The sequence below is a fragment of the Dermochelys coriacea genome, chromosome 5, assembly GCF_009764565.3.
Source record: "Dermochelys coriacea isolate rDerCor1 chromosome 5, rDerCor1.pri.v4, whole genome shotgun sequence".
NCBI classification, from domain to species: Eukaryota; Metazoa; Chordata; order Testudines; family Dermochelyidae; genus Dermochelys; species Dermochelys coriacea.
The window spans coordinates 12,707,809-12,913,390 of NC_050072.1; the positions used below are offsets into that span (position 1 = coordinate 12,707,809).

A 205,582-nucleotide genomic window follows, 5' to 3' on the forward strand; every position below is an offset into this window, starting at 1 on the left:
ATTATCTATCCCTTTCTTAATGATTCCCAACATTCTGTTCACTTTTTTGACTGACGCTGCATACTGAGTGGATGTTTTCAGACTGCGATGCTCAGATAGTACCACTGAGGGCCATACATCAATGTAACTGAATCCCACAGCAGTAGTATTGTACTGATAAATTATTATAGTATTAATAATTATAAATAATATATTGTAATATCAACCCTCAGATTCTACAATAAACCTAATTGATGTACTCTGGCTAAATAAGCTGCAACAGACATCCACTTAACTTCAAAGATGGAATTAACTAAAAGTATAAATGGTCTTATTTCAATATGCATTAGGTGCTTACTTTAAAGAATTCTTCCATGAGCATCTGATCTGGGTGCATCTCTCTCCATGGAAGTCTGCTGAATTCAGCATGGAAAGTATAGAGAATGAATTCTGGCATTTTGGGGCCTGTGCATGAGTCACAATAATGCATCAGATGTAACCAGAGAGCCCCGTGGTAGCCTGGCAACAACTTATCTAGATTAAAAGGAAACAGCTCATTTAAAACACAACTCCAGGGAAACCTAGCCAAACATGGACAAATCTGACTATAAAGGGGATACACACACACACACACACACACACACACACACACTCTCTCTCTCTCACTCTACAAGTTCTTCCATGGACATAACATTCAAAGAAAAAGGATATTTTCTAAGCTTTGTTTATTTCAATTTATAATTCAGGTGCTTCTTCTACTGAACATCGCTCACTCTGAAAAAGTTAATTGGACAATCAGGGATCCTAGAAATCCATGTTTTTCCGTGGCAAACGGAATTTGCATTTTTAAAAAGAATCTTTAGTTTTTACATTTTGTGAACAAATAAAACCATATTAACTAAATTTTACAGAAAGTACCAGTGTCACTTATTCAATGCGCACAACCTCCCCCTCTTGGGGTTGATTTTTGAATGCACTTTAAATTTACATAGCTAAACATACTCCAATAAACTGCTTCAGGCATATAGAGGTTACTCAATGGCATGTAGGGGTTTGTGTTTTAATGCATCTCAAATTTCACTTCAGCCTCCAGATGTGAGTAATTGAAGTTATGAAAAAATGCCCAAAACTTTAAAAAAAAAATCACCCCTAAAGACCACGTCACTGAGTTTGGCAAGGAGACATTTCATGTGGATCGTTATGTGCTGTTCTGAACTGCATGCAGCAAGGCTGTAGATTACATTCGAAGGCAGACAGTTGTAGAACACATGGAAAGCGCTAAACTGAATGAAAAAAAACAAAAACAAGAAGCTGAAACAGCAGGGCCATCAACAGTAAAGAAACAGTGCCCTGTGAGTGGAACATTCCAACGTTTTACAACTGAAATATATCAATCAAACATCACATTCTACTGATCCCTAGCCACAGTATATATAGGTAACTATACATATTGTGGCTAGGGAAACGAAAGTTCAGCATTTCATTTTAATTGCAGAAAAACACAAATTTTTATGTTTTTCTTCTCGGAAAACTTTGGGTTTTTATCATGGAAAACTAGGATCCCTACTTATAATCCACTTTTCTGTAAGTAGCGAACTCGTTCTGTGCATCCTTTCAAAACTGTTAAAGAATTTGGAAACCATCAAAGGCATCACAACATATTTTTGTTTCATATCTACTGTCACCAGTCTGAGCTCAGCGCAGCCACCCCAAGTTATTACCATGTGATGGCTGTTTAGTGGCCTATGTAGTATGAATTAGTGGTGACAGTTCCATTGCTGGTGGACAAGCATTTACATGTACATAGAAACCACCATGAGAAATGGCAACACTGTTTGCAATCTCAACATCCACGTCTAAGAATGGATGAGCCTGGAGATTAGGTTGTCCCTCCAGGTAAGGGGTTGAGACACATTAGCCGGCTAATGATAGGAAGGTAACAGTCCGGGCAGTAAGAGTACATGAGCACTGTTGATAAATGGAGGAGGCAAGTATTCAGAATGGTCAGTCAGGCACCCTCCATCAGCAGTAGTTACACACAAAGTTTTGAAACAAACAAAACCCCCTATTTTGCCTAGAGCTGTTGCCATCTATTCTGTGGCTATGCAATTGGGATATCCTTGTAAGATACCACGGTGTTACAGTTCAGGCCCAGCAGCACCCACAAGCATGTGCCTTGTAGCCCCGGCCCGCACCCAAGACCTCTCTCACCCCCCAGTGGCTTGCCAGGAATCCTAGAACATGAAAGATTAATTGCTCAAACCCCGCCCAAAGTCCTTCTCACTCCCAGCCCTCAACCAACGACAACACCCGGATCACTATTAATCCTCCTGCTTTACCACCTTTACGACATGTGCCCATGAACTATCCTACTAGTGCTGAACCCTCCCAATTCTCAGGTGACTGTCAAGCTGGAGGGAGGTTACCATTGGAGTTCCTCAGGGATCGGTTTTGGGACCAATCTTATTTAATCTTTTTATTACTGACGTCGGCACAAAAAGCAGGAGTGTGCTAATAAAGTTTGCAGATGATACAAAGCTGGGAGGTATTGCCAATTTAGAGAAGGACCGGGATATCATACAGGAGGATCTGGATGACCTTGTAAACTGGAGTAATAGTAATAGGATGAAATTTAATAGTGAAAAGTGTAAGGTTATGAATTTAGGAATTAATAACAAGAATTTTAATTATAAGCTGGGGACGCATCAATTAGAAGTAACGGAAAAGGAGAAGGACCTTGGAGTATTGGTTGATCATAGGATGACTATGAGCTGCCAATGTGATATGGCTGTGAAAAAAGCTAATGGGGTTTTGGGATGCATCAGGAGAGGCATTTCCAGTAGGGATAAGGAGGTTTTAGTACCATTATACAAGGCACTGGTGAGACCTCACCTGGAATACTGTGTGCAGTTCTGGTCTCCCATGTTTAAAAAGGATGAATTCAAACTGGAGCAGGTACAGAGAAGGGCTACTAGAATGATCCGAGGAATGGAAAACTTGTCTTATGAAAGGAGACTCAAGGAGTTTGGCTTGTTTAGCCTAACTAAAAGAAGGTTGAGGGGAGATATGATTGCTCTCTATAAATATATCAGAGGGATAAATACAGGAGAGGGAGAGGAATTATTTAAGCTCAGTACCAATGTGGACACAAGAACAAATGGATATGAACTGGTCATTGGGAAGTTTAGACTTGAATTTAGACCAAGGTTTCTAACCATCAGAGGAGTGAAGTTTTGGAATAGCCTTCCAAGGAAAACACTGGGGGCAAAAGATCTATCTGGCTTTAAGATTCAACTCTTATGGAGGAGATGGTACGATGGGATAACGCGATTTTGGTAATTAATTGATCTTTAAATAGTCATGGTAAATAGGCCTAATGGCCTGTGATGGGGTGGGATCTGAGTTACCCAGGAAAGAATTTTCTTTAGTATCTGGCTGGTGAATCTTGCCCATATGCTCAGGGTTTAGCTGATCGCCATATTTGGGGTCAGGAAGGAATTTTCCTCTAGGGCAGATTGGAAGAGGCCCTGGAGGTTTTTCGCTTTCCTCTGTAGCATGGGGCACGGGTCACTTGCTGGAGGATTCTCTGCTCCTTGAAGTCTTTAAACCATGATTTGAGGACTTCAATAGCTCAGACATAGGTGAGGTTTTTCACAGGAAAGGGTGAGTGAGATTCTGTGGCCTGCATTGTGCAGGAGGTCAGACTAGATGATCATAATGGTCCCTTCTGACCTTAGTATCTATGAATCTATGAGTAATGAACATTTCAAAAAACTGATCTGGGCACTGCAACACCTAGAGTGCCCTCTACTGGGGTGTTCAAGAATGCACAAATATCTGTGGTTTGAGACTCTCCTAATGATTCAGGACCAAGACAGGATTTTCCCCAAACTGCATCTGCCATTGGAACCAGAAATATTTGTGGTTGGTTTTAAATTTTCCTTTCCTCCTCTTCTCATCTCCAGGCCCTTTGCCAAAACTTTTTGCTTTGCCCTCTCCAACCTTTCTAAAAATCTACCCCTTCCTCTCTGTCCGTGCCACCAAAACCCTTTTCATTTCATGAACAAGTTAGAGGACAGTGCTTATAACAGACATAAGCTTGGCTAGAAATTCATACCCACTAAACACATCCACCAAAAACACTGTTTGAGCTGCTAGGGCAGAAAGTGCAAATGGATAGAAACAACGAGTGCATAAATCTGGACTTCACCCACCTTTAAAGCTTTGGTGTAAAACCAATATGCAATCTGTGAACAACTGTACCATGCTGGAGGCTACAGAAGTGTCACTCTCCAACCAGGGGTAGCATTGCTGTTTACTTCAAAACACAAAACAATGAAATCGTGTCACTGCATTTATCAAGCCACCATAGGTAATAAACATTTATATAATTCAGAAATATCGGCACAAGCCACCCTAGCTTGTCCCTCGATGGGAATATTACAAGTGTGTGCACTCCATTCAAACTCAACCATTTACATTCACCTATTCCTTGCTTGGAACAGGTACACATTATGGGACTGTAGTAAAGCGACCCTTGAGGTCCACAATGTTATATAGTCACCTGAGCCAACATTCTCAGATCTCTTTCACAAGTGCCGAGCTACAGAATACGTCAGCAATAGTCAACTTTTCAATTATACACGGGAGATACATTCACAGCTAATGAAGATTGGGGGTTTAAAAGGAAACCACACCTAATCTGCTAATATGAGAAGTGTTTCCTCAAGTGAAAACTCTGAGATGTATTTGAAAACACACATCCCACAGGAGGTATAATGCAAGGGCTGACTCATGCTAATGGTTTTTAAATACAATTGGCATTTCTGGTTCTTGCTGAAAAGTGGAAGACATCTGTATTATGGAAACTGAAGGCAGGAATCTGGAAGCCACTTTTCTAATCTGTATCCAGTACTAATTGACAACACCCCTATTTTTCTTTTTATCATCTGTGGTTCCACACCAGTGTTGGGTCAAACGTTCAAGGTCCAGAAAGGATTGTCCCTCTATGGCAAGATATTTTTTATCCTGACAGTAGCAAGTTATTAGCTCTCAGTACTACCCCTAGTCCCTCAGCCTGGCAGTACTTCTTTTTCATTGGTCCAAGACTGAAATGAAGCAAGGGTAGGACAGCGGATTAAGGTAACTCATTTACTGTGCGTTTTGTTTTGTTTTTAAAACACACTTATGATAAGCTAGGTGCCTTTTCAGGTTTTAGCTGAAATACAAGTCAAACACAACACTGACTGGAATGAGTGAGAGGACTCTGAACAAGTCCTTTTCTTAGTGAAGTGCAATTCCTTAAAAAAAATTAAGATAAAAAACAGTGTTCTAATGAATTCACTGATTAGTTCCACAATTGATCAATGCCATGACTTTAAATTATAAACAGCTTTGCTAGTTAAACAGACAATTACAGTGAAACTACCATGTTAAAAAATACCCCTTTAATAACAACAGTTCATTTAATTATGAAAAATAAAACTGCATTAGTGTTTACCTGGCATCATCTTTATTTAAAACCAGAATCCATGGTTTAAAGAGCTCAGTGATGGTTGAATGCAAGGACCGCACCACTAAAAAAAAACAACAAAAAAACAAAAAACAGCTTTGTTACTCAAGTATAACTGTAGCAACCAAATTACACACAGCCACCAAATCTGGATAAAAGATCTTAACCTCTTCCTTCAAAAGGGGCGCAAAACCAGACTAAATCATGGGCAAATGAAGATAGGAAATAAATTAATAAGTACTTTATATTTTCCAATAGCTTCACAAACATTACCTCATTAAATCTCACAACTGCTATCAGGTAAATATTAACATGATTTTTATAAACTGAATCACAGGAGTAAAGAGACTTGCTAAAGGCAAAAAAGGGTTTGTCACAACTGAGGAATCTAGTTCCCACTCCTGTGTTCAAATCACAATGCCACACTTCTCTCTCTGAAAATGGTGGAAGCGGCACATATGCATCTGAAGAGAATCTAGCACCAGGACACACAACTCGCAGCAGTAAATCTAGATCTCTCCCATCACCATAGAGGGGAGAAGTTATACGGCATGCCTGCAATGTGAAGTACTAAAGACAAAGTGCTCCCACAATATCTTGACCTGTTTTTTTTTAAAAATGCCAAATATAGATCAACCTGAATTTCCTGAACTCTGGATAAGTGTGGGTTGATTATGTTCCCTGACTGCAGCTCCTGATAACTGGGCTCATATGGAGCCTCAGCTCTAGGGAGATGATAAACTCCTTAGGAGTTAAGCTAAATGATTTCACAGCTCATAAGCAACAGCTGAGATCTTTATAAGGCTGGGCCCTCTACTGTATTTGCAAGCGCAAAGGTCTTCAACAGAAGATCTTAAACCACCAGATTGTGGATATTCAACGTCTCTCTTTAAATAATTTGCTTTATGCACATTACCTGCTAGAATTCTGCTGCTGCCTACTGGTTCCTGTGCTAAACTGACCACCTCAGAATCAATAAGCCGGTTCACGAGGTACTCCATCAATGTCTTCACTTCAGTCATGTAGGGACTCCACTTTGAAAACAGGCCAAAGCTCCTGAAATCCAGTGAAACCAACCGTAGCTTGCGGAAAGACTTGCAAAGCCATTCTATTGTCTCTGTGACCTGCAAAGAGTGGAGAGCTCTGAATCAACCAAGGAGGATACAAATTCAAGGGGAAAAAAGTGTTACAGTGCTATGTTGTTGTTCAATGGTGGATACTGATTTCAGCTGAGAATTACAGTAAACTTCAGAAATCAGCCAGAAATCTTCCAACCTGTTCTGCAGACAGAAGGATTTTTGCAGAGTTTCGCAGTACTGGACTTTTAGCAGAGTCACCCTTGCTCCTTTGTTCAGTTTCTGAGGTACAGCAGCCCAGAGTTTTAAGCAATGCCTTCCAACAGTCAGGGCTAAGGAGCTGCTCTGCAGAACCTTAGGACAAAGAGAATGGGGGATGTGTTTTTTATTTAGGAAAAATACATGAAAATCACAATGATAATTTTAATTCCTCTTTCATAGAATTACAGAATATCAGGGTTGGAAGGGACCTCAGGAGGTCATTTAGTCCAACCCCCTGCTCAAAGCAGGGCCAACACCATCTAAATTACCCCAGACAAGGCTTTGTCAAGCTGGACCTTAAAAACTTAATATTAGCCATAGGAGCCTGCCATTAGATCAACATGTATAGCCAATGACAAAATTATGTGAGAGATGGTGGCTTGAATCTTAGGATATTAAAGATATTCCCCAGATGTGGATACTTTAACGTTCAGATTTAATCTTACAGGGCCCCAACTAAGATCAAGGCCCCACTGCAGTAGGGTCACTATGCAGACATAGCATGAGACAGATAATGCCAAGAGTTTGCAACCTAACAAACAAGACAACGGGTGAAAGAAAAAAAGAGTATTGTCACCACATTTTACAGATGGGGGAATTGAGGAAAAGCGAGATTAAGGAATTTCCCCAGTCACACTGGACATGTGTGGCAGAGCTGAGAATCAAATCCAGGTTCCAGAATTCCAGTGTTTTAACCGCAAGGCCAGTCAAAGGTGTCTCAAAAACATGTTGTAACATAACTGATGGCAAAATGGCTCATTGATATGAGACACTCCAGCTTTGCCAGTGAGAGAAACCTGTGCTCTACCTCCCTGTAGCAATGCAGGCTGAAAATCTATCACCCCAGATCTGTGGATTTTAATATGAAGGAAAATGTAGCTTTTTAAACACAGCTAACATACAACTAGCAGAAAATATACACACAAATCTATATTTACTAAACTATGACAATTTTGAAATCGTACTGTATTTGCGGTGGTTTAACTGTATTGCAATCCATCTCCATCCCCCTGTTCAAATTTTAGGAGTATAAATATTGAAGCAGTCTAGTACAGTTCAATGTACTAGTTATTTTAAAATTAATATGAGGCTTCTCTGGTTGACCCAGATACTCACTTTGCATGAGCAGTCTTAGAAAGTCACTGTAATGGTCAGGGAACTGGTACTGAAGGAGATATGTCCAGTGCTTGCAGAAAATATTAAATGGCATCAAAATGTCTTCTTCAGGCTCAAGGCCACATGCGCTGAGTGCCATGTGAATGGACTCCAGAAGCCGGGTACGTTCAGACAGAGAAGGCTTAGTGAGGTTTAGCCATTGTGGGAGGTCAAACTAAAACAGAAGAGAGGCAATGTTTGTTCAAAAAAGCTCTATGTTAAAAACAGAGTTAACTGAAGAGCTAAATTTTAAGAATAAAGGACTTGCTTGGACAGAAAAAGGATATTTTTGTTTCAAGAAAGACCAGGAAAGAAGGGATGGCTGCATGGCTCATAAGTTTCAAAATGGGGATAGCATCTGTCTAACCTGTAGGTTCTCTGTTCAAATCCAACCTAGGTCAACAGTGACTGAACGTAATCATTACCCGATGGTTGCTTGGCTGCCTCCGGGAAGTATGTTGTGGCATTCAGTCAGGTTCCCAGTGGACATGTGTCTGTGTCTCCAACACTGCCGTCACAATGGGACTGATTGGCTCCCTTGTGGTTGCCTCTTCAGAGGCACCAAGGACAGAATGAGCCAAGGAGACCCCAGCTCAGAAGTAAACCATTCTGAAAGGGAAGCACTGGAAAGTGTGTACTGCTGCTGCCCATGATGGGAAATGATCTCTTTTGAGTCTCTTATATAGCCTTCACCTCCAGCCCCGCTTCAACTTAGCCGCAATAAGAGCTGTGCTATACTAGCAATATACTCCCAACGAGTAATTCATTACTGCTACTTTTTAAAAAAATCAGATTTGCATTTATTTCTCTGTTAGTCTGAATTCAGATTCTTTTGGAAAACAGTCCTGAGACGCAACCCATATAACACTATATTATGAGCATTCAAGAGCATGTTACCTTCGTCAGCAACGTGAAAACAACATCACTGTTGTCATCACTCAGAAACGCCACAACTTTTTCATATAAATTTACAAATTCATCAGGCGAGGCAACTGGAGTGAAGAAGGGAGAGAGCAAATTACAGAGTCTTCGATTCTGTAGGATGGTTTGGAGGACTAATTTGCATTCAGATTTGGTCCCGCTGATAAATACCTTAAAATAGAGACAGAGTTATTAAAGAAATTCCTGCAGAAAGTAGTTTCATTCTTTACAGCAGGCTTTTTTTTGGGGGCGGGGGGTGGAGAATTCAGTTGGATTCGGATTCTCTGAAAAACAGATAATCCAATGCATGTCTTTTTAAATACATCCCATCAGGTCTGTCTCTGGATGCACATAAAAATTATTCTTAAAACGCAATACAAACTGAACTGAGAATGTAAGCTCTTTGGGTCTTTTTTGTTCTGTGTCTGTCCAGGACCTAGCCATTGGTCCATGATCTGGGCAGCTAGGTAACACAAACAAACATCCATAGCAGAAACACCTCCAAAATCCATTTGTAAAATAAATATGGTTCCACCACTGCCTTTAGCAAAAGCCCAAGTGTCCAGAAAAGTCACGAAGTCAAAAATTCTGGCTCAGATGGGCCAACAAGAGGAAATTAATTCCCGATTCAAGAGCCCTTCCTCCTGTCACTATACATTTGAAATGTAGGGGCAGTAAACAAGAACTCTTCAGCTGATCTCAAATGCTGCAGTGCCACATAGGGAAAGTGGTACCTAGAACCCAAACTATATGGGGTTTAATAAATCAACATAAACACCATGAATTGCTAATGGCTTCTCTGGAGCACTGGTGTAATATGCTCCCTATAGTTAACACTACCAAGCAGTAAGAATTATGTTTTGCACCAGCAGTATCTTCCGACTGGTGTTCTACATCAACCATACTGTAACATTTTAATCTGAAGGTGACAAAGGCCTGGGTGACTCGCCAGGTCCATGGAAGCAACGAAACAGTCAATCCATGAACCAAAAGGCTAAAATGCCCTTGTAAGCAGTGCAGCTATCTGGGATCCAAAGGGCAAACTGAAGATCCAGACTTCTTAACAACTAAACTCAATCGTTTTCTTCTCACACTGAGCCTGCAGTAGCTATAAAAGGCATCTTAGAACAACAATCTTCATGCTGCTTATCTGAGACACAACTGAGGTACTGTGCAATGTGATGGTAGGAGAATGAGTGACATACTTAGCTATGAATTTCCAGATTTCTGCGGATTTCTTTTAGACCTTAGATATTAGCAGGCAGTTCGCATTAAAAAAAATTGTGAAGCATGCAGAATTAGAGCATATACAGAATAAACTTACTTGGCCTAGGATCTCGATGCAGGAGGTAAAGAACTGCCTTGTGGGTGGATGGCGTTGAGTTTCATCACACACAAAATCTATTACTGCAAAGAACAAGCTAATTCCAACTTTCTGAATTGTAGACGTAGGCTGCACCTTGTAGATATTTATTAAGGCTCTGCAGAAGAATGCATATAAAACTGCTAGTCTGTATACAAATCATCACCCAAAACAAAAACCACATTACTATGGATGGTATCTATGAGTCGAACTTTTGGGTTTGGTGGGATTTTTTGAGAAAGTGGTTCTGCCTAGAAAAATGGCTCCAGTATGTAAAAGTAGCACCTTAGATCTTGATCTTTGTAATCAGAGTCAGATAAAGTCACTTTATTTTCAAAAGATTTTACTGCATTTTACTCGTTAGCCTTGAAGAACCAGCATAAAGTATAGAGAGGTGATATTACTGTACTCTAATACTCCATCCAGTTCTGGTATCCACAATTCAAGAAGGATGTTGGTAAATTGAAAAGGATTCAGAGAAGAGCCACAGGATTAGAACATATGCCTTAAAGTGATAGATGCAAGGAGCTCAATCTATTTAGCTTAACAAAGAGAAGTGTAAGTGGTGATTTCATCACAGTCTGTAAGTACTTAAATGGGGAATACATTTGATAATAGGCTCAATCTAGCAGAGAAAAGTACAATACAAAATGTGTATAATGCTCATATACAAAATGGGAAATGACTGCCTAGGAAGGAGTACTGCGGAAAGGGATCTGGGGGTCATAGTGGACCACAAGCTAAATATGCGCCAACAGTGTAACGCTGTTGCAAAAAAAGAAAACATCATTCTGGGCTGCATTAGCAGGAGTGTTGTAAGCAAGATACAAGAAGTAATTCTTCTGCTCTACTCCACACTGATTAGGCCTCAGCTGGAGTATTATGGCCAGTTCTGGGCATCACATTTCAGGAAGGATGTGGACCAACTGAAGAGAGTCCAGAGAAGAGCAATAAAAATGTTTAAAGGTTTAGAAAACATGACCTATGAGGGAAGATTGAAAAAATTGGGTTTGTTTAGTCTGTAAAAGAGAAGACCGAGGTCTGGTCTACGCTGGGGCGGAGGGGAGGGGGCGGCAGCACAAGAGCTAAGTCGGTCTAAGTTATGCAACTTCTGCCACAAAAATAGCATAGCTGAAGTTGACATACTTAGAGCTACTTACCGCCCTGCGGTAGGTCGACTGCTGACACTCCCCCGTCAACTCCGCCTATGCTTCTTGCTCCGGTGGAGTAACCGAGTCGACGGGAGGGCACTCGGTGGTCGATTTATCACGTCTTCACTAGACGCAATAAATCAACCCCCACTGGATCGATTGCTCCGGAGGTAAGTGTAGACCAGCCTTGAGAAGGGATATAATAATAATTTTCAAGTATGTAAAAGGCTGTTACAAGGAGGAGGAAGAAAAATTGTTTTTTCTTAATCTCTGAGGGTAGGACAAGAGCAATGGGCTTAAATGCAGCCAGGGAGGTTTAGGTTGGACATTAGGAAAAACTTCTTGTCAAAGTGGTTAAGCACTGGAATAAATTGCCTAAAGAGGTATGTGGAATCTCCATCATTGGGGATTTTTAAGAGCAGGTTAGACAAACACCTGCCAGGAGTGGTCTAGATAATTAGTCCTGCCACGAGGGCAGGGGACTGGACTAGATGACCTCTCGAGGTCCCTTCCAGTTTTATGATTCTATAATACAAGCCAATCACTGGAAGTTGAAGCTAGACAAATTCAGACTGGAAATAAGGGGTTAATTTTTAAGAGACTGATCAACCCCTGAAACAAATTTAGCCATGGTCATGGTGGATTCTCCATCATCGGTCATTTTTAAATCAAGACTGCATGTTTTTCTAAAGGATCTTCTCTACAAATTATTTTGGAAAAGTTCTATGGCGTGTGTTATAGAGTTGATTCAGAGTAGATGAATACAATGGTCCTTTCTGGCCTGGGAATCTAGGAATCTATTTTTGTGCACCATCAACAGAATTGTTTACTGAGTTCCAATCAGTTACACCTTGGCAAATACTCTGAAGTCAATGGGACTGCACAGGTATCGCAGCAGGCAATTTAACAAGACAATGGAGTTGCAAAGGTGTAAACCAAAGTATTAATTTTGCCTGCAGAATGCATTCCCAATGACAATCTGGAAGAAGGATCCCAATGTAAATGTGCAGAGCTGGAAGTTAGGAAAAGCTTATTCATAAAGCATTATGTACATTTGTATATTTGATATGGAATCAGTGAGATGCAAACATGCAACCACATTCTTACAGAAACTTTACAGCGTAGAACTACACTGTGTGGGATATCAGTTGCATCAAGGACTTCGAGAGGAAGTGGACCTCATGTTAATTCTGTCAACAGCAGATTGAATTACAAAGCGCTCTTCCATTACATTATGCCCACAAACATTTTGGAAAGCTGATGTGACAGCTCTGAATCATAGCTCTGACTATCAAAGCACTGGGGAGAGTCCATAAACACTGACATTATAAACACCTATTTTTAGGTCATGGCCGATCTAAATGCTGTAAAATTTTGCTGTGGCCCGATATTTAGTACACCATGCCATTGCACAAAAGGAAGTGTCATTTGCTTTTGCAAACGAGCTAGAAAGCAATGGTTATACTAGTGCAGAGTATAAAAAATGAAAATGTAACATGCAAAACACTATGAGATAAGATAGGCTCTTCTTATCCAGTCTACTACCGCTGCCAAAAGACAGAGTCACACCTTTTGTTCATGTGGTAGAGGTCTGTGTTATGAACCAGTAAGCCTGAGGGTTCAAATCCTGCCCATGACTCAGGCTGGTGGGCATTACAAAAGCATGAAAATAGATTTTGCCTTTTCACTTGGCTGTACAGAAAGTCAAATTCTCATTGTAAAAAACACTACTGTATATAGCAGTAACTGTGTTACTTACGTTATAAAGTTTTCCACATGTACAGCTGCTTCCACAATACTCAGAAAAGGCGGCTTTGTGGCTTCTGCTTGTAGTAGTTTTATTTCCTTACGTAGAGCGTGAAGCTGCTGGCTTATTGCTTCATTTTTATGCTTCCCTTCAAACTAAGGGAGACAGAGCCAATTACTTAAATAAATTTGTTAGTCTCTAAGGTGCCACAAGTACTCCTTTTCTTTTTGTCTGGTAAAGGTTCTTAAATTTTGAGCATAAGCTTTTGTGAGCTACAGCTCACTTCATCGGATGCATTCAAGACAAGTTTTCCTAAAATTCTCCCTCCCCTCACAACAAACATAAAAAGAAACTGGAACCCAGCTGCAAGGTCCTGAAGAGAGGGGATTTCCGGATTTTGGGCCTAGAGCACGTGTTGATTCTGTGGAATGTACTGCATAAGCACACACATCTAGATCTAGATGTCTGGATCTAGACTGTTCTCAGTGGTAACAGATGACAGAACAAGGACTAATGGTCTCAAGTTGCAGTGGGGGAGGTTTAACTTGGATATTTGGAAAAACTTTTTCACTAGGAGAGTGGTGGAACACAGGAATGCGTTACCTAAGGAGGTGGTGGAATCTCCTTCCTTAGAAGTTTTTAAGGTCAGGCTTGTCAAAGCCCTGGCTGGGATGATTTAGTTGGGGATTAGTCCTGCTTTGAGCAGGGGGTTGGACTAGATGACCTCCTGAGATCCCTTCCAACCCTGATATTCTAGGATTCTATGACATCTTGGTAATTTTCATAGTTAACAATCACGTAGTAACATAATTTATGCTCCATTTAGTATTTTTAAATATATATAACCAAATGGATAAAACCTAAACAATTAGAATAGACTAAAACTCAGTTTACACAACCAATGAGGTTGTCTATAAACATCCCATTTTGGTTCCGTTATTCCCATCAACAAACATATTTGCCTAGCATCTTTCAGCAAAATCATTTAACAAGATTAAATGCAAACTGTATATAGGGACCATTTCTTTAGTTGAAGAAAGTGAAATGTAGCAACTGTACATCTAGAGTGAAATGTTGCAACTGTACAATAGCGCACATCTGCACTACCCCAAGTACAAGAACTCTTGACTGAGTGCTTTCAGTATACCAATTCAATGATCCAAAAGCATGCAGCTGGAGCAGAGGTCCCCAAAGTGTGGGGAGTGCCCCACGAAGGGGGTATGGAGGAACGTCCGCAGAGGCTGTGACAGGTACCTCCCCACCCCCAGCTCTGCTCTGGTGCCGTCCCCAGCCACGTACCCGGCTCCGCGCCCAGTCCCATCCCCAGCCTCGGCATGGCTCCATTGATGGCCCAACACCAGCTCCCAGCCTTGAGGCTGGCCGCGGCTCCATTCCCAGCCCAGGGTCAAGGCCGGAGCGACTCCGTCCCCAGCTGCAGGCACAGACCGCAGACCAGCTGTGGCTCCGCCCCCAGCCTCGGCCCCACTCCCGGCCCTAGACTCACCCCCCAGTTGAGGCCCCAACCTCAGCCCCCTTGCCCCTGTCCTCATCCCTCTGCCCCAAGCTGCAGCCCCACTGACTCCAGGGGGCAAAATCCTCAAAAGTTTGGGGACCGCCAAGCTAGAGGATGTGAAATTAGATTTCTAACCTGGACTGTCACAAGAGCTGCTCCCTGACAGCTTTTATTTGAAGTACCCGGACACTTCAACTCAAGGGTAATTTGTTCTTCCCTATTGATATAGAGTTTATGGATTGTGTCCAATATTTCACTGTCAAGAGCAACCTGCTGGGTCTCCCGGCGAGCCGCAGTTCTGCAAAATATAGACAAGAAGTTAGCAAAACCTTTAGCACAGAGCTGGGCATTGGAAACTTTAATAGCAAGAGATACCATGACTGCAAGATTACAGTTTTTACAAGGAAAAAGGTAGTTAACTCTAGTTCTAGATCGTATATAATCCAAACTTCAGGCAGTATAGAAGTTTACTAAATGAAAAACAAAATAAATAAAAACAGAGGTACATTTCACAAGCAGCAATTCATAACAGTGAGGAAGTAACTTCACCAGGAGGATCATAAACTACTCAATATAGCACCTAAAAAAAGATTCTGGGACAAGGAAGCAGGAAATTAATTAGGCCACATATTGTAACTAGGTATAAATAGTCTTTAAATAAAAAGGCTGGATGGTTCAGTTAACACAGTGAAGCGCACTGAGAGTTACTGCTGAAAAAAATTATTTTTTTTTTTTTTTGAGGATTTGTTCTGTATCTCTTCTCAATGATCATGCCAATTCTTTAAAAGGATTTAGAGACTCCAATGACAGAAGCGACCATTGTGATCATCTAGCCTGATTTCCTGCATAACCCAGGCCATAGAACTTCCCCCAAATAATTCCTAGAGGAGATCTTTTTGAAAAACATCCAATCTCGATTTTAAAATTATCAGTGAGGGAGAATCCACCATGGCCTTGGTAAATTGTTCCAATGGTTATTTACTCTCACTTAAAAAACTCATTCCCAGTCTGAATTTGTCTAGCTCCAACTTCCAGCCGTTGGGAAAACAAGATACCTTTTTCTGCTAGATTCATTATTAAATATTTATTCCCTATGTAGATACTTATAGACTAATCAAATCACCTTTAAATTTTCTTTGTTAAGTTAAATAGATAGAATTCTTTGAGTCTACCACTATGGCAGGTTTTCTAAGCCTTTAATCATTCTCATGGCTCTTCTCTGAATCCCCTCCAATTTATCAACATCCTTCCTGGATTATAGGCTCTAGAACAGGACACCATATTCTGGTATCCATCGCACCAGTGCCAAAAACAAAGGTAAAATAACCTCTCTACTCCTATTCGAGATTTCCCTCTTTATGCATCTCAGGATTGCATTAGGTCTATTGGCCACAGTATCCCACCGGGAGCTCATGCTCAGCTAATTATCCACCACAACACCCAAATTTTTTCTAGAGTCATTGCTTTCCAGGATAGAGTCTCACTTTCCTGCAAATATGGCCTACATTCTTTGTTCCCAATATTCACATTTACATTTAGCCCTACTAGAACACATAGTGTTTGTCTGTGCCCACTTGACCAAGTGATCCAGATAGCTCTGTATCAGTGACTTGTCTTCAATATTTACCAATCCCCCAATTTTTGTGCCCTCTGCAAACTTTATCAGTGATGATTTTATATTTTCTTCCAGGTCATTGATAAAAATATTAAATAGCGTAGAGCCAAGAACCGATCCCTGTGGGACCCCATTAGAAAAATATCTGCTTGAGGACGATTCCCCATTTAGAATTACATTTTGAGACCTATCAGACAGTTTTTAATCCATTTAGTGTGCGCCTCCTAATTTTCTATCATTCTAATTTTTTTTAATGAAAATGTCATGCAGTACTAAGTCAAATGCCTTAGAGAAGTCTAAGTATATTACATCAACACGGTTGTCCTAATCAACTAAACTTGTAGTCTCATAAAAAAACAAAAAACAAACAAAAAAAACAGATATCAAGTTAGACAGGTTCTATTTTCCATAAACCCATGTTGATTAGCAATTTTGTTCTTGATTAATAAAGTCGCATATCAGCTGCTCCATTATCCTGCCCAGGATTGATGTCAGATTGACAGGACTATAATTACCCTAGCCATCATGTTTATCTTTTTTTAAAAATGGTCACATCAGCTTTCTTCCGGTCTTCTGGAACTTCCCCACTGCTTTAAGACTTGTTGAAAATCAACATAAAGGTCCAGCCAGTTCCCTTAAAATTACTGGATGAAAATTATCTGGACCTACTGATTTAAAAATGTCTAACTTCAGTAGCTTCTGTTTAACATCCTCCAGGGATACTAGTGGAATGAACGAGCATTATCACCCTATGATCAGACTGCATCTGCTTTTTCCCCAAATACAGAATAGGAATATTTAGTGAACACTTTTGCCTTTTCTTCATTATTATTGATAATTCTACTATTTCCATCTATTAATGGACCAATACCATTGCCAGGATTCTTTGTTCCTAATAAATTTTAAAAATTCCTTCTTATTGAACTTAACTCTGCTAGCCACAGAATTCTTTTTGTGGTCATTTGTCAGTTCTCTTTGTAGTCTTTTGCTTCCCCTATCAATTGTCTACAATTACTAACTTTTTACTATCAACCTCCCATTTCTTCTCTTTTTTTTTTTTTTTAAATTTTATATTTACCTTCACTTTCCCTTTAAACCAGGTTTTTTCTTTTTGGGTTTTTCTTTGCCCAATATGGCCTCCTTCCTCAGTTGTAAGATTGTGCCTTTTTGGTCATCTAGTAAAGTGTTCTTAAATGATTTCCCAATTACCATTCACATTTTTCTGATTAAATTATTCCTCTCAGCTGATTTGGCTCAATTGTTTTCAGCTTTGTGAAACTCGCTCTATTAATGCAATAAGTATATTTATTTATTCTGCTTGCACATTACAAATGTGATCAAGATTGTTTTTGAATGGCTAAAAAGGTAACATTTTTTTAAACTATTCATTTATCAGTTTTTTTTTAAAAAACTCTACGTTCTTCTTCAGCTGCATTTTGCTATACGAGAATGGTGACAGAATAATCTGTACAAAAACAATGTATGAAGTTACCAGCACTTGAGGTCAGATTTTCCTCTTGCTGACTCCATTGCAAGAAATGGCCACAGTAGGATGACTTATGTAAAAGGATTAGTTAACTAAATTACTGACTATAACGATCTAGAGTAGGAATAGGTTATGTCTTAATTAGAATGAGGTGAATGTTCCACTCTTTTCCATGGAACAGAATAAATCCTAGTAGTTAGTTCTGGTCCTAAATTTGTTATATCAATTAAATAATCATGCAATCTACAAGAAAAACACAAAATAGGTCAGTAATAGTGAATCAGGTTCTGTTATTTCTAATCATGCTAATAATACAGACAAGAAAGCTGCTTCAGAAGTCATCTGAACATACCAGCAAAGCAGAAAAAATATAGCTAAATCTTACTTGGCATGTTGCTGCAAATTGTTAAGGTCCATGCGCATAAGCTGTATTGCTTCTTTCTGACTTACTAGACTGGCAGAGGAAATAACAGGCACAGGAGGTTTCACTGGTTGTAGAGGAAGAGGGGGTTTGGGTGCATCATACTTCTTCAAATTAGTCATTATTCTCTCCTTGGCTAGAAAGGAAAGGAGGGGCAATTCTTGTCACTCTTAAAGAAAAACATTTAGGATATAATCTGACCATACAAATAATTTGATTATTACTGGTTGTGAGGCTGACAGACCAGCTCAAATCAAAGCTGTAGGCCAGTTCATCTGTGTGTGAATAGCAAAGAAATGTTAAGTGAGCTAGTAGGCACAGGCCAATTCACTTGTTAGAATAGAACTAAGGGGGAAGTTATCATATTACATTTACATGGCATATACCCCGGTAATTACATTTACACCAAATTTAACTGTTGGTTGCTATTGCCTTACATTATGTATATCCTTGTACTTAGTTAACCCTAGATCAAAAGTAGGTATTAATACCAAGATGAGGAGATGTTTGATGTGTAAATGTCATGAAAACTAATGAAAAAGATTGCTTGGACTGCTGTAACTAAATGCATTGTGTATATCTCTAACTGGATTGCCCATCGAACAGGATTGGAGCCCTGGAACTGTAAATGAAGAAGCATGCTAACATCGAAGTATGGGTCATTGTGTTCAGCAATGGGAAATCCACAGATCTAGTCTGCATTTAGTCAACAAGGAAAAAGCCCATGTTGTGATGGAGACACTGGTCAGATTGTTTTCAGGGGAAAACAGCTATAAGAACAGATCAAGGGAAATAATCCTGAATCTCTGATCTGTTCTGGATTCTAGCAGGATGGAATACTGAACAAGTTGACAGAGATATCCAGATTTACCTTGGGTGACCCTGAAAAAACTTTTGGAAAACTAGCAAATTACTACATCTCTCCTATCATTTTGGACTTACAAACTTGGACTCACCTGTTAATGTATCTTATCTGCTTTAACCTCTCTAACTCTCACTTCTTTTTATTAACTAATAACTCAACCTCCCTGTGTGCATTATGTGTATGCATTATGATATAGTCTTTAATTATATGATCACATGCTATTTTCTCCCCAAGACCTCTGCCTCATTCATTGCACAAAACAGATGATGCTCAGTTAAATATTCTTTTCCCCCCTCATTGTTCAGTGTGGGGCTTCAGTCCTTTTTTACTGCACACTATTCAAACCCTGCTCTGGAAACAGATTAGTTTCCTTAAGGGCTTTTCTATGATGCTCATCACTACAGTATAGGAGTGCTTGACAAACATTAATGTCTTTATTGTCACAACACTGAAATGAGGGGGTATTTTTATCCCCATTTTATAAATAGGGAACTGAGGTAGAGAGATTAAGATCAAAAGTATCCACTAATTTTGCGTGCCTGATTTGAGATACCCGTGATCTGATTTTTCAGAGTACTTAGCAATATATAGCACTTGACACTTTCAGAGCACAGCTCCCCTTGGCTTCAGGTTCAGCTCAGATTGCTCAGCACTTGTGCAAATCAGACCCCAGAGGCTCAAACAAGACACCCAAAAAACAAAGACACACAATTATTGGCTACCTGCAAGAAGTCCGATTTAAGTGACCTGACAAGCATCACACAGGAGCTCTTGGCAGAGGCAGGGATAGAATCCAGCTATACAGGGAAGGCATTCAATCACCTTTACCACGAGCCCATTGTGATAGATGCGAGACCTACTTTGGGAGTAGGGACACTTGAAAGACTAGTATACTAACATGTCGGGCACATACATAGATTTACAGAAGAACCATAGATTTACAGAACAGTGGGGAATTACAGACCAGTCAACTTAATGTCAGTACCCAGAAAGATAAAGAAGCAAATAATTAAGCAAATTGCGAACACCTAGAAGATAATATGGTGATAAGTAACCGTCAGAATGGATTTTCAAGAACAAATCATGTCAAACCAACCTAACAGCTTTCTTTAATTGGATAACAAGCCTTGTGGATGGGAGGAAGCAGTAGATGTGGTATATCTTGACTTTAGTAAGGCTTTTGATACTGTCTCACATGACCGTCTCATAAACAAACTACGGAAATACAACCTAGATGGAGCTCCTATAAGGTGGGTGCATAACTGGTTGGAAAACCATTCCCAGAGTAGTTATCAGTGGTTCACAGTCAAGCTGGAAGGGCATATCAAGTGGGGTCCTGCAGGGATCAGTTCTCGGTCCGGCTCTGTTCAATATCTTCATTAATCATTTAGATAACAGCATAGAAATTACACTTGCAGAGTTTGTAGATGATACCAAGCTGGGAATGGTTGCAATTGCTTTGGAGGATAGGATTAAAATTCAAAATGATCTGGACAAATTGGAGAAATGGTCTGAAGTAAATAGGATGAAATTCAATAAAGACAAATGCAAAGTACTCCACTTAGAAAGGAACAATCAGTTGCACACATACAAAATGGGAAATCACTGCCTAGAAAGGAGTACTGAAGAAAGGGTCTGGGGGTCATGGTGGAGCACAAGCTAAATATAAGTCAACAGTGTAGCACTGTTGCAAAACAAAAACAAAACAAAAAACAAACAAATACAACCCCATCATTCTGGGATATATTAGCAGTAGTGTTGTAAGCAAGATGTGAGAAGTAATTCTTCCGCTCTACTCCATGCTGATTAGGCCTCACCTGTCCACTTCTGGTTGCCACTTTTCAGGAAAGATGTGGACAAACGAGAAAGTCCAGAAAAGAGCTAAAAAATGATTAAAGGTCTAGAAAAACATGACCTAGGATGGACTGAAAGAATTGGGTTTGTTTAGTCTTGAAGAGAGAAGACAGAGGGGACATGATAACAGTTTTCAAGTACATACAAGGGTGTGGCAAGGAGGAGGGAGAAATATTGTTCTCCTTAACCTCTGAGGATAGCACAAGAAGAAATGGGCTTAAATTGCAGAAAATGCAATTTAGGTAGGACATGAGGAAAAACTTCCTAACTGCCAGGGTGGTTAATAAATTGCCTAGGGAGGTTGTGGAATCTCTATCATTGGAGATTTTTAACAGCAAGTTAGACAAACACCTGCCAGGGATGGTCTAGAGGATAATACTTAGTCCTGCCTCAAGTGCAGGGGACTGGACTAGATAGTCTCTTGAGGTCCCTTCCAGAGGTCCCTTCCAGTCCTACAATTCTATGTGCCAGACACCATAGGCAAATGGGGTATTCAGACTATCGTATCTATAAATGTGATATATATCTGCGTGAGCTAGAGAGCGTATTCTAGCTCCATGGGGGAAGGTACAGCGCTTTCTCCATGAACTAAACATCAGTGGGGGAGCAGGGGGTAACAATTACAAAAGGTAATCAACTGCTGCAGAGAAGTCTCACCCAGAGGGGCTCCATAAACTGGTTCAAAAGGCCCAGCAGAAAGAACTTTTGGTATAGGGGGCAGCCTGAATTGACTCAGGGACCTTCTTTTGATACTCAAATGGACATGAGACTGTAAACAAGAAGGCAAAACCCTGCTGAAGAATATAGGGCACTTAACAGGCTCTCCATGCAAATGATGGGTTGATACTTGGTAAGCCTAGCATGTACATAGACTGTTTATTGTTTTGTGACATGTTTTCTCTAATGCTTTTGTTCTACACATACTGTGGTTTGTGAAAGCTGGCCAGCCCCTGGTAACACTGTCATAGCTCCTAGGAGAGAGCACGATGGCAGGCACTGGACTAGGGTCAGACCTGCTGAGATAAACCCAGTGAATTGCAAGGAGACTGTAAACCTAAATCCCAGGTCCGGAGGGAAAGGGATGCAAGTCACCACCAACAGAGAAGTGACGGCTAGAGGCCCAAGACCTAAGGGGGCACCTTTGAACAGACCACAGAGGAGGAAGAGGTGTAGTCAACCCAGAAACCGTGACCATCATCCCATTTCTTCCTACAATTCCGTTTCATTCACTATACATCTTCCAACTTCTGCAACAAAAAAGATAAGGGGTCCTACAGCCTCCTTCACTACACAACCCTGATTCATTCCCAGAGCAGGTCCATCATGTGCATTGAATGAGACAGGGGTCCTGTCGGTAATAAACAGTATATGAGTATGTAATTAGGATTGTACCATAATGCATATGCACAAATGGGTCAAGTTAAGGTTGTACAGACAGCCTTAATTCTGATATCTCCTAATGTTTAAGTGCTTGATTTTGCAACCTTAATATTTTCTTTTACCATAGTTTGTGTAATTTCTACGTTGTTTAAAAAAAAAAAAATCCATCATCAGCTTTGCCCACACCCCAACTCCCAGTTTCCCTTCCCTCCCACCCTTCACCTCCAGTTTCAGTATTCCCCCCTTGTCCCAATACACTCCCCTCTTCTGCTTTTGTCCCCTCTGCAGGGGGGACAATCAGGGAGCTTCCTCCTCCCGGCTGCTTGGCTCCACCAGGGGAAGCAGCGAAAGCACAGGGGAGGGAGGCTCCCCGCTTTCAGATGCGATGCGGTGCCCAGCCCCAGCCCACAGCAGCCCAGAGCTACTACAGTGCGGGGAAAGTCCAACTTCATCCCTTCAGACCCAGGTTGGAGCATGGTCGGTGTGGACAGAATCTTCAGGGAATTTAGCTGCAAAATCTAGCAAGACTTTACTGAGCATGTGCAAACTGCAATTTTTCAAAAGTTTAGAATTTGGCCAAATTTCGGAGGATTTTCATGGGGACAGCAAAAGGCACATCCCTGATTCAAAGGCCACCCGTTCCCAAATTTCAAAACCCTGCTCCGAAGCATGGGGCTACTTTAGCTTCTCTAAGGAAAGATCACCAGAATTTTTTAACACAGTCAACACAATTTATTTTTCAATAGCCTTGCTGTGAGAAGCACCTGAAAACATTTTGGCTGAAATTTTCCCAAACCAGTTCAGCCAGAGGCAGACATCAAATGTTAAACCCAAATGGTTAAAGTTTGGCAAAGTTATACACAGAGTCTTATAATGGCACATTTCGGGCAACCTTAATATTAGACAGTGCTAGCAACCTCACCTCTAATATTTTGAGCACTTATAGTTAAGGAAACACAGAAATTCATCGATTTTGTGAAATGATAAAGAGATAAAATGCACAACGCAACACTGACAGTGTCTCCCCAAGTTACCCAACAAAAGTGATGCACACTAGATGAAACCACATTCAAACCGTTTGTGAACATGTGAAGTCATAATCTTGGAATTAATACTTGCCTTAAGATATTTCTTAGATAATTCTTACCTTTAGATATACTTCTGCATAGCCACATGGAGCCAAGATTTTCAAGAGTCAGGAGCCTAACGTTAGGCCCCAAATCCAAAATTAGGCATTTAAGTAAGTGGCCTAAAAGTGCTCAACATCCATGCAACTTTCAACTGAAGTCAACGGGAGCTGCTGGGTGGCTCAGGACTTTTGAATAATCAGGCTACTTATTTAGGTGCCTAAATGAGGATTTAGTAGTCCCCTAATTTCTGAAAATCTTGGCCATTAATTGCATTACAAAATGTCATCCTATTGCAAGCCAAAAGTACTTCAATTAAGAATATATGAACTGCATTAACCCACTAGTTATGATAAACACCACTATGTTCCCAAAGCAGCCTAATGCTAAAATGAGCTTTTTTCACAACGGTCCTAAAAACGTACACTCGTTGTTTCTGCAATAGCTTGAACAATGTTGTGTTTGTGGCTTACCTGACAAAGGGTTAGTGAAATCCGTCTGCACTGATGAAGTGCTAGGGGTTGCATGGGATTCAAGTTTGACTTGGAGCCAAAGATTTAGAGCTTCCTGAAATTCATGCTGTATGCGTTCATTATTGACATATTCCATCCACAAATCCTATGGCATGAGAGAAGGCTCAAATTATTATAGGGAACTTTGCACAGCTGACAAAGTACAATATACAGTGCACCCATCTCCACGTACAGTACCAGGGAGACTGTACAATCATGGAGTAGAAACCAGGCCCAATATTTTAAAGAAAGTTTTTCTGGGAAAGTTTGAGCCCCCAAAAGAGAAAAATGGAAGATAAGCAGCAGCTAGAGATAAACCTTTCTACACACACAGAGCACTGACAGGCACTCATAACCATCATGGAAGGAATCTAACAGATAGTCTCCATGAGGTACTTCTATAAATGAGTTCCCCAAGCCTAAAGGGCTCCATTCCAGGCCCAATTCAAACTGAACCCCAAGACAGTAGAAGCAAGCACAACTCAAACAAACAACTGCTGGCAAGAAATGGAGAGGAAGCTGCAGTTCCTTAAATATCAAGGGCATAAGTTATTGAAATCAGGTAAAAAAAAAAAAGGGCTGCATTTCCTAGAGTTTATCCATACTCAAAATGAGTGGGGAAAAACACAGCTCCAGCCACAAGGGTTTACCTAATGAAAGAGGCCTCAACTAATAGAGCCATGCAAGGTTTGACATGCACAGTCTACACAGTGAACAGAATGTAAGCTTCCCTCTGGCTCATTTTTGCTTGATCAGGAAATAATACATAATATTTCAGTGAAAGCAGGTCTGAGGCTCAAGTGTTTTATTTGCTATCTAAAATCCAGTTCTGGACTGTTCTCAGAGCCATCTGAAAAAGCACAAGTAGGTACAGAATAAGAGCTATGTTCTTTTTGTAGCATGCAAGAACTCTGGGCATGAGCTCTGGCCCACATACGGAGAGAGGCTGTTTGGGTCAGCATACAGGATTCTAAGAAAAAGCCCACTTGTGCTGGAGAGCCACAGCTTGCAGAATGGACAGTGTTGCAGACTAGCAGGGAACAGGATGCTCCACAATTTAAGAAGATACTAAGTGTCTCTGTTAACCCGAGCTGAATTTTGGATCAAAAATCAACCCAGTCCTGCTCTTTCAGTGATACTGAAGTCTCTGTTTCACCTGCTGATTTTGCATGATCTTAGCAAGTCTGTACACATCATATTGCTTCGGTAAAGACGGAATGTATGCGTCTCCTTTCTGAAAGCTCTCTTCCTCCAGCCACAGAACAAACACATTGAAAAGCCTAAAAGAGAAAAATGAGGGGAGAGAGGGGGAGGAAAAAAAGTTAGACATTTACAGAATGTGTGTTTTCTTCCTTAATGGCACATGAACACACACACACACACTATTCACAGCAGCTCATGATGATCACCATTCTGATCAACACTAATAACTGAAATGGGAACCTCTGGAGCTAAAAAAGAATGAGTCTTTTCAACCTGAGCTAAAGAACCAGACTCAGTAACTGGGGGATGTAACCTACTAATATCCTTTACACATTTAACATAAAGGGGGACATGTATCACACACTGACTGGTGGGTTACCCCAGAGTCCAGCTCAATGGCCTTGTCACTCTCCAGTGTGGTAAATGACATATCAGCCTAGATTGAAGTATGGGACAGCAAGAGGAAAGAGCTTGGAGAGTTAATTTTCAAGGATTAGAGGGGTCCCTGAAGAGGGACGGGGATGCGGGGGGAAAGGCGGGGCAGAAATTAACTGAAGGGTGTAACCCTGTGCCACTGTATTGAGGACCCATTGGTCCAATATTATAGACACCCACGCAGGGAGGAAGGAAGAAAGAAAGGCCATGGTAAAACAGAGGGGAGGAAGAATCCAGGGAATAATCCAGTAGGTCTATCCTGTCCTGCTCCTAGGGAACCTTGCTCCAAACCTGAGCGAGAGCCCGAGCGGTCACCCCCCCTTAGATCAGGACCAGGTTGATTGGTGGCTCTGTCCCGACCCGTACTGGTCGCCCCTCCCAGAGTTATATATGGCTGACCTCAACGAGCGTATGGATTGGGGCCTTGGCAACCGGCAGCGCTCGGCGGATCTGTGACAGCCCCGAGCTGGCGATCTACGCCTCATGCTTAATGTGTAGTACCAGGATGTGGAGCAGGACCGGGGAACCAGAATGGGCCTGGCATCGCGAAGATGAATCCACACACAGTGATGCCGCCCTGGGGGATCGGCTATGGTCCGGAAAATGGTACCGTTGGTCCCTCGACCTGTCCCTGGAGCGGTACTGGTGCCGCAGAGATTTTGGGCATCAACTCCAAAACTCCTGCCAGGAGGTGCGTGCCTCCAGAGGTCTGCGTCCAGTTACCTGTAAGCCATGCCTCGAGCCTTTCTGCCCTTGTCCGAGGTCCTGAGACCAGATGGGGCTGCAAAGCTTCTGCCTATCAAAGTCAGAAGTACGCTGGATGCGAGAGGGCGACCATTGGCAGGATGTCCCCTGCGATGGGGAGCACTGCCAGAAAGGTGGAGATTATGGTGGTGCCAACGTGGGTTTACCCCAGGACCAGGACCCTGCAGGGGCTGGTGTGGGCGGCTCTGGGAAGGACATAATTTCTTGTGCCGCTTGCAGGGCCTCTGGCATGGATGGCACCCGGAGCTGACTAGGACCTCCACGGCTATCTGGAGTATCCAGCGAGGAGCGGGCTGGGCTACACTGCTCGACCTGAGTTGGGGCCCAGGATCCTGAAGGGGTTGAAGAGGCGCACGAAACAGGGCCTTGGTCCACCCCAGACTTGTCCTTTCCCTTGCGGGAAGCTGGAGACCTTCCATGCCCTGTCTTCCTGGGCTTCTTGGCTGGAGTCATGGAAGGAGACCGGCGCCAGCTCATAGACAGTATCGGCGGAGCGCTGAGCAATGAGGTCATGGTGCTCGGCGCCAAATCGGCTTTGGGGTAAGGGCAGACTCCATCAGGAGCGCCTTCAAGTGAATGACACGCTCCTTCTTCAACCTGAGCTTGAAGGACTTGCAGATTCGGCACTTATCACTAATGTGACCTTTGCCCAAGAACCGTAAACAACTATTCTGTGGATCGCTAATGGGCTTGGCCTTTTACAGTGATTGTGGGGTTTAAAGCCTGGGGACTGGGGCATGCCCCATCCCAAGGAGAAGTCCCTTTAGGGACTTACTAAGCCTCTAACTTAACAAATAGGTTGAACTAAACTGGAGGGAAACTATATACAATAAAATTTGCAGGAAGCAAATAAGTTCGAAGGAACGAAAGCAACAGCTCTAGCTGAAGCAGCACCAGTTCCATGCACCATCACTGGCGGCAAGAAGGAACTGAAGGTGGAGGGGGCCAGAGGTGCCCTATATGCCACGGCATATGCGCACCATTCCAGGGGGCACCAGAGCCGGTCCCCTACGGATACTGCTGAGGGAAAAACTTCCAGCATGGGTGCATGTGGCGAGCACACACACCTAAGTTAAATGGACATGAGCAATCACTCGAAGAAGAGTGTGTCTCGTACATACTAGATAATAGTAGTATCTCAGTAACTGCCATAGCGAAATTAGCTGTGAAACAGGACTGGCTTTCTTTACCTGACAAGTTCTTTATGCAGTTCTGGTGAAGTCAGGTAATCTGGTGAGCAGCTCCCCCTTTGTGACAAGCCTTCACTGCCATCTGCAGCACTCTCCACTCTAAGCGCTTTACTAGCTGCATGGTGAAAGTCTGCCACCTCCGTCAAGCGCTGCTTCATTGCACTTAATAGGTTAACATGAGCTGGACTCTGGAAAAATCTTCTTCCGATACAGCCATCTACAGGTAACCTTCAAAACAAAAGTCTTGTTGTTAATGTCAAATCAACACCTCTGCCCCATAAACTGGTTTTTGCTTCATGGAGACGGCTAACACTAAATACTGCTCTCAACGGAGCTCTTGGCACCATGGAAAAGGGGTTGTACCAGGCATTTAGTAATCTCATTTAAACTGTAAACACAAACGCCTGCCACTAATTATATTAGAATTTTTAACGAATAACAAACTTACCCATACTGCGGCCCAGGTCGATGAAGGTAAAGGAGGAAAAATTTTTGCCAGATGAGGGGCAGAAGGGGGTGATCTGCAGGGGTAACAAGGGCCTGATGAGCCCAACGGTAGATCATTAGTCTTTGGAGAGAAGGTACAATAGACAGCTTCAGCTGGGCCTGGGCTTTCTGCAAAAGAAGTGGAGAACTCTTTTCAACAAGTGTTCCAGGAGGCCCATTTCCATTGCAGTTCCCTATAACAGACTTTGTTCTAATTTATTCCTACATCTTTAAATTTTGATTAGCAGAGCAAGGATGGTTTGGGAACTGTGAATAAACTACTGCTATTAGATAGCAGTAACCCATGAAACAGTTACACTTCTGCAGTAATGTTAAGGCCAAGGTGCCCAACTCTCAGCTATAGGTGTAATCCGGTCCAATTGATTTGCTATTAGAGGGCCAAATTATACCTTCGATCTTCATGCAAACGTACCACTGGCACCAGTGGAAGGACTGCTGCAGACCAAAGGCCACATCAGGGGCATAGAATTTAATTCAAATTGTAAGTTGTCCTTCTCCACAGAACAAGTTTGACATTTCTGTATGGGGGCTTACATCCCCCTGCCATCCTGTAGACAACAGCGGACCATATATATTTTGAGGCCTAAGAAACCAATAGGGTACTAATGAATGTAATAAGTGCTGAGCACTTTTAATAGTGTTTTGCAAATGTAAGGACAACTAGTGCAGTGGAGCAGTACGGAATGGAAAGCTAACTTTTTCACTAAAACGAAATTGCATCAGCTTTTCCAAAGATAGAGGAGATGAAGGCAAAGCAAAATGATACAGGCACGTCCACCAAGCCCTGAACCCTTCCAACATAGGACCACCTGTACTGGTTTCATATTAGCAATAAGTTATTTTATTATCCAGTTCAATATTTATGACCAATGGTTTAAGGCTCACTCAGTAAACACAATTTCACAACAAAATTATTGTGTACATTTACACTGCAATAGTTGAAGGAAGGATGGTCCAGTGGTTAGGGCACTAGTCTGGAACTCCAGAGACACGAGTTCCTGACTCCAGAGATATTCCCTGACTCGGCTTGGGCAAATCACTTAGTTGCTTTGTGTCTCAGTTTCCCCATTTATACCAGGAGGATAATAGCCCTATCCTCACAGCAACCTCTTGTGAGATAAATACACTGAAGACTGAGTGGTGCTCAGATGCCATAGTAAATATGCTATGTAAGTATTTTATACACAGATGGAAGATTTACTATAAAAAGACATTAAAAATAATAATGTATTAAAAATCAGGCCTTTGGCATGCTGGTTTTAAAATGTTAAACTAAAAAAAAAAAAAGAGAATGGAAAATCCTTTAGAGCACTTTTTTTCCTGTAAATCAAGCAAATAAGGTCTTGTAGAGATACACTGGTGTCTGTGCAAGCAAAATTGCCAGGAATGGCTCAAGAGAAGACTTAATTTTCTATGTATGAAGGAGTAACTGTTCTCTTGCCTTCAGAGCCTGATCAGGAGTTAAAGCGTTGATGATCAATTCACCCTCCACAACTCTGCGAAGTTGGGAATCTTCTTCAAATATGGACTCCATATTCAGAACCATCCATGAAAACCAAACCTGTAAGATACAGTGTACAGAAAATCTTGACTACAGAGGAAATCCTGCTGTTTTCTAAGTATTTTTTTATAGATCCTTACTATGAAGTTCTGAAAGATCACATGGAGCCAGGAAGTTTTATGAATAGATACCCTATTCCCCATGTATATGCAACCAAACCTTCTATTTCACTGCTGACCTATTAGAAATAGAAGGATCTTAGTTGACAAAGGGGTACGATCTGTAGCTACCATTATCCATTCAGAGAATTCCAGATAAAATAACCAACCCACATATTTTATCATCAGAACTCCTCTCCCACACAACACATGCAACAAGGCTCCACTTAGGGACTTGTGACATGTTGTAAACAGAGAGGAGGGTGACCAGTTTTTATAACATTTGTCAGACATGGCAGCCCAGTCTCTCACACTGACGCCTACAATGGATTATCTGGGGAAGGTACACATTGTGTATGTACTGACAGTCACATTAAATGAGATCTTGGGTTCAGATTTAGGATTTAAATTGCCAACTGCCTCATGCCAAAAAAATGTCAGTGCCAAAGGCCTGTGATATCTCCAGTCTGATAAGCCTGCAGTGCCCTCTCAGACTAAATTAGAATTTTATTTCATCCCAAGAGACCTTTTGCAACAAGAGAAAAAAAAAGGGAATGGCAAGAGTAGAAGATGACAGTTCAAACAGGTGTCATGGGAAAAACAGAGCACTTTAGAGTACCGTAACTGCCTACCTGCGTGGAATTCGCATTGCCTTCAATGAAGGAAGGGGTCACATTTCCTGCCACAATCCAGCTGACCAGGGAAGAGAGGAGACCTTTGTCACAGTGATAACCTAAGGCATTCTGTATGGAAAGTTTGCATAAAATAAAGAATGAATGTGAGAGAGTGATGGGGAATTTACTTAGCTATGGAACTGTCTCTGTGCCTTTTTCCGGCCTGCCCCTTAGGCGTGTAACCAACTCCCAATCCTGCTTCACAAAGCCATCACTGAAAAGCCAGCTAAAAATCTCATTTCTTCCAGGAGGTCCGCAGGAGGCCAAATAAAAATTAATATAATTAAACCATCCTAGCTTGGAAAATCCAAAAGCAAGACCAATGCGTTCTGTCTCGTGTCTTTTAGGGCTGGGCTTATATAGTTTTGTACCATGTAAAGCACTGAGAACACTATAAACACAACAACATTAATAAATCAGGAACCATAATTTAAAGATAGAGTAAAACTCCCTTTACCCAAAACTCCATACTTCAAAATTCCCTATTTGTCTTAATGCCAGCGATGCCCCCACCCCAATTCACTCAGTACCACAGTACCACCCCAATGAGCCAAACCAATTTACTCAATCGTTACCAGTTTCAGAGCAGCAGCATGTTAGTCTGTATTCGCAAAAAGAAAAGGAGTATTTGTGGCACCTTAGAGACTAACAAATTTATTTGAGCATAAGCTTTCGTGAGCTACAGCTCACTTCATCGGATGCATTCAGTGGAAAATACAGTGGGGAGATTTATATACATAGAGAACATGAAACAGAGTGTTGCCATACACACTGTAACGAGAGTGATCACTTAAGGTATCCCCGATAATGTCATGGCAAACCTGGCGGCTGAACTTTGTGACTTTGTCCTCACCCATAACTATTTCACATTTGGGGACAATGTATACCTTCTAATCAGCAGCACTGCTATGGGTACCCACATGGCCCCACATTATGCCAACATTTTTACGGCTGATTTAGAACAATGCTTCCTCAGCTCTCGACCCCTAATGCCCCTATTCTACTTGCCTACATTGATGACACGATCATTATCTGGACCCATGGAAAAGAAGCCCTTGAGGAGTTCCATGATGATTTCAATAACTTCCATCCCACCATCAACCTCAGCCTGGACCAGTCCACACAAGAGATCCACTTCCTGGACACTATGGTGCTAATAAGCGATGGTCACAAAACCACCACCCTATACCAGAAACCTACTGACCACTATTCCTACCTACATGCCTCCAACTTTCATCCAGACCACACCATGCAATCCATTGTCAACAGCCAAGCTCTACGATACAACTGCATTTGCTCCAACCCCTCAGAAAGAGACAAACACCTACAAGATCTCTATCAAGCATTCTTACAACTATAATACCCACCTGCTGAAGAGAAGAAACAGACTGACAGAGCCAGAAGAGTACCCAGAAGTCACCTACTACAGGACAGGCCCAACAAAGAAAATAACAGAACGCCACTAGCCATCACCTTCAGCCCCCAACTAAAACCTCTCCAACACATCAAGGATCTACAATCTATCCTGAAGGACGACCCATCACTCTCACAGATCTTGGGAGACAGGCCAGTCCTTGCTTACAGACAGCCCCCCAATCTGAAGCAAATACTCACCAGCAACCACACACCACACAACAGAACCACTAACCCAGGAACCTATCCTTGCAACAAAGCCCGTTGCCAACTCTGTCCACATATCTATTCAGGGGACACCATCATAGGGCCTAATCACATCAGCCATACTATCAGAGGCTCGTTCACCTGCACATCTACCAGTGTGATATATGCCGTCATGTGCCAGCAATGCCCCTCTGCCATGTACATTGGTCAAACTGGACAGTCTCTACGTAAAAGAATAAATGGACACAAATCAGAGGTCAAGAATTATAACATTCAAAAACCAGTTGGAGAACACTTCAATCTCTCCGGTCACTCGATTACAGACCTAAAAGTGGCAATACTTCAATAAAAAAAAACTTCAAAAACAGACTCCAACAAGAGACTGCTGAATTGGAATTAATTTTCAAACTGGATACAATTAACTTAGGCTTGAATAAAGACTGGGAGTGGATAGGTTATTACACAAAGTAAAACTATTTCTCCATGTGTATTCCACCCCCCACCATTCCTCAGACGTTCTTGTCAACTGCTGGAAATTGCCCACCTTGATTAGGTGTCCAACCCACCCCCCGCTCTCCTGCTGGTAATAGCTCACCTTAAGTGATCACTCTCATTACAGTGTGTATGGTAACACCCATTGTTTCATGTTCTCTATGTATATCTCCCCACTGTATTTTCCACTGAATGCAACCAATGAAGTGAGCAGTAGCTCACGAAAACTTATGCTCAAATAAATTTATTAATCTCTAAGGTGCCACAAGTACTCCTTTTCAATTATTACCGACATCCCTGTTACTTTTCAGATAAATGGGCTCATGTTATATATAGAACAGAGATTTATTTGGAACTGATAATCCCAGACCTAAACCTTTAGAACTTTTCTACAGCTGCACTAATTCATCTGTTTTACCTTATGCTGTTGGTAGAGCAGTTTTTGCACACAGTCCTCTTGAGTATACTGAAAAGCTGCTTTGCATAGATGATCCAGCAGGTAGACCGTTGCTCTCTCTCTGTGCCACAGCTGTTGAGCAGTGAGAACTTGCACCCAGAACTCCAGCACTGCAGCTGGCCACACTCCCTCAGGCTGACAGCTCATAAAAATGTGGGTCTACCAAGTTAAAGGGTGGAATTAACAAACAGCACCCAGCCTGAATTACTAAAGCACAAAACGGTACTGAACAATTGTCCAATTTCCATTGGTTGTTTTTTGTGATAGCATCAAGGGCTCTAATGATACCTGTCTCTTTTCAGAAGGACACAAATAACGGTTTGTAAACGGTTTGCTATTTTTGTTCTTTATCCCTGACCACAGAAATTCTCAGGATAAAGAGACGTTGAAGCCAGGGGTCCCTGGAGCTTACGAACACTGCGGGAGAAGAGACTATTTCTAAGGCTCTAACTCTGCAGGAGAAAAAATAGCCACTGAGGCCATACATTTGCAACCCTGCAGGCTCCCAGCCTGGCAATGCCTACCCTGTAGCGTTCACTCTGCTCTCCCTGCAAGGCAAAACTCGCAATCTCAGCACGGGTATCAGTTTATCATCTTTTCTAACCCTAGTATTTTTTCATTTAACTCCACTGGGGTCTAGACTTCATGAGCAGATAGGGCTACAAGTACTTTGGCAGACCAGTGCCAATTCTTTCTATACCAGTACCATCTTCCAAAGCACAAACCCACAATCAGAAAGGAAAATTTACAAACCCTAACAGCAGCCAGATACACCTCTTAATCCCTGCTCTACTCAACCCTAATGTGTGCAAATTACGCTTCATACCACATTCTAAGCAACACTGGTGAGCATTCTCTCTTTTTTTTTAACAATCAAGAGCTGCAACACTAAGTAAAAAAAAAAACAAAAACAAAAAACCGTCAGCACCAGAGCTCTGCAGAGTGAAATCCTAATCCATCACCCTCCAGCCGTTAGATGTACAGTTCATTCATGCTTCATTTTCTGACCTGGATCATGCTGTTGAGAAGCTTAACATTTTCTCCATAGCTTGCTCCTGCCAAGTGTTGCGCCACTTTGTGTGTAACCTGTTGAGTCATGCCTTGTGGAACTCCACTATCCAGTTGAAGGAACAGATGGATACAAGATAAAAACCTAGAGACCATAATAATCACAAATGAAATTCATTCAATTCTAAGATTTCTCCTACATCATACATAAAGGGTTGGTTTGTTTTGAGGAATTTAAGTGTCATAATACCGAAGGTGACAATTATTAGACAAACCCAAACCATTATAAAGAAGTCTGCATTTTTAAAAATCAGCACGTGAACATCTGAACTATCATCTTAAGCTTATACTATGATTTTCATCTCAACCCTTCCTAAATGCCCCACTGCTGAAATACAGCAGCACCAGGAGCAAAAGGCACGAGCCACTAAACAGAACTTGTAAGGAAGGAAAATTCTGACCGAAGACATCCTACTCTATAGATCTCAACATGCTTTTCATAAATATCAGCAAAGAGAAGATAGGAGGCAGGTTTTTACAGTCTCATCTGACACACCAACATGTTGTAAACTGCATGGGACCCAATTTATTACCTTTACTGCATCAGAAATGCACAGAGCTCACACATGAGCTACCTGAGTCTAATTCAGACAGTTCAGATGCCACAGCCCCTCAAATTGTATAATCTCAGATCAATGCAATTTCTTTTTCAAAGATGTTTGGATTGCTGACTCTAGATCAACACTGAAACATTTGGTATATATAGTGTGTTTTCAAGAGAGAGCTGAATTATGAAAGAGAAGTTGACTGGTGTGGGAAGAGATGGAAAGAATTCCAGGAACAGGGACCAACATGGAACAAGGCACGAAGATGTGCGTGTGACAAAGCTAGGCCAAAGCTAGTGATATTTAGGAGGGTGAGTTGCATCAGTTTGTGTATACAGGTTTCAGATGAGATCTTAAACTGAGGTCAGTCCGCTCGTCAGGGATCATGGTACTACTTGTGACAGATTTGCCCAATTGTCATTAGCCAAAATTCCCCATTACCTGGTGCTGCACAGTGTGCCAGTGGACTGCCACCCTTTACATCAGCAGTTCTATATGCAGAGTTTGTAATACACTCTGCAATGCTATATAAAGCATAGGAGTGCCTGACACTTGCAGACTTGTGCAAGAGAAAACGGGAAGAACAGCAGAAAAACTCAAATCAAGAAATCATAGTATGGCATCACAACCAGGAAAGGCAGCGGGGCAGAGGAGGAACAGCCTGTTAAGAAAACCTGACCTTGCTCCTCAGACAGCTCGGGTGGCATCAGTGCACTTTAGTCTTGAAGAACATCTGGAGAGATGTCTGACAAAAACCGACATAGATCAGTATTCAGGAGAAAGGCACATGGCACACAGATGGAAGGAGCTGATTATATTTCAGGATTTCTCTGCAGAAGTTACCCTGCAGAGGAAAGCACTCTCGGAAGTACCTGCTGCTTTGAAAGAGACTGAAAACTATCCATGCCTGCCCCATGGGGCTCTAAGTACTGACCAGTCAGTCCCAGAACTGACCATGTTTCAGCATGACAGCAATGAGGACTTGGGAGGGGGTTGATTCTGGATAGAAAATTATGCAGCCTGGCCTAGTAACATAGCAATTAGTCATGCCAGGGCGTTATGTTAATAGGCCTTTGAGCCACGCCCTATGGAGATTCTGACTCGAATTTTAACATGCTTAGCAGTAACGGAATTAACAGCTTGACGCTCAGAGTGTTGCCTGATCCTCTACCTAGCCCATCCACAGACAGAACATGTCAGGCTGTCCAGAGTCTGGAGAACTGTGCTACAAGCTACAGCATTGGTCTCAGCACGATGCCTGCACACATAGTGATAGCACATGTGGTGGGTGTTTCCATCACAGCTGTGCCACTGATCACAATTGTAAAAAAACAACTTGCCGATTACATTTCTAGTCAACTGTTGCCACACACTAAATATCGCTCTGTCTTGGTACTACAGTCAAATTAAAATCATGCTTACTGTTCGTTCTTCAGAAGGTAATACTGGCAGGGATAGAACAAGGGTAAAACTTTATCCAGTACATGGACTACTGTTCTCAGGTACCTAGACTGCACCAGTATGCCGAGCAGAGGGATCCCTTCAGCACAGAACTTTTCAATGCTGCAAGGAGAGAAACAACAAATACTAAATAGCGTCAGTCTTTGTAAATTTATCCAAACAGATTAAAGTTTTTCCACTTCACTCCCCCTAAAGAAGGAGGAATTTAAGGGTTGTGAAACTTCCTGGTTTGTCAGCCCTAGAGAATTAAGGCTTCTAATCATGATAGATATTTGCTGCCTATGGAGATGGGGAACCATTCAATAGGTGGCAATGCATTTCACTACATGAAATGCTAGGTGAGGAGCTATATGGGATTCCTGCTCTTATCTTGCAGCAGCCTCAGACACTGCAGGGAAAAGGGAGCCTGCATCTCATTCAGTGCATCCACTGCATATGGTATCCAGTGGTATCCAGTGTTAGCAGTACAAACACGCAGCCCTGGGGCAATGTCAAAGGTAGTGAGGATAACATTTCTGTGCCCAGATCTTCCATGCCAGGAAGACATAACATTAATATTAAACACCTCCACTTTCATAGCTCTTTACTTTTTCAGTTTGCTTAAACATTAATCGGCCTTCAACATTCCCGTGATATATCATCAGTATTAGCCCCCATTTTTCATATGGGAAGCCAGAGCAAAAGATTTTCTCAAAGCCATAGTAGGAGTCAATATCATAGCACAGATCAGAAGGTCCTTGCTTGTCATCCTATGCTCAGATCACACCACCCACTTTCTCAAGCTAGAACTGCTCTTTAAAAACATGGAATCAAACTGCTCTAACCATACATGCAAGAGAGGAAGAACATAAGAACAGTCATACTGGGTCAGACCAAAGGTCCATCTAGTCCAGTATTGTGTCTTCCAACAGTGGCCAATGCCAACTGCTTCAGAGGGAATGAACAAAACAGGTAATCATCAAGTGATCCATCCCCAGCTTTTGGCAAACAGAGGCTAGGGATACCATCCTTGCCCATCCTGGCTAATAGCTATTGATGGACCTATCCTCCATGAATTTATCTAGTTCTTTTTTGAACCCTGTTATAGTCTTGGCCTTCACAACACCCTTTGGCAAGCAGTTCCACAGGTTGACTATGCATTGTATGAAAAAATACTTTGTCTTAAACCTGCTGCCTATTAATTTAATTTGGAGACCCCTAGTTCTTATGTTATGAAGCGTAAATAACACTTCCTTATTTACTCTCTCCACACCAGTCATAATTTCATAAACCTCTATCATATCCCACCTTAGTCATCTCTTTTCCAAGCTGAAAAGTCCCAGTCTTACTAATCTCCCCTCATATGAAAGCTGTTCCATATCCCTAATAATTTCTGTTGCCCTTTTCTGAACCTTTTCCAATTCCAATACATCTTTTTGAGACGGGGCGAGCAGATCAGCACGCAGTATTCAAGATGTGGGCATATCATGGATTTACAGAGGGGCAATATGATATTTTCTGTCTTATTATCTATCCCTTTCCTGATGATTTCCAACATTGTTAGCCTTTTTGACTGCCGCTACACATTGACTGGATGTTTTCAGAAGAACACTAAGGCAATTTCTCCTTGCAAATTAAAGCAACATTATATGGAGAAAGCAAAATGGCCAAAACTTGAAAAAAGAGTGAAAATATTGAGGCAGGACACGAGTAGCATCACTGTACAGTTTTGAACTAATCAAAGGAGAACCCACACAGAGATTAACCACAAATTGGCTGAGACTATGCTAGGAAGGACTGTTTTGAAACACGTTTAATGCTAGGTTAGGATGCTCATTAACATTTTGATGAAGTAACAAAGGTCTTACCAATTTCTAGAACACAACACAGACAGGGATGTTTTTCAATTTTCTGAACATCCTATTGCAACACTGTTAGAAAACATTGCTGCAGACTAATATGGGAGGGAATACAAGACAGCACTTTTTGGTTAGCAGGGTTAAGAAGGAATCCTAGTCTGCAACGGGTAGAGACATTACGCCAGCAATTTGTTTTAACACTGTCATCACTTGGTCCTGTTTCAACCATAAATGTGAAGAAAGCCTAAGGTATTACTGAGGAAATAAATACATCAACATGTTACTGGAAAGCATTCTCTTGAGGTGGACAGAGAAAAGGTTTTCTGTCCCCCACAGCAAAACATTGAGATCATCTGAAGATGAACAAGAAGAATTTATTAGCCCTCCCAATCCATTACCATTTAGGATGGATCAGCCCACTGAAGTTACCCACTCATCACAAGCACCAGTAAAAGGCACACTTACCTATGACCTAGTGTAGTCATTGCCAATGCGAGGTAACAGCCAATAGGGATGCCTAATTTGACGGCCTTCAGCAGTGGATGAAGCATGACTGATTCTGTCATGTTGAGCATAGTGCTGAAAGCAGGAATTGCAGGCCAATGGTGCTGCACACCATGATCATTTCTGTGCAGCTTTAACCTCAAAATCAAGCCCCACGCCCACTGATTAAAGGAGGTCTCGGGTGTTTCTCCATAACGAACAACACTAGCCAAGTAGGAGACCTATAACAAAGAAGTAACACGACCAGAGAGGAAGGATGATCCAGGGGTTAGGGCATTAGACTAGGACTAGAGACTATGATTCAATTCCCTGTTCACCACAGATCCCTGTGTGACATTGGGCCTCAGTTCCCCAGCTGTAAAATGGGATTAATAGCACTGTCCCACCCGACAGTGGTACCTTTTGTTGCCCTATGAAAATCCACTCAACTTTGGGCAAACTATGAGCCTTTGGGGTGGGGTGGGGGGGGGAAAATCAGTTTGCATATGCTCAGTAGAGACTAACTAAAGCACAGCAGCTAAAATCTCTGAAGATTCCATCCACAGTGAGCATGCTCCAACTCACGGCTATGGAGGACTCAGCAGGACTTTCCCTGCAATTGCAGCTGTGGGCTGATGCGGACCAGGCCAGATTTGGCACTGGAACTGAGAGCCTGTCTTTTTTTGCCCTTCTCTGCTGGTCCCAGACAGTGTGGAGGAGGAAGCTGCTTGATTCAAATGCAAAGGGGATGGGAAGTACATTGGGGAAAGGCACCTGGATAGGAAGGACACAAGCATGACTGGGACTGGTGGCTGGCGGGGGTGAGGGAAAGGAGTAGGACTAAGAGATAGGATCGTGGGGAGATGGACCGGCTGGGCAAGGAGACAGAGAGCCAGATGGGACAGTACAGAGCCAGGGATAGATACTTTTGACTTTAATCTCTGTACCTCAGTTCCCCATCTGTAAAATGTGGATAATACTACCCTCCCAACTGGGGTGCTAGGAAATTAATTTAATGTTTGTGAAGTATGCAGATGCTACAGAGATGAGCACCAAGGAAAATCCCATGAGGAAATTAGTAATTTTGTATTCACAGCAGGGTCTGAATAGATATCAGGGCCAACCACTGAACCAGGAGAAGAAAACATAATACTCAATAGCTTGCTCATTAATTGAGCATCATCCACTCTGTGCATTGAATAGGAATTAGTCCTGTGCAAATTACATGGGATCACGTATTTAAAGACTGTATCATCATGCATATGCATAAGGGGGAATGAATCAAAATTTCACAGATAAAAGTTAGGAAATGCAAGAATTAAGGTTGAGAGCTTGACTTTACTATCTTTATAATGTTCTTTTAACATCACACACAAATACCTTAGCTCGAGCATCATAACTATCCTTTCAGTCATGAAATGCCCAATACAACTGCATGAGAGTTTGGGTTTTTTAAAATTAAGCTTGAGGTTCCCATCCTACACTTCTTTCTTCTACCACCACCAAAAATTCAGAGAGGGAGAAGTACCTGTTTTATGCTTTCAGAAAGCAGCCCGCCATACGGTTTTTGAGGGAGGTATTTCTGGTACGCTTCTAGGACCATTAATGCAACTTCAGCATGGACAGCTGGATCGAGGTGAAGAGTAGTATCCTGTTAAAGTTTGTTTTCTTTATTAAAGTCGTCCTTTAAAATTGTATCATCATTCTCACTGTAATGTACCCTCACCAGGCTTCTGGTTACATCATCAAGAAACAGATGTCAATATAAATAGAAAGGGAAGAATATAACTGGTGCATTAGATTAGCCAAATGCTTGGTCAGCAAGAGGAGTCTTGCACCGTACACTGAAGGATAACGAACTCAGGCTCAGAGACTTCTAGACACAGAGCGCTACAGCTGAGGACCTGTCTACTGAGAATGACCTTCCTAGAGACCCCAAGAGTTTATTGATTTGTTTTTGACTTTTCTGACCCCATCCTTAAAAAAAAAAAAATCATAAAAACATTTCAAAAGCTAAAAGTTTCTGTACAATATTTCAAACCACAATTCCAAAGACTAGTTTCCAATTTGAAAGACTTTTCCACAAAGGACTCTAGCCAACCATATCATAACATAACAAAGACTTCACACTTAAATTAGCTCAGTTTCCAGACACATACACCCCTCCTATAAATCCACCGGCCTCCTTAAATGCAGGAAAGGAAAAGGTGATCTATGCCATTCACCTGAAAATGTGGGTACTGGCTGCCCCAGGAGAGAAGCACATTTCAGAGCAACAGGTCCTCAGAAAAGATACTGCCGGTTGCCTCCTCTGGTTTATAATGAGGGAGCTCTAGCTCAAATGCCTCTACCAATCACAACTGTGACAGTATGGCAGGGGAACAGAACTGGTTCCTCCAGTAGCATCTTCCAAAACCATTGGGATACCGGCATTCTCGCACCTTCAAATGCATACAAAGCAACCCATCACATCCCAGTAGAATGTGTTAGAGCTGTTAACTGATCTCCAACATTTGTGATTAGTTACAATGCTAACTGAACAGGGTTTTCTCAGGTCTGACTGAGTGTCAAGTTTTCAATTTTTAATACATACATGCTCACCAAATCCCCAGTTTAGCCCTTCCAGGATAATGCAGGCTAATTTATTCTCCACCATGTTCAGATTGTAATTCAATAGCCAGCCACGGATCAGCGCTATCTCTGAGGAAGAGGGCTTCCAAAGATACAATGGCAGCTCTTTAAACAAGTATAAGGAAACCTGTAGAGAGGGCGGGGTGTTGGGGAAGTACACATATTACAAATCAATGGTTAAAGAGATTGTCAGCACTAAAGAAACCAATGTGCTCAGAACTGGAAAAGGACTGACCGTTACTCAACACTAATCCCAGCATCCCTCCTTCCCCCATTCTATTTACTCCCATCTGAACACACTGAGTATATTTGCTCACAGCCACAGCACAACCAGGGTCTATTTGCACCCCCTAAGAAAGCACTGTGTGCCAAATTTCAGGTTATTCATTCTTAATACACTAGGTCATAACATCCACTTTAAACTCTTAACAGTGGCTGTTTTAAAGGACACAGATTAGCTCTTACCATCCCAACTTTTTCAATGGTGTCTCTAACTCGATCCAGGAGTACAGAAATGACCCCTGTATGGACACCCGTGATTGCTCCCAAGAGTTCTCTGCCAACCTTTGAAAATGTCTCTCTTGTGGAAATGCTGACATAAGATACCTGAGAAGGTGAGAACAGAAGGGGGGTGAGGGGATAGGACCAAAAAAACCACCATACACTATGATTAGGTTCATTGGCAGTGTAGTGGAGAATACAATAAAATAATATGTATTTTCTTTTGCTGATCCTGGACAGTGGTGTTTACAAACTGCAAACTCCAGTCCAAGTTCTTAACTGTTTATCCTGACACAGCATGAAATGTTATTGGACCGGACTGCCTAGACTGCATGGACTCCATGGATTGCAGAAAATTAAAATGGAGCAAACATGGGGAGCAATAAAATTTGAGAGCTAGGTCAGTCAGTTCTGATGCACTGCAGGCCAGCTCCAACAGAGAAAGGGAATGAGGCAAGGAAAGGAAAAGATTTCTCATATCCTGACTTTGTTCATTTCAGCCTGGTCTACAGAAGTGATATTCCTATGTAGCAATGACAAATGAGCCAACCAGGATACTTGATTTCAATCCTAGAGTATTGAATGATCAAGCTAGGAGAAGAGAACAGTTTGATAGGGTTATAAATTAAAGCCCTAATCCTAAGGGATGCTGAATGCCTTGAACTTTCCATTTAACTTAACAATGGAAGACTGCTCAGTGCCCCACAGAAGTGCTCAGCACCTCACAGAATTGACCCCGTGGCATTGCCCACCTCATATATCTCCAGTACGACGACTCTGATGAAGTCCTCATCCACATCAGCCCGCTTGGCTTGTGCCATCTGAGCAAACGTGGTGAGCAAACAAATTTCTTCCGAACAGTTCATGGATGTAAGATACTTCTCAAAATTTTCAATGTGTTCTGGGTCTGCAAATCACATGGAGGGAACACAGGTCAATATAGGTGAAATGGTTAATTGCCTCCTATAACAAAACGTATATTTTACCTGTAGTCTAATACCAGGAACAGAAACAGAGACATACGAACTGCCAGGTTGGATCGAACTCAGTGGCCCACATAGTGCAGTATCCTGACTTCAAAAGTGGCCAGTCCCAGCCCTTTTAGAGAAGATGCAAGAAACCCAGCAGCAGGCAGTCATGAAATACCCTGCCCTCCTGACAGATTCCTTCCAAAGCCCAATAGTTATAGGTTGGTTTATGTCCTGAAGCACGAAGATTTATATTCTTTCCAAAACTCCTGGGGATGGGGGTGTTAATTGTTATTACTCAAACTCTGGATGCTCGTTAATCATAAAAATGGTTGGGTTTTTAAAAATTTATTAACCTGTTGGCTTCAATGATATCTTGTGGCAATGATTTCCACAAGTGAACTACAAATTGTGTGAAAAGACCTGTGATGGGGTGAACCTCTGCTGGAGGCCTCGTGACCCTGCCGCACCCCAGAAAAAAGCAGAATAGAAGTCCTCCAGACAGCCAATCAGAGAGGCTGCTAGAACAGCTAATCAGGGGCCAAAAGGGCCATATAAAAGGAAGCAGCATAGGCAGAGCACTCAGTTATCGGCTGGAGCTTGAAGAGGGAAAACTGGGTGCCTGGCTGCCTGGAGAAGCAGCAGGACCGCAGACAGCTCACCGCAGGCAGGATTGAGCCCAGGGAAGGCTCCCGATGATCGGGTGCCTGGCTGGCTTGAAGAGCAGTTCATGGACAGGTCAGTGCAGGAGTATTGAGCCCAGGAAACTGAACCCAGAACCTAGGTGATAGTACTGTGATGGGCACTGCTGATCTTGTTGAACACTGACCCCGGGCACGGGGAACTCACAAGAAGTGAGTCCCGATGCTGTTACAAGACCTTTTCCTTTTATCAGTTTTAAACAGGTTTCAGAGTAGCAGCCGTGTTAGTCTGTATTCGCAAAAAGAAAAAGAGTACTTGTGGCACCTTAGAGACTAACAAATTTATTTGAGCATAAGCTTTCGTGAGCTACAGCTCACTTCATCGGATGCATTCGGTGGAATGAAGTGGGCTGTAGCTCACGAAAGCCTATGCTCAAATAAATTTATTAGTCTCTAAGGTGCCACAAGTACTCCTTCAGTTTTAAACAGTTTATATAATCAGTCAAGGCAAGATCAGAACTGGGGACAGCCAAGCAGAGCAGGTAGGTTTTAAGTAAGTTCAGGGATTTTGCTCATCCCATATACCATAATTTTAGACAGCAGTTAAGCTAGTGAAGTCATTCTGCACTAACTGAAAACCAAAGTGAGCACTGGAACACTGAACCCCAAGACCAACTGATGTCCAAGAATTCTGTGTTACAAAGCCTCGGGGAAGCTCTGCTTCTCCCAGACATAGAACAACAAAAGTTGCTGTGCCTTGTACTGGATTAAAGAGAACACTACACAACTGCTGAGTGTCTGAACTGAAGATTTCAACTTTGTTTTTGGAAAACTGTGTGAATGCAGTTAACTTTGCAGTAACACAGAAGGTGCCATCCCATTACAAGAACTGAAAGAAAAGCAGGCTCACACCCAACCAGAAAGGGGCCGCCCGCGAGAGGTGGGCGCCACCCTGTTCAAAACTGAGTGATTGCAGTCACCAATCAGAAGGGGCAACATCCTTGTTCTTTGGAATTCACAAGCCTAGGCACTGGAAGAAGGGCCGTGTTTAGCTATGGATCCAGAACAGAATTCAAAACACTGCCCTGCAGGTTCCGCAAGCGAAGGAATTCTACCTCCGAGTTTGTGCTTGCAGTCGGCAGGCTGCACGGTGGAGCAGATATTTTCCAGGTGTTCACTTTCTGCACAATGCATGATGAAGAAGAGTTTCCAAAGCATGCGACTTGATAACGTTCCATAAGGCATCTCAGACATGAACAGCCAGACGCCCAGCCTGTTGGATTTTAAGCCAAGTAGAAATAATTTGCAGAATAATAAACCTCAGTGCCTGAAAAGAAATTACAGGTCCAGATCCTCTGCTGAGGAGCCCACACCTCATTTGGGGAAGAGGAGTACAAAAGTGGGCTTTCTGTTCCCTTGATCTTGATCCCACTTTGCACTGGGCAAATCCCCACAGCATAAAAGTTACAGAAGCCTGAAATTTGAGTTCTAACCACTCCCCTTTTTGGAAACCATCGACATGTTTAAAGAATCTTGCATGTTACAGTCTAGTCTGAATCCACAGAAAATACTGAAACACTATTAAAATATTAAGTCACAATCAGATCCAAGCTATCCATGCAGATTCTGGATTATACAGCCCAGGCTGTTCTGATGTAGGGTTTTATTTTGTCCCACCTGTAGACACAACTTTCACCTTCCTATTGTTTTTAATAGCATTTGAGTATGAGTTTTTAATATCCTTCAGTGGGATTTCCTACCTTTTTGCCTTGAGCACATGTAGAACAGCCCGAAGAAACAGTTCATCAAATTCTACTTGCAGTTTCTCCACAGAATAGGGATGCATTATTGATCCATATTCTTTATTGCAGCTAACATACTGGGCCCAGTGGTCGCTCACGTAACAAACTGTCATCCTATGCAACGGGGGTTAAGGGAAAGGAGGATAAAAAGAACAGAGAGTACATCATCAGTGTCCAGAAACAGCAACTCTGATCACAAGCAAGAGCCAAAAACTCAATCTTCTGTCCTAAAGTTTCAGAGAGTCTGGCACCTATACCCTCAGAGTTTTCCATCTGCAGAGAACTTTACAGAGTCATAATTCCTATGTTATCTTTCCTTGGTCTTACAGATAAATAAGTTGACATTTTACTAGACCAAACTGGTTAGGACACACAAGCTTGTGTATCAAATACATCCCTTCCTTAGGAACTGGCAGTATACACAAAAAGACCACACATCTAATAATTAATAAAGCACCATTAACGTGCTCAGCACCGAACAAGTATGAAGGAAGCCATAACCTTTGTCCTAAAGAGAGTACTCTCACATTCATACACTCACATACATTTATGCCTACACGCACGCACACACTCTCTCTCTAACATTGCTAGATCTATTGCTGCCCCTATTAAATCCCTGTTAAACTCCAAGATCTGTCTGTGTAGATTCACATGATGGAGGAAAGAAAGCTGTTCCTCTTACCTGATAAGATGACCAATTCGTTTCACAAACTGCCTGTAGCGTGCTCTGTTAAATGTTTCCAGCCCCACAGCTAGAAGCTCAACTAAGGAGTTCGCAAAAGAAAAAATCTTCATCATCTCCTGAGGGGTTGTTTTTTCAGGGAAATAAATACCTACAAAATCAAAACACTGAACCATAAGCTTCACAAAAAATCAGAAAGTTACCTAGAAATTTAGAACTCAAAACACATTAGAAGCAATGAGGAATGCATTTCTATTCTGCTACCTATATGATTTATTTCATACAACATGAATACCATTTTATAACAGACAGATTCACAGTAGATTAAAATCTAATTGTGCAAGTACAAATAATTTATCTAAGTTACAAGATCTCCTGCAGGCAATCTCTTCACGTGGGTGGACAGAGATGGAGAAGAGTTTAAGAAACCATTTGAGCACAAGGAGTGAGTGGTTTATAACTCATAGGCCAGGGAAAAGAGATCGGATCTGAAAAGCAGATCTACTGCCAGTTACCAAAAAGGAACTGTTTAACAGATCAAAGTGAAAGAAGGAATAAAATCTAATCCTTCTAAGTACACTGGAAAAATAGAAGTCCCTGACATGTTTAACATTAAAAATCATTCCTTATCCCCTATAAGTCTACGTATTTAGCAGCCAATTCACCTTTAGAATTAAACCCAAGAAAATGCTGAAACAGTTCATGAAATGGAAACTGTGACAGGAGGACAATCAAGTCATCTTCCAAAAGGAGAATCCAGCTAGTTTCAGGATCTTCATCCTACCAAACAAAAACAAAAACAAAAAAACAAAATCAGAGTGGATTTTATTACCTTCCCCAAGGGTGGAGGGAGGAAGGGAGACAGACAATGAACGGATCTGACTATTGTACTATTTACCTCCAGTTTTCTTTTGAAGGGAAGTGGGGGGAGGGTAGAGAAAGAATGTAGAAAAGGGATACTGGTCTTCTTCCCACTCCTCATTGTAACCCAAGAATGTCAGTGCCAACTGGCATGGGGTACAGGATAGGGGCTATAGGAATCTCTTGAGGCTGTGTGTGTTCTAGTTCACCAAAGAATGTCATGTAAGGTTTCCAATAAAAGTCTATATCACTCTGGTCACCAATAACATTGACATTTCGTACAGGTACTATGTAAGGAGTTATGTACATGCACCAAAAATTGTAAGGTCAGGGTTTAGGGACAGGTTGCCAGCCAAGGTGAAAAACTAGTTTCCTGTCAGACAAGAAATGTTTTATCTAGATGGCTGTTTGAATGTAAACTAAGTAGAATATACTTCACAATGAGTCTCCTATCATCAGTCTGAGCTGAATGCAAATGAAGGATTGTGGGGACTTCAGAAAGAAACTAACATGAAGAGAAAGAGCAATGGGAAGAACCGTATCTGAAGGTGCAAATCAAAGGCTTGCTCTCCTATATTTGTGGGGACAAAGAGGACACTCTGTCATCCTTCACTGAGGAAGTAAAAGGACAGTGATTCTGCTTTACGAAAGGTCTCAGTAAGGCTTGGCTGAAAATGCTGGAAAAAACCTCGGGCAAGATAAACTTCTGTAGACAGGAGGTTAACCTGTTAGTTGAGTTGAAGTCTCTTAAAAGAGACTAATGATTTTATTTTATATGTAAGCCTTTGTTTCCAATATTCTTACTCATTGTCAATGGAGTCTCTGTTCTTGGGTAACCAAAGTTATTCTTGTTTTCACTATAAATATACCTAAGTGCTGTGGTGTTAAGCAAAATGGTGATTTTGGGTCGACTCTTACAAGCTAGTGTGTACGGTTCCCTTGTGAACAGCAGGCCTGCTAATTCTGTGTGTGTTCAATGGATAAGATGCTGGGCACTACAGGGAACATTCTGAGAACGGGGGAGGCAGGGCGGTGTAGCGGAGAGGGTTTGGTGTGTGCCTGTTGAGTCCTGCAGAGGCCTGGAAAGCTGTGCTTGTGCTGCCAGAGACTGGTGGTTTCAGGGAACTGACCCACAGAAGGCACAGACAAGACTGCTCGATGCTAAGGGCAGGTGCAGTGCGGTACCTCACAACGCTGGGCACACCTAGGAAGTTTCACACTCACAACATATACTTTTCATTCTCCTTTTCTGTGTGTTCCTATATGACAACAGCCATCAACTACAAAGAAGCGGTAGATACCATCTTCAAAGTAAGAGGGGAAAAACATCATAGCCCCCAGCACAGCAATATTTCCATGATGATTGAAAGGAGGAAAGTTCTCAAATGGGTATCTATTTCCACACTATTAAATAATAAGGGTAATTTTAAACAACTATTTTTAGAACAGTCTATTCTATTTCCCTCCTTCCCAATAGAATACCTCAGGTAATTTAATTTCAGATTTATATTACTGGAAATGTAATACTCTATGACAGTGATACTCAGACTGCGGCTCAAGAGCCACAAGTAGCTCTTTAATGCATCTCCTGCAGCTCTTTGCAGAACATGGTATTAAAACAGTGTGATTTAATTATTAACCAATCTAAATTATTAACCACTCAGGATACTTTTATTATGTTATTAACCAATATGTTATCAACTTGCATTAAGTTATTTGCTGCGAGAATTTTATATAACTAAATATTTCCTGTGATACTGTTTAAAAATGAATAGTACTATGGTAAATGAAATCATGAATGCATACTTGTGTGGCTCTTTTGGGTAATGTTGATCGGGGTGCTGGAACAATTTGTATAATGGGGGTGCTGAGAGCTATTGAACCAAACTATAAACCCTGTATATAATTGAAAAATCTTCAAGCCAGGGGGTGCAGTAGCACCCCCAGTTCCAGCACCTATGATGTGGATTGCTAATTTGGCTCCTGAACAACTGAGGTCTGAGTATCACTGTTCTACGATGAAGGGAATATAAAATTTATTGTTTGAAATGGAAATCCATTACAGGAGAATATTTAATTTTTCCCTCCTCCAACCCTTCAATAAGACCCCTACAACAGGCTTGAGCACAAGCATTAAGCAGAGCTGTTTAGTTTTAAAGTACCTCTTCTCCTCCCTCATCCACTAACGTCCAGTTCCCAGATTCTTTCCCAGAGGAGGTGGAGGATTTTCTTTCACTTGGTGTCATGTGGCACATGAAGTCTGCTCGATTTCTGGGGAATACAAGTTCATTTCACATGAAAGCCAGGCTTAAATAAATTAGAGAAACAAAGTAAACATTCGAGATTTGCAGTCCAACTATTCTTTGTTTTAAAAGCCTTAAAACTTAAAACTCACACAGGAACAAGAAACTAACAAGGTTGCCCAATGCATCAAGTGTGGAACAAGTTACCAGTCAATAAAAACTCATATTTAAGTTGATTACCAATTTAATGAGTTCATTTATGCACAATACCCTGAAAAATGTAAATTGCTATCAACCCTAGTTTGCAAGGCGCCCATTCTAAGGGACGCTGCTGTTACAATTTACAACACACGCATTGCTGGGTACACCTTTGTGAATCCATAATAAATAAAATGGGAAAAAAAAAAAAGACAGCTTATGCCAACCATTGCCAAGCATCTACAGGTGAACCAGGGGCTGAAAGTTACACTGATCTGACAGCCAGTATTTGCTATGGTCAATCCAAAAGCAGTGACAGTGATTAATTGTATTGCGGTAGCACCTAGGAGCTCCAGTCACAAACTAGGACCCCACTATGCCAGACACTGTACAAATACAGAACAAAAAGGTGATCCCTGCCCAAAAGATCTTACAGTCCAAGTGTAAGATAAGACAACAGGTGGATACAGGCAGACAGGAAAGCACAAAGAAATAATGAGACAATGCTGGTGAGCATGATGGGCAACAGTTTAGCACCCACTGCCTAATGGTTGTCAAGTTCTTTTAAGCATCACAGCAACAGAGTTTTAAAGAGGGATTTGGAGCATGACAAGACAGTGAACGTTTACAAGGAGTTCCACCCAAGTGTGAGGGGAAGCATGGAAGACAGCACAAAGGTGCTTGTTTGAAAATTTAACCAGTGTGCAATGAAGGCTGGAATCATAAGGGGAAGGATCATCCAATGGATCTGGGCACTAATCTAGGATCCTAATCTGACCTAGGTCAACTCCCTGCCCTACCAGACTTCCTGGGTGACCTTGGGCACATCATTTAGCCTCTCTGTGCCTCAGTTCCAAGCATGTAAAATGGGAATAACAGCACTGCCCAACCTCATAGGGATATTGTGGGGATAAATTCATTAAGGACTGTCATACTATGGTCATGAGGGCCATAGAAGTATCTTAGATGGATTGATCCATCATTGGCCAATCAAAGACAGGAGTCTATATCTTGATAGTGAATGAAAGATGGCTAGAAGCGTGGTGATAGGCCATGAAGGGCCTTGAAAAGTGAATACAAGCCATAAGTTCATACAAATCAAAAGGACTATAACCAAATGTTTTATATACCAGCTGAAAGCTGGGACTCCTCCCATGGTATGAAGCACACATATCTAGCTCTGACAGCTAGTCACTGGACCTTAAACTCCTCATTCTGGTCATCATGTTTTTCTTCAGACTTCCATTTCAGATTATTTTAGTGGTTGTTAACTTGAAAGCCTCTAGAGACAGAATCCCATACTTTAGATCACCTGATATCCTGAAATACTTGTTTACAAACGGTGTACACGATTCATTAACTGTACAGGTGATGTCAGCTGATACTTCCACACCAAAAATGAAGTAAGGGGAAAAGCAACATGGTAACCAAAATGACACGATCTTAAGGTCTAATTTCTCTCAACCTGTCAGGGCCAGCAACATGTTGGTGAAACACTACACATAATGTCAGGATAACTACATCTTCTCTCAGCATCCAACACCGGTGATCAGAAAAAAGAAAAGTTGATCGCTGTAAATTCATACTCACTTTAAGACACTAGATTCACTGCTACTGTTACTGACTTGAAATAGCTACAGTGCAACTCTTAACTATGCAAGGTTTCTGGGGACACCCAAAACCTGGCTCAACAGACTGAAGTCTGCCCTCAGGGAACCAGATCCTCAGCGGATGTACTTCAGTATAGCTTCATGAAGTTCAATAAAGCTTTGCAGATTTACAAGAGATGAAGAATCTGCTCCAGGCTTTTCAATCTAGCCTGCAAACTGAGCACAGACGTCAAAATGTGTAGGCCAATTTATTTCCCACACTGCCTCAGCCAGTTCAGCTCAGCATATAAATCCTTGTGCACTGATATCAAAGCTCCAACAGATGGCTGGAGTTTCAGTTAACTGGAGTTCGGACAATCCAGGCTTGACTAATATTAACTCTAAAAATAACTCAGTCCAGCTCTCTCCTTAGCCATTTAAAATATTTCTATAGAACTGCTTCAGATCAGTTAAGCTCAATAGCTACTATCTTGACACTCAGAAAACCAGTGGCTGTAACTCTCATAATGCAGTGAGCACACACAAACATAAAAGTCACACTAACCTTTACTAATCTAACAGAGTGGGGTGGGGAAGAGGCTACTCAAACAGGAGAAGATTGTGATTTGATCAGATCATTTATTTTATTTCATTTATCATCATTGATCCTTGACGTCACTGTTTTCATCAAGTATTGCAATTGTTTTTTCTGAGTAAAGTTAGAAGTATAGAGGAAAATATTAAACACCATAATCTTTGCATGCAACAATTGTTCCAGACCTACTGACTCAGGAGCTTCCTTTTCATCCATAACAATTGTTCCTCCAAACGTAGCCAAGAACTTTATTTCAATGTTGAGAAGAACAATAGGGCTACTGCACATTCATCATGCTAAACATTTAGCATCTGAGAATAGTGCTGAGGCTGTAAACAGGGGATGAGTGAATAACGACAAGGCTTTAGACTTAACTATCAGTTCACTGTGCCCATTTTGACAATTCCTCAACGTCATCTGAATATACCTACTGCCACCATGTGTTTGAATATCCACAGATAAGCATTTTCAGAACACGTGTACAAATTCTCTCCTTTCTCACTTACTTGACAGGAGACATAAGCAAGGCAAGAGACTGCATAAAATGAAAGACTCCTGATGGGTTATCCAAGACTTTGATCTGAAATTAAAACAAAAATTTCAGTCTAAGCAAACCAGAATCCACAGCTGTCTAGTTTCAGCATCTACATAAAATCTCTGAATTTCCATTATGTGGCTTTTCCTTTAACTTTCTAACATTAAAGGAAAATCTTGACAAAGCCCACTTGCTGATCTAAGTGAGAAACAAGTCTTCAAAAGGAGACACAGCTTCTGCCTTTAGCTGCAGATCTCACTACAAGATTGGGAGGGCTGAAAATCCAGCCCATGAAAACCGCACAGAAAGACTTTGGCTCCTCTCCTTCCTAGGCCCCAGATTCCATATTTCTGGAGTCTGCCAGTTAGTCTGGTAATAGTCTTATGGTTTCAAACAGGAGGGATACTCTTCTTTTCTCCTACTCACTCCAAAATCTCAGCCAAAAAAAGCAAAGCACACAGGATTAAATATTCACACCTGAATGAACGAAGCAGCCCAACTGCTAACACCAGCTGGGCAACGGAGGATGTGGTTTAAAAGGAAGAGGTGGTCCCCTGGACAGCCAACTCTTTGCAAGACTGACACCTAAACAATAAAGAGCAATTTGTAAGGGCAATTTCAAGGTTGGCTCCTTCACAGACTTGTTAAAACCTGGCGTTTCTATTATTCTCCTTGCACTTTCCAATACCCAATGGGTTTGTACAGAGAATGCTGTATCACCAAAAGGCTGAAGGGGACAACAGTGCTCTTTGACAAGCAGGGGCCGCTGCTTGATTTAAGAGCTACAATACAAAGAACTGATGTAGTGAAACTGAGTGATGAAAGATCACCAGATTGACAGCCATGAAGACCTCCATCTCCAACATGAGCTGAAGTACTGCGAGTTTTCCCCATGCTGCCTTATTAATCTGCTCTGTCCTATCCAACCCAACCACTTGGGGGTTCACAGGCTCCAGTCCTCTCAACACTTGGCCTCTCTGTTGATTCTATCAACAATTATCCTAGAGGTTTCAGTGATGTGGCCATTGTCTTCTAAGACCTGGAATGAAACCACCGAATTCTTTTCACTCAGGACACCAAACAGCATTAGCAGTGGTGAGGTTTCCAGGGATGGCTACTGGGACCGATTCAATTCATTTTAATAAACAGCAGTTACTCCACACACTCCTCCCTTACCAGCCTTTGCAGCCAACGGAGGAGGTCACTCTGGAACTGAGGATCTTCGATAACTCTGCGCGTGAAACTGAAAAGAATGCTGACACATTCTTTCAGGTGACCCAAGTCCAAGGAAAGGTTTTCCGACTGCTTAGAAGCTGTGAATTAGAAACAGAATTAGAGCTCTGACACTGCTGACTCTTAAGAGCCCTGCTAGGCTGACTAATGCCCTCATGGCTTTAGGGGTTCTATATAAAATTTCTCCTTTGTCCTTCATATGTACAGTAGAACCTCAGGAGTTACGAACAACTCGGGAATGTTGCTCGGCACTCTACACAAAACGTTACGGTGGTTCTTTCAAAAGTTTACAACTGAACATTGACTTAATACAGCTTTGAAACTTTACAGAAGAAAAATGCTGCTTTTAACCATCTTACTATAAATAAAAAAAGCAGAATTTCCTTACCTTGTCAATCTTTTTTTTTTTTTTTTTTAATTTCCCTTTATTTTTTAGTAGTTTACATTTAACACAGCACAATATACTGCGTTTGTTTTTTGTTGTTGTTGGTTTTTTTGGCGAGTGGGGAGGAGAAGAGGAGTCGTCCTCTACTGCTGCCTGATTGCGTATTTCCGGTTCCAAATGAGGTGTGTGGTTGACCGGTCAATTTGCAACTCTTGTGTTCGTAACTCTGAAGTTCTACTGTATATTATATTAAATCCAAACAAATACTGTACTACACTCTAAAACTAAGATGCTAGTTTTATAAGTGTTTTTTTAAAAACATCTTATAATCACTAAATAGCAACTTTGATATAAAAATGTCTCTGTTACTTTAAGTTAAAGCCTCCCTTCTGCACACTCCCTGCAGGCAAAACTACAATATTTTTCTGACATAGGCAAAACCAGTGGCACCACATAGATCAGACAGCTGGGAGCACTCCTGCAATCTGCTTACAAAACAAGCTTAAGCACTTGACTTCTACAACATGTCTATGCTCCATGAGACTGAAATGAGAAATTCAGGGTGCTTTTGATGGACTGGGGTTTCGTGGGCCACAGAATAAGCTTCCCCCTAGTTTTTGGTGTTGAAAGAGGGTTCTTCTAAAATGAATATCCACACAAAGAACTCCAGATTGAAAGATCAGGTGTAGTATTCTGCATGCTAGGGACACCAGAGGCGGAAACTCAGATCGGGGACACACCTTGCTCTTGTTGTTGAACAGCCACAGATCTCAGCAGGGATGAGCTATTAAGCAATCCATAGATACAAGACTCCACCTGCAAGCGGGACAACATTGAAGTGTACGAGTGAAGCACCAACGTCTGATGCACGTGCTCCGCTTTGGCTTCAAACAACCTCTTTAGTTCCCCCAACACACTTTCATTCATCTCTACTGTCTGGTAGCGATGGTAGTCAGACACTTGGCACTGATCTGCACAGATACCCTGCAAAGAGAACAATTATTTTATGTGCTTTCTTTTTAAAGTGTGTTAAAAAAATGTGCACTTACATGAGCTTTTAAGCCACAGATTTCAAAGCTCTTTGTAAAGGCGGGTCAGCAATATTCTGCGCAGATAACAGATGGGGAAACAGGCCAAGACATTTTTGAAAGCAGATTCTGATTTTAGATGTCCAACTTGATTTTCAGGGGCACTGAGTATCGGAGCTGATGACTGCCCAGCACCTCTGAAAAATCAGGCCCTGCAAACCCAAGTACCCAAAATCAGAAACTATTTTTAAAAATTTGGGTTTCAGTGACTGGCCCAAGATCATGCAGTGAGTCAGTTGCAGAAGTGAGAATTAAATCAGGTCTCTCAACTCCCACCCTCACACCAAATCCAGTAGAGCACACCTGACTCACAGCCTTGGTCCCATCTAGTCTTAAAATGTATGTATAAAACATATAAAGAATTTCCAGGCAGACCCTGATCTTATTTTAAAGTCACAATATGTACGCAAGCAAGAGAAGTATTTTTCTAGACTCCAGCCCACCTTACATCAATTTGCCATAATATATTTTAAAATTATTCAGACTTGCCAAGAGTGAAATGACTTTCCTCAAACTGCAAATCAGGTCACTGAGTGGAGTCTTTCCAAACCTCATCCAATGTTAATATAATTAAGCCATTATTTCATTCTACCCATGTCATTGCTTCATACAGCCATACAACTAAGTTTCAAAGCACACACTTATAAACTTTGGTGTGAAACTTGTTCACAGCACATGCAGGATTTTACACTAGGAAATCAGTTATATTAATGTAAAAGTCGGTGGAGAGTGCAGATGCAGTGTTTTGGACATAAAAATGAATAAATACAAAATTTAAGAGACTGATAAAATTCAATCATAATTAAATTTTATAATGTTCATTTACACCACATTTATGTAAATAAAGAGTAATATCCGTACATTGGGGCCCTCAAGTCTCATCTAGCATAGGAAAAATTGGACAGGGAATTCACCAGCCATACAGCTCAACTCATGGGAGAAAAAGAGGAAGTTCTCGAATAGATATGGCTTACGCATTCTTGCTATCTAAACTTGCTCTGGGAAGGATCGGACAGGGGTAAGAACATCTACACTGACTACAACTTCTACCACTGCTGAGCATCTTCCATTTTCCTAGTTGAGACAGGGCCCTATAAGACCAACTCCTGCAAATCAGCACACAGCTGGAACATCAAGCTGTGTGATGGGGTTCTCCCCGAGACATGGGCAGAACAATTCTTCCCCATTAGACATAGCCTCTGTAGCTCTGCAGTTGCCTACAGTGCATTGCAGTGTGGACTACAGGGGTGCAAACTGCAGAGCGCACTAAAGTATTGCGCTGTAACTGCCCCACATTGAAGCTGCTGGTGCAAACCAGATGGTACCTAGTTCTCAGTAACATAGTCCTCTTGCAAACGGGACTACGTTAATATGAAGTCAGTACCTTCTTTTGAATGGGGTAGCTGAGTGCAACACTTTGGTGCACTCTGCGATTCACACCCCGGTAGTCCACACTGCGGTGCAGCATAGACAAGCCCAAAGATACTTCAGGTCAGGGTTGCAGTGGCAGCCACAAACAGGAATCTCTGTGCTGGATAAAGGAAGCAACAACCAGTGGAAGTGGATCTAGCCCCTCAGTCTCCTTGCTCCAAATAACCAGGCTGCTGCGCTGCATCCTCAAATCCTTCCAGAACCACTGTACCAAGACTATTGGACATGGGGTCATCCACACCCAGGAAGGAGGCTGGACAGAATAGGCACCATAATGAAGTATTTCGCTAATAGCAGAAGGTGTTTCTAAGCTGAATTCCAGTTTTCATATTGCAATGCATTGGAACTCTCACTCCAATTCACTGCATACAGGAATTTTAGTATATTAGAGCTCATTGTGAGGGAGATGGCACTCCACTATATTAGTTACAAGTTTAAAAATCAAGAATTCAGTGGAATAAGTATTTCTATGCAATGAACTTGACTTAAGCAGTGACAGGTTTATTTTCCTTTGAACAGAAAAATTAAAAAAAAAAAAAAAACAAAAAAAACATCATCCAAGGCAAATAAATCTCTCTGTACAAGCCGGCTTAAATACAGCAAACATCCACATTCAGCAGAGCACATGACTGGGATCATAGCCAAGCCAGGATCAAAAGCAACTTCAGTTACACCACCTTGACAGACTGCTGTTCCTCCTTAAAAATCCATAACCTGCCCTTGGCACTTTGGCAATCTGATGTCATGGCCTGTAGCTCAGCCTCAGCCAGCAAGAGCTGCTTTCTACAGCGCCAATAGTTCAGGAGCAATTCGTGAAACTCATGTCTATCCTGATGAGCAATGTTATCAAACTCCTCCAGGTAGGAATCAACATTCTCCAGCCACGAACACGGCTCAAAGATTTTCAGCTGCTCTTTGGTAAATGGCACTAGTTCTGGTTCAGACGGAATCTCTGGATATAGCCTCTCGTTATGCAACAGCGGTTTTACCGCAAGTGTGGTCAGTCTCGCTTGGGACAATTCAGCAGATAAATCGGGATACAAAGTTTTCAACCCAGAGGGTTGAGCACACTCTTTGGCTTCATTAGAGAGCTGTGACAGCACAGGTTGTGCCTCTAAAGAAAGTACAGGATTTGTAGCCTCTTGTACCTTCTCAGTTCCTCTGTCCCGTACAATTCCCATCAGTGACTCAGTGCAAACAGCACTACATTTAAAGGTACTTTCTGCTACTCCAGAGTTTTCTGATTGATTAGCAAGTGCTTCCATAATGCTCTGGGGTTTGTCCAATTTATTTCTACCATCTTCCTCAGACCACTCCCTGCATTTCTCATGCAAGAGACTGGCTCTGAATTCTTCTCCTTGTGTTAGAGGTTCTAGGGTAGCTAATCGGGATCCTTCATCTGCTAAGGTTAAAGAAGTCAAGGAAATATCATTCACATTTTTTCTATCCTCTACTTCATCACTGAGCTGAATCTCCGTAAAGACTTCAGGATGTTCCACCTGCACCTTGCTAGCTCGAGAAGACACCTCTTGGTCTCTAGCTTTGTTGGGGAGGAAGACCTCGTCCAAGCCCTGCTTCTGGGGCTCTTCAGTGCATTTTTTCTTTTTTTCCTAGAAACAAAAGAATAGACAGCGTATCAGGAATTTGACATTCATAAATGAACAACAAAAGAAAGTCAGCATTTGTCTTGCATTACAATGTACCTAACGCTTACATCACCAGCCTATTTTCCGTAGTTATGAAGGTAAGAAATAAATGCATATTTCAACTTGTATGTTGACGTGGAATAAGTATATTTGGAGAGCCAGCTGCAGTCACTAGGCCCCTTGTTTCATTTAATCTATGAATGATAAGGGATTCTGCTAAACAGAGCACATTTTAAATTCATAAGATGTCTACTGACCATGTGGACATGCCAAAGGCACCAAACACTGCACATGATCCATGGTTAAGCAGATTGTGTTCCTCTATTCATTTCCTCTTTTTTGAATTCCTCTATTTCTTACTCAACGTCTTGTTTGGGAAGCAAGTATGAGTTAATACACAGCAGGAGAGAAACTGTGCAAGCTGTAACTTTCAGTCCCCACCATGCCTGACACACTCTCGGTCTTCAGCTTCCCCACTTTCCCCCACCCCCTCCTCCCAAAAGATAGCAGCCGGTGCTCTATCAATTTCATTTCCTTGCTTTCATGCTGGAATGATGCCCACCATGTTGTTAATGAAAAACTGTCAGCATTCTGGGGCACAGACTGTCTTTGCGCGATGTGCTGTACAAATGAGTAAAACAATGGGGATCTTTGACTGAAAAGCCTCTAGGCTGTACCACAATATAAATACGTTGGAAGGTGTTTTTAATTTCACGGAAACATGTCTAATGGTCTTCAGTTCTGTAAGAGCTTATTTTCACAAAACCTACATTTTCAGCTGATATAACTCTTGCAATGTCCAATTAATTAAAGATCGACCCTGTGATGCAATCCATAACCTAGAAATTAGCAGTTTCACTAGGAATTATGTCAGTTGGAGAAGTAGAAAAGCTGAATAAAATGAGCGGTGTGCATTTTAAATTGATTATTCCCTATTTAATTAACATTAGCTATTACTGAACAGGGATGCTTATGCTTGTGAGGAGACAAACAGCTAGCCTAGTCTGAAGTATATTTTTATGACTTTCTCACGAAAAGCACAAAAACATGTGGAATCATCACGATATGACAATACAACCAGTATACGATACAAGCACTCCTGTGCAAACAGCTAAAATTCAGAGTTCAAAAGACTAAATGAGAGCAGAACTGAGAAAATACCGGGAAAGTTAGCTTATACTGCTCTAATTTCTCTACACTATGCAACAGATCGCCAAAATCATCATATGACAAAAGTCAGAGAGAGGGAACTAATGAAGAGCTCTCAGTCCCTACTCAACACTGGAAAAAGGCTAAGTAACAAAAGTAAAGTTCTGAACATTTACTGACAATTTCACACATCTCCTAGCAGAGCAGTTCTGCCTTATAAAGCAGCTCACAGACAGCAATGGATATGAAGGCCCCAGCTAACTTAGCATATTTATTTTCACCCTCCCACTGAACACCTTTTAATCCAAACATATGCTTGCAGCTTCTTTATACAATGGCAATATATTTGGCTTGCTTTTGGACCCCACATCTCCCATTCTCCTGTTCTTCTTTCGTATGGCTTGGGTAGGTAGCAACAACTACAAATGTATATCTAAGCTTGACGGCCAGCACATTGCCCCAACAGTGAGCTGGTGAATGTCCTTCAGGCCCCCCGGCAAAAGAACGAAGGGGACATTCAGATACGATGTGCTGTGTCGTTTGTGCCTGGTGACCACAGTCACATATGAGTGTTTACCTCATTTTCCATTTAAAGAGGGATACTCTACTTTATACTCTCCTGTTCACTTCTTTCTATAGGATCATTAGTCTGGACTTTATTGTCTTATTTTCCTGTACATTCCCCATGCTCCTTGAGGCTTAAAATCCAGAGAGACTATCTTGCAGGTTTTATTCAGATGAAATCAACCCTTCTCTTACGTTAGCATTTTATACTGCTGCCCACCAACACCATATCTGAGCACCTTCCCCATAAAATTGATACTGAAGTCCCCAGCAGGCTACATGAAGTCTGACACTTCTTCCTTTTCAGGGCAAAAATTCTACAAACTCAATAGAAAATTCATCTGAGTAAGGACTGCAGGATCAGGCTCTGAATTCAAATAAGAACATAACACCTGTTTCTCTTTTTATACTTGGAGTAAACTTATCAAGCAGGAACCATCTTTTCATTGTGTTTGTTCAATGCGTCCTAGCACAGTGCAGACAGGCCTCTAGGCACTACTGCAACAAACAACAGCAGTGGAGACAGCCATAACACTAGGCAAGAGGGTATAGTTACTTCCACAAAAAGCAGAGTGAGTTGGTTAGTTTGGATATTTGCGGGCTATTTATATTCAAAATTAGATGGGCAACTGTTAATGTACTTACTACATGCAATATTTTTAATTCCCTCTTCAAATTGAGGTGTTTGCCTGGTGCAGAAGGCGAGATTGCCCCAAACGTAAGGGGCAGCATGGAAGAATGCTCAAAGGGAAGAGTTGAAGGAGGATACAAAGGGAGCAACCACATAAAAGGTTTGAGAGGAGCAAACAAGAAATATGTGTAGGAAGGGAGAAGAGCAGAGATGTAAGAAAGAGCAGAGACAGCCTGAACTTAATGCAGATGACAAGAAGAAACCAGAGAAGGGATTTAAAGGAGAGAGTGATGTAATCAGAATGGCAGGACAGGAAGATGATTTTCACAGCACAAAATGGTTTGGAGAGGAACAAAATGAAATGCAGAGATGCCAAAGACTAAGAGTATGCAGTAATTGAGGTCAGACACAACAAAAGTACAGTAAAAAAAATCTCAGTGCTCAGAAAGTAAAGCATAGGTTTTAGACACTATAAAGGAAAATACAATAAGATTTGCCCAGAGCCTGGGTATGGAAGGGGGCAGAAGAATCTAAAAATGGCTCCATGTTGCCTGAGTGATGGGACAGTGTGCAGTTAAATGTGACAGACAGTTTAGGGGCCAAGAGGAGTTCACTTTCGAGTTGTGAGGGGACAACAGGAAGTCCTTCCACTCCACAGGGGATTTCCTGCCTTGCAAGCCGAATTCCACTGAACATGTTCCCGAAAAGACACTTTTCCTATATAAAAGATGACTTACAGTGACAGGACTGAACCTGGTGTCTGAAATATATCTGGTTGTGCCTATCAGGTAACTTACATAAAAAAAAATTGGATTATTTACCTTACATCAAACAGAACTAATTCCAGTAACAAGTTACATATGGGTTGGGTTTTGTATATTTGAAGACTAAATAGTCAATATTAAAATATGTGAAGTCTAATTCTGTATGGAATAGGTTTCAGAGTGGCAGCTGTGTTAGTCTGTATCAGCAAAAACAACGAGAAGTACTTGTGGCAACTTAGAGACTAACAAATTTATTTGGGCATAAGCTTTCGTGGGCTAAAACCCACTTTTTCAGCTGTATGAAGTTGAAAATACAGTAGGAAGATATATATACACAGAACATGAAAAGATGGGAGTTGCTTTACCAAGTGGGGGGTCGGTTCTAATGAGACAATTCAATTAAAGCAGGCTATTATCAACAGGAGGAAAAATCACTTTTGGAGTGGTAATCAGGGTGGCTCATTTCAAATAGTTGACAAGGAAGTGTGAGTAACAGTAGGGGGAAATTAGCATGCGGAAATTAGTTTTTGTATTGACCCATCCACTCCCAGCCTTTATTCTGGCCTAATTTGACGGTGTCCAGTTTGCAAATTAATTCCAGTTCTGCAGTTTCTCGTTGGAGTCTGATTTTGAAGTTTTTTTCTTGAAGAATTGCCACTTTTAAGTCTGTTATTGAGTGTCCAGGGAGTGTCAAAAACCAGTAGGAGAACACTTCAACCTCCCTGGACACTCAATAACAGACTGGAAAGTATTTGAGTTACTTTCCCAACTTACTACACTGATGGATGTCCTAGAAGTAATGTAGATGTCTTATGACCCATAAGCGTGTAACTGTTCCATACAGGAACAACAAGTAGTACTTGTACCACCTTATAGACTAACAAATTTATTTGGGCATAAGGCTGTGTGGAACAGTCTATTACTTTCCTGATGGACTGTTTTTTCTAAATGGACAACCAATCCTAAATTCTCAATGACTGAGGGACATTCCTCCACCAGCTCTGGGTAACTTTTTTCATGAGTAAAGTACCTGAACACTTGGATGCTAAAGATCTAAACTGTATTCTTAAATTCATTCACCTAAATATGGGTTATTGCTGATTATGCACTATATGTATCTTATGACTTTAAAAACAAACTTTGTGGATAATCTAAGCACTATACCAGATGTACAAACACTCTTTTCTCAACCTGTATTTTAATAAAATTTTCAGCTCTGTTCTTAATTACTGCGTATGACTCAGATTTACACAGGTGCCAGCGGTAAACTGCTCTTCACCTCTCACAGCTTCAGTAGCTTTGCCACCTTATTGTGTTTTGTTTCTTGTTAGTGATGCAAGTATTAATCTTTGTTTATTGTATCTTTTGCAAAAAGGTGAGTCTTGAAGCTTTCTCTGAAAACCTCAGATTCAGTTTTCTGTCCTCTAGTTCTTGGTTACACAACTGAGCAAGTTCAGCAAAGGATGGATGCCTCATCTCCTGCTCCCAAGAACATAATGTTGTCAGATGCAGTGCCCCAGAGGATCACATATGGTTCAGTGAGGTTATGAATGGAAAAGCAGGTACTGATGTGGTTGGGCCCCAACTTGTACCCTGAAATTACACTGGATGTAAACAGAGCCAGTTTTTCTGCTAAGGATGAAGGTTGATGTGTTCTGGCAAACTGGAATTCCCATGTTGCCCCCACCTTTAACCTCAGATGTACTGAATTACAAGAGTTTAGTCAGGATGATCAGCAGAGATCACTAGCTATAGTCTCATCAAGGAAAGCAGCTTGTAATTTTCTGGCAAACCAGAGGTGAAAAAATATTTGTGAGGGTTCTTGAATGATGAGTAGTAGCTGTTTATCATAACTCTTATAAGTCCTATTTGAACGGATAAACAGGAACCACTATAACATTTCTCTGCTCACTACAGTTAGGTCTTGGGTACAGGTGAGCAGCACCAGGGTAGATAAAAATCAATGATTATATTTAAAAAATCTTTTTTATTTTTTTGTTTTTAAATCAGATTTTTTTTATAAAATGCTTTTTCAGGAAAAAAAACCTATCTAAAGATAGTTTTAATTAAGATACATTATAGCTCAAAGATATCTCATCAAGGAATAGGGATTATAAATTCTAAGTCTATATTATGAGAATATATTCATGTAATGTTTAAGAAAAGTTTTGTATACAAGTTCCAGTAGTTTATGGATTACTGACCCAACATTATGGGTTTCCAGGGGCTTCTGTATAGATTAGTTAGATTCATCTTTCTATCTACAGAATGGAACTCAGTGCTAAATCTAGAAGATACCATCAGAGATGCTTAGTTTTGCAGTTCTCAAACTGTGGATTTGTATCTCTAAAGATAACATGCTTGTTAGCAGCAAAAATGTTTAATAAAAATAAGTAAAATAAATAAAACAAAAATAAATAAATAAATAAATAAAAGGTGAGAAACAACAGACCTCAAAACTATTGTCCCTCTGCAAATTTGTGTTCACAGAGTCAATCTCCTACCTCTCTCTAGAAGTGCAAAGTTTCAAAAAGTTCAATGAATAGAAGATTGTTGGGGATGGAATAGATCTGGACAAGAAGAAATCTGGAGATAAATGTGAACAGGCAGCAGAAACAAAAGTGAAACTGTTTCAGCAGCATATTCCAGAAGTCTTGAGGTCTTTCTGAGTGTAGCCTTCATTGATTTGAGATCTACCATACCATTCTCTCACTAGAAGGGAAAACCTATAGTGGCAGAAGGCCCTAAAAGAGACCCAGTTTGGGTCTCAACTATCTCAGAGTTGTGAAAAATACGTATTAAGGTTATAACAACCAAAAAGAATGCACTTTTATGCAGAAATCCATGATTAAATCGAATCTTCCTGACTAGTGATTTAAATCATGATTTAAATCAAATCCACCCTGAGCAGCACTTTGGATCAACATTGTAAAAGGCTTGAGACAGCAAGTACTCTAAACCGATATCGATAGCCATAGAGAAGCTACCCACGAGTGTTGCTAGAGAACAATTGGTGCCATGTTCTCATCTGAAAAATGATTGTGCAAAGTTGCAGGATGATAAATGCCAAGAGTTGCTGGAGTTTGATTGTCACTACCTGTTAAAAGAAAGAAGAGGCTGAAGACAGAGCAGTAGTTGGAGAGGCTGTCATGAACTGTTTATTTCTTAGGAACTATATGGAAGTTTCACATTCTTCAGGAGGTTCACCTTCTCTGAAAGAGGCACTGATATCTCCCACCACTAACAGGCCAGTTGCTTTTCACTAGCTTTCGACAACCATCCTATTGGGATCCAGGAAGTGGGCGGGCAAAGCCCGTCCACTGCTAAAGGATCCCCCCCAGCCTAAAAGGGGGATCCACAGGACCTAGATGCCAAAAATTTCCAAGGGACAACTAATGAAATAACAGGGACAGGAGTATGGTCAAAGGGTCAAACGAAGGGAACGGGACAGGGACACTGAGCAGAGAACCCCGGACCGCGCCCACTGCTCCTCAAAGACGTCAAGGGAGTCAGATGAGAGAAATTAATCTTTCACAAACAGTGGCCTGGAATGCACTGTTGTGTGTGCAATGGGGCTGAATTTAGACAAAGATGGTGGAATAGTTATTATTCTCAGCTCTGGTTTGGAGTCCTTTCTCCTGAAGTAGGTTAAGAGCTCTTAGCAGTGGTTGACATTTGAGTCTGATATTTGGTTTATATAACCTGGGTTGATGGTTCTCTACTCAGACCAGCTCTGACTAACATGATTTCATAGACTGTTATCCACGCACAACAGTTTATTACATCAATGGAGAGGGACAACAGCAAAATGAGGAGAGTGCGCAATCCTTGGGATTCAAATCCGACACAAGATAACGGTTTAGATCATAATGTCAGATGGGTGAGGATTAGCAGCAAGCAAATGAAAGCCTTGAGAGATTGCATTTCAAGATGCTAAAACAAAACAAACAACTAGAAGCCCAAATCTCATCTACAACAGGATTAAAAGCTAAGATATGTAGATAGTTGTATGTTTAAAATATGAAGAAACAAATACTGGCTTTTGCAGGAGTGATACTCGGTCCCTTACACCATGTGGCCTCATATTTTGGATGTTTCAAAGCCAACACTACACATGGCTATAGTTTTAACCAGAAGAGGTATTAGGACTCTTAGCCCTAATTAAAACAGCATAGGATGTCAAGCGATTAAAAAAAAAATCAATCACAATTAATCATGCGATTAATCACACTGTTAAACACTAATAGAATACCATTTATTTAAATATTTTGGATGTTTTCTACAATTTCAAATGTAATGATTTCAATTACAACACAGAATACAAAGTATACATCATCATCCAAGACTATTATAACATGAAATATATGGGAGAATGTGGGTAAAACAGAATCGGAGACATACAATTCTCCCCCAAGAAGTTGAGTCACAAATTTAATTAACACTTTTTTTTTTTAAATGAGTGTTATCAGCATGGAAGCATGTCCTCTGGAATTGTGGCTGAAGCATGAAAGAGCATACGAATGTTTAGCGTATCTGGAACGTAAATATCTTGCAATGTCAGCTACAAAAGTCCCATGTAAACACCTGTTCTGACTTTCTGGTGACATTGTAAGTAAGAAGCAGGCAGCATTAACTCCCATCAATGTAAACGAACTTGTTTGTCTTAGCGATTGGTAGAAAAGAAGTAGGACTGAGTGGACTTGTAGACTCTAAAATTTTAGATTGTTTTGTTTTTGAGTGCAGTTATGTAACAAAAAACCCCTACATTTGTAAATTGCACTTTCAGGATAAAGAGATTGCACTACAGTACTTGCATGAGACAAACTAAAAATACTATCTCTTATCATTTTTACAGTGCAAATATTTGTATTAAAAAATAATATAAAGGGAGCAATGTACACTTTGTATTCTGTGTTGTAATTGAAATCAACGTATTTGAAAAAGTAGTAAAACACCCAAAAATATTTAATAACTTTCAATTGGTATTCTATTGTTTCACAGTGCGATTAATCTTGATTAATTTTTTTGAATTAATCGTGCGAGTTAACTGCAATTAATCGACAGCCCTAGTTTTAATGTGTTGCTATACACAATTAAGTAGTTACAATGCTCCACCCCAGAGCTGACTGACATAATTCCTGTCTGTGTATCAGTTTGCTAAGCAAAAAAAAAAAATATCCCTTTCCTTTAATTCAATCCCCGATTAATCGAAGCCTTGTTATAATTTGTTCGAAATACCAGCACCCCAATCGTTAATATAAGAAGTTCCAATTGCTTTCGGCAGGAACTACGGGACAGTTCTTTCAGCGACTAGAGCAGGCTGCTATTTAAATCGGTGAGGAAAGAGGCTCAAACTCTGAAGGAGACCCACGATGCTATGGGCAAAGCCAGGGGACAAGTGGCGCCCGCGGGCAAGGGGTGTTATTTGTAATGACTGAGGGAATCCTGTAACACGCTAGGGGAACCGGGACACGCACCGAGGCGATCGCACCGGAGAAGATCAGCAGCTAAACCCAGTCACAGGGACGAGGGTCGAGCCATGTTTCACTAGAATAAAACAATACTAAGAAAGGCAGCGCCCAGAGGCCCGCCAGGCCCCAGGCAGACCCCGCCTGTGACAGCCCCTGCCCCGGAGCGCGCAGCGGGCCGGCGGGAGCGGAGACGGAGCACAGGGCGGCTCTGGAGCTCCGGGGGGGGGGGGGGAGGGGCGAGTCAGCTCCCGCGGGGACGCGGCCGCGCTGTGCTCCCCTCTCCCGCCAGGCCCGGCCGCTGGGGCACCAGCTCCGGGAGCGGGCTCCAGCGCCTCCCTCCCGTCCCCTGCGGAGCCGCGCCGCGCCCCGTACCTTGGCCTTGCCCCTGCCGGGCTTGGGGCGCTCCCTGCGCGGGGGTCTCGCGGCCTCCGCCATCCCCGGCGGCCGCCTCGCTCCCGCAGCTCACACCGGAAGCCCCGGGCAGGGGCGAAGTCACATGACCGGCCTCTCGAGCCCGCCCCGCCCCGGGCCCAGCCAGTCAGCGCTGCGCTGGCTATGGAACGCGAGGAGGGACACATTCGTTCCGCAGGACGGAACGCGGCTCGGCCGCGGCGCCCCCTAGCGCTGCGCAAGGCAGCGGCGGGGCGCAAAGCCGGAGAGCTGAGCGCTTGCTCGGCCGGCGCGGCTAGCAGCCCCTGCCAGGGCCCACCTCTGCCCCCTTGGGCCCCCAGGGCCAGTGCCCTCCCCCCACCTGCGGGGCCAGCTGCCCCGCACGCCCCCTCCTCTCTCGGGCCCACCTCTGCCAGCCCCCCAACCATCTCAGCCGCCCCCCACCACGGATGCCCACCCTGCCTACCGCCGCCGCGGCCACCCCGGGATAGCCCATTCCCCGCCCCTGCTCTGCAGCTCCCCACCGTGACATCCACCCCAGCACTTCTACCCCCCCCCACCCCCCAGCGCTTCTCACGGATACCCCCCAGCCACCTCACACACCGCCAACACCAACAGCCTGCTCGCGCCACCGTCAACACGTGCCAGAAGCAATGCCGGGCCCATTACCCCTAACACGAGCCCAGGCAACTCCAAAGACACCCCGCCCTGCAGCAGCACGCAGGGCCAAGCTGACACGTTCCACTAGACCAAAGGAGCTTTGATCACCTTGATCAAGGATGAACAACTTCACACAGACACGTATCCTGACCCTTTTATTAACTATTCCGAAAAATGATAGCAGGGAACTGCTCGTTCTTAATTTACACGACCAACAAATCATTACAAGTTTACAAAAACAATCCAATAAAATGCACAGCCCGGGGCGAAGCAGACCATTTAGCACCCATTTGTTTTCATTTATAACACTGCACATCTTACTCAGCACAGACAGAGCTCATCACGCAGATAATTTACCAGTCAAAACTCATTCGTTTTCTACTAACAAAAATCAGTTCTGGACAAGTACTTTGTAAGGCTCTCTGCAAACAAACAGTTCTGCCGTGTTTTCCAAGCAACGAGACAGTATGTCGTTGTGATGTTACTGGACGGCACATTTCCCCTCTCTCACAATCCCAGCATTCCAACAGCGTTGGATCTAGCCACACTGACCTACCACCTGGTGTTCAGGCACAGGTTAAACTGTGCCTGCATGGTTGCTAAAATGTACAGGAAGGTCTATGGACACAAGGCCTTAAAATCCTGGTTAGGAAGCCCATTACAGATAGTCGAACATAAGCAAAAATAACTTCCACTAACTTACTTCAAGCTTTTTTTCCCTCTCCTTTACTGCAGTGGTGAGTGATATCTTTGTGACACATTAACTGATGTCCTCTTCTGAACCACAATAGTTTAGCTACCCTAAAATTCTTATTGCCACTAACTAATGTTCTCTCCATCTGAGTCACACTACAGATCACTTGCCTGCCCTCAGGGCTCTGTTGTATTGGCTACAACATTGGCAAGTCTACTGGTGTCAATAACAGTTCACACAATGAGTAACAAAGATACAATCGATCGCAATTTGCAGTGCACATAAGAAAGAGTTTTGCACTTAATTTCCAAATTAGCTCAAATTCTCTTTTCATTCAGTTAATAGCTTTAACATAGAACACAGCAATCTCTGTGCTGCAAGTGCACAGAGAAATACAGCAGGATATTCACAGGAGGTTTAATGTGTAGAAAAGTTACGGTTTCCAAAAGCAGCTAGCAAATGTCATGCTTTGGAAACAAACATCCAATGAGAGTTTTTTCTGGTGATGCCCATCTTTTCATATGCTGTGTATTTATACCTTCTTACTGTATTTTCTACTCCATGCATCTGATGAAGTGGGTTTTAGCCCACGAAAGCTTATGCCCAAATAAATTTGTTATGCTCTAAGGTCCCACAAGGACTCCTCATTGTTTTTTCTGGTGACGTATCACTTGTAACTCTGCAGCTACAGGGATGGGGGGGTTTTGGTTGATGGAGTTCTGCGGCCCCAGATTGAAAGCTCCCTTGCACCACTTGCTTGTGAAGTTTCACTTTAGCCCAGTTGTGCTAAACTCTTAATAAAGTCAGGTATATTCCAAATTTACCTCAACTCTTACATACTATTGCTCTAATCACAATCATAAAAAGCTTTTACAATAGCCACTGACCACACTTGTTATTTTTATCATTAACATTTTATAGTTTGAAATAATCTGCCTTTTCAAATTCCTTTAGAAACTGAAAACGTCAGGCTAGAAATGAAAGTATTTCCACATGCCTACCATCATCCTAATTCACATCCTGAAAAACAACTCAATATTGCGTTACTAGTGGTTTCAAACCTTCCTCTTTTATCTAGGGAGTACTGACCTATTGATTTTGAAGTGCTTTTAGACACTCTCTAGGACACAACTCAGAGAAGAACCTTTATTTTTGGTGGCAGCTTGCTTGCTTTCTCTTTAAGAGTGGCTGGGCAGAATACTCATACTTTTTGCTTTCGCTTTCAGGACTGACTTCTTTAAATCAGAGAGCAAATACAGTAAAGCAATCCACATTTCAAATGTTCATGGCATTGCCCTGTGATTAACTACTCTCTGAACTAAAAAGATCCTTTCGAAAAGCACTTATAAATTGGGGTCCTGGTGTATTTATTTCAGTCAACTAAATAATCACGGTCCCTACTCTCAGGACTGAGATAGGATAGTCACTCTTGGACAACTGATATGGGGCTGCATTTTAACCCCTCCATTTTTCAAGTGATGCATGTGGGGTTAGCTGCATGACTTCCATTAAAATGATTGCGAGTCATGTGCCTAAACCGCAGTGCACCACTTTGAAAGTTGTTGAGTATCAGTTTTTGTAGGCAAGAATCAAAATAAGACCATCTACTGCCCTGAGTCAGCCTGGAAATCCCAGCAGAGAAAAGGAGCTTCTTGTCCAATATGTTTATGAGTTCTTATACTAGTTCTTATACTATGGTCCTGACCTTACTATGCTGCCATCCCAGTAATCTCTAATGAAAGGCCTTAGCTCGTAGATCTGGGGTCAATTCTCTTTCTACAGCTTTCAGATGGAAGTAACATTTGGTCACTACTCACAAAGGCTCTGTACCAATGCTAACTTTCTCACACACTGAGGCTGTGTGGCCTAGTGAGAGAATGCAGGACTGGGACTCAGGAGACCTAGATTCTAGTCCTGTCTCTACCACTGACCTGCTAGGTGACAGATCAAGTTGCTATGCCTGTTTCCCCACCTATCAAATGGGAATAATTATAAACGATCTCCTTTGTTAAGCATTTTGAGAACAAATGATGAAAAAGCACCATATAAGGATCAGGTGGTATCACTGAGCCATCTATTCTGGTGTGCATTTGTAACAAAACAATGATGTATTTTCTCATCTGCACTTTACCTGTTTGTTCTTTTATGCTCTGTGGTCTGGATTTACAAATGAAATCCAGGCTTGATCAGCTTCTGGTGTCTTTTAAATAAGGGGTTCTCATCTTGGGAGTTGCAACTACTAGAACAGGGATAGGGACTGTCACAAACAAGTGTTGGGATCACAATCACCCCATCCTTCCCATGTTTCTAAATGGGTCGGGATTTCAGCTAGATGGGAAGGGGGCCTAGGATGGAAAAAAGAGTGAGAATCACTGTTTAAATTCAACGAGTGTTACATCAGCATTTTCAATCACATTAAAGTCGGGGCTTCCCTTGCATTTACAGGAACCTGTGGGATCAGTTTCCCACCTCCACTCCTCTCCAAACTGAGGCAAGAGAAAAATAGAGTCTGCCCAATGAGCCATTATATATGGAGATCCAGTCAATGATGTTTCATACATCCGTAGGTGACTTGTACTGGAATAGACACAGTATACGTGCTAGTGGCTACACATTCCAGAACGGGAGGACAAGCACAAGTCCATACCCCAGCAAGCTCAAGGTGAGCATTGAGGTGCATTGGCAGAATGGTGTTGGAGACCCAGGACTGGAATAGCGTAGTGGTCCCCAATGCGGTACCCATGGGAACCAGCCGCCGAAATGCCGCCCAGAAGCGGCAACGCCAAGAAGCATCGCCGCAGAAATGCCGCTGCTTCTCGGCGGTATTTCGGCGGCTGGTCATCCGGCACCCGCCACACTCTTCTGGGAACATGAATATGCTATTGCAACAGAAAGGTTGCGGACCACGTTGTGCTGCATTGGCAAGTTTGCATCAAAGGCCCAGCAGAAGAGGAATACAGACCAGCACTTACATGCTACAAGGACCAGCGCTCAATTAATACTTCAGATCGATAGGGTTGGGAAGCATTGACAGAACCCTTTGTGGGGAGAGATTTGAAAGAGTAGTGGGCTGTAGTGTAGGACTGAGATCCAAAGGGAGGACTGGGACTGGTAGAGCAGAGAGAGGTTAGATGAGGGAAAAGGTGCAGTAGCAGAGCTCTAATCTTCAACGCCTCCTGCCTGCACACTGTACTTGTGGCTATAACCAGTCTGTCCAGGTCTTTGCATGTGGGAGGAGCAAATTCACCCCCCACATTGAAGTCTATTTTAGAGCATATATAATTACATGTTCAGTATTCAAGCCTCAAATCTAAAATACATATATATATTTAGAGAGAGAGAGATTAAAAATAATCTACAATATCAAATTATATTGGGATATTTAAGGGTCTTTTTTTTTTATAAGACAATGTATTCCTCTAATTGTGCATTTCGTACAGGTCATTCAACTGTAGCAGGGAAGAATTCAAATCTCACTTATCACATTGGGGTCTTTCCCACACAAGGAAACAAAGCGACATTCCCTAGGTTTGTACAAATCACGCATAGCTCAGGCACAATTTGATGCAGAATCATCCCTGTTGCTCTAGATCAAGACATTAAAACCTGTACACCCTCGCACCGAGAGCTACACACCAATGGGCAGACTTCATTAGTGTCTGTGCACCTGACAGGTAACAGCCAATGGAGATGGACATGAAAGCTGGGGAAGTTCTGGTCCAGAAATGAGTTTTGCAGCTCTAGGCCAACAACAGTAACCAAGTTAGTTTGTGCTTTATTAGAAATGAAAGAGCCAGACCCCACAACACTGATAACAAATGGGAATTCTGCCATTGACTTCAATGGGAGCAGGATCAGACCCCAAGAAATGGGCGGGGGGGGGAGGAAGGTTTGCTAAATGGAGACAGGAAAAGGCAATAAGAAAATATTAAGGAGTCCGGTGGCACCTTAAAGACTAATAGATTTATTTGAGCATAAGCTTTCATGGGTAAAAACCTTACTTTTTCAGATGCATGGAGCGAAAGAAAATATTATTTATTTTATTTTCAAGCGTATTGGATAGTGGAACGCAAAAAAGACAGAAGAAGCAGCTGACAACGTCCCTGAATTGTTGCCTCCAATGGGCAAAACCTCATGAGGTTCTGACTCTGCGTCCTGGTCAAAAAATGTACCCAAGAGTCCAGCTGCTCACACAGATTAGCCTGATTGGAGTTTGCAGAATCTGTCGAGAGCAGGCTAAGTGGCGGATAGCTGAACAGCAGCCAGCCCTGCCTTGTGGATGTACCTCTCCGGACAGCCAGCTCATGTCCTCCAGTTATTCAAGAAGAATGGAGGGGTCACCAGCCTGGATCTGCAAGGATGGTTTTGTATTGTACTGCTATGCCACAGTGGAACCAGGGAAGGGAGGTAGTTAACTACTGAAGGGCCATAACTTGTTCACCTTCCTCTCGTCAGGACCCGTATTGAGGTCAACGGCCCATTCGTGTAATCCAAACAGGCTCCTGAAGCATGATAGATAGAGACAGGATATGAATCAACTTCTTCCAACATCGCTGCGTAGCCTGGAGCAAATGTGCAGTACAGCCATATAAATACCTCTCGAGTTCTAACTCTCAGCGTTGCCGTGAGTAAGCAGTCTAATGAGCACTCCACAATTTGGGCTAGGCTATGATCTTAATCACTCTGGTGAAAATCCAGCATAACAGACCAAAACCATACTTTGACTTGTGTGCTATGTGCATGCCCCAGCATGCCCAAAGCACTGCACATGATTCCCATGGGCAGCACTACAGTGGCACATGTGAATCCTCAGTCATCATGGTGAGAAGAAATTCCTTTTTTAAAAATCCTTTCCAAGTCTTCCACACAGATTTTGAGGTTTGTACATCGCAAAGAACTCTCACCAATAGCAGAACACAAGTGTCTCTCATTGTTAGGGGAGATTCCATTGGATCAGCGAATATTATTCAAAGATTCAATGTCCTCCTTGCTGACCTTGAAAATAGGACATCAGTCCATGTAGTTTGTCACCATGAAGGAAGAGGGACCTTGTTGGACCTTGTGTGGATCCTCAAAACATACTAAATAATTACCCCAGAGTTTCAAAATATTTTTTAAAAGAAGAAACAGTTTCATGCTGTATCACTGTGCCCAATGCTGCAATTGCAATTGAATACACGGTCGCTGATGGGTGGATCAGACAACTAATTTCTTGCACTCACTGGCACTACTGGGCAAGCAGCTTTGAGACCCTGGAGAAGAGGATGGAATTGTAAGAGTTAATATTTCAGTGAAAGAAACATAGACAGAATCAAGTGTAATGATGGGAGAAAAAGTAGCCAGCTAGATCATCCAGTCCTCCTCCCAACCTAAACAGGATTGTTCCACTACAGCACTGTGTAGTGCTTTTTTAGCAGGGCTTTTAAAATACTAAATGATGGGACCTCCAATTCTTCCCATGGGCGACTATTCCACAACCTATGCAATCTCACCTTTGGGAAGTTTTCCCAGATATTCAGCCTATATTTCTCTTTCCTAACGGTCTCTCCTAAATATATAACTGTGTCTTGCGCTTTCTCTGTGCAGCGTGTCAGTCCACACTAGTGTGACATGCACTAACTGGGCCGTGTGGACCCTGCTGACATGCACTAAAAGTTCCCTAGTGAGCACTGACATAGTACTGTTTGAAACCGGACTACATTAACACACACTAGGGACCTCAGAGTGCACACTAGCAGGGTCTCCATGGGGCAGTTAGTGCGCAACATGCTGGTGAGGACTAGACCCTACACCTCACTGGTGTGACTAACGCAGGCCCCAAGTAATTCCTTTTCAGAATGCAAATACTTACAGCTCATACTAGTGATGTATTAAACTGTAACCATCAATCGTAGTGTATTCAGGGTCATCTGTAATAGAGATCACAATAGTAACACGTAGCTGTTACATAGTACTTTTCATCCATAAAGCTCAGAGCACTTTACAAAAGAAGTGGATAGCATTATCCCCATTTTTACAGATGGGGAAACAGAAGCAGACAGAGATAAAGTGCTTGATCTAGGTCACCCAATAAGTAAGTGACAGAACCAAGAACAGAACCCAGGTCTTCTAAGTCCCAGTCCAGGGCCCTATCTACTAGGCCACACTGCAAATAATAGAAACCAATACTTTCCAAGTAGAGAAGAGCCCAAGCTGCAGCCTTCAGATCCAGGTCTTGCCTTTCTCAAAGTTCAGGATTGTCCATAACCAGGACTTTGGTTGGAACCTCTTGCTGGGTGAACTCCTGGCCCCATTGAAATCAGTGGCAAAACTCCAATTGACTTCAATTGAGCCATGATGTCACCCTCTATTTCTAACAGAAGCTTACAGGTGCCAAGAACAACATATCAATGGCTAGAATGATCAGGGAAATATGAGAATCAGGCAAGATCACCAATATTTACATGGCAGTGGAATTACAGACAGAACCTGCCACACCTGCAAAATTGAAACACAAAAGAGGATTGCACATAAAAATGCATGATTTCTAGAATTACTTGGTGTAACTCACCGGGCCCACTCGCAGGGATTGGTAACGGCCCCCTCCTGCACAAAAACAAACAAGACAACACTTGTCTCCTTGTTGCTAAATGATCTGATTGTTTCATATTATGAAACAAATGTGCCATCATTTAGACAGTTCAGTATTCCAACACAAGCCATCAGGTAGTCATTATTGTGACGGACTCCTACTGCAAAGCAGCCATGGACATTAGTCTTCAGTGATGACAAGGGTGCTCTCAAATCCTTCTCTCCCCACAGCAGACCCATCCCACATCCATAGCCCAACTCCCCTCTTTGGTCAGCAGATTCCCTTGCTCTCCCAGTGCAGCTGATTTAGGTTCTCTCCTCTGCCCACGTGGGCATGTGTTCTTAGATGATCCAGCCCTCCCCAGACAAAAATGAGGAGAAGGGAGCCATGCAAGGCATGAAGGAAGGTTTCCAGCAGCAGGGATGGGCTAGGGAGGAAAGGAGGTGGCAAACTAGTGCCCAAGATCTCCGAGGGTTTCCTGGTACAGAGGGGGACTCAATCCAGGCAAAATTCTCAACCTGCTCTGCCTCCCTGCTGACCACATACCCCAAACCCCACCAACTTTTATGGGACCCTGAAACAGCCTAAGATCCAAACGGTTCCGAAAGACTTAAAGAAGCAACACCCATTTTTAACCTATAGGTTCCCAATAGCCAGGCCATTACTTTATTATTTGGTTTGTGTTGGGTTTGTTTATTCTTACCTCCCTATCCCAGGTGCTGGGGCCTGATTTCTTGTTGAAGTTGCATTTCTTTGTGTGTTATAGTAATTTTCATAGACCACAGGAGCTGAGGGGGATGGAAATACAAGTCAGCTGTAAAAAATGTTTTTGTGAGTGGTTGGCATGCAATGTACAACATCACATCTGCACAACGGGAGATCCTATTTCTTCTTCAGCTCCATCCATTCCACACTGAAAAAACTGTATTATTAGAAACCAAAGTCTACAGAAATGAGGTTTGAGTTCTCTTCAGGGTCTGGTGGCAATTGCCTGCTATCCTGGTACAAGGATGCCACTCTAGAAACATGCTTCATTTTGAGACCAACACAGAAGCAGAACCATCAAGCGAGCTTGCTTTCTGCACCAAGCTTTGTTTAATAAAACCTAGACCCTTGCTAGAGCCGAGAAGCTGTATGGAATGCTGATGGCTACGCTGCTTAGAAAACCTACATCAAGCACTTACCTGGGGGCACACTTCCTGTTTTATGGAAATTTACAAAAAATTCAATATCCTTCTCGATGCTGCACATTTCTAGACTCCTACGAGTTTCTTCGTACCTCTGTAAAAAGAAAAAAAAAGTGTTTTCTTTTAAATGCATAAAGTGCAGAAACAAAAATTCATTTGTCTTTCTTGAAGGAGAAAGGATACAATTTGCATCAGAAAAATAAGTGTCAATAGTACAAGAGGCAAGGGGTGAAAGTCTTGGCCGCAATAAAAGCAATGCGAGCTCTTGCCATTGACTTCATTGGAGCCAGGGTTTAAAATCCTGTTCCACACTATTGACTGGGTGTTCGTTATTGCTATCTGCTGGATTATCTATGAGAATATCAACAAAGCAAAAGCTGTGCGCAGACCACCCTACCCGAGCTAGTATGAATAGAGCAAGCACAGTAAAAATAGCAGTGAAGACAGTGCAATGCAAGTGAGGAACCTTCCCTTCTGCTCAGCATATAAAAAGTGTGGAGGGCCTTGTTTTTTCTGGGCCTACCTCATCACTCCAGACGCACTCCTGAGAGAGCTGATTAAGGTGCAGCCACAGCGAATTGCGGAAGTAGTTTATCCGTTCAGACTCCTGGGTTTCAAAGAACTGAAGAGATGCAGGGAAGCAAGTCAGGGTATGTTAACAGAATAACTAACGGCCATGTTCCCAGCCAGCTGGGATTAATCATGGATGTTAGAGAAGGAGAAGACATACAACATCTAGGTGACCACCATGCCAATACAGGTTTGAGCCATATTGGACCCATGCTAATGCTTTGCTTGTCCCCTTTTCAGATATTCTAAGCAATGACCTGACCTTGGGTCTAACTTCACCACTTCTTGGCATTTTGGCCTTAATCTCCCCTTCTCTGGGGGAGTCTATCCTATCTTCATATGGGGCTAAACTTGGTCTAATGAGTCTTTTCCATCTCTAACTGCTACCATCCTTTATTCTTTATGAGAAAAATAGCTTAACAGCCAGCAACAATGAACTGATGTCTTTTTACTGTATATTTTACACCACTACATGAGATTAAACAGAAGCCTGCATCAAGGCAGGAGCCACCAAGTCCAGCTGGTCCCGACATTCTGCTCCATCAGGGTTTGCACGCTTTCTGAAGGGACCCCTTTCCTTCAAAATGGATCTTCATCTTTCCCTCCATCCCCATCTCATCCACACACACCCCACCTTAAGTGAGATCATCCTGCCTGCCACATCAGATGGCCAAAACTTAAAAGGGAAGCTCAGTCAGGTTATTGGGTCCTGTTGCACCATGGTGGGAAGACTGACCCCAGAAGCTGACACCTGCAGACGGCAGGGAGGCAAGCCAGCTAGCCAATGCACTGTTTGATCACTCCTTGATTTAGTGATCCCAGGCCACTGCTCTCATCCCTACACCCAGACCCACACCAACATTTGGATCATTCCAATAGGATGGAACAGTCTGGATGCTCCTCGGAGCCCAAACCTTCTGAAGTCTGCCCTTCAATATGTATTCATTCTATCAGAAAGAGTCCTTTTCACATTTCCACTGAGAACAAGTAAACTCTCACCTAGAGCACACATTTGATCAGCAGGATCTTTTGTAATGGACCTGCGTCAGAACTTCCATACGTGGCGCGCCTAATCAACACAACCTGACTGATTTGAGGAAGTGAATCTTTGTTTCCCACCCCTCACTATCAGCAAACGGGTTTTCATTACACAGAGCCATTGACAAGTTTTGGATGGGCAAAACACATGCAGGCAGGTCATTTCATTTTAAGAAACCAAAGCAAAATGGAAGAACGAGCAGCAATATTTTCGGAAGAAGTCAGCACTAGGGAATGAGCAGAGCTGAACTCATATTAGTACCGCCCTTTTCAATCCAGAGATGTCAGAGCACTTTACAAAGGACATTAGTGTCATCCCTATTTTACAGATGGGAAACTGAGGCACAGAGCAATGGCATGACGTGCCCAAGGTTACCCAGCAGGCCAGTGGCAGAGAAGGGAATAGAACCCAACTGCTCTGTCTAGAACAGCAGTGTCACCAATAGCAAATGCAATATACTGATGCTTAAGCAACGTGACAGGATCATAGGTATGTCGGAAACCTCAAGATTTGCCCAAGATGATGCACGGAGTTCTTGGCTGAACTGGGGATAGAACTTAGATGTGAGTCTCGGTCCGGTGCCATCCATCTCTCTCTCATTGTAAAGGCATGTCATGCTTTACAGGCAAAGGGCCTGATTCTCCTCTCATTGACACATGTGTTATGCTGGTGTAGGAGCTACTCCTGATTTCACTCCAGTCTAAGTGAGAGGAGAAACAGGCCAAACATCCCTGGCTGAGAGGATTTGCAGTATAAGGTAAGATATGACCTGACAAGGAGTGTCATCAAGCCTCAGGGAAAGTACAAAGGTTACAGCAATAAGACCATGCAGCTCATTTCTTTGAACAGAATAGGGAAAGAGTTTATGGGATGCTCAGAGAAATAAAAGCAGCAAAGAGTCCTGTGGCACCTTATCGATTAACAGACATATTGGAGCATACTTTCGACGAAGTGGGTATTCACCCACAAAAGCTTATGCTCCGATACGTCTGTTAGTCTATAAGGTGCCACAGGACTCTTTGCCGCTTTTACAGATCCAGACTAACGCAGCTACCCCTCTGAAGCTTGACACCTGAGAAATAAAGTAATAAAAGCAAATCTTAATCTCCCTGAGCCTGTCCATTATTGTATTAAATAATCTAAGGTTCCGTCCAGGAGATGGCAGCACTTTGCATACAAAGATGCCAGAGCAAAAATTGCCACTATTTTGCACGCTGACACTTGAAGGCTTTCCAATATATTTCCTTACTTTTAAATGCCAGATTCTGGGGCTTTGTATCCAGAAACCAAGAGTCAGAGACATGCAAGTTTAATTGGGAAGTGTCTTGAAGTTTAACCAATAAGGAAACAGAAGAGGCCAACTGTGGTCCCTCACTAGCATTGGCAGTGAAGGAAATGAAATCCCATCTCAAAGACAGAGAGTGTTGCAGCATTAAAACCCTTCATTATCTCTAGGATGGATGGCAGGCTTTGGTGTGTTACCTCACAGGCTTTGGTGTGTTCATTCTGCCATTCTTCCCTGATCTTCTCAAACGCACCAACATTCAGCTGATATAGCCTGTCTGATAGGGAAATCCAACAGCAATTTGATCACATGTACAACACACAGGTCTGGATGCATGAAAGGCTCAGGTAAACAATTCTAATCACTGTGATCAGAATACGTTGGACCCTGGGTTTAATTTGGTTCTAGAGCATGTGAAATGAGTTTCGAACTCACTTCGAAGGATCAAATTTTTAAAATTATAACACAGAGACACTTTCACCTAGAAAAGCGAAGCTATTTCAATCAGTTCTAAGTAGCAGCTGCTCTTAATTGTTAAAAGAAAATCAAATAAAAATAGAATATTTCAATCACGTCATAATATATGATATGATATGACAGCAGTTGTAGTGAATATTAAGCACTACTTTCACTGACGTGTCATGAAATAACGCTATAAAAATATTCAAAACTCAAAATACTAAACGATATTTTGAAATTCCAAAATGAAATAATGAAATTTCAAAACAAAAAATTCCCAAAACTGAAACTTTTGAGAAATTCCATTTGGTGGGAAATTTCAAAAATATCTGTTTTCATTTTGAATCAGAACAAAAAGAAATTCTGAGGTGTTGAAATTTTCTGCAAACCAGGAATTCCAAGTTGCAGCCAGTTCTAGTCCAGACAATGCTGCACAAACAAGAAACTCTTGACATTTTCCAAGACAAACATATTCCAAAATGGAAATATTTTTATTTCAAAATATTTTTTCTGCTGAAATATTTGTCTCAATCGAATACAACTTTGTTATTCCAAAATTATTCCCAGTATGACAAAAATGGCATTTTCCATCAAAAAAAGTTTCAACTAAACATTTCCAACCAGCTCTAGCTGGGACATTGTCTCATCACAAGGAGACAATGAGCCATCAAGACATAACATTCGACTCCCTGGGGCAAATTTATCCAGCGTATAACTGTGCAACCTACTGTTTTAGAAAAGGGAGGTCTATGCCAGTCACCCCGAATAGAGCACTTGTGTAATGGGTTCCCCTCCATCCCATTCCCTACCTGCAGCCCCTCCAAATGTAACAGATTCTCCACGTTATCAGCACTCACCAGAATCTTCCAAAGCTGACTTGCTCTGAGCCAACTTTACAAACAGCTGAAAAACAGAAAGATAAAGCGGTCATTGTGAGACAGCAGCTCAACCTACAAACACTGCAGAAAAAGTAAGGTTGTTCCATCCTTAACCAGAGGGTGAAGTCAAACCACCAACACAGATTTTTTCCCCCAAGCTCTGTGTCAATGATTCCTCACTAGTGGTTCAAGACTTCCATGCTGGCTGTCAACTGTCAGGCCTCCAGCCAGCTACCAAGTACCCAGAACCATCTCTGAACTCCTGGCAATTGCACTACCAGAGCCTCCATGCAGTGAAAGGAAGCTCTCCTGTGTAAATCCAACAGCAGGGTCAGGGTCCCGGTTTGGCAGGTTTCTTAGAAACTGTAGCCACTATCTTTAGTTTTAAAATTACTATTACAGGGTTAAAAAAAGAACTAGATAAATTCATGGAGGATAGGTCCATCAATGGCTATTAGCCAGGATGGGCAGGGATGGTATCCCTAGCCTCTGTTTGCAAGAGCCTGGGAATGAGCGACAGGGAATGGATCACTTAATTACCTGTTCTGTTTATTCCCTCTGGGGCACCTGGCATTAGCCATTGTCGGAAGACAGGATACTGGGCTAGATGGACCTTTGGTCTGACCCAGTATGGCTGTTTTATGTTCTTAATGGTATTTTTTCCTGGAGGTGATTTAGTTGTTGAACAGTACCTAAAGCAGAACAGGAAAACTATCTTCCTTTCACCCTCCGTGTTACCTTTTCTTGTTGCTTTTGTGTTACAAGGTTTGCATTGCGGTGCACGGCCTGTTCCGCTTCATCTTTATCCCTGCATCGCTGCCCGTATAGCCTCTTTGCCTAGGAGAGAGGTGGGTATGTAAGCAAGTTGGAAATGCAACACACACACACACACATACACTAAACTGCTGGATCAAATCCTGCACTCACGTTAAGGATTCTATAGGATCTACCACATACATTATTGGAACTTCAGTTCAGTATCCTGCCTCTGGTAGCCACCAACATCTGATGCTTCAGAGGAAGACAAGCTCTTCAAATGAAGGCAGCCAACTGTGCAATGCTGCATATGTAAGGACACCTTTCCTTCCTGACCCGAGATCAGTTTATGTCCTGAAGCATGAGATTTGATCACCCTCATCACAGCCTGCATAACACAGCTGGCCCCACATTCATTTCCTCCCACATTCTTTGCCTTTGCTCTGCAGCTCCTGGTCTGGATGCCACTTGCCAGGTACAGAATAAAAATACAGTAAATACAAAGACAATGAAAAGATTTGGTAGCTTAGTCAGCTTCAGTGCTTGGACACAGGACGTGTGCTCATGCAAATACCATTACCACTGTTTAACCATTCAAATACAAAACTATTGTCGGTAATGTGGACAGTGTTATATTTCTAATGTGACTGCAGGTTACAGATCTATGGCCTGTAAGAACCAGATGATAGGGGCCACTTACCTCCACTGTTTTCTTATACTGCAAATTCCTATTTTTATGAATAGCCTCCATTACAAGCTCTATCTGTGAAGGGAACAACACCTGCATTAGTGCACCATCTACCCCAGGAGCACTGCAAGGATGAAAGCTACCAAGGAACTTAGCAACTAAGACAGTCACCTTGATGGGTTCCCAGTTCAAGTCCTGTCTTGTGTGTGTCAGACATCATCTCAGCAATACAAGACCAGCAAATCTCATAACGCTATATTGCATCACCTGACCGACACCCTTCATGACTAGGGCCCTACCAAATTCACGGCCAGGAAAAACGTGTCACAGACCATGAAATCTGGTCTCGCCCCCCGTGAAATCTGGTCTTTTGTGTGCTTTTACCCTATACTATAAGGATTTCACAAGGAGTTGCAGGGGGGGGTCACAAGGTTATTTTAGGGGGGTCACGGTATTGCCACCCTTACTTCTGAGCTGCCTTCAGAGCTGGGCTCCTGGCCAGCAGCCGTCACTCTCCAGCTGCACAGCTCTGAAGGCAGCACCACCGCCAGCAGCAGCACAGAAATAAGGGTAACTGTACTGCAACCCTCTCCCTCCCTCCCCGGCAATAACCTTGCAACACCTCCACAACTCCTTTTAGGGTCAGGTTCCCTGCAATTACAGCACCGTGAAATTTCAGATTTAAATAGCACAAAAAAAAAATCAAGAAATTTATGATTTTTTAAATCCTGTAATCATGAAATTGACCAAAATGGACCGTGAATTTGGTAGGGCCCTATTCATGAGGTCTGGCAACATCGGTGAGCCCTGTCCTTCCTGTTTGGTATAAACTGTACAACTTTAACTGATGAACTATTGTTATCTTTCCTTTTACAGACAGAGGGCAAACTAAGGCACAGAGGAGTTAAGTGGCTTGGCCCAAAGTCCGACAGGAAAGAGTCAGGAATAGAACCCAGCTTTCCTGGATCCTGTACTTAATACAACCCAGTAAGAGCTTGATTTTCAGATGCAATCCAGTCCACAGTGACAACAAAGGCAACTACTGGTACTGTGTGTGTCTGAAAACCTGGCCATAGACCACAGCTTCCCCATTAAAAGCAATTGTATGTTGTAAAGATCACTTGTCAAGATGTGAAGCTCAGGGAGCAGAAAGGTCCTGGGCGCAGCTTTCAATGGGAAGAAAATACAAAAATGATCTATTTTTCCTAAAAAGAAGCATAGGAACCCAAAGGCAAACACAAGCAGCTTGAATGAGGAAGTTGTAAATCACTGGACTGATGCAGTCTGATGCAGTTACAGCAGTTAGGAATGGACTCTGGACTTCCCAGAGCAGCAGGGAGTTCATAGGCGAGGACAAGGGCGGGACAGAGAAAGAAAACCCTTACCCCAGCAGCCAGCATATATACTCAACAGGAAACTTAGCACATTTGAAGACTTCCCGTAAAGCCAGGGCTCTTTCACAGCTCCCATGCCCAGCCATAAAGCTAAGGAACTGGCTGTTTGGGGTCATCACAGATCCCACAAAGCCATTTGCAGAAGTCAAGGTTTTAATCCTGGCATTCTGGCCAGATTCCAGCTCACAGAACCACGTGACGCCTTCCCAAATTCCCGACCTTTTTCCGATGAAGTTTTTGCTTTTCCCTGAAGTCCTCCATCTTCCTGGCCTCCTCCCGGAGGGTCTGGGCCAGCTGGATGTGACTCTGCCCTACACCATCTACCTCTGCAAGTGAAAAAAAAAAAACAAACAAACCCCACATGCTCCACAAAGACCGTCTTGACTGGAGTCACTTGTGTTATCGAACGCATAACTCTAGTCAGCATTTCTAAAACACCTTCTCGGAGAGTTTCAACTAGAGCCAGGCGAACTTCTTCAGGCAAATGGCAAATGGGATGTGGGAGAGAGGTTCAAATCCCCACCTCTGCCTGATGTGGAGAAGAGATTTTAATTTAGCTCTCCCACATTGTAGGTGAGTGCCCCAACTACTGGGTATGGGAGAGCCTAGTGTGGGGCTTTCTCAGTCTCCTCTGTTGAAACTGTAACCGTGTATAAAATACATGAATAATCACTTGGCCAGAGAGAGAGAGAGAAAAAGTGAGAATAACTCAACACCTGGTGGTTAGAGCACTTACCTGTGAGACCCAAGTTTGTATCCCTGTTCCAACCTGGCCAACGGATAAGTTGTTTGGTGAATCTAACCCTTCGTTTCCTTTGCTTTTATGTGGACAGGGTGACCGGAAATGAACCAGTTCATTCTGGGTTGAACAAAACATTTAGTTCAACCCACAGTGACATTTTTGTGGACTTTTTCGATTTGCTGACTTTTTGGGGGGAAATTTTCAGATTCAGTCTGAATTTTTTTATTTGTTTGGAACTGTCAACAAACTGAAAAATCAGTTATTTGCCCAGCTCTAGCTGCACCATGCTTCATAGGCATCAAACCCTAAAAACACCCCTGTGAGGTAGGTCAGCCTATTACGCCCACTTTACAGATAGATAAACTGAGGCACAGAGACAGGTGAAGGACTAGATTTAGATAACGGCAACAGTTAGCTTGAGTTACACCTCTTAAGTTAGCCTAGGTCAAGCAAGAACACCCACACACTGCGAAACAACACTCGAGATCTGATTAACAGTGCAGAGCGATTGCATTAGCAGAGTGATAAGCTGTGCTAAAAATTGAGCTGTAGCCAGTAGCTGTGTCCCCACTACATTACTCAAGCTTCACCCCACACCCTCTCATAGGCCAGCTTAATGGCACCACCTAACTCAGCTAGAGATTTTTGTATATGAACAGGAGTCCAGTTAGGGGCAACACTTGAGTTATACCTCAAGGTGCAGTGAACACAAGCCCTTTAATGTGGTGTCCATGGATTTGGAGGGCCCAATTTGAAACACCTAGCACCTGATTTTCACAAGCTTTGAGCACCCACATCTCCCATTGATGGACCCTGAATCAGAAAAGAAAAGACGCAAGATTGGTTTCATTTTACTATGAACCCCATTGACTGGGTACTGGCCTTGCCGGGGTTAGAGGCCACCTGGTTTACAGATGAAAGTTTTGTTTCATCCCACAGGGCACTATATAGAACTACACCCAGAACTCAGACAATTGACAGCTTCTGTTCAAGACTTCCAGGCCTGGAAGAGTAGGGGATGCAACGGGTCAGGATCCAGGTGCACTGACAGAGTTTTGTGAGAAGTTAGGGTAAGACTGATACTCAAGCTGTGTCTCATAAGCCGCCAGTGGTTCTTTAATGTGTCTCTACGGGTCTTTGCAACACATGATATTAAATCACTGTGTGATTTAACCAATCAGGATGCTTTTACTATGTCATTAAACCAATTAAGTTATTAACTTGCACTAAGTTATCAACTTATTTGCTGTGAGAATAAATATCTATATATAAACTAAATATTTCCCTGTCGTATTGTTTAAATATGAATAGTACAAGAGTAAATGAAACAATGAATGCACATGACTGTGGCTCTTTTGGGCAATGTTGATCACTAATTTGGCTCCTGGTCCACTGAGGTCTGCGTATCCCTGCTTTAGACTGAATAAAACAACACAGGGTGTACCACAAAGGCTGGGTTTTAACTGATATAATTTGATTTAAGCGTTTTCAAGTGAATTGCTGCCCCGCTAGATTTTTCACCCTGTGCAGTTCAAAAAACAGGAAAATGTTGAAAGGCCAGCACTCTACATGACCGCAGCACTAGCCTCTACGAAGACATTACAATGAGCTGGCTCGGGGGGGGGGGGGGGGGGGGGGGTGCACCACTGCCCTCTACTGGACGTAATCGGCATTGTGCATCTGTGTGTCATCGATAGAGCCCTACCAAATTCACAGCCGTGAAAAACATGTCATAGACCGTGAAATCAGACCTTCCCCATGAAATCTAGCTATTGGAGGGGCGGAGGAGGGACAGGCCTGGGGGCACCCCAGCTAGGGGCTCCTACTGTTCAACAGGCTCCAGCTACTAGTCCACCGGCCTGGAGAGGGATGGGACTTCCTCTTCCCCTGCATGGCCGCTCTCGGGGGGAGATCAGACCCACCTCTGGGTACGTCCCCTGGCTGCAGGAAGCTCCGTGCCTGTACCTTCTGAGCCCAGCTCTAAAGGCAGCACAGAAGTGAGGGTGGCAAGCCGGTGACCCCCCCTCCATAAGCTTTTGTGACCACCCCCCCAACTCTTTTTCAGTCAGGAACCCCACCGTTACACCACCACGAAATTTCAGATGTAAACATCTGAAAACGGGAAATTGACCAATTTTAAAACCCTCCAGCTGTGAAACTGATCAAAATGGACTGTGAATTTGGTAGGGTCCTAGTCTCTATGCAGGAGAGCTGGTCAGGAAAAGGCTGACAAAACATTTGTTTCCATCAGAATTTGAAGATTTAGCTAAATGTTTCACAGACACAGAATGATTTCAACAAAGTTACAACAGAAACCTGCCTGATTTCCTGCCAGCTTCCCCATCTGGCTCCTCTGCAGCCCAGCTGGTGGGCTGCTGGGGAGCTCAGCCTCCAGGGTTGACAGCCCGCCAGGCAGACTGCCCGGAAGCTGGGGCTCCATTCTGTTTGGCAGCAAATTTCAAAATTTCTCTTTTGGTTTCATTCTGATCCAGAAGCAAGTTTTGAAATATCAAACATCTCCCACAAAATGGAATTGCCTTTCCCTGCCCTGCTCTAACAGACACCAGCTTTCTTGAAGTTCTAGTCCTACAGATGTCATGACGCGCTGAATGACTGCAGCGTGCAGAATAGTGACAAGTGTGCCGTTCCTAGAGCACCACAGATTTCTGGCAATGCTATTGTGTTATCGCATTCTTTTCAGCCTCTCTCACTTCCAACGTCGTGCGTGGGTGTTGAAATCCCAGCACTGCTATTCTTGCGCCATCAGCTTCCTCCCTTTCAGATTATCTGCCAGGAAAGAAACAGTTATCTCAAAAATAACTGCACTGTCCACCTGGTGCCAGCCTCTTTTAAAATGCACATTAGGACCCCAAGGCTGCATTTGTGGCTCTATCAAGCCAGTTACTTCTCATTAACCTCAACTGTCTTTAAGAGACAAGTTTGTCTCTAGAAAGAGACTTCCAAGCTCTCCAGTAGTGGTCAGCATGTGCTTAGAACAGAGCAGCATAAAGCACATCAAAAACCTTCCTGTAGGAGCCAATCGCTTTACTGTTCCATTCTCCACGCTGTCCTTCCAGTTTCCCCACTGGTGTAACATCACTGAAGTCGACTGAGTTACCCCTGATTTTATATGATTATAAGTGGAAGGCCAAATAGGCCCATTGGACACACACACAAGGAAAATAACCTAAAAGTATACAGCATGAGAGCTGGCCAAAACTCGGGGTTTTCAGCTCACAAAAAATTTTGGTATTTGGGGAGTTGGTTTCTCTCTGATTTGGAATTTACTGATATATTTTGTTAACTGACAAACCATAAAAACCGGCGTCTGGGAAACACTGAAATGTGGCCTTTTGATACAAAACAGGTGAAATGGACAGAAATGCTATTTGGACAAAATGGACAAAATGCAACCCCTGCTATTCAGGGAGGGCAGCCCAGGGAGCCAGCTGGCCCAGGAATCTGGAAGCCCTGGGCTCCTCAGCCTGGGCCATCTGCCCCAGAGCCACAGACACCGGAAGCTAGTTCCAGGAATTGCAGGCTCCCAGGTCTGCAGCAGGAAGCCTAGAAGCCCTGATGAGCCCCGCCTAGAGCCATGGTTCTCAGGGCTTCCGGGCTCCTTGCTGTGGAGCTGGGAGCCACGCTGCTGCTAGAGCCACAGCACCAGGGGTTTTCAGATTCCTGGCTCCAAGCAGGGAGGCTGGAAGGCCTGACACGGTGGGGCTGCCCCAGAGCGGCAGCTGGAGCCCAGGTCCTTGAGTTCGTATCTCCCTGCTCCACAGCGGGGACCCTTGAGTCCCTGGCTCCAGCCAGGACTCACAAGGCTGCCTGAGTCTCTGTCGCATAGCGTGGAGCCAAGTAGGCCCCGAGCAGTCTGCGTGGTGTGACTGTCCTAGAGCTGTGGGCCCTGGAACAAGGGCTTCCCATCAGCCCACCGGGAAAGCAGGCAGGTTTCCAGTAGAAAGCTGTCTGTGTCCCTATGAAAGTTTCATGTAACCTGTAATATGGTTGGTTAAACACTGCAGTCTGCTGAATTGTCATTTTCCAACTAAACTTTGGTTTCCTCAGAAAATTTCCAATCAGCACCTCGCTGTAGTCTAACTAGTCTCTTTGATATGTGAAAGAAATGTTTCCTATCAGAGCATGCAGTGTTGTTGTGTCCTGGGACCGACAGGGCTAGAAGAGAGACAAGGTGGGTGAGGTAATATCTTTTACTGGGCTAGCATCTGCTGGTGAGAGAGACAAGCTCTGGGGCTTACACAGAGCTCTTCTTCTCATATCAGATCAGTTATTTCTCTAGTGTTAAAAATTAACCACCACAGTAAGCAGGTTCTCTCCTTTCCACCACCAGACTAAGCAATACAATGAGCTGTTACATACAGGATGATAAGGGTTAGCTGCAGGCTGGAGAAAGACATGAAATATTTAGGCCACAATGGAACAACCAAGCACATCCACAAATGTAAATACTCCAAACCAGGAGGAGATATGAAGCTGAACAGAATGTGGAAGTGGAAGCACTTTGAACATAGCACCAATACCTCTCCTCCAAATCCCTTCTTAGAATCCCAGCACTTCCATCAAAGAAATTAGACAAATCAAAAGTACAAACAGGGCGTGTGCTAAACCACACTGCCCAGCCAGTTTGCTTTCTGTCACATCCCTGCTCTTCCCCCCCATTACTTTATCTGATCTATTTAGATGGTTAGCTTCTCAGGGATCCAGTAAGTATAATGCAAATTACATTTTGCGGGGGAGCTCTATGACTAACAATGCTTCCAACTGATGCGGGTTTTAGGCAAGTCACTTCTTCTTTCTTTGCAACAGCTCCCCAGTCTGTGAACCAAAGATTACACTGCCCACAGGGCATCTTTGTGAGGCTTCATTGGTTAAGGTTTGTAAAATGCTCTGAAGGGAACGGTGCTGTGCATTCTATAATGGCACTATGCTCCTAGAAAGTATGGAGTGAAAGTAACTGCTAAGGAGACGAAAACGAATGTAAAATGGGAATAGCTCACTCTACCCCCAGCTAATCTGATTTTACAGTCTATTTCTGAGGCAAATGACTGTACAGGTTCGCAGACTTTTGTGTATGCTTTTTCAAACTGTCGTCCACAGTCGCCAATGCAGCCGGATTTCTTGACAAATACAAAGAACGATGTTAAGCAATTACTTACGTTGCTTAAAAACTTCAAGAGCTCTCTTCAGCGTGCTGAAAAACACAGGCACAGAGTTACAGGGTAGGTAAGAGAATTGCCAGATTCCCCATGGCATGTAATGACAGCCTAATGATGGCTTCACTCAAAGGGGCAAGATTCCCCTTTTGCTCTAACCTGGCAGGAGTTGATCCTTTTCACATGCTACTCACACCCACTCCAACAATCTTTTGAGATCATGTACACTAATGGGGGGGGGGTGTGGGTGTGTGAACTCTTGAAGTCAGGCTCAAATGGAGATTTGGGCTTTTCACCGTTCTGTCATTCAAGGACAAGATTTCATTCCCCAGTGCAGCAGCCGCACAGACGGTGGGGACAGGAGACACTATTAGCATCACTACATATGCCAACCAACTGGGCAGTCCAGGATGACATTCCTGTGACACCCGGGGCAGCTTTAACCCACACTTATATTATCATCATCATTCATATTTGTTGTTGTTATGATAGTAGGACCTAGATCAGGTCCCACTGGTTTAGGCACCGTACATAAACACAGCCTCTTTCTACGTTTAGGGCAGGGACTGTCTAAACAGACAAGACAGGCAAAGAAAGAGATATGATCCCCATTTTACAGATGGGGAGCTGAGGTGCTCTGACAGACATTACAAACTCAAAAGAACATAAAACTAGCTTGTTTGCTCTCATTCCACTTCCTTTTCTTGACTGTAACAAGGGTAGGCTGTAGTCTAGCTAACACAGGTCACAATAGCAATGTAGACAGGGTGGCACAGATGTCAGCATGGGCTAGCCACCCATCGGGGAACTTGGGTAAGCATTTGGGTTGCTAGCCCACACTGAGGCCCATGCAACCAAGTCTACACTGCCCCGGAGTATACTTACCCTGCCCACGGCACCAAGCCTCCCAGCCCAGGTCTGCAGACTTGGGCTTGCACTATGGCCCTAAACATAGCTGGCAGAGGTCGTGGCTCAGGCTGGAGCTCAGGCTCAGAAGCCCAAGGTGTTGGGGGGCAGAGGGGAGGCTTCCAAGTGTGAGCTCCAGCTCAAGCCACGACTTCGAAGTGCAGCTATTTTTACAGCACTCGTGCAAGCCCAAGTGTGCAGACCAGGGCTGGGAGGCTCACTGCCGTGGGTTGTGGAGACATACCCATTTTTACCCAGCTAGCACAGATATGCCTAGCTGGGATATAACTACACCTTCATTTGCAATGTAGTCCTAGGGTATCCGAAGAGAAGAGCTGTAGCAGCAAAGGAAGTGTAATTAACATAAAGAAACCTGGTCATATGTTCTCTTGCGTTTGCAGTGTCTTTCAGAGCATAGTAGGTTCAACCTAGACATCCCCTTCACCATCCCTAACATACACATGTTGAAATGTGTCCCAAGAAATTGGAATCTTGTGGATAGTGAATTTCAATGATGAAATGTAGAGGAGATCTTATTTCCATTCTATACAAAGCCCAGACGCAAGAAGATGCAAGCAAATAGAGAATACAGCCTTTCACATACATCCACACACCGCAGCTTCGGGAAGTGAAGGGACTTGCCCAAGGCCACCCATGAAGTCAGGAAGAGAACCCAGCTCTCACGACTCCCAGTCCCCTACTCTCACCACTAGACCACAACAGTTAGTCTTGACTTCCTGAAAGTAGTGTTAATTTCTGATAACAGGAAGTTGGTTTAATGGGAGGCTAAAGTCAGTGGATTCCAATTACTGGCATGTCTCTCATTCACAAGAATCTGATTTTAGTCAGTTTTTTTCCAGTCATATCAATACTAATTTCAGCCTCCTTCTAACTTGCACTCCCTTTTTTGGATTCAACATCACAGCCCTCTCTATCAGCATTCCAAGTCAAGGTAGCTTTTGTTATGAACTCAAATAGGAATGAGAACATACACAAGGATCTAAACTTACTTCAATTCAGTCTGCCCACAGGGCTTCTTCTTTGTCAGGTTAATGAGCTCTTTGCCATATTTTTCTTCGATAGTTGCCCTGTTGTGGAAAGAGAGGAGGTTAGAGGAAACTCGCATGCAATGTAGAGTCTGCAAGTTGCTTGCTAGAAGGGTAAAGGCTGGAAGGAGACGGTGCTAGAATGAAATCTAGGTCCCAAACCAACTACACAAAACCTGCACTGCCTCGTACTGCCATACGGTGTCTTGCAGAGTCCTGACCTGGTCTAAGGGGCCGTGAAAGGGACTGCTAATACTCTACCAGGTCTAAACCACCGGAGGGCTCATAGCTGAGGTTTGGCCAAAAATGGAAATGAAGTATTGTGAATTTCACCCTTCTACCTCCCAGGTTTCCGGCCAGCTGCTACAGACAGGCTACACATGGTTAGTCCAAAAGAGCAGCAGTTAAGATTATATTGTCACTGTTTACTCAACGGACCCCCCCACAAAATGCATTTTTCAGTGAAAAAAAAAATCTGTTAAAACAAAACAAAAAAGTCACCCAATGCTACTTGCAAGTTCCTGGCTCCCAGACCTGTGTTCAGACTCTGCCTCCTTTGATGCTCAAAGGACAGCTCCCCCTGTATTTGGGATTACCCTGGTGAAGTTTATAAGGGGTACCTCTGTTAAGTGGGTGGGAAATTTGGCCCTAAAGCTCCAGTGGGAGTTTTCCATGGATCAAGGTCTGTAAGGGATCTTTGGAATAAAAAAAAAGTTTTAAAAACAACATCTGAAGCAGGACCCTAGTCCTGAAGTTGTCATCCACCAAGTCAGCTGTTAAATATGGCATGTCCCAGAGGCTACGTGGCACTTCTGAGATATCACACTAGCCTCTTCTCTCTGGAGGAAGACAGAATTCGAACCCTTGGCTAGACCACAGAAGTAGTGTTTGGTCACCTTATTCTAAGCCAAAATGGACATTTACTATCACTGCTGCGGCAGTGTATTAAAAAGGTAAAGATCCACTGAAAATTAGGCAGCTATTTATATTTATCCTAATGCCTGCCAAAGCTGTGGCCTTACAATATCTGTCGTCTTAAATATCCTCTCGAAAGGGAAGTCATCAGGAAACCCCAGAGTGATGGGTACCATACAGTGATCACGGTGTTCATGAAGAACTGTGTGTACAGAGGGCTAAGAACAGTATCAGAATTGTCTTCAGACTCACTTCTGCAATAATATTCCCCTGAAAGGACAGTAAAGTGAAAACCTGCCGCAGCGGTGATAGTAAATATGAGAAGGAGGGGGGAGTTGAAACAGAATGGCTCATGGTAGTTAATTGGAACAATGATGTGCATGATATAGACCTACAAAAAGTCTATCATATTACATCAGCCAAGCTGGGCTGATGAATTGGAGAATGAGGAGAAATACTGACCAAAACCAAGAACAACCCTGTTATCCTTCGGGACACAGAGTAACCCTTTCCACCTCTGAATCATCAAGTTTGACTGCAGCTCGAGTTGGTAGTGAAGGACAGCTGTTTCTATCTGACCGCCATTTGGTGGCCTATGTGAAATGGATCTCAGATTTACATTCCGATACGTTCTCGGACTTTATTGGGGATCACTTTTTGTTCCAGAAAGTGGAGGATGCAACCAGGAGGACAGCCATTTTAGACTGAATTCTAACCAAAAAGCAGGAATTGGTAAAGAATCTGAAGGTGGAAGGCGATTTGGCTGAACAGGATCATGAACAGATAGATTTCATGATTTTAAGGAAAGGAAAGAGTGAGAGCAGCAGAATAAGGACAATGGACTTCAAAAATGCAGGCTGCAACAAATTCAGAGAACTGGTAGGTAAGGTCCCATGGGAAGAAAATATACAGGAAAAAGGAGCTCAGGGGTACTGGCTGTTCCTCAAGAAAACAACACTAAAGGCACAACTGCAAACTACTCTGATGAAAAGGAGACGAAGAATAGTAAGAGGCCAAAATGGCACCATCAGGAGCTCCTTAATGACCTGAAAAATCAAAAAGGAATCCTACAAAAAGTGGAAGCATAGACAAATTGCTAAGGAGGAGTACAAAAGAACAGCACAAGCAAGTAGGAAAAAAATTAGAAAGGCTAAGGCACAAAGTGAGTTACACCTAGCAAGGGGCAGAAAAGGCAATAAGAAGAGGGTCTATAAATACATTTGGAGCAAGAGAAAGATGAAGGAAAGTGTAGGTCCTCTACTTAGCAGGGAAGGAGAGCAAATAACTGATCACCTCAGCAAGAAAGCGGAGGGGTTTAATGCCTATTTTACTTTAGTCTTCACCAAAAAGGTTAATCGTAACCAGATACTTAACACAATATTAACAACAAAGGGGAAGGAACGCAAGGCAAAATAGGGAAAGAACAGGTTAAAGAATATTTAGCCATGTTAGATGTATTCAAGTCAGCAGGGCCTGATTAAATTAATCCTAAGGTAAATGAGCGCATGTCTACACTACAAACTTAAGTCGACATCACACAGGTCAACTTATAGTCACTGCAGTGGTTCATATCCACTACCCTTGTTCTGTCAGCGGTGCACATCCTCACCAGGAGCACTTCCACCATCTTAAAAGGGCTGGTTTGGGGGGCTGGCTCTCAGCTCCGTGCAGAGCTTCCTGACAGGAGCCTGGCTGCCCCCCAGGACTCCTGGCTCCCTGAACTATCTCTGAGAACTCCTCGAGTATGGGCGTGGTCTCAGGAGACTGGGGCCAGGTCTACACTACAAATTTATTTCAGTATAACTATATTGCTATGGGCTGTAAAAAATCCACACCCCTGAGGGAGGCAGTTTTGCTGACCTCACCCCCAATGTACACAGCATTATGTCAACGGGAGAGTTTCTCCCGTCAAGGTAGCTACCACCTCTTGCAGAAATAGATTAACTATGAGGATGGGAGAAGTTCTCCCATTGGCATAGTAGCATATTCTCTAAAGTATCAACATAGAATCATAGAACTGGAAGGGACCTTGAGAGGTCATCTAATCCAGTCCCCTGCACTCATAGCAGGACTAAGTATTATCTAGACCATTCCTGACAGGTGTTTGTCTAACCTGCTCTTAAAAAAGGCTCCAATGATGGAGATTCCACAGCCTCCCTAGGCAATGTATTCCAGTGCTTAACCACCCTGACAGTTAAGAAGTTTTTCCTAATGTCCAACGTAAATCTCCCTTGCTGCAATTTAAGCTCATTACTTCTTGTTCTATCCTCAGAGGTTAAGAAAAACAATTTTTCTTCCTCCTCCTTGTAACAATCTTTTACATACTTGAAAACTGTTATCAGGTCCCCCCTCAGTCTTCTCTTTTTCAGACTAAACAAACTCAATTTTTTCCAATCTTCCATCCTAGGTCATGTTTTCTAGACCTTTAATCACTTTTGTTGCTCTTCTCTGGAACACGCCCTGGAGAAGGGCAAACAGTGCCTGTCTTTAAAAGGGGGAACAAAGAGGACCTGGGGAATTAGCAATCAATCAGCCTAACTTCCATAACAGGAAAGATACTGGGACAAATTATTGAACACTCCATTTGTAAATACCTGGCGATAATAGGGTTATAAAGAATAGCCATCATGGATTTCTCAAGAAAAATTCATGCCAGACCAACCCCATTTCCACAAATTGACTATGAGTCAACACTGGGATGCAGTTGTGAAAAGGGATAATATCGTTCTGGGGGGTAATAACAGGTGTGTTGTATGTAAGACATGGGGAAAATTGCCCTGCTCTACTCCCCACTGGAGAAGCCTCAGCTGAAGTACTGTGTCCAATTCCGGGCACCACACTTCAGGAAAGATGGGGACACATTTGAGATATTCCAGAGGAGAGCCACAAAAATGATAACAGCTTTAGAAAACACTGACCAATGAAGAAAGTTAAAAAAAAACTGGGCATGTTTAGTCATGAGAAAAGACGACTGCGTGGGGAGTGGACCAGAATCTTGAAATCTGTTCAGGGCTGTTACAAAGACAGTGGTGATCAATTGTCCTCCATGTTCATAGAAGAGAGGAGAAGAAATAATGGGCTTAATCTGCAGCCAGGGAGATTTAGGTTAGATATTAGGAAAAATTTTCTAACTCTCAGGATAGTGAAGCTCTGGACGAGGCTTACAAGGGAGGTGGTGGAAGTCCCGTCATTGGAGGATTTTAAGAACAGGCTGGAAAACACCTGTCGGGATGGTGTAATGATACTTGGTCCTGCCTCCATGCAGGTGGCAGAACTAGATGACTTTCAAGTTTCCTTCCAGACCTACGTTTCTATGATTCCCAGTGGACACGTGTCCCCATCACTAAAAGGCACCAGTTGGCAATTTCACTGGCAATCTCAGACTGGACCATGGAGGCTGAACTAATTCTTATTCCATAGCTGTGGTCCCTCCAAGTCAGGTTTGAAACCTATTAGTGGGTTGAGAAAGCTCGTCTTGCAGCTCAACTGTACCTAGGCATAACTAGCGGAGTTTGGCCTCCAGGGCTGCCCATACACCACCTTTTGCGCCAAAAGAGTTAAAAAATTAAAAAATAATCTCTTCTAGGATTAAATGGCTACAGAAGAAGATTAACATGCCTATTTAAGCCTCACACCTCAGAGAAGGCGGTGTTAGACCCATCTTCTAGATCAGGGGTGGGCAAACTTTTTGGCTCGAGGGCCACATCGGGGTGCAAAACTTTATGGAGGGCCGGGTGGAGAAGGCTGTGCATCCCCCAACAGCTTGGCCCCTGCCCCCATCCGCTCCCCTCCAACTTCACGCCCCCTGACTGCCCCCCTCAGAACTCACCACCCATCCAATCCCCCCCTGCTCCTTGTCCCCTGACTGCCCCCTCCTGGGACCCCCACCCCAACCACTCCCCAGGACCCCATCCCCTATCCAATCCCCCTTTTCCCCATCCCCTGGCCCCCCAAACCTCTGCCCTATCCAATCACCCCCTGTTCCCTGTCCCCAGACTGCCCCCCGGGACACTCCGGCCCCCTTACTATGCTGCTCAGAGCAGCATGTTTGGGAGCCATGCCGCCCAGCCGGAGCCAGACATGCTGTTGCGCTGCCCTGCATAAGCGCGCAGCCCCGCCTCCCATGGCTGCAGGGGAGAGGGGATGGTGGGGGAGGGGCCAGGGGCTGGCCTCCCCGGCGGGGAGCTCAGGGGCTGGGCAAGATGGTCCCGCAGGCCAGATGTGGCCCGCGGGTGTAGTTTGCCCATCTCTGTTTTAGATGATGAAACTGAGACAAGAAAGAGTTACGTGATTTACCCAAGGTCACACCACAAGTAAGCGTCAGGAACAGAAACAAAAAGACCTAATTTAGGCCCTTGCTTTAAGCATTAAATCATGCTGCTTCTCCTGCACATTTGAGCGCAATGACACAGCAATGCATGATGCCAAGAAGTGCTTGCTGAATAGCCTGTAAAAAAAATACACTGGTCCACAAAGTGCATGTACGCTTTTCAGTACAACCTTAACTGCTTCTAATTCAGCAAACATAAGACCACTATCCCCACTCTAGTTGAGTAAAGGGTGCTCCAGGCAGAGGTACCAACACCCACCCCCAAAGAATTTAAGGAAAAATAAAAAAAATCTCTACTGGCACTATTCCAATTCATTTTATTTTTAACTGAAATGGTCAAACACAAAAATTGGCCCTAAAATTCCCGACTGCCAATTAGAAAGTCATGAGAGCCCCTGGAAAATAGAAAGTGACCATTCCGAAGCAATCTGGGAGTCACACACCTCCAGTTTATGGGCACACATGCCAGGCTTTAGAGATTCTGTCACGTCAGTCAACAAAACAAGAATGGCCATAAATCCAGATTACATGTTCAAAGTACTCTTGAGCTGCTGGCATAAGAAACAATTTTAGCTTGTTTGGTGGATCGACATTGAAATTCTTCACAAAGCCACAGGGCAAGACTATAGTGAGAATAGTTTCAAGTAGACTTTTTTGCCCCCTCTCCCTTCCAATGTTTTCCATAAAATGCCAGCTGCCTAACTGGCCTAACCTGAGAGGAAGGATGGTCTAGTGGTTAGGGCATCATTCCAAGATGTGGGTTCAATTTCTTGCTCCACCACACTCTTCCTGTGGGACCCTGAGAAGTCGCCTCTGTTCCCCAGGGGGAACATGTAAAATAGAGATAACAGCCCCTCCTCGCTTTACAAGAATGTTGGGGGGCTACACACATTGAAGAGTCATAGATTCCAAGGCCATAAGATGTGACCATCTAGTCTGACCTCCTGTGTAACACAGGTTCTAAAACTGCCGGATTACTTCCTAGAGCAGCTCTCAGGAAAAAACAGCCAACAATCACTGCAGTATCTGAGCACCTCACAATGGGGGCCACATAAGAACCATAGATTGAACTCCCTATGCCCAGAGAAAGCTCCCATTGACTTCAATAGGAGTTATGGGCATGTAATGGCTGCAGAATCGAACACAAGACTTGGGAATTGACATTAAATTTCATTGGCACAGGATTTCAAGCACAACACATACATAAGGTGACCAGATAGCAGGTGTGAAAAATCAGGAGAGGCAGGGTGGTGGGTAATAGGCACCTATATAAGACAAAGCCCCGAATATCAGGACTGACCCTATAAATTCGGGACATCTGGTCACCCTACACACACGGCACCAGCCTCATACCAGAGAAAGTATAAAAATGCATGTTCCATGTAGTTCAACATGGAAGATTTTTACATCATCTGTGGACAGTGAAAGACAGAAAAACCAGATGTGGAACAGCAGATCAAAATGTTACTAACCCATTTCCTAATCATGACTAACTAGTGTGATGGGGCAAGGCCAGATGGCTATAGAAAAGTAGTCTTATTGGGATCCGGGAAGTGGGCGGGCGAAGCCCGTCCACTGCTAAAGGATCCCCCCCAGCCTAAAAGGGGGATCCACAGCACCTAGATACCCAAAAAATTCCGGGGGACAACTAATGAAATAACAGGGACAGGAGTGCGGTCAAAGGGTCAAACGAAGGGAACCGGATGGGGACACCAAGCAGAGAACCCCGGACAGTGCCCACTGCTCCTCAAAGGCGTCAAGGGAGTCAGAGGACGCCGCCCAGAGGAACTCTGCCCGCATACGTGAACAGACCGAGGATCGGAAATAGGCCCCACAGTCACAGGAGACTCCATCGGCCAACCTCCTCACTCTGGTTTTATAGATGGCCATTTTAGCTAGGGCCAAGAGGAGGTTGACCAGGAGATCCCGTGACTTTATGGTGCCATGGATAGGGAGTGCATAAATAAGAAGGTGAGGGGAGAAGTGTAACCAAAAACGTAATAAAATATTGGTGAGGAGCCGGAATAGGGGCTGCAGCCTTGCACACTCCAAGTATATATGTGCCAGGGTATCCCTCACGCCGCAAAAGGGGCAGGTGTCTGGGATTGAGGTGAACCGCGCCAAGAACACGCCCGTGCTCACGGCTCCATGAAGGAGCCGCCAACTGACATCCCCGGCGGGCCTTGGGACCAAGGTGGAATATAGGCTGGCCCACCGGGGCTCCTCACCCTCCGAAGGTGGCAGGAGGTCCCGCCATTTTGTATCAGGGCGGGACACGAGGTGCGGGCATGAAGGGCGTGGAGCACAAGCGTGTAGAGATGTTTTCTTGGAGTGGTTTGAAAGCAGACCGACTGTATCTCGTGCAGCCGGCTTCCAGTGAAGGGGTGAAGGGGTCAGTTGGGTCCACGGGGCAGGGGTCCAATTAAAAGGTCCAGTGGGCCTGGGGTAACGGGTGGGCAGGGCATGCCCTCGTGCAGGATCCGGTCGAGATAAACCCGAGCAGCAGGCAGCAAAGCGGCCTTCACCTCCTGAAGTATGCGCCGGGGAGTACAAGGTCTGGAAAGCCCCATGTGCTGAGCGAGCGTTAGAGGATCCAGCCAGTCTCCCCGGTCATAGTCCAGGAGGTCTCCGACTCTTGTGACCTCTGCCAGGACCACCCTCTGGCACACCGAGCGGGACTCCGCCACCTGCACACGGAGCTGGGGGTTGTGTAGCAGGAGCTCCGCAAGGAGATCTGCCCCCTCGGTGGCCGCCACGGACCTGGTTGTTGAAAAGAGTTTCCAGGTCCGGAGGAGGACTTGGTAGAAGACCGGCAGCCCGGAGAGGTCTCGCGGAAGACCTCTCGGATGGAGATAAAGGAGCTGCCGGTCGTATCGGAGCCCTCGGAAGAGGCGCAGGAAGGCGTGCGCCAGTATGCTCCACGCCGGACTACCTGCACCATAAAGGAGCCTCTGCAGGGTCTGGAGGCGGAAGACATGGACCTGAGTGAGCAGACTTTTTAGGCCCTGCCCTCCCTCCTCCAGAGGTAGATGAAGAACCCCTGCAGGGACCGAGTGCAGTGCTGACCAAAAGAACTCCAGAATCGATGTCCGGAGGTTGGCCAGGAAACCCGGGGCTGGGACCAGGGTGTTGAGCCGGTACCAGAGCGTGGACAGGACTAGTTGATTAAGCACCAGCGCTCTCCCTCGAAGGGAGAGGCACCGGAGTAGTCCTGTCCATTTCCGGAGCTGCTCTATTACCCCGCCCTCTAAATTCTGCCAGTTCTCCGGCGGAGAGGGATGCGTGGCAGAAAGGTAAACGCCCAGATAGAGCAGCGGACCCGTGCTCCACCGGATGGCCTGAAGCGCGGGTGGGAGGGAGCTCGCCTGCCGCCAGTCCCCTACCACCAAGCCAGAGCTCTTGACCCAGTTGACCCGCGCGGAGGAAGCTGCCGAATAGATGGCCTGGCAAGCCTCCACCCGTGCCAAGTCGCCCGGGTCCTGGACCACGAGGAGCACGTCATCAGCGTACGCCGACAGGACCAGCCGCAGCTCCGGCTCCCGCAGCACCAACCCTGTCAACCTCCTTCGGAGGAGACAGAGGAAGGGCTCGATCGCCAAAGCATACAGCTGGCCCGAGAGGGGGCATCCCTGTCGTACTCCTCGCCCGAAGCTGACCGGTTCGGTCAGGGTCCAGTTGATCCTGACCAAACACTCTGCGGAGGCGTACAGCACCCGGAGAAAACTCACAAACCTGGGTCCGAAGCCAAATGCTTGCAGAGTGCTCAGGAGATACCGGTGATCCAGCCTGTCGAACACCTTCTCCTGATCTAAGGACAGGAGGGCGAACGACAGACCATCCCTACACCCAAGTTCCAATAGGTCCCGGACCAGATATAGGTTATCGAAGATGCTGCGGCCCGGGACGGTGTAGGTCTGGTCTGGGTGGACCACGTCTGCCAGCACGGACCCTAGCCGCAGCGAGATTGCTTTTGCCACGACTTTGTAGTCCGTGCTGAGGAGCGAGACGGGATGCCAATTTCATAAATCGCGGAGGTCCCCCTTCTTCAGCAATAAGGCCAGCACAGCTCGCCTGCATGAAAGAGGGAGGACCCCGCTCTGCAAAGACTCAGCCCAGACGGTGACTAGGTCTGGGCCCAGGACATCCCAGAACACGCGGTAGAACTCCACGGTCAGCCCGTCCATGCCCGGAGATTTATTGGTGGGCATGCGACGGAGGGCTTCCGAGAACTCGGCCAGAGTGAGAGGCAGCTCTAGCCGGTCTCGGTCGCCAGTGCTGACCGTCGGGAGCTCCTCCCAGAGCACTCTGCAAGCGTTGGGATCGGTCGGATCTGGGGAGAAAAGGCTTGCGTAGAAGGCTTCACCGGATCCGTGAGGGGGGTGCCCTCTTCTGCCAGTAGGCAGATGACATGTTTTTTTGCCCCCCTCTTTTTCTCCAGGGCGTAGAAGAAGCGGGAGCCGCAATCCATCTCCGGAAAGAAACGGATGCGGGATCGAACAAAGGCACCCCGGGCCCGATGGTCCTCGAGGGTCCAGAGCTCCTCCCGCTTCTCCCGGCACGCTCCGCAGAGGGGTGGATCCTCGCGGCTGGTGGCCAGACGCCTCTCCAGCTCTAAGACCTCCCGTTCCAACTGCTCTATCGCCGCATCCCTCCGTCGGCTGGAGCCCCGGGTGTAGTCACAGCCGAAGAGCCGGGCGCGCACCTTCCCTAGGTCCCACCACCGCCGCATCGAGGGAAAGGCATGCCGCTGCCCTCGCCAGGCCAGCCAGAACTCCCGGAAGGACGCCACGAAGCCCGCATCCTCCAGCAAACTGTTGTTAAAATGCCAATAGGCCGGCCTCGGCCTCTCCGCGCAGAGGGTGGCTGTCACGGTGGCCAAATGATGGTCAGAAAATGGGGCCGGCAGGATGCTGGAGGAGTGGGCTCGTGGGAAAGATGAAAACGTGATAAATAAATGCGGTCCAACCGGGAGTTGCGCGACCGATGGGCCTCCACCCGGACAAAGGTGAACATGGAAGTGTCATCCGGGTGGTGGTCGCGCCAGACGTCCACCAGGGAGTGGTGTTCGACTATCTCCTGGAGGACGGCGACGGCGGCCGGGCTCTGCTCGGTCCCCGAACGGTCCCGCTCCTCAAGGGTGATGTTAAAGTCCCCTCCCAGGATCAGGCACTCCTGAGGATCCAAGGTGCCGAGGAAGGCGGACGCCTGCTGATAGAATTGCAGCCGCTCCGGGCTCGCTGCTGGGGCATAGATGTTGACGAGGTTGACTACGAGCCCCTCCATGTGGACCCGGAGGTGCAGCAGGCGACCCAGCACAGCCTCAGCGACCCCCAGCACCTCGGGCCGTAGGTCAGGGGAGAACAGGGTCGCCACTCCAGCCGTACAAACTGTGAGATGGCTAAAGTAGAGCCTGTCCTCCCAATGCAGACGCCAGCTGTCTTCGGCAGTCGGATCCATATGGGTCTCCTGAAGGAAAACCACAGAGTACCTCCCCTCCCGAAGGAATGAGAGCACCTGGGACCTGCGGAGACCCATCCTACAGCTGCGGGTGTTCAATGTTGCGATGGTAAAGGGTGCCATGAGGAGGGCTGGGGGGGATCCTCACCGGCAGGGATGCTCGCGGCTCCCGGCGGGCCGCGCAGCAGTCCGTGACCCATCCCGTAGGTGAGTAAGGAGTCACGGAAGAGGCGGACCCGCTGGTAGGCCGTGGCGCCCTGCCTCCCGGTCCTTTTACCCTCCCCCATGAGGGCCCTTGCGGCCCGGAGGATTTGATTAAAGTCCCCCCATCGCTGGAGGGCAAGCTGTACTTTGTTGCGGGAGCCACGGATGTCTTCTAGAAACTCCCGCAACTCCTCTCGCAGCACATGGGGGGCTGGGGTTATGGTCTGGTTGCTCCCCGATGGGGCCCTTGGTACAGCTCTGTGGCCCACCAAGATGGGCAGACAGGGTGCGGACCCCCGATGGGGCTCCTGATGGGTTGACCTGAATGCTGGGGCGATAGGGGGCGGCAGAGGGAGGATAGCAGCCCCTGGTAGGTCGGGACGGGTAAACACAAAGGCCACTCCCTGGGAGTCATCTGTTGGAAAGGGGAAGGAGACAGTCATAGAATCATAGAATCATAGAATATCAGGGTTGGAAGGGACCCCAGAAGGTCATCTAGTCCAAACCCCCTGCTCAAAGCAGGACCAAGTCCCAGTTAAATCATCCTAGCCAGGGCTTTGTCAAGCCTGACCTTAAAAACCTCTAAGGAAGGAGATTCTACCACCTCCCTAGGTAACGCATTCCAGTGTTTCACCACCCTCTTAGTGAAAAAGTTTTTCCTAATATCCAATCTAAACCTCCCCCATTGCAACTTGAAACCATTACTCCTCGTTCTGTCATCTGCTACCATTGAGAACAGTCTAGAGCCATCCTCTTTGAAACCCCCTTTCAGGTAGTTGAAAGCAGCTATCAAATCCCCCCTCATTCTTCTCTTCTGCAGACTAAACAATCCCAGCTCCCTCAGCCTCTCCTCATAAGTCATGTGCTCTAGACCCCTAATCATTTTTGTTGCCCTTCGCTGTACTCTTTCCAATTTATCCACATCCTTCTTGTAGTGTGGGGCCCAAAACTGGACACAGTACTCCAGATGAGGCCTCACCAGTGTCGAATAGAGGGGAACGATCACGTCCCTTGATCTGCTCGCTATGCCCCTACTTATACATCCCAAAATGCCATTGGCCTTCTTGGCAACAAGGGCACACTGCTGACTCATATCCAGTTTCTCGTCCACTGTCACCCCTAGGTCCTTTTCCGCAGAACTGCTGCCGAGCCATTCGGTCCCTAGTCTGTAGCGGTGCATTGGATTCTTCCATCCTAAGTGCAGGACCCTGCACTTATCCTTATTGAACCTCATTAGATTTCTTTTGGCCCAATCTTCCAATTTGTCTAGGTCCTTCTGTATCCTATCCCTCCCCTCCAGCGTATCTACCACTCCTCCCAGTTTAGTATCATCCGCAAATTTGCTGAGAGTGCAATCCACACCATCCTCCAGATCATTTATGAAGATATTGAACAAAACGGGCCCCAGGACCGACCCCTGGGGCACTCCACTTGACACCGGCTGCCAACTAGACATGGAGCCATTGATCACTACCCGTTGAGCCCGACAATCTAGCCAGCTTTCTACCCACCTTATAGTGCATTCATCCAGCCCATACTTCCTTAACTTGCTGACAAGAATGCTGTGGGAGATCGTGTCAAAAGCTTTGCTAAAGTCAAGAAACAATACATCCACTGCTTTCCCTTCATCCACAGAACCAGTAATCTCATCATAAAAGGCGATTAGATTAGTCAGGCATGACCTTCCCTTGGTGAATCCATGCTGACTGTTCCTGATCACTTTCCTCTCCTCTAAGTGCTTCAGGATTGATTCTTTGAGGACCTGCTCCATGATTTTTCCAGGGACTGAGGTGAGGCTGACCGGCCTGTAGTTCCCAGGATCCTCCTTCTTCCCTTTTTTAAAGATGGGCACTACATTAGCCTTTTTCCAGTCATCCGGGACTTCCCCCGTTCGCCACGAGTTTTCAAAGATAATGGCCAAGGGCTCTGCAATCACAGCCGCCAATTCCCTCAGCACTCTCGGATGCAATTCGTCCGGCCCCATGGACTTGTGCACGTCCAGCTTTTCTAAATAGTCCCTAACCACCTCTATCTCTACAGAGGGCTGGCCATCTCTTCCCCATTTTGTGATGCCCAGCACAGCAGTCTGGGAGCTGACCTTGTTAGTGAAAACAGAGGCAAAAAAAGCATTGAGTACATTAGCTTTTTCCACATCCTCTGTCACTAGCTTGCCTCCCTCATTCAGTAAGGGGCCCACACTTTCCTTGGCTTTCTTCTTGTTGCCAACATACCTGAAGAAACCCTTCTTGTTACTCTTGACATCTCTTGCTAGCTGCAGCTCCAGGTGCGATTTGGCCCTCCTGATATCTTTCCTACATGCCCGAGCAATATTTTTATACTCTTCCCTGGTCATATGTCCAACCTTCCACTTCTTGTAAGCTTCTTTTTTATGTTTAAGATCCGCTAGGATTTCACCATTAAGCCAAGCTGGTCGCCTGCCATATTTACTATTCTTTCGACTCATCGGGATGGTTTGTCCCTGTAACCTCAACAGGGATTCCTTGAAATACAGCCAGCTCTCCTGGACTCCCTTCCCTTTCATGTTAGTCCCCCAGGGGATCCTGGCCATCTGTTCCCTGAGGGAGTCAAAGTCTGCTTTCCTGAAGTCCAGGGTCCGTATCCTGCTGCTTACCTTTCTTCCCTGCGTCAGGATCCTGAACTCAACCAACTCATGGTCACTGCCTCCCAGATTCCCATCCACTTTTGCTTCCCCCACTAATTCTACCCGGTTTGTGAGCAGCAGGTCAAGAAAAGCGCTCCCCCTAGTTGGCTCCCCTAGCACTTGCACCAGGAAATTGTCCCCTACGCTTTCCAAAAACTTCCTGGATTGTCTATGCACCGCTGTATTGCTCTCCCAGCAGATATCAGGAAAATTAAAGTCACCCATGAGAATCAGGGCATGCGATCTAGTAGCTTCCATGAGTTGCCGGAAGAAAGCCTCATCCACCTCATCCCCCTGGTCCGGTGGTCTATAGCAGACTCCCACCATGACATCACTCTTGTTGCACACACTTCTAAACTTAATCCAGAGACACTCAGGTTTTTCCACAGTTTCGTACCGGAGCTCTGAGCAGTCATACTGCTCCCTTACATACAGTGCTACTCCCCCACCTTTTCTGCCCTGCCTGTCCTTCCTGAACAGTTTATAACCATCCATGACTGTACTCCAGTCATGTGAGTTATCCCACCAAGTCTCTGTTATTCCAATCAGTCCCAGGGGTGGCAATGATATCTCGGGAGGTGGGCGGGATAAGGGCAGGGGCAGGGGTAGAGGTGAGAGTCTGGGTTGGGAGAGGGCTCTCAGTGATGCCGGGCACAAGCTCTCTGGTGGATTTGGCAGCCACGGCATCAGGGGGTGGACTCTCTTCTGTAGGGCCCTCTCCCGGAAAGGAGGTTGAATGCTCCTCACCAGCGAGGGATGCCCCTGGTGGCTCAGGTTCCAGCCGCGTGGCACTGGCCGTCACCTCAACAGGCTCGGCGGCTCTCAGCGGGGTGCCCTCTGCAGCCGGGTTGATGGAGGAGTCCAGGGGCTCCTCGGAGGTGGGAGCGGAAGCAACGGTTAGGGGGAGGGAACATGGGAAAAAGGGGGGCTGGAGTCAAGTCACCCAGATCGAGGCCCGCTGGCATAGGATCGTCCTCCCCCTGGGTGACCGGGGTCAGACCCAGGGCCTCGATCTCCTCATATATAGACGGGAAATTGTTTTCCGCTACCCCGGGATTCTCCCCACCGGCACCTGACGCGACGGTTGCTTCGGGGCACACTGGGGTTTCAGATGGTGCCTCGGGGGTCTTGGAGGGGAGGGACTCCCGTGGAGGGGAGATACCGCCTTCCAGTGCTGCCACGTCTTCCCCAGCCGGCTCTGGTGGATGGAGCACACCCGTGGGTAGAGCGGAAGGCTCGGCATCAGTGCCCCCCTTCCTGGTCTTCCGGGGGGCCTCCGCGTCACATGGGAGGAGCGGAGCTCGAGCCTTCCGCTTGCTCCGCTTCCCCTGGACTAGGGCCCAGCCCTCCATGGCATCATCCGGGGGCTGGCTAGCAGGGGTTGTGTCAGGGGGCAGAGGCGATGGCTCAGGGACTCGAGGGGGTAACGGTGGGGCAGCACAAGGGAGGGAAGATTCCCCTTGGGGCGGGCCCTCTCCCATGCCCAGTGGTGTCCCTGCCGCACCCTCCTCCACAGGCCCCGCCAGTTGCAAGCAGCGGGGGCGGGGCTCTCCCGCTCGTCTGGGCATAGTTGAGGAGATGCCCCTTGGGCCCGAGTGGGAGCAATGGTGGACTGGGAAGGAGGAGGGGTGGTTTCGGGCGCTGGGCAGCCAGGGGCGCTGGCGATGATGGGGCCGGTGCCCTGCCGGGACTCGGGGGTCCTGGATGCCCCTCCTTGCCGGGCCAGGGGGCAGTCCCTCCGGACGTGCCCCATCGCCCGGCAGAGGTAGCACCGGGCCTCCCCCGTGGAATAATGCACCCTGTAATGGGTCCCCTGGTAGGGGACTAGGAAGGACCCCTCCAGTGTCTCTCCGTCGCGCGCCGCCGGCGGCAGTTGAAGCTGCACTTGCCAGCGGAAGGAGAGGACGTGACGGAGGGCGGGGTCTTTGCAGCCCAACGGGAGAGGGCTGATGACAGAGATGGGCTTCCCCAGGGTAGAAAGGGCGGGTAACAGGGCGGCATTGGGGAGAAAGGGAGGGATGGAGGTCAGGACCAGGCGGACGCCCAGGTCCTCTAGCGGCTCTAAGGGGACAAAGACGCCCCCCACCGCCAGGCCCTTCTCCACCGCCTCCTGGGCGGCGGCCTCCGATGCCAAGAAGAAGACGACCTTGCCATACATTTTGGAGGCCGCCACAATGGCCGTGGGCCCCACCACCCTCGCCAACGCCCGCACATAGGTCTCCACGTGGGGCGAGGCGGGCACCAGGAGGCAATGGACTCCGTGCTTCCTGGTCATGGTGGGAAAGAGGCCCCGGCCGCTATAGATGGTAGTGGAGGCGGTGGGCAGGAGAGATGACGTAGTGGCAGGCAGGGGGGCTGCCGCCACCTGGTTGTACGCCCTGGGGGCCGGGGGAGGGACACCCGCAGAGTTGGTGGAGGGAAGAGCATGGAGGGACGCCCCAGCCGGCGGTGGGGCCGGGGCATTGGGGGCAGCCCCTGCCATGGAGGGCCTGGTCTTCTTAGCAGGGCCCTTCCCTTTCTTCTTCCCCGGGCCTTTCCCGCCGGCTGGGGGGGCTCCCCCCGAATCTGAGGGGGTGAGAGATGTGGCAGCAGTGGAGGTCACCCCGGTGCCCGTTGCTGCTGGTGCCCCAGCGGGGGCGATGGCAGATGGTTTGGCAGCGGAGGTAGAAGCTTGGGGGGGTGACGGAGGGGTAGGCGGGGGAAGGGGAGCTCGGGCTGCTGGAGGGGTCCCACCCATCTCATCCCCCGCCATCATGAGCAAGGAGGGAAGGGGGGACACCAGAAGGAGGAGGGGAGAGGGGAAGCAGGTCGACCACTCCTCCCCGCTAGGCTGCACGCAGGGGAGGAGGGCGCCAAAAGGGGTGGGCTGGACGGGGGGCAGTCAGGGGTTAGGGGTCAGTCACCGACACAAGGTGGAATTCCGGCTCCTCTTGGTGCACTAGGGGAGGGGGGGATACAACAACATTGGGGGTGCAGTGAAGAGGGTTGCAACTAAAATGGGGAATTGCACAAGCGCATGGGAGGGGACATGGGCACATGGAGCAAGGGGCTAAGCGGTCTGGAGGTAGGGCAGGGAAACCAAGGGGCTAGCTTCAGAGGCTGGGGCGGGGCAAACAAACAAAGGCTGCAGAGGGAAATGGGCAGGGCAGGCAAACAAACTGAAGCTAGTACGGGGGGGCTGGGACAAAAGGGGGGGCAAAGCTACAAGTGGCAAATGGGGCAGGTAGTAAAGGGCAAGCTGGGGGGTAGACAGTCCGGGGGGGGCACGTGCACCCACGTGCTCTTGCACAAGTCTTTTTAAGCTGGCTGCTGCTCTGGCCCAAAGGGTGGAAATAGGGCGTGGCAAGCCAAGCAAGCAGCTGAGTCCAGAGGCAGGAGCTGAGGCAGATGGTATACAGCCAGTGGGGGTGGTGGAGGGGGCAGTGGTGGTGGTAGTAGTGGTGGGGGTTGGGGGGACACACCGATGGATTGGGAGGCAGCTCCTCGCCACACCCCGTGTCCCTGGAAACACAGTCAAGACCCCTACCACAAGAGCACAGTTTGAAAATTACTCAGTCTTAGGCCCCCTCCACGGTGGTCTGCAAAGTCTCTAGGTGCTCCCCCACTGGCAGATGGTCCTCTTCTTCTCCTCCTCGGGCTTCAGCAGCTCCAGCCAGCATACTCCACAGCAGCAGCAGCTCCAGGAACTCCAGGTGGTGATCCAGGCAGGCAGAAAGGACCCCTCTCAGGTGGTGGTGGTGGTGTCCACAACAGCAGTGGCTGGGGTCCCTCACTCCTCCTCTCTGGGGAGTGGGCTAGCAGCCCCACCCGGGGCTGTAGTTGGAACAGTAGCAGCACCCAAGAGTTGGGGGTCCAGAACCAGGTGGCAGAGAACGTGGGGGCAGGGTGTCTGGCCCAGCCAGGGGAGCAGCTGGAGCAGCAGGGAGAGCTTAGGGCCTAGCAGCAGCAGAAATAGAAGCTTCCCACCTCTCTCCAAGCTAGAAGGCTATGGGAGAGTCGTGGGAGAGAGAGAGAGATTCGCTCCAGGCTAAACAAATCCCTGGTATCAAGATAAGTGAAATGGCAGCTGCTCCAGGTCAATTAAGACACCTGGGGCCAATTAAGAACTTTCCTGAAGGCAGGGAGAAGGCTAGGTTGACTGGGACAACTAAAGCCAATCAGGGACTAGCTGAAACTAGTTAAAAGCCTCCCAGTTAGTCAGGTGGGGGCGGATGTCAGGAGCTGTGGGAGGAAGTTGTGCGGTTGGAGAGATGGAGCCGTACACACCAAATCAGGCACAAGGAAGGAGGCCCTGAGGTAAGGGTGAAGTGGAGCCTGAGGAAGTGAGGGCTGCTGTGGGGGAAGTAGCCCAGGGAATTGTATGTGTCATGTTTCTAAAAGGTCAGCTACCATAGGTGATACTATTAGGGCCCCTGGGCTGGATCCTGGAGTAGAGGGTGGGCCTGGGCTCCTCCCTCCCTCCCTTTGCCCCCCCACCCCCACCCCGATTAATCACTGAGACTGGGAGACAACAGAGACTGTGCAAGGGAGGATAACTTCTCCTCACCCCCCTCACTGGCTTATGATGAAAATGGCTCAGTAAACTGTGACCCTTGTCCCTAGAGAAAGAAGGGTTACGTGGAGGGTCACAGTGAGCCTCTGAGGCTAGCAAAATCTGCCAGGAAACGCTGGACCCATGGAGACAAGGACAGAGCTTTGTCACACTAGGTAGTTAGAGAAAGCTCTGTACCTTTCCTTCAGAAAGTCTTCAAATTCCTTGCAGTTCTTCCTGCCAATATTCAGATGTTGAATGATGCTGTCATAGCCAGCTGTGCTTGTTAAATCGGTACTCTGCAAGCACAAATAAAAAACATGTCACATGGGCATCAAGACAGATCATTGTCAATATCCCCTCCTCCACTTGGAGTTTAAGATGCTCACAGTTTAGCCATTTCTAATACTTGGAAAGGAAACTAACATTTTTTCTCCCGTGTCTGAAGATTATATAAAATGAGATCCCTTTATTCTGGACAGGAGGAGGTTTCAGTTTGAGAAAACCTAGGACAATGGATCTATGCTGGCTTTCAGGAAAATGTAACAGCCAGGCTTAAATACTACAGAGATCTAGTGCAGAGTTTTGCACAATGGGGCCCTGATCTTGACTGAGATTTGTAGGCGCTCCTGGAGTATAAATAATAGAAACAGTTTCAACTCACAATGGTTATCTAAGGTAATTATAGGGCCACCATCACATTCCTATCTCAGTGCCTCATGCTCTTTACCAGGGTCTCGTGAGGGCATATACAATAAAGAAGAGTAGTGCTATTATACCCCTTTTTACATACAGGGACCTGAGGCTCAAGCAGACTAAGGAACTTACCCTAGGTCACACAAAAAGTTAGTGGCAGAGCAGACATTGAACCAGACTTTCCCATGGCCCAGGTTAGTAATCTAAGCACCAGACTGTCCTTCCTCTATATAAGAAGCCTGAAGCAGATGCCGCAAGCCACATCTGGATGGAAGATGTCCCAAGCTGAAGAGGATAGCTCTGTGTTGTGTGCGTGAGAGTTTAAGCCGGCTGAGAAGAGACAAACATATGGGCAGAGAGTATAGCGACACAAGTGGTAGAAAAAGGAAGCAGTGGTAGGGATGGGTATGCAGCTTGCAGAAAAGAACTAGAAGCCACAGTCTGATAGATAACAGGAAGCCTAAAGTGAAAAGAGGAATAATGTCAAGATGAAGATTCAGGAAATGGTTCAAAACCAAGATAGTCATTGGAGGGGAGGGGGATTTCTAGAGGGTTTGTACACAAGTGCATAGGAGAAGTTGCAGCAGCGCTGTCTGCACACAGCAAGGATTTCAGCACTGCAGACTTAACCGCTGTATGTTAAGGAAGGTGATGGCTAAAAAGCAAGTAGATCTGGTGAACCCCAGGGCTGAAACAGCAGGAGGCCCATGAGATTCTGTATGAGTTTAAAGTGGCCTGCAACCAGAGGCAGATCCCCAGCTGTCCTGCTCTGTGCCATCTACAGGCACTCCTTGGAATGCAAATATCCCCTAACTGTGCCAGGTAACTGTAAGTGGATGCACCGAGACTCGTCAATGCAGAGGGAGAGCCTTCGCAAGAGCGGTATTTCAACATGGTCCTAGCTACGTGAGTGCTAAGACTGCATAGTGCCTATGGCCAGCACCAGTGGGGATGAAGCAGGTTTAGAAGCCTGTGGCTGTACACCCCAGATGGCATGGCAGCAATAATTCTGCCTCTGTTTCCCTCAGAGTCTTTCGCTGTTCCACCCTGCCTCTAACACCTTACCCTCCAGCTAGATCATGTAACAGTTCTATCCCTCCCCAGCTACCCAAAGGCTAAAATAATCAGAAAGAAACATAAGTTTTTTCCCTTCACTGAGGGAGGCCCCATTAGGCATCCCCCTTCCCTGGTTCCTGGCCCCAGCCAGCCATCTCTCCCACAGTCAGAGTACAAGCTCTGCTCCCCATCCCCACCAGACAGCAACTGGACTGGGCTCTCCCTTTTTAGCTCCTCTCTCAAAGCTTGAGACCTTGAGGTGGGATAGGGTGGGACTGCCTGGGCCCCGAGCAGCCCATTAACCCTTTCCTGACTTGTCTGGGATTTGCACACCCCATCACAAAGCCATTTTACAAAACAATGCTTTTATAAGACCCTATAGATAGGTTTCTACCCAGTCGATTCTGGTAAGTAAAATAGCGTATGTATCCAGCTAGCAAAAACCATGCAAAAGCAGATGGAGTCTAGTTTAAGGACATAAGATCTGCCATACTGAGTCAAATCAATGGTTCATGTAGCCCAGTATCCTGTCTTCTGACAGCAGTCAATATCAGACTTCAGGGGGAGTGTACAGATCAGGGCAACTAAAGTGATCCACTCATCTTCCCCTCCTGGCTTCTGGATATCAGAGGTTTAGGGTCACCTCAAGCATGGGGTTGTCTCTCTGACTATCGTAATTAATAGCCACTGATGGACTTAACCTCCAGGAACTTACCTCATTCTTTTTAGAACCCAGTTATACTTTTGGCCATCACAACATCCCCTGGCAATGAGTTCCACAGGTTAGCGGTGCATTGTGTGAAGAACTGCCTTATTTTGTATTAAATCTGCTGCCTGCTAATTTAATTGGGTGACCCCTGGTTCTTGTACCCTGGCAAAGGGTAAACACGTCCCTATTCACTTTCTCCCCACCAGGCGTGATGTTCTAGAGCTCCCTCAGATCCCTTCTCAGTCGTCTCTTTTCTAAGCTGAGCAGCCCCAGCCTTTTTAGTCTCTCCCTGTATGGAAGCCGCTCCATCCCCTTGATCACCTTTGTTACCCGTCTCTGAACCTTTCTCAGTTCCAATACGTATTAAACGGGGAGGGCGAGGGGGGGCAGCACTCAGGGGTCCCAGGCAACTCTCTGAAAGTTCCGATCCCAGAAATCTCCCTCTCAGGTGTATATATTTACAGGAGACATACAAGCGAAGGGGCAGGGAAGAGGAACAAAGGGAGCAAGGCTTCTTCTGAACCTCACCTGGAGGTCCCAGGCCAGGTATTAGGCAGGCCTCAGCAAAGGACGGGGGACACTTTAGATCAACATCGCCATCAGCATGCACCAGCAGAGTGGGTCCAGCATGGAGGAGCCCTCACTGCAGCCTGGTCTAGCACCTACTCAGGCCTACTCTTCCCCACAGAGCAATTCTGGCCATTCCTCTAAAGACTCCTGCTTCTGCTTGGCTTCTCCTCACTCCCCCCACCCCCTCCAACACAGCCAGTGGCTTAAAAAATATTGTCTTACTGTTTCCTTCTACTCCCCCGTCGATCGGTCTTTATCTGTTGCCTTGTGCCTTATACTTATATTGTAAGCCCCTTGGGAGCAGAGACAGTCTTCTTGTTCTGGTCTGTGACTAGGGCTTCCAGACATTATGGTAATACAAACCAATAATACATACGTACACCCCACCCACACTGTTTAATAGAGCTGCCCCTTTGTACAAACCTAATGGAGCTGAAATGGTCTCCACATGCTCTGGAACCAATTTTCAGTCAGATTCATCCTCTGCCAGCCACCCGCTCTCCAGTTCTCCCTCCAACACTACGCCACTGCCAAAGCCAGCACATCACTATGCATCAAACACACCAGTCAGCCAGTACACTCATGGTTCAGAATCTTAGATGTTAGAGATGGCAACGCCCCTCTAGATTATCCAACCCGCCGCAGATTTGCACTCTCAAGCACATTTTCTTGTGTTTTGTCTAGTCATTAGATGTCCCAAGAGACAGAGTTACCTTTTGGAGACACCATTTCACACCCTAAAAGATCATACTCTCTGGAGCTGTGGGAGTCAGCCTTAGAGCTGTTTGGGAATTTTCCAATGAAAACAGTTTTGTTGGAAAACTTTGATTTGTGAAGAGAGGTTTCTAAGGTACAGAGGAAAAGAGATCTACCCCAGGTTGTCCTATTCACCAAGCTGTTGGCTACTCACTTGGGGTATGATAAACCTGGGCTCAAGTCTCTGCTCCAGACCACACAGAACAGAAATTTAAAGCCAGCCTTTCCACCTCCCAAGTGAGTAGGCACCAAGTTACTGGGCTGTTCTGGATTTATGCTTTGTCTCTCTACCTTGAAAAACTTTAAAAGGTCTATTTTATCCTAATATGGAATGGGGGAAGGGGAGATATTTCCCACCCAGTTCTATTCAGCCTACATTTCATCTCATTACACTTATTTAGGAAATGACACACGGGGATATAAACCAATTCCTTTCCATACCAATAGTGATTATGTAGATACCATTCAAATGGCCTCAGTGCAGTTACTGTCCCTCTAGCATAGGAGGGAGGTGAGCAACCGTCTACAAAGACCAGCACAAATATTGCACTACAAGTTAGCTGGCAAGAAACATTCATGTTGTATGCAACTAAGACTTCCTTTCCCCCAGGCTCTAAGTCACTTTTAGAGCTGGTCAGGAATTTGCCATTGATCCAACAAAAAAAAAAATGCTCTTTTCACAAATTTTTTTATTTTCCATCAAGAAGATCAAAATGATGGCTTCCCTGGAAAGCTCTTGTCAACTTCAATCTCTGCCTGCCAGGAAAAGGTGAAATTGACGAGAGCCTTTCAGACAGGCAGCTGTGAAGGAAAAAAAAAATTCTACTTGGGTTTTCCCAAAGCACAATATTTCTGGAAATCTCTTCCTGTGAACAATTTTGGATTTTTTGTCCCAATTCAGAACGATTATTTCCCCCAGAAATGTGATTTTTTTTTCAGGGAGGGATTTCCATTTCCCAGCCACCTCTAATGTAATGAAGCTCCAAAGTTCTGGGAACCAAGTAGCCCCAAGATCAAATCCTGAGATACAACTGTGAGATAAGTATTAGAAGGAGCTGATAGATGAGACATAAACACAACTGCCTTCTTTAACCACCCAGATTTCCCATCAAGCCAATAGGCAAATTGGAAGTTGGCATTAATTGTATTGTGCGATAAATTGGCATGATCAAACCTGTGTGATCTGACATTCTTTTGTCAGTATGCTAGAGAAGAATTTTTAAAAGAGTACCCATTATATGCTCTTGTGAACAGGACTTAATATCACTAATTTTTCTGATATTACTAGTATTCAGTTTCATTAGCACTAAGAGATGTGATAGGCAGGCAGAGTTGTAAGAAAAGTCTTTATTGACCATGCATAGTGGCCTGTGCTAAATGCTGAGAGGCGTGTTTGTCCAGTAGCACCCTGGCCACCAGCTTGCATTCCTGAGCCCCTCATGTCACACCAAACCATCTCCCACCTGAAACCAAACCAAATCCCACTCATCACATTACACTCTAGCACCTCAATGTGCAACGGCAGTCAAAAAAGCTAACAAAATGCAAGGAACAATTAGGAAAAGGAGATAATAAAACAGAATACACCAAATAAATCCAGGATATGCCCACACCTTAAATACTGTGTGCAGTTCTGGTCACCCCATCTCAAAAAAGATATACAAGAATTGGAAAAGGTACAAAGATGGGTAACAAAAAATTATTAGTGTATGGAACAGCTTGCATTGAGAATATAAAGGACTTGGATTCAAGTATCAGAGGGGTAATCGGGTTAGTCTGTAGCCACAAAAACGAGGAGTCTGGTGGCATCGGAGGAGTCCAGGACTTGGATTGTTCATCTTAGAAAAGAGACTACTAAGGGGGATGTGATAGAAATCTATAAAGTCGGGAACTGCAGGGAGAAAGTAAATAAGGAAGTGTTGTTTATCCCTTCACGTAACAAAAACTAAAGGGTCACTTGACTAAATTAATAGGCAGCAGGTTTAAAAGAAACATAAGGAAATACGTCTTCACCCAGCACACAGTCAACCTGTGGAACTTGTTGCTGGGGGTTGTAGTGAAGGCTAAAAGTATAACTGGGATCAAAAAATAATTAGATATATTCATGGAGGATAGGTCCACCAATAGCTATTAACCAAGATAGTCATGGATGCACCCTATGCTCTAGGTATCCCTAAATCTCTGACTGCCAGAAGCTGGAACTGGATGACAAGATGAATCACTTGGAATTGCCCTGTTCTGTCCATTCCCTCTGAAGCATCTGGCACTAGCCACTGTCAGAAGCTAGTGTAACAGATGGACCATTGGCTTGACCCAATATGGCCATTCTTATGAATAAAATGTTGAGCTAGCAACAGCCAGCAACAAAAAGGTTATCAAGTGTTTTCAAATCTATTAGGCCCTTTGGTTACACAATCAGAGGATGAGTGAATTACAGCAAGTGTTGATAAACTGACTTTAAACCCAAAAATAAGCAGCAAATCCCTCAGCCATCAGAAGCAGGGGAAGCTCCCTAGAAGTGGGAAGACCACAGCTGCTCCTTCCCTCGAGGTTCCGCCCCTACGCCGTTCCTTCTCCCCTAAGACATCACTCCCCGCTCGGTCTTCTCCCCCACCCCCCCGGATCCTGGCCCTTACAGCTGGTAAAAAGTGATGGGGCCAAAGCCCCCTGGCCACCCCTGTTCCAGCATCCCTGTCTTCCATATAATCTACAATCAGTGAACCAAACCCATCCCTAATGTAAACTTCAGTGGTCCATGTGGCCCTGTCTGTTCCTATTCCAGCCATGTGAGTTTCTCAGCACAAACTCAAGAGAGACCAGACATTTGCTGCAGGGGCTGGAGCTGAGACGAGCAAACTTTTTCAATAAAAAAAAAACCCCTAAAATTCTGGGCAAATCCCTGTTTCAAGAATAATGAGCAGCTGTGTCATCCCTGCCCTGCAACTTTGGGAGCCTTACAATGCCTTGCTGAAGTAGCTCCCATCTGGGCTGCTCACAAACAGCCTAACAGCATGCCAAGCCACATCCTGAGTGTCTGTATGTAACTGCAGCCTGCCAGCCACACGTGGGTTACACTCTGGGCTCTCACCAGCCTGGGTCATACTGCAGAGTGATCTTAACACCCCCCCAGTCTTAGACTTTCCTCCAAGAAATGTATGTCCTGTATTGCCCAGCCCTCTCCTGAACAGTACAAATCTTTTGAGTCTGTTATTCCTTTAAGGGAATAAAATGCACACAACTTGTCACCCCAAATGGAGACACTTCAACTTGAACACACTGGATTAGATAAAACAATAAAACAAGTTTATTAACTACAAAAAGAGAGATTTTAAATGAGTACAAGTAACGAGGCATGGAAATCAGAAATGGTAACAAGGAAAATAAAGATAAAATGTTTACCAATACCTGACTTAAACTGTATTAGATTCAAGCCGAATTTCTCACCACATGCTTTCAGCAGTCTTACTGACCGAAACCTGTAGGTCAGCACCGCTCCCCATGTTGTCCAATGAATGCTTTCTTTGTCCTTTCAAGTGCAGTGAATGCGACGGGCAGGGGAGGAGGGGGGCCTTGGGGTGTTTTGTCCGTCCTTTTTATAGTTTCAGTCCCCTCTTGAAAACATTTCCAGACGTGCACTAGGAGACGGAGTCTATGTGGAAGGATATTCTCTGCTGGCTTTTCCTCACCTGTTTGAACCTTTTTTGTTTTCTTTCCTGCTTGATGACTGTGTTTACTACTTAAATGCAAGTTAAGCAGAGCACACGTTCTGCTGTTTAGGAGAGACCTGTTTGTCAACCTTAGTTTGGGCAGGGCTGTGGGGTTTGGCACATATGTTAATAACATTATATAGGGAATCTTATAACTTCACATACAATGTTGCCACATACATTTTACCATGACAATACTGACCAACAAATTATGAGCTTTCAGGTGATACCTTACAAGGCGTACATTGTACAAAGATTATTACAATGGTGTAGGGTGTGAATACAGGGGTGTATTCTGTCCCACTGACCAATGAGGAAAGGTTAAAAAACGGGGCATGTGTAGTCCTGAAAAAAGAAGACTGAGAGGGGACCTGAGAAGACTCTTCAAATCTGTTAAGGGCTGTTATAAATGGGATGGGGATCAATTGTCCTCCAAGTCCACTGAAGATAGGAGAAGAAGCAATGGGCTTAATCTGTAGCAGAGGAGTTTTAGGTTAGATACTAGGAAAAACTTTTGAATGATAAAGGATAGTTAAGCATTAGATTAGGCTTCCAGGGGCCATAGTGGAATTTCCATCATTGTTTCATCTGTTCTTAAAAACCTCCAGACACAAAAGGGAAACTTCCAGTTGTGAGAAGATGCCACTTCTGCAAGTGATGACTCCAGCTTTGGCCAGAGACACTCAGCAAAGTTGCAAGTTCAGGGTGGGTTTCATTGGGACTGGTTGACGGTAAAACTGTATGGTGCGTCTAAATACCTTTCAGTAGAATGTCGGGTAGGAACATAAAAATAGCAAAGGCCCAACATTAAAAACAAATTAACATTCACAAAAATATATTTTTTCACACGGGCCATTTTTTTAAAAATTGAAAACTTTTTTTTTTTTTTTAAAAAAAAAAGAGGGATTGTGGTCTAAAGCTTCGTTTGGGAATAAGTTCTTCTCTTCAACCTTTTATCTCACTCCTGTGTACTAGCAGGATGTCACAGTCAGGTTTGCTAAATCTTTTATCATTTTTCTGGCTCTCCTCTGAACTCTCTCCAATTTGTCCACATCCTTCCTAAAGCGTGGAGCCCACAACTAGACAGAGCTGAGGCCTTACCAGTGCCGAGTACAACCACCTACTGTATCCTACACTCCTGTTAGTACACCCCAAAATATTAGGGTTTTTTTGCAACTGCATCACACTGGTGACTCTTAGTCAATTTGTGATCCACTATAACCCCCCAAACCTTTCCAGCGGTACCATCACCTAGCTGGTTATTCACCATTTGTTGCTGTGCATTTGATTTTTCCTTCCTAAGTCTAGTACTTCGCACTTATCTTTATTACATTTCATTTTGTTGATTTCAGACCAATTCTCTAACATGTCAAAGTCATTTTGAATTCCAATCCTCCTCCAAAGTGCTTGCAACCCCTCCCAGCTTGGTGTCATCCGCAAATATTATAAGCATACTCTCCACTTCATTATCCAAGTCATTAATGAAAATATTTACTGGAACTAGACACAGGACAGACCTACTAGATGCATACAACCCATCACAACAATCCAGATCAACATACCCACAATTAGTTCTCAGGAAAGGCCCTGTGTGCTCACAAACACAAATCCATACACCTTCCCTTCTCATCTTGAGAGGCTGTTTGTGCTAGCGGCTAGCCCAAGAGGATTCAGAAAGGTTATAACAGATACTCAATTTGAAGTACAGAACTTAAAGGCCCTGCATCAGGAGCCATTATTGCCCCTACACACTAATAAAATATCACAGTTGATGGTTTCATGCAAGACCCAGATAAGTTTGGGTTCTAATCAAAGGTTAGTGAAGCCAATTTCCTCCTGATGTCTTGGAATGGACTCAGGCATGTAAGGGACATGCTGTGTGTGCTGACTAAAAGTTAGGCTGGAAACACTTTCACTGGCACATCATAAGGTCTATGTTATTGAAGGCAATTGGAATGCTGCGACAATTGAAATGGTAAACTCCTATAAGAAGATTACACGATATGCCCAGCATATCCTGATCACACTGCCACTGGGGGCAGTCAGATAAAAGTCCAGTTATGCTGGGGTAAATCCAGAGTAACTGTCCGCTTCCAATGGAGTTACTCAGCTAACGCTGCTACTGGCCTCGTTAGTGCCAGCGAGCTCAGGAATCCTCATCATCTGCATCCGAGCTCCATTTGCCTCTCCTGTTGGGGGATCTGGGCAATCGCTTTTCGGAGCCACGTGGATTGAGCTCTCCTGTTGTGTAAAATCTCTTCTGCAGAGAAGGATTTGCTACAGCGAGGACGAATCAATTCAAATCAATAACCAAAGGACTTGCCACAGAGAAGATGTACTTATTAACCAGAACACAGCCACCGAGGAGCACTGCCAGCTTTTTAACCATATCAACACAGAATTCTGAGCACCAAACTGAATGACCACCAAGGGACGGCAGCCAGAAAAGGACATGCGTTAGAAAACCATCTAGACAGGGTTTCACTGTGACAACATGCTCAGAAGCAGTTTGAAGAACTTGGAAACATTACTGTCTGTTTCAGAGTAGCAGCCGTGTTAGTCTGTATTCGCGAAAAGAAGTACTTGTGGCACCTTAGAGACTAACAAATTTATTTGAGCATAAGCTTTCGTGAGCTACAGCTCACTTCATCGGATGCATTTGGTGGAAAATACAGAGGGAAATTGATATACACACACAGAGAACATGAAACAATGGGTTTAGCATACACACTGTAAGGAGAGTGATCACTTAAGATAAGCCATCACCAGCAGCAGGGGGGCAAAGGAGGAAAACCTTTCATGGTGACAAGCAAGGTAGGCTATTTCCAGCAGTTAACAAGAATATCTGAGGAACAGTGGGGAGTGGGGTGGGGGGGAGAAATACCATGGGGAAATAGTTTTACTTTGTGTAATGACTCATCCATTCCCAGTCTCTATTCAAGCCTAAGTTAATTGTATCCAGTTTGCAAATTAATTCCAATTCAGCAATCTCTCGTTGGAGTCTGTTTTTGAAGCTTTTTTGTTGAAGGATAGCCACTCTCAGGTCTGTAATCGAGTGACCAGAGAGATTGAAGTGTTCTCCAACTGGTTTTTGAATGTTATAATTCTTGACATCTGATTTGTGTCCATTTATTCTTTTATGATGCGTTGGAGAGGTTTTAGTTGGGGGCTGAAGGTGATGGCTAGTGGCCATCTGTTCTGTTCTGTTATTTTGTTTGTTGGGCCTGTCCTGTAGTAGGTGACTTCTGGGTACTCTTCTGGCTCTGTCAATCTGTTTCTTCACTTCAGCAGGTGGGTATTGTAGTTGTAGGAATGCATGATAGAGATCTTGTAGGTGTTTGTCTCTGTCTGAGGGGTTGGAGCAAATGCGGTTATATCGTAGAGCTTGGCTGTAGACAATGGATCGTGTGGTATGATCTGGATGAAAGCTAGAGGCATGTAGGTAGGAATAGCGGTCAGTAGGTTTCCGATATAGGATGGTGTTTATGTGACCATCGCTTATTAGCACCGTAGTGTCCAGGAAGTGGATCTCTTGTGTGGACTGGTCCAGGCTGAGGTTGATGGTGGGATGGAAATTGTTGAAATCATGGTGGAATTCCTCAAGGGCTTCTTTTCCATGGGTCCAGATGATGAAGATGTCATCAATGTAGCGCAGGTAGAGTAGGGGCATTAGGAGACGAGAGCTGAGGAAGCGTTGTTCTAAGTCAGCCATAAAAATGTTGGCATACTGTGGGGCCATGCGGGTACCCATCGCAGTGCCGCTGATTTGAAGGTATACATTGTCCCCAAATGTGAAATAGCTATGGGTGAGGACAAAGTCACAAAATTCAGCCACCAGGTTAGCCATGACATTATCGGGGATACTGTTCCTGACGCATCATCAAGGATCTACAACCTATCCTGAAGGACGACCCATCACTCTCACAGATCTTGGGAGACAGGCCAGTCCTTGCTTACAGACAGCCCCCCAATCTGAAGCAAATACTCACCAGCAACCACACACCACACAACAGAACCACTAATCCAGGAACCTATCCTTGCAACAAAGCCCGTTGCCAACTCAGTCCACATATCTATTCAGGGGACACCATCATAGGGCCTAATCACATCAGCCACACTATCAGAGGCTCGTTCACCTGCGCATCTACCAATGTGATATGTGCCATCATGTGCCAGCAATGCCCCTCTGCCATGTACATTGGTCAAACTGGACAGTCTCTACGTAAAAGAATGAATGGACACAAATCAGACGTCAAGAATTATAACATTCAAAAACCAGTTGGAGAACACTTCAATCTCTCTGGTCACTCGATTACAGACCTGAGAGTGGCTATTCTTCAACAGAAAAACTTCAAAAACAGACTCCAACGAGAGACTGCTGAATTGGAATTAATTTGCAAACTGGATACAATTAACTTAGGCTTGAATAGAGACTGGGAATGGATGAGTCATTACACAAAGTAAAACTATTTCCCCATGGTATTTCTCCCCCCCACTCCACCCCCCACTGTTCCTCAGATATTCTTGTTAACTGCTGGAAATAGCCTACCTTGCTTGTCACCATGAAAGGTTTTCCTCCTTTCCCCCCCTGCTGCTGGTGATGGCTTATCTTAAGTGATCACTCTCCTTACAGTGTGTATGATAAACCCATTGTTTCATGTTCTTTGTGTGTGTATATAAATCTCCCCACTGTATTTTCCACCAAATGCATCCGATGAAGTGAGCTGTAGCTCACGAAAGCTTATGCTCTAATAAATTTGTTAGTCTCTAAGGTGCCACAAGTACTCCTTTTCTTTTTGCGAATACAGACTAACACGGCTGCTACTCTGAAAGGAGATGAGAGAGAGATTTCTTGTCATTTTTGACTTATTTACAAAAAGGGGGGGGTTGGGTTTTTTTTCATATATTTCCTTATGAACTTGCTAAAAAGCACAATGAGGATGCAGCTTTGCTGAGCACCTGTGGAAGTTTAGAGGTTGCCTACAGTCTGTATAATAGTTACCTGCAGAGGCAGTGTGTTAGTCTCTGGTGTACTCATCTTCAAGTATCCTGCTAGCTAAGAGAGAGGGTATACAGAGTATGGCCAGGCACATTCTAATTACAGGCCAGTGGTGGACTCAGATAAAAATCTGGCCTCAATTTACGTCCATGTCAACCCCTGGCAACTGTTGACTCCCAAGTTACTCAGGGTTTACACTGATGTAACTAACTGGTGATGGCAGCTGGGCTCTCCCAGAGTGGATATCTGATTCAGAGATGTGAGAACCAGGGAAGCAGGAGTGGGGTTGGGATGTGATAAAAACATTCCCTCCCCCCCATACACACTTCCGGTAAAGACGCTACTTTCCAAGGGCAGGCTACATTTTTTTAAACATCTAACAAAAGAGAAGCCTTTACTATGCAAGCAAAGATTCTTGTTTGAAAGTCACCGTGCTGCTAGAACTCCAGGGAAATAAGATACATTCAAAAACTGCAGCAGCCCAGAACTTGTCTTGTGCCAAACACAAAATCTCAACCCTCAGAAGCTCCAAAGTGCCGTTCTAAACTTGGAGAGACTGATTTTCAAGTGAACTCAAAACCTGGCAAAACCAGTTGCCCACATCCCGGACTCACATGCAAGTGTCATTTCAGGCCTGTGTGACAGCGGCCAGCCCCACTAGTGAGTGCTTCCTATTTCACAGTGACCTTTCACATTTGCTTAAGCAGTTTCTGGTTAAGACACATCCCTTATGGTAGGAGTAAGAAAAGTAAAACCAGCCGCTGCTTCTTGGATTGAAAGACACCACGCCTGAAGCATGGTCCCCTTGTAACATACTAGGTTTGTGAGGGCTGGCCAGCCCTCCAGTGCCTGGCCAGCCCTCCAGTGCCTGGCCAGCCCTCCAGTGCCTGGCCCACAATGAGAATATGGGACCTGCTATAGAGGAGTTATCCTCGAGCTCAAATAGTAGGAAGTTGGGGGAGGGTATAGCTAAAACATCCCGGTTCCAGGCCGAGCTCCGTAGGTATTCAGCAAATTACACAGAAATTGTGTTTCTCTGCAGAGCATGAGCTCATTCAGTGCCGAGCTCTATTTGCACTTAAATAAGGTCAAGTCATCTCCGGCTTTGCAGATAGAGGTTTTGCAAGTTTGTGCTCAGTGCAGAGTTCACTGAAAGCAATGTGGGTTCAACCAGTGGGGCTAGAATGCAGTGGAGCTAGTATTTCTAACCCACTGAAAACATAATAGTCCACTATTTTTAAGGGCTGCAATATCTTCCTTGAGGCTGGGACACAGATGGTCTCCAGAACTCTCCTTTGAGTGACTGGAGTCACAATGTAGGTGTGGTGTATTTGAAAACTATGTTGGAATTGTAGGCTGTCACCTTAATTGGTAAGGAGTTTACTGGTCCTGCTTGCCAGCGAGGGGGGCTCTGTAGGAAAGCACACAATCAAAGTCAGACTGGAAAGAGCTAGCATAAAACAGTGGGGTGAATGGTGTCTCTCTGCCTTAGGGAGTAGCCTGCTTTGTCTCTCTCTGGTTTTGGTTATGGTGTGTTTTCGTTCTGGATTCTCAAACATAGTATTATGCTGGAAGCTTCCAGCAAGAGTGATTTATGTTTTTATCTGACTTCTCTGCATGTACGCCAGAAACATAACAGTAAGCACCTATCAGCAGCTCCACTCAGCCGTGCAAGTTACAGAGACATGATACTGAAATAAGAAATGGGAAGGTCCCCCACTCAGGCCTGGTTTCTGTCTCTCCAGCACTGTTCAGCTCAGAACAGCAGGATTTTTGCCACAGCAGGTGATGTACATTTGATATCTGGGTGTTTGCCAGTGGCAGAGGTAGGAATAGAACCTAGGTCTTCTGGTTCCCAGCCCAGTGCCCTGTCCACTGCATCTCTTATATAGGGCAGAGAGCCTCAGAATTCCTCTTCTCATAAGCTGAATTCAGAGATCTGCAGAAGCAAAGTCCGATGAATAATGTATGTCATTTCAAAGAGGATTTGACACAAGGGCTCGAAATATTTTCCTCTGACCGCCTGAAAGGTTCATTATGACACATTCCCACCCCTCCCCCAATCACCACCAGCTCTGTACTCTGTTTTGTATGTTGTAAAAATATAATAGAGCTATTTAGAGGGATTAAAACACCCTGGATATTGGAACGAGAGGCAAGACAGTAACAGCACTCTGATGCAGGACTAGGTTAGCACTAGGTATCTGAATTCAGGGGCAGACTGCATTAAAGTCTCCTGAGCTCTTTGGCAGGATAGTTTGGCTGCTTCTGAACCAAACCAACAAAAAAAGCTCTGTCTGGTTTTGTATCCAACCCAGAATCAAAGCTGTAAGGTCAGGCTCAGATCCAGGAATCCGACCCCTCTGAAAACCTTAAGGGTGTCAAAGTTAAGAGTCACAGGTGCACATAAAATGAAGAAAGGCAGAGAGTGGGGACTCCACACTTTACTGCCAGAAGCTAGGAGTGGACAACAAGGGACGGATCACTCAATGATTGCCTGTTCTGTTATAAAAAGAAAAGGAGTACTTGTGGCACCTTAGAGACTAACAAATTTATTAGAGCGTAAGCTTTCGTGAGCTACAGCTCACTTCATCGGATGCATCCGATGAAGTGAGCTGTAGCTCACGAAAGCTTATGCTCTAATAAATTTGTTAGTCTCTAAGATGCCACAAGTACTCCTTTTCTTTTTGCGAATACAGACTAACACGGCTGCTACTCTGAAACCTGTTCTGTTATAGACTCATAGACTTTAAGGTCAGAAGAGACCATTGTGATCATTTAGTCTGACCTCCTGCATATCGCAGGCCACAGAACCTCACCCACTCCTGTAATAGACCCATAACCTCTGGCTGAATTACTGAAGTCCTCAAATCATGCTTTAAAGACTAAGTTACAGGAATTCACCATTGACACTAGTTTAAACCTGCAAATGACCCATGCTGCATTAGAAGGCGAAAACCCCTGAGGGTCTCTGCCAATCTGAACCTAGGGGAAATTCCTTCCTGACCCCAAATATGGTGATCAGTTAGACCCCAAGCCTGTGTGCAAGACCCACCACTATCTGGAATAATTCTCAGTAGTAACTCAGAGCTCTCCCCATCTAGCATCCCATCTCCAGCAGTTGGGGATTTTTGCAATTGGCAGTCGCTGAGGGGCCACATGCCATTGTAGGCAGTCCCATCATAGCATCTCTTCTGAAGCATCTGGTGTTGGCCACTGTCGGCAGACAGGATACTGGGCTAGATGGCGATTGGTCTGACCCAGTAGGGCTGTTCTTATGGTCACTCATGATTATTTTAAAGGTGACATGCAAAGGGTGACTCTGCCTTTGTTTTTTACCTGATTTTTATTATTTGTATTGCAATAATCCCACTGTGCTAGGTGCGGTGCAAACACAGAACAAAAAGATGGCCCCTGCCCCCGTGTAAGTATAAGGCTTTGCCAGTAAATGTGCCTAAAAATATAATAGCCTAAAAATGTGAATTTAAACCAGTATAGTTAAACTGGTGTAAATCCCTGGGTAGGACACTCCCGTTCCATTATAAGAGTGGGGTTATTTCCATCTGATCTGGAGTTAGTTATGAATAGGTTTAAGTTAAACCAAAACCAGCCACTCAACTGAACTAAGAGAGGCCCCCATGGGATTTGCACTGATTTAACTAATTTAACTTAACCAGGGCAGGTCTGCGCGAAGACAAACCCAAAGACAAGAGAGAGCAGGTGCAGACAAACAGAGAGATCGGGAGCACAAGGAAACCATGAGACAAAGTGGACAGGCAGTGGTCTCAGCCCAGCAGCTGCCTAACAGTCAAGTTTTGGAAGGTGTCACAGCAAAGGAAGATGGAAGAGGAGGTGGATTTGTGGAAGGAGGGGGAGTTCGATGAACAAAGGAATCCTGAAAGGCTTTTTGTTGTTTGTGGTGGGGGGGCACAGGAGAATTTTTTGGTTATATGTAAACTTTACAACTATCAGGGAAGTCCAGTCTGGTGTTCCCTAGTTCTACTAAAGGACCTCTTGGGGCTCTCAGAGATGAGTACTGGGAGCTCTGGCACCTCAATAAGGGGCAGAGGTGGTACTTCTTTAACAATGATGTTCTTTCTCCCTAATGTTTTTTATGCTGGAAATTATACTGGAAATTAATGGGTATGAAAAATCAGTTTTAAAAAGCATGACTATGAATCCCTTCCACCCTCAATAATTCAACCTAGCCCTATGCAAGTCAATGGGACATTTGTCATAGAGTTCAATAGGGCCAGGATTTCACCCTCAGCCCCTTGGTTTGACACAATTTTACTAGTTTCCCAGCAGCAAGGCTTCCAGGGCAGAGAAGACCTGAATTCCTAAGTAAACTTAACAAGCACGTGACGGGAAATGTTTTTGTTCACAAAATCTTCTATGATATATACTGGGAGCTATAATATAGCACAAGTTCAGTTCTCAGCCCTCAGCCACTTTCTTAGCTCTCGGCTAGAGCTATTAACAGAAACCCAGAAGTGCTTTACGGTGTATCCACGGAAATGCTAAAAACAATTTCAAGGTGACAAATCAGCAGCTGATGTTTCCAGATTCTGCAAAAGATACACAGGATTCCAAACAAATGGAAACTAATATTTCAGCCATTTCCAAAAAACACGCTCAGAGCACCAAGCTGCAAGGAGCCATTTACCAATACTAGTGGAGGGTACCTAGCATCCAGGTCTGCTATATTCCACGTGTACAGAGCTGTTTCGAAAGTTAGACTCCTAAGTCACTTATGCACATTTGAAAATTTTACCAGACATCTCCTCCTGAAACATTTTCCCATACATGCAAAGCATGAGGACGAAAACCCTGCTTTCAAGGTTCAGGATTGCATTCCACTAGGTCATGCTTTGTCTGTTTTATAGCAATTAAATCATTGTTGTTATTGCTGGTTTGATTTACAGGCATCCAAGACAATAATTAATGTCCAGTTAGTGGACATTAATAATTAATGCACCAATTATGTGCCCTGCAAAACAGACAGAGGACAAATAGATACTAAGTTATATGGTTACTATTTATTCAATACTCAAACCCCGGTCAGCAAAAAAAAAAAAAAAAAAAAGAGCCAAGGGTTTTGCCTGCCAAATTACCTGAAATATTCGGGGTGTGGGAGGAAAGAAACTGGTTTGGGGAGAAGCAGGCACAGAAATTCAGGAAGTGATAAAAAAAATATAAAAGAACAGGCCTAACAATATGAGATGAAAATGACAAGTCGCAAAAACTTTGCTTGCTCAATTGGCAGCAATTGCTTCAGGAAAGGCCAACGGAAAATAGAAGAATGGGGAAAAGATTGTCTTCAGCAGGTTTCTTTTCCATTTATGTTCCATTTGTAGAACATTAATAACTGATCTTTTGCTTCTGGACTTGGAGTGTCACTCAGTGAAGGGCATAACTAAGAATCCCTCACACAGCTTATGTCTACAATGCCTGCAGTGAATATGGTGATTTAGAGAAAAGAGACCACTCTGCCCTATAGAGTTTAGGCCTAACAGGACAAGTGAGAAACAAGGTGGAGTGAAGGAAAGGGTAATGAAAATAACATCATGTGATTGGTTTTGCAACAATATCCTCCACAAGTCCACCAGCAAGGAGTGAGCCTGAGACATTCACCCTCAAATCACAGACCTCCATCACTGGACCTAAAGGAGTGCCTTCATTAGCTGGTAGCAGTAGTAGACTCTTATCCTCTATAGGTCAGCCACAAGAGGGGCACATCACACGCACTGAGCCATCATCTTTCAAGTTGGTTTGTTGTTCATGCATGTTGAAGGAGCTGCATTCTTAAAATGTTTGTTTATAAGCTACAGTGACAATACTTGGAGAAAAGTTGTGAGAACAGAGGTGAAGAAAAAAGCATGAAGAACAAAGGGGAAGAGAAGAAAAGCATATGGACAGTGGAGCAAGTGGATGAGACTGGAAACAGGAGGGGACTGTGAGGCCAGGTAACAAGGAATGGTTGCACAATCTGAACTGTGTTTACTAGTAAATGTATAGTCTCCACCTAATCTGACACCTCTAGCTACTATTTTTCAGATGAAAACAATACATAAACAGCTTTCTGTGGCAGCTCTTTGAATTCTAATGTCACGCAAGAGGATCAGTGCAGACAGACAGATGGAGATACAAAATAAGCAGTTCACATCAAAATCAAGTGGAAGTTGGTTGGCTTGGTTAACAAGGTAGTGACTTTGAAGGACTCACTGTCCTTCTATGCTTTATCAGTGAAGCATCAGAACAGTTCCCTCCTTTACCACAACGGTCATAGGGACTTTTTGAATAAGTTAACTAGAAGGTCCTAGCTGAGTACAGCTGGAAATTGGTGAGCACCTGTGACATCAAGAAGGCCTCACCAGCCAATCAGAATGTGGCTTTGGACAGTCAGCATCCACAGCTGTACTTTAATGGATACTCTTTTGTACCTGCTGTCATTCAGTGGTGACAGTTCAGACTGGTCTAAACTAAGAAACTCTGTAGTCATAATTTACAATCAATGCGACTCCAGTAGAAACAGGACTCAGCCTTTGGTTTTGTTATTTTTAGCCAATATGTTGCCTAGCCCAATCACACAGTTAACCCTTTCCTACCCTCCTCCCCGCCATGATGCTCGTCTACCCTACAGAATCCACCCTTGCTAACACTGGTGGAGAAGTATAGCCACCAAGGTCCCCGGTGCAGACACAGCCTTACAGAGAAGTTCTTACTCTCCCATGGTATCGTCCTCATCATTCACACAAGGTTAGTAGGTTTAGTGGAGAAAAGCTCTTCTTCCTCTTGCTTTTTCCAGTAAACAAAGAGAAAAAAATGAAAGGAGGAAGTTGGAGCTCTAACGCTGCATGCAACAGCTAGCACAGCAATGATACACAGATAACCTGCCAAAGCCAATGACCTGAGAACCTAAAACCAAATCCCTCTTTAAAAACTTACTTCCTTGGCTTCTCCTTCCATCACTCATTCCCCTCCCACACACATCTGCACCCCCCACCAAGCAGTCCTGGCCAATCAGCAGTCATTAGTACTTAGATCATAAGCTCTTTGAGGGACTGTCTTTTCATCCTGTGAGCCTAGCACAAAGGGGCCCTGATCCTTGAATGACACTTCTAGGTACTAGCACAACACAAATCAAAATAAATTATAATGCATTGTAACCCTTTAATCCTTGGCTCAACCCTGTCATCTTTATTACACTGAGAGTTTTGCCAAATGAAAAACTGCACATTAGGGGGATAAATGTTGGGAAAATGAGGAGATTTTATACATATATGGCGGACATCTGCAGTCAGAGGGTACTGAATGCAATTTATAACCAACTGTCACAAATTAATGGATATTAATTACCAAATGATCCTTTGGCAATCTACTGGGGCTTCCAACCAGAAATGGTCACACACAATGAAATGAGGAATTAATCTCTTATCTACTAGTAGCTGATAAGCTTCTGATAGCCTCCATTGGAAAAAGAAAAATAGTCCAACTCTAGAGGAAAGGTTCAAACAAAGGTGGCTGTCACTGAAAAATTAATGCACCAATTATGTACCCTGCAAAACAGACAGAGGACAAATAGATACTTAGATATTTGGTTACTATTTATTCAATACTCAAACCACAGTTGGCAAAAAAAACCCAGCACACCCGTCTGATTTGTTTGACTATTAACAGTTGAGAGATGTGCCTGCTTTGTTAAATACATGTCATCAGAGATTTCACTCAATTTAACCAAATCACTAGAACTCTAAATGAGCCATCTTGATTATCACTAAAAAAGTTTTTTTTCTCCTGCTGATAATAGCGTATCTTAATTAATTAGCCTCTTACTCCACCTTTTCATGTTCTCTGTATGTTTATACATATATCCTCTTACTATATGTTCCATTCTATGCATCCGATGAAGTGGGCTGTAGCCCACAAAAGCTTATGCTCTAATAAATTTGTTAGTCTCTAAGGTGCCACAAGTACTCCTGTTCTTTTTGCTGATACAGACTAACACGGCTGCTTCTCTGAAAAATGTAAAGATGCTCACTCTGTAGCATGCTAACACCCCATCAAATAAAGAGATCCAGTGATTATAGTACTGTATAATCTTTCCCTAAACAAAAGCTCACTGTTGTAATGTTTACTGTATTGGCTCTGATATGCAAACCTGTTAAAACTTCCTAAAAATAGAAATAGTTAAAATGCCAAACCAAACCAAAACACATCAACAAGAAAAATATTGCAGATTAGACTGTAATCATCCTTGGGTAAAAGCCATCTCTTCCAGTCTGTTCATAAAGTGCCATATATAGCAGGATTAAGAATCTAGTTGCATGTCCATTACAAGCCTTGACATTCCGGTGTCCACAATAAAACTTCCCACCAGGCTGAAAGGGGACAGCAATATACTGGAACTGGAGCGTTTTGAAAAAGGAGGGGGATGAGGAGCGTGGAATGGACTAATAATTGCAGGTACTACTGCAATCAAATCCTGTCAACACATAGGACTGAAGGCCGGTCTATACTGAAAACTGACATTAGCTTCTTACGGCTGGTATGGGTACTTCCACCTTTTCATGTTCTCTTTATGTATATCTTCTTACTGTACGTTCCATTCTATGCATCCGATGAAGTGGGCTGTAGCCCACGAAAGCTTATGCTCAAATAAAATTGTTAGTCTCTAAGGTGCCACAAGTCCTCCTGTTCTTTTTGCTGATACAGACTAACACCGTTGCTGCTTTGAAAATTGGCAAAGCTGTGTCTCTCGACAGTGTGAAAAATCCACACCCCTGAGAGTTCTAGCTATGCCAGGGGTGGTCAACCGGTGGCTCCGGAGCCCCATGCGGCTCTTCAGAAGTTAAGATGCGGCTCCTTGTATAGGCACCGACTCCGGGGCTGGAGCTACTGGTGCCAACTTTCCAGTGTGCCAGGGGGTGCTCCCTGCTCAACCCCGCGCTCTGCCACAGGCTCTGCCCCCACTCCATCCCTTCCTACCCCCTCCCCTGAGCCTGCCATGCCCTCGCTCCTCCCGCTCCCTCCCAGAGCCTCCTGCACACCGCGAAACAGCTGATCGCAGGTGCAGGGAGGAAGGGGGAGGTGCTGATCGGCAGGACTGCCGGTGGATGGGAGGCACTGGGAGCGGGGTGGAGAAGCTGATGGGGGAATGCTGACCATATTACTGTGGCTCCTTGGCAAAGTACATTGGTAAATTCTAGCTCAGTCCCAGGCTCAGGTTGGCCACCCCTGAGTTATGCTGACCTCACCCCCGGTATAGACAGCACTAGGTCTATGGAAGAATCTTCTGTCGACCTAGCTACCACATCTCAGGAAGGTGGATTAATTGCAGCAACGAGAGAGAACCACTCCCATCACTATAGTGAGCGTCTACACTGAAGCGCTGCAGCTGCACCACTGTAGACATAGCCAGAGGGTAACTTTACTCTGTGAATAGTGCCATTGAATTCCGTGGTGCCACGCACACGATCTGACTAACTCACAGACGCAAGTGCTGACCAGATCGGGCCCTGCATGATTCACAAATGAACAAGGCTCGTGCACCATAAGACATTCCATAGTCTTTTATTTTGACATGTGTGGGCTAGTCGAACTGATCAAAAATGTTATGTTGAACTTCTTTCCCCGCAATGGAAAATTATCTTTTTGAACAAAATGAAAACTTGCGCACGCGTGCACGTGCACACACATACACACACAAAATGTCAACCAAAATTAGATGTGTGTAGTTTACAAAAAAAAAAATAGAAACAAAAAGTTTTGAAATTTGGGGGGGGAAGGTTTTGTTTTGGGGGGGAAGAATACGCACTTTTTATAACCCGCCCTCCGTCATTCTAGTAGAAGGGTGGGGAAAAGGTGGTTTTGCCCTGCTGACAAAATGAAATTTAAAAAAAAAAAAAATTTTTTTGGGCTCTGGCCCAGGAGTGCAGGCTCTGGGGTGGGGCCAGGGATGAGGGGCTTGGGGTGCAGGATGCGGCTCCAGGTTTGGGGGGGGGCCTCAGGGCTGGGGCAGAGGCATGGGCTTACCTCTGGCAGCTCCTGGTCAGCAGTGCAGTGGGGGTGCTAAGGCAGGCTTCCCACCTGTCCTGGCACCGCACACTGCACTGCACCCCGGAAGTGGCCAGAAGGAAGTCCGGCTCCTAGGCAGAGGCACACAAGTGACTCCGTGCAGCTCTCGCCTGCAGGTACCCCCCCCCACAGCTCCCATTGGCTGGGAACTGGCCAGTGGAAGTGCAGAGCTGGTACTCAGGGCAGGGGCAGTACACGGAGCACCGTGGCCCTGCTGCTTAGGAGCCAGACCTGCTGCTGGCCACTTCCGGGGCGCAGCGCTGTGTCAGAACATGTAGGGACTAGCCTGCCTTAGCCGGGCAGCACCGCCGACGGGACTTTTAATGGTCCGGTTGGTGGTGCTGACCAGAACCGCCACAACCGAGTGCCTTACATTCTGTGACCCAGTACTGGGTCACGACCTGCAGTTTGAAAACCACTACCCTACAGCACTTGGCTGCTAACCACAAAACCCATGACCCCTTCTTTGAAAATGCAAGGGGAAAGGGAGAGGCCACATGGGGTTGCTGCTGAAAACTTATTTGGGAGGAGCTGTACCCCAGCTGGCAATGTAAAACACATTGCTAAACCAGTGCTGCAGGTTCTTTCATCACGAAGGGGCTCTGACTCATCAACAGGGGGAAGGAGATGGGGACAACATTTTCAGAAGTGTCCAGCATTATTATTATTTATTATGTGTATTGTGGTAGCACTTAGGGGCCTCAGTCCTGGACCAGTACCCCATTGTGCTAAGTGCTATACAGACACAGAACAAAAAGCTGCCCCCAAAAGTAGACAAACTCCCCCCCATCCCCCTCCCCCAGGCCTGGTTTTCACTGGTATTCAGCACTCACAGCACCCTTGGTTTCCAAGTGGACTTTGGAGCACTGAGCACCTCTGAAAAGTAGGCCTTTGATGGTCTCAAACTGGACACCCAAGACCCGAGGCCTCCCAACTAGAGATGTGCGAATATCAGATTTTTTCTTTCATATTTCTTTGTAACTAAACAATTCGGCGACAAGACACCAATTCCAAAAACATTTCAGTGTCGACGAAGCAGCTTTGCTCTCTTGGGAAAAATTTGTTGGCTAAAACGTTCACCCAGCATCAGTGGAGATGTTTTGTAAACCCTTCCTGAGACAGGGGAGGGAGAGCAAGCAGTGTGTGGCTGGGCCGGGGGAGGAGGGAATTTGGGAGATTCTGTTGTATTTCCTTTGGGTGTGAAGGCACGCAGGTTTACGCAGCGTTTTCCCTTGGCCCCAAAAAACCTCCCCCTGGGCTATATGAATATATGAATGCTGAATATATTCATATATGAATACATGAATGCATGGAAGGCCTGAGTGCCTTCCATGCATGGATTTCCCCTTCTCCGTGCAGAAGGGCGGATCAGCCCCTGCTGTGATACCCTTCCCCCGTCACTATAGTAGAGAAAAAAGAAAAGGAGGACTTGTGGCACCTTAGAGACTAACAAATTTATTAAAGCATCAGCTTTCGTGAGCTACAGCTCACTTCATCGGAAGTGAGCTGTAGCTCACGAAAGCTTATGCTCTAATAAATTTGTTAGTCTCTAAGGTGCCACAAGTACTCCTTTTCTTTTTGCGAATACAGACTAACACGGCTGCTACTCTGAAACCTATAGTAGAGAAAACTCCATGCTGGGGAGTCTCGTAGGGTGGGGAGAGTGGCAGGGGAAGAGACATACATCATTCTCCTTTGGCCTCTGAAGGCCTTAACAGAAAAAGATATTTCAGCCCCCAGCCTTCCCTGCATAGCCCCTCTGGGGACACAGACACACACACACACACTATCAGCACTCGAATGGAGCCAGGAAGCAGAGGGCTGCCCAGCCAAGACCACAGATACAGGACCTCTGAGAAGATGGTCCTGGCTCTTCCAACTAGGGTTGGGGGGGCAGAGGTGACTCCATTTAGAGATTTCCTCCCACAGAGCCCCCTCCTGCAGCTTTTCAAAATGGGAGGGGATGATCTGATGCCCCATTTTTAACTCAAGGGCTTGTCTCCACTACAGTGCTAGCTCAAGGTATAACTTGAGCACTGCCCCTAACCTGATTCCCGTCCACACACAAAAATCTCTAGCTTGGGTTAGGTGCTGCATTAAACTTGAGGTAGCTGGCCCGTCGCGGGGGGGGGGGGGAGCTTGAGTGCTGCTGATGCTCAAGCAAGTAACGCAGAAGGAATGCAGCTGCTCTATGTGGCTAATCTAACCCATCTGGGTTATTTTGTGGTAGGGTTGCTTTCGCTCAAGCTAGCTAACTTGACTGTACATGACCACAAAGTAAGTTTGAGTTGAGACATCCCCTTAGCCCACAGTGACATCAGAAACAGGCAAACTGCTCAGAGGCAGGTTTTTTCAAACCTCCCTAATACTTTCCCTACACATGCACTTGATGGCTCATTCACACACCCCTTTTCCCAGCCCTCTCTAAAATCCTAGGGGTGAGGAGGATTTAGTTGAATTTAGTTTTCAGAGGTGAGGTGTTTTTTTTTTTAAACACATAGCCCTGGATCTCACAGACCTACGTCCCTACTGATGAAGTTCTGTAGCACGTCTACAAAACAGAGCAAAGATAAAAAGGGGTGTCGTTTATAGCTGAAAAACGAAGGTGAGGCACGAACCAATGCTTATTTTCATATTTTTCCCTATACGTACCTTATGTTTTCATACCGATTGTGCCATGCTACCAGGCCAAGACAATGGACCCATTACAACACTCAGCATTTACACCTCACATTGCAAACCGCAGCAGACGCATTCAGCTAATCCAGCCAACCCCTGCACAGACTTCCAAATGCATCCGATGAAGTGAGCTGTAGCTCACGAAAGCTTATGCTCTAATAAATTTGTTAGTCTCTAAGGTGCCACAAGTACTCCTTTTCTTTTTGCGAATACAGACTAACACGGCTGCTACTCTGAAACCTGTCATTATATATATAGTGGCTGGTTGCAGCCCTTCCACTCCCTGCCTGACCCAGCTGCCAGGGACAGGAGCCCAGGGTGCCAGAGGGCAGGCACAGCAGGAGAACAGAGCCCCTCTACCTCCCAGCAGGGCAATTGGGGGCGGGGGGGCACATCTGACCCTGTGTGCCCACCCCATTGGTTAAAATCCTGGTCCCATGGAAGTTAATGGCAGAAGTCCCATTGTCTTCAGTGGGGCCCGAATGTTCCCCCAAGTACATACACCGAGGGACGGTGTCGCTCACCACGGAACTGCAACCACTTCTGGAGTGCCGCACAGGCACTGCTGGACAGCACACAACAAAAGCCACACAAACAATAAGTGAAGAACACCCCGTCCAAGGAAAGCTGCAGCATACAGTATCCAAACACCACAGAGGACCAGCCAGCTGCAGTTACTGCCTGGCAGGCAATTTTAACCATGAACATTATTTACTTTATGAGCCACAGAAACCCTGGCGCTCCTCTCCTGCTATGCATCAGCAGTCTCCAAGATGACATGCATTAAAGCAGAAGCCAGCTTACTCCAGCTGAGGGAAAGCAGGATCAGAAAGGCTGGGACAAGCAGGCAGCTCCAGCCCAGGGCATTAAGCTTCTCCTTAAAGGCTCTTGGGAATCAAGAAAAGCCCAGTTTGGTGCTAGCTTCATTCCAGCTCCTCTTTCCCCAAGCCAGCTGTCCCCCGCCTACACACACATACACATCTCCCAGCCAGCTCCCCCTCTCACCCAGAAGTTCCCCTTGAACAGAGTCTCCTTCATGGTGCAGGAAGAGCTGCAGCAGAATCCCCCAGTGCCCCAGGCTGCACAGAGTCTGAGCCACACCGAGAACTTTTTAGTTCCTCCTCAATCCCTGGTGCCTGCCGCTGGCTCCTCTGGGTCCTAAACCCCAAAGTCAGCTACCAGCCACCCTGCTTTCTCCTCTCCTCCCTGTCAAAGCAGCGATTATCTGCATGGGATTGCAGGACTTTCCCCCTGCCTTTCTGGGCTTGTTTCCTTTTTAGTGGCTCTTTTCTTGGGGAAGAAGGGCAAGGAATGGACAGAGTCTGGGCTTTAGGAGTGAAGGGCCCAGTGAGCACACACCTGGCTGGATGTTTCCTCCGTGGGCTAGTTAATGACTGCAGCAGATTACAAAATCACTGGTCACGTCCCTGCCCCAAATCAGTGTGGCCTAGTGGAGTGAGCACTGGGCTGGGGCTCAGGAGACCAGGATTCTATTCTCAGCTCTGCCGCTGGACTGTAGGATGACCTCAGGCAAGTGACTCTCAGTGCCTCAGTTTCCCCATCTAAAAATGGAGATAATTAGTGATACTGACCTTCTTTGAAAAGTGCTCTGAGATCTACTGATGAAAACAGCTGTAAGAGTTAGGCATTATGATTAACAATAATCATATGTTAAATCGCTAATTCATTATATGTGTAGATTATATGTACAACCCTTTGCAGGTGTAAAGCATTATGAGGCAAAGAACATGGTCAAGAATGATATGGGACCAGATTTTCAATTGCTCAGTGCCCATGACTGGCTCTGGATGGGCCTCAGCCTTTCCAAGTGAATGATCTGAAACACACAGTTATTTGCAGGGCTGAATCAAAGGGTGAGGGTGAGGAGTAATTCAAGGGCAGAATGGAAATACCGAGAGAAAGAGGAAAAAACCCCACCAGTAATCACCGCCCACTGTTAATCACCTTCCCAAATACCAAGACAGCAAATAATCAGGGTTTCTTTAAAGAATCCCTGGGATGTAGGCACAGTTTCATTGCATGTGTGCTAACAGGCAGGGGCACAATTAGTTCAGTGCAACTGGCTGGGCAGTATTCCCACAAGGTGTGTATGAATTTCCCCTCAGATTAGATCATTAATAGATTCCAAGATAGGAGGGTTCACTCTGATCATCTAGTCTGACCTCCAGTAGACTGGAAACCTCACCCTAGGATTGCTCATCCCCTCAGAAAATCAGACTTTTTAATGGTGTCTCGAGTTGGGCACCCAAAATTAGTGCCCACTTTTGAGCTTAAGGAAGGACAGAGCCCCACTCCCCCTCAGTAGGGCAATCTGGGGGCACCTTTGATCCTAGTGTCACACAGCGAGCTAGGAGCATTGCCAGGATGAGAACCCAAGCTTTGTCCTACTAATTGCTAGACAGTGCTGCTTTCCTTGCATGTATCTGATTATTTTCCATAGAGCCAATGCCTTGCTTTAGTAATAAGTACTGTTGCGAGCAAGAACCTTCTGACGTGAACCTGCAGGTCCATTTACTGACATCTGACTAATCAAACACAGCCTAGAATTAGTCAGTCTCATGGCTGCTTTTCAGCCACTGGATAACCAAAACCTGCAGAAAACCAGCGTATCCTAAGTTAATATTTGCTGTCAGTCACTTACTAATGCTTCTTCCCACAAAGAGGCAAAGGGGGAGGTAGATCTCACTCAGTTTAAGTTAACTTGTGCGATTGGCCCCTGAGTTTTAACCTTGCCCAGGTCTGAGCAGCCCGACTGAAAGTGTACTACCGGCATTATTGTGTCCTCACTGTTTCTGCACTCCCCCAGGTGTTGCTGGAGGGTACAGCCCATGGTTCTTTGTGCTGAGACACTCTAGGCTAGGATTCTTTCCCCCTCAATAGTGAGAGAACTACTCAATCCTTCAGAGGGCACCATGGTAAGGCACTGGAGGACTATCAGCACTGAAGTGATTTAGCCTACATCCATGCTGCAAAGCGGGCACGTTCCAGCCCAAGCTGAAGTAGAGTCTGGGTTCTAGTCTATGCACCCATAAGATGAGCCCAGGTTTAAAGCACCTCCCAATCCAGATAGGAGGTTTTTATATGTAGATGGGAGGGTTGGGCTAAAACCTGGGTAAGAGCCTGGGTTAACATTGCAATGTAGATGTGCAGCTGCCTACCTGGTTTATTACACACTGTAACTAACAAGGTAAACCCAAATCACTCAACGGCAGAACAGCGTGGTCCCCAGGAGAAATGATCTAGAGATAAAATGAGAATCTGCTGGAAGCCACATCACTGTGTGCAAAGGCCCCCTGCGGCTGCATTGGCTCCAGGGACCCTAGCCATTTCCAGCTTCCTGGCAACACTCTTCATGTCAACTACTTACTATGGCTGCAGAGACTGTATTTACTTCTCAAAGGACTGCAGGTTAGCAGGGGCGATGAAGCACACATCCCCAGCCCTGGAGGGCACACCACCAGCTCCCAGGATGGGGAAAGATTCTGCTATAGAGGCAGCTATCCACATTTTCCACATTAGTAAGGGGTCTCCTCTGCATGGAACCATCCAGACCTTAGCTTGCAAAGTGCATTAGGATCCTTCAGAATGAAAGCATGACAATAAGCATCCTGTGTTGTTGTGAGGTGCCATCTAAACCCAAATAGAAAACCTAGAGGAAATAGACCCTTCTACTTGAAAACATCGAAGGATCATCTCTAGTCTTTTGCAGGACACAAAAGAAACCACCAAGATTTGCCAATGCTAGATGGACATAACACCATTCAGCCCCAAAATACCAAGGCTTCTATCCAGAAGAAGAGGGGGAGCTTGTAACTTTCTTATGATTTCTGGGCCAGCCATTTGAAGGCGACATAGTGATAAATACTTGAGCAGCTCTTGCCATTCCATCCTGGACAAGGCAACAGTAGCTGCAGCTGCCACATGCTGGTAATAATGTGCATGAAGAGGCGGGAGGGGAGAACACCATGTGGAAGGAGGAATGAGCTCTCAGGGTGGTTCATTACAGGCTTTAAGTAGCTTCATAACAATTAGCAATGTCATTTGTTCATTAACATCCCACAAAAGCAGAAAGACCTGGCTGTTCCTTCAATGAATCCGTCCTGTCAAGTTACTAAGAATAACTCTGCCACCGATGAGAAAAATAAAACAGGTTCCTGCTCTATTGCCCTGTAATATACATGTGGATGTCACATAACCCTGTGATTCAGAGCCGGAAAGGGAAGCAGGGCTGTTGAGAATAATAATTAAATCCATTAGTCTCCCTTTCTATTCAGGGTCAAGATAAGGAAAGCTTTGGGTCAAGTCAATCCTCCATACAAAGAGATTTGTCTGTTTTTAAATGTGACAATGGCAGGCACCAATCTAATTAATTCCTCTTAATGGGGTTTCTTTCTCCTCTGATACAGATTGAGTGTCTGCAGCGTCCTCAGGGAAGGGATATGTGTACACTTTAACATACCAATGTATGATTGGCCTCTTTGAGAGAACAAAAGGTTGCCCACCGTGAAGTATGTTTGAAGAGGCAACGTTCCATGCTCAGTAACAACAGCATGAAAACTATTAACTCATTAGGTTTCCTAATTCCTGTCCCAAGACTGATGGAATAATGACTCTCCATGTATGTTGTCTCAAGCTTTGCGGGTGTATAATGAAAGAGCACTTGACCTGCTTGGTTAAATTACGCCCATCCAAGAATCTACTGGTGCTCTGGGAGTATTCACGGACTTAGCCTCACTGCTTGCAGAGTTTGCAAAGCCAGCCTTAGGCACACAGAACAATTTTTCACACAGATGCACAAAGCCAATGGTTCTTGGGAACCATGATCACAGGCAGAGCTCCCTCTGCTGCCAGGAAGAGGAGAACCTGAAATAGATTGCTGTACCTATGGTGTCCAGAGAAGCCTTTAGGGCTTCTCAAAACTTAACTGACTTATTGTTTGTCAAACAGGGTAGAAACACCCTTCCTGGAAGGGATGGTCTTATGCTTAAAGCACTGGCCTGGGACTCAGGAGACCTGGATTCAGTTCCTTGTTCAGCCACAGACATCCTGAGTGACCTTGGGCAAGTCACTTAGTGTCTCAGTGTAAAACGGGGAAAGTAATATTATTACTAATTTATGTTACCATAGTGCCTAGGAGCCCCTGGCATGGATCAGAGCCCCATTGTGCTAGATGCTGTACAAACACACAACAGAAGGATGATTCCTGCCCCAAAGAGCTTACAGTCTAAGTACCTCTTTTCTCCCAGTCCAATTGTCTTAACTATGCATATTGTAAGCTTGCCGGGGTGGGGTCTGCCTCTCTTTATGAGCATGTACAGTGCTGGGCCCAATGGGGTCCTGATCTCAATTGCCATCTCTAGGCACCACCATAAAACAATAATCATCATCATCAGCTTCCGAGTCTACGTAAAGCCTAGCTACAAGCTGGAGATGGCCCATCATTTCCAGCTCTCAGAAAGGTTAGTTGAGGGACCATCCTCCAAATGAACTGAGGCTGTGTGCTAGGTACTGGAAAATGTGGATGCATTCTGGTGAATTTGAGCACATATATAACCAGAGTTATACAATCACTAACTAGTTAATTCTCACAGGCAGATAAAGTAAAGTATCCACATCACAGGGGAAACGGAGGCAAAGATGCTAAGTAATGTGAACAAAGCCACAGAGGGAGTCAGTGACTGAGCAGAGCCCATTGCAGTCCTTTGCTCTCAGTAGCTTATATGGGATCTACAGGGAAAACCACAGAAACATCATAAATGATCAGTTCCTATTGGTTTAGGCTGTCAGGGCTCCACAAGGAGGGGGCTGAAATATATCTCGATATTTCTTGGTCTCTAAAAGCAGTGGGATCCTGTGGTCTGCATGTGTCCTAAAACCTGCCTCTGCCCGTGTGAGCTAGAGAAGTATTGACCGTAGGGAACAGGTAGGGAAACTGAGGCATAGAATTGGTGAGTGATTTGACTGAGGTCACATGGCAAAGCCAGGAGCAGAACCCCCATCGCCTAACTCCAAGCTCTGCATCATAACAACAAAATCACTCTCCCAGCGGAACCTCTGCCTGTAGCTATTTGTGACACTTTTGTCTCTTGTTCTGAATTGGCTAATTTTGCACATTCCTTTTATTATTCAGATACAGGTGATCAATGCATTTGGAAAACCATCAGTCAATCATTATCCTGGGCATTCACTCATTTTGCTGGGGGGGGGGCATTTCACTTTTACCCCACCCACCCCAAACACAACCAAAGATTCTTACCTGCATCTGCGGTGCCATCGCCTTGAAGATAGGTTTTTCTATTGAGGCAAAGCTATTCCAAAAGAATTCCATGTCTCTCCTTCTCTCAGCACCTGCCAGCTCTGATGCACCATCCCAACGAGCAGAGCCAGTGGAACAGGTATGAACATAGATACCAGGAAGGAGCAGCTGTTCTGGAGTTCTAGAACAGAGCAGTCTGTGGAGCAAAAATGTAAGTGGGGCACTGCAGGGCAAACACCAGCACGGGATGGTGTTTGGGGATATGTGATCCCATGGGAAATGTCTCCACAAATTTATGTAGTTGAATGTTATGCAGAAAAATACAAAATCAAAAACAATGAGGAATCGTTGTGGCACCTTAGAGACTAACAAATGTATTTGGGCATAAGCTTTCATGGGCTAAAACCCACTTCATCAGATGCATGGAGTGAAAAATACAGTGAACAGTATAAATATTACAGCACATGAAAAGATGGGTGTTGCCTTACCAAGTGAGGGGGTCAGTGCTAAGGAGGCTGATTCAATTAAGGTGGAAGTGGCCTATTTTCAACAGTTGACAAGAAGGGGTGAATATCAAAGGAGGAAAATTACTTTTGTAGTGCTAACGAGGCCAATGCAATCAAGGTGGAAATGGCGCATTTCCAACAGTTGACAAGAAGGTACGAGAATTAGCAGAGGGGAAAATTACTTTTTGTAGTGACTCACAATCTTTATTCAGGCCTAATTTGATAGTGTCCAGTTTGCAAATTAATTCCAGTTCTGCAGTTTTTCACTGGAGTCTGTTTTTGAAGTTTTTTTGTTGAAGAATTTGGCTCAAACATAGTCAAGTCCAAAAGTTGCATGGAAAACATACATGAAGGGACATAGGAGAAATTAGGCTACTCCATTCATCATAAAACTGGAAACCAGGAACTTCTGAGTTCTAACCCTGCCTCTGACACTGGTTAATTGTGTAGCCTCAAGTACATTACAGTACTTAAATCTTTCTGCGCCTCAGTTCCCCAACAGTAAAACAGAGGTGATAATACTTCCTTACCTCATAAGAGGATTGTAAAACTTAATTAATGTTTGTTAAACACTTTGAAGACACTTTATATGTCCTTAGGGTTATGATGATGATGATACAAGCTTCAGAAAGAAGCCTTTCTGTTATCTTCAAACCAGATCAGTTCCTCCAAAGGCAGCATCCTAAAGTCTTCCTAAAGTCTTCCTTCCTCTTTGAAAAGGCCTTTCCACATAAGAACAATACTCGGACCACTGGCACCCTTCTGCCCCACAAACCCCAACCAGCCACAAATAAATAAAATTTAAAAAAACCAAAAACCTTACCTCTAGCAAACTTTGTAATCCAAAAGAGAAGTACCAAAGACCATAGGGAATCCAATACAGACATTGCTGTTGATATTGATTTTACACGGATGGTGCTCTGATTCTATGGTGACGGGCACCAGCATGAAAACTCTAAGATAGAAAAGTATAGGGAGCAGATGATCAGATGGTGTAATTTGTCATAGTGCCACAATTTACACCAGTTGATAATCTTCCCCAATAACTTTCTAGTCAGAAATGAGAGAAATATCTGGATTCCTAGAAATCCTGGGTTGCGTCCACAGCCTTGAATTATAAAGAAGACTGAGGGTGGACCTGATAAGAGTCTTCAAATATGTTAAAGGCTGTTATAAAGGAGATGGTGGTCAACTGTTCTGTCTTCTGAACACATGACAAGTAGTAATGGGCTTAATCTTTAGCAAGGGAGATTTAGGTTAGATATTAGGAAAACCTTTCTAATTTATAAGGATAGTTAAGCACTGGAACAGGCTTCGAAATGAGGTTCTGGCATCCCTATCATTGGAGGTTTTTAAGAAGAGTTTGGACAAACACCTGTCAGGGATGGACTAGATATACTTGGTCCTGCCTCAGCGCAGGGGACGGGACTAGATGACCTCTTGACGTCCCTTCCCGCCCTACATTTCTATTATTCTAACCCCAAGAATGGACTAAGACTAATATAGAAGTGTTTATATTCTGGTATATACCACATGGGAATGAAATACACCACTTCTATGCTGGTATAATTGTGCCACACTTGGAGGGTTGTACTGCTTTCACTATACTGGTATAGATAAAGCACTACAATTTTTGTGTGTAGACAAGGCCGTAATGTGCTCAGTTATGGGCCTGGCAAAATAAACTCTAGATTAGAAAGATAGGTATGTATGACTTGATCCAAAGCCATGAAGTCAATGGGAATCTTTCCATTCATTTCAATAAGCTTTGGATCAGGACCATAAATAAGATCTCATTGAGCTTTAAAAATCAAGCCAAGCCTAACAGCTACATAACTTAGGCTCCTCAGTCCCTATTTGGACACATAAGTAAAGCAACCCGATTTTTCAGAAGTGCTTTGGGTTACCATACGACCGTATTTTCCCGGACATGTCCGGCTTTTTGATTCTTAAATCGCCATCCAGGAGAAATTTTTAAATATCTAAAAATGTCCAGGATTTTGTCAAAGAGATTTTACCAAAGAGAGTGAATGTTGATCCATAGGTACCGACTCCGTGGGTGCTCCAGGGCTGAAGCACACACAGGGAAAAATTGGTGGGTGCTTTGCACTCACCAGCAGCTCCCCGCCCCCCCGCCCAGCTCACCTCCACCTCCGCTCTGCCTTCTCCCCTGAGTGTGCTGCATGCCTGCTTTTCCCCCCTAGCTCCCAGCATTTGCGCTGCGAAACAGCTGTTTCGCATGGCTGGGAGGGAGGGGGGAGGAGGGGGAACGTGGCACGCTCAGGGGAGGAGGCGGGGCCAGGGCAGGGATTTGGGGAAGGGGTCCAATGAGGCAGGGAGGGGATGGAATTGGAAGTACGTGTGGGCACATGAGGAGAAAGAAAACTGAAGAACTGGTGAAAGGAAAGGACTCTCTACATATAAAGAAGTACAGTAAACTTTAAATAATTAAACTTCACTTTTGAGGCCATATCACTTTTTCTTATATATACTCAATATAAACAACATGTAGCACATAGCATAAAACAGCATAATAACACATTAATACAACACGAGTTGGTAGATACTGGTGCAAATACCCCCCCCATGGAGTGTCCTCTTTTTTGAATGTTCAAATATGGTAACCCTAGAAGTGCTGAGCATCCACAAATCCCACTGAAGTCCAGGGGAGCTGGGGGTGCTCAGAACCTCTGCAGATGGGGCCCCACCTGGTTTACACATTCTGGCCCGTATGTGGGTAAGAAGCTCCAGCCTGAATTGTTTTCTGTAACAACTGAGTGTGAAAGATAGTTGTGAAAAAAAGGTCACCAGTTGAAAGGGTTTTTTACTTACATGTGCCAACAGGGACCAAGGAGTCTACTCGGCTTGGCTTGAGTTTTAAAGTTCAATATTTGTAAGGGAAGTGTCATTTTGGGCAGGATGGGGATGGGGGGAGAGTGAGGCTGTGGGTTGAAACCTGATTTTCAGAAATGCTGAGCATCCACAAATCCAACTGAAGTTAATCAATGGAGTCCAGCTAATAACGCACAGCCTCCCCCACCCCTTGCCCCTGTCCTGCCTAAAATGACACTTTCCTTACGAATATTTTAGAACTTCTATCCTTTGGCATGTATTTTTCCATCTTCCTCCATTACCCTCCACCTTACCAGTTCTTGGGCTCAGTACTGGAGTAACTGGGTTAAATTCTCTGGCTTGTGATATAAAGGAGGTCTGATTAGATGATTGAATGGTCCCTTCTGGCTTTATAATCTATGACATGTTTCCCCTCCTCATCCCAACCATGTCCCCCTGTGTTTCTCCTGGTCCTCTGCATACACATGCACATACCCACTCTCTAGCAGGGCTGAAATGCTTGGGTAGAATGTATTACCAAGTCCTCAGGGGATCTAGTTTGAAGGAGAGAGGTGGGACTCTGTTGTCATTGTGTCTCAGTCCGAGAGTCCCTGAGGACAGAGTTCCCATGGAGACAGGTGAGGGCCCTTTTTCTACCCCCACCCCATTAGCCTCCCAAAAGCAGGCATATCATTTGCTATGGGGCAAGAGGAGCAGCTCTCCCCCACCCCGACTTTTCATAGGTCTATATGCTCCATGCTTTCACTCCACTCACCGACACTGGAAGCAGTCATTAGGTAAGCAAACTCCCTCGACTGCTCCCTAAATTTTTCTGAAATGATACCACTGCCAAGAGTATGTAGGCGTTGGATAGGACCTTGTTTAACAGGCTATTTACCAAGTGCAGCATGTGAGGGAAATCTCCCCTGGAGAGAGTTGTGTTGCCCAGAGCACTCCGGAAGCTAGGAGAGGGTCGAATGGGTGGAGAGCCAGCTAGTCACAGCTCAGCTCAGGGTCAGAGGTGTCCCCTGCTGAAAGCCCTGGCTTTGTGGTTCCTGAAGTTAATCTCTGGGCTATTATTGGTTCATTAGAATTTCTAGTTTGTTTTCTGTCAATAAATAACCCCTTTCCCACCTCCAACATTGCAGACTTTGAACTTATTTGACCAAAATCAGGACTTACTGACTGTCTGGCATCCCCCAGTTTCCTGGAAAATGCGGGGCACATGTGACATTCCCAGGGGAATTGGTTAATTCTTGGGAAAGCTGGTTGGGGAAGGAGATATTCAGGCACAGGGTAGCTACAGAGAAGTAGCTTCAGCGCTCACCATGGAGCAGCTCTGTGCTTTCACAAACCCAGCTAATTCATTCTTACCACCTCTGTGAGCAGGGCTGGCCCACAACATTTTGGCACCTGAGGCGGGGAGCTCAAATGACGCCCCCATGCCCCCTTTCTTGGGCCAAAACTTTGAAAGGTCTCAATTCTGCCTTCTTCCTGTTCTACTCCTCTCATGGTACTGCTCTGCTACCTACCCAAATAAAGGAGAACTAACAACTTAAAATTCCTTGTTCAAAAATTTTAAGTACACTTAACTTTCACACTCCTGAGGAGCAAATTTAACTTTTCTTGTCAGCATAGTAAACACTGGCATTTTTATCTGTTTGAATAATCAAAGTGGTGCTTTCCCTGCCTTCTTGGTTGCAAAGATTTGAACTGCTTCCTGAAGGTCCACAATCTGGGCCAGCTCTTGCTCTATTGAGATGCCTGCAAGGCCGACTAGCCTCTCCTGTGTCATTGTGGAGCGTAGATATGTTTTTATTAACTGCAGCTTGGAGAAGCTGAGTTTTCCACTGGCAACTGTTACAGGAAGAGGCACATATATTCCAGAACAGCCTTTGGAGTTGATCCTGCTGAAATGTATCTTGAAAGGGCTTTCAGTTCATCACCTAAATCACTCGCATCAATATTACGCATGTCATCATGTGTCCACACTGTCTCTAATGCCCTGCATTGCTGGTGTAGGTCTTCTTCAGGTATAGTGAGGAGTTCTGGAATATCATACAACATCCCAAATATACTGCTGTGTTCCTTGAGCTGCATGAAACGTTCTTCAGCTGACTGTATAGCACAATCTGGCACCTGGTTAAAGAATTCAACTTTGAATTGTTGTTTGGGGTCTCTTATGGGATTATCCCGTGCCTCATAATCAAAATGTCGTCTTCTTCTTTGGTGACCCTTGTATTCTTGAATGGGTGGGAAAATAGCTTCAGTGTGAAGTTCCTCTGCCAACTTCTATGCACTCTTCAGAACGTTTTGAAATCCCTCATCTGACAGTAAGACTGTAGGTATGACTTTGCTTTGTCCAGTTGCCAGATATGTCAAGGTCAACACCTTGGAGTCTCTTGCTTACAACATTTATTTCAAACAGTATGTCATGCCACAGCACTAAGCCACACAGAAATTTGAAGTTATGTAAGTTTCTGGTGATTCCTTTTCCCTCTGCCACTGTTCTCCCACAAACAGTTCCTGTCATAGCATTATCCTCCATAATGGCAACTATGGCATCATCTATCTTCCCAATTTGGTGTTTGATAGGCTTTATCACCTCCACTCGACTTTCCCATTGTGTGGCACTCAGTGGTTTCAGTGTCAGAGAGGATAGTCCCAGATGTTGCTTCAAAATTTGTCATTGATGAGTTGATGCAGAGAAAAATACATAGATGCTTTGAATTACATTAAAAAATTCAGCAGCCTCACTAGAAGTTGATGCTGCATCACTGACCACCAAGTTCAATGAATGAGAACTGCATGGGACAAAAAAGCTCGAGGGTTTAACTCTCAGATCCGTGTCTGCACTCCTCTGTTCTTTCCTCTCATGTTGGCACCATTATCGTAGCCCTGACCTCTGATGTCACCTATCGCAATTCCTGTATCTTCCAGCTTTTTAAGAAGCACATTTGTCATACCAGCTCCTCATCAATAGTAGTAGTAGTATCATCAATGTCAATAAATTCTAGCTGTTGTTGTTACAAAACACACCATTAAAGTCATTTGTTCCGTATGGCTGATGTCAGGTGTGCAGTCCAGAATAACAGAGTAACATCTTGCTGACTTCAGATCTGCCAAAATCTTCTGTTTGACTTTTGTTGCCAGTAACTGTATGATCTCATTTTCAATTGTTTTTCCAAGGTGTGTGTACATTTCTTGGGTGGTGACTCTTCTTAGATGCTCCTGGAGTACAGCATCAAACTCAGCCATCAGCTCCACAATTTTAAGGAAGTTTCCATTGTTTGGCACATACAGCTGATCTGAAGTGCCACGTAGTGCTAGGTTTTGCGTAGCAAGCATTCTCACAATGGCAAAGAGCCTTTTCAGAACATTTTGCCAGTAAAGAGACTCTGATGCAATCTTCTCTTGAAGCCGATCATCTATGGTGACCTTTAACCTTAGTCTCATCTCAAGCTCTTTCCACCGATGGAATGCTCTCTGGTGATTTGCTGCCTTCTCATGGCATGCCAGATTTCGAGCCAGATTTTTCCAGTCCTTTGTTCCTGTAGAACCCAGTGTGACTGGAACATTAGACTGGAAGAGTTTGCAACAAAAACAGTATGCAGTATTCTGGGTTTTTGAGTACATAAGCCATGGCCTCTCCACTTTGTCACCATTGGGGATTTCACGCCGATAATGTGTTGGATGGAAACTTCTATTTTCATTGTCTTTGGGGAACATGAAGTTTTTCACTTGCTGTGGCCCATGCAGTACAAGGAAATCCCTCAGACCACTGCTCAAGTGGGTCCACAGTCATGGATCATCTAGACTTAAGGAACTAAACTCAGCAGCAGCTGTTTCCTGCGCCTCCACCACACTCTTCTCTGATCTACACTTTTCTTCAGAAATGTGCATGGTTACATCCATTTGAGATGGAGATATGGATGCTGCGTAGCTGCCCAGTCACCTGCACTCTGACTAACTGGAAGATCAGGCATCTCCTCACCATTCACATCCTCACTGGGTCCAGAGGACTCACCATGAACATTTATGTCTATGTATCTCAGGAGAGCTCCTTCCTGCTTAGATAGAAAAGCTTCCTTTGCTTTCTTTCGTTTTCTGAATGCTGCCCCAGAGGGGCGTTTTCTTCTTTCAGTCATGACGGCTGTTCTGTGCCAGCTATAGTGACTCTCAACACTCAGTTGAAGGGGACAAATAAGCAGGCTGGTAACAGGGCCTGAGTGAGGGAAGATATCAGTGTCTTAAGGGCTTAACTGGCTCCTACTACTTCAGTTGACTGCCTGTTCTCCTCAGGTGGGTTCAGGGAAGCAGCAGGAAACAGGAAGCTCCGTGAGAAGCTGGGGTTAATCAGTCCAGGCTCCTGGGGGTGCTGGAGAGGTACATAAGAGGCTCCTCCTCCTCTCTCTCCCTGCAGCTCCTGCTGCTTTCTGTTATTCCCTCTCACCTTTTCTCCTGCCTGCCTGTTATGTCTCTTGTGCCCTCCTTCCTCCAGCACAGCACCCCCCCATCTCTGTGCGTCTAGAGCAGAGAGAATACAGATGCACCAGCAGCAGACACTATTTTCTACACACTGGGTCCTAGTGGCGCCCCCCACAGTCTGGTACCTGAGGCGACCACCTCAGTTCACCTCATGGTAAGGCCAGCCCTGTCTGTGAGGTGTGGAAGCAGCGTTATCTCCAGGCCACAGTGATCGGGGGATCCAGGTGTCAAAAGTCCTCAGTGCACTAGATAATGTCTTTCATTTAGTAGCTGATCTGGCCCTGGCCCTTGTACACATGGGGCGGATGGATGAACCTTCCTGTCCTTGTGCAGCCCATCTAAGAGCCAAACACACTGCAGTCCCTGAGTGCAAGGACTGCTTCCTCCATACACCCTGATGAGCGTGCAGTACCCCAAAGGGGCAGGACCATGCTGCTTCCTCTCAACTCCTTGCTCACGCCCCAGCAGTAGGTGTGCACCTCCTGGAGAAGCATAGGTAGCTGTGGATCTGTAGTTCAAAAAACTGCCATCAGAGCCTGCTCAGATGCAATACTAATAGAGAGCCATGTAGCTGCATAGGGACATAGGACAAGACTAGGGTGACCATGTGTCCCAATTTGGGTAGAACAGTCCATTTTTTAAGTCCTATCCTGGCCATCCTGACTTTTTTGGCAAAACTGGGCATTTGTCCCTTTTGCTCTTGCCAACTGATGGTCAGTTGACAACAGCAAACTGGACAAATGCCCAGTTTTGCCAAAAAAGCGGGGTGCAACCCTTAGGGGGGGTGTGACCTGTAGTGGAGTGCAGAGGAACATGTGCGGGGGAGGGGCAAGTGGCAACGCCAGACCTACAGAGGAGGGAGGGTTCAGGAGAGCGGCTCAGGCCAGGCCAGGCCAGCCCTGCACAGGTTGGTGGCAGGGGGTCTTGGGCTGGCCCTGCATGCAAGGGGTATGGGGGCCTCGGGCTGATCCCAAGTGAGCAGGGGGTAGAGGTGGGCCTTGGGCCAGCCCTGCATGGGTAGGAGGCATGGAGGGCTGGAGGGGGGGCTCACGGGAGGCAGGGAGGCAGGCCTAGGGCTGGTCCAGTGTGGTGTCCCATTTTCCCTTTGGGAAAATATGGTCACCCTAGACAGGATCTTCTAGGTCATCAAGTCCAGTCCTCTGCCACTGCAGACAATCCTGTCATATAATCCCATTCATAAATAGTATCAAGTTTCATTTTAAAACTAGTTAGGTTATTTGCCCCACACTGCTCCTATTGGAAGGCTGATCCAAAATCTCACTCCTCTGATGTTAGAAACCTTCTTCTAATTTCCAGCCTAAACTGATCCATGGCCAGTTTATACCAATTTGTTCTTGTGCCAACTTTGTCCTTTACTTTAAATGCCTGGTGTAGACACCTCTCAGACATGACATCCGGCAGCCAGCTCCAACTCCAAATGCTAAATCCATTGCACAGGGACACCATGTGGATTAGTGGTCCTTTCTGGAGTGTGTTGTGTCATGAGGCTAACCCAGCGAATGGTTCATATTCACCCACCTATTGTATGTCATTTTTCCATCTGAGATCAACATGACAAGAGTGTTCATTTTCTTTAATTGTCTCAGAACACTAGAGAGCCAGACAGATCAGAATTTGCTTATGCAGTACATACTGCAAGACCGACTCTCCAGATCGTATTGTATTTCTGATCTAATCGTATTTTTCTAGTCAAGCAAGCATGTTCCTAAAGTAATATTACGTAGCTCTGATATAGCCCGTGTTATCACTAGACCTCAAAGCACTTTACAATCTTTAATGAATTTATCTTTAGAACATCCCCGGGAGGCAAGTAAGTATTACTGTCCCCATGGAACTGAGGAACAGAGAGATTAAGTGATTTGCCCCAAGGGCATACAAGGAGTCTGTAGCAGAGCAGGGAACTGAACCCAGGTCATTGGCTAGTGCCCAAACCACTGGGCCATGTGGTCTGTGTTGATGGGGAGGATTACTACTGTAATAGTGTATTTTCTGGTCACCCTTCCTGTACATTGCCACACTGTTAAGTACGTGCAGTTTCAAGCAAAAATTGCTTATCCTCCATTAGGCTCTGATCCAACCACCATTAAAATCAATGGCATTGGAGCAGAACCAGCATGTGAGGGAAATATGAAGAATCCTCTGAAGGGTGTAGCTGTGGGTATGTACCCTCCTGCTAGTGGGACCTAGATCAGGCTATTAATATGGAACAGTTAATACAATATTCTCTGTTAAGGAGGCAGAGTAGTACTATAGATAGGAAATCAGGACTCCTGGGTTCTATTCCTACCTCTAGTAGGGTGACCAGATAGCAAGTGTGAAAAATCGGGACACATCTTTTGGGGGGGGAGGGAGCGGAGGATGAGTATAATTACATATATAAGACAAAGCCCCCAATATCAAGAAGTCTGGTCACCCTATCTCTAGGCTACCATTGGCTTACTGTTTCACCTTGGACAAGTCACTTAACCTTAGCTGACCTACCTATCAGATGAGTATAGAAATACTTTGATAGCTTCCGAGAGCTTTAATCAATGTGTCTAAGGTGCATTGAGATTCTTGGTCAAAATATCCAAGGGAGAGTCTTGCAAAATTAGGAGCATTTTGGGGGACTTCGCCTTGCTCTGAAGCAAAAGCAATGGCTACTGCTGGAGACTAGCTGGGCCATTGGTCTGACCTCAGGTGGCAATTCGTAACTACTGACCTGGCTGCATCTGCACAGTCAAAATTCACACCTGCAATCCTCCAATGGTGCAGCTCTACTAGTGGTCACACTGGGAGAAGCTGTAGTCCAGATAGAGCACATGTGTTTTTAACATTGGGTTATCTCACCCTACTTTGACTTCACTATGAAGCTTCCACCATTGCTACCATGGGTGGGGAAATACACATCCTCTTTTTCATCATGCAGGATAGGCCTCTTTAGCATTTCTGCTCAGTTTCCCCCCTTGACATTACTTCTTGTTTCAGCTATATCCACCTGCCAGGAAAATGGCCCTTGAATGTTTACTGTTAAACAGAGCCAAGATTGTGCATTGCTTCTGCGTGGAAACTGACTGCACAGCTCATGGTCCCTTTTGAGCCATCTGAAAGGAGTGTCACTGAACAGAAATGTGCTAATGGGGGGTGCAGAAAAAATAATCGGTCAAGAGTCATTCATACCAACATGGACTGGAACTTCACTGCTTTTCCCCCTTTCTGTTGTCACGCTTCCCAAAACACCTGCCTATCTTCATTTACCAGTTACTCTCTGCACCTTCAGAACCCTGCCGGTATCCAGCCTGGTAAGCAATCCCCACAAAGTGCTTCGCGGATGGAACGGCTTGAAATTTTGCATGACCCTTTTTTTTTTAATTAAAAAACAGTTCTTTTTTAATCAAAATATTTGCAAAAAATAGCACTGACATTTTTGTTTGGAATTTTTAAAAATCTTTTTGAAATCTTTTTTTATCAAAATAGTTTGTTTACCAAAACCCCTGGTTTTTCTGGTAAACAAAAACGTTTCAGAATGGTAATTGAATTATTTAGAATGCCAATAATGCTTTCAACAGAATTTTTGAAAAAAGAAATGTGAGTTGGGGGGAGAGAAATCTCACAAAAAACTAGCCCTTTTCAATCCCTGTGAAACAAAAAATAACGTCTAGTTAAAAAATGGTCACAAACTTTTTTTATTTTATTTTAATTTTTAAATCAGCTCTGCTCACCGGAGACTTGTCTTGCCTTATTGACAATGTAAGTCTTTCAGGGCAGAAAATAAGTCATATCCATTGTGTGACACTCTGTATCTCGGGGGAACACCTTGCACCCCCATGTTCATCCTTATAATATGATTGTGTGGTATCCAATGCAAAATTTGTCATGTCTGGTGTCTTCAGAAGGCTCATGATGCACTGAGCATTGTTGTTACAGAAATGTTATAGGTTGTAATTTCATGTATATAGTTATGAGGCTGAAAATGTGTCCTCATGGCTTAAAATAAGCCTAGGCAAAACTCTCCAGGAACAGAGGGGCAATTCACACATCATCAGCACATGTATGGGACAAGCTCAGCCCAGCCTCACAGGAACAAAGGACACTGGCCTAGGCAGCAGAAAAGGATCTGTTGGACTCTCGAATGAATCACCCCCCTTCCTTTGGTCACTCAGGGACTATGATGAGGTAATGCTCACCTGACCCTGAAGGGGGCAGAGGGGAAAAGCCAAGAGGGAAGAAAGAACATGATAAAAGGGAGAGACATTTGCCATGCTCTTCCTCTCTCTTCCACCTCCATCTACAGACATCACCACCAAGCGACTGAAGCACTGCTCAAAGGGGAGAGCCTGGCTGAAGGGCAACCTGTCAGCCTGTGGTGAGAAGCATCTAAGTTTGTAAGGGCACTGAAAGTGTTAAGATCAGCTTAGAATGTGTTTTGTTTGATCAAATCCGACTTGTTGTTCTTTGACTTATAATCATTTAAAATCTACCTTTTGTAGTTAATAAATCTGTTTGTTTATTCTACCTGAAGCAGTGCATTTGGTTTGAAGCATGTCAGAGACTCCCCTTGGGATAAAAAGCCTGGTGAATATCAATTTCTTTGTTAAATTGATGAACTCATATAAGCTTGCATCCAGCGGGCATAACTGGACACTGCCAGACGGACGTTCCTAGGGTTGTGTCTGGGACCGGAGATATTGGCTAGTGTCATTTGGTTGCACAATCCAAGGAGCAGCTTACATGCCAGAGGATGTGCGTGAACAGCCCAGGAGTGGGGGTTCTCACAGCAGAGCAGGGTAAAGCTGATTCCCAGAGTCAAGGATTGGCGTGACCTAGCAGATCACCGGTCCAGATAACACCAGAGGGGAACGTCACACATTGGTAATAGCAGAAGTAAATATTTATAGAACAATAGTGCCTGAATCCCCCAACAGACAATCCTTGCCTTGAAATTCATCTAGCTGTCACAGTGCACTAAACCTAAGAATTATTGTCCAGAAATTAATGCTAGTGAGTGGGCAAGTTAAAGTAAAAGCAAGCTTGGGAATAGATGAATGAAAATGAAGAAATGCTATGAAAATGAGATGTTCAATATAATAGGACAAACTCATTTTAGAAGCCTTTTAATCCTTTTTAAAAGATCACCTCTTTTTTAATCCCTGCAGCAATATACTGACCTCAAAAACAAACAACAAACCCTGACATTTCAGCTGAATGTGAGGTTTCAGTCCAGCCGGGCAACAAAAAAGTTAACTAGGACAGGTGGCCTGCGGATTCCAAAACAGAACATTCATGCTGCCAACCTGAAACCAGTCTGGGCTGATCAAAAGACAAAGTGAGGTCACGGGCATGCCTTCCCCATTGGGAGATTCAAGTCACTGTAACAGCTAGTGCATATGAAGCAAGCTCAGTCCGGTCTTTTCCTAGTTTTGCAATTATGATTCTTAGCTATTGCAAACTTCCACTTTTCATATTTTTAAAGATTCACTGTCCTTTTTTCTTTTCTGTGCTTTGTTTCCCCAGATCTCTCAGTCCTGAAATAGTGTTATGTTTCTAATTATTATAATCAGTATTGTTTATTGCAAGAAACTCTTATCTGGTCAGCTGAACCCAGGATGGGGAGCTGAGAACTGCTCCAGCTCTGACACTGATTATCTCTGTGGCTTTATGCAAGTCTCTTAACCACTATGTGCTCATTTTCCTGAGCTATAAAACAAGCTATTGCACAGGAGAGTGTATTTGTTAATGCTTCTAAAATAATTGTTAAATAAAATTAAAGTAAATTGAAGATCTGTGTGGGGAATTTTTATCAATAACATACAGTCAATCTTGAAATACCTCCACTCCATTACCATTCACTATTTTCACTGATTTTAAAAAAATCTGTGAAATTTACAGAAGTTATTTAGGTGCAGGCACTTGCATCCATCACTCAGCATGGAAACTAGTATCTGAGAATCAAGTTAAAATAAAAAAAAAAACCCTCTTCAACAAAAAACATGACTGTGAAATCCTGGCTCTCTTGAAGTCAATTAATTTTGCCATTGACTTCTGTGGGGTACAGTTTCTCCTGCTCACTATAATTGTGTGCTAATTTCATCACTCAGCCACTTCCATTATATCATTCCCAACTATTTAGGCCCCAGGAAGCTGCAGTAGGGGAGTGATGACTGTTGACTTAGTGACTTCTATGCGGATCTCTTCAGGCACAAGAATCTGCTCACAAAGATGAGAATGCAAGCTCCCGGCCATAGATTGTAAACACTTTGGGGAAGCGGCCTTGTTTGTATATTGGTCTGTAAAGTTTCTAGTACATTTTGGGTGCTTATAACTAATTAATTGGAAAGGGGTGGAACACACCAGACACATTAGAAAATGCCAGGTTTCAGAGTAGCAGCCGTGTTAGTCTGTATTCGCAAAAAGAAAAGGAGTACTTGTGGCACCTTAGAGACTAACGAATTTATTTGAGCATAAGCTTTCGTGAGCTACAACTCACTTTATCGGATGCATTTTTACATGCATCCGATGAAGTGAGCTGTAGCTCACGAAAGCTTATGCTCAAATAAATTTGTTAGTCTCTAAGGTGCCACAAGTACTCCTTTTCTTTTTAGAAAATGCCTGGCATACAATTATTTTCTTCATGAGCATAACCAGTATATTCTTAATAGAGGTGGTATCTTGAGGGGGGTTATTTATTCACATAAGAAACCAGTTTAAACGATAAGATAAAATAATGTGGATGTTGCCATGTTCCACCCCAGAGGTGGCTGCATTTCCATTGTGAGTAAAGTGACCTCTCTGTATACTTTTATACCTAAAAGGGGCATTGTGAGGCTTGATTAGTGTTTGTGAAGTGCTGAGAGAGCCTCAGATGAACAACTCCACAGAAGTGGAGACCACTGATTGATTATTAGTGGGCAAGGAAATACAACATATAGCGAATCTATACTGACACTCAGGTTTTTTCCCTTCCCAAGGTATATTTAGGTCAGGTTGAGAATGTTGTTCAGCTCTCTCTTTTGTGAGGTGCACTGAATATACGACAATAAAATAATCAGCTCTGTTAAGACTCCCCGAAGATGCCTATGGTGGTTCAGAACTGACTTTCAGTTTCAAAAGCTGCCCTTAATACACATAGCATCAGGGCCCCCCTGCAGATACTCGTGCACAGCGCCTCCATGTGAAGCCCATGGAAGTTGTCAACCTGCATTGCCTGCCAGTTGCTGAGTGCTCTCCTTCCCTACCTCTGCTGTTCTCTGGAAATAGCAGCTCTGAAGAGAGTGAACGAAGTGATGTGTGTGTCTATGTTTAAATTTGTAAAGATCCACTTCGGGGTGAAAGTCACAACATAAATGGAATAACTGTATGCCGCACTCAAAAAAAAAACTATTTAAATGCTATCCAACCCCAATTTGAAACCATTGTCCTTTCTGGTCAGCATGCTCTAAAGCAGCCTGAATTTCTGACCCAATGTGGTTCTTGCTAATTAGCATGACATTTCAGGTTGCTAGTTTAACTGAGAAAATGTAGGTCATCCAATCAAAAACTCCATTTGGCATGTTCCAAAGCATTAGCTAAGATCTAATCCTCTCTTCCTCCTCTTTCACACACAACTAAAAAGATGCCAACAGACTTGGGTTCTGTTTCTACAAGCCAGGATGCAGACGAGAGCCAAAGGCTGCTTCTCAGAGCACATGACGTCTTGTAGAGATACAGGGCGAGGGTCATGAAGGAAATACTGACTGGGTGTCATGGCCATGAATGGAATGCACATGTCCTGCCTTTGCAGAGTGGATGAACTTTATGACCTGCTGGGTCTTTTCCATCTCTGTCTCCTCTGGATCTTGTGTCTATGATGTGTCACTTTTGCTCATTCCTCTCTATAGTGTTGACTGTGCTGAGATCTCCACTTCTTCTCCAATAAATTTCCAGTCATTCTTTCAATCCCTAACCTTGAGAGAGGACACGAATGCCTCAGCATTGGGGGAATTGATAACCATAGGTACCTGGGTTTCCAGTATGGTCCAAGGGCAGTTCCATATGGAGAAACTGAGGAAAGCAAAGCTTCTTTTAAGATACAGAGCTTTGAATTGCCATGCAATCCTTTTTTAGGACACTAACTCCAGAAAGAGCACAGTTAACTAGGTTTAATAAAAATAGCAGATGTAGAGCATGCCATTCACAGCTGAGAATCACTTCACCCACTAGTGAGATGCAGCCACCTCTCAAGTGGAACATGACAGCTGTTTACCCACAGCACACAGTCAAGGACAGAAACTGAAGATCACAACTGCCCTTTGGAACGGCAGGGGAATTTCAGCAGGCGGAATGAAATTAGCCAAACTGAACAAGCTTGTAGGCAGTGATGGGTAAGGTGTGCTCTGTTGTGCAACTACAGTAAGTTTGAGGACTAATTCACCTGTCATCAGCAACTATATGAAATTCTAGCTGCGTATTTCAGAAATCAGTTCTCCCCTACAAGGAAGGGAGAAGGCACATGATGCTTGGTTGGTCATCAGTGAATCAAAGCCATTATCAAATTTTCATGAGGTTAGAGTCATTGCATTGTGTTCAGCTGATCTATTCCTGCCAGTTCCTCTTGTCCCTGTCACTTGAACTCGGCCGTGATGTGCTGCCAATACTTTAACAAGGGGCTCATAAAAATATGTCAACCAAGTCTGAGATAAACCCCCGTGGGACAATGAATGCATGTTCACACAGAGGAGGGCTGAAGGCCTATTTATCTTCCCCTTTACTGAAACAAAGCTGCTCAATTGTAACCAAGATGACACCATTGAGCAAACAGTGCATTTGCTGAGGACATTTATACTTTGTTCTTGAGAACTGTGCTGAAAACAGGAGTTTGTAATGGAAATGGCTTTGCAACCTTATTGACAGCAGTTACTACCCCTTTCAGAGTGGTAGTTGGACAGCGTCCAAGGTCTTACACAGCTGGGGAGGGTCTGGCAGTCTTCTCTAGGGCACTTCTAGATTTCACCACATTGCAGGAATCTTGAGTCCACTGCAGAGATAAAAAACAGTTTGCTCTTCAGCAGTATTTGATTTCCAGGGTTGAATCTTGTTTAATACTTGTACAGGGCTTCATGGATAACCTCTCAGAAGTGTTCCTTATTTTTTGTGGTCTGCTAGCACCCCTTTTGCAATAGGTGCTCAAGATTATATACCAGTATCCAGAGAGAGCATGAACACCCTATGAATCAAAGCTGTCACCACATTGTGTTCTAACAGTTTATCCAGGTAAAGTACTCCATGATAACAGCATTGTTAATCATCTAGCACCATCCTGTGGTCAAAGCATGTCACTTCACTTTCCAGCTAACCTTTCGGAAGTCCTAACTTACATTTTTTGTATGTCTCTTAGTACCTACTTTATATGGGGTGTTCTCCATCATCACGAGGAAACAGAATTTACACTTGTCCAGAGGCATACCAATGGTAGACATTAGAATTTAAGAGGCTGTCGAACTCTTACCTTAGCCCCCAATCTTACTATACACCAGACCAGTGGTTCTCAACCCACAGCCCAATCAGCACACAGCTGCAGCCCATGTAACGTCCTCAAGGCCATACAAGTAGTGTGTGTGTGTATATATATATGTGTGTGGATGCAGCCCATGTAACAGAGAGCTGCATATGTGGCCCACAATAGTAAATAGGTTGAGAACCAGTGCACCAGACTGTATATACAATATGCACACAGCTCAACATACCCCAATGCTCCTAATGAAAAAACGTCAATAAATCCTGTCACAACTACAGACCCTACAGTTACAAAAATATTATACTTACTTGCTCTGCATCTAGTCCCTGTAGAATGTGGAAACTGAAAAGTCTGGCAGTCTGAGAACAGATCTGGGAGCTAGGAACACCCTAACCCTAGCACTTGGGCAAATCTGTTCAATTAAAATGAGCCTCAGACACTTCAGTATAAAAGGGGATTATTACCTACTTGTCTTTCAGGAATATCATATTGATTAATGTTTGTGAAACACTCTGAAGACAAGTGCTACATATGGCAGATATTGACACTTGCTGCGTAGCGAGGACCTATGGAATATTCAGTGCCAATGCATTTTCCTGCAATGGACTAAACATGCATATTGTGCTAACATACAATATAGTCCATTTTCGCTGTCAACTATGGAATCCTAGTAGTTTGTGTTACTACTTCACCACCCTAAATAGTCATCTTCCCACTTGTGAGATCTTTCAGCTGTGAATCCCAGCATGCTTAGATAGTGGAGTATTGCTCCACACAGAACTTTGACAATGAATCAGCACCAGTGGTGCTATTTTAGCCCTGCAAAAGGATGAAGCAGCTGAATATTATGGAGCAAATTCTTGAGAATATTGGACCCAGCAGACCCCGAGGAACTTCAGAGCTCAGTGCTTTTAAATTTTTTTTTTTTTTTTTTTTTGGTAAATAAAGATAGCTATTTCATTCATGCACATGCTGAAGTCTGTAGTTTTATCTTAACTGTAATAGGGTTCTTTTGTCGGATGATTTATTTCAACACCACAAATTAAATTCCTAAATAAATAAATACCTCTCAAAATCAGGTAAGTTATATTTTTCCCAGAGTTTGAAGAATATGGACTAAGATAGTACTGATAGCTGACCCATACATTTTTATCACAGGCAAGGAAAGCACAGTATATCTGAAAGTTACATATTGATAAGCTGGTTTGAGAGCATTGTTCATTATATCCATCCTATTATAAACAGGTGGTAATTTTATGTAATGATTTTATGGATAGAGTATTGCTTCCTAAGTTCCCACTAACCTGTGTGGCCAGGCAGCCACTCAACAGGCTATCAAGTGCCTTGCACTTCAGGTGTCCCTCTCCCCTCTGCCAGGCTGCTCCTGCCCTCAGCCTTGGGAGCCTCTGGCCAGCTGCTCCCCGGAGCCTCCTGCTTGCTGTACAGAGCGGGTGGGAGGGAATGGAGAAGGGGGCACTGATTTCAGGGTGTCCCCCTCCCTCCACCGCTCTACCCCATCTCCACAGAGCAGGAGAGGGGGACAGGACAGGACTCAGGAGGGAGGGAGCTTGCTGACAGCTGCTACATCTAAACAAGCAGGCTACCGACTGCTAAGTGCAGATCTCCTTAAAAGGGCAGCATGCAGCAGTCTCAGCCACACATTGTCTTTCACGCTCACCTCCCAACACAAGTTCATATTATTGTTGTTACTTGACACTTTTCAACATACGTTTAGTTTTTTTGACAGGTTTCGGAGTAGCAGCTACAAGTACTCCTTTAGTTTTTTGACTGGTCTATGCCTTTCATAATTTTTATTTCTCTTAGGCTTAAATTTAATTCTGAATAGTGAGTTCTAAAATGCCTAACCTGTCCTGGCTGAAGTAATTATCCCGATGGTAACTTTATTATAAATATATACATTATATAGGGTTTTTTGTTTCTACTGGTGGTGCACATCCACACATTACCTCAAGACAGCGCACATAAAATTCATTCCACAGATGGATGGGAAAAAAAAAAAAAGAGGACACCGATTGCTTCTACTGCAATTTGCTCCACAATCAATCACATATTAGCGAGAGTTGGACTGCTGTTACTTAGCAACTTTACATAACATATTTAAGTTACACTAAGCACCTCCAGAAGCAGGTGTACACACAAGCAGATAAGGTGGTTATTGTAAATTCCACTAGATGTCTGCATATTTATCTGCCTATTTAGGCACTTAAAATACCACTGTAAAATTAAAGCTGAAGGCTGCTCAGTGATCCAGAACCAATGCCTGGAGAAAAGCATTGAGGGTTATTTACTCAAATATTTTGAAATAAATTTACTAAAATATTTGATAAGTGGTGTAATTTATAGGGTGGTGTTTGACAAATAAAATGTGCAGAATTTTTAATTTTTTGGTGCAGAATTCCCCCAGGGAGTACCAGGGTACTGGGTGGCACAATATAGGTTCAAGCAGGTCAGTGCAGGGTCTGGGAACAGTGGAGATCTGGATGCACAGGAGCTTCGGGCGGTGGGGAGGGAGGGACGGCACACAAGTAATAGGGAGAAGGATGCAGGGGAAATGGGACTCCACAGCAAAGTCCAGGTAAAGGTAACTAGGGCTCAATGTGCATGTGGTGGGGGGGTAGGTCAGATGGGAGCCTGGGGGCTGGGAGAGGGGGACTTGGGATGGGGGGGTTTGAGTGCAGCTGGGTAGGCCCTGGATGCATAGGGGTTGGGCAGATATGGGGAACAGCTCCCTATAGTGACCCTGCTCCTTGTGGCTGAGGAGCAATGAGGCAAGTGGGGGGGGAGTCCACTGAGCTGCTGCCCATCTGTCCTAACCCCTGTGTACCTAGACCTCCCCAACCCAACCCAAACCTCTCTGTGGAGCCTCAGACCCCATCAGGCCCCCACCCCACAATGCAGAGCTTCCTGCAGCCAGGGGAGTTTCTATGGGGGGGTGATCTGACCCAGATACTCCATGCAGGGGAGGAATTCCCCCACCCCCTCCCAGCCAGGACTAACTGCCCTGGGCAGCCAGGGCATTGCCACACCAAACTTGACTTACCCACGCTGCCAGGGTGGTGGGTGAACAAGCACTGGGGCAGATTCTCTTAGCTTCCCCACCAAAACCATTTTTGGCTGGAAAGCAAATAACCTGTGGGAGGACGTTTCTTCATTGTGCACAGAACTCCAAGTGTATATAGTGCAACAAGACAGGTATAGCAGCCTTAAGAACATATCGGTGATTACTGTTTGCTTCCACAGCTTGCTGTTAGTTTTCACATGATTCAAACAGCAACTCTTAGAAAAGTGGGATATACAGATTTGAAAGCTGCAACAGGCTACTGGCACATGCTGTGTGGATTGTACCTCAAGCAGTAGAAACTGCTAGTGCCAGAGCTGAAAGCAACTAAGAATGAAATAGCAAGTTTACAGTAAACTCAGTTCCCTTAAGAGACAGTGAAAATTACTAAATAGCCCCCTGCTCTCACCAAATAGCTAGTTCCCCCTCCGCAACTGAAATTAGTGTTATGGGGGCAAGGAGTACCTGGGCCTTTCATATGCATGAGTTTTAGAATGGTCCTTTACCCCTCTTGAGTTTTCTACCTTAGGGAATTGAACATATTCAGAAACCCTTTGTTCTAAGAAGTGTCCCAAAAAGTGTTAGGTAGGGATGTGGATAGAAATCTCAGCCTCAATTCAAGTTCATGACTTGCTACAAACTCCATTTATACAAGCTCTTGGTTACTAGGGGGAAGAAGGGAGGATTGTAAAGTGGGATTGTGATCAGGAGACAGCCCCATACTCAAGATTCCTAGACAGTCTTAACTCAATGCACGCTTCACCAGGTTCCAAATACATGCATTGAGCAGATATTTTATGCTGCAGGGCCAGTACAGCTATAGGAGAATGTGATTTAAGTGATTTATTGTACTGGTTATTATGATCTGGGCACCTGCTACCAGCCCACCATGTATCTGAGCTGTTCATTTCAGCTACAGAATCTATTCCTATTGATAAGTGAGCCAGAAAGGACCCAGACTTTAGCTTTTAAGACTTTAGAGTCTCAATGCCATCCCTGGACAAATACTTTTACATTAAGCAAAATTTGATTTGAGTAGTGTGACAAAGTTTGAGCCTTGTATTTTCCACACGCTTTCCAAAATTATAAACAGCACTTCAATGAGTTGGGAAAGTTTCAGGGAGTTTATCAGTTAAAATTTTAAATTTGTGTTGTTTTTGTAGTTTATGTATACACACCTAGAATACCTGGAAAGAAAGGTGTCAGTTTATACTGAATGTCCAGAGCTTTTTTTTACATGGGATCTTTTATTCTCAATGAGATATCTGTACAGTCAAGTCACACAAACGTCTGAAGAATGGAGTTAGAGCCCTAGAATTATCAGTGACAAACGGTGTGGCATGTTAGAACAGTTAAGCATTTATGCTTCAAATGTAGCCAGGAAGTTTGTGACTACATCTTTCAGCTTGGCATCTGTTTGTTCAGAGATCTTCCCATCAGTCCTGTTAGAGAAAAAGACAGGCACAAATTACACTTCAGACCCAATAATAGATCATTCCCTAACCTATCCCCCTTGACAAAAAACCCCACCACCAATGTTGTCTAGAATCTTGCTATCTATTAAGTGGGAAGTCTTTGGCAGGCTAGCAAGTGAGTGAACAGGAATGCAAGGGTAATGCATCAAGTTGTACTTTAGAGTGTATGGCTAAAGTTAATATACTATTTTGTGGAAACATCAGTAAGACTTCAGTTGTGGTGAGAAGGAAAGTACACTTCCGGCACAAAGTTCAGTAGCTAGGTTAAACGAGGTTCCAAGTGTTGCCAGTGACCTTCACTTCAAGATAATCCAATATGCTTCAGGTAAGTTTGAGAGACCAGGTCATGTGCCCTCCATTGCTATCCTTCAATTAGAGAAGGAAGGAAGGAATACGTTTTAACAGTAACTACTTACACAATTTAAACATCCAATTTCAATGCTCAAGACTTCACTGTTACATACCAATAAGAATCTTAGTCTGTGTTTGGAGTATTTATGCATACATCACCTTTAAAATAAAAGTGGGAACACTGAAGAGACACATACCTGATTGTGGCTAAAAGGGTCTGTTGCTGGCTCAGAACGTGGGCTAGGAAAGCACTCTCAAATTTGGTGATTTTGCTGGGCTCCAGTTTGTCCAAGTAACCTCTTACACCAGCATAGATGACCGCAACCTGTTCCTCAATAGCCATGGGGGCTGCACAGAAGAGGGTAAAGCGTTAGCCAACCTGTATTTCTGGCCTCAGAACATAGCTCAGAGTTGTGCAGGAGTCCCTGGAAAGCTCACTGTATATGTGTCAAGATGATTCAAAAATAATGAAGACTGCATTCTGCACACAACTTGTTCACAACTACTCAGCTTTATGTTATTGTAGCTGTACTAACAGAAGTTGACCTGATGATCAGCAGTCAGAAAGTTCTAGTGGCCTAGCAACACCATATCAGAACCAGAAATCACCCAAAAGGACTGAAGTGTTTCCCATTGGCTGCAGCCAGTCTGACCTTGCTATGGACCCAGACTTGTTTCTTCCCCAGCTAGTTAAGTGCTGGATAAAAAGACAGAACTCACAATACTGTCCTTGTTTGAGAAGCTCAGTCAGACGCACACCACGATTCAGCAGCTGTTGAGTAGCAGCATCCAGATCAGATCCAAATTGAGCAAAAGCAGCTACTTCACGATACTGAGCCAATTCTAGCTTCATGGTACCGGCCACCTAAAATACAAGAAAGATCATTGGGTTTGGTTTTATTCTCTATTTTGGAAGTGGCTAAAATCCTCGAACTTATTTTCCTTAGAAAGCTATCAGAGCAACATGGGTTCATTTCAGGTCCATATGATGAGTATTAAATTCACTTTTAAGCATAAAAGAGCACCACAATGGTGCAAGGACGAGAAGGAAAAAAAAAAAAAAAATCAGATTGTCAAGAACAGAGAGAAGGCAAGCAGAAGTTCAGGTAGTGGAGCTGTGTTGCATCCTGAACTAAACTTGTAAGTGGAGAACAATTTTGCAATTTATATTAAAGCTAAAGTTTGTTTGATCAAAATATGAAGGTGATAAACACTGATTACCACAAGTCTGATCAGAAATACCTTCAGGTTTGGAATCAGAGACAATAGTTTGATACTTCTGTTTGATTTCATCATGTCTAAATTGGGGGGGGGGAGGATTTCTATAACTCCACCAATATTTACAAAAACAGAATGCGGAGGCTGGTTTCTTGTAGTCAGTCTTTGGGAGTTTACAGTTATTTAAAACTGGCTTTATGTAAATAACAGTGATGTCAGTTTAAGTGTGCAGTTACTTTGTGTGTTACGATCTTAAACACTAGCAAAAGGAAGTGAAAATGAGTATAGGACAGACCTAGAGGTCCTTGTTTTTAAGCAGCAAGTGTTCTGATAATGTTTAAGTTATTTTATGCTCACCTGCTTCATGGCTCTGGTCTGGGCAGCAGAACCCACACGGGAAACAGACAGCCCGACATTGATGGCTGGACGGATGCCTTTGTAGAACAGTTCAGTTTCCAAGAAGATCTGAAAAGAGATTTCTGGAGTTTCTACCTAGATACTAACAGACTTACTATTAAAGTGCATAGCTGATTACTTATCAGGTCACTCAATTACACCAGCACACAAGGAATAGATTCTTAAATCCTACCTGTCCATCAGTGATGGAGATTACATTAGTTGGAATGTAGGCTGACACATCACCAGCCTGAGTCTCAATGACAGGAAGGGCAGTCAGGGAGCCACCTCCAAAGGAGTCATTCATTTTGGCTGCTCTCTCCAAGAGACGAGAGTGTAGGTAAAACACATCACCAGGGTAGGCCTCACGACCAGGTGGACGTCTCAGCAGCAGAGACATCTGACGGTAGGCAACAGCCTGTATAAAAAGAAAAAGGCTTTAGAAAAAGTAGCAAATTTCTGACGACAAGTCTAAATCATACGTCTATTTAAATTCCAGTGTTAAGTTTCCAAAGCTATGTCAGTTTCTTGAAACAAGGAATATTTCATTTTACCTGTTTGGATAAGTCATCATAAATGATCAGAGCATGTTTTCCATTATCTCGGAAATACTCCCCCATGGAGCAACCAGAATAAGGAGCCAGATACTGAAGAGGAGCAGCATCTGATGCTGTTGCAGAAACCACGATAGTGTACTTCATAGCATCTGAAAAGAGTTTGAGACAGTTATTGATAAGTGTTATTTTGTTTAAAAACCTCTTTAGACTTTCTCTTAGATTACATACCCCTGTTAGACATAAAAATGGACGTCCGAGGTCATATTACTAGACCAGTAATTGTTTGGCAAATACAAGGACAACTCAGTTACTGACTCCCCAGTTAGGGAATTTGCTGCAGAAAAATTTCTATCAGGATAGATTTCTTTAAGAACCGCATCTGATAAACGTTTACATGTACTGTAAGATTTAGTCAAATTGCCAATCTCAAATTAAGATGCATAGAAGAGTAAGCAAAACAATCTTTGGCTTACATCTTGTAAAAATACCAAACATTTTTCCCCTGGATAGGGGAAAATAAAATCTCATAGAAACCTGTTATAATAGCTATGAAATCTTGTCACTAATTCAGTCACTGCTTTGGTCTCCCTCTAACGAGATAGATTTATAGTTTAAATTGAAATGAAGCTGCTGCTATAGTATTACATTATCTGCTTAAGTATGCATAAGCTTAAGGGCTCCTTCAGGTGACTCCCAGGCAACAATTTCTCAGCTTCTGCAAAGTTATATCACTGCCCTTTGCTCCATGGGATTACAGCACATTAGAGTGATAACGTAGCACAGCAGAGTTCAATCTTTTCCCCCCTGCCAGAAGTTGACACCACTTGCCCATGAAGCAAAACAGTACACCTCCATGATCAGCGTTGGGTATTTTCAAATAGCAGTGAAAGACTATTGAATTCAAAATAGAGGTAAGCAAAGGAGAACCTTCTTTTTGACCTAGAGCAGTGGTTCTCAAAGCCGGTCCGCCGCTTGTTCAGGGAAAGCCACTGGTGAGCTGGACCGGTTTGTTTACTGCTGCGTCTGAAGGCTCAGCCGATTGCAGCGCACACTGGCCACGGTTCACCGCTCCAGGCCAATGGGGGCTGCAGGAAGGGCGGCCAGCACGTCCTTTGGCCTGCGCTGCTTCCTGCAGCCCCCATTGGCCTGGAGCGGTGAACTGCGGCCAGCAGGCACCGTGATCAGCCAAACCTGCGGAAGCAGCAGGTAAACAAACCTGTCTGGCCTGCCGCGGCTTTCGCTGAACAAGCAGCGGACCAGCTTTGAGAACCACCAACCTACAACATTTGTAGTTACTAACCATGAGACTACAACTAAGGTCTTTCCTTCAGCCTCACCCCTCTTAAAATGCCCTATTTTGTGCGAACTCATCTACACATGAAGTATAGACACAGGTTATTTGACATTCATCTATCTATTTAAGAAGTGTGTACAATGCACAGCATTTGTCAGGTAGTTACCAGCCTACTGCCAAAGAGAAGGGCTGGCTAGACATTAAAATCAATAGCGTAGTTCTACTCTGAAAAGCCACCCAGACAGGAGCACTTGCAAATTGGAAGTTACTGAGGCAAGCATGGAAAGAACAGAATGTGCTTTTTCTGCCAACTGAAAGTACTGCAAAACACAATTTGGGATTTGAAATCAAGCTGGTTCTTTTCTTGTGCATCAGAGATTCAACAGACAGTTTGCTCTTGGGGAGATTTGTGCACTCCCATGACATTTAACATTTGCGTTAATCAAGTTATTAGTGTAAAAGCTGTACTGGAAAGAATTTAAAGAATTCTAGTGTTTTCTCCAACTCTTTACCTGCATCAGTAAGCCTCTTCACCAGCTGAGCAACAGTAGATCTCTTCTGACCAATTGCGACATATATACAGTACAGTTTCTTTTTCTCATCAGTTCCATCATTAAATCGTTTCTGGTTGATGATTGTGTCAATAGCAATTGAAGTTTTGCTGCAAAGTAGTAGAAAGTGAGAACTCAGATGGGCTAATTTGTCCAAGTTACTTTGTTTTCTTCCCTCCAAATGTACAGATTAGCTTTGTATAGTCACCCCTTTACTTCCATAAAGGAACAGCTCCTTAGCAGCTTAGACATTAGACAGTAAGCTTCAGAAGACACAGATTGCTTACCCAGTCTGTCTGTCACCAATGATCAATTCACGCTGGCCACGGCCAATGGGTACTAAACTATCCACAGCCTTGATGCCAGTTTGCATGGGCTCACGCACAGAGATCCTGGGAATGATCCCAGGAGCCTTTAGACCAACTCTCCTACGTATCTTCGAACCAAGTGGACCCTTGAAAGCAAAGAAAGATTTTGTAGCTATTCACAAAGCATTTGTCACTGTATAATCTAAGATACAGCAAAATTTGTTTGCCATATTTACCTTTCCATCAATGGCATTACCCAGCGCATCTACGACACGGCCCAAGAGCTCATCACCAACTGGAACATCCACAATGGCACCAGTCCTCTTCACAACGTCCCCTTCCTTAATCAGTCTGTCATTACCAAACACGACAACACCAACATTGTCCGGTTCCAAGTTCAGGGACATACCCTAAAACAGAGGTGATGCCATTATGGAACAACATGATGCAGCCAGGAATTCAGTCAATATCTGGTTAAACTGTTGCAAGAACTAAGAATTACAAAAAATGAAGGTATTCTGAATGATAACAGGCTTAAACACATTTGAGTTTTCCATAGATAAAGTTGCCACAACAGGTAGACTGAGGATGTGCATCTATAGTCAAGCTGGTTCTAGAAGGAAAGGGACCTCTAAAGGCATGTTTTAAATTAATGACAAGACACTATGACAATGCAAAGTTAGGCATATTGGAAAACCACAACTATACATATAAAATTATGGGGTCTAAGTTAGCTCTTACCACAGAGGAAAAATCTTAGAGTCATCGTGGATAGTTCTCTGAAAACATTTGATCAATGTGCAGCAGCAGTCAAAGCTAAATGTTAGGAACCATTAGGAAAGGGATAAGGACTAAGACAGAAAATATAATGCTATTACATAAATCCATTCTTGTCACTGGACCTCTAAAAAGATATTAGATTTGGAAAAGATACAGAGAAGGGCAACAAAATTAGAATACAGGACAACTCCTATAAAAGAGGAAAGATTAAAGAGAATGGGACAGTTCAGCTTAGAAAAGGGCAACTAAGGCAGGATATGATAGAAGTCTATGAAATCATGGATGCGTGGAGAAAGTGTTATTTACCCCTTCACAACACAAAAACCAAAAAAGTCACCTCATGAAATAGGCAGCAGGTTAAGAAAAAAACAAGGTGCTTCTTCACACAACCCACAGTCAACCTGGGAGCTCCTTGTGGGGGATATTGTAAAGGCCAAAAGTACAAGTGGGTTAAAAAAAAAAAATTAGATAAGTTCATGGAGGATAGGTCCATAATGGTTATTAGCCAAGATGGTCAGGGATGCAACCCCATGCTCTGACTGCTTCTAAACCTCCAATTGCCAAAATCTTGGACTTGACAAAAGGGGATGCATCACTGGAGCACTGGTCTGACCCAGCATGACCATTCTTATGATCTTAAGACAAGCAATTCTGGCTTAAGAATAGCAAAAAAAGTGACAGTCTCTGAGAAAAGACCGTACTAATAAATAATTTCCCTCAAGGTAAATATTTCAGCACTATGACAACTGAAACATCAGTTCAAAGGGCTAAACAATGCCCCCTTTAAAAAGTTTTAGAGCACATACACTTCCCAGGAAAAGTGTTTTCCAAGTCATCTTTAAATTAAAGCTCCTTCACTGTACTAGTTTTGGCAATCTAATGTCTAGTTAGATTAAAAACCATCTCACTTCCTGAAACAGAGTAGCCATAGATTTCTAGTATCAAGTTCAAGCCCCCTCCCATTATTTTGGAGACAAGTCATATGGAAAACAAAAGTCACTCTTAAGTTACTAACCAAGCATTCACAGGTGTTGTGAGGATTAAAACAAATATGTTCATCTCACTACTTTGTTCATAATGGAATGCCGACTCCTGAATAAGGAATCCAGCTAATTACTGTGCACTGTAATTAGACGTGTTAAAGTTCCTTCACTGAACTAAAAAACATTCCCTGATACTAGGGAAGCCCTCCTTGTGAGGGTCTGAAGTTCACCTGTTCTGTTTAGTTTCTATCTTAAGACTTACCGGATAAGTGAAAATGCGAAGAAATAAAACAGCAAGACCGTGATACATCGGAGGGAAACTAAATACCAACACTCTAAAACCATGACATTATTGTTCAGATTCCAATTTAAACTCTGGTCTCCGCAACAAATGTTACTCGAAGTATTCCCTGCACTCCCATATGAAGCAGAGGATAAGTGCTTCAGCACATAGTATGCTATCAAGTAAAATCTCAGAAGTTCCAATGACACTTTTAGCATCACGAGGAACACTCAGACTGAAACAAAGTTTTAGATGTATCAAGTTTACCTTCAGTCCAGAAGAGAACTCCACCATTTCTTCTGCTTGAACATTCCTTAGGCCATATACACGGGCAATACCATCACCAATGGATAGCACACGCCCAGTCTCTTCCAGCTCAACAGAGGTGTCAGCTCCCAGAATACGTTCCTCAAGAATAGAGGATACCTCAGCAGTGCCTGGTAATAACGAATAATTTTAAACTAGAACAGTATCTTGTTGAAACAGTTGTATGAATTTAGGAGTGTTAATTCAAGAAATTACAAGTTAAACCTGGCACAACGCAAGATCTTAGGCACAACTGTTCTTTAGAACTACAGCTTGCTGGGGAGAACAGCCAATGGTAGCCCTATCTGCTCCCATATCTAAATTGGAATTTGCTGTCACCATAACAGCACAGTGCCTCTGTCAGGCAGCATGATGAATTCATGAGTGATGCTGGCTGAAATGTATTAAGATGCGACCACTTAATTCTCTAAAAAGAATGAAAGCATTAGATTTGGACTTCCTGAGGGGTTAGAAGCTGGTTGGGAGCACCTGGGCTAATCCAGTTGCAGGATCCAAGCCTAGTTCCACTGTGGCTAGACTACTATAGCATTCACCTGGACTGGGTAAATATTAAAATTCTATAAATGCAAAAACAAGGTTTTCCAAAAAAGCCCAGAGAAGTGTTCCCATAAAAAGCAGATAGTTTAAGTGAACATTCCCCTAAAATTCACAACTCAGACTGTAGTAGTGTGTTGCATTAGCATATGGAAGTACAACTGAAGAAACTGAACAGTTTATTTTCATTATTGCAAAGCAAGGGGAAAAAAAAACTAAAACAGACTAGATCAGGTGTGTGCAAACTACAGCCCACAGGACTGTCCTGTCTGGCCCCTGAGCTCCTGGCCCACAAGACTAGCCCCCGCTGCCCCTCCCTCCCCCACAGCACTACACAGGAAGTGCTCTGGGAGGTCAGGGGACAAGGTGGGGGGGACCTTGTACCAACAGAGTAGACAAACTAGGCCCACGGCGTTAAGACATTTTATAAAAAAAATACGTCATTCATCCTGAAAGGTATTAAACCACTTGACTAGCGGTCTACAGCAGCACTGAAAAACATAGCCAAATAGAGAAAGCATACTGGTGGAGGGACAGGAAAACTATGACCAAGGACACAGGGTCAAACCCAAACACTTGAGAAAGCCATGAGTTTAGCACTAATACTGAACCAAGAGGAACCTGGGGTTTAAGACTTTAAAACTCTTCTGCATGGTACTCCCTTTCTCTCTTTTAGAAACGCTAAATTCAAACTTTAGTTCCAGGTAGTCTAAGTAAACTAGAGCTGATGCTTAAGACTACTATGCCATTCTCTCTAGTTTGCGCGTATCATTGACAACTGACCAAGTCATTCAAACAAAATAACTAAGGAACAGCTTAATATCTATGAAACTTCTAAAAGATGGTTTGATATAAATAAATCTCCACAAAACAAGGAGCTGAGAGACACTGTTATAAACTGAAACGTAGAACTCACATCGCAAGGTCATCTTTCTATCTGCTGTGAATACTGCCATTTGGTTAGCAAATTTGAACCTGTACATTTGCATGAACAGCATGTATCTTATGTTAAGAAGTTTCATTGGACTCACCAACTTTTTGAAGACTAGTTTTGGAGGCATGGATGTTCCTTGTAGCAACAAATGTTGCACCCAGGGCATTTCTGGAAACCTAACAACAAAAAGCATTTTGTTTAAAGAGTCAGTAATTTCTTTTGGGTTTCTGGTGACTATGTAAAAACATGCAAGAGAAACAATGTTTTAAAGGACACCACCACCTTGAAAGCCATCTGCATGTACAAAAATTTCCAGACAGAAACCCAATACCTAATGCCTCAAATTCATAAGTTTCATAAACCCAATTCCCTAATGCCACCAATTTTTGCTTCTTGGGGATACCCCATGCAGAACCCCACTGACTTCCACAGAAGGCCTCCTACACAGTTTGAAGGATCAGGCCCAAGATTAGTATAATTAAACGTAGCTAGTAAAGAGTTCCTAATTTTTAGTTTACTTAATGCCTCTTCCATTCAGATTCTATGCTGTCCTCATCGCTGTAGTGCATGAGCATCTTCCAGAACTGCTTTAAGCAAAGTTTCAGAGTAGCAGCCATGTTAGTCTGTATTCGCAAAAAGAAAAGGAGGACTTGTGGCACCTTAGAGACTAACAAATTTATTAGAGCATAAGCTTTCGTGAGCTACAGCTACAGATGCATCCGATGAAGTGAGCTGTAGCTCACGAAAGCTTATGCTCTAATAAATTTGTTAGTCTCTAAGGTGCCACAAGTCCTCCTTTTCTTTTTGCTTTAAGCAAGGTGATCACCCACGGCACTTTGAGTTTAATGACTTTCTTCTTTGCTATAATGGGTTTTAAGCCACAAGACAGTTTGATTTTTTATTTTTTTTTTTAATTAAGGATTTTAAAAAGAGCAGCATCAGGAACTGCGATTTTTTTTTTTTAAAACCGTAATCCATTTAAGCACAGCGTGTCCTCCTGAAGTTCTCACCCTCACACGGGAGATCAATTAACATGGGGTTTGGGTAAAAGACGACAACAAAAAAGCTGGTGCTACAAAGGCAGACTGCACCAGACAGAAAGCAGCACTACGGCTTCCCGAAGGCTTGTCTAAGCCACAGGGTTAGCCCAAGCAAATGCCGGGCCGCTAAGACTGGGAAGCCCCCACCACCGCTCCTCACTCACCTTCGCCAGGGTCACGGCCTGGGGCCGAGTCGCCTCAGAGATCCCTGCACCCCCCCCCGGGACCCCAAGACGCCTGCTCCGGGCTGGGAGGGGGCCAGGGCTACCCCAACCCGGAGCTCAGGCCCGCGCTTGCCCTCCCAGACCCCCCGCGCGTCTCCTCCCGCCCTAGGGACCCGGGCCGGGCCCCGCGCAGCACCCAGCCGGAGGTGGGGTCCGGCTCCGGGCGGGCCCCTCTCAATGTCACCCCAAGCCCGGACTCCAAGATGGCGGCAGCGGCGGGCGCCGCCGCGGTCTCACCAGGCCGGCCTGGCGGGGCAGCGAGCGGGCGAGGGCGGCAGCCACGCGGGCCGAGAGCATCTTGCTGGGCTGAGGGGCGAGCGGGGAGCGTCTTCCTGCTGCTGCTGCTGCTGCCGCCGGCGCCGCCGCCTTGCACACTCCGCACAAAATGGCCGCTTCGGCTCCGCCCCTTCTGCGGGAAGGCCACGCCCCTCACCCCGCCGCGACGCAGGCCCTGACCCGGAAGCGGTTCTTGCAGCCCCGCCCCGCCGAGTGGGCTCATACAGCTTTTATTTGGCGATTTCGGGGCTTTGTCACCATTTTTAGGGAGTTTCCTCTTTTGTTTTGGTTTTTTTGTTTTTTTTTTTAAAAAATAAAGTTTGAAAGCGTTGAAAAAAAATGGTCAGTTGCCCTTGAATAGGCCCCGCCCATTGTGAGCAGAAGCAGCTCCCCCTCCCCCAGGCAAGCAAAGGGCCGCCTCCAAGGGGTGAGGCCAGTCCAGGCTGGCAGAGGGTAGAACTAACGTGTGACCCCCAGCCACCCTGTCCCATAGCCAACATGATAGTGCCCATTCCACACTGGTGTGCAGCGTCACCCGCTCTCACAATAATATCTCTATGTTTGGTGGTTTTCTTGAAGCTCCAGATCCTGGAGTCATGGGATTCTGAAAAAAGAAAAGGAGGACTTGTGGCACCTTAGAGACTAACAAATTTATTTGAGCGTAAGCTTTCGTGAGCTACAGTTCACTTCATCGGATGCATTTAGTGGAAAATACAGTGGGGAGATTTATATACACAGAGAACATGAAACAATGGATGTTACCATACACACTGTAACGAGAGTGATCATTTAAGGTGAGCTATTACCAGCAGGAGAGCGGGGGGTGGGGTGGGGAACCACAGAACCATTAACCCAGGAACAAAAAGAAAAGGAGGACTTGTGGCACCTTAGAGACTAACAAATGTATTTGAGCATAAGCTTTCATGAGCTACAGCTCACTTCATCGGATGCATCCTGCAACAAAGCCCGTTGCCAACTGTGTCCACATATCTATTCAGGGGACACCATCATAGGGCCTAATCACATCAGCCACACTATCAGAGGCTCGTTCACCTGCACATCTACCAATGTGATATATGCCATCATGTGCCAGCAATGCCCCTCTGCCATGTACATTGGCCAAACTAGACAGTCTCTACGTAAAAGAATCAACAGACACAAATCAGACGTCAAGAATTATAACATTCAAAAACCAGTTGGAGAACACTTCAATCTCTTTGGTCACTCGATTACAGACCTAAAAGTGGCAATTCTTCAACAAAAAAACTTCAAAAACAGACTCCAATGAGAGACTGCTGAATTGGAATTAATTTGCAGACTGGATACAATTAATTTAGGCTGGAATAAAAACTGGGAGTGGATGGGTCATTACACAAAGTAAAACTATTTCCCCATGTTTATTAAATAAGCTGTGCTGAATGGAATGTATATTCCTGTTTTTGTGTCTTTTTGTAACTTAAGGTTTTGCCTAGAGGGATTCTCTATGTTTTGAACCCTGTAAGGTATTGACCATCCTAATTTTACAGAGGTGATTCTTTTACTTTTTCTTTATTTAAAATTCTTCTTTTAACATCCTGATTGCTTGTTCTTAAGATCCAAGGGTTTGGGTCTGTGTTCACCTATGCAAATTGGTGAGGATTTTTATCAAGCCTTCCCCAGGAAAGGGGGTGTAGGGCTTGGGGGGATATTTTGGGGGGAAGATGTCTCCAAGTGGGCTCTTTCCCTGTTCTTTGTTTAACACACTTGGTGGTGGCAGCATAGGATTCAAGGACAAGGCAAAGTTTGTACCTTGGGGAAGTTTTTAACCTAAACTGGTAAGAATAAAATTACGGGGTCTTTCATGCAGGTCCCCACATCTGTACCGTAGAAGTCATAGTGGGGAAGGAACCTTGACAGATGTGTTCATAGCGGCTAGTGTTACTGAGGAGATGGGCATCATCACATCATGGTGTGATGCTATTTTCTTCAAGATGTCCTAATCCTATATTATGATGACATTTTTCAGGACATTGTTCCATTGTATTGTGACCTGATAACATGATTTAGCAATCTGCCTACACTGTATGGATACACAGGTCCTTTTTTGGGCGGGGGGGGGGCACAACAGTGCCATGTTTTGTGACCAACATCATAACATCATGATATAAAGACTAGTTTGTGACATCATGTCATGACAGAGCAACTCTTTTTCTCCCCACAGGGTTAGTGCATTGCAGTGTAGCAACTTTCCCCCCCTATATCATGTAATCTTTGCACAGCATGATTTCTTTGTAACATTAAATCATCACATATAACAGCACAGTGGTTATTTTTGAAGACTGTGTGGAAGTGGCGTTACATGGTAACATTTTAAACATTTTTAACGTGGTAACTTTTTAACAACCCTCTCTTCTCCTCTCAGAACAAAAGTATGTCATCACAGCATGGCATGACAACACAGTGATGGTTTTCCTGACACTGTGTCACTGTGATAAGACATGATGATGGGTTTTCCTGACAATGACACGATGGGACAATCACAAGTTTTTGTGACACCATGTCAACGCGCCAGAGCATGGTGATGGGTTTCCTGACAGCATCAATACATTGTGATACAACAGTGGTGGAGTCTTTTTGGGCGGGGGGGCGGGGGAGGACACGACGAGACGACCATGTCCTGATATGGTGACAGGTTCCCTGCTGGGGACTTGTTACTGTACTGTACCGTGACATGGGGTGTTTTTTTTTGCAAATTCTGCAACATTCTTCTTGCCCCAGGCCGAGCAAGGTGAGGCCCCTCCTTGCAGACAGAGAGAGGGTCGCAGCCCAGACAGCTCGTGTGGCGTCTATGGGGCAATGGGAGCTGCCACCAGCCGGTCCGTCCCTTCTGGGCGTGGTTTAGGAAGGGGGCGGGGCCTGAGAGCGGGAGACCGGCTGCGAACTACAACTCCCAGCAAGCGCCGCGGCCCTGAGGTCATCGGCACGGGCCTCGGCTCCCGCGGGGCCGGGCGGGGCGGTGCGCGGAGGATGACGGGAAGGAGGCGGGAGGAATCGGAATTCGGCGCGGCGGGATGGAGGAGAAGCTCCGGCGGGTAACGGTCACCGCGCGGGCTGGGCGGCTCCCGACTGACAGTCCCCGCGGGGTCCCCACAGGGAGGAGCATATCGGGCCCGAGTCCGCCCGGCATCGTCCTCCATCCCCGAGCCCCCCCTCCCCCCCGCCGGCTCCTGGCCCCCGGCGCCCTCTGGCCTCTTCCTCGCAGTGCGGCCAGGGCCTCCCCCACCATGCCTTCCCGCCCCCGGGGTTTGCCCCGGCTCCCCGCTGTGCGCTCCCAATGGCCCCCCCCCGCCCCGGTGTTGGCCCCCGCTTCCCCCCCCCCCGACGGTCACCCCCCCAGCTCCCTGCTGTGCGCTCCCAATGCCCCCCCACCCTGGTGTTGGCCCCCGTTTCCCCCCCGACTGTCACCCCCCCAGCTCCCTGCTGTGCGCTCCCAATGCCCCCCCCACCCTGGTGTTGGCCCCCGCTTCCCCCCCCCCGACTGTCACCCCCCCATCTCCCCGCTGTGCGCTCCCAATGCCCCCCTCCGATGTTTGCCCCCGCTTCCCCCCCGACTGTCACCCCCCCCGGTCCCCGCTGTGTGCTCCTAAAGCCCCCCCACCCCGGTGTTGGCCCCCGCTCCCCCCCGACTGTCACCCCCGTCTCCCTGCTGTGTACACTCATTGCCACCCCCCAGTGTTGGCCCCCGTTTTACCCCCCCATCTCCCCGCTGTGCACTCCCAATGCCCCCCCTGTGATGTTTGCCCCCGCTTCCCCTGCTGATTGTCACCCCCCAGCTCCCCACTGTGTGCTCCTAGTGCCCCCCACCCTGGTGTGGGCCCCCACATCCCCCCAACTGTCACCCCCCCATCTCCCTGCTGTGCACTCCCAATGCCCCCTCCGATGTTTGCCCCCGCTTCCCCCCCTGACTGTCACCCCCCCCCAGCTCCCCGCTGTGTTCTCCTAATGCCCCCCCCACCGGTGTTGGCCCCCGCTCCCCCCGACTGTCACCCCCCCCAGCTCCCCGCAGTGCGCTCCCAATGCCCCTGCTCCCCCCTGACTGACACCCCCTGTCTCCCTGCTGTGTACACCCAATGCCACCCCCTGGTGTTGACCCCCGCTTCCCCCCACTCTGTCACCCCCCCGGCTCCCCGCTGTGCACTCCCAATGGCCCCCCTCTGATGTTTGCTCCCGCTTCCCCCCCGACTGTCACCCCCCCAGCTCCCTGCTGTGTGCTCCTAATACCCCCCTCCGGTTTTGGCCTGCGCTTCCCCCCCGACTGTCACCCCCCTGCTCTGTGCCCCCAGCGGACCCCTGGTGTTTGCCCCCACATCCCCCTAGGCTGTCACCCCCCATCTCCCCGCTGTGTGCAGTGCTCCCCCCCCGTGTTTGCCCCTGTTTATACCTAAACTGTCACCCCCCCAGCTCCCTGCTGTGCGCTCTCAGTGCCCCCCCCAGGGTTTGCCTCTGCTTCCCCCGAGGCTGTCTCCCCCCAGCTCTCCACTGTGCGCTCTCAATGCCCCTCTGTGGTTTGTTTCCGCTTCCCCCATGCTGTCACCCCCCCCAGCTCCCCACTCTGTGCCCCCAACAGCCCTCCCCCATGTTTGCCCCTGCCTCCCCCTAGGCTGTCACCCCCCCAGCTCCCTGCTGTCTGCTCTCAGTGGCCCCCAGGGTTTGCCTCTGCTTCCCTCCAGTCCATGCCCCCCAGCTCCTCTCTCTATGTGCTCCTAATGCCACCTCTCCCCCGCAGTGTTTGCTCCTGGCTTCCCCACAGTTCCCTGCTGTGTGCCCCCCAATGCCCCAGTCCCCACTGTATGCCCGCAATGGTCCTCTGGCCCATGCCCTGGTTTTAATATATGCTCGCAATGCCTCCCTGTCCCTGCTGTGTGCTCCCAATGGCACCTCCCTGGTTTGTGCCCCTGTCCCCTCCATGTGCTCACAATGCCCCCCCTCCAGCCTGTGCTCCATCTCCACTCTGCCCCTGCCATGGGCCTCCTCTCTTCGGTGTGTGCCACCAAATATTCTCCCATCCCAGGCCTCTCCTGCTCCCTGGCGTGTGCGCTAAATATTCTCCCCTTGTGGTCTCCCTTGCTCCTAGTGTGTGCTTCAAATCCCCACTTCTCCACTGTGTGCCCCAAATCTCCTCAAGGCTTCCCTTCCCTCCCCCCCCCGCCCCCAAGTGTGCCACAAATATCCACCCATCCTATGGAATGTGGAGGGGTACATTCATAATATACTCTGTATATTACTTACTAATGGGTAGAGTCACTTGGGCTTACTTGAAGCCCTCTGACCCTTCTCAACAATTTTGGGAGATAGGAACTCTGTAGCTTATGAGCTATGTTTAACTAGACATTGTGCTTTGCACAAAAGTTTGTAGAGAAATAGATATGTGCTCAGGAAGAACAGGGGATGCAGATTCCACATCCTACTTCAGTAGCATAGGCTGGTGTACACCTATGTTATCCTAGATAGTGCTTTCCTATCTCCTGTTTATATGGAGCATTAAACCAAAAACGCTTCTTTCTTAGTATGATTGTAACCAGAAGAAAGGAAGGGGAATGTTTTTAAAACAAAGCAAAGTCCCATTAAAAAAGTAGTCAGCCCCCCAAATTGTGTGCCTTAAATGATGTCTGGGCTGGTAGCCTTGGTAGATTTAAGGTACTGTACTATTAAGATAGTGTTATACCAATAAAATAAAAACCAGCAGGATCTTATTAAAGGGGAAAAGGCAAAATGCCACATTTATTGTAAATACAGAAAGAATCATAGTAAGCAGTTAGTTATAGCTATAACATTCCATTTAATTTCATATTTATTCACACATTCATTCATACACACACAGACACAGGTTCTTCAAGGTTGTTATCATAGTTACCAGCCTTAGAGTTGCTTGTGCCAAGCCACTGACCAGGTGGCCTGGACACGAGGAAGGAGCAGGGCCTTGTTAGTTGCACATCTGATGCTCCTGGAAGTTGGTTTGCAGAATCAGACCCCAAAGTTCTCAGTTTCCAGAGTCCATTTTTATAGGAATTTATTCCTGTGCCAGTCTATGGGAATTGCTTCATCATGCTGTTGCTGAGTTAATCAGCAGATGGCACATTCCTGGTGGGTCCGTGTTGTTCTTTGGTTCTCCCATCCTTGAGGCTGTTGGGTGGATTCCAGTCTGCCCTCCAGGGGTCCTCTGGTCGTTTCCACTTGATGCCTTCTTCGGCCGATGGACACTGGATTCTTAGACTGGCACCTCCCTGATCATTCAGTTATTATCCACACCAAGCATCCATCCACATACATCCTCTATCTTTATTTTAATCACAATTGTTAACAAAGCGAGATAAATACAATAAAAGGGCAGGGAGTCTCTGTGTGCTGTTTCTATTGTTACAAAGTATTGCTTTGAGTCTCTCTGTGTGAGTAGTTGTTGTTACAAAGTATTGCTTTGAGAACAGACTCTGTCTTAGGATGTACTAACATAATTAGCAGCTTGCAAGTTTCACACAGAGAGGGAGAGAAACAGTAAAAACAAGAGAACAAAAAACAAGAGACCTCTTAATTAGTAATACCCTGGAATTTAAACTATGGGGAATCAAACTCACTTGTGATTTTTAATACAGAACTTCTTTAATATGATCCAACAATAGATCTTGTGTCAGAAAATTGTGATTTGCTGATGTAAAGCTGCCTGCAGTGACTCTAAACCAGGAGTATCAGCCTCAGGGCAGACTGTTAGGAAGCAGGGCGCAAACACCAAATTGGCTGAGAGTTCTATAATTAGATTACACCAACCAGTTATCAAGTGTAAGCTCCTCAGATGCTATACAGCCTTAACATGCAGTCACAGACAGTGCCCAAGGGGACTGTCTATCTTGCCATGCAAGTAAGCTTACCTTTGTGATAGATGGTTCCTTACACCAAGAATCACAGCGATATTCAGGTTACAGCCAGTCTCAAAGGATCAGTTACTTACCCCTCTTCATCTAAGACCCTCAGATCTTACACCAAAGATGATGCTTGTAGCCAATCTTATAATAAACTGTAGAAAATATATTAAGCAGGAAAAGGAAACGAGTTATTTATAAAATTAAAACAGGTGAACATACACACCCAGATGAGTTACAGTCTTAAGTTTCCAAAGGTAATAGAAGCTTCTGTATTCAGCAAGTTCTATATGTCCTTTGGGACCTTGGGGGGTCTGCAGACTATATCTAAGGGGTCTGCAAAAGGTGACTATGAAAATAAAGCAGCAAAGAGTCCTGTAGCACCTTATAGACTAACAGGCGTATTGGAGCATAAGCTTTCGTGGGTGAATACCCACTTCAGCGGATGCATTTTGTTGGGTATTCACCCACGAAAGCTTATGCTTCAATACGTCTGTTAGTCTATAAGGTGCCACAGGACTCTTAGTCTGGGTCTGTAAAAGCGGCAAACACAGCTACCCCTCTGATACTATGAAAATAAAGTTTCAATCAAAAGTATGTGAATCCCCCACATGCAGGTCAAAACCTGGAAGTGTTGTCATTACCATAGAAGCCCACAGTTTAGCACCCTTTCTCACACTACGTCAAATGCTGTGCCAAGAACACGCAACATTTATAGTTGAATTCTGTTCAGTCAGGTTTCAGTCTAAGACTTCTACGGTAGAGGTCCACGTACTACAGGTTGAATTTCGAAAGGGGTCTACATCTCCATTCAAAATTTTTTAGGGGTCCACAAATAAAAATATGTTGAAAACTACTGCTTTAGGGCTAACCCAGGCTAAGAGGCTGTGGACCTCTTGTTTATGCTTAGAAAACCTTGCCCTTCATACTTTAAGCAGCATAGAGATCCAGTTCCTTCTTGTTAGGTGTCTTTCTCCCCCTCCTCCATTGTGCTCTGAGCTGCAAACTCAGCTGATGGGCGGAATCCACTTGCATGGCTTGTCTTTAAAATGAGGGATGCAGAACAACCAACGTCTTTTGTCCTCTTTAATGTCCCACGATAGTCCATCTGTAGGACATAGGACGGGATGTAACACCTTCTGTTGGAAACCAACACTTCACACTGGTTAATGTCTTTCTACTATCTGGTGATTTACGGTCAGAGAGGCTCACAATACAAACACTCAAATATCACCTTACAATATGGGATATAGATGTTATAAATGAAATTAATGCAGGCAGCAACTCACAGGCATTCAATAAAGTCTAAAGACATTCTTGTAATTCTTGTAAACAATACTAATCCATATACGTAGCTGGATGCAGTCTGGCTCATCTTTGTCAGTGTTCCGTTGAGACATGGGGACTTTGTCAGGAGCTAACACTGGGTTTGCCAGCATCACATCATGTTGTGCCAGGTTCCTGTCAGGAAGATACATTCTATTGTCTGTCGATGGACCCCTGGAATTTTTGTAATATTTCACTACAATAAAACCTCATTGCTGTACGTTTCCAGGAGGTCTGGCTTTTCCCCTAGGACTATAACCTTGCTTTCTCCAGTATGATTTAGGATGAAGGCCACTGATTAAGTGAGAGCTACAAAGCGCAAGGTCAATATTCTACTCTGGTGGGAGTGCAGAAAAAAGAGTGTGCCTTTTGAACTCTCCAAGTTCTGCTTGGTCTGTTGAGGTGAACAAGGGTGTTATGAAAATGGGTTTTAGATTTCATAAAGATATTTTGAAATGACTTTTTAAAATCTCACACTTCTTTCCAAGGATTTTGTTTATGAAGTGTCTAGTTCATGCTGCGGTGTTCATGTGGTTTGTTTGTAAGCTGAAATCACTGCTAATGTTAAGTCTCCCATTTTCTGGGCTTTTTTTCTGTGGATTCATACCACATTTAAATTCAATATAAAACCATTTCAGGCTAACCTGACTGGAAGAATAGTTCAGTGATTAGGGCACTACTCTGGGATCTGGGAGACCTAGGTTCGAATCCCTACTCTGCCACAGAGTTTCTATGTGACCTTGGGCACGTCAATTAGACCCCTGATCCTTAAAGGTATTTAGGGTCCTAATGCTCCTGGAGGAAGTTTGAGGATCTGGTCCTTTGTTCCTCATTTGTAAAATGGGAATAATAACATCCCCCTATTTCACAGGGCTGTTGAGAGGGTAAATACATTAAACATTGTGGGAGGCTGAGATACTATGGCAACAGGAGCCACAGTGTGTTCTGCCTCTTTGTCTGGCTAGAGCAGATGAGCCAAACAGCTTCTAATCAAGGCTACAGTTGAAGTCTGAAGAAAAACTATATCTAACACCACTTGCTGGCGAGGTAACTGGGTTGCCTAAAAGCCAATTATGGTTTTAAAAAATTTCTTTAAATATGAATTAAAGAACTGCATTCAACCACAATGTAACTTTAGAAACTGTTTAGGCTTATCTATGTTAGCATGCCAGACAGTTTTGTATAGTATTGGAAATTCCAGACTGTTAGATTTTACCAGATGTTGTCTACTATTTCTTTGTCTTGAGAGTGTTGTCCTGAAATCTTATCCCACTTCGCATGTGCTCCTTCATGGTTGCAAAGGGTGGCATGGATAAGCATTCATGCCGTGCTCCCCGTCAGTACCCAGCCAGGGCCAGGGAAGCTAATGATCTAACCAACAGACTAAATTTGGGGATGAACCCTGTGCTTCCAGTATATATTTGCGCTTCTACCATTGCTTCAACCAACGATAGTGCAACAATGGAAGATCCCCCCCCCCCAAAAAAAGTCTAGTGAAGACAAAACCCCTCAGACAGGAGTAGGATTTGTGGTTGATGGCTCTACATTCCAGTCTCTTGCCTGATATTTAATTCCAGTTCCTTAAATTAAACCATTTACATTTTTTACTCCCACTTTCCTGGCAGGTTACTTTATGGCTAAAAAGGACATTTGGGGATCAACCCATTCCACAATACGAAGTGAATTCACGGACTGTTGATATTTTATATGAACTTGCGGAATGCAATGAAACCAGAGACAGGGATGTCTCCCTCGTGATAGATGACATGAAACAGAAGACTGCTGAATATGAGTCGGAAGGTGAGTGTGGAGCTTCAAACTCCAGTTACAGTAAAAACGCCTTTTTCTAAGTGACACAATAGGGTTTGGGTTTCTCTTTTCTATTCACTGTAATATCTTATAAAAAGTGTGAAAAAGTAGCAATAGGCTAGGATTTTCCTGAAATCCAGCTATATGTTGTCATACACTGCGTACACAAATACTTTTCTCCCAACAGTGACATCAGATTGGCCCACAACAATTTCTTAAATCAATTTGAGCAGACTGTAAAGGCTGACAAGCAGCTTAGCTGCTAAACTTCCTACACTGCCAAGCTAGATGGCACAGCACTGAAATAGTGATACTGTATGTGCAAGGGTTGGGGTCAGGGATAGTGTTGATCTCAAGTATCTGAGCCAATGCTAATCTCTAAGGGAAGCAATTTAGGATTCTGAAACAGCAGCGATGTTATTTAGCAACTCCTTAGCTAATCATAGGGAGTGAGCATTGGATAAAATGGAGAACAGCGATCAGTATTTCTTGAGCAACCCCGCAGCTCAGGCCACCGTAATCATTTTTATTTTAACATTTCATATACTAATAAATATCACTTGCAAGGTTTTAATTAGGTAGGATTCTATAAGTTTATGATATCATAAGAATTCCGATACGGTATGCAGGAGAATTTCTTTCCTAATCACTCCCAAAAATGTGGTGGTGGGTTTTTTTTGTTTTTCCCCTGTGTAGTCTCCCAATGAATCATAGAATCGTAGGACTGGAAGGGATCCTCGAGAGGTCATCTAGTCCAGTCCCCTATGCTCATGGCGGGATTAAGTATTATATATACCATCCCTGACTGGTGTTTGTCTAACCTGCTCTTAAAAATTTCCAATTATGGAGATTCCACAACCTCCCTAGGCAATTTATTCCAGTGCTTACCTACCCTGACAATTAGGAAGTTTTTCCTAATGTCCAACCTAGCTTCTTGTCTATCCTGAGAGGTTAACGAGAGCAATTTACCTCCCACCTCCTTGTAACAACTTTTTTTGTACTTGAAAACTATTATCATGTCTCCTCTGACTTTTCTTCTCCAGACTGAAAAAATTGGATTTGTTTAATCTTCCCTCATAGGTCATACTTTCTAAACCTTTAATCATTTTTGTTGCTCTTCCCTAGACTTTCTCCAGTTTGTCCACATCTTTCCTGAAATGTGATGTCCAGAACTGGACACAATATTCCAGCTGAGGCCTAAACAGCACGGAATAGAGCGGAATTACTTCTTGTGTCTTGCTTACAACACTCCTGCTAATGCATCCCAGAATGACCTTTTCTTTTTTTTGCAACAGTGTTAAATTCTTCACAGATATTTAGTTTGGGATCCACAGTGACCTCCAGATCTCTTTCTGCAATACTCTTTCCTAGGCAGTCATTTCCCATTCTGTATGTGTGCAACTGATTGTTCCTTCCTAAGTGGAGTACTTTGCATTTGTCATTATTGAATTTCATCCTATTTACTTCCAGTTTGTCCAGATCATTTCGAATTTTAATCCTATCCTCCAAAGCAATTGCAGCCGTACGCAGTTTGATATCATCCGCAAACTTTATAACTGTGCTCTCTATGACATTATCTAAATCTCTGATGAAGATATTGAACAGAACCGGACCCAGAACTGATCCCTGCAGGACCCTACTTGATATGCCCTTCCAGCATGACTGTGAACCACTAATAACTACTCTCTGGGATCGGTTTTACAACCAGTTATGCACCCACCTTATAGTAGCTCCATCCTTAGTTTGTTCATGAGTTTGATCATGCAAGACGGTATCAAAAGCCTTATTAAAGTCAAGATATACCACATCTACCACTTCCCTTCCCACCCCACCCCGCCCATCAAGAAGGTTTGTTACCCTGTCATTGAAAGCTATTATGTTCAACTTGTTCTTGACAAATCCATGGTGACTGTTACTTATGACCTTATTATCTTCTAGGTGTTTGCAAGTTGATTGCTTAATTATTTGCTCCATTAACTTTCTGGTATCAAAGGGGTAGCCGTGTTAGTCTGGATCTGTAAAAGCGGCAAAGAGTCCTGTGGCATCTTATAGACTAACAGATGTATTGGAGCATAAGCTTTCGTGGGTGAATAACCACTTTGTCAGATGCATGCTTATGCTCCAATACATCTGTTAGCCTATAAGGTGCCACAGGAATCTTTGCCGCATTATCTTTCTGGGTACTGAAGTTAAGATGACTGGTCTGTAATTCCCTAGGTTGTTTGTATTTCCCTTTTTATAGATTGGCACTATATTTGCCCTTTTCCAGTCCTCTGAAATCTCTTCTTTCTTCATGACTTTTCAAAGATAATTGCTAATGGCTCAATATCTCCTCAGTCAGCTCCTTGAGTATTCTAGGATGCATTTCATCAGGCCCTTGTGACTTGAAGACATCTATCTTGTCTAAGTAATTTTTAACTTTTTCTTTCCTTATTTTAACCTCTGATCCCACCTTATTTTCACTGTCATTCACTATGTTAGACATCCAATTGCTACTAACCTTTTTGGTGAAAACTGATACAAAAAAAGTCATTTAGCACTTCTGCCATTTCCACATTTTCTGTTATCGCCCGCCCTGCCCTATGCCACGCCCTCCCCCCCCCCCCCAGTTGAGTAATGGGCCTAACCTGTCCTTGGTCTTCCTCTTGCTTCATGGATTCTCAAGGATTTACTGCACTGCCACCCCCTTCTGACAACAAAGTTACTTTATGACCCAGGGTGGGAGAAGGGGCCGCAGCCTGAGCCCCGCCCCAGGTGGGGGTTCAGCTCAGGCTTTAGCTTCAGCCCTGGGTCCCAGCAAGTCTAATGCTGCCCCTGGTGACCCCCTTAAAATGGGATGGCGACACACTTTGGGGTCCCGATGCACAGTTTGAGAACCTCTGTAAATGCATTTGTAGAAAGTTTTTGTGTTATCCTTTATGTTGCTAGCTAGTTTTAATCTTGTTTTGTGCCTTGGCCTTTCTAATTTTGTCCCTACATACTTGTGTTGTTTGTTTATATCCATCCTGTGTAATTTGACCTAGTTTTCACTTTTTGTAGGACTCTTTTTAAGATCCATCCAATAGATTGTTTATGTTTACAAAATGGAGCACAGCACATTGAACCTTCAACTGTGTCTTTTGTGTCGGGTTAGACTGTAAGCCCCTTGAAGCAGAGACTGTGTATTCTACATGTGTACAGTCCCATGCACACCTGTGATGAATATTAAATGAAGGTAACTATTTGGTTTTTCAGTCAACTATCTACAGGATCTTCTCATGGAGAGTGTGAATCTTTCCTTCAACAGTCTCTCTAGCGCAGGCACCAGCTACCTGAACGCATTGGTAGATAGTGCAATGGCGCTTGAAACAAAGGACACTTCCCTAGCAAGGTAATTCTTCCACAGTTTGCTGAACTCTGGGTCAATGGTGTCCAGCCTTCTCAGCATGAGGCCACAATCAGTACTCTGGGGCCAACTTTCTGCCCTGTGCCACTCATGCAGCACAAAGGGAGTGGAAAGCACCTGCCGTTCTGGGGTGGGGGAGTTCCCAGTGGATGTAGAGATGAAATGGCCATCTCCTACTCCTCCCTCCCTATACTCCCTGTGGCAGGTCAGGGGTGAGGAGAGGGAGTAGTTGAAGGATGCTGCACTCCAGCTATCCCCTGCTGGCATATGGTCCCTCCCTGGGGGCTCTTATGCTAGCTGGCACAATTTACAGCAGCTCCCAGTCTACTCTAACTTGGACTCGGCAAAAGAATCAGGGAGCTGTAACTGGCTGCTCATTCCCAGCTTCTCTTTTTTCCCCTCTCTTGGGCTGCTCTGAGTCCATGTGTGGGGGTGGGAGCCATCCTTTGCTAGCCACTCCCATAGGCCCAGACGGAGCCAGTCTAGCTGCCGTCCTGCTCTTTCTGGGGCCCCCACAGCCAGCAAAGAAGCAGATAATGGAGTAGTCAATGTTACTCTCACCTCCTACTCCTGTGGTGCAGCAGGTGGCCAGCAGGGGCACTGTTGAGCACTTGCAGAAGGGAAGGACCCATAGCTGTTCCCTGGGCAGCTGCAGTGTTTAGCTGATTCAGAGACTTCTGAAGAATTGCAGGTTGTAGTTTCAGGGGTTGCATTTTCAATTCATAATTAAATAGACTTTTCCTATTTAACGTAGTCATCGTCAAGAGCCACGGGTTGGACACCTCATTATTTCAAATCTGATTCCCTAAAACCTGCCAGGGTCTGCCCAGCCCTTCATCCTTTTGGAGAGATTTAAATTGAGTATTTGGCTGTGTACCCTGCGTAAATTTCTCAGATGAAACCATATGAAAATGAGGTTCAGTCTGGCTCTCTTAATAAAAGTAGGGGTTTTCCATATGCCTTTAGCTAAAATGTCCCTTTCTGCCTCTGTTCCTCTCCTTCCTACTCCAGCTGTTGTGCAGTGGGGTGTGCTCAGGCTGCATGCCATCATCTGTCCCAGAAGTGGTTGCAGTTCAGTTAGTGCATGTTTATAGCTTGTGAAATGCTTCATGAAAAAAGGAGCTGTATACATGAGTATTGCATAGCAATTAAAACGTTAAGCTATTTTGAATTTTATGTACATTGTCAAACACTGGCTTAGAGAAGTTCTTAGCTATTTGGATTGTAAGATAGGTCTATCTAAACTATCAGATTTGCCATTATTTGAGAACAAACCTACAAAAAGTTTATGGAAAGTGTGAAAGAAAATAAGTGATTATATGACCCTGAGCTTCAGCAGAGTTGACTTCTAAACAGATCAGTGAAATCTCTTGTTTCATTAGCTTTATCCCCGCTATCAATGATTTGACCTCGGATTTACATGCGACAGAATCGAGAAACAGAGAAATGGAGCTTGAATTGACCACCCTTAGGAAAAAGCTGACTGCAGCTCTGGTGCTGGAAAAACATCTCCAAGAGTGAGTAGAGGGGGAGAAAGGGAAAGAGCTGAATGGGGTTTGCTGGTCCCCTGTTCTCAGCAACTTTGTCTATGAATAGTAACAAGGATATCTGAACATTCAGTTCAATATTGCTCTACTTCACAGCAATTTAAACCACTAGTCAAGGTCCTTGCAGCAAATTTACTTCAAATAATCAAAAAAGGTTTAAAAATCCTAAGCCTACAATGACATAATTTAAATATTATGGGTTGAATAGTGCTCACAAGTACGTGCCTGCATCTCCCATTTATTGCTTTGTGCATAGGTTCAAAGTGAGCATATTTTTCTGAGCATGAGCAGTGTTGTTTAGTGGTAAAAATAAAGGACTGGGTTAGAACAAAAAAGATTCCCAAGAAGAATCTTCTTTAACCAAAAGATTATAAAATTCCACTAAGTCCACCAGTGACCTCACCATGCAGATTTAATTTACATTGAAGTGCTTGGATACTACAATGTGCGGCACTACAGTAAACTCTAACTATTGTGGCACTGAGAGCAGCAGTAGCATAGTTAATGTTGTAGAACTAGCATTCCTGGGTACTTGTCCCAGCTCTGCTATTACTGCACTGCATGATTTTAGTTAAGTCACTTAACAGTTGTATTCCTAGGTTCTCCACTAAATCTAGTATAGTGACCCACTAAGTTGTTACGAGTTTTCCTGCAGATGCCCTCCTATTAGTAGGGATATCCTAGGGTCTTGGGGATCTGTGGGGTATCTGTGCACATGGAAATCTCATCCCACCAATAGACTGAGCTGGTGGAGAGACTGAGTACAACTCAGTTTTCTGCTTCATTTTGTCCTTCCTGTGGGTGTTTTCTTGAGCGTATTAATTTGGCTGAAGGTTAGTAAGCCACATATATTCACCACAATTTTCTTCTTAAAGAGACCTTAAAAAAACAGAAGAACATCTGGCAATGGAAAAAGCCAAAGCTGACAGCCGAACCCAGAACATGAAGTTCCTGAAGGATAAATCTGAGGACTTTAAATTCAGGATCAAGGCTGCAGAGGTTGGTGATAAAAGTCTTTTACCAGTATTCTTAAAGGAATATGTGACTATGTCAAAGTGGGCCCCAAAATGTATGGTTTCACTACTAGTTAGAGACATCTTTGGAGCTTCTTAGCCTCCAAGAGGGGGAATCTCTTACAGCTGACACTTGAAAATAAAGTATGGTTGGTCCCTGAAAGGAATCAGTTGTAACTGATCCCCAATCACCTTTCCTGCAGAGCTGGGGATAAGTGGATGGATGCTGTGATGCTTGGATCATTTTGCTTAAAAGGTAACAGGGGCCTTAGGGGTTGAATGTGTCCACTGCTGGAGTGGGGTGCAAGTAGTTGCCCCAATATTTTAAAGTTAGGGAAGTTCCTGCTAATCATATATAAGGCTATGATTTTGTCACACAAATATTTAGTCATTTCAAAATGGGGGGGGGAGGGGGAGGAACCATACTCACAGAAAGGTTACTATCTGAGGGTGTGGGGGTTGAAGAATGAGCTCACTCCACAATGGTGGCTTTATTAAATTGACTTTAATGATTACCATGAACTTTGCGACTGCTGTGCCAAAAATGTAGCCTTAGTTGTATACTGGGAGGACAAATGCAAATACTTAAGCAAGTATGTAGCTTTTTACTCACATGAATTGACCAATTAAAGTCAAAGTTGCACATGGGCTTTAAGTGTTGGAGGACTGGGACCTTAAAGCAACAGTTACACGTAAGTAAATTCAGGTCCCCCGTTGCTCTTATTCAACAGAAAAATAGCTATTTTTCTAGTGTTCCTTGATATAGAATCATAGAAGATTCGGGTTGGAAGAGACCTCAGGGGGTCATCTAATCCAACCCCCTGCTCAAAGCAGGAACCTTCATAAATTTGGGGAACCTTCATAAATTTAAAAATGTATAAGCATGGATTATAGTTGAATTGCTCTTCTCATTTGTCTATACAGATGATATCCGAGAGCATGTTCTCTTCCAGTGTCATGATTTTGTTAGTTGTACAGTGTAACGTGCATTGCATATTGGTTACTTGACTGATTCTGAAACCCAGTGTTGGACTAGTTAAGCACTATATGAGAAATAAATTTTCCCAACCCCCTTATGTCGCAAGTAAGGGTGAGTGTTAGAGGCCACTTTGACAGAATGACTACATACGATAGTCTGGCAATTTTGAGGGATAAATGTTCTATTAGTATGATGACATTTTACTAGGTAAACCTACTCATGTCCTCTCTGAATGCTCTAGTCATGCTGGTTTTCTAGTAGGTATATTGCTGATTATGCATGTTTCGTTAGCCACTGACTCCACAGTTAAAGCTCCTTGGAGATTAGCACTTAAAACAGCCCTAAATTCCTGCTATAGTTAACTGTTTTTTCTTTTTGCTTGCTTATGTTAAAATACAAGTAAGCATCAAAATATCTCTATGCATTTTCTGTTTAAAGTTTTGTGATGAATAATGTATTGTACACTGTCTGCTCAGTAGAGGAGCAGGATGTGCTGTACAAACTGAACTGTGTTTTTTTTCTCTTGTAGGAACAGCTTTCTGCAAGCGGGATGGATCCTTCATTGACACATCAGTCATTAGTGAGCCTCTCAGAGGTGGGTGTGTTGTGACAAGAAGGACATTTCTAAAGTGGAGCATGTGAATCAGCTTTTGTTTGGATAGTTTAAGGAAATAACATTTCTCCATATGGATACTGGAGTACATGTGTATGTTAGAGATGGGCCCAAACCAACATCCCTCATACAAATGCCTCTGATATGTGGGGGTGTCCAAAATCTAATCTGTGATCCAAATTTTACATCCTGAGGCCACCTCCAGTTTTATGTGAATATAACATTTTTGGATATAATTGTGAATACATAAGACAATAATGGTGTAATTTGTTAAAGGGACACTGTCACAATACTTTTATTTTTTAAAAACATGTTTCCTGTGTTTCTAATTGTGGATTGTCCAGCTCTTTGCTGCTGCACATGTCTGTCTGAGTCTGTTCTTTCTACTGTCACAACACTAATATCACCATTTTACCATAACCGAGAGAATTCCAAACTTGAAATGTGGTTTTTGCCATTTGTTGTTTTATTTCTTGCTTATTAGTTAGTTTGATTGATGAATATAGCCTAGTCAGTTTCACTTTGTGGATGTCATGAACTAGCATTGTTTGGCAGTATTTGGATTGCAAAATGTTGCAGGAGAAATGCTGGTTGAAAAATATTCCCATTGAAATCTTAAATTTAAAAAAATCATAGAAACTTCTATGTAGGTCTTGGTTTTGTAAAACTTTTGTTTTCTCATAAAGCCTAAATATGGGGGCAAGTTTGACTTGACAGTGTTTATCTGTTTTGCAGAGTGCAGAACAAATGTTTGGGGTGGAGGGAGTGTAAATTACTGCATCATAGGTTTATCTTTGATTTTCAAATAGCTTTAGTGCTGGTGAAAGTTGCTTGATCAGTAACCCTCAAGAGTTAACTCTTTCCTTTGTGCACTGAATGGGTACAGCACCAAAAGTGGTGGTGGAAGGTTCCCCACACTGTCCCACCTATGTGGCTCAGCCCTGTTCTGTCAGGGCAGCCTCTAGGTGTTAGTGTGTAACTCATTTCTTCATGATCTATTCAGTCTTGGCCTGTGCTGAGATCACCAGCAAGGGTCTCAGGTAGTACCCATTGCAAAGGTGTTTTTCTGTGACGTGGACACCTGTCCACTGGGTTCTACATTGAGATCAACATCTCCTTTCACAGAGACTAGCGAACAGCCATCAAATGGTACACTGTGTTTAAAGACCTTGTATTTTTTCGTAAGGGTAATACAAAAATTTGCATTTTTTACTTCAATATAAAACTTAACTGGATTTGACTAAATAAAATTGTTGGAATATTAAATCCTGGGAAGAGTTATAGATCCTTAATCAGAATTACAGCAACGATGGGCTCCCTTAAAATCTATACAGAATAAAACATTTGGAAATTCATAAATGGTTTGTTTTACCGATTTGCATCACTTATACCAAATTAGATTGCAGAAATATAACCTGGTGCTTTGCTGTGTTCACAGAAACTGACTGAACTAAAGCAACAGACTGTGCCTTTGAAGAAGAAACTGGAGTCCTATTTGGACTTAACTCCTGTAATTATTTTTACTACTACCACTACTATCTTCTAGTATCCTAAATGTGTATGTGTGTATATATAAGAAAATGGAATAGCTTTCTCTTTAGGTGCTATACTTAGGCATTAATTTCACTGTCAAATTAACTTCAGGGGGGTGGAGGTTGTGTTTGTAGCTGAAATATTTTATATGTAGACAGACATCAAAATGTAAATAAATTCTGTTGCAATGAAGTTGACAGGCTGACAGTTGTGCTGTTTCTGAACTCTGTGCATGTCCCTTAATGAATTGTCCTAGACGAAGGATTTTGCTTATACAGAAGACTGTTTAAATAGTTTCAATAGATAGATTTTGCTCTCTCCTACCATAATGCATGGGAATCGAACTCAAATAAACTGGTTGGATAAGCTAGGCATCAGGTGAATTATCTGGAAAAGTTGAGAGGAAAACAAAAATCTATGGCACAGTTATTTTCCAAAGACTATCAATAATTTTAAAAGGTATATACATCAAACTTCGAATCTGCTGGTACATACCACCATTACTGTTACTCATGTATGTAGCCGTATAAATGGTTACAACATTGTGCAGTAGTTAGAGTTCAGTTAAGGGAACCTCTGTAAATAACTGTACAGTAATTCAAAGAGATTAGAGACAACAGTAGTTTATAAATCTACAACGTGAGAGGTATCCAAACCCTTGCTTTGTATGAAGTGGACAGGTCACCTGTATGTGTTGTTCAGGGGACAATCTAACTGCAGCACTTGCAGAACTCCTCTGAAAGTGAATGAAAGAAGCAATTCATGTTCCTTTCTCAAATCAGTAGTGAGGGATTCTCCCTCTTGGACATAAGGAAGATGCTGTAACAATTGGGGGGTAGCACTGTGATTTATTAAATGAACCTATGTGTGGAGATTCACAATTCTACTCTTGTATTTATCTGGCCCCATTCTTGTAGTCTCTAGGCGACTCACAATCTTTAATGTAATTATCCTCACAGCACCCTGTGAGGTAGGGAAGTGCTATCATCCCCTATCCCAGATGGGGAAATGAGGTACAGAGCCGTTAAGTGACTTGCCCAAGGTCACATGGGGAATCTGTGCTGGAACAGGGAACTGAATCCAGGTCCTCAGCTAATGCCCTAACCACTGGACCATTCTTCTTGTCTTCACCAACCCGCTCCTCTCCTTGCCATGAGTTCCCCATTACACACATCCTTGCTGCAGGCCTGACTCTGTCACCTTAGATCAGTGGTTCTCAACCTTTCCAGACTACTGGACCCCTTTCAGGAGGCTGATTTGTCTTGCGTACCCCCAAGTTTCACCTCACTTAAAAACTACTGCTTAAAAAAATCAGACATAAAAATGCAAAAGTGTCCCAGCACACTATGACTGAAAAATTACTTCCTTTCAAATTTTTACCATGTAATTATAAACTAAATCGTGATTCCTCTCCCCCGCCCCAGGTTATGAAACACTGATATAGCATACAGAGCAGTATAAACAAGTCATTGTCAGTATGAAATTTTAGTTTGTTCTGACTTTGCTAGAGCTTTTCATGTAGCCTTTTGTAAAACTAGGAAAATATCTAAATGAGTTGACATACCCTCTGGAAGACCTCTGTGTACTCCCAGGGGTATGTGTACCCCGGTTGAGACCCAGGCCTTAGATGTCCATTGCTACCCCTGCTACAAAAACAGAAAGCTTCCTGCTGTGTATCATTCCTGGGGAAGGGGTGGGGCCTGGCTCTATCCTAGTCCCCAGAGGCAGTTTGCTTGGTTCTGTCAAGGGACTCGAGGCATCAAAATTGGCTTTTATTCTTCCCATTTTCCCTATCTTGCTTTCAGTGAATGTGGAGGGCTCGGCCTCCCCTGCCCCTCAGCCTTTGTGCTTCTCTCACCGCTGGCTGAGTGCCTGAGATGCTGAGTGGGAGAGGAATGTTCCTACAAGCAGGCTATGTGCACATGTGGGCACCTTCCTATTCAGTGTCTGGGCTGCAAACACTGCTGGAAATGTTTAAAGCCAGGCTCTCTTGATCAACAGTTTTGCAAATTTCCTGGAGATATTTCTTTTAACATTAGGCCTCGTAACAGCTCTTTCAAAATCCATTACATTTTGGGTTTTTCTATCTTTAATTGCAGCACTTTTTGCATCTTGGGGGAACGCACAGAGACCATTTGTTTAGTCCCCACTCCTCTCCTATCCTTTATTAAAATCTTTTGGATGAGGAGAAACTCTGTGTTTCAAGCTGAAATAGGACTGTTGCTACTTGCAGTTAACATGCCATTTTTCTTCCTTTTAGAATCCTTCTCTTGCTCGAGTGAAGATTGAAGAAGCAAAGCGGGAGCTGGTAGGAGCTTTTGTTACTTACAGAGATTTAAATGGACACTGTCACTTCCCTAAAAAAATCATCTAAAACTCCAGTGTTGCTAATGGTTAGGTTCGGGTTCATCTGCCTCAGATTCTAATCTTGATGCTCTCCAGAGATAAAGATCTGGGTAAAAATGTGGCTCAGATTAGATAGAAGTGATTCTTGTTGATAGGGAGGAACAAATGTTAAAGGAAGGCCCAGCTTTTCAGAGTTATTTAGATGCCTTATTCTCACTGCAATCATTGGAAGTTAGTCACCTAAATAGCTTTGAAGAACTGTGCGGAAGTTTTGCGCCGCTTTTCGCTGAAATGGTTTGCAGTCTCTAGGCCCTTTTGGATACATCACTCACTGCTCTTGGATTCTCAGAGGGTAGTTATGGCCTGTAATGCATTTTTTTAATCAGCAGCTGGACAGGAGTACAGCTGGACAGTATATAAAACAGACTATGCAATGGTCATCCATGCATTTGTCTCCTGCAGGTTTGATTGCTGCTAAGTGCTGTGTATATGCTAACTTTTGAAGTCCACATGGGACTGCAGCTGCCCTCCTCCTGGGTGTCATGGACCAATGTACAAACAAAACCTGTGCTTTAGTTTTTGCACTAGCTTCCTATCTGCTTCTAGATGCAATTGAAGGTGTTGATAATCATTAAAGCCCTATACATTCAGGATCACAGTTATGAGACCATCCTTCTCTTTGGACTATACTACTAGGATCAATGGTGAGGCATTTATTTCATGAATTTAATCCCTCTTCACCACTGGTCGGGCTTTCTCAGGTGAGAGTTTTATCACCTTAGTAATTTGCTTTGACAGCCTATCTGTGTCTAGTAATCCTTCCGAGCATGATGGGAAGCCCACCACATATGACTATCATTTTGCTGGTTTTGTGCATATGTGTGGAATTTGTATGTTAATCTCAGTAATACAAGAGTACAAGGTTCTCCAACATTCACGTTCTGTGCATCACATTGTAAGAGATTGTGTCATGGACTCTCTATTCACCCCCTATTCACCAGCTGCTTGGTTCTAAAAATGTTGCATTCCAAGGACCATGAGGATCACACAGCATGGACCAGTGGGTGTCAGTTGGAAATAATTACTGTGATTTAGCCTTTTAGGTTCCTGGCGATAAGCTCTCTAGACATTAGTATAACAAATAAGTTTGGCTTGTTATAGTCCATAAATAATGGATGCTTTATTAGGGTTTGATATTTGGAGATTGTCCTGGGAACAATGCAACATTGCCATAATATTTAAGAATACTGTATATCTTTTTGGGTCATCATTTGGATTAGTAGTGCTAATTTTGGCTGTTTATAATGACTCATTTTTCTCTATTCAAGAGCTGCTAAATGCTATTATATTCTCAACTAACTGTGCTCTGTACCGAGTACTGGTAAACATCCCACACCAATAACGCTCTTTCAGTCAGCTGGGTTAATGCATACAAATTATGTCCAATGGGGTTGACCGTTAGAGACTTATTTGTCTAATAATGATATAAAAGTTATTTGCATTGCCACTGATTTCTCTTGCTTCTTTCTCCTCTAGAATGCTCTTGAGGCTGAGTTCTCCAGTAAAGTGGACATGATGGAACTGTCAATACCAGAGCCCAGCAAACGCCGATTTACCTAAAGTCACCTGTGTGGGAAAAGGACTTCACTTTTTAAAAAAAAAAAAAAGACTTTTTGGGTTCCTAAACATGGTGGTGTATTCCACACTGTTGGGGCCTGCACACTTGCCATCTTTCTGCCAGGCGCACAGATTTTGAGGGTTTCTCATAGCTTTGGTTTTGTAAAAAGTATGTATATTTCTGTTTTCTGTCAGGTTGAATAATAAAAACAAGGCTTCCTTCTCTGCATTTTTATAAATATGAGCTAAAACTGGTAAATGACCTCCAGATGGCGACCTAATCAGCAAACAAGCTGTTTTATGTTTGGTTCAATGTCTGTACCAGGTATCTTCTGTTTTACTAAATTAGATCAACTGGGGAAAAAGGGAGGGAGGGAGGAAGAAGTTGCGGCTTGATAGAAAGCTATCTGGTTAGTCTTGGTCTCTTCTTCTACCCTATCAGGTTCTGGATCTTTAGCCTTAGAAGAGGCCTCTATTTGGTGAGTCAAGAGAAACTAGACAGCATTCGTTATTGGATCTTGTGAGATGAGTCTCCTCACCCAACATCAATCACTTTTCTCTTCTTTTCTCCTCTTCAAATCCGTTTTAAAAATGAATGTAGAGTTCTAGCTGTTAAGCCAAAGTTTAATTACTTTCCCCACTTTAACATAACTGGTGCCTGCTGCAGACATAGATTGAAGTGACTGACTTGGAAGGCACTGAGAGTAGTAGTAGGGCACTGACAGTAGTAGGCACTATAGCCTATTCAAACCCTGGAGCTCGCCAACAAGGAGGATGCCTTTTTCGGTGGGATTGACGGCTGCCTGCCATCACCCTGAGCTCAGTGCCTCATTTCATAGAGATCACTTAACAGCCTTTGGCTGGCAACAGCTTTCACTGCTCACCTGGGTTGAATTTGAATCAGTGACCTAGAGCTGAAATCTCCTAATACTGACCTCATGAGGGTCTCCACTTGGCCTGCAGTCTAATCAAATTAGACTGTATCAGAGGTGGGCAAACTACGGCCCGCGGGCCCGTCCTGCCCGGCCCCTGAGCTCCCAGCCAGGGAGGCTAGTCCCTGACCCTTCTCCCGCTGTCCCCCTCCCCTGCAGCTGCGCGGGCAGCGTTCTGGCCTGCCACTCCTGTTGGGCAGCGCAGCAGCATGGCTGGCTCCGGTATGGTAAGGGGGCGGGGAAAAGAGGAGTTGTATAAAGGGTAGGGGGTCCCGAGAGGCAGTCAGGGATCAGGGGCGGTTGGATGGGGCGGAGGTTCGGGGATGGGGCAGTCAGGGGATGGGGAGCAGGGGGAGTTGGATAGGGAGTGGGGTCCTGGGGGGGCGGTTAGGGGTGGGGGTGTGGATGGGGGTCATGGCAGTCAGGGGACAGGGAGCAGGGCGGGGGGTTGGATGGGATTGGGGTGCTGGAGGCGGGGGGTCCTGGGAGGGGGGTGTCGGGGTCAAGGAGCAGGGGGGTTGGATGGCTCGGAGGTTCTGAGGGGGGTGGGTAGTGGGAGCGGGTGGATAGGGGGAGGGGGCCAGGCTGTTTGGGGAGGCACAGCCTTCCCTATCTGGCCCTCCATACAGTTGTGCAACCCTGATGTGGCCCTCAGGCCAAAAATTTGCCCACCCCTGGACTATATCCTCAACTTTGAGGTTTACGCTGAGTTAATGCTTTGTTTCCTTCCTTGTGCTTTTTCGTATGTTATGATTAATACTAAATCAATGGAAGAAACTCCAGAGAACTTGCTGTAGTTCAACTATGAGGGAAAAAGTGAGAGAAAAAAAGATATAGGTGCCTAATTGACTCTTCTAGTTCTGGGAGCACCTAAGCTTTAGGCGTATTAAGCCTGGAGAATGTAGAAATACAAGCAACGGCTGAATGAGCAGGCAAACGAGGGGAGAAGAGTTAATTGCATACATTAGTCACCACTGCATGCCAATTACTGTCCCCTCCTTCAGCTGCATTCCCCCATTCAATTTACAGTAGGGATTGGGCTTTGCTGGATCTATAGGAGGATCTACTTTCTCCATGACCTTCTTCCCACTTGTGCCTACCTGCCCCTTGATACAATACCAGCATGGGATCTAGGGCCACGGTGATCTTGATGGTGTGTGTGATCAGGAGCAGCAGATCTACGAGGGCTGGTGTGCTACACTCTCAACCTCCTTTGTGATTTTCCCCAAGGGGATGATTTGAAGAAATTTCTGTGGGCTGAATCTCATGGGAGTCTTCTGGACCATCTCACCTTCCCAGAGGAGAGGACTGTTGTGGTTTGGCTGTTAAATGGTAATGTTAAATAAACCAGGATTAGGGCTATTTACCCTTATAGATTGTCTCACTTCTTTCTAGGCTCAGTGAGTAGGACCTAGATGCTTCAGGAGGATCAACCTACTGGAAACATTGTGGCAGTGGACTAGCTGGGAATAATACTTGTGAGGCTTTATTCAGTTCAGCGCCAAGTTAAGCCCTTGATTTCGTTACAGTGCACTGCAAACTTGCTTTGTTCCACATCTGGCTTTGCAGCAGCAGCACAACCTACCCAAGCGTCCACACTATGTACACTGGTATCGGCCGACAGCCTGACTATACAGTCAGCAGCAGAGGCTGGAGTTTGACTTCAGTGCTACTGTCCAAAGATAGCTGGATTGCTACTCCTACTTGGTACTGCTAGGAAACATATTAGGGGTGCGGGGGGGAATCAAACAGCTGTGTGCTAGCTCTGTGCCAGAACTGAGCCATCTGCTGCAGTCACATAGATCAGCTGCCAGTTGTCACATAGCACAGTTCAGCTTTCAGTAAGTATGGTGAAAATCAAATAAATGTCAGACCTTGACACTTATTTTTAACAAGAGTTCTCAGTTCTTCAATTACATAGTGTTTGTAAATGTACATGTTGTTTTATAAAACAGTAAGAGATCCCTCATCATTGGTATTGTACATTATGAAACTGTCACACAACTGAAAATACTCCAGACACGAGATAATTTAAATGGAACTGGACTATCTGTTCATTTTTCTGAAAGACATTGCATCTGATTTCCAGGGGTGCTGAGTATGCATCATTTCAAGAGAAGGTCCCTCCTCTTGCCAAGACTTGTGTGCTTGCTTAGCTTTATGTAGTTTCATTGATTTCAAAAAGATTTACTCACTGATCATAAAATTAAGCAGGCATGAAGGCTTTTGCAGGATTGGGGCCAAAAGGCCCAGATCCTTAAATGTATTTAAGCACCAATGGACACTTTTGAGGATCTGGGCCAAAGTCAGTATGGGTTATGGAATTGTTCAGTCACTGAAAATCAACCCAGTTACGCTTATCGCGTACAAAAGATACTTGACTATAATGCAATAATCTGACCCAAAACAAACACTATTCTTCCATTGAGAATATCAAGATACAAACAGGTCAAAAACATCTCTGGAAAATAAAAATTACACAAGTACACAATGCGTTGGTCATTTTCAAATACTCGTTCATGTGTACATTTTACTATACGATGATAGTTACTTTTCCTATTAAATTACAGTTAATGTAATTTTAAAAAAATCTACTGTCAGATATATAATCTGGTTAGTGTTTCCCAATCAACAGCATATGCCTTAAAAGAAAATATGGAGGTGCTGAAATTAAGATAAAAACTAAAGGAAAAAAAATACAAATCCAAGGGGAAAGTTAAGTTTGTTGTTGAAAATTTTAGTTGAACATTTTTGGTTGTTTGTGTTTTTTTGTTTTGTTTTTTTTTTTTTTTGGTACGGATTTTTTTTTCAAAATTAACTAACATAAAATGTTTCTGTTTACAAATATTTCAGTGCAATTTTTTCAAACTTTTCATTTTCTAGTATTCAAGAAATCATTTTTGCAATAGTTTTTGGGAAATATTTATTAACAAATAAAACTTTACTGAAATGGTTATTAAAGTTTTTCATTTACCAAAAATGTTTTTTGTAAGCAAAGTATGTGAACAACATTTCTAATAATTTATCCAATGAGAATTTTCCTTTTGATTCCATTTTGAACAAAAAGAGGTTCAAAAAATCCAGAAGTAGCTCTAGTATTTAATAAGAATGTGACTGTGGTTATGATGATGATAGGGTAAGATTTAAGAAATTCTTAACTATTCATTTCTTGCTTTTTAAATACTTGTGGTTTGTAAATGAGGCAATAGATAATTCTGTTCTGTTCAGGTTTATATACTATACCCATCACACTAGTATCTGAGCATTCAGTTGTCCTTCAACAATCTTAATGAGTTTAGAAACTTTTTTCTTCTTTTCTGCACTTTGAAGTTACATTTGTCTTCAGTAAAATGATCTTAGAGATAAATTTGGCTTAGCATAACTATAACTTACATTTCACAAACTCAAGTGTTTCTTCCACAAAATCAGAAAATTAACTAGGATTTACCAATAAATATCTGTTTAAACTGAAAAATCGAGAATTTCTTCTCTCACTCAGCTCTTTTAGCTGAATATCTCCTCCTCACTGTAATACAACACTATTACTTCTTGCCTTCTTCTTGGGTTTTGTGGCATAGCAGACTGACTTCTTGAATTTATGACTGCCATGCACTGAACTTCATTTCTCGTTCATGACTTAGAGACTCACATCTTTCCTGGTATTCTTAAAGAATTGTTGATAGAGCTTTTAACACTATTTCCAGCTACCCATGAGTAATTCAGCCATTGAAATTTGTGGTAAACATCTTAAAACACCACATCCCCTAGTAGTCTAAGCTGATAAACATTCCTCATATACGCTCATGCTAATTAACTAGTCCAGTCAGTTAATTAGCTAAATACTGGGATTGTATAAAACAGCAGCAGGTAGGCCTTTGCTGTTTTTCCTTTCTTCTTTTCTTAGAAGAACTAGGTAGTGGGTATGAAAGAGGTTGTGGCCTAATTTGAGTATGGTCTATTGTGAGAGAAATAGCAGAGTGGTTTGATATTTTAGATGGATTTTAATTGTGTATTTAAGACTTCAGACTTTCAGGGACCTAGGACTAAACTGGGAAAATAATGCATATTTTAAATGTGACTTCTTTTTACAATAGGAGAGCGGGGGAGGTGTGTGTATTTCTATTCTAGCTGGTGCTTAGTAACATGGTGATAGAGATCTCTAATTGTTCAATTTGGGTATGGTTTTTAAAAGTCATTCTCCGGTAGAGAGGGCTCTTTACTTGGATTGGGAACTGTTACCCTCCAGAACTAGTTTTTGGATGTCTAACAATGAGCAATTTTGAGGTGGCTTCTGCGTAAGTGCAATGATCAGGAAGGGAGGGTCGGCATGATTGAGACTTCCATAGGAAAAGGGGTTCAAATTTAGAATTGTATGTTGGTATTAAGCACTTAACTATATCTTTCTTTAGGGATTGAGCTTTCACTCTGGTGCTTAGAGGTGACCTTATTTTATACTAACTGTGATCACGTATTATGAAGGCTTAGTTAACTTTCTTCTAGTGTTCTTGAGTAGCTAGTGTGAGTGTTGCAAATTGGGTTTCAGTATCCTCTGCAAATGCAAGTTTTGTGCTATATCTTCCAGTTATTACTTACTTAAATACCCTTTCCTGGCATTGCAGTACTGAAATGCTATCCTCCATTTTTTTTTCTTTAAAAAGACCTCCTTTGGCAATCCTATTTTGGGGTGTCTACTTAGGGGATGTCATGTCCCTCCCTTTAGCTAGCTAATGTTGAAATGAGGGCTTTTTTAGGTAATGACAGCCTAATTCAACTGCAGCTCAGCGAAAGGATTGTAAATGAATAGCCAACTTTTTTTTTAACCTCCTACATTTCTGTGAGCCATCACCACCTGTTGTGTTTCTACTTCCCTGATCCCCATACTTAATCTTCCAATCCATCTCCTTGAAAATGGAAGATTATTCCATGAGCCAAGGTGGATAAGGTGATATCTTTTATTGGACTAACTTCTGTTGGAGAGAGAGACAAGTTTTGAGCTCATACAGAGCTCTTCTGGTCTGGGAAATGTACTCAGAGTGCCCCAGACTCTTCAGTTTCCCAGAGCTGAAGAGCTCTGTGTAAGCATGAAAGTTCATCTCTCTCACCAACAGAAGCTGGTCCAATAAAAGATATGACCTCACTACCTTGTGTCTCTCTAATATCCCAGGACCAACACAGCTACTACAGTGCATACAGATTATTCCATGGTATATTTTCTAATCTAGTACTAAAAGTTGCAAGTAATAATGCTTGCCTCTGGAGGCAATTCCCCAGCCCTATGTTTTCGCTGTCAGAAAGTTTCTCATCCCGATATTCAGCCTAAACATGCCCTTTCTTAACTTATTCCCATTATTACTAGTTATATCCCTCATGTTCGTGATGCTGTGTAATATTGTTGCCCCATGGCTGTGCAGAAATGAAGGTTTACTGCCTGCTCTGCCTTTCTGAATGCTGTCTCAACCTGTATCCGCTTTCTTTTGTCCCTATATCACAGTACAAATGTAGTTCTACTTGGCTGTCACCCCCAGGTCTCTTTCAGCGTTAATAATTCCAAGTGTCTCCCTCCTTTTGAATATGTACACTGGATTATTTTCCCTAGAAGTAGCTGAGTATATTTTTCCAAGTTGCTTCCTAGATTTTGTTTTCTGCCCATGCATTCTAAGGCCAGACTTCCTGCATAATATAGGCCATAGAATTTAATCCAGTACTTCCTACCTCCAACTCATAACTGCTCATGAATCTGACGTGTATCTTTCACAAAGACATCCAATCTTGATTTTAAAGACACCAAAGATGGGGAATCCACTACATCTCTTGGTAGATTATATATTAATTCTGTACCTTGCTCCATTTTTTTTATCTGTCTTGTCAGGTTTTAGAATCTACAGTACTCCCAAATTATCATCTGTGAATTTCACTAGTGTGCTGTTCATGCCCTTTTCCAGATTATTAGCAAGACATTATATGAGACAGGTCTTTAAGATCTAAATCTAAAACCAAATCCGACTTGCTGGGCTTTCATTTTTAAAGCAGTTTCTAAGACTCCTGCTCTTGGCTAAGGACTCTGCAGCTTGTGTCAATGAGGTGTGCAAAATATCATTCTGATATTGCCTGTGTGAACTTATTGATGAGGGTGTCATTGGTGATTTTCCTTGTTAGTATGAATTGGAAGGGTCTTAAAGGTGTCCCACCTTACTTTAAGGAATATTTTGCTTCCTGAGCACTTGAATGGGCATCTCTAGATGCAGCTGTGTCATGGAGCTCTTGTACCAAATCAATGTTGATTTTTGTATGCCTTTTTCCTCCCTTACACAATGACTCTAAGGGGAATAATTCCAGGAGAGACAGTTAGAAAGCTCCACAGGGAAGTATGTATTCTGTTTCCCTAGTCTAAGTATGCACTTGATTTTTGGTTTGGTTGCAAACTGAAGCACAGTGTCAGAGAGATCCAAAGACTGGCCAATGGCATTTTCAAGTGATAAAATAGCAAGCGATGTCAATATATGTTTTAATGAGCCTGAGCTTCGAAAAGTAGCAATCACCACTCACGTGACTGGCAGCGTGAGCAGAATCCTCAAAGCTATCCACACATTTGGAAAAGTATCCTTCAGCTCTGCATCATGAATGAATTGGAGAACTTGAGGTGGAGAGTGCTTCCTGTGTTGCAAAATGTGACAGGTGTTGTTCAATTCAACATAGAGATCTTTATCATTGACATCTGAACATTACATTCCCCATGTGTCAGTGTCTGGTGAAGGTCTGTACAACTGTTCAAGAATGTTACTAAGATAATACAATCCCCTATCCCCCCACCCCCAGGTCCTTTTGTGGTGCTTCATTTGTCCAAACCTTTCTTCAAGGGACATTAAAGCAGTGTAAACGAGTGAGCAAAAAACCTCCCTCTTGAATTTTTCTTACAAGTTTCCCATTACCTCATCTCTTCCCTCATAACCAAACTGTCTCTTCTGATGAATACAAGTTTACTTGAAGACAGGCTCAACTCCTAAGATTTCTGCCATTTCTTTGGCAGCAGTGATGGCACCTTCAAATCCATTATCTCTGTAGGCCACAATGAAATCAAGTCAGCTTCTCCTCAAAGTAGTAGCGGCCGAAATGTCCATCAACTGAGTTTGTAATGCCTTGCTTACAATGTTTACTTAGAACAGAATATTTGAAGTCAGTGATCTGGTTTTCCGGGCTTTTCACCTTGTGTTGGATTCTGGCCTTGGCTTTACTAGACTGCACCAGTTCCATGAGGGTGTCGTAAACCTCAGACACTCGGCATTTCACTGGCCTTTCGCTGTCAATGCGGCTATCCCAGCAAGTGTCACTAGCAGCTTCACAGTCAGATTTGTAGCATTGTCCATGACCTACAGGATTTTCCACCTGATAGTTGATGCTGAAAACAGGATGTATATCCCTTGCAGTACTTTGAAGAGAGATACTGAATCTAAAGAAGACACTGCATCTGACGCAACCAGGCTGAGGGAATGACAACCACAAGGCATGAAGAAAGCTTTTGAATTCAGCAGAAGAATTTTTGCCAGGACACCACTGTTTTCTCCCTTCATATTCATGCTGTTATTGTAGCCTTGGCTGTGGCAGTCGTGAAGCTTTATTTTATTCTCATTCAAAAATGTTCATGAAGAGTTCTGTTAAGCCTTTTCCAGTAGAGTCATCCACTGACTGGAAACTGATTAAGTGTTCCTTTACTTGGATACAGCCATCCTTGTCATCGGCAAATCTCACTGTAAATGACCTCTTTTCCATGTGACTAATGTTGGGAGTGCAGTCCATTATTATGGCATTCACTTTTCCAAGCCGCATCAATATGTTACCAAGAACCTTCCTTGCCATAAGGTCAATCAATTTGTTTTGAATTTGTAACTCTTCTGCCAGGAGGAGCCGGCAGCAACCAGGGCGGGGTTCAACATCTAGGGGTTGCTTTTCAAAATACAACACAGAACTGGCTCAAGTCCCCACTCAGTAACCTGGGAAAATTACACACCACCCCTGGACGCCTCTGACAGGCAATACTTTCCCACTTGCAAGCACAGAGTCTGAGTATAGAAAAGAAACTTTTAATGAAAGGAGGGAACTCACCTGACATTAATTAGGGAAAACACCATAAGCAGGATTCATAAACATAAACCTGTAAGCAGGATACCCACCCCAGAGTGTGTGGGGCAATGTCTTCTGTCTCATGTTCTTGAGTTCTACAACCAAAACTTCCTTTACTCTGCCACGCCTTCCCTTCTCCGCCACCCCCGCTTCCTCACCATACCCTACTCACAGTGGTTGACCTTGGTCAGTGAGGACTGAGGGTTCAGAGGTGTATCTGTGTGAGTTCACCTCACACCTGAGGAAGAAGGCACCTGGATTGCTCCACCATCTGAGTGCTTGCTTTGGCTGGCTGCTTTGCCAGCCACTGTTCCTCGCTGCTTGGCTGCCTGGCTATTCTGCCAGCCGCTGTTCCTAGCTACCTCTTGTTGGCTGCTCCCAATGGCAAGCCACCTCCTGCCAGCTGACTGCTCACCTTCTGCTGCCACCTGCCTCTCTGCTGTGACCTCTGCAGGTCAGTCTCTTAGTGACTGTCAGCTCTTAGGTTTCAGAGTAGCAGCTGTGTTAGTCTGTATCCACAAAAAGAAAAGGAGGATTTGTGGCACCTTAGAGACTAACAAATTTATTTGAGCATAAGCTTTCGTGAGCTATAGCTCACTTCATTGGATGCATTTGGTGCATTTGCATTTGTATTTCTCCACAAATGCATTTGTGGGGTGCAATTTTTCTCACTGCTGTTTCTGTCATCATGCAAGGCTGATTCTTCTCTATTGTTTCTCTCCTTTTCATGTAAATCAGATTTTTCTTTATCATCACTCTCCTTTACATCGCCAGGAAAACTGGACGATTCTTCATCACTTTCCTCACATTTCTATTCCTTATCAGGTAAATCTGCTAATTCCTTAGTAATGGGGCTTCCATCATTTACACTTTGCTCTTCAATTTCTTCTGCACGGGGATGATCACTATTGCCTAAAGCAGGGGTGGCCAACCTGTGGCTCCAGAGCTGCATGCGGCTCTTCAGAAGTTAATAGGTGGCTCGTTGCATATGTGCTGACTCTGGGGCTGGAGCTACAGATGCTAACTTTCCACTGCTCAACCCCAGGCCCTGTCCCCACTCCACCAAGGCCCCCACACCTTCCCTTGAGCCTGCTACGCCCTTGCTCCTCCTACTCCATCCCAGAACCTCCTGTACACTGCGAAACAGCTGATCATGGTGGGCAGGAGGCACAGGGAGGGAGGGAGGGAGAGGTGCTGATCGGCAGGGGTGCCAGTGGGCAGGAGGTGCTGGGACTGGCGGGGTGGGTGTGGGTGTGGGGTCTGCTCATGTATTACTGTGGCTCTTTGGCAATGTACATTGGTAAATTCTGGCTCCTTCTCAGGCTGGCCACCCTGGCCTAAAGCCCAGTCTGTGTTGTTCTGTTTCAGATATTTTCCCATCAAATTTGCCCCTTGCTTCAAATGAGATTGTAGTTGAACTTTTTGCTTCCTCTATTAAACACCTGAAAGCTTCTTGGGGGGCATCTTTTATTTTCTATGGGGAAAACCAGACAGTATTAGGGAGAGCAAAAGTCTACATTCTGCAGTCTTAGAAA

The 205,582-nt window shown here is 44.3% G+C and overlaps 4 protein-coding genes and 1 long non-coding RNA gene across 6 annotated transcripts; 1 reads left to right on the plus strand and 4 right to left on the minus strand.

Annotated features, from left to right (window-relative positions):
• Positions 1-310: 310 nt before the first annotated feature.
• Positions 311-66,448, minus strand: EPG5 (ectopic P-granules autophagy protein 5 homolog). Its single transcript, XM_043514527.1, has 36 exons — positions 66,316-66,448; positions 56,396-57,328; positions 53,940-54,183; positions 52,758-52,894; positions 52,059-52,166; positions 51,553-51,626; positions 48,584-48,692; positions 46,226-46,340; positions 45,561-45,711; positions 44,837-44,992; positions 44,192-44,349; positions 42,220-42,374; positions 41,432-41,572; positions 40,929-41,093; positions 39,864-39,986; positions 38,318-38,577; positions 35,976-36,116; positions 33,949-34,093; positions 32,902-33,099; positions 30,330-30,440; positions 29,480-29,599; positions 27,980-28,146; positions 27,532-27,759; positions 25,095-25,218; positions 23,900-24,044; positions 18,165-18,336; positions 14,814-14,976; positions 13,178-13,320; positions 10,229-10,385; positions 8,881-9,075; positions 7,945-8,158; positions 6,767-6,921; positions 6,408-6,615; positions 5,480-5,555; positions 4,194-4,297; positions 311-513 (listed from the first exon to the last, which is right to left on the minus strand). Exons 1-36 carry the CDS (start codon positions 66,376-66,378, stop codon positions 326-328), a joined length of 6,246 nt encoding a protein of 2,081 aa, XP_043370462.1. The 5' UTR covers positions 66,379-66,448; the 3' UTR covers positions 311-325.
• A 686-nt stretch (positions 66,449-67,134) lies between these two features.
• On the minus strand, positions 67,135-134,833 carry PSTPIP2 (proline-serine-threonine phosphatase interacting protein 2). 2 transcript variants are annotated; one of them, XM_038402120.2, is made up of 15 exons: positions 134,736-134,833; positions 108,680-108,780; positions 90,347-90,424; positions 88,434-88,468; positions 82,734-82,840; positions 81,133-81,195; positions 80,415-80,513; positions 79,656-79,701; positions 78,537-78,616; positions 75,969-76,067; positions 75,443-75,539; positions 74,962-75,046; positions 74,238-74,272; positions 73,539-73,596; positions 67,135-72,939 (listed from the first exon to the last, which is right to left on the minus strand). In XM_038402120.2, the coding sequence occupies exons 1-14, from the start codon at positions 134,766-134,768 to the stop codon at positions 73,547-73,549; spliced, it is 1,008 nt and encodes a 335-aa protein (XP_038258048.1). In that variant the 5' UTR covers positions 134,769-134,833; the 3' UTR covers positions 67,135-72,939; positions 73,539-73,546. The 2 variants fall into 2 exon arrangements, with proteins under 2 accessions (XP_038258048.1, XP_043370463.1); XM_043514528.1 differs by lacking the exon at positions 74,962-75,046.
• A 21,123-nt stretch (positions 134,834-155,956) lies between these two features.
• Positions 155,957-157,786, minus strand: LOC122460199. Its single transcript, XR_006281333.1, has 2 exons — positions 157,635-157,786; positions 155,957-156,846 (listed from the first exon to the last, which is right to left on the minus strand). It is a non-coding gene; the product is annotated as an uncharacterized LOC122460199 (long non-coding RNA).
• Positions 157,787-161,632: 3,846 nt separating this feature from the next.
• Positions 161,633-172,172, minus strand: ATP5F1A (ATP synthase F1 subunit alpha). The gene is made up of 12 exons (XM_038403020.2): positions 171,898-172,172; positions 170,494-170,572; positions 168,869-169,038; positions 166,792-166,965; positions 166,535-166,701; positions 166,209-166,357; positions 164,400-164,551; positions 164,039-164,263; positions 163,807-163,914; positions 162,952-163,096; positions 162,429-162,579; positions 161,633-161,847 (listed from the first exon to the last, which is right to left on the minus strand). Exons 1-12 carry the CDS (start codon positions 171,955-171,957, stop codon positions 161,766-161,768), a joined length of 1,662 nt encoding a protein of 553 aa, XP_038258948.1. The 5' UTR covers positions 171,958-172,172; the 3' UTR covers positions 161,633-161,765.
• Positions 172,173-174,860: 2,688 nt separating this feature from the next.
• HAUS1 (HAUS augmin like complex subunit 1) lies at positions 174,861-195,223 on the plus strand. Its single transcript, XM_038403364.2, has 9 exons — positions 174,861-175,007; positions 181,781-181,955; positions 185,199-185,334; positions 186,732-186,866; positions 187,772-187,895; positions 189,418-189,483; positions 190,940-191,011; positions 193,295-193,342; positions 194,917-195,223. Exons 1-9 carry the CDS (start codon positions 174,987-174,989, stop codon positions 194,998-195,000), a joined length of 861 nt encoding a protein of 286 aa, XP_038259292.1. The 5' UTR covers positions 174,861-174,986; the 3' UTR covers positions 195,001-195,223.
• Positions 195,224-205,582: the final 10,359 nt, after the last annotated feature.

Excerpts from the sequence above, each read along its gene's own strand:
- EPG5 (XM_043514527.1), bottom strand. The coding sequence starts at position 66,378 with ATGGCGGAGGCCGCGAGACCCCCGCGCAGGGAGCGCCCCAAGCCCGGC. Across the intron at positions 46,341-48,583 it reads TGGATGAGGGAGGAGAAGAG|GATGAAGATCCTGAAACTAG; the intron begins GTACTTTAAAAC and ends TTTGTTTGGTAG. Across the intron at positions 10,386-13,177 it reads CATGTGGAAAACTTTATAAC|AGCCTTAATAAATATCTACA; the intron begins GTAAGTAACACA and ends ATTCTTCTGCAG.
- PSTPIP2 (XM_038402120.2), bottom strand. The coding sequence starts at position 134,768 with ATGAAGGAGACTCTGTTCAAGGGGAACTTCTGG. Across the intron at positions 76,068-78,536 it reads AACACACCAAAGCCTGTGAG|TTCTTTGAAACCCAGGAGTC; the intron begins GTAACACACCAA and ends GCATCTCTTCAG. Across the intron at positions 73,597-74,237 it reads AATCCCTGCGAGTGGGCCCG|ATGACCCTGAATACACTACG; the intron begins GTGAGTTACACC and ends TCTCTATTACAG.
- ATP5F1A (XM_038403020.2), bottom strand. The coding sequence starts at position 171,957 with ATGCTCTCGGCCCGCGTGGCTGCCGCCCTCGCCCGCTCGCTGCCCCGC. Across the intron at positions 164,552-166,208 it reads GAAGAGGCTTACTGATGCAG|ATGCTATGAAGTACACTATC; the intron begins GTAAAGAGTTGG and ends AACTCTTTTCAG. Across the intron at positions 162,580-162,951 it reads TCTCAAACAAGGACAGTATT|CCCCCATGGCTATTGAGGAA; the intron begins GTGAGTTCTGTC and ends TCTTCTGTGCAG.
- HAUS1 (XM_038403364.2), top strand. The coding sequence starts at position 174,987 with ATGGAGGAGAAGCTCCGGCGG. Across the intron at positions 186,867-187,771 it reads CTGGAAAAACATCTCCAAGA|AGACCTTAAAAAAACAGAAG; the intron begins GTGAGTAGAGGG and ends TTCTTCTTAAAG. Across the intron at positions 187,896-189,417 it reads TCAGGATCAAGGCTGCAGAG|GAACAGCTTTCTGCAAGCGG; the intron begins GTTGGTGATAAA and ends TTTCTCTTGTAG.